The sequence below is a fragment of the Pelodiscus sinensis genome, chromosome 23 (assembly GCF_049634645.1).
Source record: "Pelodiscus sinensis isolate JC-2024 chromosome 23, ASM4963464v1, whole genome shotgun sequence".
Taxonomy (NCBI): Eukaryota; Metazoa; Chordata; order Testudines; family Trionychidae; genus Pelodiscus; species Pelodiscus sinensis.
In genome coordinates, this window is record NC_134733.1 from 7,968,471 (window position 1) to 8,212,650 (window position 244,180).

At 50.2% G+C, this 244,180-nt stretch overlaps 8 protein-coding genes across 18 annotated transcripts; 4 read left to right on the top strand and 4 right to left on the bottom strand.

Moving 5' to 3' along the window:
* Positions 1 to 2,890: 2,890 nt before the first annotated feature.
* DRAXIN (dorsal inhibitory axon guidance protein) lies at positions 2,891 to 25,988 on the top strand. Of its 3 annotated transcripts, XM_075906485.1 has the most exons (8): positions 2,891 to 3,200; positions 3,390 to 3,593; positions 17,166 to 17,626; positions 19,925 to 20,112; positions 21,330 to 21,441; positions 22,588 to 22,677; positions 22,989 to 23,078; positions 25,378 to 25,988. In XM_075906485.1, exons 3-8 carry the CDS (start codon positions 17,188 to 17,190, stop codon positions 25,488 to 25,490), a joined length of 1,032 nt encoding a protein of 343 aa, XP_075762600.1. In that variant the 5' UTR covers positions 2,891 to 3,200; positions 3,390 to 3,593; positions 17,166 to 17,187; the 3' UTR covers positions 25,491 to 25,988. The 3 variants fall into 3 exon arrangements, with proteins under 3 accessions (XP_075762600.1, XP_075762599.1, XP_075762601.1); XM_075906484.1 differs by having other exon boundaries at positions 2,891 to 3,593; XM_075906486.1 differs by lacking the exons at positions 2,891 to 3,200; positions 3,390 to 3,593 and adding an exon at positions 3,934 to 4,055.
* An 11,229-nt stretch (positions 25,989 to 37,217) lies between these two features.
* AGTRAP (angiotensin II receptor associated protein) lies at positions 37,218 to 64,307 on the top strand. 4 transcript variants are annotated; one of them, XM_075906107.1, is made up of 6 exons: positions 37,316 to 37,339; positions 49,121 to 49,192; positions 49,714 to 49,748; positions 58,227 to 58,341; positions 60,255 to 60,453; positions 63,408 to 64,307. In XM_075906107.1, exons 4-6 carry the CDS (start codon positions 58,234 to 58,236, stop codon positions 63,515 to 63,517), a joined length of 417 nt encoding a protein of 138 aa, XP_075762222.1. In that variant the 5' UTR covers positions 37,316 to 37,339; positions 49,121 to 49,192; positions 49,714 to 49,748; positions 58,227 to 58,233; the 3' UTR covers positions 63,518 to 64,307. The 4 variants fall into 4 exon arrangements, with proteins under 4 accessions (XP_075762220.1, XP_075762223.1, XP_075762222.1 ...); XM_075906105.1 differs by lacking the exon at positions 49,121 to 49,192 and having other exon boundaries at positions 37,218 to 37,339; XM_075906106.1 differs by lacking the exons at positions 37,316 to 37,339; positions 49,121 to 49,192 and adding an exon at positions 49,230 to 49,346.
* A 1,734-nt stretch (positions 64,308 to 66,041) lies between these two features.
* Positions 66,042 to 97,713, top strand: C23H1orf167 (chromosome 23 C1orf167 homolog). Of its 3 annotated transcripts, none has more exons than XM_075906600.1 (22): positions 66,042 to 66,166; positions 67,659 to 67,842; positions 72,895 to 74,702; positions 75,177 to 75,220; positions 75,823 to 76,042; positions 76,201 to 76,376; positions 76,917 to 77,014; positions 78,400 to 78,586; positions 80,472 to 80,653; positions 81,059 to 81,242; positions 82,601 to 82,811; positions 83,607 to 83,788; positions 83,920 to 84,043; positions 84,653 to 84,807; positions 85,901 to 86,109; positions 87,250 to 87,394; positions 91,986 to 92,247; positions 92,791 to 92,899; positions 93,336 to 93,573; positions 94,442 to 94,577; positions 95,320 to 95,430; positions 96,627 to 97,713. In XM_075906600.1, exons 2-22 carry the CDS (start codon positions 67,713 to 67,715, stop codon positions 96,684 to 96,686), a joined length of 4,971 nt encoding a protein of 1,656 aa, XP_075762715.1. In that variant the 5' UTR covers positions 66,042 to 66,166; positions 67,659 to 67,712; the 3' UTR covers positions 96,687 to 97,713. The 3 variants fall into 3 exon arrangements, with proteins under 3 accessions (XP_075762715.1, XP_075762716.1, XP_075762717.1); XM_075906601.1 differs by having other exon boundaries at positions 78,403 to 78,586; XM_075906602.1 differs by lacking the exons at positions 66,042 to 66,166; positions 67,659 to 67,842 and adding an exon at positions 67,859 to 68,253.
* Positions 97,714 to 99,631: 1,918 nt separating this feature from the next.
* On the bottom strand, positions 99,632 to 117,482 carry MTHFR (methylenetetrahydrofolate reductase). 3 transcript variants are annotated; one of them, XM_075906605.1, is made up of 12 exons: positions 117,342 to 117,482; positions 111,633 to 111,884; positions 109,812 to 110,050; positions 109,299 to 109,409; positions 108,900 to 109,093; positions 106,697 to 106,947; positions 105,580 to 105,714; positions 104,997 to 105,177; positions 103,709 to 103,891; positions 101,282 to 101,389; positions 100,897 to 101,016; positions 99,632 to 100,391 (listed from the first exon to the last, which is right to left on the bottom strand). In XM_075906605.1, exons 2-12 carry the CDS (start codon positions 111,875 to 111,877, stop codon positions 100,194 to 100,196), a joined length of 1,965 nt encoding a protein of 654 aa, XP_075762720.1. In that variant the 5' UTR covers positions 111,878 to 111,884; positions 117,342 to 117,482; the 3' UTR covers positions 99,632 to 100,193. The 3 variants fall into 3 exon arrangements, with proteins under 3 accessions (XP_075762720.1, XP_075762721.1, XP_075762722.1); XM_075906606.1 differs by having other exon boundaries at positions 111,633 to 111,965; positions 117,342 to 117,476; XM_075906607.1 differs by lacking the exon at positions 117,342 to 117,482 and adding an exon at positions 111,479 to 111,535 and having other exon boundaries at positions 111,633 to 111,770.
* Positions 117,483 to 117,558: 76 nt separating this feature from the next.
* On the top strand, positions 117,559 to 146,122 carry CLCN6 (chloride voltage-gated channel 6). 2 transcript variants are annotated; one of them, XM_075906604.1, is made up of 23 exons: positions 117,559 to 117,715; positions 120,210 to 120,266; positions 121,607 to 121,672; positions 122,063 to 122,128; positions 122,918 to 122,984; positions 123,862 to 123,968; positions 124,209 to 124,335; positions 124,985 to 125,052; positions 127,324 to 127,382; positions 127,870 to 128,002; positions 130,445 to 130,558; positions 130,940 to 131,106; positions 132,999 to 133,125; positions 133,477 to 133,606; positions 133,941 to 134,094; positions 134,194 to 134,353; positions 134,526 to 134,632; positions 135,713 to 135,899; positions 136,498 to 136,655; positions 137,473 to 137,629; positions 138,553 to 138,660; positions 139,211 to 139,336; positions 142,223 to 146,122. In XM_075906604.1, exons 1-23 carry the CDS (start codon positions 117,641 to 117,643, stop codon positions 142,301 to 142,303), a joined length of 2,601 nt encoding a protein of 866 aa, XP_075762719.1. In that variant the 5' UTR covers positions 117,559 to 117,640; the 3' UTR covers positions 142,304 to 146,122. The 2 variants fall into 2 exon arrangements, with proteins under 2 accessions (XP_075762719.1, XP_075762718.1); XM_075906603.1 differs by lacking the exon at positions 117,559 to 117,715 and adding an exon at positions 117,955 to 118,255.
* A 3,099-nt stretch (positions 146,123 to 149,221) lies between these two features.
* LOC102448016 (natriuretic peptides A-like) lies at positions 149,222 to 152,655 on the bottom strand. Its single transcript, XM_014575886.3, has 3 exons — positions 152,498 to 152,655; positions 152,065 to 152,379; positions 149,222 to 149,357 (listed from the first exon to the last, which is right to left on the bottom strand). Exons 1-3 carry the CDS (start codon positions 152,627 to 152,629, stop codon positions 149,352 to 149,354), a joined length of 453 nt encoding a protein of 150 aa, XP_014431372.2. The 5' UTR covers positions 152,630 to 152,655; the 3' UTR covers positions 149,222 to 149,351.
* Positions 152,656 to 162,401: 9,746 nt separating this feature from the next.
* Positions 162,402 to 166,981, bottom strand: LOC102447765 (natriuretic peptides A-like). Its single transcript, XM_006127908.4, has 3 exons — positions 166,803 to 166,981; positions 165,498 to 165,783; positions 162,402 to 162,850 (listed from the first exon to the last, which is right to left on the bottom strand). Exons 1-3 carry the CDS (start codon positions 166,920 to 166,922, stop codon positions 162,834 to 162,836), a joined length of 423 nt encoding a protein of 140 aa, XP_006127970.1. The 5' UTR covers positions 166,923 to 166,981; the 3' UTR covers positions 162,402 to 162,833.
* Positions 166,982 to 184,856: 17,875 nt separating this feature from the next.
* LOC102447515 (C-type natriuretic peptide 1) lies at positions 184,857 to 186,627 on the bottom strand. The gene is made up of 2 exons (XM_006127907.3): positions 186,482 to 186,627; positions 184,857 to 185,162 (listed from the first exon to the last, which is right to left on the bottom strand). Exons 1-2 carry the CDS (start codon positions 186,572 to 186,574, stop codon positions 184,857 to 184,859), a joined length of 399 nt encoding a protein of 132 aa, XP_006127969.2. The 5' UTR covers positions 186,575 to 186,627.
* Between the last annotated feature and the right edge of the window lie 57,553 nt (positions 186,628 to 244,180).

Consider the following 244,180-nt stretch of genomic DNA (forward strand, 5'->3'; position numbering starts at 1 on the left):
TGTGCATTTGAGTTTTGCTTCCCCCCCCCCCCCCCGGACACACCCCTCATCCCAGGAGTAGCTAGCTGGGCAGCCACTACCGCCTCACCAGGGCTGGAGCTGGGACCAGCTGCAAGGAGGAAGGTGGGACACCAGCTTCCCCAGTGGTGGAGCTGGCAGATGGGGGGAGGGGGCACTGGTGGCTTGCCCTGGGGCTGTTCTCAGGCAGCTACCACCAACTTCCTGGAGCTGGCAGATGCAGGGCGGGCAGTTTACTCAGCCACCACACCTGCCCTGGCTGGAGCTGGAGTTGGGGCTGCACTGCAGCCCCAGAATAAGTTGCTCACCCTGTGAGCAGCCGGGCAGCCACCACCAGTTTCCCCAGAGGTCAGGCAGCTGTTGAACTAGGAAAGTGGGGAGGGGAGAGTCATCCAGTGGCCTAATGGATAAGGTATCAGCCTGAGGTTGTGAGTTCAACTCCACCCTCCCCAGGAAGAGCTGTGCAACACTGGAAGTGGGTGTAACAGACCCTCCATACTTCATGAAATTGACTTATGGACATAGAATCATAGAGCTGGAAGAGACTTTAGAAGTCCAGCCCCCTGCCCAAGCCAGGACAATCCCCATTAAATCAACCCAGCCAGGGCTTCGTCAAGCTAAGACTTAAATACCTCTAGGGATGGAGACTCCACTACTTCCCTAGTAACCCATTCCAGTGCTTCACCACCCTCCTAGGGAAATAGTTTTTCCTAATATCCAACCTGGACCTGGACATGCATAATTCAAAGAGGCTTTGGACAAAATATCTCACGGAATCTATCGATCTTAGTGTCATAACCCACAGAATCGGTCTCTCTTATTGTGGCGTATGTATCATCCTTGTGGGTCAAGTTTGGTATATGGAGCATGGAATGGTTTATGGTTTTAAATGTGCAAATGAAAGCCATTCAGGCTTTTGTCCTCTAAGTCTTATCAGTAGTTGGTCTTAGGAAGTAATATGACTCCCCTAACTGGTAGGGGCTGACCAGGTGATTTTCCATGGAATGATGGAATGTAAAGACAAAGAATTCCCGCCCAAATGGAGGCTAATTGGGATGCAACGTTTTTCAATTCTTGGTCTTTGGCTGGCATAGCACACCCAACAGGATAAGTAAAGACCCCAGGGAAAAGGGGACTTCCCTGATTTGGAGACGTAGCTGGAATAAGAGCAGTTTTAGGGTGAGTTTTTATCAAGTTTGTGATAAGTGTTAGAATTAGCTATGCGGTTTTTGTTATTTTAAATTTGTAATCTGCTTTGCTCTGCCTGTTTTCACTTGTAACCACTTAAATCCTACTGCTTATACTTACCAAAATCACTTTTATTTACTATCAAGCCCAGTGTAAATAATTGTTACCTGGGGAGCAGTCAGTGTGTGCATCCTTTTTCATTGTTAAAGGGGGTTTACCTAAACAATTGAACTGGGGTTCTGATCCCCTATGGGGAGTGGTTTCCTTGGAAGCTGGGCCTAAAACTGCATTCTCCTTGGACCTGAAGTGTTTCAGTGTCTGTATTGCTCCTGGGAGGGGGCACTGATCTGGGCTCTGTGCTTTGGCTGGGGGAGTCCAGGTGAGCTGGCCCAGCAGGACAGGGTGGTGGGAAGCCCCAGAGATCAAGGAGGGGAGTGGCCTTATCAGCACTCCAGGAAGCAGTCTCCAAGAGGGTCTTCTCTGACAGCACCCAGCACAGTAGGGTTGGTCCTCCAGTGGCCAAATGCATGCGGCATCAGCCTGTGGGATTGTGGGTTCAAGTCCCCAGCGCCTGCCCCAGGAGCAACCAGGCAGCCACCACCAGCTTTCCCAGGGCTGGAGCTGTGGTAAGGGTGGGAGCAGACAGGCAGCCACCGTGTGAACCGCTCTTCGGAGTGCTGTCATCTGGCCACAGAGCAAGCTGCCTGCTCTATGAGCAGCCCAGCAGCCACCAGCAGCTTCCCCAGGGCTGGATGGGCTTGGTGGGCAGGTTGCCCCAAGCGACCAGGCCACAATTGGGCAGCGAATTGTTGCTGGCCCCGATTCTGGGGGCAGGAGGTCTAGTCCCTATCTGGCAGCAGGAAGGGCTGGTGGTGCCCCCCCCCTGCTGCGGCATGAGTAGGAAGGGAGGCCACGATTTGGCTGCGGCAACCCTGGCCCAGCCACTGCTACCTGGGTGCAGCAATCTGGCCCCAGGGTCCCCCTACATACTCTACTTCTTATCCCCAGCCCTGCCTCTTGCACCTCCCACATATCCCAATCCCCTGCCCTGAGCCCCTCCTGCACCCCCCGCCCTCTGCCATAACACTCCTGCATGCCTGGGCCCTGCGCCCATCATACACCTGAACCCCCCTGCCCTGAGCCCCTCCTGCACCCCAGCTCAGACTCCTGCACCCCCACATCCCCAGCCTCTTGCCATAAGATTGACAGAAGACAGCCTGAAGCTGTGCACCAAGCTAGATTGGACCAGTGATGATGTGCACTTTAAAGAAATGTATGAAAAGTTGCAGCAGCAGAAGTCCCATTAAACAGCCAGCGAATACGATATTTCATTTATGCCGTTATTAATCACCGTGTCAATGATCAATCGTATTCAGTTGTATATTTTCAGTCGTGCAAATGGGCATTCTTATCTGGCTCTTTGTGGACCATGTGTTCTGAATGTTGATGTAGTTTGGCTCTTTGGTTTGAAAGGGTTGCCGACCCGGTACAGTGTCATGCAGAGCTGTGATTGTTCTCTGGGAGGCTGAGTGACATAAGGACTCTGTAGCTGGGCAGCAGGACTTGGAATCTCTGATACATTTAAGTACTCAATAGTAACATTTAAAAATGGCCAACCCGGATCAGACTAAAGGTCTGTCTAGCCCAGTATCCTGTCTGCCAATGCCAAGTGCCCCAAAGGGAGTAATGATCTCTCCCCTGTCGCCCATTCCTCCATGCCTGGCAACAAGATTTTGCCCAGGATTTAAAACACTGTGGGAAATTGCCTAAATGAGAAATGCTGCCCCATACCGTGTGAAGTTTCTCTCTCCCTCGCCTCTGAGAGGAGATCAGTGGGCTAAGAAGAATGCCAAGTCGCTGGGATGGGCTGATTTCTTTTCTTTACCCAGCCAGAGAGAAAGGAAGGAGGGAAAGGAGGCAATTTGGACGGTGTCAGCCATTTCCTGGGAATTAAAAAAAAATCTGCGGGCGAGAAGCAGCGAGTGAACCCCCGGGTGTGTTGTGACTTGAGGAGATCCGTGGGGATAACTTGATCTGCGCTTTCCCCTGCTAACACAGCTGTCCCCAAGTGTGTGGGGGGGTAATTTCCCCCACCTTTACGTCACTCTCTAGCCGATAGGGGGGATCATCCAACAGCCTAACAACCCCCCCGCCCCGACTATTTGTTCCATCCCATTTGACAGGAATGGAGCCTCATCTCCGCGGGGACTGAGCGCGGGGCAGGCGGGCGCCGGGCAGCCGCTCGCTCCACCAGCTGAGCAGAGCCAGCAGCTGATTGTGTCTCGCGGTCCGCACGCCGCTGGCGGCTCCGCTCCGCTCCGCTCCGGAGGGCTGGTGGGCACCGCAGCGGGGAGCAGCCAGAGCCGCGGACCGGCAGCCGCGCACAGGTGAGGCGTGGCCGTCTGGGACCCACGGACCCCCCCCCCCGCCTCACCTGAGTGGGGGAAAGTTCCCTTCTCGCTCCCACGGGCCGGGCGTCAACTTCTCCCCGGGGGGGGCTCCCTCCTGCCTTTGTTCCTTGCCTTTTGTCTCCGCTCTCCGGGGACCAGCGGCTCCGGGAGCAGCCCGCGGGGGCGCGCCTGGTCTCGGGCACGCGCACCCCCCCTTTTTCCTCCCATTGCCACCACCCCGGCCCTTCTGCACCCCGCTCGCGGAGGCGGCTCCCTCGGAGCCCCCGACTTCCCCCTTCCCGCCCCACCCCTCTCCCCTGGGCTTCCCAGCCGCACATTCCCCCGTTGCCTCCCGCATCGCGCTCCCCGGTCTCCTCCTCTTCTCGGAGGTGGACACCCCCGCTGCCTGCTCCTGCCCTGCCGGCTGGCCCGAGTCCAGAGCGGAGGAGCTGCAGACAGGTAGGCAGCGGGCCCCCCTCCCTGCGCCCCTGGCCTAGCAGCTGGGCTCCTGGGGGGGGGGAATGGACGAGGGACCCCCCCCCCCCCGCACGCGCGCACCTTTCCTGCCCATCCCTCCGCCAGCCGCGTGGGGAGCGCCCGCGGGGCAGGAATGAACCGGCCGCAGAAACATCTCAACTTCCCCGGGGTGCTGCTGGCCGCGGTCTCTCCGGGCTGGCTGGATCAGCCCGCGGCTGGGTGCCTTCCCCCTCTGTTTCTGCGAAGGGAGGGGGGGTCAGCGCCCCGCATCCCCAGGAGACCCACGCCCGCTTCACCATCACCCCCACGCACAGCGGGGTGCTGGGGGGCCCAGCTGTGGGACCCGGAGCGCTGGTGCCTTTAGCCTTTGCCGATGCTTGGGAAGTGGGGGAAGGTTACCCCTTGGCACCCCCTTCCTGCCTGGAGGCGCTCGGTCTGGGGAAGGGGGGGTGGTGACGCGGAGCCCCTGTTCCGGGTTGGTGTCAGGTAAAGTCACTTTTAACCGGCGCTGGCTCAGCTGCAGGGCCGCCCAGAGGGGAGGGCGAGTGGGGCAATTTGCCCCGGGGCCCGCCGGGGCTCCCACGAGAATGTCTGAGACAGGGAGTGCCAGGAAGGGGCCCCCGAAATTGCTTTGCCCCAGGCCCCCTGAATCCTCTGGGCGGCCCTGAGGCTAGTCACTGGCGTCTGGAAATGCTGCAGTTTGACCCATCCAGAGGCACCTCCAGCGCTCTCTTCCGAGTCCGGCCTCTCGCTCGCTCGCAGGGCGCCAGCTGGGCCCCTGATGTCTGGGGTGGCAGCCTCCAGCCGGACGCGATGCTACCATCTGCCCCACAGATGGGTTTCTGAAGGGAGGGCAGAAAGGTGTGCAGCTACCTGGGGAGAGACCTGAGCGATTCGTAGCGCAGCCCAGGGCTTCCTTCAATCAAGATACCTCCCTGACTGGGGCTGGTCTTTGGAGATAGGGCCCTGATTGCTCATCAGCTGCTCTCCCTCTGCCCCCAGTTACCCTGCGAATCAGACACAGAGGCTGTTTCCCTGCTACTTTGAATACTAAGTAGAGGCTCCGGATCATTTTAAGACCCTGGAACGCCATTCAGACTTTGACAGCTTTTCCTATCATAGAATCCTAGAACTGGAAGGGACCCAGAAGTCCTCAAGTCCAGACCCCTGCCTTCAAGGCAGGACCAAGCCCCATCCAGGCCATCCTTGATAGACGTCTATCTAACCTGTTTTTAAATATCTCCAGTGATGGAGATTCCACAACCTCCCTAGGCAATTTATTCCAGTGCTTAGCCACCCTGACAGGTAGGAAGTTTTTCCCAATGTCCAACCTAAGTCTCCTTTGCTGCAATTGAAGCCCATTGCTTCTTGTCCTTTCCCCACTTTTTATTTTCCTCCAATCAATTGTCCAGCTTTCTTTGCCCCTAGATTAACCTATCTCACTGATCTTACATCTCCTTCACTTGCACTTGCTCCATTGTGAAAAGTTACCAAGAAAGGAGCTCCTGGGGTTTTTTTCCTGTTGGTTTTTAGCTAATAATTAGAGAAACCTACACACCTCTCAATTATTCCTTGCTTGTCCTCTAATCTTCTGCTGGTGAAAGGGGGATTGTGATTCCGAATTAAATTATTTTGGCTTTGGCCAATGGCTTATTACAGCTGGTAATGCATCATACAGAATGAATGTGACATTTGTCCTATTCAGACCTGAAGTCTTCCATCAGCCTAGCATTTGACTGGAAATCAGTTGGGAGTTTCATTCCATTTCCAGTGGATAAAACTGTGCATTTCTCTTAGTTCTGATATTTTAAAAATCTGATTTTGTATCACACACGGAATAGTGTCAATATCTTGCTCTAAATGAGCTGACACGTAGGGGCAAATCCCTCCTCTGAAATGATTGAGCATGTTGGGTCAAAGTCCCCCCGAATGCAACTCCACTGGGTGTTTTTTATCAGTCGGCTGATGCTTTTCAGTGAAGCCTGCTGTGTCCTTTCCTATTGATCACTCCGCATTTGTCACTCTGCTTTGTGCATTAAATGAGAGGTTCTTGAGTGCAGTGGTGACAGCAAGTGACTATACCTTGGATGCTAATCTCAGACTCATTGCCATTTTAATCTCATTATTGGGAAGAGGAGACTCCGTTTAATAGCTGGTTGCACGCCTTTCACCAATGATGGCTGTGTCAGCCGCGTTGTGAAGTCCTGGGGGAAAGCAGAGCAAAGGGTATTGCATATTCATCCAGGTGCCCCTCTTTCATTTCCATCTCATGTCCTATCTGTCTGATCCAACCTCTAGGGCCGTGGTCCCCAACCTTTTTATGCATGAAATCACTTTTTGAATTTAAGTGCAATCTGGGATCTACCTTGAACCCTGTCCCTTCTCCAAGGGCCCACCCCTGCTCACTTCACCCTTCCTCCCCCATCCTCACTCACTTTTATCAGGCTGGGGCCAGAGGTTTGGGGTGCAGGAGGGATTCAGGACTGGGCCCGGGGTTTGGAATGTGGGCTCCAGCTGGGCACCACTTACCACAGGTGGCTTCTGTGGTGGTGGTGCAGGGGGCTAAGGCAGGCTTACCCCTACCCTGGCCCTGCACCACTCCCAAAAGCAGCCAGAAAACTCTCTGCTCTGTGGAGATGGGGTATAAGGTGGAGGGAGGGGCACCCTGACATCAGCATCCCCCCTTTCCTCTTCTTCCCGTACCCTGCACAGCAAGCAGGAGGCGCCCAGGAGTGAGCAGAGGGCAGAAGCAGCACGGCAGTACTGAGAGGGGCAGATGAAGTGCCGGCACTTGAAAGCCTCCCAGCCAAACCATCAGGATCACCTGTCAAACGTCCCAAGATCTACCAGTAGATCCCGATCTACTGGTTGGTGACCACTACTCTAGGACATTGGAAGCTCAGTCTTGCAACCCTCAGCCCTGCATCAGTAGGGCTGCTCACACATTCCCAAGGTACAGGTCACAGGGTTGAGGCTCAAGGTAATAGGAAGGCAAAGCTCATCTCTTAGGTAGGAGATGGGGGATTTGCAAGGTGTCCAGCAGCAACTCTCAGTGCCAAACGCCAGAAACTAGTGGCAGGATAGCAAACATATAAATGCAAACCTCCTACCAGCGGTGGATTTAGGGCAGGGCGAGCGGGGCGGCTGCCCCGGGCCCCGCACTTCCTGAGGCCCCGCGCATGCGCCGTGTCATAGGAGGGGCCCTGCAAAATTTCGCTGCCCGGGGCCCCGCGGTGCTGCCCTGGGCCCTGCGGCACTCTCATCCGCCCCTGCCTCCTACTATCTGTGGGCCACGGAAGATGAAATTTCTTGAGTAGTGTTACACATGGGACACTGCATCTCTCTTCAAGTCTTAGGAGGGCAGCACACGGTGAGTTGCATGAAGATGGCTGTTTAAAGAATCTGTATGGCCTGATAGTCAAGCCAGGAGCCTCTTCCTAGCTCTACCACTGATCTGCTGTGGCCAGCCACAAAAGCCAACATTTTCCAGTGGTCCCTGATTTTCCATGTGCCACTTGAGACACCATGGCCCTTATTAGCAGAGGGGATGAGGCAATCCCAACCCCGGAAGCCTGATTTGCCATGGCCTGCTGCTTGGGCAGTCATTCATGCCAATGTGAGTGAGCACGACATGCATGTAAAACCCTGCCCATTTGGCGTGGTAGCATTATATGCTCACTTTGCATGGAGGATAGTGACGACCCAAGAGTCAGGACATGGAGAATCAGGCCCTGAAGGTGTCTTGGGATGAGCATAAAAGAGGGAGATCCCTGGAATTAGGTGTCACTTTCGGAAACTGGGCCTTACCCTTTCTGTGCTGCTCTCTGCCAATTAATAAAACGGGTAAGGTGCTGCCTCTCGATGCATTGTGCTGCTAAGGCTGTAAAGCCCTCTGAGATCCGTGGATGAGAGGGGCCATGGCGGTGCAAAGCATTTACATTAGATCATGTAGGGACAGACCATCTCTGCAATGTAGGTTCAGCAGCAGGCTGCATAGCGGGGAGGGGCAAACATTTGGGCTGCGTCTAGACTGGCATGATTTTCTGCAAATGCTTTTCATGGAAAAGTTTTCCGTTAAAAGCATTTGCGGAAAAGAGCGTCTAGATTGGCACGGATGCTTTTCCGCAAAAGCACTTTTTGCGGAAAAGTGTCCATGCCAATCTAGACGCGCTTTTCTGCAAAACAAATCTGAGCTGTCTACACTGGCCCTTTTGCGCAAAAGGACTTTTGCCCGAACAGGAGCAGCATAGTATTTCCGCAAGAAGCACTGATTTCAGACAGTAGGAAGTCAGTGCTTTTGCGGAAATTCAAGTGGCCAGTGTAGACAGCTGGCAAGTTTTTCCGGAAAAGTAGTTGCTTTTGTGGAAAAACTTGCCAGTCTAGACACAGCCTTAAGGTGTTATGAGTACAATGCAGGAGGCCTTGACATGTGACAGGTATGTATTCTCCCAAAGTCCATTCCAACATGTGTCAGTGCCACAGTCCTTCCACAGCCACGCTATGGGCCACGCTCAGCCCTCATGCAAATGGGCTCCATTTCCCATGAATCCACCGGGAGCTGTGAGCACTTAGGGCATTGTTGAATTTGGCCCTGTGACTTTATTTTGTGTAACGGCTTTTGCTGTAATTGGAAAATGCCACACCAAGTGAGATAAGGACACAGGGCGTAAGACGAGCAGGAGCTGCAGAGAAGAAGGCTCTTTCACCAAATTTGGTGATCAGGGCCAAAGACGAGACCAAGGGCAGATGGATGAAGGGAGCAGGGCTCGGAGACGGGAGGGAAGAAAACTAAGCCAAGTTCATGGACAGTTTGGAAAAGGAGGAGGGCAGTTTTAAAATGGATTCTGAAAGGAACAAGAGTTATGTTAGCTGGCAGTTTGGGCTTTGTTGCCAGCATGAGCTAGTTCTGAGAGAGGATGCACAGAGGCTGTCCTGACAGAAAACCCTTTGCAAAGGGAGTGACAGGGATATGCAAGAAATGCTCCAAGCCAGGCAGGAGGCAAAGAGCATTTCCTATATCAGGCATGCAGGGCGAGGTGTTTGAGATGAGTGCACGTACACTGGGGAGGCTTCTGAAGTGGCAGGGGCCCGGTTCCTGGGAAACATGTGGAGCTCTCCCCAGACTGTGTGTGAAGTTCCCCAGTACTTCCCGACAGAAACAGAAAAACAGATGGAGAGAGCCCCCGCAGGGAAGAGAAATCTCATTTATCCACACAATGCCATCCTCCTGACTCCAGCCTGCTTGCTGTATGCGTGCAAGGCTAGCGCAGAGCTTACTGATTCTATTTTCCTCCAGGCCCTTCACAGACCATCCATCACCCCCCTGATCCTTCCTTCCAGTGAGCCCTGGCCTGGGCTGTTGGGATTCATTGTCTATCCCGTCTGCCATGCACACACCCAGCACACCCACATGATGAGAGAGACATGTACATTTGGTCTCTCCCTGCAGCTTATGTTCCTCTGTCTGGAGCACAGTGAGATGTGTCTGCTGTAGCATTCCTGCGGCACATTAAATTAATTAAAGCCGGGGATAAATCTGGCCCAGGGTTTCTGTTCAATCCGTTTTGATTCAGTCCTGGAGCACACACGCTGGTTCCTCTGTCTTGTCTATCGAGAGTCTCAGCATTCTTTGTTCATGGGCTTAGCACTCCTGCTTCTCCTCCATCTCCACTCCTCAGGATATAGAATGGGAGGTAGGGGGAGTGGTGAGATATTTGAATGAATTTGTCGTTCGTCTGATGTCTTTATCTACACAGCAAATTCACCATGGGCAACATCAGGGCAAACTTCTCCCCCTGTTGACCTTCCAACATGCCCCAAGGAACCACTTTTAAGTGGGGGGCAGGAGATGGCAACATTTCAGCATCACAATCAATCCTTGGTTTCTCTGCAGTCACTGCAAATGACAGAGCACATTAGTGCCAGTTATATTGGAGGGTTCTGTATTATACATACCTGCCCAGGAGGAATTGGGCTGAGACCCAACAAACTCATGTCTCATATAAGTTATTGAACAGTCACTACTAACCTAAGTTGGATTTAAACTGGTGACCGAGTATTGGAAGGCTCTATATTCCCGTAATAATCTCCTAAGCCATTCTGTTTGCAGGGAGGGTAGTTTTTGGACCAGTGGCAGGGTTGGTTGTGTTTATCTGAGATACTTCATTGTGTTAACAGGTGTTTATCCTGCTGGAAATGTTAAGTGGGTCCTGCTCTCTCATGGAGGGTGTGTGTGACTCATTAACCTGCTAGATATAGGGTAGGCAGGAGTGACTCTCTAGGAAAGAGGATCTAGAGCAATGTTTCTCAACCAGTGGTATGAGTACCCTCAGGGGTACTCGAGAGAAGTCTGAGGGGGCACGTCAACACAACTGAAATTTGAAGGAAACTGAATTTTTGTTTTAAGTTTTACAGCGCTTTATTATTTTTGTACTTTTTACACCCCAACATTTCATCACCCGCCCGGCTACGATTAAGTTGTTTAGACAAATGTGTTGCAACGGTAGAAAAAAATTGTGTGTGTCTGAAAACTGTAGGTACTGGGGGTACTTAATTTTTTTTTTAAAGAGGCACTTTATAAAAAAGGGTTAAGAAACACTGATCGAGGACATGGGCTGAGCAGCACAGAGGGAGGAGCCCTGGGAGCAAGCAAGCCCTAGGGAAGTTTATAATCTTTGATTAAGCCTGACTCCAGAAAGGGGGTGAAATTTTGTTTCTATGCTATGCACAACTTTGTTTTAGAGCAGAGAGGGGAAGCTCTTGAAGCAGTTGCCCTTTAACGGAGCAATTATGCTTTTGTCCGTAGAACCCGGCAGGCAGGACAGCAGCATAAACCCTTTTTAGTAACTCTGATGCCAGGTGATCTTTAATAAAATGTTGTATTAATGGCATGAATACTGTAGACCTGTGCCCACTTCCCCATGCCCACAGAACTGGCGCAGCACTGAGGTAGCACTCTAGCCCTGGCAAGACTCCAAACAGTATCACACTCTTAGATCAGCTACTAGGTCAGGGAGAGGGTGCTGCACGTCCCACTTGGTGAAGAGCTGCATTTCAGTTCACAGCAGCATTTAGCCCTGCAGGGTTTTTTTTGGCATCTGATTCTTTGTCATCAGGTCCCCGAAAGAGCTCACAGCAGGGGCCGTGTTAGTGGGAGAGTAAAGAATGTGTGTCTGCATTAGCGACTGTGGTGTGCAGCCTGTTTAATCCCACGTTGTTTCTTCCACTTGGCACTCCCCTGTTTCTCCTGCAGATGAGAAGGCGAGACGTTGTTCCCAGTCCTTAGGATCACGCCCAGAGTTGCCCAGATCCAGATGATTGGCTCCAATTAAAAAAAAAAAAAGATGAAAATGATCTGGACCCAGAGCAACTGTTTTTGCTCAACACCATTTATGGTTTCACTGGTCTTGGCATGGGAACTGCAAATGCGTTGCTAAATGGCTTCCAAGCTGTGACTCTAGATTTTGCATGAACCGAAATGAAATTTTGTAGCATGGCTCTCTCGGGAAGCGAGATATTGTATTCCAGTGCCTCCCAAAGCTGTGCCTAGGCAGGCAGCTTTCTTTGTCCATTAGCAGCCCTAAATAAAGATACGGGCGCTGGCTACGTGGATACTGGTTGGGCCTGAACTTCCAGGGTAGGGGGCTTTTCCTGATGGAGTGAAAAAGCATGGAAGGACTGTGCTTCTGATTTGCCTCCTTCCACTCTCTAAGCCCCCACAAGAAGTAACTGCCGGAAGGTTGTGACAGAATGGCAGGGGAATGAACAAACAGGGCTTTCGCTTGCGGACTGAAGAAGTCCTCCTTATCGCTTGCTCTTGGCAGCCAGGGCTTCCCCTTCTTCCTTTTGTGCTGATGACAAACCCCCACTACCACAGCATGGGCATTTGCAGAGTCTTTTGATTTCATGTCTTTCATGCTTTATTAAGATTGATTCTTCACACACAGGCTGTGTCTAGACTACATGCCTCTGTCGTCAGAGGCATGTAGATTAGACACATAGGCAAAGGCAAATGAAGCCGCGATTTAAGTGATCGCGGCTTCGTTTACATTTACATGGCTGCCACGCTGAGCCAACAAACAGCTGATCAGCTGTTTGTCCGCTCAGCGCGCTAGTCTGGATGCTCCCACACCGACATCAAAGCCCTTTGTCGGCAGCCCCGTTATTCCTCGTGGGACGAGGTTTACCGGGGCTGCCGAGAAAGGGCTTTGATGTTGGCAGGGGAGCGTCCAGACTAGCAGCGAGTCGACAAACAGCTGATCAGCTGTTTGTCGGCTCAGCGCGGCAGCCATGTAAATGTAAATGAAGCCGCGATCATTTAAATTGCGGCTTCATTTGCCCTTGCCAAAACAACAAATCTACATGGCTCCGTCGACGGAGCCATGTAGTTTAGACGTACCCACAGACACAGACACAGACACAGACACAGACACACTCTCTCTCTCTCTCTCTCTCTCTCTCTCTCTTCCCCCCCCCCCCCCCCCCCACCGAAGTCATGTTTTTCTGGCATCTAACCCTCAGAAAGCTGAGATGGTCCGAGGGAGAGGGCTTCTTTATCCCATCTCAGGGCCAGATTCTGCTCTCTGTAATGCAGCTGTGAGTGCAGAGGAGGCTTCAGGGGAGACACTCTGGATTTACACCAAATCTGCATCATAATTTGAACCTTAGGGTACGTCTACACTTGCTCCCTAGTTTGAACTAGGGGTGCAAATGTAGCCAACCGAAATTGCTAATGAAGTGGGGATTTAAATATCCTGCGCTTCATTAGCATAATCTCGCCCATGCGCTATTCTGGTCGCCAGCTGATTCGAACCAGGAAGATGCGTTAGTTTGAACCAAAGGGTTTGATTCAAACTAACCGGAGCGCACTTCCTGGTTCAAATCAGCTGGCGAGTGGAATAGCACGTTGGTAAGATTACGCTAATGAAGCGCAGGATATTTAAATCCCCCCTTCATTAGCAATTTCGGTCGGCTACCTTTGCATCCCTAGTTCGAACTAGGGAGCAAGTGTAGATGTACCCTGAGGGAAAATCTCTTAATTGGGGTGGAAGAAAATCTCATGCCTCCTGTGACTGGCTTCATGAGGCAGCAGTGGGGCTGGCATCTAAGGAGATGCTAGCTGTTCCTCTCCTCTGCTGTTCCTAACCCTAACCTTAACCCTTTGCTTTTCCTTTCCTGTTGACTCTAGCTGGACAATCGGTAGAGGCTGCCTGGAACGTGAAAGCTTCATGGCTGCAGTGCAGGGTGTGAGGTTTAGTCATTGCAGGAATGTAGTTTAGGATGTGCTCACTGGGAGTTAGGATGATCAACAGGGCTTGACAAATAATAGAATCTACTCGCCCGTGGCGAGTAGATTGTAACCCGGAAGAGCTGGTTTCGGGCGATCTGTGCATGCGAGCCCTGATGATCAGACTTCCTGATATTATCAGGACCATCCCGATAGCAGGGGCTTTGTCTTATAAACTCAACGACACCCCCCATTATGCCTCTGGGGGAAAAAAGGTGTCTTGGTTTTTCACATTTGCTATTTGGGAGTGGGGAGTGGGGAATGAATCAGGAGTCAAGAGGATTAGGGGAAGGAAAGATGTGGGGTGCCAAGTTCTGCACCCCCAAAGAGACACAGTTACTCCTTGGCGATATAGTTCTTGTTTCAGCCTCATGTGAAGCTGAAGCCTACCAGGCTCCAAGTAAGCCCTGGGAACTTTTCTGGTGACCTAGCCCAGCAGAGGAGAAAAAGCTGCAATTCAATTCTAAAGATGGTATTTTTCTGTGTGGTCACATATGAGCACAACCCCAGCTTCTGTGTCCTCAGGGATTGAGCTTCCCATTGCTCTGTTCAAACATGTATATTGCCCAGACTAGGGTGGTTAAGGGTTAGTGTTACTGATTAACCAGACCTTGCCCATTAACTCTGGCAGTGGCCAGCCTCACCAGGCTAGTCCTGGTGAGGCCAGTGAGCCGGGCAGCAGGACTCCACAGTTGCAGCATGCTGGATGGTGGGACTTAGGTTAAAACAGTTAACCAGTTAAGTGCTATGATGTAACCAATTAATTGATGTAAGATCCCTAGCCCAGATTCAGGGAAACCAGCATCCTCAATGTCATGGTGATGGTTAATGGTACTTCTGTTAATACACTTGAAAGACTTACGAAGTCTTCTCAGTGGAAAAAGATTGATTTTGCAGGGGTGGGGGGAGGGATGAGAAGAGATGTACCTGATCGGGACAAGGATTGATTGTATGATGGTCTGAAGACCTATCTTAGAACAAAAGATTGAGCAGTAAAGAAGCCACCTGAAAAATCTGCATACAAAGAGAAATAAATAAAATGACTTTGACATCGCCATTCCATTGAAGGATCGCAAAGGGCTTTACTGATCTAACCAGCCTCCTGATTCCAATGACACAACAGCCCCATTTCACAGATGGAGTAACTGAGGCAAGGAGAGGTTAAAGTGACTTACTCAAAGCCACAGAGTGAGTGTCTGCCACAGCAGGGACTGGAACCCCAGAATAACAGCCCAACGTCCCAGTCCCCTCTTCAGAACACAAGAAAGCCATCCCACCATGGTACAGCCGACATAGACAGGGCCATCCTTCCCCACACAGAATACGCAGCTGTGTAGGACACCTGAAAATGTGGGGCACCACTGGGTCTTAATGTCCAGCCACCTCTTCTTCCTATCCATGTTCTGTGGCTTCACTCCCACTGGAGAGGCTCTAGTTAATGTACAACTGAAAAAGCAGAACCCTGAACCCGTGACAGAGCCATTCAAGTGGTAATGAAGGCGTTTGACAGGCATTTGCCAACCCCAGGTACAGACTGTCAGTTTCTGACTGTATTGTGTTCGTTGACAGGACCTTGGTTTAAAATTTGCTTTAAAACTATTTCTTTCAAAACTGTTTTTGAATGTTATAAAATCACATCTCTAAAAAAGTCATCCCATCCCCCCATCACACATAGGGGCACCAGTTTAATAGTGCTGCGTAGGGCCCCATAGAGCCGAAGGACGGCCCTGAACACAGAAGACGACGAGAATTCATCTGTGGCCTGGCTATTCAGTGGGGCACGTCCAGGGTTTACTTGGGCCCTGCTTTGCTTTAGCTTCTCTGGTAGCATCTCTTGAGTGGCTCAGGCCCATCACTTGCCCTGCGAGGCCACCATCTGCTTCTTGGGCTGATATCTTCATCTCAAGCAAGCCAGCTGTGAGGAGGCTCACAATGCCAGCCAGTCTGGCAGGCAGCCCCAGAGCAACAGCTGGTGCTGGGCCACCTCGCCATAGCCTGAAGGAACTAGGATTGCATCTCTCTGCCCCTCAGATGGCAGGAGGCGAACAGGAAGGGTAGGGGGGCTTGTCAGAAATCAAAGGGAGGCATCACCATTGATTAATTGCCTTCATTTGCATATGAAACTGGAACCTCTTGTCCCCTTCAGGCCTGACACGTGCTGCTGTAACCAAGGCTGCAATAGGATGAGCTAACTCAGGAAGGACTCATTCATTGCCAGACTTGGGCGTCTTCACACTGTGTTCTGGATCAGTCCTGAATCTTGGCCTTCCTCCCACTCCATACATCGTATCAAGCAAGCCAGATGCGAGGAGGCCCAGAATGTCAACCTGTCTGGCCTCCCACTTTGCTCCGTCCAATCAGGACCTTCCATATTCATTGCCCGTGGCCCCGCCTGCACATTAGAGTTATTTAAGCCTTGTGTCCCACCTGATGTGAGGTGGGGCTGAGCTGCAAACCTGCCTCTGGACTCCCACTTCCCCCAAAGATCAGGGCTCTGCCTGTCATATGAGGTTGGTATTAGTGTGCAAATGGACTGACCATCAGTTTGACCGAAATCAAAGAAACTGCTCATTTAGGCCAGTTTTATATACACAAATATACGACCCCTCACCTCTCTGGGGAAAAAATGTGTCTTGATTTTTCACATTTGCTCTCTGGTCACCCTCTTAGGAGCGGGGAGAAATGGCTCAGGAATTCTAGCTCACAATGTCCCCTTTACTCATTCTCAGGGTACGTCTACACTGTGGGGTTTTTCCAGAATACCCCCGACTCCGCCACGTCCAGGGAACACATTTGCTCTTTTTTTAAAAAAAAAAAACGGAAGTGCAAATGCACTCTTTCAGAAGCCTTGTCTTCTTCATTCCACAAGGAAGAAGGGATCTTCCAAAAGAGGGGGCTTTTCCAAAATTTGGCCCAGTGTAGACGGGCCAAATTTTGGAAAAACCTCTTCCAAAAAAAAAAATCAGAAAAAGCTGTAGTGTGGACCTAGCCTCAGACTCACTTCTCATTCATGTTAAGTCACCATTCTGCGAACAGGAGAATCTGTATCAGGGAGGCAAGGGCAGAGTCAGTGTTTTCCCATGCACCTGGTTCATTGACGGAACAATGTCTTTTCTGTGGCTGTTTTTCTTGATGTAAGGTTTTGCTAAATGCAGGATCTGCAAGGGTTGCATTCTCTTTGCAAGGAGGAGACATGGAACAGGGTGAGTAAATTCAGCATGTGATCATACTGCCTTTTGGGGCACGCTCTGTTTGCTGCTTACCTTCTTAAATTGGCAGTGCGGCCTACAAGGTGGAGAGCAAGAGTGGGTGTCAGGGCACCTGAATTCTGTTCCCAGCTCTGCCACTTTGTGATGTTGGACAAAGCACTTAATTTCTTTGTGTTTCTCCCTGTTTCCCCAGAGGGAATTATAACACTTGACAGTCTTTGTAAAGCATGTTGAGAGTCTCAGATTAAAGCCACATTTGGTGAAACTGAAAGGCAAAAGATTTCAAACTGATAAAAGAAGAGGCTTTTTTCCCCATAATGCACAGCTGGCCTCTGGAACTCATTGCCACATGATATCATGCAGTCCAAGAGCATACCAGGGTGAAACTTTTATATGGCTAACAAGAACCTCCAGAGCAGTGCTATTAAGGGTTAGAAAGACAGTTTCCCAAGGCTAGATTGCAGCTATGGGACCAATGACTGATGTTTTTAAAGGACCTGTCTCACCCATGGGAGGAGGGCAGGAAGAAAGGGGTTTTGTGACTCCACAAGGTTGGATTCTTTGAAGAACTTGATGTTGCTTATATGTTTTCCTCAGGTGTGGTGAGGCACCCAGAATTATGGCATCTTCCTCCTGCTCCTTGTCCTCTTTCTTTTTCTTCTGTGTCCTGGTTCTCTCTGATGTCTGCCCAGTGGACTCCCTGGATGCAAACACCCCAGAGAATACCAACCACCTTCAAAACCAGGAGCTGTGGCCGCATCCAGCAGGACCCCATCACAGACATGGCACAGCCAGGAAGGACAGAGCCCCTGGCGTGTCTTCCCGAGGGCACGTGTCCGGAGAGGAGGCCTTCAGGCTGGCAAGTGGGATGCCAGCGGGGGAGAACCAGGGAGCAATCCAACAGCCTGCTGCCCTGAAGCAGCAGAAGGACGTGTTTCTGGGCTTTGAGTTCCCATATCCTGAGAGGGAGAACCAGTCCCCTGGATTGGAGAGGGGGAAGAAGCAGAACCGGGAGCACCGGCGGCACAGCCGCAGGGAAAGGCTGAAACAACACAGAGGTAGCAGAACCCTAAGGGACCCAAAGGGCTTATGGTCTCCTTGCTGCTTCAGGGGGCAAAGTGTATGCATGTGTGGCTGGGGAGGGGCAATGTGTGGTTGGAAGTGGCTGAGGAGAGAGTGTGGTGGCGAAGAGGCAGCATGAGAAGGGAGGGGCAGGGTGTTAGGGTGGTTCGGGGTGAGGGAGGAAGGTGAGGGGGGATGGGCACTGTGTGTGTGTGTGTGTGCGTGTGTGTGGAGGATGTCTGGGGCAGTGGGTGTGGCTGGTGTGAGTGGCAGTGTTCCCTCTAAGCTGTGTTCCCTCTGACTGGGTGGGGCTGATTAATCACCTGTGAAGCAGTGCTGCCATGCAGCTTAGGGGGAACACCGGGGAGTGAGCATATGTACAACATATGCACAAAAATGTGAAAGCGTTGAAATGTCAGGTCATCACAATTCATTGCTGGTTTGTACAAATGATTTGATTTTGGGAGAGAAGGAAGCCCTGCAATTTCATGGGGCTTGGGGTGTAGTTTGGGGGATTTTATTGCTGCTTTTGCTCCGCTGATCCAGTCTACTACCACATCTCAGACATGTTCAACATCTCCAAGCTTGACCTTGGAACATTGCCAGAATTGGAAATTAATACATACATAAAAATAATGTGGATGGAACATCTATTTTTTAAATTAATGTGTTTAATTTTGTTTCAAAACTTGAATTCTCATGATTTCCAGTCAAACCAATTGAGCAAAGTTGTGTGAAATATGTACGTTTTGCTGGTGCAAACTGAAAAAACAGAGTTTAAAAGTCACTTTAATTTAACAAGGGGGCTGCTTTGTCTCTTCATTCAAGCTGGAGAGTAGCTGTAGGACCAGTGAGTCCCACATAACTCTGGGGGGTGGTTCCTTAGTTGGTATAAGTCAGCATAACTCCATGCAGTTACGCCAATTTACACTATTTGAGAATCTAGCTTCTGATATTTCCCTGGGCTCATCTCACTCCCTTCCTGCCCCCCCTAAAGAAAAAGCACTTGGTTCCTTTGTTATGGGACTGACAGCTTCAGACAAGGTCTGAGTGGGAGAACACAGAGCACAGTAGCTGGTTCAGGCGGTATTTTTCCCAGACTGTAGCACAGGCCTTGCAACCTTCTTGTGCAGACATAAGTTGAACTGTAGGGGTGTGTCTAAACTACATGGTTCCATCGATGGAGCCATGTAGATTAGGCTGATCAGCAAAGGGAAATGAAGCCGCTATTTAAATAATCGCGGCTTCATTTAAATTTACATGGCTGCCGCGCTGAGCCGACAAACAGCTGATCAGCTGTTTGTCGGCTCAGCGCCCTAGTCTGGACACTCCCGTGCCGACATGAAAGCCCTTTATCGACCTCCCCGTTATGCCTCGTAGGATGAGGTTTACCGGGGAGGTCGATAAAGGGCTTTCATGCCGGCAGGGGAGCGTCCAGACTAGCGCGCTGAGCCGACAAACAGCTGATTAGCTGTTTGTTAGCTCAGTGCAGCAGCCATTTAAATTTAAATGAAGCCACAATTATTTAAATCACGGCTTCATTTCCCTTTGCCGAACAAACAAATCTACATGGCTCCATCGATGGAGCCATGTAGTTTAAACGTACCCTTGGTGTAAATTTAAACGGATTTAGTTAAAACAGCACAAAAGGCTGTGTGGACATTATTACTTCAGTTTATCATAATCAGTCAATGAGGAACAGGTTTAAACAAAACCAAAATAAACTCCAACTGAAATTAGTGTGTGCACAGTGGTTTGCAGTGGCTTAACTACTTTGGTTTCAAACGGATGTAAATTAAATTGATACAGTTTAATTATTAAGGGTGGACTACTTACAAGCGCTTAGCATTGGCCTTACTCTACTCATACTGACTTCCCTGAGCACTGACTGAATCCCATTACATAGCATTAAATCCGCGGCCGTGCACTGTTTCTTTTTACAGAATTGCCAGATAAACTCTTTGGCACAGGAATTATTTTGCTCTGTTTGTACAGCACCAGTCATCTGGCTATGGAGCCTTCTTGGCACCACTGCAATATACATTAATAATCATCATCATCAATAAAAGCCTGTGTCAGCCCCTTCAGAATTTCCCCTGGCAGAGATGGATTTGAACTGCTTCCCCCATCCCACACTTCAAGGTTCAAGTGCATGTGATGTCTGGCTTCAGATTCAAAGGCTGTAGGTGGTGTTGCAATATAGCTTTTCCCATGGAAAATGCCAGTTCTCTTGTGGCCCCTAGCAAGGAAAGGGATGAGGAAGATGAAGCTGTTGTCTTTGTCACCTTCTATAGGCAAAGGCCCTGACCCTGGGCCAAGCTCGCTGTATAAGAAGCCTGAAAGCCTTGAGGGGCACTTGCAAAACCTGCAGTTGGAGGAATCCACGGGCCTGGCTCCCACCATGCTCCTCTTCACCGTGCTGGAGACAGCAGTTTCTACTGATGATCCTCCAGCTCTTCCAGCTACATCCCTTCGGCCCCAGGTAAAGGTGCATCTGTGATGGGTTACCTCTCAGTCCTTGGTGCCACCTCATATACTTGGGTACCACTGAGCTCCCCTGTTCCACCAGCCTGGGCTCCCTCACCCAATCCTGATGCAGGCTGTAAAGCCACACTAGAACACACACCTAGCATCAGAAAGACACAAACACTCAGCTCTGCATGGGAAGACTCAGCTAGAGAATTGCCCAGCCCTCAAGTGCACAACCTCCTGGAGTGCAAATGCAAAGTTGTATCATCTTGCATTGTACAGTTTAAGCTCATGAAATTCCCACCCTCCCCCATTGTGGAGGAAGATGTGCACAGTTTTTTGCCCCGCCCCCACCCCCAGTTATGGATTCCACAAACTGGTTTTAGAGAAAACAAAACCAGATTATAAGGGATAGCAAACAGATCAAAGCAGATTAGCCAGCACATAAAAGTTAAATGCAATATAAGTTCAGATACTTAAAAAAAAAAAACCAACCCCTGGTACAGTAATTTTTCATCCTAAATGCTGTTTTGAAGCTTAAAACTCCAGATATTCCTTTCACAGGCCAGAGCCTTTTCCAGTTGGGACTCAGTCCTTTCCCACCCCCTTTGTCTTTGTTCTGTAGATCTTTCCAGGCCAGCCATCATCCTGGGTGGGGGATTCAGTGAAGAATGAACCAAAATTAACTCACTTCCCTGCCTTGAATAGGATTTACATATGGCGGGAATCCTTTGTGTCCCAGTTTGAGCCTCACTCCCTATCAGTGGAAAAAATACTAATAGTCCAAGGTGGGGTCACACGACTCTGCAGTATCAAAGCAACTGTAAGTCAAAAGTTGTTTGCAGCATCCCAGGAAACTTCTCAGATAGGTGGGAGACTAGCACCTTCAAAGTCCGATGGACCAGGCTGTTTGCTTTCCCACAACTGTAATCAGTACATAGGCAATATTCCCAACTTCAGATACAAAAATGATGCATGCATATAAATAGGATACTCATAGTCAGTACATCCTAACCTTTCCAGTGATACCTTATATGATCCATCCTGCATCATATACTAGTTATGTCTTATTCATATAACAATATCTATGTGAAGAACGGGGGCACCGTGTCAAACCCACCACTGCCACTGAGACTTTCTGGGGGGTAATGTCTTCAAAGCACCTGCCAAACTTTGCCTGTGGGGTCCTACAAAAGGGCAGACTCTTGCCTTGCTTCTTGTCATATGCAGGTCCGTGCCAGGCATGATGGGGACGTGATGCCCACCCTGGATATGGCTCTATTTGATTGGACAGATTATGAAGACCTCAGGCCAGAAATGTGGCCATCTGCCAAGAAGAAAGGTATCAGACTTTCATGGGGTCCACTATTGCCACCTGTACCCTCTACGCTCCTTCTAAGTCTTGAGGTTCCCAGCTATCCAAAAAACCGAAGGACAGACTTGGCAGCGGGAGAGAGGGAGAGGTGTAAGAGAAAGAGCCAATGAGTTTAAAGTTGTCTCATTGCAGCTGATTCTACCTATAAGACCCCTACCGTGGCTGTACCCGGACTGTCAACATGAGGATGCACATTTTAGCTTTATAAACTTCCATGCAAATACACAGACACATTGCTAGTGCCATGTAAAACCCTTAGTCTACCACAAAGGACATTTTGATGGAGTAAGACATGGATTTGCCAATTTCTTCCTTTTATTTTATTATCTGATGTGCATCCTGTTATAACAACAAGGCGTTCTTGAAGACTTGGATAAAGACTTGGATAAAGACTAACATGGCTACCTCTCTGAATCTTGTCATCCTGCCATAGTCCTTTCAAGTCTCCATACTGAAAGCAAACCACACCTCTGTTCTGTAGAGTGGTGTATCTGGTATAGTCAGGTTTATCTGCAAAGAGAACAGTGTTAGTGTCAATGGCTAAGGATGCTGTGATTGCTTTTCAAGAGCTAATCCACCAGTTTAGATATTGAAAGTATTATTTGTATAACTATCTCAATTAGCTATGACCGATTCTTTAGGCTCCCCTAAATCCTCCCTCTATTGACTTGTATTTCGTGATCTGGAGCAATTTGCCCCTAGCGGGTCCAGAAGATGTGGTTTGGGTTAGGTTCAGTGGGAGGGAGAGTTCAATAAGCAACAAAGCCTGTGAGAAGCAGAGAGGAGACTGAAACTGTGACATTTAGAGAAGTTCTGCTCCAGATCCAAAGTTAGAGGCTATTTAGATCTAGGGATGGTTTGATTTGGGCCTTTCTCTAGGAAGGAATGCTGATCTTGGAAGCTTTCAAAGTCCGTCTGTTCCACATAAGCAATGGTGGTTCTGGTCATTTGCAGTAGTGAGAGGGAACATGGGAGAAGGTCAAAGGTAGTTTAGCACCTGCTAAAGAAATGTTACTACTTCACTAGCCCAGACTGCAGGGTTCAGCCCGGTTCAGGCTGCTGGAAATGATACTGTCCCATCAAATTCCACCAGCTATTTGCTCTTCTCCGTAGAGAAACACCGTAGTAAGAGCCCTAGCAGTGGGAATGAAACCATGGAGGCTGAAGGAGAACCATGTGACCATCACCTTGACTGCCTCCCAGGTGAGCACTGTAAAAAGGAATTCATTTCTTGCAGAGTTGGTTGCACACTCTGGAGGGTCAGAAATCCAGGCCTAGTTTCTGTGACTGGGTTTGGGAGGAGAGGGACGCCCACCTCTAATTTATCCTAACGTTGAGAAATGGGTGGTGTGCTGAGGTGAGCGTGAAAACTCCTGGGAACATCCACAGTCCGAGAATGCACTGGGGCTGTGACTGGGAGGAATTCCTGCTCAAGATGGGTGCCAGTGGGGAGATAATTCAACTGCATTCCTTCTTCATTGACCATATTGATGGCTCACTCGCTGTGTTGGCAGGATCCTGCTGTGACTTGCGTGAGCACCTCTGCAAACCACACAATCGAGGCCTTAACAACAAGTGTTACGATGACTGCATGTGTGCTCAAGGTGAGTTCAGCTCGTTGCTGGTGGGAGACCTCCACGTACTTGTCTTCCACTTAGCACTGGTTCAATGGCTGGCTACAGAGTTTAAAGAGAGGCAATAGGGCCTAGTGGTTTGAGAGCCTGAGTTCTAATTGTGTCTCTGCCATTAAATTACTGAACTTCCATCTTCAATCTCTCCATTTTGCCATCTGCAGAGTAGGGAAATTAATCTCTCCAGATCCGTCTCACCTGAGGAGTGTGAGCAATAATCCATCAAAGTCTGTAAGGGGCTTTGAAGGTACACTGTGCTATTTACTTTCCAGCTAGATTTTTCTTAGGGGTGTATGTTGTAGCAGGATACGCCAGATCCAGGACTTTATTCAAACAGGATGCAGTGATTCATTGGCTTCTATGGAAACCCCAGTGCTCCAGGCCCTGTCTCGTGTTTAGACTGAGTAAGTTAATGCCAAGTGTGTATTCCTCGTGGTATACCAATATCCCATGAGCAATGGTACTAGGATAAATTTGCAGTTGAGCGCAGCTCTGATCATATGTATTTTTGTCATGGGAGAACTGAACAGCCTGGGGGCCTTGGGAATGATCCACATAAATTTTCCTCTCAGGTCTGAATACAGCTCAGAGCAGTGGTATCCACATACAAGTACCCTCCACTCAGTGACCTGTGACATCACTCCAGTTCTCAGTGGACAACTGCCCACACCATAAAATCCAGCGCTCAAAGGCAATTTTGTTGGCTGTCTCATGGCAGAAGCCAGGGAGACTGAAGTCCCCTCTCACCTCTGTAAGGGGAATCTTTCTAGGTCGGGGGTGGGGAAGCTTTTACTGACCAACCTGTGAGGCTCTAGTCACCAGGGCTGTCCATGAAGCACCTTCCAGAAATACCCATGGCCAGATCCAAAGGCTATGTCTTCACTTGCTGCACCGAACATCAATCTGGCATTCAATTTAGTGGGTCTAATTAAGACCTGCTAAATCAAATGCTGAGGGCGCCCCCTGTCAGCATCACTACTCCTGGCAGTCATGAGGAGTAAGGGAAGCAGACGGGAGTGTTTGCTCCTGACGGCCTCACACCGTGAAGTCAGCGCCAAGCTCGGCTTAAGGTATGTTGACTCCAGCTATGTTATTTACATACCTTAAGCCGACCTTCCAGTATAGACCTGGCCTAAGCTATTGTACATCATTGTTGTCAGCGGAGCTGCCATCTGGGCCAATGTTCTAATTACTTTTCTCATTTGTAAAGCAAGGACAAGAGGCTGACTAAAAAGAGGCACCAAATGACAAATGTGCCAAGTCCCAGCTGAAGAGGAATTACTTGGGCAAATTCCCAGGGTGAAACACTTATTCTGAAGGTAGAATAGTGATAGAGATGCAGCCGTGTTAGTCTGGTCTAGCTGAAACGAAAGACAGGAGAATGCAGCACTTTAAAGACTAACAAGATGCTGCATGCGCCTGTCTTTTATTCTGAAGGCTGTTCGTTGTTATCTTTTTAAAACAGAGGCTGCTTTCCTAGCATACAACTCTTACTTCTTCCCCAAAGGCTGTATCAGCCAGCATCTCATATCCTCCACACTTTAGGACCTGATCCAAAACCCATAGGAGTCAATGGAAAGGCTCTATGAACTCTAATGGGTTTTGGAATGGGCCCTCAGTTGCTGCTGTCAAAAGCCTCTGCCTCCTCTCGTGAAGTGTAAGAGCAATAAATAGCAAGGGGAGGTCCCCGACCGTTGCAACTACCATAGCCCCACATTAATCTACGGCAATTTCCCAGTGGAGAGATCACTTAGACTGGAATAGGGGGAAACCAAGCGGAACTTCCATAATGCTCACTGACAACAATAAGGGAAATCCATCGGCATTACAGAAGAGCCCGCGAAACACTCTGCACAGGTGAAACCTCAGCCATAAATGAAGTCGCGTCACCTTAGATCAGTGAGCTAAGTAGCATCTAGTGCAAGTCACAAGAAAACAATAAACTGTGAAAAGTCAAACTCAGAGGATGGGACTTGGCTGCCATTCTGGTCCAAGTAGTTCAGCCAACTCTACATTCGTGGGATAGTCCCCATTGAAGTGAGTTCTGCCAGTGACTCTGTGTCACCATGCGTGACATGTCCTCACTGCTGAGTTGCCTCCACCTCCCCCACTGTAAGACGAGGACCAGCCTAATGCCTTGAAAGCTCTGTTCACCAGCGCGCACGCAGATGTGCATATAATTCTCTGTGTGTGCACGCGCCCACTCATCCCCCGCCCCGAGGACTCCCCAAACCAGACCATCGCACGCTCATCCTCTGTGTCTTCCATGCAGGGCTACGTTGTTATGCCAAATTTCACCGGAACCGAAGAGTGACCCGAAGGAAAGGGCGTTGTGTGGAGCCAGAGTCGGCCAGCGGTGATCAGGGATCGTTCATCAATGTGTAGAAGGGGGGGGGGGGCAGAGATTCATTTCCAGCCTGGAGGGTCAGGGACAAGTTATTTATAACTAGCAATGGGGAGGGGTGGGGGAAATCTCAACCAAATGATTGAAGCTGCAGGCTCTGATCTTGCAGAGTCCCAACAAGGGGTGATGATCTGGTGAGGATTTGAGGGTAGTTTTCAACTTTTCCTATCCCAGGACATCTCTCCCATCTCACTGGGGCAGAGTGATCGTGGCCCCCTGACACCTGTCCATGAGCCTTGGATTGAGAACCTCTGAAAATCATGCAGCTCTCACTCATTTGGGTCTCCTTTGGAGTGCGGGTTTTTTAATGATTATTTTTAGGAGCTTTCTGGGGAAATGCCCTTTTCCTAGTGAATGGAAAATAGTTTCTGGTGACGGAAGGTGGGGGAAGGCTGTTCCCCTGTAGTGCACCCTGTGACGTGTTGCATGTGTGTGTGATTGCGATGTAAATAAAAAGGTGATAGTTCTCTTTTGCCCAACTCTTTTTGCTTCCTTGCCTGGGATAGAAGCCCATCAGAGAGCTCCCATGAGGCTTGGTGGGAGACTTCTAAGGAACGCCTCCATGGTTCAGACAATAGTGCATAGGAATTGCCCTACGTGGGGGCTCCATCCAGTCCAATATACCAGCTCCAGCCTAAGCTGCTTCAGAAAAGGACTGGAAAACAGCCTGGCACCAGGGAGCTCTGGAATAACCTGCCCACCGGGAGAGGTTTCTTCCCAACTCCCAATAGCTGGAGGCTGTCTTGTGCCCAGAAGTATGAGAGTTTATAGCCCTTCAGATATCTCTTGTTGTTCTCACCATTAGAACGCTGGAGATGCTTCATAGCCAGAGCTGTCCTTACTCATATGCAGAATAAGCAGCCATGTAGGGCACCTGGAAATCTGGAGCACCAGTGGGTCTTAACGTCCACTCACATCTCTTCCTAGCCCTGTTCCCACCAGAGAGGATCTAAACTTAAGAGTGAAAAAGTCTGCCAGGGCTATTTTCAGAACATTGAACCTATGGAAGAGCCATTCAAGTGGTAAGAAAGTCATTTAACAGGCATTTGCCAATCCCAGTTCTACGCTGTCAGTTTCTGAATTTACTGTTTAGTAAACAGGAGCTTAGTTTAAAATTTGCTTTAAAAATGTCATTGGCGTGTTGCTGAAGATTATAAAGTCACATCTCTAAAAAAGTAATTCCTCTTCCCTGGGCTGCTGTTGGGCATAGGGACACCAATTTCATAGTACTGTATAGGGCTCCATAAATCCTATGAACGGCCCTGTTCTTGGCATATAAATATCCAGTCCTTTTTAAATCCTACTAAATGTTTTATTTCTAGAATGTATTGTGGCAATGAATTGCACTGGTTAACTGCATTGTATGATGTAGGTAAGACATTGGGTTTCATTTTCTCTTAGTACATACTGAGCCAGTGTGGCTTCAAAAGTTTGTGTTGCTTGAGATAATGTCTTTCGAACATAAAACCAAGACCTCAGCCCTTTCTGCAGGAGTGAAGGTATTAGCTCTGGTTTTCTGGTCAAATTCTAGTTTGATTCTAATTATATTCTACTCTCCTAACTTCTCCCTGCTGTTCCCTTAGCATGTGTTGGTGTTCATTTTCTGCCCTAAATTCTTATGTACTGTTGCCGGTCACTATTATAGGAAAATATGGAAGTGCACACAACAGTTCCCACTCCACAATATAAAGTCTGACTGAAGGCCCAATAACAATTCTATAATGCTGTGTATATAAGAACAAGGACCCAAGTGCATCTTCATTGCAAAAGAGATTTTTGAGGGAGGAATTTGAAGGAGCCCTTAAGAACAAACCCCATGATTTGAATAGCAGAAGTGACAAGGTAGAATGATTTCTGTCAAAGAATTAGGGCTAAGTCATGAGCATTGAGTCTAACTCTGAGCTGCAGGAAGAACGCAATTATCCACAGTATAGACACACCAACAGCCCTGATTCAGGACAAGGGGCGCCACTGCCAATGTTATTGCCAGCAACTGGAATTTAAAGGCAAGAGTTCTTAGCTGATCAGTGGCAGGTTTGTTCAAAACTGAGCTGAGATGGCTTGGCCAGGACACCACTTTCCAACGTGGTCATTGCTCACCTGATTGTGACCGGGCCCCAGTTTTACTGCAAACTCAGCAAGCACAGACCCTGGGTTCAGGTGAAGCTCGAATAGTGATGGGGAGTAGGTGCAGGGGGTTTGCCTGTGTAAAGCAAATTGAAGGATCTGGGCCTTACTGTGTGTTAGGCTAGTGAGTAGAAATCATATTAAGAGTCTGCACTGGCACTTTACTGTGCTGCAACTTTCTGGTTCAGTGATGTGAAAAATCACCCCACCCTGAGTGCAGCAAATGACAGCATTGTAAAGCGCCAGTGTAAGTGGGCTACAGTGCTGTGAACCATGCTCCAAGTGCAGTAAGTAGGGTTGCCAGGCGTCTGGTATTGGTCTCTGTCTGGTAAAAAAATCAGAAAATACCGGACATGTAACATGTACTGTTTTCCTCTGATGGAAGGCTGCTTGGGACATTCCTCCTCTGCCGCATCTGGTGGGGGTGGGGAGAGTGGTGAGCATGGGGATTTAAAGGCGCAGTGCCTCTTTCTTTTGGGGCTTTTTTTTTTTTTGCTCAACAACTTTGGTCCCCTGGTTTGGGTTTGGGGTTGGGGTTGGGGTTGGATTGGGTTGGGTTGGGTTGGGTTGATTTGGTTCTCAACCAGTTTTTTCCCCCGCCATGTTCAGTATTTTTTTTAAAAGTATCCAGCAACCCTAGCAGTAAGCTACTCCCCTCGCAGCAGTGGTTTACATGGAGCGCTGGGAGATCTCTCTCCCCGTGCTCCTGCCGTGGCCGTGCTGTCACATTAAAATGCTGCGTGGCAGCCCATTATACTTTAGGGTGTGTCTAGACTACAGGGTTTTGTCGGCAAAAGTGGACTTTTGTCGACAAAATTATACCTGCGTCCACACTACCGCTGAGTTCTGTTGACATAACGTCGACAGAACTCAGCAGTTTTGTCGACGCTGGTAAACCTCATTTTACGAGGCATAACGCCTTCTGTCGACAGAGTTTCTACACTACCTTTGCGTCTACACTACCATGTTGACAAAGCAGCTTGCTTTGTCGACAGAACTCAATGTAGTCTAGACGCTCTTTGTCAACAGAAGTTTTGTCGACAGTATCTGTCGACAAAACTTCTGTCGACAGAAGCCTGTAGTCTAGACGTACCCTTATAGTGTAGACAAATAAACAGTGGCAAACATTGTTACAAATCATTGTGCTGTTAGCCTTTACAAGGGGCTTCACCCTCGCTTTTGTTTTTATAGCTGCAATTAACTGTGAGTGCAAAGAGCAGCATTTAGACAACCAATTCCTTGGCAGGCAGGATTCATTAGCTGTGTAAAGGCTACATTAGCGTCTGCAAGCTGGTCTAAATCAAAATATAGTGCTGGATCTATCACTTGCGTGGGAACAAAGAATCCACTGCAAAGAGAAAATCTTTCCAAATCAAGCCATGATGTTAAGAGGATTGACTGAAAAGTCATGATCTCATTCGCATATTTTCTGCTGTTTCTTTTTGCGCAAAGGATTTTTGCACCAAAAAAAGCAGTGTAACTGCTTCCGTTTTGCACAAACCCCGTTTTGCACAAACCCCCCGTTTTGCACAAGATCCTTATGCCTCTACAGCACTCAAGAACCCACCCCAGCTCCCTCCCTTATGCCAGAAAAATCAAAGGTGGGAAAATCAAAGCAATCCCAATTCTGCACGTCACTCTCCAAAGTTAATTTACCAAGAGAGCTCTTGCAGAGGAAGCATTCCAGGGGTGCTGGTACTAGGGATGTGAATGGTTAACTGGGTGATGCTTGCTGGTTGTGGTTAACCAGTGGGGGCTGAAGTTGCCCCCGCCCAAGGTGGGCCCAGTCTGGTGAATTGCAGGCAGCTCCAGCCTGGTCAAAGCAGCTCCCATGGCAGGGTGTGTGGGATTGCTACCATCTCCCTGTCCGCCCAATACATTTAAGCAGTGAAGTGATTAAATGGGATTTGACATCCCTAGCTGTAACTATTTTTGCAGTAGGGGTGCTAACAGCCATTGAAACAAACCATCAGCTCTGTACGTCCTGGAAACCCTCCAGCCTCACGCACCTATGAAACATTCATGCAGGGTCAGCTTCTTCCCTGCTTCAGGCAGTTCAGGACCTGATCCAATGGGATCTGGAAGGGTTCTCATTGTCCGTAATGGGCTTTGGCTGATCCCCAAACCATGCAGAGCAGGATTTTGTGGCGCAAAGCCCCCTTCATTTAATTCACAGTTCAGGGGAGTGAATGAGCCTCACCGACAATTCCGCCCTTGAGAAACGACACGTCTGGCTTGGAGCGGCCGCTCCAAGGGGAGCGTCATTAGGAATGAAAGCGAAGAGGCCAACCGGCTGATTTGACATAATCATCTCAGCAGCTGCCTGCGTGGCAAATATCGCTGAACCTCGGGGATGTTCCTGTCCACAAGTGACGGCTGCCAAAAGTGATGAGATAAAGGGAGACGAGGAGGCTCTTTGCAAGCCCCAGGGAGGCACAAATTAAACCACTTGGGAATCACGCTCTACTCTGTACTGGGCTGAGCTAATTTTAGCTCCAGGGGTGTCTTACTGCGCATGACTCTGTGGCCAATCCACAGCGCAGGCGACTGCGGCAGGTACAAGCCACTGAAGCACTGAAAGCACCTGCTATTCAGGGGTTGTGTTTCATGGCGTAAAGGCTGCCATTTGTACATCGTTTCTAATAGAAAGAATCGGGGCTGGTTTCCTGGCAGTACCTTGTGTGAGCACGTGTCCCTTCTCCCTAAAAACAGCCTCCGGTAGCCAGTCTCACCTCCCTCGGGACAATCAACCCCAGACAAGTATCCCATGGGTGATTTCTCATGGCTTTATGAGTACAGAGGGTTCAGCACCACCTCCAGGTTTTGCACCCAGCTCTGCTCCTGGCCTCAGGCCCTGGCCTTGACCTGGGGTTCAGCTTGTGGCCTCAGCTCTGGGCTCAGCAGTTGCCCTCAGCTGTGACTCCTGCAGGCATAGGCCACTAAGCAGCCTGCTGATTGTTGCTGCTCAGCTGAGCTAGACGGAACCTATCAAGCTAGCTGTGAAAATCTCCATATCCCATTAACGAGCTTTTGTGCCCCTGGATTCTCCCTGCAGATCCTGTTCCATAGCTTCCTGCTTAACTTTTCTACTGTGTTTGTGTTGCTTTAGTTATCATGCCCGGGGAATGCAACAGAGACCGCTGGAGAGAGTGCAACAAAGTTTGACAGTGAGGCAATTTACAAGGGACAAGCAAAACAAAACAGAGATAAGAAATAACACAGATAGGCATGAGAGACGTGCAACTGCACAGGGCATACAATAGCTCCCGTTGTTTTCTGATCCAGGGGATCGTTCAGATACTTCTGAGTCCTTTGAATCCATGACACACAATCCCAGAGTGATACGTAGGGATGAATTAACTGCACAACACACTGAAGAATAAAGGGAAGGAAAATGCTTTATTGTATAAGAAGAAATGAATGGCAAGCACTAAATGGCAGCCACATCAGTCCAAGTTATGGCACTCACTAAATAAACTATAATCATACAGGAGGTCTTGCTCTGGACCAGGGGTGGGCAAGACAGCTTCTGCAGGCCGAATCCAGCCCTCCAAGACAGTTGAACTGGCCCGCGGTGGCCCTGCCACTCCCTTGCCCCCAGGCCAATCGAGACCAGGGGATGGGGGAGCATGCGAAGTCTCCTCCCCCCACCAAGAGCGCAGGGCACCAGAAGGAACTGCCAGCTGTTTCAATACAGCTGGTGGTTCTCTCTAGCTGTCGCATGCTTCTGGCAGGGTGCAGGCAGGGGGCAAAGATTTCACGTGCTCTCCCACTCCTAGGCCAATCAGAGTCTGTGGGCAGGGGAGCTCGAGAAGTCTCCTGGTCCTGCCCCTTCTGCCTGAGACCCTGCTCCTTCTGGGGCGGCCCTGGGCCACTTCAGAAATTTGTGAATTGGCCCCCTCTTTAATAATTATTGCCCACCCCCGCTCTGGACTAAGCAAAAGTACAAAGGAAGTCAAGAGAACTGCCAAGCTGTGCATCTAAATAGGGCTTTTGCGTACACGCATCCTGGGGAATAGATTGCGATATGAGCATGGCACTGTCTTTGAAATGACAGTGCCCTTTTCTCCAGTGCTGGGATTTCCCTGGCTTTAGATGGCATCTCCACCAAACAGGGAGAGGAGTGCCCCCTGCAATTCACCTCCAAAGTAGTGAGCCAGCAACAAAGCCCACTCTGATATTTTCCTCTCTGGCCTTTCACACGTCCCTTCTTCTCCATTCCGTCTGCACACTAGGGAGGACGTTCCAAAGCCTCAAAGGCACTTAAATCCCATGGGAGGCAGGTGCCTAAATGCTTTTGGGGATTTGGGCCAAAGTCCTGGCCCTGCTGAAGTGGAATGTGGAAGTAGTGAGTCCTGTTTCAGTTTCTTACACAGCTCAAGGTGGTGGGAGAATTGGGGGAACTTTTTCCATTCATTATTGCAGTTGCTCTGATCTGTATATGCAGCCAAGCTTCTTATGGTGCAAAAGCTTGGGCCTACTAACACAAGTCCTGCCTTGTATATTTCTGAACAGAACTAAGTAGTAACAGCTACAATGTGTGACACACAAATCTACCTGGTGAGCCTCCAACTCCTTTGCCAGATCTGTTATTTATCTACTCAATTCTCTACATAGTTTTTCTGGCTTAGCAGTTTATAAATAATAGGCAGTTCCTTTTGTAAGCAGCACTTTTTAGTCAGATATCTTAAAACACACTACCAGTCCAGCAGTCGATGGGACTACAAACACAATGAAGGACCGGTCACATGACCAGGACACAACTCTGAACTTTTGCCATGTTTTGGAGTTTTGAATACAAACCACTATATAAATTACCAGCACAGATCATGCAGTATCTTATATTACATCACTTGAATGGTACAAGAGATTAAGGAACAACATATATGCTTCCACATTCTGCTACAGCTGTGAACTTCTGATTTCTCTCGTTTCTCAGAATTCATGCTTTGAAAATATACCACATTGTGGGACTGTTACAAAACGGCACCTGATAGACTCAAACATTTCAGTCTTTTGGTGTAATGTTTCTTCTGGGACTCAAAAAGGGGACAGCCTAACTTCTTTTGCCTTTTTATTTCCTGTGAAATAACTTGGAGAGGATTTCCGTTTACAGGTTGGACCTCCCTGGTCTGGCACCCTCGGGACCTGACTGTTCCTGGAGAAGGGATTCTGCCAGACCAGGGGAGGTCATTTCTGCCTCCTCCCCTGGCTGCCAGCCCCATCCTGCCCCAGCCTTCCTCCCCTTCCGGCTTCTTGGATCCCCCCGCAGCCAAGTTGAGCTTCCTTGGGCAAGTCACTTGAACCAAAATACAGAGTGGGAACTGAGCCATTTTATATCTGCCACAAAAGTGAAACTAAGCCTACTGGCACAAGACTGTCTGGTCAGCCCTGGAGAATCTATAGCTGCAGGAAGCAGGAGGAAGTTGTATGGTAGGAAAGTGACTAAGTGAGACTGAGGAAGTCATAGCTGTTCAATCATTTCATTTCTCCACAGTACACTACTACACTTACAACTACAAGCCCTGAGCTAGGCCTGCAACCACAGTTTCCTTCTCTCAACTGTGAGAGAGACAAGAAAGAATAATGAAGGTACCGTTAAAGGGAGAATACAAGCTCTCCATCTCTTTCCCTGTGTATGTGTGAAGCAAAGGTGATTGTGCGACTGCGTATCTTTAAAAGTCTCAGAGAGGTGGCCGTGTTAGTTTGTAACTTTAAAAAACGAGTCATCCTGTAGCACCTTAGAGGCTAACAAAAAGATATGAGCTCTGCTCATCTGAAGAAGTGGGTTTTGCTCACAAAAGCTCGTGTTACCATGTCTATATATTTGCTAGTCTCTAAGATGCTAAAGGACTACTCATTGCATATCTTTATACACCTTTAACAGCTGCAGCTCCCTTGGTTTTCCCATCTATCTTCTGCTGTCTGGGATTCCCTTTTTCCCCCTAACAGTGACTCTCTGTCTGCGTGCTTGTCTCTGACCTTGCGGGGTTCCTGCTGAGTGACTCAGCATGATAAGGAAACAAAGGAAAAGGACAAGAGAAGATACGTTCTCTGAACTAGTCCAGACTGAAGACAGAGAGACTCAGTCCTGGGGGGAATGTAAGCAGAGAGAGAGGCAAAAAGACCAACAGGATCAAGAGCGGTACGACCTCATTCAGAAGGACTTAAACCACAAAGCCAGTTGCTAGAGCACATTAAAGAGCAAACGCTAAAGCCTGGCACTTCAGCAGCCATTTGGCAACATGGAGAATGACTCCTTCTGGCTAGGGCCGTAGGCTTCATCCTTGAGGCTCCCAACCGCCCAGCAGCAGTGTCCCTGGCCTTCCATGTGATAGGACAATAATAACAACTGCTCTGAATGCACCTCCTGCCTGCTCTGATGCAGCTGTGTGCAGCCAGCTCGTACACTAGTTCTTTACAAATGGGCTGTGTCTACACTGGGCCACTTATTCCGGAAAAGCAGCCGCTTTTCCGGAATAAGCTGCAAGCTGTCTACACTGGCCCCCTGAATTTCCGGAAAAGCACTGACGATCTACTGTAAGAAATCAGCTGCTTTTCTGGAAAAACTATGCTGCTCCCGCTCGGGCAAAAGTCCTTTTTCCGGAAAACTGTTCCAGAAAAGGGCCAGTGTAGACAGCCCAGTAGTCTTTTCCGCAAAAAAGCCCCGATCGCGAAAATGACGGTCGGGGCTTTTTTCCGGAAAAGCGCATCTACATTGGCCACGGACGCTTTTCCGGAAAAAGGGCTTTTCCGGAAAAGCATCCTGCCAATGTAGATGCTCTTTTTCCGGAAATACTTATAACGGAAAACTGTTCTGTTTTAAGCATTTCCGGAAAAGGGTGCCAGTGTAGACGTAGCCATGAAGTTTAAGAAAAGTTCTAGTTTGTGAAAAGCCAGCTGTATTTTCCCTGTCTTATGAGACAGAAGGGAAAAACACCCCTCTCCCTAAAAACAATTGATTGTCCTTATATATATATACATGCCTCTGTAAACTCCACTCCAATTCATCTGATGAAGTGGGTTTTACCCACGAAAGCTTATACCCTAATACATCTCTTAGTCTCAAAGGCTAGTTCTATACTAGACCTAGAAGGTCAACTTAAGGTACATAACTCCAGGTATGTAAATAATGTAGCTGGAGCTGACACCTCAATCCAAATTTGGCACTGTGTCTCCACAGTGGGAGGCTGACAGGAACAAATGCTCCCATCAGCATCCCTTATTCCTCACAAATCAAGGAGTACCAGCACCAATCCGGGGGTGCCCTCAATGTTCGATTTGGTGGGTCCTTACTAGACCTGCTAAATCAAATGCCAGAAGATCCATTTCCAGCGTGGCAAGTGGAGATGTGGCCTCAGGTGCCACAAGACTCCTCTTTGCCTTTACACTATGTACACTAACACAAAGTAACACACTGCCTGGGAAATGCACACTGTCAAAGGGCGCTTTGGAGCAGGAATATTTCCCTCATGGTGATTTAGCCTTGACATGAGACATCTGCCCTTCAAAGGACACTCCACAGCCATCCTGCACTGGCTCAGGGGATGGTTAAATCTTTCCTTGCTTTTCTCCAGGTTGCCAATGATTGGAGTAAAGTGTCAGGGAAGCAAAGAATAGGTTGTGTCGCCAAGAATCACAGCTGGCATTGCAATGTCATTAATGTCAACAGGACAGTCGGGGAAAAGAGTCCCTGCTTTCAGGTTTTCAAAAAGTCTTGAATTCCTAAAGATGGGAGCATCCAGGACGTTCCCTGACCAGCCAACATTAAATGTCAGTAAATCACCTACCGTGATGCTTGCATGATGAAGTACCCCTTTCTGTTTATGCACTCAGCAGCAAAACAAGGGGTAGGGATGTTAAATTTAGATTAACTGGCTAATCGAATTGTTGATGCAAGTTGCATCGACTATTTGTTTAGTCGATAAGGGTGTCTCCACCTTTGAAGTGTAGCAACAGCCCTAGGGGCCAGCAGGGGACTCAAGCAGCTGACCCCGGGCTCCACACGGCATTGCTGCTTTGAAATGCCACGTGCAGCCTTGGGAAGTCCATCAAATCAAATCCATCTAGTATTTCTTGGAGGCTGCCTGGCCTGACAAGCCCCCACAGCAGGACACTCTTAATGGCTTTGAACACCTGGGTGGCCACTGCCTCCACCACAGATTTTCCAGCACCAAACTGGCTGTTCACCAACTGAGAGCAATCCAGCATTGCAACCTGCAGATAGTGATTGGCGGCACCTGTTTCTCTACTGTCCATGCGGTTCTTAGTCTCTGTAGGGTTGGGGTGAGCTCCGCACACAGTTCCAGGCATGTGGCCTTCTGCAGCTGAATGTCCCACAGCCACTTTTGGTGCTCTCAGATTTGTATCACACTCCAGCCTCATCACTGTTTGGACCCAAACCATCTCTCTAGGTGCCATCACTCAGTGAAAGCCTGCAACAGGTGCTCAGCTTCATCCTCTGTCTCCCTGCTGAATGTCCGGCTGCTATGGTAGACCTTGAAATGGACAAAACAGCTGCATTGATCAGCGCAGGATTCAGGTTTCTGGTAGCGAGAAGGGAAAACAGTGTGAAGGAGCAGATTATGAAATGGGAGAGATTTCTGGAAATTTCTTCCCAGACTTCCACAGTTCCCTGGGAGGAGTGATGCTACCCCACAGTACTTGGCCACAGCCCCATAGCACACTGCTGAAACTAATTTGGGGCGTGGCTGGAACACTTTGGGACTTTTTAAAGCAGTGACAGTGCAAGAATCAATGTCCTCAACTCCCAGGGCAGGCTAGTCACTGATGAGAAGTGGTATTTCTGGAGGTCAAAAGGATTTATCACCCTTTCCTGTGGGGCTGTAAGAACTGAGGCAGCAATGGAGGGATGTGCAGTGACATTAAAAACACCCTGACCCTTTAGCAGCTTCCAAAGAGGCCTGGCCTCAGGGAAGACATTTTTGCATGCTTGCTTTTAAACAATAACATTTGCACCTGCAAAAATCTTTCACGGTCACGGCTGATTTGCAGCCAAGGGGGTGAGAACTGGGAGCACTAGCAGCCAGAGGAAGAAGGGGCAGTGCAGAAAACGCAGTCGGGTTGCACACCCTACCTGCCTGGATACCAACCGCCCCTGTGGAATACTGACCAGCATCTGAGGTGGTGTGGCAGGTCGCCAGCTAGGGCATGATGGCCTGCTCCCTCACCAGGGGCTACACACCCTCTTACTGAGTTCACAGGGGAGTGGGAACAATTTGTACAGGGGCAGTGCTGAGAGTCATGGAATCAAACTGTACACCCTACAATGGGGACTATCCTGGGAACTACTTGAAGGGGGGCAGTAGCACCCCATCTCCAGCGCCCTGCTGCCGCCCCCCCTCAATGCCGCTTCGGGGGGGGGGCTATCCAGCTTCTTGGGTCAATTCCCCGCTCCCCTCTCTGGGGGTGTCTGTGTCTTTCTCCCTCTTCAGCGCTGGGCTGGCCGCTCTCGGGCTGGGTGGGCGTCTCTGTGCAGCCCTGGCTTGGGGGAGCCCCCGAGGAGGGACGCGGGGGGCAGAGCCAGCCCGGCGCCGGCGGCCGCGTCCCGCCCCCGCCCGGCCCCACGTGAGGCGCTTCCCGCACAGTCACGGGGGCAGGGCGGGGCGGTGGAAAGTTGGGAAGCGGCCGGGACAGGCGGGGGCGCCCCGCGAGCATGGAGGTGCCCGCTGTGAACCTCAAGGTACCGGGGCGGCGGGCCGGGGCTGAGCGACCCGCAGAGGGCGGCCAGGCAGCGGGCGGAGGGGCGCAGGGCTAATGGGGGGGGGGCCGAGCCCTGGCAGGTGGGTCCCGCGGGGCTGCAGCTTCAAGACCGCCCTGCCCGCTGGGCAGCCCCTCGGGCACCGGCCCGCTGCAAGGCAGAGGTCTCGAACCCCCGGCTGGTGGGAGAAGAATGGGGGGGGGGGCAGAACCGCCCCCCCGGCTGGTGGGAGAAGAATGGGGGGGGCCCAGAACCGCCCCCCGGCTGGTGGGAGAAGAATGGGGGGGCCCTAGAGCCGCCCCCCCGGCTGGTGGGAGAAGAATGGGGGGGCAGAACCGCCCCCCGGCTGGTGGGAGAAGAATGGGGGGGGCAGAACCGCCCCCCGGCTGGTGGGAGAAGAATGGGGGGGCCCTAGAGCCGCCCCCCGGCTGGTGGGAGAAGAATGGGGGGGCCCTAGAGCCGCCCCCCGGCTGGTGGGAGAAGAATGGGGGGGCACAGAACCGCCCTTAATTGTTCAAGAGCCGCATGTGGCTGACCAGCTGCAGTTTGGCCACCCCGGACTCGCGGCACCCGGTCTCCCCCGCGCCTCCCCGCAGCCCCCCGCGCCCGCACACCGGGGCGCAGAACACGCCCCCGGGCCCTTTGGGGCAGCGCTGGGTCTTTCACGTCCACCCAGCCGCCGCCCCCTGGCCGGGCTCTGCTTCCTCGGGAGGGGTCCTGCGGCGCTTCAAAGCGGGAGAGCCTGCCGGAGCCGTGAGCGGCACGTGGGAGTGAAGCCGGGGAACAGGCATTCTCCAAACCGAGGTCCACACTGTCCCCCTCGGAATGGACTTTTCTCTTAGTCGACAGAACCGTCGTTGAAAAGGCGCTTTAAGAATATTTCATTGGTGTGTCGCTGGAGGTGAGAAGTATTTGTACAGTGGGGGTGCTGTAAACAATCGCTCACCCCTCCTGCCCTGGGGTAGAGGGCCCATAAACCCTAAGGATGGCCCTGCCTGTTCTGTTCTAGGGCAGTGGGTGAGCCCGGGTCGCCCTTTAACTGGGATCCAAACTCTGTATTTTTTTAACATAAGAGGCAGCTGGAGCTGCAGACTCAAACCTGAAGGTCTTTGTCTTCCAGTAGGGTTGTATCCTCAGCTAGCATGGCTGAGACCCCCAGCTGTAAGCCCATGGGCCCAGTGTAGTGTGGATACTCAAGCCCTAGCTTGGAAATACCAAGTCCACACAGCTGGGGTTTACAGTGCAGTTTACAATAGACTTACTGTCAGGATAACCCCAACAGATGAAAACACATCAGATTGGAGGGTGGTTTTTATTTTGACAATGGCTCGGTAAAGGTTCCATGACTCTTGCTGTTGGTCAGGCCTTTGCCCAGGGGTCAAAATTCCCCCTCTGCTACAGGCTGTGCATGATCCTCACTGTGCACTCCAGAGAGCTGTATTCACATGGTGCAGTGTGACTGATACAGCTCTCCCTGATGCGCTGGAGGTACAAGATGTTTATTGGCTGTTGGTTTTATCAAATATAGTGACTTATTCTCATCTCAGGATGTTACCCATACAAAATTCTCTGTTGTTCACACATTCTAGGACAGGGATGGGTAATCTTAGGCCTGGGGGCCGGATGTGGCCCCCAGCTTGCTTGAATCTGGCCCCTGAGGCTTAGGGTGCCCTCCTGCAGGGAGCCTGTGCTGGCACTCCAGCCCCCTGCTACCCCCCATGGGGATGGAGCATCCAAAATCTACTAGGCTGGACCCCCAGAGGCTGTGGTATGCAAGGGGCATGTGGGAGAATATCTTTCTCTCAGTTGGGTGCCACATCAATGAGGGTATTTTGTGTGTGGCTCCCGACTGATTTTTCTGTGGGTCAGTGGCACCCACCCCAAAAAGTTTCCCCTCCCCTGCTCTAGGAGCACCCACCCTCACCCATTTATAGGGCTCAGGTATAACCTTTTCAATAGGCACCCACCCTCTTCCTTCTGTGGGCTCAGGTGTAACCTTACACTCTGTGGGTTTGTGGGGTCTTTTATCAGGGAATGAGCTTTACACGGTAATATCCTACTTAATCTCTCTGTATTAATCACTATCAAAGCCAGCATGCACATGCTAGCATACAGTGCTCACCGCTCCCAGTAAGTCAGATGAACTTGTCTTGATAGCCAGTCAGGTTCAGGTCCAGCTCGGGGACTCCAATTTCTGCACAGTGTTATTGGCACAGGGTCTGGCAGCTCTGATTTTGGAGCTGTGTCCTGGATTTGGCTTCCAAAAAATTCTCTTTTGGGCCCCAGTTTATATAGTGAAACTTGAGTCCTGCTTAGCTAGACTGTCATCAATTATTTTACTAAAATGTTACTAATCAGTCCTAACATACTGTAACAGAATTACCTAACTAACCATACCCCACCACTTCAATTGATATATACCTAGCAAAATTAATTACACAGCAGACTGAAACAATTAAAAACCACAGAGAGTTAGCTGTGTTGGTCTGTAACTTTAAAAACAATGAATAGTCCTGTAGCACCTTAGAGACTAAAAAATGATATATAGTACCATGAGCTTTCATGGGCAAAGTCTACTTCTTCAGATGAGATCTCATCTGAAGAAGTGTGTTTGCCCATGAAAGCTCATGATAATATATATATGTATAAAACCAGAGACAGAGATCATACAAACAAACAATAGAAAAGTGAGGATCATAATCATACAATGAGGATTCCATAATCCCACCTAAAGAGTTTCTTGATACATGAGATGCTATCAAACTAAGTTTTCTTTACCCATCTTGAGATCTGTTTCTTTATCTGGCGTTATTGGTTGTCATTAGGGCTATGTCTAGACTGCACGCCTTTTTCGACAGAGGCTTTGTCGACAGATACTGTCGACACAGCCTCTGTTGAAAAAGAGTGTCTAGATTACAACCAGTTCTGTCGAAATAGCAAGCCACTTTTTCGAAAGAGAGTGTAGACGCTCTTTCAAAAAAGCACAGATTGTGTACGATAGCGCCTTTTTTCAAAAGAGTACTTTCGAAAAAAGGCGTTATTCCTCGTAAAACAAGGTTTACCGCTGTCGACAAAACTGCTGCGTTCTGTCGACTTCCTGTTGACAGAATGCGGCGGTAGTGTAGATGCTGGTATAGTTTTGTCGACAAACCCTTGCAGTCTAGACACACCCTACGATAGGATCTCCTCCTAAACAGCTTGGTATCACACAATTGTAATGCAGTTGAGATGGAATGTGAGTTACGGGACTCCCTGCTTTACAGCTAGTGGCTGCTCTTAATCTAGCTGCAGAGGAAGGCTTCCAGGCGAAGGCCTTCCAATGTGGCTACAGAAAAAGGCCGTATCCTTACAAAGAGGGGCACATTTTTCTATGGCTTAGGAGAGAGTGGCGATCTTGGGGGATGGGCTCTGGAGACTGACTTTCTTGCTTGGTCTGTTTTTGTCTTCAAACCTTTGCAAAAATCTCCTCTGGCTCTTCTAAGTGGACCTGTGTGGACGAAAAGTTAAGAGATAAGATGGGGGGTTAGGATGAGAAACTGGACTAGAAGGACAGTGTCCTACCAGAGCTGGCATGTGCCAATTGGCTTTGGAGAGAGAGCAGAGCAGTTCCTTAAACTCTGTTACGTTACATTCCAGTCATGTATTTGTGCCACCCAGTACAGGGTCTTGCTTTGCCAGACCTCAGGAAGTATGCAAACTTCCTACAAAGGAGGAGGGAGTATTTATAACTAAGTTTCTTTCTTGCAACATTAACCCTGTTAATTATTAACCCTGTCATGCATTTCTAACATACCCAAAGTTCCCTTTAACCTCAGGGCATGTGCTGGGTGCGTGAAAGTTGCACCAGGGACAACTGACAAATTAACCATGTTTTTCAGCTGCCCACACTTGATCTGGGATCCAATTCTGCACACGTTTTCAGATTCAGAATAGGCTTGGCTGCCATTGGGCAGAGCATTTTGGGAATCCTGGGAGTTTTAAAAAAAAATGTGTAGGGATTTGAACCTTTACTGGCTAGCTAATGGCCAGAGACAGATGTCGAAAATGAGTGACTTCTCCCAGAATGGTCCACACCCTGGTGAGAAGCCCATCCTTCTTGGGGAAATCCAGCTGCTGGGGAAAGGGAGGAAGCTAGAATTCCTCTGGGAGCTGGAGTCCTTGAACTAGGGATGTAAGCGACTAGTCGACTATCTGATAAGCAAATGCTTATCAGATAGTTGACTAGTGACTCGATTAGTCACTCCCCTGCCTTCTTTTGCTACCTCTCTCTGAGAGAGGTAGCAAGAGAGGGGAGCAAGATCTGGTGCTGGGGGGAGCTAGCTTAAAAACTGGTTTCCCCCAGCACTGTCTCCGTGGGGAGAAGGGCCAGGGGCGCAGTGGAACTGGTGGCACTGGTTGCTACATTTCAGGAGCAAAGCCCTGCCGGGAGCGCGGGGCTAGTGGGGGACTCAAACAGTCCCACTCTGGACCCGCCCTCCCTGCTTTTGAAATGTACAAGAACCCCGGGAGGGCTCTTGTACATTTCAAAAGCAAAGCGCTGCAGGGAGTGTGGGGGAACTGGCTGAATCATCCGCTGGCCCCGCGCTCCTGGCAGCGCTTCTGCCTTTGAAATGTAGCAAGAGCTGGCAGTGCTTTTCCTACTTTTCAAAGGCGGAGGCGCCCTTATCTACTAACTGAATAGTCGCTGCAAATTACATCAACTGTTCGGTTAGTTGATTAATCTACATTTAACATCCTTACGTTGAACTGGTCTTTGGTTTGGCCTTCTGAAGAAGCTGAGACCTTCCTCATATTTTCACTGCTGTAAGAGAGCAGAACCTTTCTCCCCAGAACTCCTTGGCTGTTTGGTGGTGTCAACTCATTTATCTTTCTGTGGCCTGCTTTTTTTCCTCTTTGGGTGGGGGGAGATGGGAGTATCCTATTCTGCATTCGTATCTTCATTTCCTTCCTTTACTGCTTATCTCTTTGCCCAAGCTGTAGCATGAATTAAACAGATAGGCATCTTATCATTTTTGTTGCTCTCTGCAGGGTTGTGAATAGCTGTGAAATTAACACATTAATTTTGAGAGGGAAAGCTTTTGTGGGTAAAAACCACTCTGGCAAATTCATGGAGTGGAAGACGAACACGCACGCGCACACACACTTATATCTCTATAAAGGCAATTTTTCCTCTGTTGGTATTCATGCCTCCCCATCAACTGCTGAGATTGAGCCACATCCACGCTGATTGAACAGGCCTCATTAACACTGGTCCCTTCTGTCAAAATGTTTTTTACCCTTGAAACTTATACTCAAATAAATCTGTTAGGGTATGTCTACATTACCACCCTAGTTCGAACTAGGGTGGCAATGTAGGCAACCGGAGTTGCAAATGAAGCCCGGGATTTGAAATTCCCGGGTTTCATTTGCATCTCGCTGGGCGCCGTCATTTATAAATGTCCGCTAGTGCGGACTCCGTGCCGCGCTGCTACATGTGGCATGGACTAGGTAGTTCGGACTAGGCTTTCTATTCCGAACTACTGTTACTCCTCGTTTCACAGAATAGGAAGCCTAGTCCGAACTACCTAGTCCGTGCCGCGTGTAGCCGCGCAGCACGGAGTCTGCACTAGCGGACATTTAAAAATGGCGGCGCCCGGCGAGATGCAAATGAAGCCTGGGAAATTCAAATCCCGGGCTTCATTTGCAACTCCGGTTGCCTACATTACCACCCTAGTTCGAACTCCTTGTTGTTTTTGCAGATACAGACTAACATGGCTACCTCTCTGAGATTTATGAAATTAACCAGAATCTGGTTAATGTTCTTCTGCTGCAGTTTAAGAAAGTTAGGAGGTGCAGCTCCTCTGGAGTTGTCAGTCTGTAAATGTGGGAAGACACCCCCCTAGAATGTTGTGTTCACAACTATAAAGTCTAGACAATTTTATGTAGTACGTGAAAATGAAAGTTTAGATTTTACAGAATCATGGCTTCCCACTTCCCTCTCCAAAGAAAGGTTTTTTCACTTCCTAGCCTAGAGGCAAGTAAGCAAACAGCTTTTTCAAACACTGATCATGTGGTCTGGACTTCTTTCTGGCATTTTTAGAGCACTAAATTGTGGGGAATCTTTACTGTAGATAATCACCACTATTGTGAGAATTTCTGGCACCTTGGGACACTTGAAAGATCTTGCTCTAGTCCATGTTTTTATAGTCTTCTTAACTTTATTGTCTGAGGACAGCAAATACAAAGCATAATAGTGAGAAATAAGGACATATATTTAAGACAGGAAACAAAATATGCATTAAATATCTGTTGTACAATGGACAGATGGAAAAGCTTTTGAATTAAATTTGTCTTTGAAGTTTGGCTCTGCTAGGAAGCAAAGACCCAGGAAATTACCTTAATGGTTTTTCTTAAGTGACTTCATAGGTGCTGGAACTAGGGGTGCGGATGAAAGGGGTGCTGCTGCACCTTCTAGCTTGAAGTGGTTTCCATTAATATATAGCGTTTACAGTTTGGTTCAATGGCTTTCAGCACCCCCACTGTACAAATTGTTCCAAACCCCCTGAGTGATTTGTGAAAGCAAGGAGAGAGACAGCAATACAAACGGTTGACTACTTGCTCCTCCCTCCCCTTGCTGCCTCTATATTAAAAGGCGGTTCCCCCGGCACTGTCTCCATGGGGCGTGGGTGGGGCAGGGAAGGCAGAGGTGCAGTGGTAGGGACCTGGCATGAGCCGGGACTGCTGAGTCCCGGCTCTTGCTGGGTCCTGGACCTACCCCCGCTGCAGCTCTGCCTTTTAAATGTAGTAAGAGCCGCCTGGGTGGTTTTTTCTTCATTTAAAAGGCAAATCCACAGCGGGGTATGTCCAGGACCCAGTGTGAACCGGGCCTGGGGCCTACCCCCACTGTGGCACTGAAGTTTAAATGTGGTAGGAACTGGGCTGTATCAGGTACACGATTAGTGAATTACCCACTTCTTAAGATCCTTAGTATCTGTTCATCTGCAGAGTAAGGGCTGCAGGAGCTGTCCTATGGTGCTGCCCTTCCAGTGTATCCCATCAAGACTCTAGTGGGAGGAGAACAGAGCTCTTTGCAGTAGAGATGTAATAGTGTAGTCAATTAGCCAATAAACAAAAGCTTATAGGTTAATGCTATAGACTACACGCATTTCTCCTCCCCTTGCCCTCCCTTTGCCAGTACATTTTTTAGCAGGCTGGCCAACAGCCTGACTCAGTCCTGGCTCATGTCAGGTCCGGGACCTATCCCTGCTTCAGCTCTGGATTTAAAGTGTATTAGGAGCCAGGCGGGCAGGCAGGGAGCTCAGCCTCCCCCTGGACAGGGGCTGCTGCCACCCGACGCTGTGTGGGATAACAGGCAGCCAGTCCACGAGGGGAACTGGTTTTTAAACTGGCTCCCCTCATGGATCAGCTTCTACCTGGCATACCATGCTGCTGCATCTGATACAGAGGCAGCAATGTGGAGTGGCAGGGGGCTCCTCGGGAGTGGGGATGGAGCACACTGGCTGCCGGCCTCCTCCCCGGGGACTATAGAATAGTCGAATAACCAATAAAAATACATGAGGTTAATGACTATGCAATTAACCGATATTTAAAATCCCTGGTTTGTAACTCTTCGCCTTTGTTGTCTCTATTGAACCTTCCTGTTGTGTTGTGGATCCTTATCATGTTACAGTAACGCCTAACGGCCTTATTGTGGTAGGAGCTGAACAAATATATAGCTAGAGAATCCCTGCTCCAGAGAGCTTACCATCTATAGACTATTTGCATGAGTCACTATCTCATTTGCATGAGTCACTATCTCATTTGCATATTTTCTGCCACTCTGTATTTGCACTAGGGTTTTTGCACAGAAACAAGCAGGGTGGATGTTTTCTTTTTGTGCAAAACCCCCTATTTCTGCAAGACCTTTATGCCCCCCAAAAGGCGGTATACCGGTCTTGCGGAAAAAGGGTTTTTTGCGCAAAAAGAAAACGTCCACCCTGCTTGTTTTTGCGCAAAAACCCATAGCACAAAAACGGATCTGCAGAAAATATGCAAATGAGATAGCAACTCATGCAAATGAGTCCCTCATTACCATATTTTTTGCCAAGAAAACTCGTAGTGTACATGTAGCTTGAGGGATCATCCTTCCGTTTGACCCGGGAGCCTTTAAAAGGGAAGGGTGTGTACAAAGGCTCATCCAAAATCTTTTCCGCCTTTAGCACCTCTGTCACTTCTTGACTGAAGCTCAGTAATGGAGTTTGTTTCTTTAGAACAGTGGTCACCAACTAGTAGATCGGGATCTACTGGTAGAACTTGGCGCCTCTGACAAGTGATCTTGACTGGTTGGCCAAGAGGCTGTCAAGTGCCGGCACTTCAGCTGCTCTTTGCCGCACTGCTGTACATCTTCTGCCCTTTGCCTCTTGGAGCTGTCTTCTTAGGAGCCTCCTGCTTTCTGGGTAGAGCAGGGGAGGAAGAGGAAGGTGCCCCCTCTTCCCCCTTGTATCCCATTTCCACAGAGCAGAAAGGGGGCACAACAGAACTTGGGAAGGAGTTTGCTGGCTGCTTTTGGGAGTGATGCAAAATCAGGGGAGGGGTGAAACTGCCTTAGCCCCACTGCACCCCCACCTAGGAGCCAACTGATGTAACCAGTGCCCAGCTGGAGCCCACATCCCGAAATCCTACCTCAGTCATGAACCCCCTCCTGCACTGCAAGACACTGCCCCAACCCGAGCACCCCTGCATCCAAATGCCCTCCTAGAGCCTGCATCTAGAACCCTCTCCAGTACCCCAACTGCCTGCCCCAAGCTAAGATCAGAGCCCCGCTCACACTCCAGATCCCTTAATCCAAGAGCAGAGGGTGCACTCCAACCCTTTGCCCCAGCCTGGGGGAAAGGAGGGAGGATGGGGTGAGCAGGGGTGGGGCCCCAGAGAAGGGGCACAGAGGAGGGGGGACAAGGGTGTTTGGGTTTGAGGTAGATCTTGGATTGCCCTTCAATTCAAAAAGTGATCTTGTGCTTAAAAAGGCTATAGACCCCTGCTATAGAAGAAATTTCATTGATCAGGGATTAAATCCTTGAGCAAAAGGAAGGGAATTAGTCCTACCCACATCCCTTTGTAAGAGCCTGCTTACAAAGTGACTTGTGTAATCTGGCATAGGCAAACATATCATTAGGGGCATATTCCTGACACCATAGTGATTTGAGATACTGCTCTGAACTGGACTGAGATTATCAACTAACCTCACAAGTCACTGAACGGCAGTTACAGAAGACTGTCTTGTTACTACCAACCACGCCTAATAACCAGGACAGAAAAGGCTCCATATGGCATTGCCAATCCCCTGAAACAGTCGGTCCCGGAATAGCACCTTTCTGACGTTCCCTCCATCATCAAAAATAATGAGGAGCCCTGTGGCAGCTTAGATACTAACAGCTTTAATAGGGCATACATTTTGTGGGTAAAATGAAGTGGATTTTACCCATGAAAGCTTATGCCCTAGTCTCTAAGGTGCCACAGGACTCCTTGTTTTTGCAGATAAGGACTAACATAGCTACTGTACCTCTCTGAGACTCCATTCCATCAGTGTGGTTAAGCATGCCTCTCAATTTAATAACTGCAGTATTGGTAAAGGCAGTTTTTGGGGTGGTGGTCGTAAAAACAGCTTTCCAGGGGGAGTGGTAAAGACAGCTTTGGGAGCTACCTAATTATGAGGCTTTAGGGGATCTAGTGAGTATGTAATGTGCAATTAAATTCTACATAATTAAGAATTGCCCTGATATTATGATAGTCTCTTGGGTGAACACTATTTGCATTTCTCCTTTTTTATATAGGCACGTCCTGTATTTGACTGATTAGCACCTTCCGTTTGGTCTCCAGGGAGAAGCAGGGGAGGAGGGGAGAATGAGTATTTTGTAGCCTTTCATGAACAACTGAAATACAAATCAATATTAAAAGCCTGGTTAAATGGCTTTTGATGTGACAAAATCCAGCCTACCCAGTGTTAATGCTTAGTCCCAGTTTCACCAAGATATCACACCTATTCACACAGTATCTTCAGTCGTTCTGCCTGGATATCCCAGTGCATACAGGATACGCTGGGGGTCATGGGCTATTCTTCATTGTACATTTCCTGGCTTTTGCTTTTTTGTGTTGCAGCTTTATTAGTTATTTGCGTGTTTAAAAGCAACAGTCTTTGTATTAAACTAGAGAGTGGAAGAAAGGTCTTAGGACTTGAGACACTGTGCTGAGATCCAGGAGAAACCAATATTGGCTCAGGGCTGTTATTTGATCATGTATTTACGCAGCACCTGGCACCTCAGAGTCTTGTCTGTGACTGGGATTCTTATCTGTATCACTGTGGCAGTGAATTACTGACAACCCTGGGTTCAGTTTCCAGCTCTGCCACAGCCTGTCTGTGTGACCATGGGCAAGTCACTTCACCTCTTGGTACTTCTGTTTGTAAGTTGGAAATGCTACAACTTCCTTTTTCCATCTTGTCACCTAAATTGTTTTCTGAGGCAGGGATTTTCCTTTATTGTGTTTGTGGTGTCTAGCATGATGCTGATCGGTGCTCTTGTAAACAAAGAATTACAATTCCGTGCATGTTCTACATATTAGAAAGATCAGTAAATGCAATGAGATAGGAACAGTTCTGGGTCCACTTCCTACAATATGTAGATATGTAAAAATAGTTCCTTGGGTTCAGTGTAATACATTTGGAATGTAAGGCCTAGATAGAGACCCATTGAGAAATCCCAATGATTTTAATAGGTCGACTGCTTTGCATACGTAAAGATATTCTCATGTGGCTCTAAATTATAAAGCATGTTGGGGATGATGTGATTTTCATTAAGCGCCTCTCTCACATAGTATTTTTAGTGACTGAAAACTTTGAAGTGAGATCTGGAAGTGTTGCAGTCAATAAGGGCTGATTAATAGAGTCCTGCAAATCAGCGGATATCCACTTTATATCCACGGGTATCCACACTGGCGGATGTAGGTGCAGATATACATGGCTCACGTTTGCAGATGCGGATGCAGATCCAAACTTTGTATCTAGAACCCTGCAAATTTGCAGATATCTGCTGGTATCTGCAGCCACAGATGTAAATGCAAACACAAATTCTGTATCTGTATCTGTGCAGGGCTCTACTGATTAATTGCATTTTTGATTTGCCTTGAGGTTCCACATCAATGCCCGTCATGTTTTAGGGAGATTCCTTCCTGCACTCTGTCCCAATGGACCATATGTCCTGTTTTTAATCTGATGGCCAATCGTGTCTTAGGGAGCAGTAATGGAGCACTAATGGTTTGGGTTCACCAGGTTCAGTGTGTCATTTCTCATTCTTCTGTTTCAAAACAGTTGGTGGAAAGTTCACAGTAGAGGCTCAGTCCACCTTTCCCAGCTGTAAATCAAATAAAAGAACAAATGGAGAGAAAGTATCCTGCAATGCATGGAGAATAAGAGTGTCTCCTTGGTTACAGAAAATCACAAACCACCAGGAAGAGAATGCTTGTGTGGCTCATTTGTTTTGTTGTAAGCCCATTGCTGCTTGGATTTGCCTATTTAAACCCAATGGTCAGAGCCATTGATGTAAATATTTGTATGAGGACAGTACCTATCATGTTGTTGCTCTGGCACTTCAAGGCATTTCAATGCACGGAGTTGGGACCTGGTTTTGCAAATTGCTGAGAACTTTCAATTCCCTTTGACTTCACTGGGAATGGAAGGAATTCAGCACGTTGCAGGACTGGCCCTGTTTTGGTTTCTTGTTTCTTTTTTAGCAGGAAGCTAGGAGGCGGAACATCACTCTTGTGGTCTTCATACCTGGCAAGGTTTTACTGAGGCTGAGCTAGGTCTGTGAAGAGCATGGCAGGTGGGGAAGGAAGGAAACTTATGAAACCCTTGGCACCAGTGGACAGAGACTTCTGCTGAGAGCTGATACAAAATGGCCTGGCAGAGAGAGCTACAGCCATCCACGGGCAGAGGGCCCCAGGGTTGGAACACCAAGTCAGTGGCCTTTTAAACATGCTAATCAAGTATAGATCAGATTGCTGGGCTTTCTATTCAAACCATGTTCTGGTTCCAAAATCAATAACCCCTTTACAAACCCTGACCAGGTTCTGAACTAACTGTCCAAAGAGGAGAGAACAGGAACAAACTGCAGCCAGATGAAACAAAGCCCAGCAGCAGAGGCCAAGGGAAACGGCCGAGTCTATTCCTCAGCTGCAAACCGGTTCTCGGAACTGGTTGAGTTGTGTGTGCTGGCTGGCGCTCTTTGCTTTCCTTGCTCTTGGGAGGCAGTAAGTCCTGTTTCACGCCAGTACTCCCCCGATTTTCAGACTTTCTGACCTGTCTTCTCTCTGCTCTCCTGCAGGCAATCGTTCTGGTGCACTGGCTGCTCACGGTGTGGTGAGTAATTTGTACACTGCTGGGACCTGGTGAGACGCGGGGGCCCTGGAGATCGGAGAGTTAGCTGTCCTGGTGTGGGGGAGAGCATGCCCCACACAGCATTATTCTGCCTGAATATCATATAAGCACAGCACAGTGACGTTAGTATGGGCCTGGGGTGGCTTCTTGCTTAAATCATGCCCCAGGATCTTGTTCGCAAGCGGAGCTGGGCTCAGTTTGGGTGGAAACATAAAACAACAGCCAAGGAAATGCGTCTCCTAGTGACTCACGGATTACTCTTCTCTCTGGGCTGGTCCTGGCTAGTGCTTCAGCGTGGTGCTCGGGGAACCTTGCCGCTTGGGTAGCAGGTTTAAAACTAATAAAAGAAAGTTCTTCTTCACACAGCGTGTAGTCAACCTGTGGAACTCCTTGCCAGAGGAGGCTGTGAAGACTAGGACTATAATAGAGTTTAAAGAGAAGCTAGATAATTTCATGGAGGTTAGGTCCATAAAAGGCTATTAGCCAGGGGATAAAATGGTGTCCTTGGCGTCTGTTTGTCAGAGGTTGGAGAGGGATGGCAGGAGACAAATCGCTTGATCATTGTCTTCGGTCCACCCTCTCTGGGGCACCTGGTGCTGGCCACTGTCAGCAGACAGGCTACTGGGCTAGATGGACCTTTGGTCTGACCCAGTACGGCCGTTCTTATGGGGGTGCTGTCTTTCAGACCAGAGGTAAAAATGACAAACCACAAGGAACATAATGCTCAACTGGTGTCATTTGGTGTTGCGCTGTCGGCTTCCAGGGCATAAGGCTTCCGCTCTATCTCCTAACTACTTGTATGGCCTCGCAGGGGGGCTGCCACCTCCCGAGCAGTCCTAGTGGCCAGAGTTCCCTTTGCAGCAGCCTCCCTCCGCTCCCCTTTTAGAACCCCTCAGAGCCTCACCACAGCCTTGCCTAGGAGACGTCCTGCCGCCCTCCACTTGAGGCTGCTTTCCCTCAAACAATTCCTGCAGTAAAGTCCACCCTGCAATCCAGTGGTTTACGCTTATCTCTGTCTCTTCTGCCCTCCCCTGCCACCGCCAGCTCTTTGTAGGGTCACTGCCAATGTTCCCTCTCAGGTTTTCCATCTGTGTGCAGAATAAATGTTATGTGCATCAAGGCATCAGGGAGCCAGCAGCCTGCACGGGCCCCTGGGCAAAGTGTGCGTGTTCCGCGGCTTTGCTCCCCGTCCCCCTGGTCTGCAGACCAGGGAGACGGGGAGCAAAGCAGAGCAAAGCCGTGGAGCACGCGGGCAGCGGACAGCCCAGACGGGTCTGGGCTCTCCGCTGCCTGCGTGTTCCGCGGCTTTGCTCCCTGTCCCTCTGGTCTGCAGACCAGGGAGACGGGGAGCAAACCAGAGCAAAGCCGTGGAGCACGCGGGCAGCGGACAGCCCAGATGCGTCTGGGCTGTCCGCTGCCCGCGTGCTCCGCCGCTTTGCTTCCTCTCCCTGGTCTGCTGGAGACCAGGGAGACGGGCTCCGTTCGTAACTGCGGATCCAACATAAGTCGGATCCGCGTAACTCAGGGACTGCCTGTACTACTCACATCCAAAAAGCTGCTTCTGATTGGTTGGAAGAGAGAGAGGTGCTGTTCCACCCTATATTACAGGACTCCTCATTCTGGACCCATAAAGGATTAGAGTCTTGGTGTTTTCTTCCTGTCAAACTTCTAATTCCCTGGAACTGCTTCCTCTCGTCCAGGACCGGGGCTTTTCCTGAGTCTTTGTTCATTCCAGCTGCTTGGAACAGGTTCTTCTGCCCCACCCCCACCCCATTACAGTTCCCATCACCATAGGATCTGAGTACCTCACCGTCTTTATAACCTGCTATTAGCCCATATTTCACAGGTGGGGAACTGAGGCACTGAGAGGCTAATGGCTTGCCCAAGATCACACAGGGAGTCCATGGCAGGGCAGGGACTTGTACCCAGGTCTCCTGAGATGATTCCCTCATGATTGATTCATCCTTTCTTGACCACCTGGGCCACTAAAGAATCTTGTGGCTTGGTTAGCACAAGAACGATTAACTCAAGTGGGATGTCTAAATTCCCTTGCATTGTGTATTAATGCATCTCTGAGGCACTCTTTGTCATATTATCTGGCTATGAATATTACATCAGTGTGAATTAGCAGAAGATTGCTCAGGATGGCTGAAAAGAACTCCCTGCTACTCTGCCACCTTTTAGATTTAAGATGCTAGTCATGAAGAATCAAATCAAAACAGCTGGGGCCAGTTCCACCAACCAGTTTCTTAGGAAAAAGGCACCCTGCAATATATCCTGTCTATGATCCCTGCAGCTTTAATTGACTCTAATATCCTTCACTTCTTGTTCTAAACTGCCTTCATGCTGTTGTGGGCTGCTAAATTGCTGTCATATTTCACCCTGGGGGTGGCTGCATTTTAGTGATGGGTGAAGGGATCATTCTATCCCTATAGCTCCAGAGAGAGAGGGAGTTTGGCTGTTGAAGCAATTTAGGATTCTTCAGCATTAAAAGTGCATAATGAACATAAGCTGTAAATGATTTGATTTACACTGCAGTTGAGCTTAAAGATCCTTGTGACAGGGAGTTTCTCTGAGCACTATTGTATTACATTTATGAATGGTTTATATATAGGCTTAGCAGGATTCAGCTGTTATATTTTGATCCTTTCATTGGGCAATGTCGATTTTTTAAAATTTTATTTTAAGCATTTTTTTAGATTGTATCAATTAAAATAATTAATGACAGTAGATGTGATTAGGAAAGCTAAAGCTAAAACACAAACTGATGATGTCACATGTCAAAATATACATCATCAATAGCCTTAAACTCGAGGAAGTTCACAAGTTGCATTTTTCTTACTTTGCTTGTCTGTACATTTTGATTATCATTAATGGAAATGTTTTTTGTCAGGGTTTGAGTGTACAGTAAAAACTACGTTTATCAGCACTAGTGATGTAAGCGACTAATCGACTAGTCGACTATCTGATAAGCAAAAGCTTAGTTGACCCCCCCCCCCCCCCCCGCCCCGCCCTTGCTGCCTCTATCAGAAAGAGGAAGAAGACGGGGAGGGGAAGAAGAGGGGGTACTGGAGACCGCTTTCCCCCAGCTTCAGCTCTGTACATTTTGAAGTGGAAGCGCCACATGGAACCTGGGACCAGCGGGGGACTCACAGTCCCCCACTAGTCCCGGGCTGTCAGCCGACGGTCAGGACAGTATGTGCGTGTGTGTGTTTCTGAGAAAAGGTTTAACGTCCGTGTCTTTACTGCTAGGACCGGGGTCCCGTCGCAGAGGGTGGCCAGCAGGCCAACAGACGCCCCTTTTTATAGGAAGAGCTTATTACACCTTAGATTTTAGCTGCTAGAACACAGGGTTTCTTCGCAGCGGGCAGCCTAGGAAAGGCTGAAAGATGCACCAATGGACCTGTCACCTGGGAGTGACACAGATCCAAACGCCTAAGCTCTTCCTATGCCTGTCCCTTTATGACCGGCTGAAGTTCTTTTAAATTGTGCTTGGTTCTATTACAGCAACTGAAGGAGTCAGGTTAAAGCTTAAACAGTTACAGGTTTATTAAAGAAGCTTATAAATCATATGGTTACAATGGCTATTGCTCTATTTCTTAAATGCTAGCAAATATATAGATCTTAAAAATGGTTACAGGAAAAAGGTAAAGATAGAAAATAGAAATAATGGTACCAAGTGACAGCTTAATCTTTAAAGAGCTCTAACACTATGTGTATGTATATACTTAAACAAAGGACCACATCCAGGTACAATTTTTACCCCTTTCTGTGCCTCTCGACTCCAGCGTGTCAGGCCAGAGCCGGTCTCTCAATTCCTAGGAAAGACGAATACGAGGTGGGCGTCCCCTTGGAACCTCGGGAGATCAAACACCTAACCCGACCAGCAGATAGATGGTAGATTGACGCTCAAAGTAAATGTGCTGCTGGACCCATCTTCATACCCTTGGAGGCCCGAATCCTCTTTCTTATCTAAGAGGCCAAATTGTACTGGTCCGTTTTGTGGTGCCAGTTCTTACAAGCAAGTTTCAAGTTAATTTACACTTGCAAGAGAGAGAACTAAATTGTGAGTACTAGACATTTTTTTACTGGGCAAGAGATTCCTCCCCCCGCGGACGGCTGTGTGTTCGTATCAATATGGGTTAAGTCAAGGGCACTCCTTGGCAGCCTCTTGGTCAGCAATTGGCGTATCTCTGTTTACAGCCATTCACGGTCACACAGCCTGGGCCTTCTGCTCTGTGTGCCCTGCATGCTCCAGGCAAGCAAAAATGGATGTTACAAGGGGGGTTCCTGTCTGGCTACCCGGGCTCCATGCAGTGTTTCAATCTTTGAAATGCACAAGAGCCCCTGCAGGGAGTCTTGTACATTTCAAGGGCAGAATGCTGCACAGCACTTCCGCTTTTGAAATGTAGCAACAGCCAGGCGGGCTCTTGTTAAGTTTCAAAGCGGAAGCGCACTTATCAACTAATTGAATAGTCAGTGGAAATTCCATTGACTATTTGTTTATTCGATTAATCTAACTTAACATTCCTAATCAGCACTTACCAATACAAATCAAACCCTTTAAAGCCTATTTCTGTATCAGTGTGAACCATTAATTGTGTGCTATTCCAGAGGGGGTTACCACTGCCCCTCCAGGAACCAAAAGCTGTAGGGGTGATTAAGGCACATCACGTAGGCTGTGCCTACACACAATTTTTATTTTGGGAGAAGGATGCAAATAGCGCTGCGTATTTGCATACTTCCTCCCGTGTTTTTTTTTCCTGGAAGACGCTCTTCCAGTATTTACCCGTGTGTACACGTGGCTGAATTTCAGAATAAACCCCTATTTGAAAAGATCCCTGTAAACCTCATTGTAGGAGGAATAAGGGATCTTTCGAAATAGGGGTTTATTTTGAAGAGTGTCTTCCAAAAAGAAGCCCGGAGGAAATATGCAAATGCGCAGCTTTATTTGCATCCTTCTCCTGAAATAAAAATTACGTGTAGACATACCCTTAGTTTGCAAACTCCTCTGGAGAGCTACCTCCCTGGGGAAGTTTATGTATGCTGGGTCAAACTAGGTTTTCTAGACATCAACAAAAAGAACTTTTGGCATAAAAGGGCTGAGTTTAAAATGATTTGGGGCCTTCCTTCTGACCCAGCGAATGGACAGGTCTATGGTGAGACCCCCAACCCCTGTAGAAGGGTTGGAAAGATGCTGGTTTCCTGCAGCCGCATTAGACTGATGGTTGATTCCTAGCATGTTTACTGTGCGTGCTTAATCCCATGTATGGTTTTCATTATTTTTCTCTATGATGATTTTACCCTAAGAATAAATGGGCTTGCTTAGAAAAAGCTGTGTGATAACTTGTTAACACAAGGTTTGTAGACCCGGGAGAGGGAGCAATGCATAGGGCAGGGGCGGGGAACCTTTTCTGGGTCAGGGGCCGCTGAGCCACAGAAAAATCAGTTGGGGGCCACAAACAAGTGAGAAGGCAGGGGAAAAAAGCCACCCCTTCACTGCCGTGGCCCCCTGACTGAGGAGAAAGAAACTCCCCATATTCCTCTTGTACACAAGAACCTAGGGGGCCCATCTTACTAGATTTCGGGTGCTCCAGCCCCACAGTGGGGTAGCAGGGAGGCTGGAGCACCAGTGCGGGCTCCCCAGTGCTGGGAGGGGGGGCGAGAGTCTTGGGGGCTGGATCCACGCAAGCTGGGGGCTGCATCTGGCCCCCAGGCCTGAGGTTCCCCACCCCTGGCATAGGAGCTGGCTTCTAGGCAGTCTGGCTTGCTCAGGATAATGCAGCGTGAGGCAGGGAACTGTACAGCCGTAAAATCTCCCAGCCAGAAGGAATGGGACAAGGCTGTCTGTCCAGAGACCGTTACTGGCTGGAAACCTGACTGGGCAATCCTGGAGTGGCCCATGGAGGTGGGGATATAGTTGTAATTACCCAGAAACTGTGATAGTCCCAGACAAGGTCCAGGCCCCGTTGTGGCAGGCACAGTACACACATCTTGTAAGAGATGGTCTCTGCTCCACCAGGTGTGCAGTGTAAACTGACTTCATCCTGAATCAGAGCATTCGGCTAACTGTTGACTGGAACTTTTACTTAAATGTAGGCTCAGAAGCAGGGGTAACTTGTGGGGGCTGCTCCAGCCCTCTGGGGCCTGCCGCTGGAGGGATGCTCCAGCCTGGCCAGTTCAGCTGCTGTCTGTGGTAGGGTGCTGCTCCAGCCTGGCGAGGGTGGAGCCCCCCCTTTAATTAGTTAACTGGTTAAACATTACATTTAACTGGTGAACCAGTTAAGTGGGATTTTATATGCCTACTTGGAAGCATTAGTCTTTTATCGGTAAATGCCAGTAAACATTGATTTCACCTTACACACATTAAGAATACATATTTCTATTAATAATAGAATTTTACACGCAAGCAATGTACGAAAAAGGCTGCGTGAGAACTTTAGAGTTCGGTTTAAGGCTAAAATTTTGACATGATATTGACAATTCATGTTTTAACAATAATAAAGCTTAACGTTTTGAATCTCAGATTCTGCTGTCATTAAATAATTTGTCTGACCGCCCGCTCCAAAATTTCTTGCACCTGTGGAAATTTAAGATACACATTTAAAAAGCTTAAAAATTATCATTGATAATAGCTGTTGTAATTATTTTAAAAATGAATTTCCACTATTGCTGCTTATGTAATTAGGTTTTTACATGTAAATACAGCTCCATAACAGGGTGGAGGTAATTCTATATCTTGCAATGGAGGATAGCTGGGTACAATGTTCTGAACAAACTTCAAGAGCCCCTAAAGAAATTCATCTTTTTGTTTAAAATCCTAACTCTTTGTAGTAGGCATGTGAAAGTGTAACCATATATATGGTTAACTGATGAGCCTGAGTTCATCAGTTAACATGCCTGGTTATATGCAGGCCCATCCACTTCGTGCTGCTGCCTCTGTATCAGAGGCAGCAGTGTGTGAAGCGGGGCAGGCAGGAGCCAGTGCTCATGGAGAGCCACCTGCCTCCCTCTCCTGCATAGAACCATAGAGCTGGAAGAGACCTTAGAAGGCCATCAAGTCCAGCCCCCTGCCCAAGGCAGGACCAATCCCCATTAAATTAACCCAGCCAGGGCTTTATCAAGCTGAGACTTAAATACCTCTAGGGATGGAGACTCCACTACTTCCCTAGGTAACCCATTCCAGTGCTTCACCACCCTCCTAGGGAAATAGTTTTTCCTAATATCCAACCTGGACCTCTCCCACCACAACTTGAGACCATTGCTCCTTGTTCTGCCATCTGTCACTACTGAGAACAGCCTTTCTCCAGCCTCTTTGGAACCTCCCTTCAGGAAGTTGAAGGCTGCTATCAAATCCCCCCTCACTCTTCTCTTCTGCAGACTAAATAGACCCAACTCCCTCAGCCTCTCCTCGTAGGTCATATGCTCCAGCCCCCTGGGGGGCCCAAAACTGGACACGATACTCCAGATGTGGCCTCACCAGAGCCGAGTAAAGTGGAATAATCACTTACCATGTAACTGTGAAACCGCTGACTTTTTCAGCCCTTACACATTTACTTGACTAAACGCATTTTAACATCCCTAATTTGTAGGGGGTTTGGCTGTACAAATTGCACTTGTGGTATAGTGAATGCTTGGGCTTAATTGACCTCATTGTTTATGTTGGGATGATAGAGAGAACTCTGGGAAAGGTTAACTAAGACTGCAGAGGGAATAGTCTATGGCTATGTCTATACTGGCGCGATCTCGTGCCAGAGCTATGCAAATGAGGCTAAGGGTGGAATATTGTCGAGCCTCATTTGCATATCTAATGAGCCACCATTTTTGCGGAAGAGGCTCTTGCTCCAGAAGGAGCTGTCTACACTGGCCTGTCTTGTGCAAGAAAAGCCCTCTTGCGCAATGCTGTTACACTGATTATTTTCAGGAATAACGGCATCGCGCAAGAGGGTTTTTCTTGCGCAAGAAGGGGCAGTGTAGACACTCCTTCTGGTGCAAGAGCCTCTTTCGCAAAAATGACGGCTCATTAGATATGCAAATGAGGCTCGGCAATATTCCATGCTTAGCCTCATTTGCATAGCTCTGGCGCAAGATCAGGCTATGTCTACGCTGGCGCATCTGTTTTGTAGGGTTGGACCCAGAGACCCTACAGTAGCAAATAGACAGATTTTTGTAGTAGTCATTCTTAGCTCTTACCATGATTGATCCAGACAGCCTATAATTCCTATATATAAAGTGTTCTAGCGGTGGGGAAGTAATCTCTTCATATTGCTGGAACTGGTTATTAGGATAACCTTGGAGTCTTACGTGCAGGGGAAAACCTGGCATCTTTCTGGAGCAGAGCTAGAGTTGCGTATTGAAATCTTGCCCCACACGGATGTAATGGGGTTGAGGTCCAGTGGTTAAGCTCACACTGTTCATGCCACATGTGTTCTGAGTGGGTTTTTGTGCCTTGTTTGCTAGGGCATGCATGGATTATGCAGCGCTTCCTGACTCCTACCAATGGGGAAACTTCACTGTCCTGACTGTGGGGGTTTGGGCAATCGCTCAGCGAGATTCCATTGATGCAATAATCATGGTAAGTGTGGGGGGGGGAGAGGGAGGGGGAGGGAGGGAGAGGGAGAGAGAGAGAGGGAGAGGGAGCAGATACCTTCCCGAATGGGCTCTGTAAGAGGCGTTGTGAGGGAAGACGTCACTGCTTTATGGGTAGAAATTCCCTTGAATCGGTTCCACTTTTCATCTGTGTTCGGAATGAAAAAGGGCAGTTCCGATTCTCGGGGCCAAATTTTCACACTAGTTCAGCACCTAACCAAAGGTCAACACCAGTGGGATCTGTGTGCAGAGCTCTGAATGAACTCTTTACCCTGCATCCTGTTACACTTGCAACAAAAGAGATACACCCTCCATCAGGACATTGCAACTACCACCTACTGCCTTAAAACAAACCACAGTGTTCAACTTGTTTGTAGAAATAAATTGGTCTCCCTCTTTGAAAGGGACATATTCTAATTACAAAATTAGTCCCTCAACTTCTTACCTACTATGGCTATAAGTAAGACCTCAGGTAACTATAACTAAAATATATTTGTCCTTTTAAGTCTTATTTTGTGTACAATAATTCCTCATTTAACACGTGTCCACTTAACACGTTTTTGCGATAGCACAATTTTTTTGTAGGGAATGTTTTCTGAATTACACGACCATCCCACCAATAACACGATTTCCCCAGCCGGCTCGTTGCCGGCAGCTGTGTGGGGCTTCCCCCGCCTCCCTGCAAAGCGGCGGGGAGTTTGCTGCTTGCCACACCATTCCCCACTGACTCCCCCTCACTGGACGCCTTCCCCGCTCTCGTCCGCCCCCACTTGCAGGCCGGCGGCTGGGTTTCCCCCGGCAGGCCCATTACTGGCAGCTGCGTGGGACTTCCCCCACCTCCCTGCAAAGCAGCGGAGGGTTCGCCGCTCTCTGCGCCATTCCCCGGCGATTCCCCACTCGCCAGACACAGTGCGGGTCCTGGCAAACCCGTCACAGGGGCTTCCCCCCAATCCAGTCCCCCTTCCCTCTCCTCCCCTTCCCTTCCCCAGAGCCAAACATCTCCCCTCCCTGCTGTAACCCAATCCCCTTTCTCCCCCAACCTCATGTCCCAGTCCCAACAGACAGCACCGCTTGAAATGAAACACTCACCTTTTCCATTATTTTCAATGGGAAAATTGACCCCGCATAACACGTTTTCACTTAACACGATCATTTTCTGAAACATATCTATAGTGTTAAATGAGGAATTACCGTACAATTACAGTTCCTCAAAGGCAGCAGTGCGGTGCGGGCTGCTGCGAAGCAGCCTCTGTCCATGATGGGCCTGGGCTCGCTGTGGACAGAGGCTGTTCTGTTGGATGCGGAGCAGCCTCAGTCTGTGGGGATCCCAGGCCCCTCGCGAACAGGGGCTGTTGCCACCATGCGCTGCTGCCTCTGTGTCAGAGGCAGCAGCGCAAGGCGGCAGGCAGCCAGTCTGCGTGGGGAGGTGGTTTTTAAACTGGCTCCCCTCGTAGACCAGCTCCTGCCAGCAGAGGCAGCAGTGCAGGGTGGCAGGGGACTCCCCAGGAGTGGGGCCGGAGCCGACTGGCTGCCTGCCTCACCCCCAGGGACTACTGAATAGTCGCGTAACCACTAAGATTTCATGCGTTTACATGATTATTCAATTACACCACATCTAACAACCCTAACAGAGGAAAGCGTCCAGTGTTGAGAAAAGTACAGGAGGGAGGAGACACATCTGTCACAGGGGTGTGAAATCCATGTGCGAGAGGTCCCCATAATTACAATTTCGTGCTGGCCTCCAGGTAAGGCAAGGTAAAACCAGTGGCACATGAGCACAGATCTTCAAAGGCAGAGATGTGTAACATCCTAAGACTCTGGCTTCTGTTGGTTTGGGCTGTTTGGCTTTTGTGGGTGAATCAAATGTCCAATCAATGTCCTCATGTTTCTGATTTCCAGTTCCTGATTGGCTTGTTGCTTACGATCCTGACGGACATCATTCACTTGAGCATCTATTATCCCCGGGGTCACAATCTAACGGACCTGCAGCGCTTCACTGCGGGCATGGCCATCTTCAGCCTCCTCCTCAAACCCTTGTCTTGCTTCTTTGTCTATCAGATGTACCGGGAGCGTGGGGGAGAGTACGCCTTCAACCTAGGTAGGAGGCCACAAATCAATGCAGCCTGCCCCTTCCCTGTTGTCCATCTACCTGCTTTTGGTCTGAGATACGCACAGCTGGATTCTGTCTGTACTAGCGGGTGTCTCTGTTGCCCAGTCTGCACTCTCCCCTTGTTCTGTTCTCATGCTCCCTGTTTGTCTCATGCCTCGTGTTTTTTATATTCTCCGTCTTTTCCCTTGCAGACCTGGAGTCCTCGTCCGACAGCCGCTTTACCTTTGATGGTATTGACTCCGCTGCTATCCCCCTTGTTCAACGTAACTGAGCTGCCCTCTTCCTTCTTAGCTATCTGTGTCCCGTGGTTGTGCTGGAAGCCTTTCTGTCTTCCTTCTTCACCAACCATTTCTGTGCCCGCTAGCTGTGACTGGGGAGGAGGTGGGAGGAGAGGGTAAAAGGGAGAAATGAAGGCATGTTGAGAGAACACATGAGGTTGTGTTGCCTACACAACTAAGCATGGATGTGAGAGCCTGGCTTCTCATCCCAGCCTTGCTGTGTGGCCTTGGGCAAATGGTTTTAAACTCCATGCCTCAGTTTCCCCTTCTGAAATACGGGGCGACTATCTACCTCACTGCTGGGAGGGAGGTTCATGGTGGAGAATAGTTGATGTCTCCAGTGTCTGAGATAGGTGAAACACGTCTATACTGTCGTTAACAATTCCTCAGTGACCTCCGCAGAGAAAAGAGGATGTTATATGCTATGAAATGACCGTCTGCTGTGCTTATCAGCCAGTCTTTGAGTCCTCACTAGCTGGCTTGCAAATCCACACTGAGCTTCTCTGCTAGGGCTTTGATGGCCGAGAGTCCTGCAAGTAGAGGCTGCCAAGAGAATTCTGCCCCTGTTGGACCGTACCAATCCCAAGCCTTGGCTGCTTCCTCCCCCTGCCTGTACGGGGTCCCCATGCATGCTGGAGCTTCCTTTTGCTTCCTAAAAACCTGCGGAATAGCAGCCTTCCACCCTTGTCTCTTCAAAGAGCAGGCTAATGCACCCCTCCACCCCTTGGCTCCCTGCTGATGTGTTAGAAGGACCTCACTGGTCTGCTTCTGCACTGCTACAGAAGATAAGGCTTCCCATGAAAGGAGGCACTGGAGTATCCGGATGGGATCAGCTTGGGCATCTGGAGATGCCAGCTGCAGGATGCCAGCCACATCCCACCTAGTGTAATGGCTTTGATGCCTGCCAGTCGCTCCTGTCACACCATCCATGCAAGCAGAACACTGAGGAGCCCAGTCCCTGTGGGTCCTCTGCATGGTCTGGCATAAACCAAGACCATCAGCCTCTTGCTGTGCTTCTAATCCAGACTTCCCACCTGCTTGCTTGTGGCAGGCAGAGTAGGTGTCACTGAGACATGAGCGCTGCTCCCTTCACCTCTCTGGGTTTTAGATGCGGCCTCTTCCAGCCCATAAGTGAGCCATGGACAAGGGTCCCATTTGTAGCCCTACAATGCTCTGTTATCAAACCGAACTCAATAAAAACGGGAGCAACTAGTTCCCTGCGCTGACCCAGACTTGGCTTCTCTGCAGCCTTTCTGTACGAGGCGTGAGTCACTGATCCAAGATTAACACGTTCACCAACTGCCCCCTCTTCTTGGTTCATCACTGCAATGCAACTGTCCCACTTTGTTCCTGTTACACATTTTCCTGGTCACTTGAGCCTGTTCCTTTCTATGCAGAACAGCTGTCTGTTGCTTGGCAGCTTCCCCTACCCCCTGCCTGCTGTCAGCAGGGGCTGTCACATGTGTCAGGAACTAGCATTGATTTAAATAATTTTCTAGCATATGACAGTTGAGCAGCCTAGATAGACAAAAAGCTTCTCTCGCCTTCTCGTCGCCACGGGGATACACCAAGACCCTGTAAGATGCTGAACACAGCAAACCGTGTTTGTAACATAATCAGGGCATGGTTGTATTTAAATTGAAGTGTGATATGTTTTGCTTTGTACCAGTCCTCAGAGATATGAGGCTGGGCTTATTGGAAGAGGGAGGGATGGGTAAATCATACACGATTTCCACCAGCTAGGCATTGTGCCTTCTGTATTTTATTGCAGCATGGATTCAGTAGCCACCCCCTGGATCTCTCAGGAAACTGTTCAAACGGGCGGAACCAAACTATTTCAACAGCATTTCTCCTGGGGGTAATCGGGCAGTGTGGCTATTTGACTTAGCCATATGGCTGCAAGAGCAGTACCCCTCTGAACAAAACGCAGCCCATGCTCACTTCTCACAAGTATTTTTCTTTGGATGCCTGGCACACTCCTATACACGCTCCTGGTACCTTACTCCTTCCAGGACCCGTGTCTATCACGGCCAGCACAGCAGAGTCACCGAATAAGTGTCAGGCCCCTTCTTCCTGAGAAAGATAGTTGGACTGGAGGCCTCGCTTGCAGCATGGTTATACTACGCCATTATTAAAATACCTGATGTGCCATTGTAATTGTAGAGGACCATTGGGCAGCAGTGTTGGGTATTCAGAGCTGTTGGCAAAGTGAGGTGTCTAGAATTAGCCATAGTGCTCCATCCCCTCTGCCTGCATCTGGCCATTGCCCATTTCTGCTTCAGCAACACTCCTGCACCTGGCAAATTGTGCAATGCTGAGCATGGTGCTCGGGCGAGGGAATCCTTCCTGACCCCTGTGCTAATTGTATTCAGAAGGATACGTGCTTTTACCTGAATGAGCATAATTACAAGCACATACGTCACCAAAATCCTGAGGTGCAAGGGTGCAATTACGGGGATGTAGTGCTGAAGTGCACATGAATTTTATGTGGCTTCCTGAGCTGGCATTGTCTGAAAGCTTGTCCTGTGCTTTCTGTATTTTATTGCAGCATGGATTCGGTACCCGCCCCCCTTCCCCTCCACTCCCACTGCCACCCCCTGGATCTCTTAGGAAACTGCTCAAACAGGCCAAACCAAACTATTTCAACAGCATTTCTCCACACAGGTTTTCCCACCGTGAGCCGGGATCGCAGTGCCTACCAGTCGATTGATCAGCAAGATGTACCATGCCCATACCCTGACCTGGACAGCAAGCCAGCCCCACGTCCTTTCTGAGGCATTCCTCCTTGCCAGAAACAGAGAACAGGACTTCACTGATGTTCCCCCTCCTCCACCCAACAACAAATAAAACTACCCTGCCCTGTTCCCCTCCCTCCCCCTTCTGGTGTACAAGCAAGAGAGGATCTAATTTTGTGCTCCTAGAACATCTATCCTTTCCTGAAACTCTGTCGGTGGATTGGGTCCTGCACTGAGTCCTATTGATGTCAGTGTAAGAACTATGAGGCTGTATAACCCCACCCCGTCTTGCACTGGGATGTCACTGTTGGCTGAGTAGTTGCGTGCTCCTTTCCCATAGGCTCCCAAATCCTGCTCTCCACAGCTCCTGCATCACAGATCCGCCTCACTGCCCAAGGTGTTCATGGAGAAGCTGGCTCTTTTAAATGTCCATATGTTTGGGCAGCAATCAGTTGAGCCAGAGGGGGTGACGCTGGGTTGTATGTACCAATCTCACTAGTTGTTGCCAATGGAGTTTGCATAAATCTGTTTCAGCGAGGTGGATGTTCACAAAGTTGTATTTTTCATGCTCATAACTGCCCAGAGTAACTGCACACTGGGCTGGATAAAGGTGGGTCGGCACAGCCAAGGAGCTCTCGTATTTCCTCTACCTAGTCTTGGGTTGTCGTTGTTTGATTGTATGTAAGTTTCAAGTCCATCAGGACCCTGTGCGATTACTGTTACTTGTGCGTTGTAAATACGTTGTGCCTTCAAACACTTTTTGCCTTCACTGGACAACTACATAGAACTTTTTTTATTTCTAAAATAAAATGAGCACAGTACCACTGAAGTTAGAACTGTGTGTTAAAAATTATACCGCTTGCCCTACTGCCTCATCTGTAAGATGGGAAATTCCTGATGAGTTAGAATCAAGCCCAGTGACATGGAATAGTGATTAAAACAAAAAGGAACATGCCTTTATTTCTAGGTTGCTGGCTCAAATCTAGCAGAGGACGTTGCTGGGAACTTTTTATTGTAGTTAATCAGACTGGAGTGCATGCTGTGTCTTTTGAGAATTCCCAGTCACTCGTGGCTGTCCCAGTAGTATCACTATTTTAAAAGATAGTGCAAACCCTCTAGCCAGCTCTCGTATTCTATTATTAATCATCCTACTTCACATTTTTGCTGGTGCCTTTGCTGGGGAAATCACTGCATTGTATAAACAAATCACAACATTCCTGCAAGGTAAGTATTGTGTATTCAACAGATTGCTAAAGGGATACAGTGCCACAAAGAGCCCTACCCCAGCTCATCTAGCAAATCAGTGACAGAGGTAGAGAGAAAATCCCAGAATCCTGGATACTAACAATCATTAAATGACACTGTTGAAACAGACTCCTTATTGGACTATAAGCACAAGTGCCCTTGAATTCAAATATACTAGATTTAGCAAAAGTGAGCAAATGTGTGTATGCCAGTAGGCATACTGGTGTGGCTCTCAATGCAGGCTTTATTCTGTGCCTGTGGAAATGAACACAATCCAGTGTTTCCCAGAGATCCTGTTTTAAACTGACAGTGAAACACAACCAGAAACTTGGAGGCTACGTCTAGACTGGCATGATTTTCCGCAAATGCTTTTAATGGAAAAGTTTTCCATTAAAAGCATTTGCGGAAAAGAGTGTCTAGATTGGCATAGATGCTTTTCCGCAAAAGCACTTTTTGCGGAAAAGCGTCCGTGCCAATCTAGACGCGGTTTTCCGCAAAAAAGGCCCGATCACCATTTTCGCGATTGGGGCTTTTTTGCGCAAAACAAATCTGAGCTGTCTACACTGGCCCTTTTGCGCAAAAGCTTTGTGCAAAAGGACTTTTGCCCGAACGGGAGCAGCATAGTATTTCCGCAAGAAGCACTGATTTCGACAGTAGGAAGTCAATGTTCTTGCGGAAATTCAAGTGGCCAGTGTAGACAGCTGGCAAGTTTTTGCGCAAAAGCAGCTGCTTTTGTGCAAAAACTTGCCAGTCTAGACACAGCCGGAAGATGGCCAGTAGAATACACCCACTCTCCTTGATTTACAGAGGTTTGCTCCAAGGGGTCGACTTGCCTTACATGTTTCATTATTGACGGGGGACAATTTTCTGGGTTCAAAATAAGTATTTGTGTGGATGTTTTAGTTCCCTTTCCCACTCTGCTGCCAAGAAGTAATAGCAATTTTAAAAACGGTAGGCACAGCTTTTGTAGGGCCTAAGGCAAGGCAAGGCAGCGCATTCCCTCTGGTGCCAGGACCTCTTGCAGACAGAACTAGAAGTGCTTGATCTTTACAAACTGGAGACGTCGAAAGACGACGAGGTGAACGTGACTGGTAGGTTCTACCTCGTGATTTTTGATGGCGGGGGGTTTCCTAAGCCGTGCCCGGTAAAGCCCCCCGCGGAGTGGATGGTGAGACCCGCATTCGCCGATGGGGAAACTGAGGCACGAAGTGGGGATTTGTGTGGTTTCCACGGGAGATCAGGCGCCGGGGGCGGGTCTCTCTGGACGGGCGGCGCTGTGCAGCGAGGGGCGGGCTGGCCGGGCGGGGAGGCTGAGGGACCCGCCCCCGACCCCGCCCGTGGCGGGCTGAGCGCGCTCGGTTCGAAAGGGGGCGGGACACGGACAGACCGACCCGCCCAACGGCCGGGCAGAGGCGCCTCCCGGCACGGACAGACGGACACGTGGTAGGACCCGCCCCCCCGGAGAGAGCCCCACGGCCGCCCCCCCCCCCCCCGCCACCGGCAGATGGGCTCCCCCGCCCAGGCTCTGCTCCCCCGCACAGACACAGCAGTAACCCTTTACCCTCCCCCAGCTCAGACAGACAGACGGACACAGCAGTAGCCCTTTACCCTCCCCCAGCTCAGACAGACAGACAGACGGACACAGCAGTAGCCCTTTACCCTCCCCCAGCTCAGACAGACAGACAGACGGACACAGCAGTAGCCCTTTACCCTCCCCCAGCTCAGACAGACAGACAGACAGACGGACACAGCAGTAACCCTTTACCCTCCCCCAGCTCAGACAGACAGACGGACACAGCAGTAGCCCTTTACCCTCCCCCAGCTCAGACAGACAGACAGACGGACACAGCAGTAGTCCTTTACCCTCCCCCAGCTCAGACAGACAGACGGACACAGCAGTAGCCCTTTACCCTCCCCCAGCTCAGACAGACAGACAGACAGACGGACACAGCAGTAGCCCTTTACCCTCCCCCAGCTCAGACAGACAGACACAGCAGTAGCCCTTTACCCTCCCCCAGCTCAGACAGACAGACACAGCAGTAGCCCTCTAACCTCCCCCCCAGCTCAGACAGATGAACACAGCAGTAACCCTCTACCCTCCACCAGCTCAGACAGACACAGCAGTAGCCCTCTAACCCCAGCTCAGACAGACGGACACAGCAGTAACCCTCTAACCCCTGCAGCACAGACAGACAGACGCAGCAGTAACCCTCTGCTCCCCAGCACAGACAAATACTTGGTAGCCCCCCCCCCCCAGACAGCCACCCAGCTGTACCCCCTGGACAGAGAGAGAGACACTCCATAGCTCCCCTCCCGCATAGACACAGCAGTAGCCCTCTACCTGCCCCCACCTCAGATAGACACAGCACTAGGCCTCTGCCCCTCTCCCTGCAGCACAAACACAGCAGTAGCCCTCAGCCCCCCCCCCCCCCCAGCACAGACACAGCAGTAACCCTTGGCCTCCCCAGCACAGAGAGACATAGCAGTAGCCCTCTGCCCCCACGGCACAGACACAGCAGTAGCCCTTGCCCTCTTCCCAGCACAGACACACTGAAACACAAAGAAAAACAAGGGCATTAAAAGAGTGAGGGGAAAGGCAGCCGGAGACCAGAGGCAATTCAGACTGACTGACTCACTCACACACATAGCCCCAGCTTGATGGGCAATGGAGAGGGAGGGAGACAGGCCCAAACAAGCTGATTTTCCAGCAGTGCAGAGGGGCACATTGAGGCACACTCTATGGGGGGCCTATGGGAAGCCAAGGGAAAACTTCAGGGATGTGCTATTCAATGGGAAACATCATCCTGGCCCCAGGAACAGCTGGATGTGCCCATGGCTGTTAGGCCAGCGTGGGATGGTGGAAGGGCATCTGAGTCTGTAGCTTGGAACACACAGATCTGGCTGCTATTACAGCCTGCTCCCCCTGATGTGGTAGGTTTGGTTTCCCTCCCACATCGTGGGCCTGCATTGCTGTGAGAGAGGCCTTTCCATGAAGCCAGTTTGCAGCATGCAGAGGTCTCGTCTGAGCTGTGTAGAGAGCATGGAGAATACGAATAGGAGCTTGAGCAGCAGGAAGAAGGAAAACATCCCGCCTCTGCTGAGACGCTATCTGCAGTCAGGTAAGCAACTGTGTCTGCTGTGATGTTTTTAGGGCACATGACACTGTTACCTAGTGTCTGTCCAGGTAACCTACCAAACTGGGTGTCATGACGTGAGGTCCACTGCTTTTCATTTCCCCGTTAGCTAATTTATCTGTGCCATCCTGAGGATGTAGCTCTAATTAGACATGGGTCAAAGCTTCTTTTCCATGGACATCTGTAATCACAATGACAAGCCAGCATCACTAATCATGGGCGATAAGCTTCTTAAAGTGCCTCAGCTGGGGTGCACTTGCTGCTGGGATTTGGGGCATTAAGTGGACAAAGCTTCAGGTTTGCAGCGAGTTCAGAGAGCCAAACACACAGAGACATTTGTTCTCGTCCCCGAGGTCCTGGCTGGAGCAAGCGGCATGTCCTGTGGTGGCTATCGAAGTGAGTAACTTCATACAGGGGAGGTGGTTTAGCCCAAAAAGAGACAGTCCCACTGTCTATATGAGCTACACCTTGTCGTGTGGCTGTGGCGCTTGGGTTGTGTGCCAGAGCAATTTCCCCTGGGAACAGCTTAGCTCCTCCAGGCTCGGCCCAGGGAGAGATTTCCCTCTAACCCAACCCGGTACAGATTACAGTGCTGTTAGTGGACCACCATGGGAGCTAGTATGGTTCTTGGCAGGCAGAGTGTGCAGGGCATAAAGTACTGCAAGATTAAGGGGAGAGAAGGTCTGACTATCACTTAGCAGCCAGGGCAGACCTGCCCATTTTCCTGTTCAGCAAAGTAACATTTGCGTGCCTCTTATCTAAACTCAGTGAGTCAAGATTGGGTTAAAAGCCCATGCGCGTGGTGGTCTATAGCACTGAGCAATCAGGAAATCTCTAGTCCAGAATCACTGTGTGACCTTGGGCAAGTCACTGCTCTAAGTCTCCGTTTTCTTGCCTGTGAAATGTAAAAATCTACCATCTTAAATCTCTGTGGATGGGGAAAGAATCCACTATTGGGTTACAAGCCCTTTATGTGCATGGTGGTCCACTGCTCTGAGCAATCAGGAAATCTCTAGTCTGGAATCACTGTGACTTTAGGCTCAGTTTCCTCACCTGTGAAACATAAAAATCTACCATCCTAAATCTCTGTGGATAGGGAAAGAACCTACTGATCTGATTTAAGTGCTGCATGTTTCCTTTGTTATTGATAAAGCCTATTAGTATTGAAACAGAATGAATTTAAAACAACCCAGTTGACTTTTTATTAATTATGCTGTTTGTTTCCTTTCAGAGAAGACATTGAAAATAAACTAATTAGTTTCACTTTTGTTTCTAGTCTGTTTCACTTTCCAGTGCCAGTGTGCTAGGTCAGTGCTGCACAGATTAGTTTGCAATTACTTGGTTGTGTGTAGTGGTGTGTTTTTTTTTTTTTTTAATCCTGCTAATTGTCTTTGGAATTCCAACAACAAAATAGTCAATTGGTTGGAGAGTTTGTAATACTTGTTTTTATTTCGAAGCCTAAATCTGGGTCTGAGTTTGACCTGGGTCCCTTTTAAGGCTTATCTCTTCTCTTAGTCTAGACTAGTGTTTCCCAATTTTATTTGGCCACGGAACCCTTTTAAACTCGAAAGAATTTTGCAGAACCCCTAATAATAAGTCTAATATATGGACATCAGCACTGAGTAGTGACATCATTGTCCTTACTCTCTGGCTAAGCTGGCATTACACAGGGACACTTATTGTGGCAAACACAAATGAAAATTGTTTTCAATAAAATTAATAAATGCTTACATATTAAGTATTATTTTTAAATAATAAAATATTATTGTAATGGAATTTTCTTATTTTCATTTTGCGGACCACCATTTGGGAAACACTGGTCTAGACACTTTTAAAAATCTTGTTGGCCTTGATCAATAAATCCTGATTTTTAAACTGTGAAACTGCATCCTCACTAGAATTGGGATGACATTTCTCAAAGCGTTAACTAACACAGGTTAGCTAATGTGGATTTAATATATACCATTTTTTTCTAGTCTGCATGAGATCTAAATGGGTTGGGTAAAACAGTTGTTAAAATCTAATCCTAGCTATGTGGTAAGGACCTAGTGCTTGGCAGAAAGAAATGTAATCTGGACTGGCATAGCATATGTGTCTATATGAGGGAGATTGTTTGCTTATAGCTGCTAGATTCTTAAATTTAAAAACAGACGGATATGACACTGTGGTGAGCGTTGACAGAAGGGAACACAGCACCTGAAGGGGCTTATCCCTTTGTGACTTGGGCTTATCATCAAACTCCCCCCCCCCCCTTTTTTTTTTTTTTGCAACATGCTGCTAGCTGTGTGGAAATTCCTGGGATGCAATGAATCCTTTTTTGAAGAACCATCATGCTGTGCTTTGTGATTATGCTTTATGCAAGAATAGGCACCGATGCCACGCTGGAAACTTGTGGAAAGTCTGTTCGCTTTTTAGATGCCAGCCCCTAATTAAAATCTTCCCCTTTGCAATATGTTTGAGAACGCATAAAAGACCGTGCCAGACGTTCCCAACAGATAATTGTAGTATCAGTGAATGAGTGTCTCCTTCCCGGCTTTGATCAGATCAATGGCTGAATTTCTGTGTCAGAAGCACCCACAGTCCGGGCCTTTTTCCAGGAGAAAGAGGAAGAAATGTACATAGTCTGGAATTAAGCCTCAGTCTGTAACACCTGACTAAAGATAATGTTGGCTTTCAAGTGTATTTTTCCCAACACTCTTCATGTGACAAAGATGATTGGTGTTCATTTCATAGACTGAACCAAGACCCCAGTCCCTAACAAATGGGGGGCGCTCCCCCGATTCACTGAGTTTGCTGAAGGGGGGGACGTGTGTGAGTATATTTCAGAATGTACTTTTCAGCTCATATTCACTGCCCCCCCTTTTCTAAAGTGACCTAGTTAAACTGCTAACTTCAAGCTGTTCTGTCATTTCCCCCTACTTGTCTCTGATACTCTGATTTGTGTGGCTGGAAATAAGTGATTTCCTATTTTAATCAACCAACGGGCCAGGAAGATGGGAGTAGTGGTGGGGATTTCTTCCTGTAAGCATTAAAAAGAGGTGAATGGTAATAGTTCCTGCCAATCTTCTTACAGAAGTCAGGGGAATGAAAGCACCTAGCCCCCTCAGACTGACCTGGTATCTCAACAATGGGTATGAGCCTATACCCTGGAGTGGGCTTTGAACAGAGGCAAGACTGCTAATTAGTGACCTATGTGCACTTCAGCTCTACTTAAAACATGCTCTGGTCTTGTAATGTAGACAAGACTAAACTGTGATTCCTCAATGTGCTGGCAGCCTTGGACTCTTGCATGATTTGGGAACATGGTTAAAACAAAGTTCAGTTGCATCTGTTCAGCCAGGGCACTATCAGGTACCCCAACCATGGAGGAATTAGAGTGGATGAGACCTATGCCCTGCTGACACAGACGAGGGAGTGTCCATGCTCCAGTTCAACTAACCACCTTGTTTGGAACTGTTTAAACACGGATCTTGCTAATTTGATGGCAGCTGGGCCTACTCATTCTATAGAAAACCATCTGTAGAGTCAGACTAGTATGTGCTCTGGCCAGGGGTCAACTGTATTCGCATCTTACTAGCAAAACCTGTATTTAGTCAAGGTTCTGGCTAATGGATCCTGAGCTGAAGTTTAACTAGGGCCTTAACCGGGGTTATCCTTAGGATTTATGGGGCTCTATGCAGTACTATGGAACTGGTGCTCCTATGCCGCACGACAGCTGGGGGCAATTTTTTTTAGAGATGTGATTTTATAATCTTCAGCAACATAGTAATGATATATGTTCAAAGCAAATTTTAGATTAAGGTCCTGTCAACTAACTCAATAAATTCAAAAGCTTCAGAGGGGTAGCTGAGTTAGTCTGTAACAGGAAATACTTACAAAACAACAAATAGTCTAGCAGCATCTTAAAGACTAACAAAACATGTAGATCCGTGGTCCCCAACCCGGTGCCCGCGGGCGCCATGGCGCCCGCCGGGCCCTTTACATGCGCCCGCAGAGCAATCTGGGCTGGCCCCGCCCCCGGGCGTGTGGCAGGTGCCAGCCCCAGGCGCATGGCTGGCCCCGGCCCTGGGTGCGCCGCGCGTGCTGGTGCCGACCCTGACCCCTGCCCCCGGGGGCGCCGCGCCAGCCCTGGCCCCGGCCCCGGCGGCGCCGCGCGGAACCTGGGCAGCCCCTGCCCAGGATCGCAGCACATGCCGGTGCCGACCTCGGGCGTGCGGTGCATGCTTGGCCCCGCCCCAGTCACGTGGCCTGTGAGCGGCCCCGCCCCCATATGCGCAGCGCGTGAGTAGCCCCACCCCCAGGCGCCCGGCAGCCCCAAAACGTTGAGGACCACTGATGTAGATGGTATCATGAACTTTCATGGGCACAACTCACTTAAGATGACAGGAGTGTTGGAAGTCCAGATTCAAGAATAAATAAGGGAAGGGAGGGTGGGAGAAGGAAAAAAATGGGGGAGGGGGGAAGACAGTGAGTTCAGAAACTGACAGGATACATCTGGGGTGAGCAAATGCCTGTTAAATGGCTTTGTTACCACTTGAATGGCTCTTTCACAGGTTAGATGTTCTGCAAATGGGTCTGGGAGGCATTGTCACTTTAAAGTTACCTAGATCCTCTCCAAAGGAAGCAGAGCCACAGAACAAGGATAGGAAGAGATGGCTGAGTGGACATTAAGACCCAGTGGTGCCCAAATTTTCAAGTGCCCTACGTAAATGGGTAAGAATGGCACTGGCCTTAGCAATTGGTGGCTGCAGGTGTAATAATGCTAGAAGAGATCCTTCTTTTTCTAGGCTGCTAGGCTCCTTTTGAGACCTGGGGCTGTTCTCTTAAAATTCCTCCTGCCCTGCCAGAAGATGGTGTCTCTCTCTAACAGGAACCCAGTGAAGTTCATGGTATTTTCAGTTCTGGGATTGAGGCTGACTGGAGAGAAGAGGTTCATTATATGGGGGCCCTTGAGGTGTGTGGAAATCTATGCTGCTGGGGATGTGGTAATGAACTACCGATTCTCTCTTTAAACAAACTGTTGTTGTTTGTCTTCAGAGCACAGAAATATTCAGAAGAATGTGAATGTGAATCTGTATTTGGGCACTGGAAGCCAAGCTGAAGCTACTCATCAGTGGCCCAGTGCTGGTGCATTCACTGTAACCCCTGGCTGGGAAGTGGAGACAGGCAGGACTGCACCAGCTGTGAAAGGCAAAGGGGACAAGAAGAGGGATCCCAGCCTGATACAGACTAATCTTTCTTGCCCTTCTCAGCCTCTCAGGGCTGCTGCTATCCCGCTCTCCAACTTCTGTTCCCAGCAGCAAAATAACCTCTATTGCAGGCTGCAGCGGCACAGCTCTGGAAAGGTGGGATGTGGCAATCCCCCGCTGCCTTCATCAGCTCCGCCCCATGTGGATCTTCAGCGGAGACGCTCCTGCCTTGACACAACTGGGGGAGCAGGAAGTGGGGAGAATGTGAGTGTCCACCTTGCAGAGAAGAGCCTGCAGGACAGGAGGAAACCAAAGGAGGGGGTTAGCCCCTGGGACCAATCCTCTGTGCAGTGCTCCTGCTATCACCTTCCAGAGGGACGAAACCAGAGCAATGAGCAAGCAGTGAAAAAGCAGCAACGTGGACCTCACGTGACTTATGGTGCAGATGATGGGGATCCTTTACGAGCTAGTACAGAGTTCCTCTCCCCCACAGTAGTGCCTGTAATCACCTCTGCTGGGCTCCTTCCCCCCCATAGCCCAATGGTATGTCCCTCTCCAGGGAGCTCCAAAAGAAGTGTGAACTCCTTTTGTCCGGGGCCTGCCCTCACCTTGGACGAACTAGGTCCCCCCAGCTTGGCTGAGCCCCTTCCCAGCTCTGCGGCCCTTCAGTCTCTCTTGAAGTCCTCCAAGACCTCTGCCAGCCTGCACTGCTCAATCCAGAGGCTTCAGCAAGAAGCTGCTTTCATGGGGATATGGAGCTCCCTCCCTTTGGATCCCAGGTCTTCTCCACGCGCTTGCAGGATGTGCTTTGCACCTGCTGTCCTGAGTGTGGGGGAGCAGCTTGCCAGAGACCAGAGCAGTGCTAAGCAGGCTAGAATGAAATGGGTTCCCCCATTTGTTAGGGACTGGGATCTTGGTTCAGTGTCCTATGACTTGGGGGAAGCCGAACCTACCTCTCTTTGTCAGAGGTGCAGAAATACTGAATTATATCTGCAAAGAAGCAAAGCGTCAGGTAGGATCTGGCCAGGATCCCTCTGTACAGGTGCCAGCTCAGTCTGCCTGGTGGATACAGAAGCAGGAAGTCCCCAGGAGAGCTCTCCCTACCGCAAGTATCAATCTCAGGCACCGCACACTCAAGGGGGAGGCACATTTGGCCGCACAAAAACTAATTTCCCTGAAAAGCCACTTGGGGCAGAAGAATCCTTTGCCAGAGCAGCACCCTGTGCGATGTGTTGCAGGAAGGCCCTTCCCTCTGGGTCAGACCCAGGTGATCTGCAGGTTTCACTGGAGACACAGGAGGGTGGGTCTCCAGTGAATGTCAGTGTCACTGTGTATGGGACTCCAAGGGAAGTCCATCTGGAAGTCCAGTCTCCTTCTGGAGATGCAGGGAGCAGTCAAGTCCAGCAGCTTAGTGTGGGCTCCATAGATGTCGGCGCCTCAGAGCCTCCTGAAGAAGACCAGGGAGTTGCCACTGACATGGATGGTACAAATGCTCCCAGCGAGGGAGGAATTGAAGAACACTCCCAGGAGGCCTGCAGGGTTCTGGGGCTCAGTGCTGACCAGGACCAATCTGAGATGCTTCCTGCAGAAAGGAGCAGCAGGAAAGTGTGGAACTGCGAGGAAAGCAGCCAGGTGCAGGACGTGTTACCACCATGGGTAAGGCTGCTGTCAGTGCATGACATCTAGGTTCTCCTGTTCATTTCTCTTCCCTGAAGGGGCAGAGTGGTGGTCCGTCCCGCTCGTATCTCTGATGTGGGCCTTAGAGTAAGCGTCACCGTCACCTTTGCATGTTAGCATACCCAGGGAGGGAAGGCAGCATGGTGGCTCTGACTCTGTTGCAGGCGTGGCAATGGAGCGCTGAAGGCCAGTTCTCCCACTCTTTCTCATGCTGAAATTAAAGGAAGCACTTGCAGAGCAAGGCTCTACTCAGCATAGATTGAGCCGAGGCAGGCAGCTGGGACCACCTAGCCTCATGGCTGGACGTTAGACTTTCCCAACCAGAAGGGTGGTGTGAGGTTGCCCACCACCCCAACCACAGACTGATTCTTCCACCTGTGGGTTGTGAGTACTTGTGAAACCAGCACATATGGTGGCTAATACCAGTGTGTCACTGTCTGCTCTTACCTGTAGGATCCAGAGAGCAGCTTCCCATGTTTGGAGATGAAGGAGAGAAGGTAAAATGGGGTTGGGGTCAGGGGTTGCCATGGGAAATGTGTGGCATGGTTCCAGGGACAATACCGCAGGACACATGTAGAGTGGGGAGAGTAGTGAGCCCTTTGAATATAAATACATGCAGCATCCTGAACGGAGTATACTAAAAAACCCCTCTTTGGCACATCTTTTAACTTTCATCTTGGTAGCTACCAGCAGAAAGCAGAAAGCAATACTTACGCCTGTTTGGTGCAGGGCTGTGGCTGAGTACGTGGTGTGGAAGCCGCTTTGGAGAAGCTTGGGATCACAGTCCATGGGAATAAGAGGACTAGCTGAGGTGGTGATTGCTAGACAAGGAGATGGATTCCTACCAGTGTACCCTGTAAGCTGGGCGCTTGTGCGTCCACTCGGGAGATTCCAATACAGCCCAGCTGATTAGCAGAGTGCTCATGGCCAGGTTTTGTGTCTATGGGTGGTGCACTTTTGCACTTGTCTCGGTACACACACATTTACTCTGCCCATATATGGGAAAAATCTGAGGGAACACTGATTCCTACTGATGTGTCCTGGCTGGATTTGACCTTCCTTCCTAAGTTTGGAGTTCAGTCCCTCATTTCTGTTTCAGCTCTCAGGTGCTGGGTAATAGGCGACAACTAGCCCGGTGCTTCCAGGCCTGGAGAGGTTACATCCTCAGGAAGAGGACTGCAGCTAGGGAGCTGTACAGGCAGCAGCTGCTTCGTAAGGGGCTTGGGGCCCTACAGTGGGCGGTGCAGCTGAGGAGGGTGCAGATGGAGACTGCCCAGCGCAGACACGCCCTGGCTGTGTTGGCCGTCAGCTTTCACAGGGTAAGGATGGTGGAGACAATAGAGGAGATGATACCAGGGAGCTGTCCTGCGGTAAGGGGGGCAGGAGAAGCCTGCCGGGGTAGGGTGCAGAGTGGAGTGGGAGCCTGAGGCCTGGGGTTCTGGTGCAGGCGGCTCTCACCATATCGCTCCTCTTCCAGTGGAAGGAAGCTGCGGTGAAGCGAAACGAAAGCCAAACCTCCCAGCAGGAGCCGGTGACTCTCTCCCAGGAGTCGCCAATAGATCTCGTCAGGCTGGGGAGGAGTCCAGCTGTGACCGCGCCAGTGTGGAGCCGGCTGGCTGCAGGGTCCCCACAGGAAGCGATGTGGCCTAGCCGGTAAGCTGGGATTTTCTCATCAACGGCTCTTTGTCTTGGATGGCTGCTGGGCTGGAGCTGGAGGCAGAGGAACTTTCTTTAGTAAGAGAAGCTCAGCTGAAGGGTGAGCTGGTGCACAATCCTTCCCAGCTCTGGGGAGACAAGAGAGGGTTTCCCGGGCGGGAATTTACACTTACGGCCTCTGAGCACTGGAGGATCCTACCTCAGACATGTTCACGCTAGCATTGTTGGTCAGATTTTGGTGCCGCTGATGGGACAAGAGGGAAACCCTGGGTGACTTCTCAAATCCAGTTGCTTTCCACACGCGTGGAGGGGGGTCAGTGAGTCATCATCCGATTCTTCATCCATCCCTGGCAGGAGGATGGATGTAGCAAGGGGAAAGACGTATTTGCTCAGGTTCTGTGGTAGAAGAGCTGAGTCCAGGACAGGAACAGCCCTGGAGGAAAGGGAGGCCTTGGTTGTAACCCCTCCCTTGCTTTGGATCTGCTAGGGCCCTCTCTAGTGATCTCTGGGGTTAAACGTGAGCTTGGGACTTTTCAGGGTGGAGGCAGACCTGTGGAGGCAGCTTCATCGCAGGCAGAGAGCAGACGAGCTCTGCCAGAGGATACAGGCCATCAGGGACCTGAGGCGGCTGGCTGGTAAGCACTTGCTCCAGAGCATTTGACAGATGTGGTTGAACAGTATGCTCCAGGCTGGAAGGAAGGTGGCATTTCACCTGACTGCTCTGCTGATCTCGAATTCCTGCCTTGTCTTTGCCCTTTCAGGACCTGGTCCTGTGAAGTGATAGAGAAGCTAGATAATTTCATGGAGGTTAGGTCCATAAAAGGCTATTAGCCAAGGGATAAAATGGTGTCCCTGGCCTCTGTTTGTCAGAAGCTGGAGAGAGATGGCAGGAGACAAATCGCTTGATCATTGTCTTCGGTCCATCCTCTCTGGGGCACCTGGTGCTGGTCACTGTTGGCAGACAGGATACTGGGCTAGAAGGACCTTTGGTCTGACCCAGTATGGCCGTTCTTATGAAGTGCTAAGCAGTGGCTGGTGGGAGTGGAGACTGCTCAGCATCTCATAGGACTGGATACCTATTGTTCTGTTTGTATCCTCCTTTGCCTTATCTCCTACATGAGTTCAGTGGTAGCAGATGCTCTGGCCACAGCAATGTGAGCTTTCTCTTGGCAGTGCCCAGCCATTGCCTGCAGGAGTCCCACCGATGTGATGGTATGAAAACACAGAATCATAGTACACTAGAGCTGGAACAGACCGCAAGAGATCAAGTCCAGTTCCCTACCTTCATGGCAGGACCAAGCACCATCTAGATCATCCCTGATAGATGTTTGTCTGACCTGCTCTAAATATTTCCAGTGATGGAGATTCCACAACTTTCCTAGGCAATGTATTCCAGTGCTTAACCACTCTGACAGGAAGTTTTTCCTCATGTCCAACCTAAACCTCCTTTGCTGCAATTTAAGCCCTTTGCTTCTAGTCCTATCATCAGAGATTAAGGGGAATAATTTTTCTCTCTCTTTCTTGTAACACCCTTTTAGGTACTTAAAAGCTGTTACCCTATCCCCTCTCAATCATCTCATTTCCAAACTAAACAAACCAACTTCTTTCAGCCTTTCCTCGTAGGTCATGTTTTCTAGACCTTTAATCATTTTGTTCCTCTTCTCTGGACCTTCTCCAGTTTCTGCACATCTTTCCTGAAATGTGGTGCCCTGAACTGGACACAATACTCCAGTTGAGGCCTAATCAGTGCAGAGTAGAGCAGAAGAATGACTTCTCGTGTCTTGCTCACAACGCTCCTGTTGATGCATCCAAGAATAGTATTTGCTTTTTTTGCAACCGTGTCATATTGTTGACTCATATTTAGTTTGTGGTCCACTCTAATCCCTAGATTTACCTCAGTCAATTTCTCTAGTTTGTCCAGATGATTTTGAATTATGACCCTATCCTCCAACATTTTAAGTTCTCTTCAGATCCAGTTTTTCTCTCCCCCCCCCTCCCTTTATCTGGTCTTGTAACACAGCAGCTTTCAGACTGTGGCACTTGCAGAAGGAGCTGCTGGACAAAGAGGAGGCCAGAGTGCAGGAAGCCCGGGCCCTGCTGGAGAAGAAGCAGCTACAGAGTGTTTTCCGAGCATGGCGTTCACGAAGCTTGGAAACCGAGCGGATTTGGCCTCTGCTGAGTCAGATCCGGAGAGAGCTGGCTGCTCGGTAAGAAAATGTGGTGCAGCTTCCTTCCCCTGGGAATGTCAGATTCAGTCTGGAACATGTTCTGTTGTGAAAAGCCAGGCAGTGACAGATTCAACCCAGAATGACTCTATGGAATTCTGGACAAAGCCCTTCCCTTCTTACTGCTCTAAATAGTTGGAGATTAAGTCAGTGCTTATGGGAGGATGTGGGGCAATGGGTAGAGACAGACGTCACATGGACCAGTATGGGGCAGCCTCCCTTGCACAGCTCAGTCAAGTCAAGTGTGAGCTCTGTGCTTTGCTAGCCTAGTCACCAAACCAGAGACTGCCAACCTTGCTGAATTGTTACAAAGGGTGCGCTGAGTTTGTGATGTGGGCAAACGGATTAGGAGAGAAGAACCCAACTCCTTTTCCTTTCCTGACCCAATTTGAGACTTGAACTCGGGTCTCCAGAATTGAAAAAGGCTGGCACGCTAATAGCACTGGTGTCTCCCTTCACTTGACATTATCCCACCCTGTGACAGCGCCCATATGAAAGATTCAGACTGTGTTGTGTGTAAGAACTTAACGTTGTAGACTGATGTCTACCACAGCTTGCCAAGGATCGTGGTGGAATCTCCATCACTAGAAATTTTAAAGTCAAGATCTAGGGATGTTAGCTATCGGGTCATTGAATTGTCATGTCATCGCATACAATTTTATCAGTTACATGACTATTCGATAGTCCCTGGGGGCAAGGCCAGCGGCCAGAGCTCTCCCAGTCCCACTCCTGGGGAGCTCCCTGCTATCCCATGCTGCTGCTTCTCTATCAGAGGGGAGCCAGTTTAAAAACCAGTTCCCCTTGCAGACCAGCTACCAGCTGCCTGGAGCTGCTGCCTCTAATACAGAGGCAGCAGCGCAGGGTGGCGGCAGCCCCTGTCTGCAGGGAGCTCGGTCCTGCTGTGGACAGAAACTGCTTTGTGGCAGCCTCGCCTACCCTCACCCCCCAGCGCTGCTGCCTTTGATACAGGGAGCAGCACGGTGGGGACACACAGCACTGCAGAGCCGGCATGCATGGGTTGACTCCAGCCTGACTCCCTCACCCTCCGCACTGCTGCCACTCTATCAGAGGCAGCAGTGCGGGGGTAAGGTGGGCAGGCAGATATGGTGCTTGTGAGGAGCCTGCTTAAAGCCAGCTCCTCATGGGCACCGCTCCTGCTCCTCCCACTTTGCTGCTTCTAATACAGAGGCAGCGGAGGGGGGGATGTGAGTAGTCAACAAGATTAACCGATAAGTCTAGTCTTCTTGGTTAATCGTATATGTTGACATCCCTGTCAAGATCACATACTTGTCTAAAAGATCCGCTCTAGTTCGAACAGGAGTTAATTCAGGGAATCCTAAGGCCTGTGTTATACAAGAGGGCAGAGTCGATGATCACACTGGTCCCGGACGACTGAATCCTCTGCTTATCCAAAGATCAGGTACAGCACAGGCAGTACTCGTGCAAACTTCCCCAGTACAGTCCCACTAAGAGGCCTCACCATTGACCTGGGAAGAGGGTTGAGTGGATAGTACAGTCCCCATGGCTCATCCAGCTATTGGTTTTTCTGTTGAGACTGTCAATAAGGGGGCCAGTTGCTGTTTGGGTGCAGTGGATTCCTGTCCATCGGGAACTGGCCTGAAAAGCCCAATTCATGTCATGTAGGCACCCAATAGCCATCCAGTAGCAAGATGTCTGGAGTCAGGTCTAGGACCGAGAAGTGGAAGATGATTAGTTCAAGGGACTGTAGCATTCTCCCAAGATCCCGACATTACCCAAGCACTCTGGGAACGAGCTAAGGACAAGGGAAGCCTGATTCACAAAAGTCCCATAACTGCCAGAAATAACCAGTTGCAGCTGGATTTATTTTATTTTTTGGTCTCCTCAGGTGCTTCCGAGCCTGGAGGCAGTTTGTGGAGCGGAAGGCATTGTGCAGGCACAGCCTGGAACATCACAGGGCAAGGTCCTTGAGGAAGTGCTTCCAGCAGTGGGTCCTGATGCTGCAGCGCAATGAAGCAGACAAGAGGACAACGATGAACTTGCTGATCCTGAGGCAGAGGAGATGTTATGGTGAGGAGCTGAGGACCTATCTAGTCCCCTTAGGATCAGAAGATATGGAAGTGCCTCTGCTTTCCCCTCCGCTTGTGGGGCATTGCAGACTGGATGGGAGCTTTTCCTTGGGCAGCATGAGTCAGGTCTGCTGCACTCAAGAGGAAACATGACACTAATGTGAAGTGGCAGTCGGGAAGAGGGTTGTCCCCCTTGGCCAGCTTAGTGACACTGCAGGAAGATGGGGTCTTGATAAGCCTAGAAGGAAACACAAGAGTAATCTAGCAAGGAAGCTGTGGGGTGGGGTAGTTGGTGGCTGTCCCCTGCATCCAGCTGAGTTTCTGAGCATTGAAGAATCACTCCTGACAAATGGCTTCTCTCTCTGTGTGTCTCTTTCTCTCTCCTGTCTGTCTGTGACCTGAAAAGGACAAGTCAGCTCAACTGCCAGTGGGTCTGCGACGAAGGAAGATGAAGCTCATCCATGCTTAGCAGTAAGGAGATGGCCCCTGGGGAAAAGAGGTGGCTCTTTAGATGAGCTCTATCAGCGAATGACGCTCCAGAGGATATTTCTGCTGTGGAAGGCGAGGCTCTGTCAGCAGCAACAGGCTGAGTAAGTGTTAAGATCCAAGGCTGAGGGAACACTTGGATTCTTGGAATCCCAAGTTTCCTCTGGGTCCCTGAGCAAGAAACCACTTTGGTCTCTCAAATTGTGCCTGCCACAGAGTCTCTCTCTTTCTGGTACAGATGAAATTACATTCAAAGGAATGAACTGAAGGGATCTGTCTAACCTATCGAAAGCCTTTGAGGGGCTTATCATGGCCCCAGTGAGACCTTTTTGAGGGTCTGTGCATGTGTGCTGTCCATGCCAACCACAGAGGCTGCCAGGAGGGGCTTTGGGCTGCTCTGTCAGGAGAGGTCCCTGCCTAGGAGCAGGAAAGAGATTACTTCTGATGGTACCTTAGCGGCGCCCCCCTAAAATGTGTATGAGAGGTTTCCTTCTCGTTGATCCTGAATTTCAGAGCTTTTTATACCCACAGCTGCATCATATCTAGTGTGATGGGGAAGAGATGCCTGCATTGCTGCCCATGGTACTAGGCGTGTCACTATCTGAAGGGCAAGTGTTCTGCAAGGCTCTTCAAGGACCTGCTGCAGGCCCTGAGTCTGGAAATGGAGGGGTGGAGGCTGGTGCTAGAACCCATCACGGATTCAGAAATCAGCACAGCACGGTCTTCCTTTCTCTGCCCCCACCAGTGTGCCTCAGTGATCTAGGAGCTGGGGCAGTCTCCATGTTCCACTCAGTACTTGGCCTCCCTGTGGCTGTGTAGGGCCGGTAATGCCAGTTACCGTGGTGGGATCCATCAGGTGACTCTCGGGTGAGACCCCTCACCCACTGTGGAACAACCGTCCCATGGTCACTCGCCCTACTGAGCTGGGCAGGGTTTGAATAGCAACCTTGAGATGAAAGACCCTATAGCCCAGGGCTACTCAGTACACAGCCTGCAGGCCACATGCAGCCAGCAGCCTGTTTTGTTTGTGGCTCACGGTGCAGTTTGGGTTTATGGGGGGCTCAACACGTGGCCCACAGGTGGAGCCAATGTAATGGTCTTCTGTTGACATGGGTTTAGTCGTTAAAATCCTGGACTGTCATTGCTCGTTAAAAGTGCTGTTCTATGGGTGGAAATCAGGTAAATGTTGCATGTTGTTAATATCAGCAGAACTGACTTAAACGGGGTCTGTGTGTCGTGTAGTTTTGCCTTAATCTTTGTATTCATGCCCGTCAGTGGCAAAAGCTATTTGCATATATATTTGCATGTAGATGCAGCCACACTTAAGTTGCGGCCCTTAGCATGTGCTGTGAGTATCATTGTGGCCCCTGGGGCTTCCGAAGTTGAGTAGCCCTGTTATAGCCCATCGCCAATCTGCTGCGCCATATGCAAACTTTCCTCACTCTCCCCTCCTCCTCCTCAGTGCCTTCTCCCAAGCTTTGGAGCAGTGCCGACTGCGGGAGGCTCTGAGGTGGTGGCACCAGAAGACACTTCAGCTGAATCCTCTTAACCACGATCCCAGGGCACCTCCTGAGAAGCCTCTTGCCTTGCTGGATTCTGAGGAGTCCTCTTTGTCTTCTGGTTTCCACAGCAGCTCCCTCGCTCCTCTTGTTTCCCATGGCTTGTTGGAAAAGGTGAGAGTCCCACTGACAATCCTGGCTGCACCCATGCAAACGTTAGAGCAGGGGTGTTCAGCTCCAGGGGGGCCTGGGACTTTGAGGCAGTGCTGTCTAATAGTGACAGCAGTGCACTGGCAGTCTGCAGTATTTCTGCCACTGATTAGCTGGGTGGCTTTGGGCAAGCTATTGCAATGCTTCCCCATGTGAACGTCAGGTTGTCCTGGTGCCCTTCACTTTCACCCTGCCGATGTCGCACTGACCTGCTGCCCTTCACCCGAGTCTCTCAAAATTAAATCGCCCTCATTTTCAGATGGGGAAAGTGAGGCACGGATAAATGATGCCTTACGGCACTGAAATGCTGAGATTTGAACCTATTCTGCTTCGGCACAGCCCCCCCACCAACAAGCTGATCTGCTTGGCCTTAGACTTGAAGGCTCCGATGCCAGGGAGTTGGTGTGCTGCCGAGAGTCCTCCAGGCCCGATCTGAGAGAACTCCGAAGGGAAATCTTTCTGGTCCTGCCAGTCCGCAGTGAGGGGTTAGAGGGCAGGCTCCAGGGAGGCCCGGGCTGATGGTTCTGCTGTGTACTCATGACATCTAAGTAGCTAGTTAGAGATCTCTTTGCCATCACATGTGTGCCCATATCATACTGGCTGGCAAGAGCGCTCTCTGGCAGCAGAGGGATGGATGCATCTCCGCTCTCCCTAAGCACAGCGGCTAAGAGGGCTGAGCATAGGAGTTGAGGGTCATTAGCAGAGTGTTGGTTGCTAGGTACACTAAACATACAGCTACATGCTTTCCTCTGTGACCAGGAGAGCAGCTTCTGTGACAGCAGCCGGAACAGTCTCTCCTCCTTCCTGACCACCGAGGATAGCACACATCCGTCCCGGTGTGCCTGCTCTCTGCAGCAGCACCGCTGCCCAGACCTTCCAGCCGGGCTGGGGGAAGAGCTCTGTTTGCAGGCGTCCTCTCCTCTGCAGAGTCCCCGCGGCGGGTGAGTTGGATCCTGGAAAGAGGTGGCTCTTCTGTACAGATGGAGGTGGATTGGGTGGCTTCCAGCTACTCTTTCCTCTCCATCCCACTCCACCAGCAACGAGAGCTCAGCCTGGTGCCTGTGTCTTGCAGAGGGAATCAGTTGATGGGAGGCTGGCTCCAAGCGGCAGCTCTGTGTCGACCCTACAGCAGGATCCAGCCTCTTGCCCGTTACTCTGCATGGGAAGAAACGAGGTTCCAAAGTGACGCTTGGCAGGTAACGAAGGGTTTCTCTGTACTGCTCGATTCACTGAAGTCTTTGGGTGTCAGCCACTGCTAACCCCACCCTGGACCTGCCCGCTCTCACTTGGGTGAGACGGTTCGCCCAACAGACAAGTGTGCGCCGCGGTGGCAGACGAGCAGGGAGATTGGCCCCACAGTCCAGAAATGGAAAGGATCCGGTTTGACTTTGGTGGAGGGGTTTGGCGGTGCCGAGCGCAGCGTTGGTGCAGGGCTCGTGGGTTAATCAAGGTCACAGCAGCAGTGAGAGAGAGGAGGATGAATGGGGTCCAAACTCTTCTGGAGCCAGTGGGGCCGACAGGCTCGCTGGACTCCTGGGTAAGGTGGGGGGGAGGGGACATCTCTGTATGATTAGAATGGGTGGGGCCTTGGGCAGAAGGGGTGGGGCTAAAGGCTAGCCTTTTCCCAGGCAGCCCTCCGTGCCGTGTGGGGCTCTGACGGCAATTTAAGGGGCCTGGGGCTCTGGCCATTGCTGTAGTAGGGGCAGCCGGGAGCCTCAGGCCCAGGGGCAGTTGTCCCCTTTGTGCCCCCTCCATTGGCAGGCATGGCTGGATTCCAGACCCCTTTCTGGTTTGTTGTGTTGCAGGATTACGGTTCTGGAGACGAACTGGAGAGTCCCTGCGGCTCCCTCTGGCACCAGGCAGAGCGACGGCTCCTGCAGGAGTATTTTTTGGTCTGGTCTGCTCGGACTCAGCAGCATATAAAGACCCAGCAGCATCACAGGCTTGTCCTGCTATCCCGGTAGGAGCCCTAGAACCAGCTGATACTTGTCAGACACTCTTCTGCTGGCATCGTTTCCAGACAATCTGTAGAAATGGTTTCTGGGTGAAAATAATAGTAACCATCCCTCGCTCTTCTTATCCATAGCTCTCAAAACTCTTCGTCTAGGAGCTTGGCAACATTATCCCTATTTTACAGATGGGGAAACTGAGGCACGGAGTGGCAGTGACCTGCCTGAGCTCACCCAGCAGGTTATAGGACACAGATCCTTAGAGTTTCAGCACTAGGCCACCTGGGCCTTGAGCTCTGAATTAGGCCCAGGATTTTCTTTTCTAGAGTTCACTCCCCTCTCCCTCCCCTCTTCCCCCACCTTCTGGATTTCTTTTATTTCCCCCTCTCCAGAGCATGGTTTAGGAGCCCCTCGTTGTAGGCTGGGCAAGGAACCTCCTATGTAGAGACTGGCATGTCTGAACAGAACAGCAGATCAGCTTGCCCTGCTGTCTGTGAGAGTGGCCAAACACCCCCCACCCCTCCTGTCCTCATTCAATGCTCAGTGCAGTTCAAAAAGGAAAGATTAGGGCCTAAATTAACCCCCAAAACTGCCTAGGGGATTTAGACACACAGTTCCCATCGAATGTATGTGTTTTGTATGTCTCAATCCAAAGCTATTTGTCTTAAAACTACCTATGATTTTCCAACTGGCTACGCTCACCATGGTCCAGTACGATGCACAATCTCATGGTTAGAGCAGAGAGCTAGGAGTCCCGATGCCTGCATTTACTTCCTGGCTCTGCCACTAACTTGATTGTGATCTTGGACAAGTCACTTAACTTCAGTTCCTCAGTCTGCCCATCTGTAACATGGGAAGATATTCATGCCCACTCCTCGGGCTGTTATGAAGCTTAATTAATGCTTGTAAAATACTAAGCTCTCAGCTGGAAGGGGCTGCACGTATGCCAAGCACGAGTCCACTGCGTATCATTGGGTAAGAGCTCTTCCCCCAGCAAAGTGATCCCAAGTGACATTCCCAGTGTACTTTGCCTGGCTGTTTAAAACCAGGTCTGATGTAATTGCTGACGTTAGTCTCTCATGTGTTCTGCAACCCTCCCCCCAGGGCACTTCTTGGCTGGCACAAGTGGGTTGTGGAAGATAAGAAGCGGAAAGCCATGGCATCCCAATACCATGGTCTCTGTTGCTGCCAGGCTGCCTTTGACTTGTGGAAGCGGCGGCTAGCTCAGAAAGTGGAAGCTGACAGGAGATTCAGACATCAGATCCGCCAAACGGCAGCAGACGCCCTGCAGTGCTGGCATACCTGCTGGCAGAGTGAGTTAAACCAAGGCATAGCAGGTCCTGAATGCTGTTTGTAGAAGGTGATGAAGGACAAAGATATTTTGCTATTAAAGTGGTTGGAAGGAAATTCTGCCTGCCGAGCTAGCGTTGGGCTCTGTGGATCTTGGTGTTGCCCTTGTAATGAACTGGCTAGTATGTGCGCACCACTGCCCTCTGCTGGTTGCAACCAAAATAGCTCAGTTGTATGTGTCGTGCTCTGTACTGCTTATTGCGAAGGGAGATTCTCCTTTGGCTCAGGTGGTTTGAAGCAGGAGGATCTGAGTTCTACCCCTTCAGTCACTATAAAGTTCCAGGTGGTTGTGATGGGTAGTAACAACTGCGATGTCCTAGGTGACTATAGTTTTGATGCAACCGAATGGGCTGGATGCTGCTCCCATTTGAATTGTCAAAACTTCCTTTAGCATCAGTGGGAGGATCCAGCCCTCTGCAGCCTGTAATAGTCCTGCTTCCGTAGCACCCTTCATCAGAGGATTTCCAAGTGCTTTATAAAAACAGGTTGAACCTCTCTAGTCTGGGCCCCTCAGAATTTGGCTGATGCTAACACTCCTCCAACCCCCGGGAGGTTGATATTATCTAGCAGCATTACCAGCACTTCCATTGCTTACTGGGCTCTTTGATGAAATAACAACACAGAACACTGAGCACCGGGACTGGTGGCTGGAAACAAACTTTTATGGGACCGCAGAAAACTTGGCCATATCCAAGATAAGTGGACATCTAGCTAACTAAAATCATGCTGGACCACAGATGTTACTGGACCAGAGAGGTTCAGCCTGTAGTAAGTTCCCGTAATGCCCAGGGAGGTAGGGAAGAATCCTCTGTTATAGAGGGGTAGCTGAGATGTGGAAGAGCAGCAAAGTCATTTACTCACAGTAACACAATGAGGTGGTGACAGGAGATGAATCTAGAGTCCTGACGCCTCGTTGCCAGGTGGAACCACTAGGCCAAACTGCCCGGGAATTGTTTTTCACGCGCAGCGGCTTGTGTGGCAGGAATGATTAAAAACCCTGCACGAGCTTGTCTGAGAGTTCGGTCTTTGTGCTGCTGCCTGGCCTTGGTGATGTGGCTGCCTCCTGTGAGCTGCTTTGGCCTGACTCTTGGGTTTCCTTTCAGAGCAGCGCGCCCTGAGGGATCTGCAGCTGCAATGGGCCCGGCAAAGCACCCAGCGGAGGAAGAGGATAGTCCTGCAGGCCTGGCGCTGCTGCGCCGCCAAGTGCAGAAGAGCCGCTTTGTGCGGGGAGCGTCTCCTCCTGCGCAGGTTTGTCTGCTCCCCTGGAGGCCTTTCCTAGGGATAGAAATGTCACACGAGCTGGATCTGACCTGCACGGGGGGAGCTGGAGGCAACAGTTCAGGGGAATCTTGCATGACTGATGTTTCTGTGGAAATGCTCCCTTCCTTCCCCCTTCTCTTCTGCCCCCGCTTTGCTGCCGAAGTCCTGTGTGTGGCATAGCCTGTCAGAGTGGCAGTGACCCATAGCCCGATGCACCTCAGGAGTTCAGGGCGTGAGAACATGTCTTACTGGAGAAGGTGGCCTGGGAGAAGTGAAGTGACCCAGCTTGAGTGAGCGATTGTGCAGCCTTCCCTGTTTATAGGCCTTTGACTATTTCCGCTCTCAGATGGGGAGAGCAGAAGAGGAGGGTTATTCAGTCTTCGCAAGGAGTTTCCCCTGGTCTCTGCCAGGTAGGGTCAGGCCCATTGGAGTCTCTTTGAATAGCTCTCTCCAGGCTGTCTGCCTGCTTTGTGAGACTGCTTTGCAAGTGAGTAGGGTCATGCCAGGGATGAACTGGGCCCTCTATGTGCTAGGGCCCTGGCCGCCTGACACTCTGGGCTCAGTGCTGAAGGTGTCAGGGTTACAACTAGGCCCCACTTATGACCCCTGTGTTCACATCCTTATGACCCCTGTGTTCACATCCATGCTCCCTCCAGCTGCCAAGACCCCCAATGCCTTTAGAAAGGTTAATCGGTCACCTTCCAGCCATTTGGCTTTGGTTAATAACCCCCTAGTAGGCAGTACCAATTCCGGCGCTTTGCTGTATGTGCTAAGCTGGATCAGGTCTTGGATGGCAGAAAGCAAGAAGCTTTTCCTTTTGAAGATCCCTTTTACAGAAGGGCCTTGTTGCTGGGGATCCCAGGTCAGGCAGCAGGGGCCTGAGAAGCAGAATCTCTGCAGGAGTTCGCCCAGTGGGGCAAGAAGGAAAGATCTGCTTAGCCGAGAGGGAAGAGTCTATTGAATGGGGCTGGAGAAGAAGATGCAGGAGTGTTCAGGGAGAAGGGCTGGTAGGAATAATCTGTGGAATAGAGGATTGTTTTGATGGAGCTGAGTCTCCTGTGGTTTGACTCCCCTCTTCCCCCTGTATGTTCAGAGGAGAAGTTTGTTGGTTTTAAGGTGTCTCCAAGTTTAGCATGGGCTAGTGTCACTGCTTGGGACTCAAGCACAGGGGACAGAAGCGATCTTTTCTGAGCAGAAAACAACCCGTGGTGCCCGTCAAGCTGCTGTTTTCCAAGCCCACAAGCTAGAGGAGGATACTACCCAAAGAGGAGGATACTACCCAAAAAGCTACTGGCCTCTGGGGAAACATGGTACTGCAGGAGAGCTAATAGGCACCCACCCTGTGGGTCTTTCAGAGCTGGAAGCTGGTGCTCAGCAGGAGACCTGGCGTATACAAGCGGGTCCGTCCTCTTTCCTGGTATGAGCAGACCTTGCAGCAGAGACGCGAGAGCCAGCGAGCCTAAGAGATCCAGAAGGAAAGCGAAGAGGGCTGTGCAGTAAAGCACTGGAATCAGGCTGTCGCAGCACGTGCTGTCCATGTGCAGCAGATCCCATTCCACCAGCGTCACAAGCCAGCTGTGAAACGTGCCTTAAGTCATCGCCTGAGGGCTGTAAAATTGGGTACCTGGCAGCGATGGGTCTTCAAGGCCACCTGAACTGTCCCGGCAATTCTAGGCATGATCATTGCAGGGTGGTGACTGAGATCCATAGCGCAGGCCTTGCGCAGCCTGATGGGTAATAATATGAACTAGACGTACCTAGTACAGAGAATTTTTGTTCTTTCATGTTAAGTGAAATCCCTTTCCCACTGAAGCCCCACTGACTTCCTAGAGTCAGGATTTCACCCCACCAGGTTAAAAATCCTGATTTTAAAAAATGAGCTCCTCTCTTTTCCTGTGTTACAAATCACATCGTAGATTGTTACAAGTGAGAATTTTAAACCTCTAATTTGCCTATTCCCCTATTTCTGCGTTTCTCCGAGCAGGCCGCGTAGACAAACTATTAATGATTGTCCCTAGTCACTTTTGCTTGCCAGCCCTTCTGCGCTCAGGGCTGCAATGTGTGTGTTGCAAACGCAGCAAGAGAGATCAGTCTTTGTGTGTGTTTAAAAAAGCAACCCCCTCTTTCTTCTGGAGTTGCACAAGTCCCATGTTTGGGGGCCTGAGCACTTGGGAAATCGCTTCTTTACTGAGCCTATGAATGTGAAAAGTTGGAGTAAACGATCTTGTGGAGAGAAGCAGTGTCCATAGAAAACAAGGAGATGAAACTATCTACTGAACCATCACACGCTTCTCATCTGGACCCATTTTACTTGGGGTTGTGGCTTAAACCTGTAAAGCTGTTCGTATTTTTCACAACCTCAAGCTAAAGCCAGACCCTAAGGTCCTCATCCGGAACCAGCATGTTTGAAGCAAAACAAGGAGGAATTCTGCATATAACTATTGGCACAATATAACATCGGTTTTGTTCTGATCTTTTGGTGACGTCAACGAGGACTCATGGCTGGTCTATGGGGCAAGTTATTGCATAACAAGCCAGCATATGACTCTTCTGCACACCAGCTTGCTACCTGCGACTGCCCCCTGTGGATCCTGCTACAGGACACTAGAAGTCCAGCTCTGCTGCTCTAAGCCTGCAGGATTTGGCCCTATAGACTTTCTTGTATGGGGTCAAATTTCCATTAGAAAGCAGCAGAAACAAAAAACCGGTGACCACAAGCTCCCTCTAACTGGGATAGCGATTCAGTCCATGTAGCAACTGTCCCAGAAGGTGTTTGAGAGAGACTCAATTTTTCCTCTGCCTGCTGCGTGTCTGTCTGTCAATAATCTTTCCACTGAGCACTTCTTTGATAGGGAAGCACTTCCCGATTTCCCACCTGAGCATGCTACAGGCTGAGCCGTGCCGCCTCTGAAGGGGGGCATTTTTCATGCTTGGATAACCCACTATAGATGCTCTTGATCTCAAGAGAGGCCTGTCAAATGGAGAATATTTACACCTCAATCCTACAGCACAGTGGGATGACTTGTATAATGGAAACCCTGGTGGAGCGAGGAACAAAGAAGCAGGCCAGAAACTAAAAGTGCATTGGCCTATGAATCTCCAGCAGAAAGCCCCGGTGTATTTCATGTCCGTGTGTTAGGCTTTGGCTTCAACGGGAAGTCCTTCTGGAATAAGGTAGGGTGGGAACTGAAAGTGCAATAGCTTTTCTGGAATAAGAGCTTGCACACCGAAAGCTATTGTGGGATAGGTCTTGTGCTCAGTTTCTCCATGGAGACAAGCCTGTAATTGATCCATATACAAAGCAAAACAGATATAAAACCTTCTTTTTCATTTCTAATCAATCTGCTCCAATCCAGCCCAGGCGTGTGTCTGCCAAGTATGGTGATAGGCTGTTGGTGTTCTTGCTTCAGTTCCCCAAAGAGAGAGAAAATGTGGGCTCTAGGGATGTGAGTGTGTACCTGTTGAAATGATTAACTGATCATCCTGGGCGCATTGGTTAATCCTAATGATTACATGCAACCGTCTCCCCCCCCCGCCCCCCCGGCCTCTGTATCAGAGGCAGGGGGGAGGCAGGAGCTGGCGCACATGGAGGCAGCACCGCTGGAGGTGGGGGTAGGCGGGAGCTCCTCTTCAAGTACAGGCTCCTGTGGAGCTGCCTTACCCCCATCTCACACTGCTGCCTCCCACAAAGGCAGCAGCAGTGGGGAGGGGTCAGGCACGTACCAACTCCCAGAGCCACCTGCCCACCCCCCCGTCTTGGATACAGAGGCAGCAGGGAGGGCAGATGGGAGCTGCCTACCTCCCTCCATGCTGCTGCCTCCCACTGAGACAACAATGCTGGGGTGGAGGGGCAGGCGAACACCAGCTCCTGTGGAGCTGCCTGTCTCCCACTCTGCTGCTCTGATACAGAGCACCGACTCCCGTCGGGCCCCCAGCAATCACAGGTTTACAGAATTAAACGCATTTTAATATCCCTAGTGGACTCCAGTTGATGACACTGGAACCCATCTTGATAGGGAGGAAATGGCTGATCGACTGTGAAGTCTGAACTGCCTTCCTAGCCCTGGCCTGGCAGGCCGTTTCTTGGGGTTCCGTGCCGTGTGGGGGTAGCGTGCCCACGTGGTCTCTGGGCAAAGCAGGCTGTTAGTATCCAGGGCTCTTGCTCGGACGCCTTTTGTGAGCGTAACATTCATGCGATCGGAGCCTCTGCACTGCTAAGCGTCCCAGAGACTCATCGTTACAATGCGACTGAAGGAAGCTGAGGTAAGCACAGACTGGTAACCTGCTGGGAAAGGCTATGTGAAGCGATTGGGATCACTGAGCAGAAAGCGGCTGCAGTGCAGAAATCTGGAGCTATTTCACCCCATTCTCCCACTGCACAGGATGAAGGGGGGGGGGGGTAACACTGCTGCCAGCGGCACAATGTGATCTGGTAGCTTTTTGCATTTGCCCTGAGCAGTTGTAAACGACCCCACTGGATGGCCGGCAGGGGAGACTCGGACTCAGGCCTAGGCCTGTTTGTCTCTAACTGGGGCAGAAATGTTACCGGAGGCACCTGCGATTACTGATTCTTTTCCAGGGTCCTAGTAGCCTGGGCCCAGGTTACCATCTGTGGACACGCGCAGCATGAAGCCCTCGCCCAGTTTGAGCTCGCCAGGCAGCGGCGTAGCCTCGCGCTCTGTTTTGCCCGGTGGAGGACGGGGGTCTTGAGAGCTCAGAAGTGGCCAGGGGAAGATGGCAAACAACCCAGGCCTGCTTGGGCTAAATCCTTTCAGCGCTGGAGAGTGGCCACTAGGGGGCATCAGGCCCTGCACTTAGGCTCCACGGCTGTGGTGAGACAGGTGAGCAGCGTCTGTAGGAGACCACTCCGTGTTCTACAGCTGGGTCACGCCACTCAGATACTCAGTGAGAGGGCTCTGCTCAAAACTTAGATCCACAGGCTCTGATTGTGGGCGTGGGTCTGCAGCTCTGCTTGGCCTCTCCTCTGGAAGTGCTTTGCCAGCTGTAGCCGTGCTGCTTGGCCGCTGACACGCAGCCACCTCTGAGGCTGAGCATCACACTAGCCAGCAAGCAAATCCCCTGCTCCTACAAAAGGTGCCACTGGGTAATTTATGCCCCCCCAGAGCAGACTGGCTCTTGGTTAACCTAGCCCTTTGGGTCAGGCCCACTGCCAGCAAACTGCCTAGGTCTCTGTTTAGTTTGAAGGCTTTAGTCAGCCCTGCTGGGATTTGACCCAGTGTGGTGTGTCAAACTCGGGGCTTAGCTCGAGAAGCCTCCCCTCCCCGCTGCTTGGATAAACCCCTGTGTTTATATGGTGGAGGGGTTCTCCCCCTCCTTGCTTTTGTGTTAGATCTTGACCTCTGCTTTGTAAATTCTGTCCTCAGGCCTGCAAGTACTGGACGAAAGCAGCCGCCTTGTCCCTGAGTGCCCGGCAGCAGTGCACCCTGATAGGAGTCAGGAAGTGCAGGAAACTGCCTCTGTCTTGGTCACGCAGTAAGAAACAAACCTGCCTTCACCTTCCTGGGGGGTGTGCAGGGGTTGTTGGTGCATGTGGGTTTCTGTCTAGAAGGGAACCATCCACTGTTCCCTCTAATTTTTTTCCATTCATGCGCAGAATAAGATTTATGTGCCCTAAGGCACGTGTGGATGTGCACCACCTGTAGAAGCACATTGGCAGAGCGCCCACAGCTGGCAATCAGTTGGGTGGCACCTAAATCTCTCCTGGGTGGCCGCCTAAGTGCTCAGCTTACAGGGAACACTAGAGTCCCCTGCTTGAGCTCTTCTGTAAATGAGTTGGTCATTAATTTAACAGGATGGAGGGCGTGCTCTGTCCGTGGGGCTCTTGGAGTTAAACAGAGAAGAACTCCTGCCAGCACTTTATATTGCCACAGTGTCATTCCTTTTGTAACCGCTGTGTCTCCTCCCACAGAGTCAAGACGATGCATTGAAAATGGTCTTGGACCAAGCACAGCGTCTTACCATAGGCTCCTTCCCAGCTCTTTCCGTCGCTGGCTGGTGATCTACAGAAACCAAAGCAGGAAAGAGAGGCTGCCAGTTCATCAGCTTTTGGAGAGGCCCGATATGATGGAAGGGGCACGTGGACATGCCTGGCCCCAGGAGAGCCGCACCGAGCTGGTACCAGATGAGCAGTATAGACGATGGCTTGGGTAAGCACAGGCTGGACTGGATCTGAACAGGGTCAGCACCAAGAGAAAGGGATCACGGGTAACCTGGCTGTCCAGTTCAGGTTGTGTTCCCAGCAGTCAGCACGGGCTGGTGAAGATGGACGTATGTGACCTAGCAGGACTGTTGTTTTTCCATCTCTAGGGGGGCTGGGCATATGGCCTGGCTGTTGAAATGGAAGGAGCGTTGCTTAGGTCTCACTTACGTGCATGTGCCTGGTTTCCGTGCTGCTGGGAGGCAGCTCCATGAACCATTTCTTGTGCTCTCGGGGCTCTGAAGCAGGGAAGGGGGCCGGGACAGCGGACTGGGGATGGGATCTGGATTTTTACTTCTGGGTCACTGGTCTGCATCTGGACCAGGTGGGTAGTGACTGAAAGCTGTTACCATCGTACAGACTATGCAGAGTAGGAGGGAGGGGGTTGTCAGTCCAGGCCCTGTGGGAAGTCATTGTTGGGGCACGTTGGCAGGGCAGTGGGGGAAAGTCAGCCCCTTTGAGTGGAGAAACAGAGCCCTTCAGCATGCCGGGTTGTTAATCTGACCCCTTCTCGCTGCACTAAGTGTACCAACCGAATGAGCAGCGAGGAGGCTGGTGTCCTTGTTAGAGAGGGCAGTGAGTCATGTCTTGTCCTTACGGCCCATGGGGAGCGCACAGTAGAAGTGCTGCGAGTCGCCGTTCACTGGTGTAAGGAGCTGAGTGCAGGTTAGACCTAAGAGCTGCCAGCATCACTCCCATCCTTGCCTCGCGCAGTGTCAGGTGCCCTGAGAACCTGTCAGGTGCCCTGTCTGCTGAGGAGAGCAGCAGCAAGTGCAGCTGTCAGTGTGAGCACGTTCCTCTCCCTTCTCCGCCTCCAGGACAAAGTACCTGCGGCGATGGCGACACAACATGCTGCTTCGCCGGTTCCGGCGCGACAGGAGGACGCGCTCTTTGGCGAGTGGGTGGCTGCAGTGGAAGGACGCCTGCAGGACAGCACTGATCGTGCGGGTGCTGGTGAGTGCTTGCCTGGGCCCTTCTCCTGTGTGTCTCAGCTTAAAGTCCTTTCCAAACCTCCACCCTCCTGGGAGGTGAGTGAACGCCTCATCCCCCCTCACAGAAGGGGAAGCGGCTTGCCCCTAAGTCCATGGCAGGAGTGACACGAGAGCCGAGGACTCCTGTCTCGTGTCCCTGACAAATAATTAACCCACATGGCTTGCTCAGGGCCCTCCTTCCTCCTTTACTTCCTGTCCTTCCCACTCATCTATTCAATGCCCATGACGATTGGGACCTGTTCTAAGCCCCACCTGAGGTCCCAGCAACTCGTTCAGCTGGTCTCTGGCCCCTTGTGGACCACACCTAGAGCTCTGCTGGTAAGCAGGGACCCTGGCCCACAGTTTAAACAACCTGAGTGCTGGCTGAGGAGGGGGAAGGAGATGCGTGGCCCAAACCAAGTGACTGAGCAGTTTGCTGCAGGAGTCTTGTAAGCTCGGCGGAAGGGACATGGTGTGAGTGATGGAGGCAGGGCTGGGGGAGGCAGGCCAGGTTTTTGGAGCTGGAAATGTTGCTGCTGAGCAGATGAAACCAATCATGTGGGCCTCCTGGGAGTAGCCTGAGAGGTCTGGCCAAAGGCCACAATCATGCAAAGCAGAAATGGGGTTGAACAAAACGGTGTAAGAAGGGGCAGGGACCTGGAAGCCTAAGAGGCAGATAGTGCTGGGCAGGGGGAGCTCATCTCTGGGCTGTTTTCTCCTCACAGGTTGGGCAGCGGCTGCTGGAATGGGGCTGGAGGATCTGGAGGAGGCGGTACCTGCAAAGCCGGGTGTCGCAGGGTTTCCTGGAGGGTGAAGACCGGAGCCTGCTGACCAGGGTAGGAGCTTATTGCTCTTGCAGTTAGTAGCTGCAGCATCGTTCCTATGGCCTACAAATCATTTTGTATTATGGGAGCACCTAGAAGCCCCAACCAAGTTCATGCCCCGTCGTGCTGGGCCCTGCACAAATACCTGCTGAGAGATGGTCTCTGCCCCCAAAGAGCTTACAGGCTAAAAAGTCTAGATCCCAGAACTATTACTGCCAAGCCCCGGTACACAGAGCTGCAGGGAAGAGGTGGGAGCAGAGGGCACCGAAGGGAATGGTGGGTTTTCATGCTCATCCCATTGCAGGTGGTGGTTCTGTTCTGTGGGCCCCTGCCTTGAAGGGAAAGAGATTTGAGGCCTTTTGGTGCACAGAGATAATTTGGAGACTCAGCTGGCGGCAGGGTGGGACGGGGGCTGTTGTCTGGGACAGTGTGTGGATTAGCATGTTCTGCCTGTGATGGAGCCAGTGCGGGGGCCCTGTTCTCTCAGCTTCTAGGAGGCTGTTTTCAAAGGAGAATGACACTGTTTATGCTTTAACTAGCAGGGCAAGTAAAGTGGGTTGGGAGGTAGCCTGATCTGAAAACACGGACCCAGCTCAGCACCCAAGGAGCTTTTCTGGGCTAGGGCATCAGGGGGATTTTCCTCTGAGGGCCCCTCCTGCAGTCGGCTGAGCACAGGAAGGAGTGAGCCGCGCGGTTAACTCTTTGTGGAAATCTCGCTGCTGGCCCATGTGCTGTATTGCAGAAGCAGTGGAGCATCGGGTCATGAACAGCCTGCCGCTAACGCTGACCTCCTGTGTGCAGCAGATTGGCTGGCTCTGCTGGTGTGATGTGGTCCTTCTGCCTCAGGACAGATTCTGGCTGAGTGCTAGAGCGGGACATGGCTCAGGGCTGGGGGTAGCAGAGAGGCGCCCAGGCAAATGCTCTGGCCCTTGTGTGGAAGGGGATCCCAGTTACGTCCCGGTAGGTGAGCCCAGGCCATGCTCAGCCCTCTTGAGCTGCTTGTGAGAAGCCAGGCTCACACCTAACAGTGTATAGAGAGTGCAGGGCCCACTAGGTGTGTCAGCCTGATCCAGAGGGAGCACTGCAAGGTGGGACCTCTAGTCTTGCTTTGTGGTGTACTCAAGGGGAGGGTGACGGGGGCTGCATTGCAGAATGCTGGGGCCACTCGGCTGTGACCCAAGTCTGACTTCTCCCCTCTTCCCTTTCAGGCTTTTGGAAGGTGGCACCAGCTGACAGCATCCCGGCTGGAGGGCCGGGGACACTGCTGAGCTGCTGGAAGGACGGGCCAGAGCTCATCTCCTTGGGCCAGCTGAGAACATGGCTGGGTATTGAGTGGAAGAGGAGGGTGTCTCCTTTGAACACTTCCCAGGAACGTGGGGCACTCTCTCCCTTTCAGAACTGCCCCCACCAGATAGCTGCAGGGAGCCCCAACTGTTGGCCCAGTCCCTGCTGCTAGTGACACAGTGGGCTGGCAGAGGGACGAGCCAGGGAGCTACTAGGTGCAGAATGAAGCTGCACCCTGGGCCGGATCCAAAGTGCGGAACACTGGACTGTCTTCCTGCCCGGCTTTGGGGCACGTTCCTGCTAGTAAGCTGGGGCACACAAGGGCACTCCCCTAGGCCCGGGCCAGGCAGGACTGATGCTTCTGTGGGGGCAAGTGGCTTGCAGGCTGCACGCTGTGCGGAGTTGGAGTTGGGATTAAAGGTCAGTCTGCCACATGCTCTGTCCTTTGAATCAGGTTCAGCAGGGACATGAGCCTTCCAGCTCCTCCAGCCCCCACTTCCACTTCGTGGCAGCCTAGGCTGCCTTGACCGCAGGCTTTATTTTTAGATCTGTGGCTTCTCGTGCAGCCCGCAGCTCCTGCATGTGTTCCCGTCCATCAGCTCCTCATTAAGCCCCTCAGTGGGTGGCCAACCTCTGACCCGCTGCCTCCCACCGCGTCCTTTTGCTGCTGAATGGGGCTGTGATGGAGAAACCTGCTGGGTACAGCTGAGCACCAAACAGCTTTGCTGAGGCCAGCTGGGCATGTCTGTCCCCAATCATTGCTGTGCCCGCCCCCTCCCCTCATTAGCTGCTGCAGTGATTGATCGATGGAGGGTGATTACATGGCATCAGCTATTCCCCACAAGGCCAAAATTAAAGGGACAGAAGGATGCAGAAAGTGCTTCTCTCCGCTGCTCATGTAAAAAAGCCTTCACCCAGCTGGGTGGGGATCTTCAAATCCCTCCAGAAGCTGCCCTGAGGCCCTGGCGCTGTTGGTCAATGGTGACAGCAGCCCAAGCTGTGCAACGCTGGTTTGTCCAACGGTCAGCATAGCCCCTGCAGGCACCTGGCTCCTGCTGCTCCCTGAGGTGCTTGTTTCAGACACAGCCCTGCGCTCTGGGGCCTCGAGCGTTGTCAGGTCTGGGCTCTGCCTCCAGACGCGCCACAGCTGCAGCCTCACTACACGAGCGGGCTGAGGTTTGGCCCAAAGTCACATTTATCTTCATGTGCCAACTCTAGGATTAATGCTGGTGAGACACCTGTGTAGAATGTGCCTTTCCCACTGCCCAGCTAGGCCCTGGAGGGGGCTGAGTCCTTGACTGCACCTGCTGCTGTTTACACAGAACTGCCACTGCTAGAACCCCTAGGCTGTGTCTACACTGGCATGAATTTCCGGAAATGCTTAAAACAGAATAGTTTTCGTTATAAGTATTTCTGGAAAAAGAGCGTCTACATTGGCAGGCTGCTTTTCCGGAAAAGGCTGTTTTTCAGGGCCCCAGGCCCAGCCACCCTGCTAGCAGAGGCTGTGTTCATAAATGTACACTCAGTGACTCCACCAGGCTGGGCTCTCCCAGTCCTGAAGGGAGAAATAGGTAAAACATGGTGTGGCCTGATCTTGCACACCAATCAGAATACTGTGTTCCCCAATCAGAATACAGGACAGTCTCGGGGTGTTACAGAAGGGAACCTTGTTTTAAATGTGTCAGACTTAGTGTTGCCCCAGGTACCCTGCCACTGTAAGAATTAAACACAGTGGCTGCGTTTAGACTGGCATGATTTTGTGGAAATATTTTTAACGGAAAAAATTTTCCGTTAAGTATTTCCACAAAAGAGCATCTAGATTGGCACGGAGGCTTTTGCGCAATTTTGTGTATTTTAGCCATCAGGCTTTCTTGTGCAAAACATTAAGGTGCCTGTCTATACTGGCCCTCTTGCACAAGTATTCTTGCATAAGAGGGCTTATCTCTGAGCGGGAGTGTCAAAGTATTTGCACAAGAAGCACTGAATTCTTACATTAGAATGTCAGAGCTCTTGTGCAAATTCAAGCAGTCAGTATAGACAGCTGGCAAGCTTTTGCACAAAAGCAGCCGCTTTTGCACAAAATCTTGCCAGTCTAGACGCACCCAGTAGGGTTCACAGTCCAGCCTAGGGCAGGGATAAGGAACAGTTTTTCTTGGCCTAAGTGCTGGAAAACAAAAAGCTCACATCCTGCATCCTATTGTGACACACTTCCCTGGACATACAATAAAGCAGGAGTATCCAGTGCCTGAGGCTGAAATCACCAACTCTGGAGCAGGTGTAACGCCATGTGGCCCAGTCACTGTGAACACCCTTCTACACCTGTACCAGTGGCAGTCAAGGACTAAAATCCAGGACCTAAGTGCTTGTTGCGTGAAAGGCTCTAGCTTCAATGCTATGGACTCCTCATGCCTCCCAGCTTGGCCTGGCTGGCTCCACCATTAAACAGTAAGTGCTGCTGCTTACAGACAGCCTCAGTGTTAACCTTGAGCATAAAGAGGATGTGGATAACCTAGGCTAGTTCATTGTTGTGGGCTGCATGATTGTAGTAACCAAGACGGGCTCCCAGGATAGGGTAGTTTTGCTAACTCTACTTGTCTACCTACAATTTTTAGAAGGTGCCAGCTGCACCGTAGCAGCATTGATTAGATGCAGAGGGAGATGGCTCTGTCAGTTGTGTGTGTTATATTACTAATACCAGTAGGAAAAAAGACTATATGGACAGATGCCAATGGAACCTGGCAACTCCATGCATAGGCAACAGTAAACAAAATGTCTTGTTGGCCATACACAGAACTGCACTGGGCTGCATGTTTTTCACCAGTGGCCTAAAAGCTGCTTTCAGCTCTATTTAAAGCTGAAATAGCTAAAATACAAGCCCAATGAAGAGAGATTTTGAACTTTGTCTTATTGATCCAGAAATCAGGCATGCTTGAGTGTCAGCTATTTATTAATCATTTAAAAATAAAAGCCACACATTTTAATTCTTAGTCACTACACTAGAGATGAAGCAGGCTTGGAGAATTCCCTTATTCATGTTTAAAAAAAAACAAACAAAAAAGGGGCTGGGGTGATAGTTAGGAAAACAAAAAAAACTTGACCAAGTCTTTTAGACCATTTAGCGTTTAAATACTCCAGCAGAGACTGGACAAGTCTCCACTACCCTGCTGTTTAAAGCAGACCCTGAAAAAGTAGCTTATTTGTGTTAGAGTGCAGCCTGTAACTGCTGGGAGGTTGTAGTGGTTCTAGCTGCCGTTAGCATAGGAGACCAGACAGTGGGTGTGTTTAGTCTGTAACAGGAGGGATTCTGGGAGCCCCTGGTGGAGTCTTTCACCTTGAGAGAAGGCAGGTCACAGGAGGGGAGTGGCGTGGAGCTGGTCTTCGGGTGGAGTGTCTGGTTCCCTGTCACGTTGAGGAGGGCTCCTCACCCCCTCGGTAGTTGAGCTGCCTGCAGTGAGTGGTGGATGGATGGCACAAGTGCCTGAGACTGTCAGTCACTGCTCTGTGGGACAGTTCAACAGCTCGAAAGTGTCCTCCATGACCTGCCACAGGCAGTTCTCCAGCGGGAAATCGTTGTCCACCAGGTTGACCAGGTAATAGTTGTCGTGGATATACTGGATAATCATGCGAGAGGGAGACTCCTCTTCATATAGCTTAGCCCACTGCTCGATCCACAAAGCAAAGGCCTCATCCTGCCAGGACCAAAGCAGAGAGCTTGGTATCGTCACACGCACGTGTTACATTAGCTGAGACTCCTACAATGTCCTCTAGGGGGACTGGTCTTGGGAGGGGAAACTAGAGTGTGTAGGGCTTCACTTCTGCCCCACTCTATAGCTAAGGAGTTGGGCAATCAATGTAGCCGCCTGCTTTCTAGAAAGCATTTGCAGGTGTATTTTTGCACCAGCGCTGCTCCACAATGCCTCAGCACAGAAATACTGGGGCTGGCACTCAAGTCTCCCACTTTGTACAGAGAGCAGATACATAACCCAGGGCAAATCTTGCAGTCCTCAGGAAGAGCTCCCATTGCATAAGGACTCAAGTGCACAGGATAGATTCTATCTAGGCACTAATGTGACCCTATGACTTTATCAAGACCCCCTGGAGAGAGAAGAAAACCCCAAACCAATCCCCACCGCTCCTCTCTAACCCCCAAGTGAGGAGAAATTCAATATTTCTCAGCTGGAGCAAGGCTCTTACCTTCCAATACATGAAGCTAACAGGATCCACAACTGTTGGCTGAATGATCTCTCTGCCTGGGAAGATGCCCCATGTCACAGCATTGGGCTGCAGGTCGGGAGAGTTGGCGATGTTCTCACCCTGCCAAGAGGAGGACAGGACATTGGAAGCAGCTTCTAGAGCAAGATGGTCCTGAGCCAAGAGTGGAGCTAGGACATGGTGCAGAGGTATTTTTAGGGGCCCTACTTTCTGGGAATTAAGCTTCCTCCCTCCCCATGTGAAAAGCCAGCAGGGTTCATCCCACCCAGCTGCCATCTCCCATCTTCCTTCCCTGCTGACACACTGTCCCTATGAGCGAGGCCATCTGTGTCTCCTGTGATGTGGTGGGAGGGAAGCCTGCTCTTACCCGGACGTTGACAATGTGGTAATTCACACGGAGCTCGTACTTCTTCATCTTCAGGACTTTGAGCAGTGCTGTGATGTTCTCACTGGAGGTGAAGAATTCCAGGTATGCCTGCATGGGTGGGAGGAACCGAAGCCACAACTCATTGCAGTGCAGGAAGGAGAGGGGGAAAACCAGTGGGAAGCCCAGCTGTTGGACTCACCCACTTTTCTGAAATCTCCACAGCTAACATGGGGAAGGTACTAAGAATACAGCCATCCCCCCAAGGCAGGCCCATGCAATCCCCATTTTACAGATGGGGAGACTGAGGCAAGTCAGTGGTCAAGCTGGGAATGGCCAAATAAACAAAGGGCAGAAGTGGTGCTGGCATCCAAGGTGCCTAGCTCAGAGAGCCCAACGTAGCAGCCTCTTACCCATCCTCCTAGCTTAGGCCCTTCAGAGCTAAGGGGTCCAAACTCAAGTCTGGGATAGGAGACGTACCCCTAAGTCACAGCCTATGCACCTGTCAGTCCAGGGCCCCATAGAGCAGCAGGTGCTGGCTTGACATTTGTTCCGCACTGCCCCCTTGTTGGCAATTTAAGCCCTGCGGCCTGGTGAGCAATGGGTGAGCCCAGCTGGGACTCTGAGGGTCCGACCAGTCACAGCAGCACCTCTTTTGTCTGGTGTGCACTGCGGGTGCCTAAGACAGCCTAAGTCCTCCTTCGCCCCACTGGCTGCCGCTCCTGCCTGGATTCAGCCACTGGCCCTCCCCCGCCCAGCAAGGCACTAGCTCGGTTTCCTGGCCATTGTGTTGGATGATGGATTTCCTTGCTCCTGGGGAATCTTTCTCCACTGAACTGCATTTGCCATCTGCTGGCCCTGCGGCTTTAACAATCCAAATCCCTTTGAATGAGCTTGCTTTGTTCCCCACCATGTGCTCCACTCCCACTGTTTACCTGGGCTCTGGGGGTCCCTGTAATGATATTTTGCACTTCTATAGAGCCATTCACAGGCTGTGTGTGTGTGTGGGGGGGGGGGGTGGCAGTGCTGCATCTTTCACAGGAGACAGGCCAGGGAAATACAGCCGCCGGGGGTCAGTACAGTCACTGCCATGGTAACACTATGCAACTGCTCAGGACAGGCAAGGAAGAACTAGGCAGACAGTAGGGCCCAGAGCTGTGATCTGGGATGCCAGAGACCTGGCTTCTATACCTGGCTCTGTGAGTCAGCTAGGGAGCTTGGACAAGGTATTTCCCCATTCTGTGCCTCAGTTTCCCTGATTATCCTTTGCAAAGCGCTTTGATCTGCTGAGAAGTGCTACCTAAGAGTCAGGCATCTCTATCTTTAGAGGGAAACTTCAGGGCATTTAGGGAGGCAGAACAGAATGACACCTGCTGACCAGGACACTGGATTTAACACTGCTGCTCTTGCGGTCATGAGAGGTCCCGTGATACTTTCTCAGGGCTCTATTTCCTCCCAAGGATGATACCTGCCGTGGCCCTGGGTCAGGACTGACGTGGAGGGAAGAGCATCACCTGGATTCCCATGCAGGCAGTACCTAGCATGGGGTCTGCTTCTTGAGCAAATAGGAGGCCTCCTGGGAAAACCTAAAGCATTCTCCATCCCCCAATGTGAACACTTCAAAGATTGGTAAGCGGCACTACTTTACAGATGGGGAAATAGAGGCTCGCACATTAAGTAGTTTGCCCAAGGCTACAGAGTGAGTCAGCGGAAGAGCCAAGAGTACAGTTCAGATCTTGGTCTCCATCTCCTGCCAGACCGCCCTGTCTGCTCTTGCCCAAGACAGCAGAGTCACGGCAAGATGGCAGAAAATCCTCTTACTGGGCACATAGCCAGATGCTATTACTTTCCTGAAGCCCGCATCACAGGCAGCAACAAGCAGAAAGGTCTGGGAGGGAGCTCAAGGAATTGAAGCTAGACTTGTCCTTAGCCCAAAGAACCTCAACTCTGAAATAAGCAGATGTGGAAGAGGGTGAGTGGAAGAGGCTGGTACAGCCACTGGGGTAGGACTTCCCAGGTCTCAAAGCCTGCCTTTCTGTGAGAAACCCTATCTAGTGTATCCATGAGAAGATTGACAGGCGAAGGGCTAATTTGGGAGAAGATACCAGATGATAAAAGGCTCTTTAGTCTTAGCTGGCCCAGATGGGTCTCACATGATCCAGTGGCTGGAAGCTGACACTAGACAAATTCACATTCAAGTCCCATTTTTTAAATGAAGGTAATTGACCATTGAAATAAAGTATCTAGAGAGGAGGTGGGTTCTCCGTTGTATGAAGCCATAAAATGCTAGGCTGGATCTCTTTCTACAGCTACTTCTTGCTCGACCTGCCGTTACTGGTGGCAGAAATCCAAGTTCTTCGATCTCCTACCTCAGATGCCAGGCTAGATGATCAGGGTTCCTTCTAGCTTTGCCCAGCTATAGTTTGGTACCTTCTGGAAGACGTAGCCCCCGCTGGGTCCCCAGCCCACGATGGGGTCAGTGGAGGGTTTGCCATTGATGTTTGGCTGGGAGTTGATGGTCAGGATTCCTCTTCTGTTCACCTTCTCCAGCTGCTCTTTCAAGAGGTTGGTTTCAGCCGCCAGAGGGTCGTCATTCCAGGGCAGGCAGGTCACCTACAGGAAGGAAAGAGGGTGAAAGCCAAGCAGCTACCCGTTACCATAACCTCACAGTCCCTCAAGGATGCTGACTGCCTACCTAAGAGGTAAGAAGAGCTTGTGAGAGCACTAGGGATGTAAAATAGACAATCAATTGACTACTCACTCCCCCACCACTGCTTATATCAGAGGCAGCGGGAGGGGAGGGGGGAAGGAGGAGTCAGGAGCCGGCTTAAAAGCCAGTTCCCCCTCAGCACGGTTGCCACGGGCGGGTGGGTGAGGCAGAGGCACAGCAGTCAGGGACTGGCATGAGCCAGGACTGCTAAGTCCCAGCTCGCGCCGGGTCCGAGACCTTTCCCTGCTGCAGCTTTTTAAATGCAGTAAGAGGCCTTACTACATTTAAAAGGCAGAGCCGCAGCGGGATAGGTCTAGGCCCAAGCGCGAGCCGGGACTGGAACATAGCCCTGCTGTGGCTCTGCAATTTAAATGTAGTGGGAGCAGGGCTGCCTGCATGCCCAGCTCCTACTCCACTGAAACAGCAGAGCGACCCCTTAACTAATCACGTACTCAATGCAAACTGTGTCGGACACGATGAGTCAATTACCCGTTTCTTCACATCCTTAGAGAGCACGTCCCACAAGTGCTCTTACCGTAACCAGCCGAGAGCTCACTTCTGGGTGCAAGATCTCACACCGCTTCTTTAAAGCCCTACGTGGTCTAGGACACCCTGTCTCGGAGACCCCCTTCAAACCATGGGGCTTTCCAGCCTCCGGGCTCCAGGGCTGGACTCATGGGGGTTGTCCCTTCTGATCAGACTCATCTTTACTCTGAAAAAAATCAACCCCACCAGTGATCATCTTGCCCCATTCACAGCACAAAGATGTCTTTGTCCAGGCACGTTCCTAGCCCTGGGCGCGGGCTCTCCCGTGCAGAGTCCCCTCCGAGCATGGTCTCAGAGTGGGTTTGGTGAAGAAAAGCCCCAAGTCCTGTTCAGAGGAACATCACAGGGTGCCAGACGCCTTTGAGAGGGTATGAAATAAGCACCATCGTCTCTCCCCAAGCCCATCCTCGGTCTGTGCCACTCTGACTCATCCCATGTTCTCAGCCCTGGGCCTCCACTCACCTTGTGCCCCTCCCTGTTGGGCTCCCCAGAGATGTAACAGGTGAACACCTCGAAGACGCTCTCCTCGCTGGTCAGCTCCTCCCCCCACATCTTCAGAAGTTCCTCCCGGGGAGACTTGCTCTTCAGGTAGAAGAGGTAATAGTCCTTCAGCTCGCCGAAGGCTGGGGAGGAAGAGTTCCCCCTGCGGGATGGAGCAGAGAGGGGGTTTGCGTGCTGCTTGGGGTGGAACGTGACCTGCTTGACTGCTCCAGAGAGTGGGGGGGAAAGCCACCCCCCCTCCAAGGCAGGGAGAGTAGCCAATACGATCAACCAGGGACCCATGACCTCACTGTGGTGGGGCCACCCACTCAACCCCAGCCAGCAGCTCTGCCCCTCACGTAGCTCCAAGCAACAGGGCATCCCAGAGATTCTCCTAGCAAAGGACCAAATGGACTAAGTGACAGGACTCCAAAAGGGCCCTGAAATGGGTCCAGCAGCCTCTGCCTTTCTGACAGAGTCAGCCTTCCACTTCAGACTGGATGGGCCCATTACTCAAACAGCTTCTTTCTCCCCCCGCCGCAATTCGCCTAGGCCAGAGACTCACCAGCGGCCATTGGGAAAGTCATCCCATTCCTGAGTTCGGTAAATGTAGCTCTTTGGTCTGGAAGCCCAGAAAATAGGCCGGACGTCTTCGACTCTTCTCTTGGGGTGGGCACTGACTGCCCAGGGCAGAGGCCGCCTTGGGGAAAGCAGATTATTAGGATGGTTTCTCTCTCACAGACTCCACGATTTGGGATAGAAAGCGCTGCCAGTTACTGTGTTTTACTGGAGAGGCCAGGCTCTGGGGGAGGCTGATCGGAAGGGGCTGCAGCAGGAAGAATCGAGACTTCCCTGCCTCCAGAGAGCCACCTTCCTCCAGAGCAAACGCCTCTCTCCCCTTTCAGGAGAAGGTGGCTCACGCGGAGGCATTCGTTATCTCTGCTCTCACGTATCCTACCTGGCAGCAGGACAGTTTGCTAAGGATGACTTGCACAGATTAGACACACAAGTGGTTTCCTGCCCTTTTCTGGTGGCTAGAGAACACTATTCCCTTTATTTTTTTCAGTCTCTGTGCGGAATACATTTGGTTATGTGCACCAAGGCATGTGTGGATGTGCACCACCCAAATGTTTGTGCATCACCATCTCCCACCCACCCAATCCTTGCTGGAGAGCCTCCTGTTCACTTAGGGAACATTTTCCCTATTTTGGGCTAGAGATCACAGTAGGAGCTTACTCAGCACTTAACAGCAAAGGGCAGGGAGGATGAAAAGTTCCTCCTTCTTCATTGTTCATCAGGCATTTGAGTTAAAAAATATGTAAAAAAAACCAACCCCAAAACCACCACCAAACACACCCCATCACACCGAGCAATAATTTTACATAGTCCAACTACAAAACACCTTCCCCTCTCAGTTGCTGACGCTCTCACAACCTTGGCACTTGGTGATCATAATGCTCCAAGCTATCCAGTCTCCCAGGACATGCCAGACCTGCATTTCTAATGTAGCAATACAAACAGCAGGAGAAGGTGGAAGTGGGTAGAACCACCACGGAAGGCTTCTGTCTCCCGCAGAAAGCAGTAGGAGAGGTGCCAGCTCTTTTTCTTCTCTTCACAGGTCGTATCTATTGAAGATGACGCTGACAGGGGAAAGATGCCCCCGGGAGTAGCTTTCTGCTCACCTGGGGTCTTCTTTCCAAATGCCCAAACGTTTGAGGATCTCGGTGGTGGCCACTTCTCTGTTGAGGGTGTAGAAATGCAGACCAGGCACCATCCCGCTATCCAGCAGCTCCCGGCACATGGACACCGCCAGCTCCACCCCGTAGTTCCGGATGGCTGCGTCGTTGTCCTTGATGGGCTCGATCACTTCTTTGATCTCCTGTGGCACCTCGAGTTTGGAGAGCTTCACGAGCTGGCGCAGAGAATGGTAGCCCTGGGCACGGGATACAAGGGGAACAGGGGAGGGTAATACCTACGGCCCTACCAAGGTCACAATCCATTTTGGTCCATTTCACTGTCATGGGATTTAAAAATGGGAAAGTTTCATGATTTCAGATACTTAAACTTGAAGGCTACGTCTACACTGCAGGCTTCTTGTGCAAGAGCGTGTCCACATGGTCATGTGCTTTTGCGCAAGAGCATCCATGGCAGCGTGGAGGCTCTCTTGTGCAAGTAAGCTCTGATGGCCATTTTAGTTATAAGGGTTTCTGGCACAAGAAACCCCTGTTGCCTGTCCACACTGCCCTCTGGCTCAAGAGGGCTTATTCCTCGTGGGGAGAGGAATAACTCTTGTGCTCCTCAAGTTTTGGCTCAAGAACAGCCGTTCTCACGCAAGAAGCCTGCAGTGTAGACGTAGCCGAAATGTCAGTGTTGGTCCTCGCTCAAAAGTAGTTGTGGGGGGGAGGGAGAGAGCAGGGAGGGGGGAAGGGTCACAAGGTTATTGTCGGAGGGGTTGTGGCACTGCTACCCTTGCTTCTGCTGGTGGCAGGGGTGCTCTCTTGAGAGCTAGGCAGCTGGAGAGCAGTAGCTGCTGGCCAGGAATGGAGTACTGAAGGCAGAGCTACTGCTAGCAGCAGAGTTGCAGATGTAAGGCTGTATTGTTAGTATGGTATTGCCAGGGCTCGACAAACCGCTGTTTCTACTCGCCTGTGGCAAGTAGATTTCAGCCAGTCGCTCCGTGCGCCCCATTCACTGGCACTGCGCATGCGTGCAGTGCCGGTCTGGCACATGTGCGGTGCAGGGCTGGCAAGTAGCTCTCGCCACAGTTTGTCAAGTCCTGGGTATTGCCATCTCCATTTCTGCACTGCTGGGTGACATGGGCATGGTATTGCCACCCTGACTTCTGCCCTGCTGCTGGTGGGGTGCTGCTTTCAGAGCTGGGCACCTGGCCAACATTAAAATCATTGCTTTCCAGTTGCCTGGCTCTGAAGGCAGCACAGACATAGGGGTTGCAATCCCATGACTCTCCTAAAATAACCTTGTGATCCCCCTGCAACTCCCTTTTGGGTCAGGACTCCCAATTTGAGAAACGCTGGTCTCCTCCACGAAATCTGTATTGTAGAGGGTAGGGTAAAGGCGCACACAGCCAGATTTCACAGGACGACACCAGATTTCTCAGTCCATGATGCGTTTTGCATGGCTGTGAATTTGGCAGAGTCCTAGCGACGCCCAAGGGAAAAGTACAGGGCTGCTTACAACGTGTCTCAATTTTCAGGCTTACTTCTGTTTTCCATATAATTGGCAAAGTAAAATCTGTACCAGGAAAGATCCCAGCTAGGGGGAGAGTATTGGTGATAGTCAAAGCAGGACACTGAGTCAGGATTCCTGGATTCTGTTCCCAATTTTTAGTGCAGCCTTAGACGAATCTCTTGATTACCCCTCCACCCACTCATCTTTGAAGAAGGGACCAGTATTTACCTCCTTCAAAGGGGGTGGGTAATCAGGGGTTAATTAACGTCTGAAAAGCACCTGAGACCCCTACTGACAATGCGGAGCACAAAAAGGACCACAAGGTCCGAGCTGCAGTTCTGTACCGTCACATCCTGCCAGGTGTCAGACTGTAAACTCCGCAGGGAAGAGACATGCAGCTAGCAGCTTGGCTCCGTTTGGCCGACGGCTCCAGTTTACCCACTGCATCATGCTGGCTTTGCTTAGTGACATTACTAATGGAGACTGCGGGGAAAGTGGCTACCACTCTCCTGCCATTACTTTGTCCCTCTGCAGGGATAAGATCCTACAAGCTTCCGGTTGCCTTCTGGGGCACACTCAGCACCCTCATTGACTGGTGAGTTAGAGCCTCAGTTAAGTGTGCTTGGCCCCAAAATCCAACCACTGACCCCTTCCAGCTGCTCACTTCGCTCTCCTGGCATGGGCTGGGGATCTCACCTGTATTGGAAAAATGCCAGGTACAATGGGGCAGGTGATGCCAATGGCCTGACAGTCCTTCATGAACGTGAGGAAGGTCTCGGACCGGAAGAAAAGCTGAGTGATGATGAAGTCAGCCCCAGCGGAGACTTTCTCCCTCAGGTGCCTCAGGTCGGCTTCATAGCTCTCGGCTTCAGGGTGACCTTTGGGATAACCTTCAGAGAGAAGGGGGAAGCTGAGCCAGGAGGCTGCATGCTCTCTCCTGCAGCACCTCAGACCCTGGGGCATCAAACATCTGAACCAGTCAGGACTGAGACCAGCACCCCCCAGCCATCGCTCAGAGCCCTGCCGGCACAGTCTGTCGATTCCGCGATCCAAGACAGACCCCGCCACAGTTGGCTCAGAAAAAGATACGTTTACCTGCCACGCAGATGTCAAAGTAGTCATCAAACTCGCAGCGAATGTGCTTCACCAAGTCGACGGCATAGTTGAATCCGTCCACTTCTTCCTCCCACTCCTCGCCAATGGGGTCTGCGTGAGGAGAAATGGAGACCGCACTGACCAACGGCCGGTGTAGAGCAAAGCTCCGCCAGCACCTGATGCCCGTTATTGCGAGGAAGGGGAAATGGAGTTTCTCAAATCCACTGGCTTCCTTATATGGTTTCCACGCCATGAGCCAGCCACCTCCGCCCTGGAGCTGGAGACACCACGCCTCCTGAGTCAAGGTTAACTCAGCTCCCTGAACAACCTGCTCAGCCCTTACCCAAGGGCCGCCCTGTCCTGGGGCAACAGGAGAACAGATCCCAACAGATGTTTAATCCCACAGCCTGAGAACCTGAAGGGACACTAGATTACCAGGTCGGTTCATTCTGGTCACCCCCTTCCAGAGAGGTCACCTCTGGCATTATCCCCAGGGCCGAGAGGAAGACTCACCTCCTCGCAGTGCCATGATGTTCTTCAGTCCCAGCCGCTTGGCCTTTTGCAGGTGCCCTGTGATCTCCTCCTTGGTCTGGTTGCAGCACGTCATGTGCAGGATGGTCTCCAAGCCACAGTAGTTGACAGCCGTGTTGGCGATGATCATGGAGGAGGTCTCCTTGTCAGAGCCAGGGTCTCCTGCTGGGTGCCAGGTCACATCAATGAAGAGAGGGCCGCCCATCCCCATGCGATCGAACCTGCAGAGCGCGGCAGAAGCAGAGCTCATTGCTAGGCTGTGGGGCTGTCACCCCCATGCCTGGGAGATCACATTCAGTGCCAGGCGCCTCACCACCAGACCGACAGGAGGGAACAGACAAGAGCAGCACAATTACTGGGCTGAAGTGATCGCCTCAGGAGCAAAGACCAAAAACTAACTCACTCCAGGTTGGTAAAGAAACCAGGAAAGGCCACGAGAACCCAGCAGATCAACACCACAGAGACAAGCCACATTCTGGGAGGTCCAAAGGGGTGGAAGGAGCAGTTGAGGCAAGGTTTGGTTGGTTTTTAGAGGGAATTCTAGGCTGGATTTCCTGGAAGCTTCCTGTCAGCCACAGCTTTGAGGCTGTGGCATCTTCTTCCAGAGGAGCAAGTGGCAGGCCCGTGGCTAGGATACACATCTGGGGAAGAGGGTAGAATGGGAACATCGGGGGAAGTGGGTGCTGCAGGGGCCATTAGGAAGGGGAATAGGTCGAATCCAACTCCCAATTCCAAACTGTGGCTGCTCCAGATGGCAGAGGCCCCCTGCCTTCAGTGCTGCTGTGCCTGCTTACCCCAGGCCGGAGCCTGGCCAGGGCATGCCAAGCAGGGCCCTGCTATTCCATTAGCATAGGCCGGAGACAGGACAGAGGTGTACAGGCCATGCTTTTCCCTTTGGGCATTGCCACAGGGACTGGGCACGAGGGGCAGAGCGTTTGTGTTGCACAGCACTGCAGAGGTTTGGTCTGGACATGGGGCGAGACTCCCACCAGGAGGAGGAAAGACAATGGCCCAGAGCAAAGCATCCAGATGAGCAGAAGGCAAACAGCCTTCACACTGCATGGCCATGAGCCCTGCAACAAGAGACCAGCCACTGGTCCATCTAATTTGGTTACTGCCAAAGGCAAAAATTAATACACAATGCTTCACCAGGAGACACCCGTACACACCCCACTAATGCACCTTCCAGACCCTGCACACGAAGGCTATGTCTAGACTACGCTGTATTTTCGAAAGAGGATGTGCAAATTCTGCAGGAGCTTTCGAAAGTGAAAGTAGTCAGAACGCAGTTTTTTCGGGGGAGGAACCCCACCACCTTTGTCGGAAAAAACAAAACAAAAAAAAACCCACATACCAAACCACTCTTCCTTAAAAAATGAGGTTTATGCGTTTTTTTTAAAAGGGTTTTTTCCCCAAAAGCAGAGTTTTCGAAGGTGAGATCAGAAGACGAAGATACAGCATAGTTTAGAGGTACCCTATGTGGAGGATTGCTTTCTGCTCCCCTACCTGACCCCATGATGATCAGCTCAGACTCTGAAGCATGAGAGTGGATTCATCTGTAGCAGGAATATGTTTGTGTACGAAATGATCCAGCCCCTTAGCAATCCCATCGTGGTGTTTAACTCTACAGGGATGCAAAGATGAATTACCTGGAGTCCATCACCCTTCTCAGCAGGAAAGCACAGACCCATTACCTGCTTCTTCACCTGGAAGGGAGACAGAGCACAGGCCTGAACCTGCTCTATCAGGCTGTCCCCCAATCAAAGCACCTCCTCCCCGTTCCCCCCACCCTGTAGGGCTCACCTGGAGATCAGGTTGACTGCACCGTTGGCCGTCCGAGGGGGGAAGAACTCCAAGGAGAACCACTTGTCTCCAGAGTCGTGGCGCCGGCGCATCTTCTCCCGCAACCTCTCGTGGCGCTCAGCATCCAGGATAGGGGTGGAGCATCGGGAGCTGTCCTTGGAGCTCTCACTGCCGCTGCTGCTGCCGCCGTCTGACCTGGAACTCGCGCTCCCATTGCTGACACAGGGGGGCTCCGTGACCATCATGTACTCTCTGTAAGGCAGAGAGGGGAGGAGGGTGAGCGTTGCGGCCCAGGGGCTTCTGTGGGGTGACTGGGAAGGCGGTTCATAGGAGCTGGAAGAGGGAGCAGGAAGACCAAGGGATCACAATGCACAGGATGTACCAGCTGCCTCCCTAGTGGCAACTAGCCACCACCCCGCAGAAGTCAGTGGAGCGGGCAAGAAACTCAAGGGTTGTTCAACACCACTCCACACCCTCCCTTCCCTGAACGGTCCATCTGCGAGTGCTCATGATCCTGTTGCTGCCCAGTGGGAGTGCTGGCAGGTACTACAGCTGGCCTCCAAGCTAGCCCCTGCAAGACCCTCGTCAGCCCTACTTGGCAGCCGCACGGGGAGATCGGCCTAAGTATGCAGTTACAAACGGCACCCTTGGGGAGTAGTTAGTGATGCAAATCAGTGGACGTTATTCTACCCTGGAGTTTAACCAGGAGTGATTTTGTTGCTCATCAGAATTGGCAGGGTTCAGGGACTCCTTCTGAACTTTCCACTGCTTTACTATTTATTTACCCCAGCATAAGGTGGTGAAGGTCAATCTGACCTTCTGGACAGTGCCAGCAGCTCTGTCCAGGATGGGCTGGGTTCAGTCCTGTCTGGCACAACACGTGCCCACAGCAGTGTCCTGTTATTTCTCTTCTGCGTATTCCTAAACAGCAATGTTTCTTAAACGAGCATGGAGAGAGAGAGGCTGGATTGCTACCCAGCATGCCCTCCCCTCAAGCCCCTAGCATCCTCCTGTCAGAAGTCAAACGGGAAAGTCCAGCAGAGTGATCTAGTCCTAACGCCCTCACGTACGTCAGGTTTGGACGCAGCTCTAGGTAACGCACTCAAGGGAACAATATGGCTTCACACAATTTGCACTTCCTAGAATTTGCTGTCAGCTGAGAACTCACCAGTCACCTGGCATTCTCCTCTCCCTGCATTCTGTCTACACACAGCCTCCTTTTCCACGCATCCAGTACGCCATGCTGGCTCCTCACCAACTGCACCTGCCTGGATATGAGCTAGGAAAAGCTCTGTTACTTGCCACAGTGCAGCCAAACAAATACCCCTTTTCTTTTGTTGTCCTTGTGCCTCTAAACTCCACTCCAGTTCATCTGATGAACTGGGTTTTGCCCATGAAAGCTTATGCCCCAGGTCTAGACTACACCTCTCTGTTGACAGAGCGATGTAGATTAGGCACATCAAAATTGCTAATGAAGCAAGGATTTAAATATCCAGTGCTTCATTAGCATAAACATGGCCACCGCTTTTTTCTAAATGGAGCTTTCGAAAAATGGCAGTCTAGATGCGGATCTGTCGAAAATAAACCCTTTTCCTACAGATCCTGTAAACCTCATTTTTTGAGGAATAGGGGAGCTGTCAAAAGGGTTTATTTCTGACAGATCCGCGTCTAGACTGCCGTTTTTTGAAAAAGCACCGTTTCAAAAAAAGCGGTGGCCATGTTTATGCTAATGAAGCACAGGATATTTAAATCCCTGCTTCATTAGCAATTGCGATGTGCTTGATTTGCATCCCTCTGTCGACAGAGGGATGCAGTCTAGACGTAGCCTAAGGTGCCACAGGACTCCTCGGTTTTAACTTAGTTTATTGCTTGGTGGACAAGCTGCCAAATAGCCCCTTGACAGAGGGGATGCACTAACTGGCAAGTCTAACCCGACCCCAGGAATGAGACCAGCCCATCCTGTCACTGGTCTTGTAACCAAATCAGCACTATTAGCTTGGCTTTACAGCTGGGGACAGAGCAGCCGGGAGATGAAGTGACTTGCCCAAAAACATGCAGCAAGTCAGTGGCAGACCTGGAAACAGACTCCAGGCCTATGAGCTCCCAATTCGGAGTTTGGCTCGCTGGCCTAGAGGCACCGTGCTAAGCATCTCCGCTCAGCTGCGCTCCATCCAGTGCTTTGGAGCACGCAGCCAAGTTAACAATCCAGGTCATCCCAGGACAAGCTGCTTTAACTCCTGAGCCTGCTTGGAAGGCACAACACCACAAACACTGTACATGTGGCACCACCTGGCCATGTCACCCAAACCAGCCACTGACAGTCAGACTTTGCTCTCCCCTTGCCGCTTGCACGAGGGCTCTGGCTGAACCCATCAGGAGAAAGGCTTAGTCTAGCCTCTGGGGACCTGTCCAGCTGGCAGGAGTTGTTAAAGAAGTGGGGGTTGGGTGAGGCTGGTGCCAAGAGGGACCAGGGCCTCCCATCTCTTGTGTGCATACAAACCGGATGTGCGGACAAAGCCATCACAGAAACTTGGCACCACAAAACAACTGGAGCAGAAACCAGCAAAAGCAGCACAAAAATTCAGCTTGGCATTGAGGAACTGAGAAATGATACCTGAGCCTCTCCACCCCTCCCACTACGGACGTGGGAATTAGCTATTAGACCAGTGGTTCTCCGCCTGAGGCTCATGGACTGCGTGCAGCCCAATCTGCACACAGCTGCGGCCCATGTGACACCCTCAGTGTCATACAGGTAAGTCTACAGGTTATACAGCTATTGGAGCACAATGGTAATAAGTTGAGAACCAATGGTTAGAATAAAAGTACCAGGAAACAAAAGTCACGGGCTCTCTGCCCAGCTCCGTCACCAAATATCTGCTGTTCCCTGAGCAAATCACAGATGTGCCTCAGTTTCCCTATCGGAGATAACATCTCCAGGGAAGGGTTGAAGCTTCATTCATAAAGGTCCGTGTTGTGCTTTGAAAGCCTTTGATGGGAGTTGCAAGAGGAAAAGGCGCCTGCAGATAAGTTGTCTCCACCAGCAATACGCAAGGCTATGCCCTCAGCCTCAGATTCAATAAGAGCTTATTGGCAAAAGAAGCCAGGCAAAGGTTGGTAACATGTGCAAGACTGTCAGCTGCCCAGACTCTGCCTTCACAGTAGGTTTAGTTCGTCCCAGCTACCCATTCGCCGTTATTGAAGTGATTGCTTGGATTTGCACAGCCACAGCTGAGACAGCAAGCAGAGGCTGGAGAGCAAGGGCACTAGTAAGAGAGGATAAAGGCTCTCACAGCTTTGTAGGCTACTAAGAAGGACCAATGAAGTTACAAGGGGGAAGGCAGCTGGAGAAGAAAGTGCAGATGCAAGGATGTGCTGCTCCCTGAAGTCAGCAGGTGGAAAGTTTCCAAAAGGCAAAACTCTTCACCAAGGCTCCAGAGGTTAAAACGACTGGGACTTTTCAGTTTAGAAAAAAGGAGACTGAGGGGGGATATGATAGAGATCTATAAAATCATGAGTGGTGGGAGAGGGCGAATAAAGAAAAGTTATTTCTTAGTTCCTAGAATAGAAGAACTAGAGGACACTGAATGAAGTTAATGGGTAGCAGGTTAAAACTAGTAAAAGAAAGTTCTTCACACAGTGTGTAGTCAACCTGTGGAACTCCTTGCCAGAGGAGTCTGTGAAGGCTAGGACTATAACAGAGTTTACAGAGAAGCTAGATAATTTCATGGAGGTTAGGTCCATAAAAGGCTATTAGCCATGGGATAGAAATGGTGTCCTTGGCCTCTGTTTGTCAGAGGCTGGAGCAGGATGGCAGGAGACAAATCACTTGATCACTGTCTTCAGTCCACCCTCTCTGGGGCACCTGGTGCTGGCCACTGTCAGCAGACAGGCTACTGGGCTAGATGGACCTTTGGTTTGACCCAGTATGGCTGTTCTTATGTTCTAGAAGTGCCTAGTGAGAGGAGCAGCTGGAGGCACCAAGCAGGGGCGGATGCTGCCCCTTGTGGTGGCTGAAATAGAGCCAGACCCTGTGGTGGTGAAACATGGCTTTTCTTCCAAGGGCTGGATTAGGACAGCTTGGCCTCTTTCCATGCTCATCTGTTCTTCTGTACAGGAAGGAGCATGTGCTTAGCTGCTCAGACAGATTCTCTCTCCTCCAAAGCAGAGCAGAACCAACAGCCAGAAGCAGGGTGCAGTCAGGGCTTGTGATGGACATCTACTTCCCAGCTTTGGGAGGGGTGGTGTAAGCAGGCATCCTGCCTTGGTCTCATATTACCCTGGCAATGGGGGAGCAGACAATTGCCCCAAGTGTCACATATTCCCAAACCAAGGTGCTTCCTTCCCTTGTGCATGTTAAGCCAAGCAGCCTCACACAATGGTTCTCAAGCAGGGTACTTCTATCCCTGCAGGTACAGGGAGATCTTCCAGGGAGTACATCAACACAGCTAGAGATTTGCCTAGTTTTACAAGAGGCTACATAAAAAGCACGAGCAAAGTCCGTACAAACTAAAATTTCAGACAATGACTTGTTATACTCCTATATTTTAACACTGCAATGCAAGCACACTATATATGTTCCTATCAAAGTACTTTGTAATTATATGGTAAAAAGCAGAATAAGCAATTTTCCAGTAATAAGGTTCTGTAATACTTGTATTTTTAGGTCTGATTTTGTAAGCAAGTAGTTTTTAAGTGAGGTGAAAATTGGGGGTACATAAGACCAATTGGAGGCAGACAGTAGCCTGGAAAGGTTAAGAGCCACTGGACTAGCAGATGAGACATAGCCAAGACATGAAGGGCAGAAATACAGGGTTCCAATGTGGGCTCTCCCACTGAACATGAAATATTACCTGCCTCACTCGGAGTTGAGGATTCGAGTAGTTTTTTCCTTCCCCCCCAAAAGGTGCAAGTCCCTTCTTGCTTCCAACTGCACGGCTGCTGCCAGCCCAGGAAGGCTGGGTCCATGCCACAGCTCACCCATTCTCAAGGGCAAAACTTTTCCTCGGGCGTTTTAGGGGAAGCCGGGGAGTGGGTGTTCCAGAAGTTGCTGATGGAGCATTTTTGCAGGACCAGTTCAGTTTCCACTACATTTGGACAGATCTCAGGCAGGGTTTGAAAGCTGTATTGGCTTCCGGGGAGCTCAAGGGCTGGGCTCCTCCCTAACCTGCTTGGCAGCAGATTTCATTTGGAAAATGCCATTGATCACAGTTTCCAAAAGAAAATATTGTGAAATTTCAGTGCAATGAAAAATTCCAAATTTTCACCTTTGTGTGTCAGTCCAGCACAGGCAACTTTTTATTTTTTTTAATAAACTCTTTCTCTGGATGTCTCAGCAGTTTCCCACCCAGGTCTAGGCTCAACCCTCTCTCCCCCCCCCCCCCGCGTTTCTGTGCTGTCTTGCATCAGGGCTTCCTCCGGATCCGGGTGCTCGCCCGCTGGGTCCTGCTCGGTCAGCTCCACCACTGCGTGGCTCTGAGCTTTCCCCGGGGACGGCGTGATCGGGGTCTCTGTGCACCAGACCCAGGACTGCGGGGGGGGGTCTCTCCTCCCCCGCGAGCACCCGCCTCAGGGATGGGGTCGGGGAGGAGGGTCCCCCCCATGCACGCGCCCCGGGATCGCAGAGGAGGGGGGATCGCGGGGGTGTCGCCCCCCCCCCACGCATAAACCCCGAGGGAGGAGCCAGGCCGCCCCCTCCCGAGTCCGACTCACCCCGGCTTGCAGCTGTCTCAGCTCCAGCACGTTCCTGCGCGCACCCGTTGCCACGGGAGCGCGCATTAAATGCCTCCCGCCCCCCGAGGAGGAGAAGCCCGGCGCGGCTCACGCTTGTCACGTGATCGGGGACGCGCCTTCCCTCCCCGCCTCTTTCCCCAACATGGCGGCGCACGAGACGGCTTCGCTCTGCCCGCTGGCCCCCTCACACGTGGGGGGGGGCAGGCGGCAGACGTCACGTGATCGCTCGGGGAGGGTCACGTGAGGCGCTGTCGGCGGGGCGGGGAAGGCGGCGGAAGATGGCGGGGTGCGGGGCTCCCTGGTGCTGCTGCTGCTGCTGCGGGGAGCGGGAGAGCCGCACCCCGGAGGAGCTGGTAGGGGCGGGGCCCGGCCGGGGGCGGGGCGGGGGTTCCGTTGCCCTGAGGTGAATGGGCTGCGGCGTTCGGTCTCCTTGGAGCCGGGGTGGAGTCCCCCCCCCCGGCCCCTCCCCCCGCTCGCGCCTCTCCTCGCGCCTCCCCCCCCCCCCCCCCCCCCCGCCGCGCGGCCCCATTGGCCCCGCCACGCCCGGGCTCCGCTCTTGGCGCCTCTCCCTCCCGCGGCAGAGGGGGCGGGGCCTGCGAGGCTGACAGGAGGCGCCGGGCGTGTCCAGCGCTGGGCGGTGGCGGGAGCAGGAGCCGTGGCCAGTCCTCGCTTTCCCCGGTGGCCCTGCCCGCCACGTGCCGTGCGGAGTCTCCCCCCCCCCTTCCCCGCGCCCACGGGGCCCTGCCTGCCCCTTTGTTCGCACCGTGTCCCTCGCGTGTCGCCTCCCCTCGCGCTGTGCGCGCCAATCCCACGAGTCCTTCCGCCCCCCCCCCTCCAGTGAGTATCGGGACCCTGGGAGCGGGGAGCAGGAATTCTTCGCAGCGCGAAGGGGGGTGAGTTCGGATTTGAAGCTTTGCCGGCAGCCCCTGGATACGCACCCTGGGGACTGGCGGGATCGGACTCAGGCAGATAAAATGGCAGTGGCCGCTGAAACTTAGTTGCTAACTCTAGCGGTGCTAGTTAGGGCGGTGAGTGAGCAGGCGATTGCTCGACTGCCCAATAAGCGTAAGTTGGGTGGATACTGAACTACTTACTTTCCATTCACTCTTGCTGCCTCTGTATGAGGGGCAGGGGGAGGGACGGGAGCAGTTTCACCCCAGCACAGTCTCTTTCTCCCCCCCCCCACAGCGGGGAGGGGAAGCGGGGCTGCTGGACCCAATGTGGGTCCAGGACCACTGTGCCGCTGCATTTTATGTGTCATAAGAGTCGCCAGCTCTTTCTACATTTAAAATATAAGTAGAGCCTGCCCTTATCAACTAATGGTGTAGTCAACACACATTGTATCAACTACACCAGGGGTGGCCAGCAGTTAGACACGAAGAGCTGAAAGAGTTGTGGATAGTAGTGTAAAGAGCCACATAGCCTGCCCCGGAGCCAGGCACCCACAGCCCCCCCCCCCCAACCCAATACCCTAACCCAGGCCCCCCCCCCAGCTCTCCCCACTCTAACCCAATGCCTTCCCCCTCCCCATGACCTCTCCCATTCTAACCCAGTGCCTGGGTCTCACCGGAGTTCCCACCGCCACAGTCATACACTAAGTATGAGCCGTAACCCTGACAGCTGCATTTCTGTGAGCAAAAAGCTTCATGTGGCTCAAGAGCCACTGGTTGGCCACCCCTGAACTACGCGATTGGCGAAATACTCATTCCTTAACGTCCTTAGTGCTAGTGGCTGTCTGTCTTCTTAAGCTGGGAATTACTCCTTCCAGCTGCAGTGTAGACATATGCTCAGTAAGGAACTCCTGAGTTATTGTGTTGGCTGTGCCAATGTGTTCTGGGCAATTCATGTAACTCTGGTATTTGCTTCCTCAGCTGTAAAATATATATATGTATATTTCTTGCTTTGAGGTGTTTTATATGGGTTAGTTAATGTTTGTACTGCATTTTGACAAGGTGAAGCGTTGTAAGTGTGGGTCATTACTGTGGTACTGAGTTTGAATATGTCACTATAGCTTCAGGTTCTACTTTCTTGGATCTGTCTATAATGGGGTAGGCAAAGAGGCCTCTGTGGGCCAGATTCAGACCATGGACACTCTGTCAACCTCTCGCTTCCTGCCCCTGTCCTGCAAGCGCCGTTTGCCTCTTACAGGGGGAGAGAGACTTGGTGCGCTCCTCCTGCCCCCAGGCCCTGATTGGCCTGGGGGCAGGGGAGCACGCGAAGTTTCCTCCTGCCCTACAAGGGAACAGGCGCCTAGAGGGAATGGCGGGGGCAAAGACTTCATGTGCTCCCCCCACCCCCAGGCCAATCAGATTCTGTGGAAGGGGGAACATGGAAGCGTCCTGGTCCTGCCCCTTCCAGGGTGGCCCGGGGCCACTTCAAAAATTAGTGAAATGCGCACGCCCGCCCCCCCCCCCAGTCTAAAATCATTGCCAACCTTTGGTCTATAATTTGGAATATCAATCAGCCCCAGAACATAATGGGAAGAGGGTTGGCCTTGCAATGTATCATGGGAAGGTGATTTTTCATCTTTAAGGAGTCCAAGAATGTAAATTATTCTTCACATGCAGCTTGGAGTGCGGTGTCAGGCCTGCACCATGCAGCTGGCTCTAGTCTTCTCTTCAGCAGTAGGACCTGGAGAAGTGACCATACCAGGGGAGTTGGCAGACTTGCTGGGCCCCGGGCTAGGTTTGAGGATGGGGTTTCCCCTCTCCAGCATTTTAGAGCACTGCCCTGTACTGGGTTCCATCCTTGGGACCTGGATTAACAAACACCTATCTATGGACAATATCTGGTGCCTGTACGTTAGCTCTCCTGACTATTGTTCTGCATCTGGGGTTTATTCCATAGACCATCCTGGGGGAAACACAAGAAGAAGATGAGATTCTTCCACGCAAGGATTATGAGGTGAGAAACTAAATAGTTGCAGCTTGTGAAATGTGTGAGGAAAGAGGTGGGAGGAGACTGGATCTCAATCCTTTGATAGTGACACAAGAACCAAATCATCATTGCAATGAGTGCTATTTGGCACCTTTGGTATTAGCAGACATGCCGAGAATTGGGTGGGCAATAGAGAGCTACCTCTCAGTACTGGAGATGGTTTTGCTAGGCAGGGTTCAGGTCCGATGGTTGGAGGGAAGCCTGCACAGCTGCCATCTAGGCAGGAGCCATTTCTGAGGTCAGGGTCCCAGGATCCTCACACTGGCCCCCTTTCATCAACACTGTATTTATTTGACTCTATAGTTCAATTTCTTATGATTTCCTAGTAGCTGTAGGATGTAAATGTCAACAGTCAGCTATAGCTGCCTCCTTGAAATGTCTGGGAGCTTCCTGGCCAAGAGCCATCCCCTTTCTACTCATCAGGTTCCGATTCCTTGGGAAGTTTTTCATTTTCTTACTGGAGGATGGGTGCAGTTGGGTTGGCCCCAGGGCATCCTTTCGCCATTTGGCTTGTAGAGGGAAAGATGCTGCAGACAACTGAGATGGCTGGAGTGCTGCACTTGCAAACCACAGCTCATGATACAGCTCAGTCTTGCTATGCATCTCCTATAGTATACAGTACAGTCAAGACCCTGTGTGTTGCTTCCTGCATGTGATGAGCCTGTCATCTGTTCTGGAATCTCTCCAGTTGCCTGGAGAGGAGTTTCTCAGCTGGTGACCTTTGTCTCAAGCAGTTCATATTTCTGGGGAGTTGAGGCATAGGGATGAGGAGAGGCCCTATAGAACCCTTCTGTGAAATACATCGCTTTTAGGAGGAGGAGAATTAGGCATACCATTTTAATGCAGTCCATTGCACCGTGGATTTGGAATTAGGGTCTCTGTCAATCAAAAATCCTGCTTCAGTCATGTGTGTTACGACTACTTGAGATTAAAACCAGATGGAAAGCAACTGACATTTTCAATCTCCTACTATGCTTTCTTGTTCACTTGTGTATTTTGCACAGTTTGGGCAGTGAACTAGATTGGCTTGTTTCCCTTCCTGGTTTGCAGGTGCTAATAATGCTGTAAGATTTGGGTTTCCAGACCCACAGCAGTAACGTTTCAATCTCTCAAAACCTCTGTAATGCCTCCCAAACACTTCTGCTCTTTATGGAGTCTGTCAAACCTACATATAGAGCCTGAATTATTGCAGCAACCTTTAACATGCTTCCCCATCTCCAGCTGTGAACCTCATAGTTCTAGATCAGTCACAGCTTGATCAGTTTCAGCTGTTTGTCTCCCGTTAACCCTGTGGTGTCCTTTGCCAGAGCTTGGATTATGACCGATGTATCAATGATCCCTACTTGGAAGTACTGGAAAGCATGGACAACAAGGTAGGATCCTATTTGCGCTCTCCCATTTTGCTGGTTTAAGAGAACCAAATCCACTGCAATAAACCTCCCCTGCAGCCAAATCCACCGCAATAACCTCCCCTGCTGACCACTGTTCACATGGGAGAAGTATCATTTACCTTTGTGCTCTGCTCCACTACTTTATCAAAGGGGGAGAAGTAGCCATGGTGCTCCCACAGCACCTATTCCGAACCTCAGGTTTAACATGATGTATTTATCATTCATACTCCCTCTCCCCAGTCCTCTGATTCCTCTCAGGATACTGGTGTGTGCCCACAGTTTTATCTCTCCAGCTGGTGACTATGATGTCACATTTCCCTAGTCCCCATTTGTGTGCTCTTTGACTTGCCTATGTTTCCTTGCCCTACACAGAAAGGCCAGAGGTACGAAGCAGTGAAATGGGTGATGGTTTTCGCCATTGGAGTCTGCACTGGACTGGTAAGGAGCCTGTTGGGTGATAAGCAGGGAAATGTATTGGAACCAAGGACAAACCAAGAGAGCACCTTGTGTTTCATGAAGAAGGCTGCTTTGCCTGTGGCTGCTGCTGGACCTTTCTGAGCATCGCTAGGGCGTGCATTTTCTTTCTAAAGGGCAGGTTTCTTCTCCTCTTGGTGTGTTTTCCTTGTAGGTTTTCCTTGTAGATCCTCAAATGCTAATATTCTGCTTGCAGTGAGTCCTGCCTTTAAGAAACCATTTGATGGAATCATAAAATTGGACATGAAGTTGGAGTACAACTGTATCCTCAGACATACTGCATGCTAGCTTCACTTGTGTGTTTGGATCTTCTGGGGTGCCTCTGAAGTTGGGGAGGCTCTGTGCATGTCTCAGATTTAATAGACTGTTAAGATCAGGGCTCTGTTGACAGATGGATTCAGCGGCAACTTGCCCCTGCTGCTGATGTGCTTACATGAAGGTATCTCTTTCCCGGCTCTTATCAGTTTGCCTGGGCAGTCAAACGGAGAGATCATTGCCTCATCTTGATTACAGGAAGGAGGTGAATGCATTTGAGAAGAGCCTGGCAGGGAGCAAGTCTGAACATCCAGAGTTACTTTGTCTTGACTCACCTTCCCTACTCATGGGACTTAGCAGCCTGTATGTGGGCTGTGATGCATAATTGCTGCATTACCAGTGTTCAGTCAGACTGCAGCTGTCCTGGTGGGGTGATCTGTTGGCATTTGCAAGTAATTGATCTCTGATGCCAGGTTTCTCCTCTTCTCTCTTTTACAGGTGGGCCTATTTGTGGATTTCTTTGTGCGACTCTTTTCCCAACTCAAATTCCATGTCGTACAAACCTGTATCCTTTATGTGGTGTCTGGCTTATTGTTGAACTGAATTGACCTCTTCTTTAAAACCATCGCCTTGCCCTGAAAGGCTTCATTCTACCAGGGTGGAGGCGTTTATTAACCAGTAAATTTCCTACTGTGGGTTCTGCTTCAGTAGCTGGGACAGTCCCTCTGGCTAAGGTGACAGAGCATGAATAGCACGGTGTCCTGTGTAACAGGGTGCTTTCCAGCCTGCTCTTCCTACCACTGAAACCGTTGGCAAAACTATTAACCAGAATCTGGGCTTTGAATCATTGAGACCAAGAGAACTGGTTGACCTGCCCCTGTTTTGTAAGAAATCCCTGCCAGGGAGTCTCTGCAGCAGCCCCTTTAAAATGATTTGTTATTAAATCATCAGCAATGCCTGTTAGATCCTCCCTGCTGTCTTTCTGCAAACCTGTGGCTTTCTAAACCATGTGTTTCCCTAGCTCCTTCTCAGAGGAGCTGCTTTATATGTCATGCACAGAAGGGGCCCTCTGCTTTACTTGTCCTTCTCTGTTGCTGGGCCCTGTGAACTGTCCGCCTGGACAGCACATAGAAGAGGAAGCCATAATGAGTTTGCAATGGAGCTGCTGTTCAAGACCACTTTGTGGTTACTGGGGAAGTGCCCAAGGAGTGGGTTGTCTTCCTGGGAAACGCTGATCCATGAAAGAACATCATTGGCTTGTCAGATACTCCTGCTGACTTGTGGTTTGGGCATCTTAGAGTTAGTCCAACTTGGTCAGGGAGGCTGGGGTGGGAGCCTGCCTTCTGAAAATTGGCACGAGAATGGGAGATTCAGCTTTGGACCCTGGTAAGAATGGGCTGACTGAGGTGTGTGTTCCCATTGCCTTGACTCCCTCTCTGCAGCGGTGGAGGAGTGCAGTGAAAAGGGCTGCCTTGCTGTGTCCCTACTGGAACTGCTGGGATTTAACCTGACCTTCGTCTTCCTTGCCAGCCTTCTTGTCCTGATTCAGGTGAGAATGCTTTTAATACATTCTTTCCGCCCCCTCCCTCCCTTGTGTCAGGCAGGTAACGCACACAGTCTGTTGCCTACTGCAGCACCTTCTGACTCAAGATTTCAGAGCATTTTACAAATATGAATGAGTTTCGCCTCAGTGCAGTTTCCTGTCATCCCTTTCTGCATTCACTGGTGGGAGATCGTTAGTCTGCGGAGGTGCTGATGCGCTGTGTTGTGTTACGTGTCCTCCCCACAGCCCATAGCAGCTGGCTCTGGAATTCCGGAGATTAAGTGTTACCTGAATGGCGTGAAGGTGCCAGGGATAGTCCGTCTCCGGACGCTGGTGTGCAAAGTGCTCGGAGTGCTCTTCAGCGTGGCTGGAGGTAAGCGGGAGATGGCAGATGCATCGTGGACTAAGTGTGTGGTGGTGAGGAGCAGGGTGTGACGGAAAATCTCCAGGAGAGCCAGTCGGTAGTGGCTCTGCACCTTTGTAGCCAGTTATGGCAAGGAGATCTAAGACCCTGCTCATAAATGCTTGCTGGGAACGTGCTGCCTAGAGCTGCCTGAGTGGGCACCAGGAAGCATTTCCCCCCCACACGCCTTGGGTGAGCGCAGACACTGAGAATGGCAGCCCTTTCTGATGGGTGTAGTAGTACAGGTGAAGGGCCACGCTTCTGGTGCATGGCTGGTAGCAAGTACTCACTGTGCAGTAGCATGTGTCTGCCCAAACATGTATGCGCCCCAGTGGGATCTACCTGCCTTCCATTGCCTGGACTATTGACATCCTGGAATTGTGCAGCATTCCTGGGGTTCTCCCTTCCGTCACCTCTGGAAGAGCAGGCTCCTACTTCGGGGGTCTGCATTCAGCCTCCATGCTGGGTAGAGTGTTGGGATCTAGCTCTTCCCAGGCACAGGAGTGACTGGCTTCCTTGCTCCATGGCCACTCTGTACTCTCCTGGTACTGCAGAGCAGGACAGAGTGTGCTGGGTTTATCTCAGACTTCTGCAACAAGAACACTTTCTGTTTTTTCAGGTCTCTTTGTAGGGAAGGAAGGCCCTATGATACACAGTGGCGCTATTGTGGGTGCTGGCTTGCCTCAGGTTAGTGCTGGAAATGCACTGAGACTCTGACTTGGGTTCTGTCTGGGATAGGTTAGGCAGTGAGAATGTTGTTCGGACGTTTATCCTTTCTTAGACCCATGGATAAGATCAAGCGTAGAGTGTGTTGGATGAGTTCCCTTAGACTGATCTAATGAAGGAAGGATGATATGGCTGCGTTGGCCTGGTTCTGCTCCCTTTCCACTGTGAGTTTCTAGGTCAGACATCTGGGCCATCTTAAATCTGTGCGCATGCTATAATCACCTCCCTCAGCTACCTGGTGAGGATTATTCCAGGCTCAGGAGAAACCCAGCCCTGAGCAGGGATAAAGACAGGCTCCCCGTGACAGGATCAGTCAGAAATCCTCTTGAGATCATTCCCTAATGGGCTGGTCATACTACTAAGCCCACACACCTGCCCTCTGGGGCACCCCTTCACCAATGTTTCCACTAATCTTTTCCACCCATGTGCAGAATAATTTTATATGTGAATGTGCACCACCAGTAGAAACCAAAAACATAGCTGTGGACGCTCTGCTAATCTGCTGGGTGGCATTGAAAGTGGCCGCAGGGAACACTGTCCTCCACCTTGTCCTGCTGAGCCAGACCCTCTGGTCTTTCCCGGCCAAGGCACAGAATTGGGGTCACAACCCACCGCAGAACAACACAAACACTGAGAACAGCTCATCTCAGGAAAGGCTCAGTCACAGGGACGTGACACACGCTCACATGCACAGCCCCAATGAGATCAGAACCCCAGATAACTTACGAGCTTACTCTGTATGAAACTTTCATGCAGAATAAGGAGGATTTGTTTGCTCCCTTTATCAATGAAAGAAAGATCTGCCCAGCTGTTATCCCTCCCCAGATGACAATCATTTACACTTGTTTTATTAATAAACGTGATTTTATTAAATAGAAAAAGTAGGATTTAAGCGGCTGCAAGTGATAAGACCTATCATAGTAAGTTACTAAGCTACATAACACAAAATATGCCAGCTAAGGTTAATATTCAAAGAAACTTGTAAACATGCAATTTCTTACCTTAATGGTAGTTCGTTATCATCTTTACTGACAAGCTATGCAGCTTCCTAGCTTGGGCATGATCCTTTCCTCTGTTCAGTCTTCCCAAAAGCCATCTGGGTGGTCAACAGGGGGTGTCTTGGTGTCCGGCAACTGCCTATTGTTTTGATTTCCTACCTATAATTGGATTTTGGCCAAGGTGGGAATTCTTGGTATTCCTTTTTAATCCCTATGGAAAAGTACCCCCATCCAAAATGGGTTCAAGCATCAGGTGACCTGGTCATATGTCTTGGCAGAACAAGTGCACAGGAAAAACAGGACTATTCACAGATCATTGTCACGAGTACCAGGCTATTAAGTTCCTTGAGTACTATTAATGGCCTTCATTAGCACATCTAGTTCTATAAACAGGTTTATGCTTCATATTTTTAACTTCAAGTATAGGAATGACACATGCACGCAGATACACATTCAGGGGATGGCAGTTTCTCCAAAGATAGGTTACATGCCACGCACTGCATAAAGCATATTCAAGTTAGTTTCTTTTTTAATAAGAATATGCCTATTTCCATAAAAAATATGGGGTTGCAGCATCACAACAATCTCCTTTTGCAGTGGTGGCTCCTAGGTGTGTGACTAAAGCGAAAGGCAGCACACAGGGTAACCGTTTGCCTTGTGCTAGAACAGGTGGCAAATGACAGCGCTTTCTCCAGCTCTCGAGGCCTCCTGAGTACAGACGCTGCCTCCTGGCTCAGCCTTGAGGCCTCTGGAGTGTAAGTGCTGGCTTCAGGGCCCCTGTGTTGGAGTGTCTGGAGATCTTCTGTACATGCTGAGGAAGGAGGAGGAAGCTGACCCTGATCCCCAGTGGGATACATGCCTGTTTAAGCCAAGATGTTACAGGAAGGGAAGGGAGCATTGGACCTTTCTCTCCCTCGTGCTGAGAGGAGAGGTCAGCAGAGGCAGGTAGTGTGTGCTGTGCTGAACTCATCCTAGGGCAAAGCTCCCAGCTCCTGCATGCACTGAGCTCTGCAGGATCTGCTCCTAGAGCAACCAATCCCTTATCACAAAGTACATTTCCTTGTCCCCTTTTCCCTTTGCTACATCCCTATAGTGGGAGTAACAATATACAGGCAAGAGAGTTGCGTGTTTCCTAAGTTTTGGCTGCTCCCAAAGGCTGTTGAGGGTAGGAGGGGGAGGGGGCTGCCTTGGTTTATCATTTTATCAGTTTTGACTCTGTCCTTCTGTTTTTCAGTTCCAGAGCATCTCCCTAAGAAAGATCCAGTTTAACTTTCCCTACTTCCGAAGTGACAGGTACTTAAGGTGGTCAAGGTGGGATGGGCTTGCTGGATTGGGTGGATCAGTCAGCCCAATAAAGGGAGGGTATACAATTGTATATCCAGGAGAGACTCCTTCCTGGAGCACATGGTTGCCCCCACAATTCTCTTGTGCACATCCCCCTCCAAAAGGGGCTGGAGATACATTGTGGTTAATTTTGTATCAGACCACTGCTCCCCCTTCGATCTCAGATCCTATCTCTGGCTGTGGCCAATGTTTACTGCTTTGGGGCGAGATGATAAATCCAGCCGCAGATTGCTAACTGCACGATGCTGCCCACCAGGCACAGCTGGATACAGGAATAAGACCCCCTTCCTGATCCCATCAAGCAATTAGCGTAGTCCCCGGGCTTGATTCTCCTTGTGTGTGCGCACGCATTCGGGGTGGGCTGCATCTGAAGACTTTCTCCAGTTCCTTGACGTTTGTGACTTAATAAACTCTCATTGTTTCCCACTTTGCTTAGGGACAAAAGGGACTTTGTATCTGCAGGGGCTGCTGCGGGGGTTGCTGCAGCCTTTGGGGCCCCAATCGGGGGTACTCTCTTCAGCTTAGAGGAAGGTTCCTCCTTCTGGAACCAGGGGCTCACGTGGAAAGTGGTGAGAACTTGGGCTCTTTAGATTCCTGTTACCTGAGAGATGGGATTCGAGCTAGAACCTGAGAGATGGGATTCGAGCTAGAAGCCAGTGAGCTAGACTGAAGAATCTGAGATACTTGAATCTGTCACACTGAGCTCTCTTGGCACAATGTAGACTGCTTACAGTGTCCATGCCAGAGGGAACTTCCTAACTCTCAGGGTGGTTAAGCAGGGGAATATATTTCTTAGAGAGAACATAAGAATGGCCATACTGAGTCAGACCAAAGGTCCATCCAACCCAGTACCCTGCCGACAGTGGCCAATGCCAGGTGTCCCAGAGAGAGTGAACAGAACAGATAATGGTCAAGCGATCTCTCTCCTGCCATCCATCTCCACCTTCTGACAAACAGAGGTTGTGGAACCTCCACCCTTGGGGTGTGTCTAGACTACAGGGTTTTGTCGACAAAATGATACCTGCATCTACACTGCCGCTGAGTTCTGCCAACATAACGTCTACAGAGCTCAGCAGTTTTGTCGACAGCTGTAAACCTCATTCTACGAGGAATAACACCTTTTGTCGATAGAGTTCTGTTGACAGAGGGCATTATTTCATCTACACTGACCTTTGTGTCTACACTGTCATGTCGAAAAAACAGCTTGCTTTGTCGACAGAACTGGATGTAGTTTAGACGCTCTTTGTCTACATAAGCTTTGTCAACAGTATCTGTCGACAAAACTTCTGTTGACAAAAGCCTGTAGTCTAGACGTACCCGTGGAGACTTATAAGAGCAGGTTAGACAAACACCTGTCAGGTATGGTCTAGATCTGGGCTACTCAACATGTGGCCCGTTTGTTTGCGGCCCGTGGTGCCGTTTGGGTTTACAGTGTGGTTTCAGTTGATAAGTGTTTTAGTAGTTAAATTCCTGGACTGTTGTGAAGCCAAAACAAAAAAGTAGTCAATATAATGGTCTACTGCTGAGATGTGTTTTAGAAGTTAAATTCCTGGACTGTCATTGCTCATTAAAAATGCTGTCATATGGGTGGAAAATGTGGTAAATATTGCATTTTATTATCCACGGAACTGACTTAAATGGGGCCTGTGTGTTGTGTAGTCTTGTCTTAATTTTTGTATTCATGCCTCAGTGTAGAAGAAGCTATTTGCATATATTTGTATATATATTTGCACGTACGTGCAACCACACTTAAGTTGTGCCCTCAGCACGTGCTGTGAGTATCACTGTGGCCTCTGGGGCTTCCAAAGTTGAGTAGCCCTGGTCTAGATGGTGCTTTGTTCTGCCATGAGTGCAGAGGCCGGGACTTGACCCCTTGAGGTTCCTTCGAGGTCTGTGATTCTGTGAATTACAGCTGGGGGTCAGTAGCACTTTCCCATAACTCACTTGGAGGAGGAATTGTTCCACATTTGTTGGGGCAGCACTCAGACGCGGCTTTGCTCCTATGTCCCGTCTGGGCAGTGGAAGCACAGTACGCAGCGGTTAGATTGCTGCATCCCCAAGTGCTGTGAGAAACAGACCTGGCTTTGCCTTAGGGTGGGACACATTCTCAGACTCAGATTGCTGCCCTGGGCTGGAGTTGGCAGACTTCTAGTGCAGTCTGTTTTGTCCTAAGAATAGAAGCCTTTGGTGCTGCGACTTGGCCTTTTCTTTTGCCAGACACATAGTGCAACTTGAAAGCTGTGGCAGGCTACCCTCAGCAGAGCCAACTGAAGGGTCTGAGAGCTTCCCCAAGATGGTAATCCAATCCAGAGCAAATTTAGGCCTCAATTTATAAATTACATACACCAACAAGCTGTGTAAGTGATCCTACACAGATCGATTCTAGGTGCTGCAGATCTGTGCTCATGACTAACGGGGCTGGTTGCAGGAATTACTGGATTAAATTCTGGGGAGCCGTGTTATGCAAGAAGTCAGATTAGATCAGCAGCTCTCAACTTTTCCAGATGCTTGTTCAGGAGTCTGTCTCACCCCCAAATTTCACCTCAATTAAGACATTTAAAAATACACAAGTGTCACAGCACTCCGTTACTGGAAAAGAGTTTGCATTCTCATTTTTACCATAAATCCATTGGAATGTAAATATTGTACTTGCATTTCAGTGTAGAGTATGTAGTTGTGTAAAATCATTGTATGAAACTGTAGCTTGTACTGACTTTGTCAGTGCTTTTGATGTAGCCTGTTATCTAGATAGTTGCCTAGTTTTACGAGTTGATGTACTACCTGGAAGATCTCTGCCTACTCTCAGGGGTACATGTACCCTTGTTGAGAGCCACTGGACTAAGTGATTACAATAGTGTCTCTCTGGTCCTAGTCTCTGAACACAGTCAAAGGGTCACATTTTGGAAAGTGCTTGTAGGTTACAAGTTCCCTTCCCCAGACATGATTTGTATGGAGAGACTGGCCTTCTCACTATTGACTTGGGTGTTTTTCTTGCCTCTCTACTCCTCCAGCTCTTTTGTTCCATGGCTGCCACCTTCACCCTGAACTTCTTCCGCTCCGGGATTCAGTTTGGAAGCTGGGGGTCTTTCCAGCTACCTGGGCTGCTAAACTTTGGGGAGTTCAAGGTATGTTTTTCTTGCTTTGCTGCCTTTCCGGGTGTGCCCTTTTGTAGCTCCTGGCTGGCTTTGTGAAAGGAACGAACACTGTTAGTTGCAGTCCCACAAAGGGGAGTGAAGAGCTCCAGCTGGAATGCCCTAGCTGCTCTTTGGAGTAAAGGGGGGGGGGTGGGAAACGGCTGCTCTGTTTTGACAAAGGGAATTAATCCGGTTCTGTGATTGGCGCTGTTGAATGTTTCCTGTCTCTGAGGTAGAAGTGGCTGGCGGATTTAGTGGCTGCTTTGGTACGTCTCCATCTTCTCTTTTGCATCTTGCTCTCATTCCTGCATTTCTCCCTCTTTCTTCCTGCCCCTTCCCGCCCCCCCCCCCCCCCCCCATCATCCTTCCTAGTGTTCAGACTCTGATAAAAAATGCCACCTCTGGACGGCTGTGGACTTGGGGTTCTTCATTATGATGGGAATCGTGGGAGGCCTTCTTGGAGCCACTTTCAACTGCCTAAATAAGAAGCTGGCGAAGTATCGCATGCGGAACGTACATCCGAAGCCAAAGCTGGTCAGGTATCCGGTCTCCTTTCTGCCTCCCGCGGTGTAATCTCTGTCTATTTTTGCCCACTGCCTGTGTCCACAGAGACTCAAAGAGCTGCAGGGGCTAAAATATGGAAAAATGGGGACTAGAGAACAGAATGCAAATCCCTCTGAATGAACTAACAAAGCCTGGCAAACCTTATAGCAGGGTAGGCAACCTATGACTGGCCCCTGGCTTGCCTGGATCTGGGCCCCGAAGCTCTGGGCTCTCCCCAGCATCTGGGAGCCTGTGCTGGCACTCCAGTCTCACAGGCCAGTCAGATATGGCAGGGCTTGATCCAATGGCAGGCTGTGCCTGGCAGGGGGGAGGAAGCTGCTGCTCTCCCTCTCCATTCCACCCCCTCTCCCCTGCTGGAGAAATCCTGCCTGGAGGCTTCCCTCGCCCTGCTCTGATTGACCGTAATTGAGGCCAATAAGTGCAGCAGGGGGTGGTGCCTGAGAGCTGTGGAGGACACAGACCTTGCTCCCCCCATTTCACTCCTGCACCCTTTCTTCTATCCAGACCCCCCCCCCCACAGCCTGCTCCTGCACCCTCCTCCAGTCTTGCATACTACCCCACCCCCAATCCGCAGCCCGACCCTGCATCCCCCTTTCCTGCTCCCACCCTGCATCCCCATTCTGCTTCTGTGCCCCAGCCTGCTTCCTGACAACCCCCTCCCACACCCTGAACCCTTCATTTTTGGCTCCACCCCAGAGCCTTGGAGGCCTCCTAGGCTCTATTGTGTGAGGGGACTATGGGGAGTTGGGGGCGTTATCAGTGAGGAGAGTGTGGGTTGTGTGTGTGTGCGTGTTTGTTTCTGACTTTTCTGGCCCCCGACTGATTTTTTTTCTGTGTGTCCGTGGTCCTGACGTAAAGGTTCCCCGTCCCGCTTTATGGCTTCTGCAGAGAGAATGCTAAGCTAACCTCAGCTGCTAAAATTCAACTGTCATGCCCCTTGTGATGCAAAGGAACCAGGAGTCCTTTATGATGCATATGAAGGAGATTCTTTGAGAATGCCGTGCAGTGTACACGGACCCTAGGGATCTTTTCAGTTCTTAGATCAGGGGTGTGCAACCTTTTTACATTCGCAACCCCCAGGCCCAATAAAAGGGGTCGGGAAAAATTTTTGTTGAAGGGGGGGAAAAAAAACCCTTTAATTGCTGCTCAACTTCAGCATGTGTCACCACTAGGTGTCCCCCTAGGTCTTTTTTTCAGGCTAAATAGTCATGGAAGGAACAGCTGTGTCTAGGACAGTGCCTTTTGCTTAATTGGTTCATTCAATCAGAACATCTCAAGTCAAACCGTGTCCACTCCATTGATGCAGGAAATTAGTGCATAATACAAGCTCTGTTTACAGAAAATTACCATGTAGCTAAGAAGGAAGAGACCAGTTCTGAATGATACAGCAAAGCCCATGGAAGGCAACTTAAAGACGGTCTGTCAGGTGATGCCATCGATGCTGTTTCACCATGTGCTGTGTAGGCCAGAAGCCCTTGAGGGAAGGTGGATAAGTGGAGGAAAGGCTGTAGCAGCATCTAAGATCTTAGTCCGGGCCTCTTGGATTAATATGATGGCAGTAAGGGTCAGTGCAGGGCAAGCCTAGTGCAGAGTTAAATGACTGTGTCCAAATCTTCTCTGGCTGCTGAGTAGCTTTCAAAGTCTATCAGCCTTCTCTGGCCAGCGCTGGTTGGAATGACCATGCTCATTAGATGGCCCATCTTACAGGCTGATTTTAGGCTCGGCTGTCTGCTTAGTGGAGCCCCAAATAGCTGGTTACTGTAGCTCTTTCAGAGCAACGTTGGGATGCAGGGCTGTTTGCAAAGACCAAGGATTTGATCATTCTGAGCATGGTTTTCCCTGCATGGTTTGTGCTTTGTGCTTGCAGAGTCTTGGAGAGCCTGCTGGTGTGTCTAACCACCACCATTGTGGTGTTCGTAGCTTCCATGATTCTAGGAGAATGCCGGCAGATGTCTTCCGCCAATCATAGTGGCAACAGCACTCTGAGCCTTCAGGTAACACTTGTCCACCAGACAGGCACTGTCCCCAGCACCCCAGGAAACATGCCATCAGCTACGTTAATATACACCCCTCATATCCCCCTCTCCCTAGAACTAACACTCTGCAGATACGGCTGCATACACTGCTGAAAGCTGGATGTGCAAGAGAATATTGCCCCCTGGACCAAGGGATGGCAATTGTGTATCTGGTCTCATTTCAAGTCCTGTATCATGTGTCTGGATGTGACTGCCCCCACAGGCAGTGCTGAAAGCTGTGCGTGCAGGTTTATTCTGGTCCTGGTGGCCGCTCCTGGTGTGGTGTGATCGGATTATACCTTCACGTACTGCCTGATTGCTCCTGTTTAGGACTCTTCCTCGGAGGATGTGAATGCAAGCATCAAGACTTTCTTCTGCCCCAATGAAACCTACAACGACATGGCAACGCTCTTCTTCAACCCCCAGGAATCAGCCATCCTGCAGCTCTTCCACCAGGATGGTGAGTATCCAGGAGACGACCTACTCGGGTTCCATGCCGGCATCTTCAGAGTCTGGTCTAAGCTTTACCTACGATCAGCCAGAAGCATCTTCAGATTCCTGTGGCTTTCAGGGCCTGCTGTGGACCTGGGCTAGCGCTCCAGCTGCAGTGAGTAGGCTCTGCTGTCCTGGCTTCCCCCTTGCTTTGTCTCACCACCGTCCTTGGGGCTCATTGGGACTCTGGGGCTAAGGAGCTGCTTTGAGGTGGAAAGGAGAGTCTGCTGTGAGGAGGTGGGGAGATCCCAGCTTGACTGAAAGGCTTGAGCCCCTGGGTCATAACTCTTCTTGTGTTGCAGGTACTTTCAGCCCAGTCACGCTCTCCCTGTTCTTCCTTCTCTATTTCTTACTCTCCTGCTGGACGTATGGGAGCTCTGTGCCCAGCGGTCTCTTTGTACCGTCGCTGCTTTGCGGGGCTGCCTTTGGACGCCTGGTCGCCAACCTCCTCAAAAGGTGCCTTGTGTGCGTGTGCTGTCAAACGCTGCTGAAGCTGGCTAGGCACTTGAGCAGCTTGGTCCTGATGCCAGGGCGCTGTGTGTGCTTCCTCCCTAGCTACATTGGGCTGGACCACATCTACTCAGGGACCTTTGCTCTGATTGGTGCAGCAGCCTTCCTGGGAGGAGTGGTCCGCATGACGATTAGCCTCACCGTTATCCTGATAGAATCCACCAATGAGATCACCTATGGGCTTCCGATAATGATCACCCTGATGGTGAGCACCATTTCAACGCCCCTTTCGTGGTTCTTGGCTAGACTCTGGCTTCTCACTGCTTGGCTGAGGGAGGCTCCCATGCACATCCATGCTATCCATCGCCTCTCCGCTTTGAGACCCAGGAGTCTTGTGCTCGCAAAGCAGGCCAACTGCTGCTTTTCTGTCTTTGCAGGTAGCCAAATGGACAGGAGACTTCTTTAACAAGGGCATCTATGACATCCACGTGAGCCTGCGAGGGGTGCCGCTGCTGGAGTGGGAGACGGAGGTGGAAATTGACAAGTAAGGACGTGGCTCTTGGCCGTACCGGTGTTGGAGAACTGCTTGTGATTCTCTGGACCAGTGGGGAATGGGGCACCCCTTCCTATGGGACTTCCCTGGAGTGTTGGGGAAGTAGGTGGAGATGGTGCATGAAGCCAGAAGTGGGGTGGGAAAGCTGGGGCTTGAGAAAAGGTAGATGGCGGAGTGATCAGCATCAGGGCTATTAGCCAGGATGGCTAGGAATGGTGTCCCTAGCCTCTATTTCTCTGGAGGTGGGTGACGGGAGGGATCACGTGAGGATTACCTGTTGTGTTCCCTTCCTCTGTAGCATCAGGTGTTGGCCACTGTCGGCAGACAGGGCACTGGGCTAGATGGACCTTTGGTCTGACCCAGAACGGCCGATCTTATGTTCTTAAGGCACTCCTGCGTGCTATCCCTTTCTCTGCCACTGTGGACTGGGAAAGTCACCTGATTTCTCTGGACCTCCTTTTTCCCTCTAGAAACAGCACTAATATCTCACCAAGGTTCTTGGACTGACTGAAGTGCGTTCCCCAGCTACTCCGAGAGCCTCTTTGCTCTTTAAGTGAAGGGAGGCAGCCAAGTGGGCTCTGCCTGACGTGGCTCTAGAACCACTGACCCCAGGGTGCTTTCCCATATACTCAGAGTGCTTCCTGTAGAACGGCACAGCCTAGTGGTGCAACAGGACAGAGCACCGAGGGGCTTGGTGAAAACGTGGGGGCTGTATCTGCTGGTGGCTTCATGTGACATATCTCTTCCTTGGTTTTCTTTCCCTTTCCTGGTGGTGTTGCAGGAACCTTTACGTTGTCTAACATAGGTTGCAGGCTCTTTGGGGCAGGAGCCTTTGTCACCTTGTCTAATGCATCGCGTGCTCCTGCGATGCTAGGTAGGGAACGCAGCTGCCTCCGTAACCTTCGAGCTGCTCTCTGCAGACAGGGTTGGTAGGAAGGGCAAAGGCATCGCAGAAGGGAAATGAGTTGCGTAGGGTTCTCTGAGGCTTGTTCGGCACCGTGCTGCTTTGCAGCTAGCATGTTAGCACCCCCAGGAGCCACGTAGTGACTTCGCATTTCTCCACTGCTTCAGGCTGAGAGCCAGTGATATCATGGAACCCAACCTGACCTACGTGTATCCCCACACCCGGATCCAGTCGCTGGTCAGTATCCTGCGCACGACAGTCCATCATGCCTTCCCTGTGGTGACGGAGAACCGGGGGAATGAGCGGGAGTTCATGAAGGGGAACCAGTTGATCAGCAACAACATTAAATTCAAGGTGAGGAGGAGGTAGCAGCCTGGTGATCTTGGGAATACGGGGCTTTTCACTGATGCTGGAGGGGGGCGGCTTCCTGTGTTGGCCGGGCTGTCAGTGCATGAGTCATGTTGCCTCAGCGTGCGGCTTGTCCATGACTTTGTCCCCACAATACATTGTGTTGTCAGGAAGAGTTTCCCAATATTCTAAGCGTGTGGCAGGAGGGATGGAGTGAAGTTGTCGTACTGCATGAGGAAAGATCTCCATGGGCCATGGTGAAAATTCATTCCAAGGGGACACTGGCAGGGCTGGATGGGAGGGAGTGAAATGCAAGTGAGTTTGCTGGATGGAGCTCTGCTGAGCTCATAGTAGGCCTATTTCATCTCTCGTGCCTCTCATTTTTAGAGAGTGAATCCTGCAGGCCTGGGAGTGCCTGCCAATACAATGCAAGCAATCCCTGGGATAGCTTCCTAGCAGATAGCCCTTTGCTAGCCACATATACTAAAGCGAGGCTTAGATCAGAAAGAGCTCATTCTGGCACTCCGTGGATACAGCCCCGATCTCCCTCTTTTGCACAAGATCCATGTCCCTTGGGTAAAGTTTCTGCCCCCACCCTCTCCAGAAATCCAGCATCCTCACCAGAGCCGGAGAACAGCGCAAGCGGAGCCAGTCCATGAAATCGTACCCCTCGAGCGAGCTGCGCAACATGTGCGACGAGCATGTGGCGACGGAGGAGCCGCCCGAGAAGGAGGATCTGCTGCAGCAGATGCTGGAGAGAAGGTGAGCTGGCTGGAAACAGAGTGGGCTTTATCTAGGGTACTTACGTAGTCCCCTTTACCATAGTAACTGAGCACCTCACAACAACTCACTGTAGGTTAGGCCCAGGCCATTGTACAAACAGGCAGCTGAGAGAGATGTGACTTGCCCAAGGTGAGAACTGTCGCTACCCGAGTCTGTTGCAGAGCAGGGACTTGGACCCCGGACTGCCATGTTGTAGGGCTAGTGCTGTAACCACTAACACATTCTTCCTCTCCCTTTACTCCTGCCTGGTCCTCACCACTCCTCACAGCCTCTCCTTTACTCCTCTAGACTTCCCTGCTGCCGCCTGCTGGGTGTCTAACACCGTCCCCTCTTTCATAAGGGGGGCATGGTGCTTGTGAAACATGCCAGCCCGCTGTGTCTGCAGCACAGACGATGGCAGAGCAAGGTTCCCCCTTGTGTGCCTCGCTTGGCCTGGGTGAGCTCTAAGCTAGCAGCCAGGGTCCTGCTACCCAGATCTGGTTTCAGTGTGGCCAGCAGCCTGCTGGGACTGGGCAGGGTGGAGTTTCATCGTTAGAGCAGGGACTGCAGCTTGGGAAGGCTGTTTTCTGGTTTGCTTCCCCCGCTGAGTTGGGGCAAGTCACTTAACCCTCTTTATCTTGGTTTCGTGATCTGTAGAAGAGATGGGCAAGTGTTTTCCCCAGTGTGAAGCGCTTGGACATGCTTGTATGGAAGGCAATCTGTGCATACAAAGCACTCCCCAGCTTGCCAGACACTATCCTATTCAGGTACTTCCAGGCAGTCCCCATTGTAACCAGTGGTGTGAAATCTGTCACAGGTATACTCCCTACCCCAACCTGTACCCAGACCAGTCCCCCAGCGAAGAGTGGACCATGGAGGAGCGCTTCCGACCGCTGACCTTCCACGGCCTGATTTTGCGCTCGCAGCTGGTTACCCTGCTCGTCCGAGGAGTCTGTTACTCCGAGAGTCAGTCGGTGGGTCTTGTGGATTCTGGGGGAGATGCGGACTCTCCCTGGGAAGGGAGGAATTGGGCAGACTGCATCCCCAGGGGCTGGCATGCAGGGTTTTAAACTCCTCTGTCCTCTTAGAAGCTGCAGTGTGGAACTGGCATCCCTGCTCCCTGTAAATTGAGCACTTGGGAGACCATCCAGGAGAGATTCAATTGCTGCCCAGCTGATTAGCAGAGCACCCACAGCCGGCAGCATGTTTTTCTACTGGTGGTGCACATCTGCATGTGTCTGGGTGCATGCCACAATTTATTCCACACATGGATGGAAAAAATGGGGAGTATTGACTGTGACTCTTCCCTTCTGGCTTCGAAGGGAGGGTTAGGCTATGTAACTGGGCAAGTGCAGGAAAAGGTGCAGACCAAACAATAGCAGCTTCTCTGTGAAAATACATCGTGCACTAGTGACATCCCCTTGTGGAGCAGCCAAAGGTGGAGGGAAGGTCTGACAAACCCTTGTGCACCCATCAGCATGGTGTCTTTGTACCTGGTCTGTCTGCCTCTCCATGGCTTGCTGGACAGACGTCTCTCCGAGCGTGTAGAAAGCAAAACAGTCCAGCCTGTTTGCCCAACTCCTGCATCGTGTCTTGGAGCTGCCTTCCAAAGGGGGGAGTAAACCCCGCAAGGATCGCAGACACGTCAGGCCTTTCCTCTCCTCTGCCAAAACATGGCTCCTTGTGTTGATTTACATGTTCCCTGCTCCACTGAGAGTGATCTCTGAGAACTCTCTCTGGATGTCTGTGTAACTCCCTGAGTGTGTTGGAGGACTGGGGAGAGCTCCAGTCTTGGCTGTGCTCTCGCATGGCTGCGGCTGTTCAGGCACTTGAGGAACACTCTTTAGGAAGGGTAACACTTCTCCTGAGTTGAGTGAGGGCTGTTTTGGGATTGCAGAGCACCAGCCAGCCTCGCCTGTCGTATGCTGAAATGGCTGAGGATTACCCCCGTTACCCAGATATTCATGACCTGGACCTCACGCTGCTGAACCCACGCATGATAGTGGTAAGAGATGCTGATGGGAGCCTGCTGCCGTACAGTGGTGCCCTTTCTCCCTGGTGCATGTTCTTGGGAATGCTCTAAAAACTTCCCTGGCCTGGGGTTACAGAGGCACTTTCTACCTAATCTTACTCCCCCTTCGAATTCTGGTCTCCCTGTACTGCTGCTCTAGCATGAGCCCAAGTTAATGGAGTCCTCTCTGGATGACAGTGATCAAAAATCCTGCACCTCTGATCTCTTGGTCTGAAGTACTCTTCCAACCACTTCGTAGCTCTCTGAGAAATCAATTGCATGTTGGTAGGAGAACAGCTCCTGTTCTCCATAGACTTGGCTCATGGTTCAGATGAATTTGGATCTCCTCCTACTCTTCACTTGTAGCTGTTCAGAGTTTCCCTGCTGGGTTGGACCAACAGGTTCCACCCATTTGCTTGAAAGGGCCCAAGACTCATAGAGTCAACAGGCAAAACAGCACCTCTGTCAACCCCTTGATTCCAGGCAAAGGGAAGTTCACCTTGAAAGTAAATGATTTTGGTATTTCCTTCTTAACTCTCCCCAGGATGTCACCCCTTACATGAACCCATCTCCCTTCACGGTCTCTCCAAACACTCATGCCTCACAAGTCTTCAACCTGTTTCGGACGATGGGGCTTAGGCACTTACCAGTGGTGAATGCAGTTGGAGAGGTGAGTCCTTCCTGCAGCAGTGTCATGGATAAGTGGGAAGCATTAGGGTGCTGCCCCGTGCTCTGTTTCAGCCCCAGGTTGATGTTTAACAAACCCTGTCTGACCGAGCGCGAGATTTGCAAAATTTCACCTGATTGTGTCTGAACCGACATCTGCTCACTTGAAAATCTTCACTCAGGGCTTGTAATATGGTTGAAATCTTCACTTGTCCCTGGTCTGAATCCAGCTCTGGTTGGCTGTGACTGGAAGCTAATGCTATTGCTGTCTTTTCAGGCCTCATGGGATGTGTCTAGACTACATGCCTCCTTCGACGGAGGCATGTAGATTAGCCAGATCGGAAGAGGGAAATGAAGCCGCGATTAAAATAATCGCGGCTTCATTTAAATTTAAATGGCTGCCCCGATCTGCCGATCAGCTGTTTGTCGGCAGATCGGGGGAGTCTGGACGCGATGCCCCGACAAAGAAGCCTTTCTTCATCGACACAGGTAAGCCTCGTGAAACCAGGTTTACCTGTGTCGATGAAGAAAGGCTTCTTTGTCGGGGCATCGCGTCCAGACTCCCCCGATCTGCCGACAAACAGCTGATCGGCAGATTGGGGCAGCCATTTAAATTTAAATGAAGCCGCGATTATTTTAATCGCGGCTTCATTTCCCTCTTCCGATCTGGCTAATCTACATGCCTCCGTCGAAGGAGGCATGTAGTCTAGACACACCCTTAGCCCCTTTCCCAGTAGGCAAGGGTCTGCTTCAGAAAAACCACCACAAGTGATACTACCTATCCTCTGTTGTGGCAGCTACCAAAAGCTGAATGAGTCTCAAAGACTGAAAGCTGCCTGCAGCCCTGGGAATGATCTGCCCAGATTGTGGTTGGGACGTATCTTCTGTCAGGCAGGAACTTGTATTTCTAGGAGCAGAGACAATCATGGATAGAACCAGCTGAATTATCAGGATTTGAGATTAATCATCTTGTGATTTTGCAGTGTACAAATTGCCCAGCAGGTGTCCTCAGCTTCCTATAAACACAGTAAAGAATTAGCAGCCCTCCCATGTGCTGGCGCAGGACAAAACTCCGCAAAGCACAGCCAGGACTAACAGCAGATGTGTAGGGACAGGGTCTATCTTGTGGATTGGCTGAGCTGTTGCAGTGGTGGCTTTCTGGACAGTTTATCATGTGATATGAAGCAAAGTTGCCCCGGAGATTGTACGTGTCATTTTCTTACTTAATGTCTGGAACTAGCTCAGGTGTATTTCAGGGATGTGGTGGGCGAGGAGGAGGCTGCAGAAGCTTTCTCTGAATGCCAGGATTTCTGATGTTTACCCCACTGAGCCTGCTAGTGGAATGCAAACATTGCAAACAAGAGTGATTGAGCGGATAGGCATTTTCTACTGTGACCCAGAGTATGTGAAAGGATCCTAGCACTGATCTTTACATGCCTCCCCATTCTGCTGAACACCTGGTGTTTCTGCCACTGGCCACACTTCACAAGGTTTGTATCTCCCCCCAGCTGTTTGTGAGGCAGAGCGGTGCTCTAGGAGAGGGCAGTGGTGACTTCTCTTTGAAATGGGGAAGCACCCAGCACTTTATCTTGTTCAGCCATAGTCCTCTAGCTCACCAGGGCTTCCTAGAATTTATTGCTGCTACCTTAAGTCTCCTGTGTTACATCTCAGAGTGGTGTTAATGGGCATCTCTCTCTAGTACAGCCATGCGAGGGTTGTGCTGGCCGGAAAGAGCCACCGAATGGACTCTGAGACTAAAAAGGCAATTAACAAGATGAGCTAAAATGTCTTCATCCAGAAATGCCCAATGCTGCTGGCTCATGAGGAGAGTCCAGTACATCTCTGGGCTGGACTCGATCCTTGTATTGGCCCTTTTAGTGCAAGTTAAGCTGGGTAGAAGGGGAAGAGATCTTGGCTTTAGCTGTCTTTGCAGCTGTAGTATAAAGTACTCCCTGACTGTGTTCCTTGCTCTCCCAGATTTCATAGTGAGTGTGGAGCTGTTCTTGTGGGTGAGGGAGGAAGCTGTAGAGGACCTGGCCATGTAAAGCTGGGCCATGAGCAGATGGACAGGTTTGGAAGAGTGGGTGTCTAAAACCAAGCTAACAAATGGCACTGGGGCACTTCTTTCCTAACGAGACACTGAAATGTAACTAGCACCCTCTAGAAATGGACAAAGCCACATATCGGTGATATTAAAGTAAGGGAAAGGTGTTGACTAGAAACAGACTGGAGAGCATCGACACATTGGCCAAAAACAGTCCATTTAGCTGCCTCTTCCTTTCCAAAGTGATGCACTGAGCACCTCCAGTATCCTGAATACAGAGGTGCCCAATTTTTTAAGCACCTGACCTTGAAAAAGTTGGCAGCATTATATAGCACGTGAAGCATTGCAACCTCATGTGGGCAGTATTAAGCCAGTTTGAGATGGAGAAAGTCTGGGTTAGTGACTTGTCCATGGCTTTGACTACATGCAGGGTTTGTACCAGTATAATTTTGGTTAGTGGTATGTCTTTTCTACAGATGTAGCTAAATTGGAACAACCCCTAGGTTGGATGCAGTTACACCAGTATAAATGTCAGTACAGCCAATTCTCCTTCCTATATGGTTACAGCTATAAAGTCTCTTTATACTCATAGGGTTTGCGACCATTAGCAACCGGTATAGCTACATTGGCCTAACTTGGTGTGTAGACAAGCCCTGAGAAAAGGAATCAGGTCAGAGAAGGGAATAGAACTTGAACCGTCTAGACCAGCCATCTCGGAGAATTGCCTTAGATTTCTCACCTGGTTTTTCAGGTCAGCCAGAAAAAACACTACTGCCTCCTCTCCTCCACCAAGCCCTTGTCTCTTGATGTGACTGACTTGTACACTATCCTCTCTCCCTTCACCAGATTGTTGGAATAATAACTCGACACAACCTGACTCATGAATTTCTGCAGGCAAGACTGAGACAGCACTACCAGACCATTTGACCCTGCTGCCGGTACGGCTCCCTTCTTCCTCCAAGCCTGCACGTGCCCTTGCTTTCTGCTTGGACGCCCCATGTCCAAGGACAGGACAGTGGGTTTCTCTCTCACATAGACTGTGGACCAGAGGACATCTTGCTCATGGAGACTAGAGGAGCGATTTGAGACCAGAGCTGCTAGCTGGCCTCAGAGAGGTGCTTTGTTTGACTGCTCTTTGCCAAAATGCTTTTTTCTCTCCAGCTGTCTCTTTCATCAGAAGTTGCCCTGCACTGCTCTTCCTATAGAAATGCCTACAGTTTGGAGAGTAAAAATAACACCGGCTCCACCACGTCCCATATGAAGGAGTGCAGCCAATTTCTTCTCTCACTTGTTGATTTCTTCTCCGTCCTTTCTTTGCTGCAGTAGTTGCCTTACTGTCACGAGAAGGGCTTGTTGTCAAAGCTATCAGTGGCAACATCAGACCTCCTTTGGGGGTAGGGTGGGGAATTTTCTGCCGTTGGGAACTCTTAAATTGCCCAGGTTTTTCACTCTTGCTCCATGTTTTTCAGTTCAGTTCTTAAAGCTCCTAATTTCTTAATATCCTTCAGGTGCTGGAATCCCCGCTGTGGATTTGTCTGATAGCAACTAGCTGCTGAGAGCATCTGGGCAAGCTAAGAATCCAAAACAACTTGGTTCTAATGCCTGTTCTGGATAAACCCTTAACACACTGACAAAACAACATGGAAGAGAGAAATCCCTTCCCCTTCATTTGCTGCTTCCCCTTACAAGAGAAGCCTTTTATCAGGCACTCTTGTCCCTTCCTTGTAATACTATGTTGCACCTCTATGGTGCATTACCTAGTGCTCTGCTGCAGAGACCCAGTGATAGGAGCCTGGTTTCACTTGGGGGTTCTGGATTTCAAGGCATCTCTACTGCCAGGGCTGTGGAGGTGGAGGAAATCTCTCTCACCCCCCAAGCATTGAGCTGCCCATGGAGAAGAGCATGAGCATTACTTCTCCAGCTCAGATTCCCAGCCTCTGGCAGCTGTGCGGGTTTACTTTAGTTTCATGAAACAAGATGATGTGATTTGTGCTGCTGCCGGACAGAAGGAGCCTGGGGAGGTTGAGGCTGCCAGCCAGCCAGAGCTTTGCAGGGAGGTTAGTGGAAGGACTGTCGGCAGCTCTCAGCGTTTGGGATGCTTGCGATAGCAGACTCACCTGCCGGGTACCGTCAGCACCAAGAAGCTGGTCAAAGCCAGTCTGATGCTCTAGCAGGCACCATCCTGGCCAGTACCTGTCGTTCTAGGGGCTACGGAACTGATTGGCTTGCTAAAGCACAGAGCACGCTTGCTCACCTGGGGATGGCATCCCAGACAATTTTCCCCAGAACCCTCTTACCAGCCCTCTGGTTAACTTGTTTCATGGTACTGCATGAAACTAGCTAGCTGTGGAAGAAGCTGCTCGTTTAGGAGTCTGGCTTATTCTAAAACTGAGCCGTCTGGAGGGATGGAAAACTCAGTTGTCACGTGTCCATTGCAGAGCCTGTGATCTTTGATTTTGTCTAGGGACTCTGTGTGTTCCCTCGCTGGGCAGCGCTATGGCAGAGGTTGCGTTGCTCTCATTGCTTTAATTGAAGAGGAGTTAGCGTGCAGAGAGCGCATGTGTCGCACGCTGGGCCTTTCGTTAAGCAGGTTTCTTCTAGGAATTGGTGAAGCTTTCCCCTGTATTGGTTGTGGATGGCTGAGTTGGTACGGGCAGATCGAGTGTCTGGGGATAGCTACATGATACAAAGGAGGCGATAACTCTGCCGTGTTGGCATTAGAACCTGTAACCAGCCACAGGACTCAGCTACATATTGGTTTATTCATTGTGGTGGTTTTCTTCTAGTCTCCCCTCTCCCCCGCGCAATCTAGCAGACTGGAGGTTTTGGCCCTTCTTGCATATCCTGCTGAGCGGAGAGGGAAGAGCTTTGCTGTGTGTAGAGCAAAACTTCCCTTCAGCACATGACATTCCCCCTGCTGGGTCCATCTGGTCGTAGCAGGTACCATCCCAGTTTTGCATGCCGGCCAAGAGGGTGCCCTGTGTGATTCAGGTGCATCGAACACCCCCGGCTTGTGACAGCTGTTCTGTCTCCGCCACAATTGCAAATAGCCTGTGTGCTCAGGAGACCCTTCTGCACTAGCCCTGAAGGGGGGAGGGTTGACCTTTCCGCATGCCAGATAGACGGAATGACATTTTCCCAAGGCCATCACCTATCTCCTACCTCTTCCCCTGGGGCTCCAGAGCTGTGGTGGGAGTGGCCCATACCAAGATGGCTCAGTCCTGGCTGGCCAGGTAGTTCTTCAGGGAGAGCTTTGGTTAGAGGAGTCTAAATGACTGTCAAGGGGGTTGACTTGGGCTTGTGCTTTTGACATAGAGGGTGCCTTGTGCTATGTAAACAGACTAACGATGTAACGATGGTCGGCCTGTTTCGCCCATATGTAGAGCAGGCCTGCAAGTAACTTGCTTTCCCTCTGCTTTGGGCCAGGGGCCAGTAGTTTCTGTAGCTGGAAAGAGACTGAACTTGTCCCAGAAACTCTAGGACCTTTCCCTCCTCGCCCCAGGTGAATGGGATGTTCGAAATATGCTTGTGTTGAACTAGCTTCCAGTCCAGAGGGATCTGGCTCCTGCACAGTCCCCCCCATCACTGGTGTGTGGCCTTGTACACAGTCTTATCTCTTCATTAGCCCAGCGAGAGACCTGGTTCTTCCTCCTCTATTCAGATGCTATGTGGGAGTTCAGCCTCTCTCCCGCCCCCTCCCCCCTAATAAAATAGGGCTTGTTAATTTTGTCAGTCGCCTTCACCAGGCATGTCCGGTTTGCTCAGTACATGAGGCGTGGCAGTATATTTTGCCAAACCACGTCTTGGCCTCACTAGTGAGTTGTGGTGCGAGGAGCCCCAGGCCAGCCAAGCTGAAACATCTCGCTCTGGTACATCTGAGCCCTGGCCTTAGTGAAGGCTGCTGGACTCCAGCCTGTGCTCAACCGCACTTGCTCTGCCCAAGCATCCATCCTACTGGTAACTGCTGTGCAAGGAAAACATTTCCTTTCACTGCTACAGCCAGGAGAATGTGTAACTGGCCGCAGTGGGACTCTGCCAGCTGCTTTAAAGGGAATCCACAAATGGACGTGCCCCTGCTCAGCAGTCTTGTCTATGGGCCATAGCAGGGAAATTTCCTTCCTGAAGTAAGGCAGTTCCGGGGTGCCCCTCTCTGAGTGTGGTTCTGAGATGCAGCACTTGCCTCTGCCGCTTATCACGATTGCACAGGATCCCGGATCCTCTCTTCCATCGAGACTTCTCAGACATCGCAGACCACTGCACTCCCTTCTCCCCAACCTTAACTGCTTGTTGTCTGCCCCTGACGGCTAAGCAGCTCACTAGACCGGTGCCTGTAATTCTTATCAGAGTAAAACAGAGAGAGAGTCCACATCGTGGGTCAGTATTGATGGCAAACGCGCAGGCGAGCAGACGGCACTGCTTCCTGTGCAGCGTCTTAACTCTTCTGTGCTACGAGCCACGCCGGTGGCAGTCACGTATCATTTTATTTTGCACTGTTTTGTTACCAGATGATGTAAGCTAATTCCACGGTGTATATAAACTGTATTTTTTTTAAATTTGTATGAATATATATTTTTATTTGAACTTTGGCACTTGGGATGTGGTCTTGTCACCGTAAACTGTCTGAGTAAAATGTCTGTGTCCTTCTGCAACTGCTGGGCCTCGTGATCTTCTTCCTCCCCATTGCATGGGTGGTTTACACTTTATTCGTTCTATTTTCATCCCAATAATAAAAATGGTCGAACAGCTGCAGAGCCAAGGACATGTGTTTTCAAGGTAGGTAGTCATTCGGGCTGTTTGCTGTGTATGCTTTCTGGGCCGGGCCCCTCACTGTTTGTACTAGAAGGCAGTTGCAAATAGGCATCACCCAACTGCTTCAAATCAATGGTTAATCTAGACCCAAACCTCTCTGGCAGGGGCCAGTCCCAGCTGCTTAGCTGAAAGGGAGACACATGTTTCCGGGCAATCTTTTCCCCCTTTCCCCAAGTTCAAAATTTGGTCTTTGGTAGGGATAGCTCAGTGGTTTGAACATTGGTCTGCTCAACCCAGGGTTGTGAGTTCAATCCTCAAGGGGGCCAGTTAGGGATCAGGCAAATTTGTCAGGGACGGTGCTTGGTCCTGCCGTGAGGGCAGGGGAGTGGACTCAATGACCTCTTGAGGTCCCTTCCAGCTCTGAGATTGGTAATACAGGTTGAAGAACATGTAGAGGCTGCATATGACGATAATGTGTTTATCCTTTTCAAAGCCCGTTTGCTTTAATCGTTGCTGCGGTGTGACTGGCGCGTCACACTGGCCAGAAGTCTGGTCCTTTTTGGAATCCTGCTAAACTTGCGCCTAACGCATTAATTTCAACAGAGGATGGTGCCACTGCTCCTGGACCTAGTTCCATACTCAGTTACTTGATGGGCTAGCTTTGCCATTGATTACAATGGTAACAAGATTGGTCCCATGTGGTTTGTAAATTGGCCCTAACACCCGAGAGCTCATCTGCTTTGTTAGCTAGCCTTCCCCTCCCTCCTTCCCCTGCCCAATAAGCTTTAAAAAATCCAGAGAGAAGTAAGGTATCCTGCCTTTTCCTTAGTGGAGGCAAGTCATCCATATTGGTGGTGCTCTAATTTCATCCTGAGCACTTGCAAGGAGTCCCGGGGGTGGTTTTATCTCAAGCAGCTGCGTTCTCTCCCACTGCCCTACAGAAAACACTAGCTGAAACAAAGCACAGCTTAGCCTTAGGCCTGGCAGAGCTGCCCAAGGTGTAGAACCCTGTGCAGATACAAAAATGTGGATCCACATCCACCAGGCTCAACTCATCCGATCCACAATCCGTGTTCTGGATTTTACTTGCATCTGTGCAGCAAACCCTGGGGAGGGGAGCACAGATGAGCAAGGATGGGGCAGGGAAGAGGCAGGCAGCACAAAAGCAGGGACTTTGGGGATAAGGGGCAGCAGGGACCTGGGTCTGGGCTCTGCAAATCAGTGCTGGTCAGAAAAGAGGGGGGCTGGGCAGGGCTGGCACTCAGCCCCTCATGCAGGGAGACTTAGGATGGAGCTTGTCCTTTCCTTGCCTGCAATGCAGGGGCCTGTTCTGGTGCTCCCCCCATCCTTGGCCAGGCAGAGGGTGGGGAGAGCCCTGCATGGGTCTCTGCTCCCCGATTGGCAGATATGCAGGGCTTGACTAAGGTGTATCCTAAAATGTAATTTATGGGGGTGGCAGCAGCAACATCAGCCCTCCCCCTGAGTTACCAACCAGTATGTCAATGCAGCCGAGAGCGAGACCCTCTCCTGGGTAGGGTTGCCAGATGGTTTCGCCAAAACTACCAAACATCTCTCTCCCCCCGAAAAAACACTAGGGAAAAAATTCTGTTGGGGGGGGGGGGGCGAAAGGGAGGGAGCCAAAGTTGAGCAAAAAAAAAGGACTCCAAGTTATTTAATAATAATTAATAAAACAGCACGACCCCTTTCAGAGTGCCTGCAGAGTTAGAATAGGGATAGGAACGGGAGCGGTTGAGCACTAAGACCTAGGGAAGGCATTGCTTCCCCTTAGGCTTTTTGCTGGTGGCCATTTTGTTTTCTTGATCAAGCCAGAACACCACTTCCCTGCGGAACCAGGTAAGCTGGGGTTGTTGGGGACCCAGGCCGGACCCCTGGGCTGGGAAAAAAATCAGAAAGTACTGGACATTTTAGGTGTCCGGTATTTTCTGAATTTTTTTACCGGACAGGAGGTGAAAATACCAGACTATCTGGGTCAATACCAGACACCTGCAACCCTACTCCTGAGTGGGTGGGTTGGGAAAATTCTAGGGCACCAAGCATCTCTTGGCAGGGAAGGACTGGAGGAGTCAGGCCCAAGGGACAGACGGGGACACTCCTGCCCCTTGGACAGTGGGGATGTTCCAAATTTGGGTTAGTGACTGTGGGTGAAATTGCAACTACTCTGGCCCTAGTCTCTTGCTCTTCTGGGTCAGGGAAGATGTGCTGGGTGGGAGGGAAACCTTTACTCCATCAACACTCCTCCTCCTTCCCCCTTGTCACAGTGTGCTGGGGTGGGACTAGGATCTGCCTTTTTCGATTTCTGTCTCGGGTGTCATGTAAAAATGAGGAAACAGGCTCGGTTTCTCTGAATGGGGCCAAGGCAGCCCTGGGCCATGGTGGTCACCTGACAGCTCAGTGCAGCTGCAGCTACCTTCTGTCAGAAACATCCCCCCAGATACAAAATGGACGCTGTGCACTTGGCTGCAGCATGGCCTGCTTAGGGCCTCGGCCTGTGCTGTGGGGTCAAGGTTGTATATAGGCCAGCGGGTTATTTCCTAGGACGGAAGCAGTGAGTGTCTTTCTGACGGAAGGAAGGAGTAAGCTGATTGGAAATGTCCTTCCGTGCCCTGGGTTTTATACTCTGCACAGCTGAGTTAATACAGCAGCTATAATAGGGTTACACTTAAACCAGCCTGCTGCCTCGACTCAGGCTTAAATGGGGTTTTTAGGCTTGTTAAATCCCAGCACTCATTAGACCCCAGTACCCTTAAATTACTTACATATACCAGGTGTCTTACTGCAGTTCAGTGAGGTTTTGTCACGGTCTTCTAGCTGCATGTGAGGTGTGTTTTTACAGGGTTTGAAAAAATTAACCGTAGCCTTTTTATTGTACTCATTTATTTGATGGGGCAAGCAAAAAAAACACAGCTCTGCACTTTCTGTCCAAGGTGCTGAACTCTAGGCTGGAATTCTTTCCAGTGCCAAGGGACTGATGATATCCTTTAACGCTTACGATTCAGGGAGAAAGCCACCATCCTGTGCTAAGGTTGGGAGGGTAAATTGTTTGCAAACAGGTGAAGACAGATGGCAGCTTCACTTCATCTACTGTACCTGCTGCAATGCAAGTCACCAATGCGGTGCTAAGAAGATGCAGCTGATTTTGACAGCACTTTGATCTTCGGGGCTCTGAGGAAGATGTTGAGGATTGCCCGCGTCTCCAGATACAGCTTCAAAACTGAAGGAGAGAGAAGAGACCAGCAGATGCAGGAGTGGGACATTTCTCTTTAGGGGGACTTATTTGTGCCAGCGGAGCATAACCTGCTGGTGAGTTTTACAGGTATGGAACTTTAGCTCAAGCCTATCAACCGATGCGTTTATCTCTAAAGGTCCCTGACTCAATCACCAGCGTGGTGCTCAAGAGGACAGCCATCATGATTGCACCTAGAACCATCAAGAGCAGGTCCCCCATGTGCTAGATGCTGTACATGCCCACAACAGCTAACTGCGCTGGAGACCTGCCTGTCTACAGAAGGGCTGGGGAAGTTTTTTTGGGTCGGGGGGGGGGGGGGGGGGGGGCTCTGAAAAAAATCAGTCAGGGGCTGCACAAAAGTGTGAAGCAAAAACCTACATCCACATTCCCCTCGCACACCAGAACTTGGGGGGTTCCCTATGCTTTGCAGTGGGGCCAAAAAATGAGGGAGCTGCCGGGAAGCAGACTTGGAGTGTGAGGTCTGGGTGGAAGGGAGGGTGTAGGAGTGGGTTGGGATTGGTGGGTCTGGGAGGGAGAGAGGTTGCAGAAGCAGTGTGGGGTCTGGGCAGAAGGGGGGGGCTGCAGGGCTGGAGCATCAGCTCCCCAATCCTGAGGGAGAGCCCTGAGGAGCCCGATCCAGGCGAGCTGGGGGCCGGACCCGGACCATGCTTTTCCCCATCCCTGGTCTAAATAAGTGAGGCAGATCGCGAGGGGGAGAATTCTCTCCATTTCCCAGAGGGTGAATTGGGCTAGAAAGAGATGACGCCACTTGCCCGGGGTGCACTGTAGCAGAGCCAGGGTTTGATTTGTGTTCCACCACTCAACAATCTTTGCTCTTAAAAATAAACCATCGGAATTGGAACCAATGCAACACATGGTTTCAAAGGGTGGATAAAGACAGGAGCAACTTAACCTGCTACTGGTGCCTCGGCAACTCTTTCCCGCCAAGCCATCCAGCAATATTCCTCTTTTCTCTGTTATTCTTTTCCCTCCCACTCCCTCCTCCTCCCATCTACAGCTGGGCTGCTGCTGTTTTACATGCTTGGGCCACCCCTCTGTCCTGATCCCATCCCGAGAGAGGTCGGAAGCTGTTTCCCCTCTGGTAGCTCGCTTACGCTTTGACTGTGGCCTTCCCATGCTTTGTGGTAGGGGCGGGACATTTCTCTGCCCTCTTCTTAGGGGGATGATTATCCCTAGCTGGGATCTTAAAGTGCTGAGAAGGTAACAGGCATCCACAACCTGTGCTCCCAAATGTTGCCAGAGCACGGCAGCTTGAGCTGAATAGGTAAAACCTGGCTAAGACAGGAGTGAGAAGTGGGTGTGGCAGGCAAGGCATAAATCTTTATATCCTTGAATTGGTCGAGCACTGAGGCCATTGAGATGTTTAGAGGGGTCCACTGTGGGCTTTGGCATCATTACAGAGCGTTCTTGGGTGAGACCAGGATCTGGAAGAGGTGCGTTAGCTAAGTGATGACTTTGCACTCAGCATAGACAAGGACGGGGGGGTTTGGCGCCGTGCTGGCTAGTTCGTTACTCCTCACTAGGCTGGGATGTCACCGTGAGTAGGTAACATGATGCTGCAGAGGCTTTGCTCTGCGTTCTCGGCCTCAGGCTGGTTGACCCTGAGGCTATGATCTACCCCAGAAAGATGGTGTATTGAGGACATGCCCCGTGAATGAGTTGCTGGAATGACAAAAGGCTGCATTTGAGTCTAAGGAGGGTAAATTTGCTGGCAGTGATACCATTCAAATAGCAGACAAGTTGCCAATGGGAAGAGCAAGTAGAACCCCCTCAGTCTGATTGGAAAAGCCAGCCTGAGCAGAACAGTGAAGGGGGCCCTGCTATGCTGACCCCCCACAAATGAGCTCTGACGTCTCTGATACTTAGGGTGGGAAATTCCATTGCTCTGGAAGCAAATGCATCACCCTGGAAAGGATTCTGCCTAGGGTGGTTCTTCTGGCGCCCAGGACATTGGTGTCTGAGGGTGCGTCTGCACAGCAGGGCTTACCTCCAAATAAGCGACGCAAATTGAGCTGTGTCAATTGCATAGCTTATTTCAAAATAGCTTATTTCGAAGTGTCTGCACAGCTCTTATTTCAAAACCGAGCACTCTTCCTCCGACTTGACCTGTTCCTCCTACAATGAGGATTACAGAGGTTGAAGTAAGAAGTCCTCCAGCTTGACCGTATTTCAACATTATTGCAAAATAACTGCCGGCTGTGTGGACGTGGGCTTAGTTATTTCGAAATAAGGCCAGTCATTTTGAAATAATGTTGCTGTGGAGACCTATCCTGAGTGCGCTCTTCCACCGGTTAAATGGGGGCACCGAATTCCAGGGACTGAGCCAGAAGAGGACAGTTTTCATTATTGTCTAAAAATTAAAATGTCCTATAAAAGTTCAAAAAAGGCAGGTAAGGCCGAGTGTCACCCACTGCACTGTTAGTTGAACCCCAAACCCATTTCATGTCCCACTGTTTTCTAAATTATCCACCTAGGTGGACACAGCAGCAAGAGAGTTGTGGCAGGTGACCCCTCAAAACCCAGCATCCATCTTTCAGCCTGGACCACTCAGTGCACCTGAAACTTCCCAGGAACTTTGCCCAGACCATGAGCTTGCTTCTTCCTTACTCTACTTGGTATTCAGTCCCCCAGCTGTGCTTGGGTGATTCTAGCCATTCCCTCCCTCTCTTACCCTGTAGCCGTTGCATCCAAGGCCACTCTGGGCTCCTATTCTGTCTATCCGTTGGCCGAAGCAATCCGAGAACCTTCTCATGCTGCGGGGCGAGTTCAGCAGGGCTCGCAGCTTGCTCCTCGGGGCGGAAAGAGGTTTCTCTGGCAGCTCCCAGCTGTTGTGCCCGTAGGCAAGGCCTTCTCTCTGGGGTCTAGCGTATTCATTGTTCCGCAGAGCATCGTTTGCGGCTTCCTCGTTGTGCTCATTCATGTCGTGGGACAGGCCTGTGTCTGCTTCTTCGGAGGGGCCCTTGCTCTGCAGGAGATCCAGCAGGGTCTGCAATGTAGAGACCAGCAGCAGAGGGGAGAGCATTACCCTAGGGGCTGTGCACACCTTCCCCACTCCCCCAGCCCCAGGTGGCAGTGTGTTTGGACAGGCACGCCTGCTGCCCTACCTTGAAGTCGGCAAGTTCAGCGGAAGAGGCCGAGCTGTACATGGGATGAGCTTTAGCTCTTCCTGTGGGCTTCATGGTGAGCAGCAGCAGCAACAGCGAGAACCGGAGAGCAGCCGTAGTCCACCAGCCCATGCCGCAGTCCAAGTTGGGCTCCAGCGTTTAGCCCCCTCTCGCTATGGGCTGCGATCTTGACCCCTCCCTTTTTATACCCACGGAGTCGGCAGGCGGAATGCCCAAGGAATGAAGCCCACTGCATTCCGTCACTTGTCCGCGATGAAGGAGCTGAGGCTGGAGATGGCAGAAGATTCCCTTTTAAAGTTATCCAGTCTGTGTCTGGCTGTCAGGGGGCGGCGAAGCTACATTGGCCCCAGCAGAGCGATGGCCGTGAGGGCTGCATTCCTGTTGATTTGTCTCAAGAGGTTTCACACTTCCAAGGTGTGAGAGAAGCACCAAAAAACACCCCCCCCCCCCCACCCCCTTTATCTCTCAGCCCTGCATCCGGATTCTTGCTTCCTAACAATGGAAACAATGAGGCAAGTGTTGGACAACTGGCCAGCAAACCTGGAATGGGCCTGGCGGGGGTGTCCAGATATGTAAAGGCGGCACCATGAAAGGATGCCGGAGAACTGGCCACAGAGCTACCATTAAAGCCAGGGACCTAGACTTGTTGGGACAGATTGTCAGCTGGTGTAAATCACTGGAGCTCTGTGGGGCCAGATCCATGTAAAACGGGAGTTCATGCACCAGCCAAGTATCTGTCTCTTAAACTTCTGTCCCGTTCCTTGTGGGCACAGAACCGTGCAACACCCCTTTCAGCATGATGACAGGGCTTCCGGCTCTTACCGCCTGAGACCAGGGATCTCATTCAAGAATGGTGCTAGGAAGGAAGCCGAACAAGGATAGAGAAGGAAAGAAAAATCCTCATATGCTCTTTTCAGACAGACCCAGCATCCTAGTTTGGGCAAAGATTGCAGCACAGGCGTGAGAGGGGTGTAAAGTGTCAGGGCAATTTTGTGTTTCACACCAACTTCTTGTAACTAATCTATCTGCTGAAGGGCAAAACGGCTGGATTTTGAATTTCCTTTCACATTTACCATTTGCATTGATTTCAAGTGTCTTCAAGAGTGTTAGAAGGAGGAGGGGGAAAAATTGTTCTTGGCCTCTGAGGACAGGACAAGCAGCAATGGACTTAAACTGCAGCAAGGGAAGTTTAGGTTGGACATCAGGAAAAACTTCCTGCCTCTCAGGGTGGTGAAACACTGGATTAAATTGCCCAGGGGGGTTGTGGAATCTCCATCGCTGGAGATATTTAAGAGCAGGTTAGACAGGTCTGTCAGGGATGATCTAGACGGTGCTTGGTCCTGCTATGAGGGCAGGGGACTAGACTTGATGAGCTGTCGAGGTCCCTTCCAGTTCTAGGATTCTATGATTAACCAGTGAGTCTGCAGATGTTACTGTTGCATTAAAGGAGTCAGGTGTTCTTAAGGGGGACTCTATAGGACTGGCCTCAAACCAGCTGCCTCTAGCTCCCTTTGGGATCTTAGTCAAGTAACAGGACCTCTCTGTCCCAGTCTCCCTCTTTGGTGATGGCGGTGATACATTTCTGATTTTTGAGGCCCTGCTCCGGGCCTCTGGCACCTCCTTCACTCTCGCTATAAAATAACAACAAAGATTGGTAGCTATTAAATTGCATTGGAAACCAGGGGGGTGCTAGCAGGGTCTCAAAAATGGGAATCATCTAATAAACAGGACCTCGTTAGATGACTTCATTCTCCAGGTCTCTAGGCACTGTAGCCTGTCTCATGCAGACAGGGTGGCACTGGTCCTAGACCTTTGATCTGGGATTACTGGGCTTGTGATGCTGCAGAAATAGAATCATAGAATACTAGGACTGGAAGGGACCTCGAGAGGTCATCGAGTCCAGTCCCCTGCCCTCATGGCAGGACCAAGCACCGTCTAGACCATGGGCTCCCAAACTGGGGAGCATGCCCCCCTGGGGGTGTGTGAAGAAATTTCGGGGGGGGGGGGCACAAGGTGACCCAACCTCCCCCCCCCCCCCATCAAGTTTTGCTGCCCTGCTCAGTTTGTTCTTTCTTTTTTTTCCCCAAGTTTTGCTACTATTTGGGGGGGAGATGGGGGTTTTTCAAAAATCAAAACGGGGAGGGGGTGATGCTGAAAAGTTTAGGAACCCATGATCTAGACCATCCCTGATAGACATTTATCTAACCTACTCTTAAATATCTCCAGAGATGGAGATTCCACAACCACCCCCAGGCAATTTAAGCCCTCAGAGGCCAGGAAGAACAAGTGTTCTGCCCACTAATGCCAGCAGAGACACAGGCTAAGTTGTCAGTGCTGGGCAGCTAATGTCAAGTTCCTAAATCCCATTGACTAAAACAGGCCTGATTATCTAAGGTGCTTGAGCTCTGTCATTCCCCGAGATCAGTGGAGGTTGCTGGACACGCTTAGCCCCTTGAGAAATCAGGCCCTTGACATTTAGGTGTCTAAGTAGAGACTTGGGACACTGAGTACCAGAGAGGGTGGGCAACGTCTCTTTTATTGGACTGACTTCTGTTGGTTAATGGAGACAAGCTTTCACGCTCTTCTGCAGGTCGTCTTCCTCAATCCCTTGCGTGATGGGACTGTTTGAAGTTAGGTAAGAGCTAGGTATGGGGATTGTTGTTATAGGCAGCCCCAGAACAACTGTCAGCAAGGTAGCGTGTTTCAGCTAGGCTAGGTCCAGGGAGCCTGAACTCTTAAGTTTCCTACAGGGATTTTAAAACTAGCCCTGCCTGTCCCTAACCTCCATAAAGAACCTTTCTTTGAGACAAAGAAAAGCAGAGTCAGGAGGTCATGGGCAGCTGGTCATGTAGGTCAGGGAAGGCAATTGCCTTCCTAAAACTGCCTACACTCTCCACTGGCTGCCCCCGAGGGCTGGGGCCATGGCATGGCTGCTTCTGGCATTCTGACCACCAGGGAAAGGAGGGACCATGCCACTTGCTGGGGCTGGGGGCACTAATCTGGAGTGGGGGCTGAGCATGACTTCACACGGGGAAGAGGTGGGACCTCCGGCTTGCCTTTCCCAGCTCTGCCTTCACCCAGTGCCTGTGCAGGATGCAGTTTAAGATCGTGCCATAGGATGAGCACACCGTGCAACTCAGGTGAGAGCAGTGATCTCGGGGGGAAGGAATTAGTCACAGTGAAGTGCAGCTGCGTACTTGGCTGGGATTTTGTTTGTGGGTATCAGTGAAGTGGAAAAGTGCAATGAAGAGAACTGAAAAAAATACAAAACCAAAAAAGTCCTTCAGAGCATGTTCCCTCTGTTTTCTAGAATAAATTTCAGTATGCAGAGTAAATTTTATGTGCACTGAGGCATGTGTGGATGTGCACCACCAGTTAAAAACAAATGTTGCTGGCTGAGTGCACTCTGCTAATCAGCTGGGCAGCATTTGAATGTCTCCTGGGGGGCTGCCTAAGTGCTCAGCTTATGGGGAACACTGTTCAAGAGTAATGAGGGACCATCTATATTTTCAAATATGCTACAAACCACAGGTCTATTCTCTATTGTACCTCACCAACTATAGGAACTCAGTTAATTCTGCCTCATAAACCCTCTTTTCTGGTAGGGAAGTATTAGTGTACCTACCTTTTGATGGGGAGACTGATGCACAGAGCAGGGAAGTGACATACACAAATCACACATGACAAAAAGTCTCAGAGGGGTAGCCCTGTTAGTCTGTAACTGCTCATTGTTTTCACCATGTGGGAGTAGGTTTAAGAGCCCTAACCACTACACAGCACTGCCTCTCTGGGACTGATCTCCAAAGCAGACCATGATTTGCAATTTGGCTGGTGATGAGGACTTTAGGGGATGATTCCCTCTGAGAGTAGAATCCAATATGTTAATCCTTTTCCCAATGCATATTTCCCTCCTCTCAGTCAAGCTGCAATGGGATTTGGCTCTGACTTTCCCTGGGGTGGGGGTGCAGTTGCAGTGAGGTACGTTTACAAGTGTAGCAATAAAAGCTCCAGATGTTTTTTTCCTAGATGCCCATCTCACTGGAGGGTCTATTAACATAATACCCACAGCAGGCATGGACTTATTCCACCAGGAACTGCCTTGCTGTTGATACTGGAGCTGCTTGTCCTTAGTCAAATGGATTGGACTCTTCTTTCTATCTTAGCACATGGCCCTGACTTTATTAATTTTTTGCCCCTGGAGTGGAAGGGAAGGACAGCTGAGTGGGGAGAAATACTATGGAAATACTCCCTTCTCATAGGGCAAGCTGGAAGGGACCTTCCAAGGTCATTGAGTCTAGTCCCCTGCCCTCATAGCAGATTTACCCCAGATCCCTTAATGGCCCCTTCAAGGGGTTGAATTCACAACCTTGGGTTTACTAGGCCAATGCTCAAACCACTGAGCTATCCCTCCTATTTTCCAAAGCCTTAATGTTTCTTCACAAGTGCATGTTTCTCATAGCTCCTGCCTGTGTCTCTGCTGTGGGCTGTGGATGGGTAGGATAGGGCTGCTTATGATACACTCTCCTCTAAAACAAGCGTCAGGTAGGCCTTATGTGGCATCTTGCTCGCAGAGGGCCTGTTCTTTAGAGCCTTGCATGGATGCAAAATCTGTAGCTGCAGCCCCATCTGTATCCATAAAAATAAGCTGTGGCAAGCCACCAATTTGCACGGTTCTAGATACAAAATTTGTATCTGCATCTCTGTTAGCAAAAATGAGCAGTGGCTGCCCATATCTGTGGCTGCAGACACCAATAGATGTAAAGCAGTTACCCACGGATTTGCAGGGCTTTCTTGTTCTTGTGCCCTTTGAAGACAATGGCAGGCTACCCCTTCAGGCCAATGTGAGGCAGGAGCTAAACACCAGGCATTCCTGCCCAGGGGTAAGCACGCGACTCGCCGTTGGAGCAATGTTCCCTCTAATGTTTTCCATCCATGGGCAGAATATATTTAGTTCTGTGCATCGAGACATGTGCGGAGGGGCACGGCCAGTAGAAACACAAGCTGCCAGCTGTGGGCATTCTGCTAATCAGCACCTGAACCCTCCTGGGTGGCTGCCAAAGTGTTCAGCGTACAGGGAACACTGCAGTGGAGCTATTGTCATTGTGCGTGTGATACTCTCGCCAGGTGCTTTGTGCTTACCCCAGAGAGTGATGTCTCCAGAGGAGGGGCAGCAGCAGCACCAGGATCTCTCCTAAGCAGGCCAGGAGCACCCTTCTCTAGGGCTGAAAAGCAAGATCAGTCACCACTCTATAATTGTCCCCTCCATTCAGATTGCTAACGAGAGAGGCGGGGAGGCCGGGCTGTCTCACTGAGGAAGCAGTGGAGGGGAATCTAAAACCACCTCAGTGGTTATAATAGTTTGGGGTGGGGGCTCTCCCCAAGCTCTCCCCACATACCAAGCTCCACCCACAGGGGACAACCTCACAGCGGATTGTGCAGCTTGTCGGAACCAGCTGCCCCTCTTCTGCTGGGAGCACTTTCAGCAGCAGTTGCCAAGTAGTTCAAGTGACATTTGAATCATCCTCCTCATCACCTGGATGCAAAGTTAATGCTCCATTGAGATCAACGGGCAGGCAGCGCAGAGCTCTCGTTCATGTTGCCTGCAGACTCAGGCAGACGATACTGCTTCAGCTACACTCCCTTCACAAGCTGAACTTTAAAAATGAAACTCCAGCTTGTGGATCACACGATAGCAATATCCCCAACTCTCTCCCCCTACCCCCCCCCCCCAAAATGGGCTGTTCTGTCACTGTGAGCCTGGTGCGGGTTGCGTTTCAAGCAGTGGTGTCTGTTGGGACCGGGACATAAGGTTGGGGGAGAAAGGGGACTGGGTTACAGCAGGGAGGGGAGGTGTTCGGCTCAAGGGAAGGGAAGAGGAGGAGAGGGGAGGGGGATTGGGTTGGGAGTATGACCCTGTGATGGGTCTGCCGGGACCCGCACTGTGTCCAGCGAGAGGGGGGGGGTTGCTGGGGAATGGCGCGGCGAGTGGCAAACCCTCCACCACTTTGCAGGGAGGCGGGGAAAGCCCCACGCAGCTGCCGGAGATGGGCCGGCTCAGGAAATCATGTTATTCTGGGGACGGTTGTATAATTCAAAAACCGTTTCCTAAAAAAAAATTGTGCTATCACGAAAACATGTGAAGCGGGCACGTGTTAAATGAGGAATTACTGAACCTGACATGCCCAGGACAAAATGGTCACCCAACTCTTAAACTACATATCCCAGAATGCCAGTGGCCAAGGGTCAGAGGTCATATAGTCCAGGTATAAAAACTCCACCCTCTACTTGTAACTCTATTTATTGGTTGTTTCTGCTACCAAGACAGTAGTGAAGGAATGAAGTAACATTGCTCCAGCTGTGTCTGAACATGCCATAGTGCAATCTATCAAGTAACCAGCTTTACTAACACAAAATAAGGTACTTTCTTGACAATTAATGTAGGGTTTGGGTGGGGCTTCATGTAACTGGTCTCATGTTTACTCTTCCCAGTAATAATGCCTTTGGTACTCAAAGCAGCTCAATATACAGTGCTGTAAATATCTCTCTTTCCCCAATGTAGTTAGTCTCTGTCTGGATCAGCTGGGGCTGTCCCAGAACAAAAGGAAACATCTGTTCTCTTGTAAATGCAGGGTAGACTAGAATATCCTTCTACTTACTCCTGTGTGTATTGGCAGTGGTCTGAATTCTCTGTCCCATATCTCTCAACCCCAGGCAATCATTGGATACTATTATTCTAGCATGACTTTAAACCCAAATAAGTATCACCTAAGCCTGGTTTACACTTAAGTTGGGTTACCATTGTTATGGCACTTGGGTGTGCAAAATACCCCCCTCCCCAACAGACAGCTGTAAACTATGCCAACCTAATCCCTGTTGCAGAGATGGCTAAGTTTGTTGACCTAATGATAGTTGGTCAGGGAGGTGGATTACCCTATCGCAATGGGAAAAACACCTTCGGTTACTCTAGGACGCATTTAGGCTACAATTATTGTGCCATAGCTATGCTGTAGTAGCGCTTGTTATGTAGATGTGGCTGTAGTTGAGTAAAGAGAAATCCCCATGCTTTAAAGCTGGCTGGTAATTGTGCTCGTGCTTTTTGTGATGCATTGCTTAGTTAGGAAATAAATTGAGAACATAAGAATGGCCACACTGGGTCAGACCAAAGGTCCATCAGGCTCAGTATCCTGTCTTCCAACAGTGGCCAATGCCAGGTGTCCTAGAAGGAATGAACAGAGCATATAATCATCAAGTGATCCATCCCGTCACCTTTTCCCAGCTTCTGACAAACAAGCTGGGGACACCATCTATGCCTATTCTGGCTAATAGCCATTGATGGACTTATCCTCCATGAATTTATCTCATTCTTTTTTTAATCTTGTTATAGTCTTGGACCTCACAACATCTTCTGGCAAGGAGTTCCACAGGTTGACTGTGCTTTGTGTGAAGAACAACAGCTCACTTTGTGCAAATCACTGGATAGGTTATGTGCTTATAGCATCTATTTCATCTGCCCTGTGTGGAGTCTGAACTATTGTTCTAGATATAGAAACAGAACTCAGCAGCCCATTATAAAAATCCCAGGTCCTACCATCCCATCTTACCTCTTTAAGTATTTATTGCAGCAGGGTTGACTGTTCCCCACCCATAGGACTCCGGAAGTAGTGTCACAAGAGTAGGTACAATTGGAAAAAGCCTCTCACAATTGGTGTGAACACCAAGGATTAGAACATAGAGCAGTGCTTGCTTCCTGACTCTCATCAGGACAAAGAAACACTCAGGTGAGAGATCCAGTTATCATGGGAATTAGATAGCAGATACCACTTTCTCTGGGTAAACAGAGGGCTATTCACATCAGCGAGGGATATGTCTACCTAGCAGCCAAGAGTGTGTGTCCCAGTACAGGTTTATAGTGGTGCTCGCTTGGCTCAGCATGCCCAAAATGGCATTTTGGCTGCAGCATGAGGGCTTGGGGTAACCACTTGACCCTCCCCTCCCCCCGAGTACATACGGGAGTGGCTAGTCCCAGCTACTGCAGCTACACAACTATTTTTAGTGAGTTGCCAGACACTGTGTAGCACTCGGTTAGATATCAGGGGACAGGGAGTGGGATAGCTCAGTGGTTTGAGCATTGGCCTGCTAAACCTAGGGTTGTGAGTTCAATCCTTGTGGAGGCCATTTAGGGATTTGGGGCAAAAATTTGCCAGGGATGGTACTCGGTCCTGCTGTGAAGGCAGGGGACTGGACTCAATGACCTTTCAAGGTCCCTTCCAGCTCTATGAGACAGGCAATCTCCATTATTATTTTTTTTTATCAGTTCAGGAGGAAAAGTGTGAAACCTCCTTTGTTTAATAGAAAGGAAATGAATTTCCCAACCCACAGCTCTTCAGAGCTACTGCAAAATAACTGCCGCAACTACTTGTGGACCCTTGTATGGACAGCAAGCCCTGGTTTGATGCTGTATCATTGTGGTGTTGTGTCTTTGCTGTTGGTGGCCTGGTGTGGGTGGTGATGTGTTACCCACTTAGATTGTAGTGGGAAGAAGCCGTCCTTTCCGTCACATCACTCTGGAGTCTAGGGTTGTTGAACTGGGGCTGTGCCCCATTGGGGCAGCGTATTACTGATCTTACCCCCAGCTGCATTCGGCCTCGTGACTCTTACAAGGGGGAAGTCCCACAGCAGTCTTTGTGGCAATGTAAGCAGCAATAGAAAGGGCATCAGTTACACATTGGGAGAGCAGACAGCTGAGCAGCGTGACTCCTACAGAGCTGCCATGCTGAAGGTGTGCGAAACTCTCACGCTGAGAAGGGGCATGAGGGAGTGCATCAGGAAAAGCACCTCGCAGGGAAGTGAGAGACAAAGCAACTCTGTAATCTCAGTGGGAGCAATTGTAATTCCTGGGCAACTTGACTTGCCGCAGTGTAACTGTCACTGTCATTGGGGTTACTCCTGTTTTCCACTAGCATGTTTGAGACTGTGGTTAGACTTGCTGCAGTGGTCCCTGTAAGCAGAGTGCTTGTGCAGCTGTTCAGGAGCAATTCATGTGCCACCCAGCTGATTAGAAGAGGGCCGACAGTGCAGATTTACATATGCCTTGGTGCACATAGAAAAATTTATTCTGCATATGGATAGAAAAATCCACACATGGATGGAGAGGGAACATTGCTGTTGGGACACATTCATTTTGGCACCGGTGCGGCGACAGATACCTTGCTCTTCTGCTCTCCAGACCTGTGCTTGGGTGTGCAGTGAAGAAAAGATTCTGGGCCTGAGATTTTCAGAAATTGGTTCCCAAAGTTAAGCACCCAAATGAGTAACTTGATTTCCCAAAGTGCCTGGAATCCATTGCTTCTCTAGTCCATTAGGCACTTTAACAAATCAGGCTACTTATTTAGCCTATGGGCTTGATTTAGGTGCCTAGACATGGACTTAGGTGTCTAATGTTAGATAATACAACACGGAGTCTAACACATAGCTTTCTTTTTAAATAGTTTGTTCTGGGGCCTGTTTTGGATCGTGACTGTAAATCAGGAGTTAAATCCATTGACATCAGCCATTACATGAGTGTAAATGAAATCAGGATCAAGCCCACAGCATGCAGGTGGCAGTGATTAAGGGCGAAGGGATGTCAATGGAAGCTGGGGAATGTTAAACAGAATTTGCTACAGAATCATGGTAATCAAATCTGCGGAGTTCAGAAACCTTCCCTCCCCCCCCCCCCCTCCCCCTGCTTCCCCAGATCCTGGAAACTCTGCAGTAGAATCCCAAATGCCAAGGTGTCCTGCCTCACCCCAGATATGGGAATGTTGCAAATGCGACACTTGGGCTGTGAATCTAAAAGCAACTGATGATGGATTTCTCCCTAAGTGCTCAGGGCATTCATTTGGCCTCTGCAGTTAAACACATGCAATTTACCCACCCTGCATGGCTCCAAAATATATTAGAAACTGGCTCCTAGTGATAGACAAATCTCTGTCCCATCTCTGCCAAGCATGCTGCTTTTGAATCTCCAAACCATAGTAGCAAGTGCACCTAATAAAATGTAGGCATTTGAATTCAGGGACGTACAGGGATTTTTAATGCAACAGACAGAGGGGGAAAAAATTCAGCATAAAAGACTAATGTGTTAGTTTTATTTAAACATGATTTGTTTGAAGCTAAAGTAAGAAATGTTCTTATAAAACATCAAATAAATAAATAAATAAATAAAAATAAATAGGAATAACTTTTTCCATGAAAGAGTTTAGAAAGCACATGTAAAGCATCCTGGGAGGAATCAGCGCTGTAACACATTTCTTCAGAGCTCTGCAGAGTTGCCTTAATTCTTCCTGGAACCTGCAAGCAAGTCATGAAATAGGAGTTATGGCAAGAAAAGGCAGAGACCTCGAATGCACTTTGCTCTTATGTCTTTTAGTGTTTGCCATCTTCATTCTCACCCTAGATCTAGGCTTTGAAAATCAAATTCCTAAGAAAGGAGCATCCTTTATTAAAACGCAGAAGGTGGTTTTGTGGGGCAATCTTTGACAAACCATTTCCCTTGCTGTCCCTCAAATTAACCCGTGGTACTAGAATGAGATTTTATAATCTATTATAAAGCACATTGAGATCTACAGATGAAAATCACTACAGAATATGAAAGCTGAGCAATATTGTTAAATCCTGGGTTAATATAAATAGTCTGGAGAAAGGGGAGGGGGAGGCTAAAGAAAAACACCTCTCTGTGGTCAGAAATCATTACCAGGGTTGCTTTTAAAGGACATGGTTAGCTTAAAAATTATAACTAGGCTTGGGAGAATGAGGTGTTTATCGGTAAATGTCAGTAGATGTCAATTTCACTGTATGCACACAAAGGAAAAAATATACAGCTTAGCAAGGTCTGATGCGGCTTGAGAACGTACTACAGCTTGATTTAAGATTATTTACTTGCTATGTGTTGACATGTCCTGTTAACAGCTTGTGTTCCTGACTCATAAAACTGTAGCTGTTGGCGTGTCAACATTTGCGGCATAAATAATTGGCTGCCCCGTTCCCTGGCTAATTTCCTGCAACTGAAAATTTAAAGGATAAAAATGCTTAAAAATAAACATTGATATTATCAGTTGAAACTCTTTAAAAATAATCAGTCTTGCAAGCCTGGCTATCCTAAAATAGTCTCAGAGGGGTAGCTGTGTTAGTTTGTATCTTTTAAAAACAAGTATTCCTGTGGCAGTTTAGAGACTAACAAAAATATATATAGTATCATGAGCTTTTGTGAGCAAAATCACTTCTTCAGATGGGCCAGAGTGGGGAAAAAAACGGGAACCCAGAATAAAATAAACTTTAAAAAAATGTATTTTGTTATTTGTAATAATCACTGCAGATTATTAAAATGAGGGCTATTGTGAATCAGCAAAGCTCTACTGAAGACCGTGAAGACCGTTTATACCACCTGAGGATCTGGCTCTGAAATCCGAGGCCACTTCCTCCAGGAGTGTTTCATTTGTACACTATACTGGTATCCTCCTGTCCCAGTAAAGAGCTCCTAGCATGGAAGAAGCTATAGCAGCAAAGCTGGACTTTTGAAGGCATAACTTATTCCAACCTGCCCCCTCTCCCCCCGTCCTGAAAAAAAACTGCATTCATAGCAGGACCTTTTGTAGGTACAAATCAGCTGGTCATGCCCTGAGCAACACAGCCATAGCAGCCCAAGTCTGTAGTGTGGACATCATTTGAATCACTTCTCCCCATCTTTGTGGCTGGGTTTACTTTTTGTTCTTCGCTCAGACAGGTCGATGAAAACAGACCTAGCCTAATGCAGCAATGAGTGGTTACCAAATTAAATTAAACCCAAACCAAACACTACGGCTGTGTCTACATTGGCACCCTTTTCTGGAAAAGGGATGCTAATGAGACCAGTCGGAATTGCAAATTCTGCGGGGATTTAAATTTTCCCCGCGGCATTTGCATGAACATGGCTGCCGCTTTTTTCCAGCTCGGGGCTTTGCCAGAGAAAAGCGCCAGTCTAGACAGGGATCTTTCGGAAAATAAACCCTTTTCCAGAAGATCCTTTATTCCTTCTTGAAATCAGGAAAAGGGTTTATTTTCCGAAAGATCCCTGTCTAGACTGGCACTTTTCTCCGGCAAAGCCCCAAGCTGGAAAAAAGCGGCAGCCATACTCATGCAAATGCTGCGGGGAAAATTTAAATCCCCAGAGCATTTGCAATTCTGACTGGTCTCATTAGCATTCCTTTTCCGGAAAAGGGTGCCAATGTAGACACAGCCTATGTATATGGAGACTCCTCTAGACTAATGCCACTAAAACATTTTCATTTTAAATGTGTTCCTTGTCTTAAGCAAAAGCCAAATTTGAGGCCCAAGCTAAGGCACATCATTTCTTTAAAAGATGTCTTGGCAGCAGAAGCAGCTCTCAGTGCAGATTTTTATGCTATGCCTAGCAGTCTGGTGTCCAGGCAATTAATACCACTATTAAAATAAATATATATAGGAGCAACTCATTTGCATGGTGACTTGCAAAAACGGGCTTAGATCCTACACCTGGCCCCTTGTACTCCCAGCTGACTGGGTCCCAGCCATAGACCTGAAGGTCCTTACTGCACAGAGCGGACACTTTCAATGCGCTGCGATGAAGGCTGGACAGGGCACAGGCCTGGAGAAGGAGGGTGAGGTGGGTGTCGAGGGTGGATTTGGAGAAGGAAGCCTGGTGCAAGGGGTGTGTGTATGACATAGGGGTAGATGGTAAAAGGCCCAAGGACGGGAAGAGGCGAGGGCACAAGGAGTGAGTGTGCAGTGGGCAGGAAGGCATGGGAATGGGCAGAGGGACGGGGTGGTTTGACAGGACAGGGCTTTAGTCTGGAAGCGCATTCCAGAGATCATGGTTATACAGAGCCTAGCACAGGGGGTGCTGCTCTGTGCCTGGGGCGTCTAGGTGCTATGGCAACACACATCAATAAGAATGGTACATTAGGAAGGAGGAGGGACTCACCATTGCAGCCCATCCCGCTCAGCGAGCCGATCCGGTCAATTCTCCTCCCAAAGCAGCCTGATTCTCTCATCATCTTGGGAGCTTGCAGCCCCCTCAGTCGCTTGAGGAAGGGGTCCCTATAAGACAGAGGGGCGCTGGGAGCCAGCCTGGGCTCGGGCTGCTGGTCATTGCTCTCATCCATGAGTTCTGGTGGGATCTCTTGCTGAGTGTCGGGCTCCTGCAGATCGGGGTTGGACCCCAGGGCTTCCATCAAGGAGAACTTGTCCTCCAGCCTCTCCAACAGAGCCTGCAACAGAAGGGCACAGGCTGAAACTCCCATCCCGGTGGATTTTCCCTTTCCTCCTATCAGCTCAATCTGTGCTACCAGCAGTCACCCCATCGCCACCCAGCCTGGGGGGACTGTGGGACCGGCTGGCCTCTCCCGCCCCAAATTTAACAGTTTGACTCAACTTGTGCCTGTTTTATTATGAGAGGCTGTTGTAATACTTTTAGGGGGCTTGTTATTTAAGGGCTTGGTCCTGCATGGGGCTGCTCATGCCAATCCCAGTCCAGCCAAGCACTTAAGCGTACGCTTACTTTAAATCACATGCAGAATCCTATTAAAGTCACTGGGATCCTTTGTCATGCATGTCCGAACCTGAATGTTGGCTGCTATGACAATGGATGCTATGAATCCCTTGGGTGCGTGATGATTTCCCAGCTCTGGGTTTTTGGTTTTTTCCTGAGGGAGTCCAGCTATGTGATCACACACATTTCTTAAAGAAAATGAATGATCTTCCAAAAATTCCTACCCTCCACCCCTCTCCCCTGCCCAGGCAGACTCGGATTCTTTCCTCGTGTTTCCCAAATGTGCATCCGCGTGCTCTCATCTTCCGTGCAGCTTAGCGAGAGAAATTGGATGAGGGACCTCCTCTTAAAAATGCATTATGTCCTCTTGTAAAGCTACACGGATCCCTTTATAATTCTCCCTCAAGGAAGGTCCCTAAGTTCTAATCAAGCCTTAAGGAAAGGCAGTTTCTGCATTGAAGAGGGAGAGGTTCTGCAGCCTTGAGTCCCTCTTCATCCCTGCTACCGCCAAAGATCATCAGCTCAACCCACTAGCTGAAGGAATTGCTCCCTCCAGGCTGCTGGGTTCTCTGAAATAGGAACCCTGTCTGCCTATGGCTTTGCCGTTGACTGTACAAACCATATGAATTTGGCTGGCTCACCATGGGCCCTGTGAGTCTTCGCTAGCTACACTACTGCCCTAGAGAAAGATGCTGTCTGCACACCACTGAACCCTATGAAATCTAACAATGTTCTCACCTCCATGCTGGCCAGTTCTTTGGCCGGGCTGAGCCCAGCGAGAGGGTTGGTTCGGCTGGACTGGAACTGAAGGAGCAGCAGCAACAGGAACCCGCAGGCAAATGAACCTTTAGTGTCCATCCCTCTGGATCAGTTTGGCCGATGGGAAAGTTCAAGCTTCTTTGGAGATGTCCCTTCAAGTCTCTCTTCCTTGTCCTGTGCGCTCCCTCCCCGGCTGGTCTTTTATACCATTTGGGTGTGATCCCTGCTCCCTAGGTTATCTGTGGATTTATCTGGGGCACATTCCAGTCCCATGGCAGGCATGCAGCTCTGTCAGGAGAAGATTCCCTTTATTAGCTGTCATTAGGAGGCAGCTGCTGCCGCTGAGGAATGTATGTCACAAGTCAGTGATTTCATGTCACTCTTTCCCCACCCCACCTCCCCCCGCCTTGATACCAGGCACAGAGATTACATAGTCCACTTGGAAATCTTAACAATTTTGTATGAGACCCCTGTGATCAAATTCATGGTGATGGGGGGGAGAGAGGCGGAGGGGAGAACAACCCTGAAACTGCTCTGAACACCTCTTAATTAAGAGGGAAATCACCTTGTTCGGGGAATGGAAAAGATCCCAGGCCCTGCCTTTGGGGAGGTAGAATCTGGAGAAGGCAAATCTCCTAAAAGTAAATGGGAAGTGCTGAACACCGGCTTCCCTTCTATATATGGAATATGTGCGGCAGCTGCATACCATGGCATGTGCTGAACATCCAGACCTGGGGCTAGTCTCTTCTCATAGGGTTAGGAGGCAATAGCACTATAGGAATTGTCTTCGTGTGTGTTTGCACAAAGGGACCCTAAGTCTCTTTTTTTGCCCTCTCCCGTCCATTGCAACCCAAATGGACCTTCAGGGTGACTCTTCAAAGGTTCTGAGTACCTCCTCAGCCCCGTGACTTCAGTGGCAATTGTGGATATTCAGCACATTTTGGAAATCAGGCTACCAGCCTAACTATAAGGGTGTGCGTGTGTAAGTGTAGAATATATTAAGGTCAATGCTTGTTTTGTCTAAACGCGAATTGCAGGGTTTGGTCCTCAATGACTTTGGCGAAGGCATGATAAACAACCAAAAGTTCAGGAATCATCTCTGAGAGCCAGAGTCTAATGCCCATGTGCAGAATAGCACCTCATTCCACAAGCAGTCATGCTGACTTCGGTGTAACAGTGACAGATGGCTGCTCAGTGTGAGTAAGGGCATCAGATTCTGGCCCTATGAAAATGTGTGGGATGCACCCACAAGCACGTGTGTGGTATAACACATTTGGGGTGTTTTTTCTTAAAGATCTGAAATTTTCAATCTGAATTAAAAGCCCAAGTGCTTAACAGTTATCACATCCGATGCCTTTGGAAAATATTGATCCATCATGAATTCACTCTTCAGCCTTGTACACAGAGGCAGATGAGGATTTTGCGGGGCCCAGGGCAGCACAATTTTGTGGGGCTCCCCCTTTAACACAGCGCATGCGCGGTGGCGCCACGGTGCATGCGCGGGGCTTCTTGAAGCGTGGGGCCCGGGGCGGCCGCCCCGCTCGCCCTGCTCTATATCTGCCCCTGCTTGTAGATGTAACACAAGAGCCCGTAACAATGACTCAATTGATAGATGTTGCAGGTGAGATCTAAGCTTGGAAACAGAACCTTCTCTTTGGATCCCTTTTCTGTAAAGGGAAATCATGTCTTACTAATCTATTAGTTCTTTGAAGGGGTTAACAAACATGCAGACAAGGGGGATCCAGTAGATATAGTATACTTAGATTTTCAGAAAGCCTTTGACAAGGTCCCTCACTAAAGGCTCTTGTGTAAATTACATTGTCATGGGATAGAGGGAAGGTCCTTTCATGGATTGAGAACTGGCTACAAGACAGGAAACAAAGGGTAGGAATAAATGGTAAATTTTCAGAATGGAGAGGGGTAACTAGTGGTGTCCCCAAAGGGTTAGTCCTGGGACCAATCCTGCTCAACTTATTCATAAATGTTCTGGAGAAAGGGGTAAGCAGTGAGGTGGTAAAGTTTGCAGATGACACTAAACTGTTTAGGATACTCAAGACAGAAGCAGACTGTGAAGAACTTCAAAAAGACCTCACCAAACTGAGTGATTGGGCAACAAAATGACAAATGAAATTTAATGTGGATAAGTGTAAAGTAATGCACATTGGAAAAAATAACCCCAACTATACGTACAGTATGATGGGAGCTACTTTGGCTATGACAAATCAGGAAAGAGATCTTGGAGTTATCATGGATAGTTCTCTGAAAACTTCCACACAGTGTGCAGCGGCGGTCAAAAATTCAAATAGGATGCTAGGAATTATTAAGAAAGGGATAGAAAATAAGACCCAGAATATCTTACTGCCCCTGTATAAAACTATGATTCGCCCACATCTTGAATACTGTGTACAGATGTGGTCTCCTCACCTCAAAAAAGATATTTTGGCCTTGGAAAGGATTCAGAAAAGGGCAACTAAAATGATTAGGGGTTTGGAATGGGTCCCCTATGAAGAGAGGCTAAAGTGACTGGGACTTTTCAGTTTAGAAAAGGGGGGGATATGATAGAGGTCTATAAAATCACGAGTGGTGTGGAGAGGGCGAATAAAGAAAAGTTATTTATTAGTTCCCATAATAGAAGAACTAGAGGTCACCAAATGAAATTAATGGATAGCAGGTTTAAAACTAATAAAAGAAAGTTCTTCTTCACACAGCGTGTAGTCAACCTGTGGAACTCCTTGCCAGAGGAGGCTGTGAAGGCTATGCCAATACAGAGTTTAAAGAGAAGCTCGATAATTTCATAGAGGTTAGGTCCATAAAAGGCTATTAGCCAGGGAATAGAAATGGTGTCCCTGGCCTCTGTTTGTCAGAGGCTGGAGACGGATGGCACAAGACAAATCGCTTGATTATTGTCTTCGGTCCACCCCTTCTGGGGCATCTGGCACTGGCCACTGTCGGCATAAAGGCTACTGGGCTAGATGGACCTATGGTCTGACCCAGTATGGCCATTCTTATGATCTTCCTGGCTAGAACCAGAGTTGTTGACTCGAGTCCCATGACTTGAACTCGAGTCCGACTTAAGTCGCCTAGGTGACTTGACTTGAGACTCGACTCAGGTTCATTGTTTGTGACTTGAGACTCGACTTGAGACTTGCTAATTTTGTTAAATCGACTTGGTGAAAAAATTGTCCAAAAATGCCTATTTCGATGGCTTGTACAAAAGTGACTTGACATTTTTTTAAACTAAGACTTGAGACTCGACTTGGGACTTGACTCAAAAGTGACTTTAGGGACGCGAGACTCAACTTGAGGCTTGAACTGTAGTGACTTGAGACTCGACTTGGACTTGACAACGACAACGTGAAGACAGCACTGGCTAGAACAGCAAAGCTGAAGCAGAGGAATTGATTCCTGAGGGAGCTGGATTTCCCAGCCTAATCTAAAACAAATTGTTTTATCAAAAAGCCAACTCAGTTATTGAAAAGACTCTCCCCACACATTATGTATATATTTATAAATCTATACATAATTTTCACTATAGTCATGTGTATAATGTATTTGTATATATGCACACACTTTGTGTATAAGTGTGTGTGTAATATATATATAACTTCATTAAAGCTGAAAAACCAAACTCTCAAAAGTTAGGAAATGCCAAAATGAAGGGGAACTGTGCAATTTTAAGTGAGCCCTGGCATGCATGTGCTTTATGCTAATCTTTAATTACACCCTCAGATACCAGTTCACCATCTCTCACAAACCCTCTTCCTCATTCTGTGCACAGGAGGGAGAGTGCACAATTAATGAGCAGCTATTCAAGAGGTTGGTTTTCTTCTCATTGTTCACTGCATGGCCCTGGGCCTTATTTGCTGCACATAATTCAAACCCTGCTCTGAAGAATTATTAATGCCCTCCTGGGCTTTTCTGTGACACTCATCACCATGGTATCTGAGTGCGTCACAAATGTTAATGCATTTATTTTGAATTGAAGGGGTATTATTCCTGGTTTATGGGTGCAGAAGCTGAAGCAGAGAGATGATCAAAAGTATCCACTAATTCTGGGTGCCCAATTTGGGACCTGATTCTCTTATATAACCCCCATTCGTCGTCAGGTTAAACCTGTTTTTAGTGGAAATTTCCCAGGTTTTACAAAGTTATTCTTCCTCCAATTTTTCACCCTACTTCCCCATCATTCAAATATATAAAAATAACTTGCTTTATTAGGAAAATACAATACACTGCATAAGATATGTTACTATAGTAAACCAGTCTGTGTGTAGATGCAAAGCTGCCTGTTGACTAATACACAGCCTTACTTCTAGAAGATGCACACAATAAATAAACAGGCATGCATGCAAGCTCTGAAGTGCATGCACATCTGAACGTAATGATGAATCTGACAGTCAGCACGTACCCACTTCAAGCTCTTAGCAGATAACGGTTTAAAGATTTCACACCCAAACATGGGATGAAAATGATCTATCTGAATGTTTCAGAATATAAGGATGTATTTGAAAGCTTTTAAAAAAAACAAAAACAGGAGAAAAGGATGGAGTGTGTGTGCAGCAAATGGTGTGATCTGGATATTATATGTAAATATGTATAGGCTAATGAGTCTACAACAGTAAACTGTTTATTCAAATGAAAACTTTACTTGGAAATTAGAGATGTGGTGTTTTCTGAAACTCCAAGGGTGCATTGTGTTTTGAGGTAGGTTTTAGTTCTGCAGCAAACCACACTGAATGATTAAATACAAGTATTAATCTACTGAATATTTTCCCTGACAAACTTTGATATTTACCCAGAAAAATAGGTTTTTATTTTTTACTGATTTTCATCTGTTCTTGTGGAAATAACTGATAAGTTCCTGGGATGGGTTTGTGGGAGGGATTAAATAAAATAAAAACTGAAAACAAGGGGCCCTAGTAATGGCCTTCTATGGCACCTTACATGTTCAAAGCACAGCTTTCTGACTTTAGGAGCAGCTGTGCACTTACCTCCGCCTCACGGGATTGGCCTCCAGAAAAGTAGAAGCCCATAATTAGCAACTACTTGTGAAAAAGGTGATTTTTTTTTTCTTAAGTGACTTTCCCAACATGGCCTAGGAAATCAGAGGCAGGGGCAGATTCCTGTTTGCCAGGGCAGTTTTCAGCTCCCTTATCCATGATAGCTCCCTCCTTCGGGACTCGCGTCCAACTCGGGGAGCAAATGAAACACTCCCGAGGGCTTGACTTGGCAACTTTGTATCATGCTCTTTTAAGGGGCTTTGTGTGTGCACGTGTGTGTGTGTGTGTGTGTGTGTGTGTGTGAATGAGTCATTAGTATTCCTGAGTGCGTGGGTAGCTACTGGATTCATAGGTCCCTATTGTGCCTTTCCTGGCCCTCCGGGGGTGACTAAAACCAATTGGGGGGGGGGGGGAATGCAAGGAGCTGCCGAACTTGGTCCGTGCTTAATCCAGCCGCTGGGCGAGACTCGGAATTTCTGGAGGAGGCAGGCTGTGAACCCCAAAGCGGCAGGTGGCTCATTGCAGGGGCGCTGCCCCCACCCCCAGCCAGGCAGCCCCGCGGTAGCAGGGCGTTGGCAGGCGCCCCCTCCCCGCATAGGAGAAATTCTAGGTGTTCATCGCTGGGAAGCCGCCCCGGGGGGCTCTTCTCCCCTCCTTCCCCCCAGCCCGGGTATCTGATTCCTGCTCCCCATCTTGGCCGCCCTGCGACACCGATTCGCCCAGGGCTGCGGCCCGGCGGAAGGTCCCTGGGGTGTGAGTTCACGGGACCCTCCCCAGTCGTCCAAGGAACCGCTGCCTTTCCACCCTACGTCCCCCGCAGCAGTCCCAGCCCCTGCTACGTGCACCGGTCCGTGCAGACACTGCAAGGAAGTGGGGTGGGGCGCCTTCTTCCGGGGGAGCGGACGGGGAAATCTCTTCAACCCGAGTCTGGCACCCTGTGCGTGCGCCCAGCTCCGCCATGGGTCCGCCGTCCGCGCTCTGGGCACCTCCCCGCGCTGTGCGGGAGGCTCAGCCCGGCTGTGACCCTGCTAGAGGGCTCCAGGCCCAGCCGGGGGCCATGGGGGACGATCCGTCCCGTCCCTCACTCCACCCAAGGCTGGGGTGGAGGGGAAAAGGCTCCCTCGGGGGTCAATACACCCCGCGCCCGGGCGCGCCTGGCCGAGTCCTTCCGCGGGAGCCGCGCTCCCAGGCCGGGCACGGGCGGATCTGGCGCGGGTCGCTCAGCCGGCCAGAGAGCCGGGCCGCGGGGAGCAGGACGGGGCCCGAGGGACCCCTAGCGGGTACCACGACGCGCGCACGCCGGCTGCTGTCCGAGGTGCTGAAGCGGGGGAGCCCTGCGGAGCCAAGGCCCGCGGCGCGCTCCTAGAGGAGTTTCCGCCCAGCCCCGCACTGATCCCTCCATCTGCCCCGGCCCCGGCGGGTCCCCTGCACTCTCCGCCCCTCCTGGGACAGGCATCCCGGGCGGATCCCCTCCTGCCCCCTCTCCTCCCCTCCTCCTGCAGGGAGCCCCCTCCCTCTGGCCGCTGCGGCTCCTGCGGAAAGCGCTGCGGGGCAGAACCCCGTGGCCCGGAGGATGTTGTGCCAGGCTGTGCTGGCTCTCGCACCCGCGCTCTTCAGCCAGCCTGTGTAAACCCAGAGCCCGCCATGCGCCAGTGGAACCGGGTCTACTCCGCCAAGGGGCAATGCGGGGGGGGACTTGGGCAGTGAGAAAGGGGGAGGAGTTTGCCCCCCAAGATACTCACTTGCCGCAGTGTCAATCCGGGGTGGGCTTAGGAGCCCCCCGAGTCAGTCCCCCCGGGAAATGAAGGCAGGATGGGACCCTGGTGCAATGCAGGAACGCTCAGGGCGAGTTCCCCCCAGGGTCCCAGGCTAGCCCACGTGAGCAAGCGAGGTGAGACGCGGCCGGGGCACAGAGCTTGGGCAGGGCACTGGTTCCAGGGCAGAAGGGACTCGCTCCTTGGGGGCCTGCGGGGCAACATGAGCGATTTATACAAACTATTTATTGGAGATGCCCCATGACCCCACCCAGGCTTGAGAGGGGAGATTTCAGCTCTCGTCCCAGCTGATGTGCTGCTAGCTGCCAGTCCTGCCCCGCACGAATCCATCCACCAGACCGCCCCTCGGCCTGGCACGCTCCCGAGGGGTCACTTCCAGCCAAGCTGCCAGGCCATACAAGAGAGGTCCCAACAACAGGAGAGAGGCTGGGGGGAAACTCTAGACTCAGCTCCTCAGCCTCCTCTTCCAGAAACCTAAAACCAAGGGGGAAAGACTGTGAGGGTGCCACTCAGATGTTCAGCTTCGCTTTTTGGCTTGCCCCGAGGCTGCCGGCCTGTTCTCTGCTTGGTCCGTGGCTAATACAACGGAGCTGTAGGTACCCCCTGGTAAGTCCTTCTGCTTGGCCTTTCTGCTAGAGACTCCAAAGGGAAGCTAAGGTCCATCCCCCAAGGCAGGGGATGAGGAGGGTCTTGTGGAGCTATTGGCCATCCCTGGCCACATGGTGAGCGCCACCAGCCTTCGTGTGCCAGGGTCTATGGGGCAGAACCTGGGCTGAGGGCAGGCTAAGGTTGTACTGAGACCTACCAGCCTGGTCCCAAAGCACCTGGAGAAATGCCTCGTCCTCCTGGGAGAAGCCACAAGCTTCCTCCAGTGGCTCTCCACCACCCCTGAGGCATAGGAGGCTGGGAATGGGGAACGGGGCTGCTGTCTGGCTCAGCTAAGACCCAGCTGGGGTTGTGGTCTTGCCTCTGTAGTCCAGCCCCAGGGGCTCCTCTTCCTCCCCCTGACTTTGCTCCTTCTGCAGCTCCAGGAGGCTCTAGAACAGGTGCTGGAACCTTTTTTGGGGTTGGGGGTCATTGACCCACAGAAAAATCACCCAACCCTCTCACTGACATGGACCCAGACTGAGGAGACAGACACTCCCCACATTCCCCTCCCACATCAGAGCCTGGGGTGGGGGCAGACTAGCAGATTTTGTGTGCTCCAGTCCTGCCAGGAGAGGATGCGGGGGGGGGGGGGGCAGTGCACCAGTTCAGGCTCCCCAATGCTGAGTGGGGAGCCCTAAGCATCGGGGACTGGAGCCAGGCAAGCTGGGGACTGCACCAGCCCCTGGGCCTTAGGTTCCCCATCTCTGCCCCAGAACAAGAGGGGAAAGGCACTCCGGGTGCGCGGGGCAGGGCATGGGAGTGTGTGACTGTATCGCTGGTGGGGCGTGGGTGTGTGTGCAGCTGTGGACTGCTCCTCTCTCTGACAATCACCCTGCTCAGAAGGGATCCTCCCTGGGTGAGCAGTGCTAGCAACGGCCCCTGTGCACAGAGCCCCAGCTCCCCTCCCCCCAGGCTAGCTGCAGCCATGTTGTTCTGCCTCTCCTCACCTGCAGGGCCTGGAGCTGCTGGCTGGTGTATTTCCTGGGCAGCGGGTGTCCGCCTGCCGGCCCCCACAGAGCGACAAGGAGCACAGAGGCCCTGCAGCCCAGCACGGTGCCTTTCATCCTGGCTGGCTCTGGCATTGCCTGGAGACCTGTGCGCTTTGGCTGGGGCTTTGGGCTTCCTTTATATCCCCCGGCACCTCCTGGCTGCTTCCTGCCAGGTGCTGGCAAAGAGCACTCGGATTCTGGCTCTCAGCCCTGAGAAGGGAGCTGGTTCCAGACAGTGGCGCTGAAGTTGGCCTCTCAGAGAGTGAGGGAGGGGAGGTTGGTGCTGTGAGTCCCCTCACTGGAGCAACATAAAGCATCCAAGCCCCTTCCAAAGGCCTCCTTGGTGTGTCCCTCCCTAGGAAGGAAATTACCCCCGTTCCTAGCAGTCGCTTGGTGGAGTGGACTGGGGTCCCTTCAGTGCTTTGAGCTCATCCTCCTGCCCCATTGCTCAGCCCCTAGGAAGGGAAATCAACCCCTGTTGGGCCAGGCTTCAGCCTCCTGTCTCGGGGTGGGGGGAGCAGTAGGGGTGCAGGGAGGGTTGGGAACTGGTGTCTCTCCACTGGCAGCAGATTGCACCCTGTTGGGTGTTGCCTTAGTTTGGATCTGTGACCACAGACAGGTGTTAGGGAAATCTCCCTGCCAAGGTCTCTCCCCACCTGCAGCCCCTGTGCCACTGACAGTGGAGTGGGGGGTTGGCAGGTTCTGGTCTGGGGGCTATTGGGGTTGTTTACTCTGCCACTAGAGGTGCCAGCCAGCAGTGGCATTAGCTACCAGTTTACGCTACTTTTCTGCTAGTGCATTGCCAGCTTTCTCTGGGCAGGGGTGCACCCTATTACATGCCGCCCAGGGGTGTCTGCGTAACAGTCTGTTTCAAGGGACTGCCACCTTGTATGCTCAAATTTGCACTGATCTCAGCCACGGATGATCAGGAACTGGGGTAGCTCCATTAATGTAAACCCCAAGTGTAGACATGGAAAGAAGTGATTCACACCCAGGGAGTTTACCCCTGCTTCAAATTGGGGTTAACTGCTCTGGTACAAATCATAGCTCCTAGTCTATATGTAGATTTTTCACCAGGACAGCTATGTCAAGGCCATCCTAACCCATACACAAAATATGCAGCTGTGCAGGGTGCCCAGAAATTTGGGGCACCATTGGGTCTTAATGTCCATTCGTCCACCTCTTCCTATCCTTGTTCTGTGACTCTGCTTCCTCCGGAGAGGATCTAGTTAACTTAAATGACAAATCCTGCCAGAGCCATTTGCAGAACATCTAACCTGTGAAAGAGCCATGCAAGTGTAACAAAGCCATTTAACAGGTATTTCAGAAGAGGGCAACAACAAGGATGAAGGGTTTGGAATGGGTCCAATATGAAGAGAGATTAAAAAGACTGAGAATTTTCAGCTTAGAAAAGAGGACACTCAGGATACATCTAAACTACATGGCTCCGTCAACGGCTCCGTCGACGGAGCCATGTAGATTAGGGTTATAGGCAAAGGGAAATGAAGCGGCGATTTAAATAATCGCTGCTTCATTTAAATTTACATGGCTGCCGCGCTGAGCCGACAAACAGCTGATCAGCTGTTTGTCCACTCAGCGAGCTAGTCTGGACGTTCCCCTGCCAACATCAAAGCCCTTTCTCGGCAGCCCCAGTAAACCTCATCCCACGAGGAATAACGGGGCTGCCGACAAAGGGCTTTGATGTCGGCAGGGGAGCGTCCAGACTAGCGCGCTGAGCGGACAAACAGCTGATCAGCTGTTTGTCGGCTCAGCGCGGCAGCCATGTAAATTTAAATGAAGTGGCGATTATTTAAATCGCCGCTTCATTTCCCTTTGCCTATAACCCTAATCTACATGGCTCTGTCGACGGAGCCATGTAGTTTAGACACAGCCTCAGGGAGGGATATGATAGAGGTCTGTAAAATCATGACTGGTGTGGAAAATGTGAATAAGGTAAAGTGATTTACTTATTCCCACAATATAAGAACTAAAGGTTGCCAAATGGAATTAATGGGCAGCAGGTTTAAAACAAACAAAAGGAAGTTTTTCTTCACTCAGTGCACAGTCAATCTATGGAACTCCTTGCCAGAGGATGTGGTGAAGGTTAGGGCTTTAACAGGGTTCAAAAAAGAGCTAGATAGATTCATGGACGGTAGGCCCATCAATGGCTATGAGCCAGGATGGGTAGGAGTGGTGTCCCTAGCCTGTTTGTCTGTAAATGGGTGACAGCAGGAGAGGGATCACATGAGGATTACCTGTTGTGTTCCCTCCCTCTGGGGCATCTGGCATTGGCCACTGTTAGCAGACAGGATACTGGGCTGGATGGACTATTAGTATGGCCATTCTTATGTTCTTTGCCAGCCCCAGATATATACTGTCAGTTTTACGGTGGTAACCAACAGGACCTTCATTTACAATTTCCTTTAAAACTGTCATTAGTGTGTTGCTGAAGATCATAAAATCACATCTCTAAAAATCATCATCCCCCAGGCTGCTGTCAGGTATTGGGCCACCCTAGGGCCACTAGTTTCATAGCACTGTGTAGGGTCCCCTAAACCCTAAGGATGTCCCTATTTGCTGGTCATCTATGGCTAAGATCAGGGCAAATTCTCAACACAGACAGGGACTCAGCAGCACGTCCCCATTTCTGTGCATTTTTAAATGTGTCTAACTCCAGGCTTTTTGGTGCTGTGGGATCTGACTGAGCCTCACAATTTGCTAGGACACGCCTATTTCCCCCTCTCCACCTTAAAATGCTGCTTTTCCCAAGACTCAGGAGGATGGTCTCCGTGGCTTTGTGTGCACACTAATTAATCTCCGTTTCAGATGCACTACAATTTCATTAGACTGTTTGCCTAGTACCAGCAGTGCCAGTTTAACAACTCATTGCAAAATAGTTATTCCCCAGTGACTCAGTGGGTACGTCTACACTAGCCCCCTAGATCGATCTAGGGAGGCTAATGAGAGCTACCGGAATTGCAAATCAAGCCCGGGATTTAAATATCCCGCTCTTGATTTGCATGTTCCCGGCCGGTCACCATTTTAGAAATTGACTAGCCCGAAATAACTGCCCGCATCTACAAGTGGCAGTGAAACGGGATTCCGGAATAAAGCCCCTAAATCGAATTAGGTGGTAAACCTCATTCCACGAGGAATACCCCCTAATTCGATTTAGGGCTTTAATCCAGAATCCCATTTCACTGCCGCGTGTAGACGTGGACAGTTACTTCGGGCTAGTCAATTTCTAAAAATGGTAACCGGCTGGGGATATGCTAAACAAGTGCACGATATTTAAATTCCAGGCTTGATTTGCAATTCCGGTCTCCCTCATTAGCCTCCCTAGATCGATCTAGCAGGGTAGGGTAGATGTACCCTGACAAACTAGCCATTATGTGAGTGATGAGTGCAGGCCGGTCACCATTCACTTGCCAGATCTCCTCCCACTTGCCTGTACATGGGGCGGTCCATACACGCCCCCCACCCTGCACACTTGTCTTCCAATGAGAGACAATCCTTAGGCAAGATCATCCTTCATGGACCGCCCACCTGTCATGCTCGGAGGACGAGGTCACCTTATTAAGCATTAGTTTGAGACTCTCTAGGCCACAAGCACTTGTGTCATTGAACTGGTTACGGTAATGGATGGCCCACCTTTTGCAAGGCCTTGCTACTATTTCTTATCCACCACAGCCAAACAAACCCATCTACAAATGACCATGTGTGAAAGGGTGTCATTTCATTGGTGCTGGGACAAATCTCCAGCCTCTGAAGCATCAGGGATGGCCAAGGCTGGAGATAAGATGTTGACTGGGGAAGAGCCGGGCTCGGCGGTGGTGCCAAAAAGGCTGGAACTCTTTGGTCTAATTTCAGGGGGTGGGTTAGCAGGAGAATACTGAGTAGTGTGGGTGGCCTGTGATAGACAGAAGGTCCTACAGGATGTGCTAATAGTCCCTTCTGGCCTCAAACGCTATGACTGTAAACCCTGAGGGTCTCAGTCAATTTTCACGTAGTCCTAAGGCCAATACACGACACAGAGGGTGCGTTCTCCAGTGGTGAGGGCACTGGCCTAGCCATTGGGAATCTTGGTTTCTGTTTCTGGCTCTGCCACAGGCTTGCCAAGTGACCATGGGAAAGTCACTTCCCCTTTTCCCCCTCCCAACCTTTCTGTCTTGTCTATTTAGCCTGCAAACTCTGTACAGTGTTGGGCCCTGATCAGTGCTCCCTGTAAGCTGGGCACTTGTGCAGCCACTTAGGAATAATTCAAGTGGTGGTGCACATTCGCACATGCCCCAGTGCACATAAAATTTATTCTGCAGTTGGACAGAAAAGATTGAAGGGAATGTTGGTCCTGATCTCTGCTGGGGTCCTGACGGTGCCATGGTAATAATACATCCCCCAGTGCTGGATCGAAAGCCTACTGAAGTCAGGAATCTTTCTGCTGAATTCAGTGGCCTTTGGAGCAGGAGTACCACAGGAATGTTGCCTGAAAAGGGATTTAGCCCTATGACAATGAAATAAGCAGAACTGACTTGCACACAAGCTGCATGCTGGGAGGTTCTGATCATCTCTCTCAACATGTTGAGTGAGATGACACCTCGAGGCTTTCGAGGTCAGAGGTCATTGTACTCCATTCCTAGCATTCGACAGAATGTGGTTTTGGTCATTAAGGAAGAGGAAAAGGCACTTCTGGTCTTCTCACCTGCTTTCATACCTTCTGTATGTAAATCCATGCTGTGCTGCTTTGTTCAGTCTGCTCCAGCCAGACTGAAACAACAATGCTTCTGGAACAATGAGCTTTTCCCCCATTTAGCTTGCTAGGAGACTAAATTAAGGTTAGCTGGGAACATTTTAAATACTCCTCGTAATAAGCAAGTTACCTAAAAGGCAAACACATCCAGCGTGAGTCCTTGGGATTTAATTAGAGAACCTTTGATGTGATGTAAATTGTTCTCATGACATTTTGAAAAACAACATTTTAAAAGGATGACACAAAATGCCTGGGTAATAGGTTTAGCTGGCATCACAGCATCCTCTGTAGAATTGGAGTTCTTGTCCATTTCAGGTACGCCCTTGTTTACCTTCTGTAGGATTCTGTTCAAAAGTGGGCCGTTCCTAGTCCTAAACCACAGCGATCTAGATTCTCATCCCCATTACAAAAGTGTGAATCTGGAGTAACTTCACTGACCCTGGGTGTACACCAGTGAAATGGAGACCAGAGACTGGCAGAGGATGTTCAGGAAATAAGCCTATAGAGTAGGGCTGTCCTTTGGATGTATGGGGTGCGGGCTATGCAGTACTATGAAATGGATGCCCCTATTCCTGATGGCAGTCGGAATGGAGGGGCAATTTTTTAAAAAATTTAATTTTATGATTTTCAGCAACACCTAATGATATAATTTTAAAGCAAATTTTAAACTAAGATCCTGTAGACTCACCAGGGCTGGATTACCCAATAGGCAGACTAAGCATGTACTTATGGCACCAGCAAAGCAGAGGCACCAAAAAAACCTGAGATTTTACAGTATAGCATTGTTTTTATTTTGAATTACATATGAAGGGCACCATAATCTTTTCAGTCCTTAGGGCCTCTAAAGGTCTTAACCTGGCCCTGTGTGCCTAAGCAAAGAGACCGTTTTGTTCATTCTCGGTGATAACAGCTGATTAATTTTTCAGAATGAAAAACAAAGTTGGTCTCTTAGGGTATGTCTACACTTGCACCCTCTTTCGAGAGAGGGATGCAAATGAAGACATTCGAAATTGCAAATGAAGCCGGGATTTAAATATCCCGCGCTTCATTTGCATATTCACATTATGGCACCATTTCGAAATAGCGCTATTTCAAAATAACAGACACTGTTAAGACGCGGTTATTTTGAGAGAAAACCCTTCTCTTGAAATAACTGGTAAACCTCGTATGAGGAATACGGGTTATTTTGAGAGAAGGGTTTTCTTTCGAAATAACTGCTTCTAGACTGCGTTTCTTTTTTCGAAATAGCGACATAATACGAATATGCAAATGAAGTGTGGGATATTTAAATCCCAGCTTCATTTGCGATTTCAATTGTCTTCATTTGCATCCCTCTCTCAAAAAAGGGTGCAAGTGTAGACATACCCTTACATAGAATATATGGTGAATGCTAAGACAGCTACCTTCAGGAATGACTGTTGGACTTTCCCACTCCTGGGCTGTGAGATCGTCAGTTCATTGGCTGCTTGAGATCAATCCACTAAGCTTGTGTGTCTGCTTTGAGGAGAAAATAGTGTTTTGGGGGGGTGGTTGTTTTGTTTTCTCTCTTGAAATGTGGAGAATAAGGAACTTGACAGAACCAGGGATAAAAGGGAAATGAAAGGGAGATAAAGGAGTAGCAGGAGCGAATAAACAGATGGTGACTTCTAAATGTTAAAAGGATTTATAAAGGATAAAGTGGAACCACAAGTGAGAGAGAAAAGGACACCTCTGCTGGCGAGTAATTCGTCCCCTCCCCTCAGGGGGTTCTGATAGTTTCCATGGAACTGTGAACATGAGTTTGCAGCATTCCCCTGGGGAGTGTGTTTGCATGCAGAAGTGTACTTGAAAATATACAAGGTAGGAATCTGCACTTGCTTTACACTGGTTTCCAGCTGGGGCAATGCTGCTGGCTGAGTGGCACATGTCTCTGATGTGTACTGGAGTAAATCCTCCAGAACTCTTCTGGATTTCACAGGAGCGCTAAAGAAGTCAACAAAGCCACGGAAGGCTTGGAGGATGGGCTCCCCTAGACACACCATGGATAAGAGCAGGTCTAGGAACAACACGTGTGTCTGCCCTGCAGCTCAGGTAGCCAGATCCGAACATAGCTGAGCTAGCTTTGCTCCAAGTCCTAGGATATTGGAGCAGTGAAGCCTCAAGCTGCAACAGCCTGGGCTAGATGCTCGAGTAACTACCCAGGGTTCTGCAGGGCTTGAACGGCCCATATTGAAGTCCTGTTGCTGCAGCTTCAGTGCTCTGGGGTACCCAGACTAGCTGGATTACGTCTACATGAGCTCCGCTCACACCTGAGACTGACATGCAGCCATACTCGCCAGCTGCAGCTATTTGACAGGTGCAAGATCCCTGTTGGCAGGAAATAGCTGTGCTCACAGCTTCCCTTGACTTCCACTGGGGTTGTCAGTGCCCAGTTGTTGGTGATTTGGTTTTGAGGGTGTCTGTGCACCCCTGTTGGGTGTTCTTCCCGGGAATGCTGTGGAGAGCCAGTTTCCAGGCAGAGTGTTTGCTCAGGACAGTAAGTAAATTTCAGATCAGTGATTGGAAGAGTTGTCACTGGACACCTGCTTTTAAGAATGCAACTCTTGCAATCAGGGAAGGGAAGCACCACAGTGGGGCTTACATACGCAGTCCAGCCAAGGGGGGATCTGCACTGAAAATCTGCTGGACTATCCTGGCAGGCAGCCGACCGTCTGTGCCCAATAACCTGACCCCTGTTCCTATCTGAACAGTCCTCATAATGATGTCAGTGGCACTGCTCCCCTGCGTCGGGGCTGCCCACTCCGCTCCTCAGTGAGCAGCCTTTGGACCGAATTACGTTCACACACATCAAGCAACCGTGAACCAGTCTGGGGCCAGGCCTGCAGTTACCGCGCTGCAGCTGTGTGGGTGCCGCACGTCTGGTGACGATGCTCTGTGCCGACAGGAGAGAGCGCTCCCGATGGCATGATAAAACCACCTCCGCACGCAGCACAAGCTGTGTCAGGGGGAGAAGCTCTTCTGCCAACACAGAGCTCTGCACGTGAGCGCTTATGACGGCGTAACTTACGTGGCTGAGGAGGTTGGTACACAGGCTGTAGTGTGGATGTAGCTTGAGACACAGGAAAACAGGGGTAGGATCAGTGGCTAAACTCTTTGTTGCAAAGAGCTGACCTGGGTAATTTTGGACATAACCTTGACTTTTGTCAGAAAAATAGCCTGTGTCCCAAGTGATCCGTGCATAAGAGGGAGTAGGGTTTGCCATGAGCTTCCCTTCAAGGAGGACAATGTTTTTCTAGACAAGACTGAGCCTTAGACATGCAAACCTCCCACAAGCACTTCAGCTGGGACTTTGTGGTGCTTAACAAGGTGAAAACTTCCTTAGAATGGTACGCACAAGGGCCTCAGCTCACTGTATCTGGCTTGTGAAGTGTGTGTCATCCCCTTCTAGCTGCTGGGCCACATTGAGAATAACACCCTACCACTGCTGCAAATTCATGAAGTTACCCCTTTATCTCAAGTGATAGAGACAAATGCTTTGGTGCTACAGGGTGAGGGTTTGACCCCTGCTGAGGGCTGTTACGTCAGCTACGCACACTATGCACAGTCAACCTGTGGAACTCCTTGCAAGAGGATGTTGTGAAGGGCAGGACTTTAGCAGGGTTCAAAAAGAGCTAGATAAATTCATGAAAGATAAGGTTCATCAGTATTTATTAACCAGAATGGGTAGGAAGGGTGTCTCTTTCCCTCTGTTTGTTAGAGACTGGGAATGGGTGATAGGAAAGGGATCATATGGTGATTATCTATCCTGTTCACTTGCTCTGGGGCACCTGGCATTTGGCCACTGTTGTAAAACAGGATACTGGGCTAGATGGACCTTTGCTCTGCTCCAGTATGGCTATTCTTATGTTCCTAGCTACGCTGTGTTCTCTTGGGCTTTTCTTTCTCCCTAAGCTGCTTTTCTTAAGTAATGCCCTTTTTCTTCAGACAGCCTCTCAGGACATGCATGTTAGCCATTGACCAGCATTCAGATGAATTGGAATAGTTCATATTTATTAGATCAGATGTAAATCAGGGCAACCCTTTGTCCTCAGGAATGATGGATGAGGAAGAAAATCAGAGGGGAGGTTTGAAATAAATTCAACAACTGTTGAAAACTGATGTATTTTCAGCACAATGAGGACAGCTCTGGGAGAGCATTTTCATACATATGGCCTATAAACAAGATAGATAAACGAAAGAGAGAACAGTCTGGCTAAGTTTATACAGTGATACCTACAATGGCCCGTTTCGACAGTGTGGGATGGCACTGGAGGAACTCCTTCCAGGCAACGTCAACAAGGGAGTGGGAACAATTTGAGTTGGACATCTCATGGAAAGGCAGTGGGTCCTCCAGGTCCTGAAAATCTTAGTCCTGCCAAGGAAACAGAAATAAGTGACAGAGAGGAAAGCAGTAAAGTCTCACCAATGGGAGCTAATTAATTTCCCTCTTCTAGGGCCCGGTTCTGCTTGCTTACCCTGCTCTGAGGCAGGACAAACCACAGGCAGCTGATTTGGAGAAGGCGGAGGAGGTGAAGAGGAAAGTGTGGGGGTGGGGGGTGAGATGAATGAGCCAAATGTGTAGGCGGTGCCGGGGACGTCCGTGTAGTTGCACGAGGGTGAAGCTGATCCTGAGGGAAGGAGGGATGGTAAGGGCTATACGGCTCTTTTCTTTCCATTTCAGCCTTAAATTCTTCCTCCTCTGTGTTTTCCTACCCCTGCCAGACAGACACACACACACACACACACACACACACACACACACACACACACACACACACAGTCTCCTCTCTCTCTCTCTCTCACACACACACACACACACACACACACACACAGTCTCCTCTTACCCTCATGAACAGTTAGCATCCCAGTCCGCTCAAGGAGCCAATTCGGTCCAGCTTGACACCAAAACAGCCCCTGGACAGGCCCTTTTTGCTCCTGCCTCTGTATCTCCTGGATGAACCCAGGAGATCGCTGAAGAGCCTCTGGAAAGTACTGTCGCTCACGGGGCCCCCCTCGGGCTGGTCCCTGGAGTGTCGGGCCCATTGGAGCTCGGAATCCTGTAGGTCGAAGGCACCTGCGGGGATCATGTCTTCTCGCTCCTGGTCCATCTCCTCTGAGGCCAGGGGATGCTCCTGCTCCTCCTCTAGCAATCTGGACAGGCTCTGAAAGACAATGGGGAGAGAGGAGGAGGGATGGTGGTTCAGCGACTCCGTTGATTATTGACATCGCTGCTAATTTGGAAAGACCCCATTGGATGCTTGGTGTAGACAAGAAAATGTGCTAGCACGTCAGCCAAGTAATGATCTTGCTTCTTCACTGTCCCAGTGACTCCATTTTCCGTAGCGCGCTGGGTCGCCAATGCATAGACTGCTGCGATCTTAGTTTGACGTGATCATGGAAATTGAGGGGTGTAAGAAGAGGCTCTCCTAAAGCTGAGAGCCTGGTGCCTGGGATGGTAAACGAAGAGGCTTGGGGGGGACTAAAGGAAGAGTAGGAAAAGGATGGAGGTGGTGGAGTGGCTGGGGAGAGGCTAGCCTGATGCTGGAAGGATTTGCTCTGCGGGGACTGCAGGGTTACATGGTGTATATAGGGATGTTGGGCTGCTGATGGGATAATTAGGAGAAATTCTTCCTACCAGAGATACTTAAAATGCTTTTTTATTAAAAGCTGAGGATTCCGCCTCTCTCCCAGGTTCTCAAGCAAGAGACTGAATCCTTTGCCGTTCTGTTGCGAGACGATTCCCCTGCTTGTTTAATATCATGTTGCCTGAACCAGAGACTCCTGCTAAACACCAAGGCAGCTTAGGAACTGAAGGGATGAGCTTGCTAGTGCCTGGGTCAGAGCTCCAGATGGGAGGGCAGCCAGGCTCAGAAGAACGGCCACACTGGGTCAGACAAAAGGTCCATCTAGCCCAGTATCCTGTGCTCCCACAGTGGCCAATGCCAGGTGCCCCCAGGGGGAATGAACAGAGCAGGGAATCAAGTGATCCCTCCCCTGTCGCCCATTCCCAGCTCCTGACAGACAGAGGCCAGGGCCACCATCCCTGCCCATCGTGGCTACTAGCCAGTGATGGACCTGCCCTCCATGAATGTAGGTAGCTCTTTTTTGAATCCTATTAAAATCCTGCTCTGGGTAAGAACATGCAGCTTCCTTCCCTCTGAAGTTTCATAACTTCACCCAATCCCAGACTGCCCCTAAACTTTGCAGCCTCCCTCCCGCTGAGGGAACAAACAGCACTTGGCCTCCAACTATCTGAAGCCCCTTGAGACAGAAATCAGTCAAGGAATAGTTTTGCTTTTGCTCCATTAATAACCTCTGTCTGCCCGCTTGGTGACCCTGATGTCCTGAGCCCTAGGGCGTCTTCCAGCAGCCAGAGAGGGCTAAGAAGAGCCATATTGAGTCTGAAGCTTTGGAGCAAGTAATTCTCATTTGCAAGGCATCATCAGCCACCCGATGTTGAAACGAGCAGCTGCTCTCTTACCTGTAAACTGGAGATGGGTTTAGCTCTTGCTTGGTCCTGGCTGAGGAGAAGCAGCATCAGAAATCCACCGGAGAAAATAAGCTTCGGGTTCATCGTCGTGTTGCGGTGTCTCCCCGGGTGACAGTGCGTCTCTGGCTCCTCTTCCCTTCCAGTCTCTCCTGTTGCAATGTCACTCTGAGTCTCTGGTGACCAGCCTTTATACCTCCCCTCCACCCGTCTCGGGCCACCTCTGAGCTCCTGCCACAGCCACGATTGGTTGGAGAGGTTCTGATCGGCTTTCAGTAGCCCATGGAAAGGAGAGAACTTAACTCTCTCTTTGGCTGGCAAGGAGAAGAGCATTTTGCTCTCCTTGAGCTGTACGGCAGCCCCATCCTGTCATTGTTCATCTGCAGCCTGCTCTTCTGAGGCCACCTGTGTCCGTGTGTTTTGCTCAGGGTTGCCTGACTGCGTCACTCACCCTGCTACCTGCTTTTCTGTGCTCCTGTAGAGCAATCGAGGAAGAGGCAGGGTCTGCAGAGCATCCCCCTCCCATACACACAGCTGCTCTGTCATTGCGGAACAGCACTTGCCGGGGAGCCCTGCAGATCCCATAAACATGCATGCTAGAGAAGAGTGTGTTCTCTTAATTGCACTGGTACCTGGTGAGAGGAGGGGAGAGGGTGCGGTCTGGAGCGTGCAAGAGAATTCTAAGTCTTGCAGATGTGACCAGTGGGCTCAGAAAGCTGCAATTGTTGCCATGTATGTTCTCGCTGGCTTGGAGGCTGAGGAGTGAAGTTAGAACCTGATTTAAATGCCGAGGGAATTCCCTAGTGCAGGGGTGGGGAACCTCAAGCCCAGGGGCTAAATGCATCCACCAGCTTGCCTGGATCCAGCCCCGGAGGCTCAGGAATCCCTTCCCCTCCCCCCCCGCACTGGGGAGCCCAAGCTGGTGCTTCCACCCCCCGTCACCCACCACTGGGCTGGAGCACACAAAATCTACAAGCCTGGGTCCCTCTAGGCTCTGGGAATATGGGGAGTGTCTTTTTCCTTCTCAGTCAGGGGCTTCTCACTTGTGTGTGGCCCCCGAATGATTTTTTCTGTGGGTTAGTGGCCCCTGACCCCCAAAAAAGGTTCCCCGCCTCTGCCCTGGTGTCTTGTGCATGAAGAGTGAAGAAAATCTCTTCCTCCCGGAATGTCTAGCGGGACAGCATTGGCCTGGGTGTCTTCTGAAGTGTACTTTTCCCATGAAGAGCATTGCTTTGAAATCGGGGACATGCCTGAACCAACCCCCCTTTGTAGGGGTTCACCCTGAGCTCCAGACGGGGGCCTTGCAAGTGGCTCCCTCCTCCCCTTCTCGCAGATTGAATTGCACCCCTGGCCTGGCTTCAGGGGTGTCTGGGAGCATCTTCTCTTTCCTTTTCCCACCTGTCGCCTTTTCCCGTCTCTCAGGCCTACGTGCAGCATGGGGTTACAAGCAGGACTGGGCCTTGGGTGCCCAGCTGTCTGGGGCTTTGCTGCAAATGCAGACTCTGCCCGGGAGGGCAGGCAGGAGCGGCCGCTCTGGCCCAGCAGCAGCATTCGCTCTTCTCCCTGGGTCTGCAGGGAGCTCCCCCCATAGCGAAGCTGCATGGTCAGAAGCATTCGCAGGAAATGGTGGCTCTGGCCCCAGCTGGGCAAGGCCTTGGCTCTTGGCTTTGGGAGGCTGGGAGAGCCAGCCACAGTCTGGCCGGGAGGTTGGGGTCAACCAGCACACGAAGGTGGTTGTGCATTTACGTCCCGTTTCCCAGCCGGGGGGCGAGCTCCCCGTGCGCTACAGCTCGGCGCACTTCTCCTCTTCCAGAGGCTGGACCCAGCCCCAGGGCGAGCGAGAGCTCCCCCTGCGTAAAGACTCCTGAACACGACATCCTCTGGCCTGGTCCAAGTGACCCTCTCTCACATGCGCAGGGCAAGATCAAGCCCACCAATGGGGGCGCTGTCAGCGGCATCATGTGACCAGCAAAACCTGTCAGGAGAGAGCAGCAGGGTTGTGGGGTGATTCTCAACACCCCAGCTACACCATTCCACCCAGTGTTGGCACGGCTTCTGCTACGGAACCCCACCCAGCCCTGCCCAGGCGCCCCGCCGGGGCTCAAGGGAACGGGAGCCCCACAGGCAACACGGAGTCACCATGGTCTCAGTGTTAATGCCGGGTGAGCTCATGCCCTGACTGTTCAGCATGCTCATCAGTAATGTGCGAACTCTGCGGGTGGTTCCCGTTATTGGGAGCTCTTCTGCATAACGGGAAGGGCTGTCCCTTTGGTAACACGAGACGTCAGTCTAGGGGAATAGCAGTGGAGATGGCATGAAGCCTCGGCGTCCGTCCAGATGTTGGAGCTGGACTGGCTCTTTGGTAACAGGTTTTTTAGGGGGTCTTTCCACTGTAAAGAACCAATAGTAGGGGCTCAGATACCATGGTGCTGCAATTGATAAACAACTCCAAGCCAAGGTCATTCTCATTTTCTGGAATGTTTTCCACTGACTTTTGACACCCTCCACCCCTCCAGATTAATCTTTATATCTGATTAGAGAAAGCATGATTTAATCAGCCACTTCTCCACTCTTGGGGCCTGCAATTTGGGCTCACTGAATATGAATTTCCCTGGAAGAGGAATAATAGGTCTTTATCCCACACAAAGATCTATTCCCCACGTGTGGTGCAGAGCGTTTGGGCCATTAAGCAGAAGTCTTCTGGATCAAATGGAAATGATGAGCCATCTGGCTTTTTATTAGGCCTAATTTCATCAAGATTGAGATTCGCATTGGCGCTGGATGTGTGAAAGGAATTTCCCTGTATGTGTGTGAATGCATGCATCGTTTTCGCTGTTTATTCCTCTGTGAAACCAATTGATAACACAATGGTTAAAGGCCTCTCTGGGAATGGGCATTTCAAGGAGATGGGTTATAAGCATCCCCTTATGACAGAGTGAGAAGATGGATGTTATTAGATCTCTGGGCTGCTTTGTTGATACAACCACATTTAATCTGAGCCCTATTGAGAGGAGAAATCATTAAAGCCACAACATTTGCACTGGCAAAGAATGGGACAAGAAAATTTGCCTTCTGGAGGATTTGAGATTGGATCTGAGCACCTTTAGTAAATAAATAAAGATTGACAGTCAGATGTCATTTCGCCTGCTCATAACCTGGTTCTCATTTGCTGGAAAGGCAAGGGGGAGTTTGACTGGCCTTATGTCTGTATGTATCTATAGATCATAAGGTCAAAATAACCGTTCTGGACATGCAACACTTTGGGCATCTGAAGAAGTGGGCTGTGCCCATGAAAGCGCACAATACCATCTACATGTTTTGTTAGTCTTTAAAGTGCTACCAGACTATTTGTTGTTTTTTAAGCTTTTCGTGTTACAGACTAACTCAGCTACCTCTGTGAAACGTCTTGCTTACAGACAATCCCCTAACCAGAAACAAATTCTTTCTGGTAACCATGCTACACAACCACATCATAAGCCTCCAGGAAGCAGGACTAAGGGAAAGGAGATTTGGGTGGCCATTTCAGGGTTTGTCAGTAGCAGAGCAAGAGTCTGGTTCACTCTGACTCCTGCTAACGTGAGAGCTAGAAGAGACGCTGTGTTCGCCTCTCTGTCTCTCTCTCCAAGATAAGAGTGGAATGCTTACCTCAGTAAGAACCGTAAGATAAAACAGTGTCCGATGGGAACTAAGTGGGCAGGGAAGTAATTGTTTAATGTTATATGTAACAAAAAGGTCTATATATTGGCTCTTAATTGTTTTGTATTTGAAGATCCGCTTATGCTGTCTTCCCTTGCAATATTGCTCGAATAAACTGCCTCTGGCAACTTGTTGCTTAAACACAACGCAGAGTAAAGGCTCGTTATCTTCCACACTTGCAACCAAAAAAGATGCCAACTCTGCCCACATATTTATACTGGCGAATTCATCACTGGAGCCAACAACATAAGCTATCAAATCAAAAGGTCATTTGACTGCACATCCATTAATGTGATCTATGCCATCAAATGCCAGCAGTGCCCCACTGCTATATATATTGGACAAACTGGACAGTCTCTGCGGGAAAAAATCAATGGACACAAATCAGATCTACGCAAAGGAAACATACAGAAGCCTCCTGGGCTATGTCTAGACTGCAAGCCTCTTTCGAAAGAGGCTCTTTCGAAAGATACTTTCGAAAGAGCCTCTTTCGAAAGAGAGCGTCTAGACTGCATGCGGAACTTTCGAAAAAGCAAGCCACTTTTTCGAAAGAAAGCACCCAGTGAGTCTGGATGCTCTCTTTTGAAGAAGTCCTATTTACATTCAAGAACGCCTTCTTTCGAAAGAGCACTTTCGAAAGAAGGCGTTCTTCCTCGTGCAATGAGGTTTACCGCCGTCGAAAGAAAAGCCGCATTCTTTCAATTTAATTTTGAAAGAACGCGGCTGCAGTCTAGACGCAGGTGAAGTTTTTTCGGAAAAAGGCTACTTTTCCCGAAAAAACCCCTCAGTCTGGACACAGCCCTGGAGAACACTTCAACCTTCCAAATCACACTTTGAAAGATCTCCAAGTAGCTGTCTTGTCACAAACCAGTTCTACAAGCCAGATCCACAGGGAAGCATTGGAATTAGAGTTCATCCGCAAATTCAATTCACATGCTAATGGACTCAATCGTGATGAAAGTTGGTTGGGACATTACCAATTTAACAACCATTGAAGGTGCAAACAGCTCTCTGTGTTGTATCCTTCCTGACATGGGAATCTATCTATTGACTTTGATTTTTATCTGCTTCGGTTTAACTAGCCAATCGTCAGATACTTACTGATGCCCTGTCCCCCACCCGGGTCCTTTTTTCTTCCCTCCCACCTCCCCTTCCCCTCTCCTATTTATTTCGGGTGTACACGTCCCAAACTCATAACTCCAGTCATCTGAAGAAGTGGGCTGTGCCCACGAAAGTTCATGATACTATCTACATGTTTTGTTAGTCTATAAAGTGCTACCAGACCATTTCTTTTTTTTTTTCTGTGACAGACTAAGGGCCGTGGTCACCAACCAGTAGATCGCGATCTACCAGTACATCTCAGGGGCTCTAAGCATAGCTCTTGAGCCCTCTCTGAACTGCGCACCTGCGCAGTACATTTACATTAGATTTCCTCATTTGAGGAGCAGCTACTCACCGAGCAACAACACAGGTGAGTAGCTGCGAGGAATGGTGGGAGCTGGGAGGTCAGGAGGGCTGAAACACCCCAGCAAGCTGACTGTGGCTTTCAGCTGGCCAGGCAACCACTTCTCTTCCCTCCAGCCCGGCTGCCCTGCGCTCAGCCCAGGGAGGCTGCTTCTAGCTCCAGCTGTGCTGGAGCAAGCTTCCCAGGCTGAGCGCAGGATCACAGATGCCCGTCTGATGGACTGTATACGACTAGCAATCTCAGACTACAACCCAGACTTCAAGACGCTGGCAGATACTGTTCAGTCACAGGTGTCACACTGAGACTTTGTTATTGGAAGAAAAAATATATAATTATCAATTCTTGATTTTAGATTTACAAAATAGCAGAGAACAAAATGTATAATTGTAAATGCTTCATTTGACATTTAAATAGCATGAGTTAAAAACAGACCAACTATAAACGTGATTTTAATTTTATATATTGCATAATTTAAAAATAAACTGTTTAACAGAGAATATAATGGCTGGGGATAGCAAGTGATGAACAGGAGAATGGAGAGGGCGGGGCTTCAGGGAAGGGGCGGGGTGGTAGATCTTCGCCTGTTCTGAGACTTTAAAAAGTGATCTTGAGTGTAAAAAGGTTGGAGACCACTGGATTAAGGCTACTCCCTGAAGCTCTATGAAACTTGTGACCCTTATGTGGCTTTAAATCCTGCTTTAGAATTTTGCTAGTGGATGTTGTGATGTGAAGACCAGGACTTAAACAGGGTTCAAAAAAGAACTAGATACATTCATGGAGGACATGTACATAAATACTTATTAGCCAGGATGGGTAGGAACAATGTCCCTAGCCTCTGTTAGGCTGGAAATGGGCCCCCTGGGGCAAGATGCTGTATTCACGAGGCATAAGGGAGTGGTCAACAAAGGCTTCCCCTGTTGACCGATCAGTGTCTCGACTTGCGCACTGTGCCGACGATCAGCTGAGCCAGCACAGCATGGCGGCCATTTTTATTTTAATGAAGCCGGGGATATTTAAATCCCGGCTTCATTGACTGCATTGGGTAGCCTAGACATACCCTTAGGGAGCAGGACGTGGTCTGTCAGTCCTATGGGGTGAGAGCAGGTGCCAGGAAGCAGAGCTGAGGGTCAGAACCAAAGTTCAAGGCCAAGAGCTGGCACTGGGTTGGCCTCAGGAACCCAGCAACCAGCACAGTAGCAATGAGGGACAAGTCAGATCAGCAGATCTCAGGAGTCAGGCCAGAAAGGCAGGGTGGGATGTAGCAGCCAAGAGCTCACCAGGCTGCACAGATGTTCTTGTGTCACTCACTGGCTTACATAGCGCAGTTGGACCTTTCGGTGAAGCCAGGCGCTTCTCCTGCCCATGCTCCTGCGGCCAGCCTCTGGCAGGGCTCGGCTCCATTAGCCAGTCAGCCCACCAGTGGCTAATGAGCTCTGGGATGGTGGCTGGGAAGTAAATTACCTGGAGACCTGGGGTTCAGCAGTGAGAGGCAAGCTGGCTCCATCCAGGCAGCATCCGTGTCCCTAGCTAAGTGATTAGAAGGAGAAGCCACTTGATAAATATCTCCTGTTTCTCCTGCATTGTCCAGCCCACGTTCCCTCCGCTGGGTCTTGATTAGCACTGGAAAGCTGGGGTTTAATAGTCGCAACAGCTGTAAGAAATGTCACTGGGCTCCATCCAGTCAGAAGATGAAAGCTTCTTCCCAAAGCTGCAGTCCTAGGGAGGAAAAAGGGGGCTGGGAGATAGCTGGGGGCCAAGAAACAATTTTGGAGATGAGCTAGGAAGTGGCACCGTCTGCCACTTTCTGGGTGGAGAAATGCAGATTGGCCTGCACTGCCATCATGTCTCTCCCAGATTACTTCCCAGATCACTGCAATGCCTGCCCCCCCCCATGGGCTCCTAAAAGGAGTGAGTCAGCCACACAGGGGCAAAGCAGCATTTGCTGCTGCTCCTCTGTGCCAGCCACATCTGTACAGAGCACGATCGAATCCTGGCGGGGGGCTGGATTTGGGCAAGACTGTCTGGTATGGTCTTTCTGTGTGTGACAGTCGCACCCAGAACACAGTACTCTCGGGGAGAATCTGCACATACACCCAAGTAGGGTTGCCAGATACTTTCACAGAAAATACTGACGATAGTGAGGAAAAATTGGTTGAGCAAAAAAAAAAAAAAAAGTGACACTGCACCTTTAAATCCCACTGCTCCCACCAGATGCGGCAGGGGAAGAATGTCCCAAGTGGCCTTCCATCTGAGAAGAACAGAAAATACCAGACATTTTACATGTCTGTTATTTTCTGGGTTTTTTTTTTTTTTTACCAGACAGAGACTGCAAATACCAGACTGTCCAGCCAAAACCAGACACCTGGCAAGCCTACCCGCAAGACAGAGAGAGCCAGGTGTGCGGAGACATGAATGCTCTGGTTGCTGCTGGCCCTCGGCTTAGACTGCCCCATAGCCACTTTGTTCACTGGCTCTTGAGTAACCCCTGAAGTGGCCCTTGGTCTCTGAAAACTGAAATGAGTTTCTGCCTGTGCGAGGCCAACCTCTGGCCCACGAGGGTCTATAAACCAGGCTCCCGGAAGCCGAATTTCTAATCCAGCAGAATCGGAAGAGTGGTGGACCCCAGAAGATAAACTGAGGCAGAGCAGGTCACCCGGCCACTTATCACAGCCACAAGTTGCCCTGCCCTTGTTGCAGATGGAGACTCCACTGCCCAGATGTTAAAGCAAAGCATTGGGAGCTGGCACCTGTGAAGTTTAGTCCCAGTTCTGCTACAGATCTGTCATGTGGCCTTGGGCAAGTCACTTAGTGTGGTGTAGTGTAAGTTCCTTGCTGGTTGCTATGCTTGGGCTGTGGGCTGTGGGGGACCCCCACTGGCAGCTGTCTGTAAGCACAGCCCAGCAGGGGGTGCCGTACCGCCCCAGGGCAGTGGCTAAAACCAGTTCTACAAGTTAAGGGAAGAGGCTGAACAAAGGAACTGAGGGGTTGGGGGAAGAGTCAGTCTGGGGCTGGAATCATGGAGGAACCAGTCTGAGGAGCGGGCTGGAATCCAGGGGCCTAGGGACCCCATCTCAAGGGATCTGAAGTATCCTGGCCCAGACTTCTGTAAACACATTGGCTGCGTCTACACTGGCATGATTTTCCGGAAATGCTTTTAATGGAAAAGTTTTCCGTTAAAAGCATTTTCGGAACAGAGCGTCTAGATTGGCAGGATGCTTTTCTTCAAAAGCACTTCTTGCGGAAAAGCGTCCGTGGCCAATCTAGATGCGCTTTTGCACAAAAAAGCCCCGATCGCCATTTTCGCGATCGGGGCTTGTTTGCGGAAAACAAATCTGAGCTGTCTACACTTTTGCCTGAATGGGAGCTGAATAGTATTTCCGCAAGAAGCACTGATTTCTTACAGTAGGAAGTCAGTGCTTTTGCGGAAATTCAAGCGGCCAGTGTAGACAGCTGGCAAGTTTTTCCGGAAAAGCAGCTGATTTTCCGGAAAAACTGGCCAGTCTAGACACAGCCATCATGGCTAGGCTGTGCTGTATCCTGGAGAAGCAATAAAACCCCTCTATTCTACCGGCGGGCGTAGTCTGTTTTTGCGGCTACAGGGGTGCAGGAACGGGGAAACCCCGACTGCATCATCACACTTAGCTCCTTGGTGCCTCTGCTTTCCCATCCATGAAATGGGGGTGATGGCCCTGGCCTACCTTGCAGCAGTGTGATAACGCTTACAGTGCTCTGAGATCCTCGTATGACAGGTGCCGTTGACCAGGCAAAAGTGTAATTATTAGTAAAGCGCCTTCTCTTGCATTTCTGCTCCAGCCGCGAAGGGTCTAGCTGGGAGGAAGCTAGGATCTAAGGCTGGAAGCCTGCAGCATGCTCCGTCGTGCTGGGCTAATGCATTTCGGTCCCATTTGAGCAATGAGGCAATTTCTTCATTCCCCAACTCGCTGCTAGCTCGCTGACCCCTGCAGCCTCCTCCAGATGGGTCTTGCCTGCGCTTCCTGCTCCCGGCAGCCAGCTTAAAGGGCAGTGACGTGTGTGCAGCATTTCCATCAAGGCAGGAGCACCAGGTCCCCGATGGAAGCTGGCCCAAGGGGCCCCTTATTAGCCGTTAACATTTTGCTTGGGTATCTGAGCATTCACCTGCCTGCCACCTCCAGCTGTTTGGTGGCAAGGCTGTGCCCGGGATCAGTGCACAGCATCACATGCTGTGCTCCTCTGGCAATGACCCAGCGGCAGGCACTCACCTCCCTCCCTCTTCTCCCTCCCCCCCCCGTCATTTAGTTGCCTTCCCCTTTTGTTCCATGCTGACAGCCCAGACGTGTCCAAGTGGGACGCCTGCCGGGTGTCACTGTTCTCCCTCAAAGGAAGAGCCAAGACTATCCTCAGCTCCCTGGCCCAGTCAGATCCACCCCAGTGTACCTGGGAGCAGAGCTTGGCCAGGAGTTCAGGAATCACAAGTCCTCCACAGCAGAGCTCAAACCTGCCTCTAAGGGACCGGGGGGTAGGAAGGGACTTTCCACAGGGGCAGGTTTTCTCCCACAGCTGCCTAGGGCAGAGTTTCATGCACCTTCCACTGACGCAGCTAGTCCTGGCCACTTTCAGAGACAAGCCCCTGACCTAGACGGCTCATTGGCCTGAGACAATAGGGGGTTCCTCTATCGCTGTCAATTCTGCTTTGCCCTGCAAAAATACTGGCTCTGCTAATGCTGTTCTCTCGCTTCCAGTCTGGTCCAGGTCCCTGCTGTGTAAACAGGAAGTAATTCCTATTACTTGAGTGGAGCTGCTCCAGCCCCCCTCCTCCGTGGTTAATAATCCCTCCTGCTGAAAGCACAGAGCACCCCTTAGACTGGCATGTATTGTTCTCATGAGAGCCACGGTAGAGACTGACTGGAGCGGGCCAGAGCGGGGGTGTCAGGCAGCTCTGTCTCTTCTGTACAGTCTGTCAGGGTGTTTGCACAAGCTGAAGTATCACAGTCGCATCGAGCAGTGCTCCCTGTAAGCTAAGCGCATGGGCAGCCCCCCATTAGAGATTCAAATGCCACCTAGCCAATTAGCAAAGCATCCACAGCCGGCAGTGTGTGTTTCTAGTGGTGGTGCACATCCACATATGCTTTGGTGCATGCAACAAAATTATTCCACACACGGATGGAAAAAAATTAGAGGGACCATTGCCAGCAAGGAATGGGAAATGCTGGGACTCAGTGACAGTTGCAAAGATGGATGGGTAGCTATCTTCGCATTAGGGAATGCAGATAATACTGTCTGAGCTCTGAAACATCATTAATCTTGGAAAGACTATCTGTGTTAAAAGGCCTCCCCCTTCAGGGATTGCTCTGGAATGGCAGGGTGCAAACAACAGGGGTCAAGAGAGATTAATGCTTCTCCCCGGTGTCCATAGACTTCACTTTGCCTCCTGCCCTGCCGTCATTCACATTCACTGATATCCCTGGTGCGTTTCCTTCCAAGACCAGCTGGGGAAGGGGGAGGAGGCTGCCAGCCTGGCATTTAACAGCAGGTCAGAGGTTCTTCTGGAGTGACGAGCTTTGATGATGAAGGTTCCTATGAGGTTTGTCAGATGCATTTATCACATTCTGCTGACACTCAGGAAGCGCAGCGGGGAGCCTGGATTAAGGAATGAAGCTGCAAAAGTCCAGAGCATCTGCGACTCTCTCCTCTTGCTGGTAGAAGCCTTGAGCCAGATCCTGATCCCAGCCAGGCTGGTGCGAATTCAGAGTGAGTGCATGGGCACTAATGGAGTTACTCCTCAGCCATGCTGGTGTAACTGGGATCAGAGTCTGGCTCCTCTGCTTGTTATGTGCTGGGATTTGGCTGACACTTGGACCGATTTGATGCAAATGCTGGTTAGGGTGAGTGAATGCCCAGGAGTAAAGAGCCCACACCTTACATAGACTGGTCCTTTAGGAAGTGATAGCGACTCAGCGAAGGCCCCTGGGTCAGTCCCATACTAGCCAAACTTGGGCTTAAAACTTCCGTCTAAATCCTTTTGACATCTCCAGTCAAATGAATATTTCAGTTGGTCCCCAAGGACTCACAGTCCAGCTGCCTCGTGTTGAGCTCAGCAAGTGGTACCCTGGAGTGCTCCGGGAAGAGGGCATCAAATAATCCAGTTGCAGGATAAATGCTAGCAGGGAAGAGGGTAAAGCAAAGGAGGGAAGGTAGCTCTCCGTGGGAGAGCGGGTGCGGCAGGGAAGGAGTGGCTGTTAGACCAGCAAGTTGCAATCCGGTGTGCAAGGAGTCCCCGGCTGGATGGGCGTGAGAATGGAAGAGGGTCTGTTGGAACAAATCCTGGGGGCATTTAGAAAGAGTTGTGCCCTAGATCCCGGAATCAACGGGGAGCCGGCGGCGCTAGAGAGTGGGGGTGCTGCTGCTGCTGGGTTTGTTTGTGCAGATCCAATCTGGGGTGTGGGTCTGGGTCAGCTGCATTTCTCCACCTGCACAAACACATCCAGCAGCAGCACCCCCATGATTCCCTGTCTGACCCTTGGGGAAAATCCAAGGGTGGCTCCAAACCTTGTGGCTAAGGTCCACATCTAGGCTGTGTCTAGACTACATGCCTCTGTCGGCAGAGGCATGTAGATTAGACAGATCAGCAAAGGCAAATGAAGCCGCGATTTAAATGGAATGAGGTTTACCGGGGCTGCAGACAAAGGGCTTTGATGTTGACAGGGGGAACGTCTAGACTAGCGCGCGAGTCGACAAACAGCTGATCAGCTGTTTGTCGGCTCAGCGCGGCAGCCATGTAAATGTAAATGAAGCCGCGATCATTTAAATCGCGGCTTCATTTGCCTTTTCTGAACAAACAAATCTACATGCCTCTGCCGACAGAGGCATGTAGTTTAGACGTACCCCTAGTGAGAAGGTGGCCAGCCAGTCCTGGTGCATCTTGAGGAGCCAGGATCTGGGGAACTTCCAGGCTGGCAGGTTATAATTTGCCACTTTGCAATTCGCCCAGGACACCTGGTTTACATGTTTCCCTCCACCCCTCATATAGCTTGTACAATCCTAAGGCAGCTCGTAAGGGCACTACAGCTGCCAGCCAGTCACCCGTCTCCCACTGGCTTTTACACTAATCCTTAGAAGCTGGAAGGATGATCTTGTGCCAGTTCGCCCCATTTTTTACCCAGGTATCTGTGGGCTTGTGATCTGGTAGGTACCCTCTGGGATATTTATCTGGCCCCAGGGTTGACTGATCACAGTCGGCTTCATGGGAAGCAGGGATGCGGCCCCAGACTCTTGAAACTGTTACATCTAAGTGTGTTTTCAATGTAGCCTGTAGCAGCTAAAAGAACCCAGCCTGGGGTGGGCCCGGCTCACATCCCTCAATGGGAGCAGGAGGAAAGCTCTGAGCTCAGTGGAGGGTGAGAAGCCTTTGCTGTGCAGAAGATTTCCATCTGGTTGGAGCTAGGAGAGGGGCTTCTTTAGCAAACGGATCAGGGCACTCCCATGGGAGCAAAGCTTTCCACAGCCTGCTCTCAAGTACTCACAGTCCAACTGCCTCTGTTGGACCCGGCCTGGAATCCTCTGTCCTTAAAGAGGTGTGGGCTGACCTCTGCTGGCAAACAGAGAACATGGCTCAAAGTTCCTCCTTAGTAGGCCCTGAAATAAAAGCAAACCTACAGACACGGAGTGGTTTTGATAAAACAGCCTCTGTAATCTTTGATCTAAGAACATGGCCCAAACACTGTCATTAACGACCAAATATTCTTTCTGCAATGAGGCAGGCACAAGTCTCCGCTGTCCTGTGCAGGAATGTGGGAGTCCGTCTGCATGGCTGCTGCTGTGTTCGGTGTGGCTGTGGGTGTTGCTTTAAGCAGGTGGCTAAGATCAAGACTGAGGCTTTGTCTACACTGCAAGGTTTTTGTGCAAGAAGCTTTTTGCGGAAGAGATCTTCTGCAAAAACTTCTTGCGTAAAAGCATGTCCACACCTCAAAAGTGCATGGCAAAAGCAATGCGCTTTTGTGCAAGAGAGCAGCCGCACGAAAGTTCTAATGGCCATTCACAGATGTGCTTTTTCTGATAGGCTCTTTTTGTGCAAGAAACCCCTGCAGAGCATCCACACATGCCTTTTTGTGCAAGCGCTGTAGCGCAAAAAGGAGTTATGCCTCGTGGGGAGAGGAATAACTACAGGCAAAAGCCCTCTGTCCTGTCAATTTACAGTATTTTTTTTGGCACAAAAATGCACTTGAGGGCTACGTCTACACTGGCCCCTTTTCCGGAAGGGGCATGTAAATTTCACTAGTCGTCGTAGGGAAATCCGCGGGGGATTTAAATATCCCCCGCGGCATTTAAATAAAAATGTCCGCCGCTTTTTTCCGGCTTTTAAAAAAGCCGGAAAAGAGCGTCTAGACTGGCCCCGATCCTCCGGAAAAAGTGCCCTTTTCTGGAGGCTCTTATTCCTACTTTGAAAAAGGGCACTTTTTCCGGAGGATCGGGGCCAGTCTAGACGCTCTTTTCCGGCTTTTTTAAAAGCCGGAAAAAAGCGGCGGACATTTTTATTTAAATGCCGCGGGGGATATTTAAATCCCCCGTGGATTTCCCTACGACGACTAGTGAAATTTACATGCCCCTTCCGGAAAAGGGGCCAGTGTAGACGTAGCCGAGGTGTGAACGCTCTGCTGGTTTTTGTGCAAAAACCTTGTAGTGTAAACATAACCTAAGAGCTGAATCCTCAAACCACGGCAGTTCTGCAAAATTCAAGTTCCCTTTTGTTAGAAAGAAATATTTCTAACTTTAACGTCTGCGATGGAAAAGCCCCCTGTGCTACTCAGGTGAACCATGGTGTTGTGGGATGTGTACTCTCCCTACTGACCCGATTGGGGCGTTGACTCTGAAGCGGAATGATGATGTGCTAAGTGACACTCTGCTTTCACACACTTTGAGCCTACTGTTATGTGCTGCATTGGTCACCATAACTGAGCATGCAATTTATACAAATAGCTAAATAAGCAAAGTGCAGAAATAGTACCAGTCCAAAACATTGCTGCCTTGATTTCCTCTCCTAAGAGAAACCTAAGAGTAACTTGATTAAATATTTAACTAAATGTTTAATTACAACATAACTACCCTCAATCTTTCCACTATCAGGCTTGATAGAGATACAGTATGTGACCTGCTTTTGCAGCCCTGGGCCGCCCCTTAAAATGTAATATAGCCCCCTGACCGAATCAGTTTGACACAGCCCAAGCTGGTGGGTTGCGTGCATGCGTGGATGTAGGTAAGTGTGTGTAATTGTAGGTGTGGATGCTAGAGTGAATACAGGCATGTCTGTCACTGGAGAACAAAAGCACCTCCTAGGCTAGGGAGACCAGAAGTATTTTTGTGGTGGAAAGACAATGTACCTCTGTACACGTGCACACATGCATTTTGGCAGAACCTCCATATACATGATTATGTCTACATGGAAAGGTTTGGCAGCAAAAGTGCTGTCGACATGCAAAAGTCGCCAAAAGTGAAAACCGGTTAAACCGGTTTTATTGCCTCCCGTTGTTGAAATTTCATGGCCACATTGCCAGTATCCTTTTGACAGATCAGAGCAAAGCATTGTGGGTAAGCATCCCATAGTGCGTGTTGTGGGAAGGCAGAGCTGATCCTTGCACTTCTTGGGACTCTTTCCTAGCTCTGTGAGCTCTCCGTGCTGAGGAATGTCAAAGCAGCACTCTCTAGCTCTCCTCTGTAGCACCAGCCGTCTGCCTGCCACTGTGTTCCTAGCAGGGCAGGACAAGAGCATTCAATGATTTGCTCTTTGTTTTTTTCCCAAACAGAGCTGCGCACTCAGCTGTCAGATACTTCCTGGAACTTCAGTGCGGAGGGGCCCATGCCTGAAGGGCAGCAGAGATCACAAAACACTGAGCAGGGCCATCAGGACAGGCATTGTGGGAGACTGGTGAAAGCCAGTTCTCCTTGACAAAACAAACAGTAGAGTCCACACTGGCTCTTTGTCGACAATAAAGGGAGGGGAAAAGACAAAAGTCTCTGTAGTGAGCAGGAATGGCCGCTCACTGACCCTGAAGAGGGAGAACCCCTCTCTGAGCCCGGATGGGCTGAGATGGAGCGTGCCCCTTTAAGTCCTCAGCAGCTGGGGGAGGGGCAGGAAGTATAAAAGCTAGGCCCAAACGCTCAGTAGGGGGCCGGCTGTTGGAGGGAGTGGAAGCCAATGCTGAGAAGGCTGAGGAGCCAGCTGAGGCGAACGACTGGCCTGGGCCACCAGGCCCCAGCCCAGAAGAGGAGGAGACGACGACCCTCTTCTCCCTACATCTAGATGTGGACCGTACAGACCCTGGGGACCCGCCCCGACTAGGGGAACAGGTACAACCAGAGGGGGAGTCTGGAAGTGGCCCAGGGGAAGCAACGGATGATCAGGCGGATCTGATCACCCTTTAAGCTGGCTTCCGTGTGGATCCCCTGCTGCCCCCAGTGGCTGCAAGGCTGCCACTGCTAGGGCCTTGGGCCAGGATGCGGTGGATTAGGGAGGCTCCACATCCCCCTTGCCACCTCCGCATTTGGGTGGCCGTCTCCCCCTTTCCACTTGTGCTACAGAAACTGTTTGTTTGTCTACCCCGCCCTGAACCAAGCACCGGGCTGCCATTTTGACAGTGGGGAATTGGTAGGTTGGTTGTTGGCCCGCCTTCCGGCCCTGGTCTTAAAGTGGCCGCCAGGCTAGGACGTACAGGCCCGAGCACTGGGCAGGGACTCGGGACTGAACAAGGACTCTTACAATCTCCCACGAGGTGGATGTTTTTTTGCTGCCAAAATGGGATGTTTTTCTCGACCTGAGTCGCACTGTAGCATAAACGCTCTTACTGCTTTGTCGCCATAAGGCAGGTTTGGGTGACCACAGGTGCCAGTGCAAACAAGACCTATGGTAGCAGTTGCGCTAAACCAGGGAGACCTTTGCAGTGCAGTAGGATGCACATAGCTGTGGCTGGGCTCCGGCAGTGAAACCAGCAGACGGTGACATGTGGCTGAGCTGAGAGGCCAAGGCCTCCCCAGTGTGGAGGGAGGAATATTGCTGTTGACGGATCTAATTCATCTTCCCTTTATTAGCAAGCGGCTGCTGCCCTGGCTGACTATCACGCTGCTGTTCTTCCTTTGACAGCTCGCCTCGGCTTTCCCAGAAAAGACTCGCTGTGTGAGCCAAGCCCCTGGAAATAGCCACGTCCTTATGAGGCGCAGGGTATTGTGTGCCCAAGCCAGCGGGGCAGGATATTTTAGCCGTCGCTTGTCAGCACTGGCAGAGGAGCGAGTGGAGTTTCAAAAACTCACACTTCGGGAGCTCCGATAAGGTGCTCAGGCTACAGGGCCGGAGCCTGTGCTCATGCTTTAGATAAACCCAGCTGTCAGCGCCGCGGTCGCACCTTCCCTGTCGCATTCAGCACCCCACGGCTCTGCATTTCCCAATAGTCACTAGCCCCACAGCCCAGGCGGTGGCAGACCTTTCGTGCTCCTCTCCCACAGGTGCCTGGATGGCACGGCTTGTGTCCTTGGGGTGACATTGAGGTGGCTGCATGGGGCAGCTCGTTGGGTGGACCTTTCCCATCCAACCTGGCGTGTGATCTGTGCCCAGCAGCATCCCTTGGGACACCTACCTTGGCTGGCTGGCTGGGAAGAGCGTTTGGAAGAGCAGGGTGTTCAGCAATCCTGTCCTTTCCACTTGATTTACTTAGGTGGGGTCTGCACCCCGGAGACTGCACCGGCAAGAGAAGGGGATTTTCAGTCTCTGTAAGAAGTTAGCTAAGTTGGCAGAGGCATTCTTCCATTGACACAGGGGGTTCAGTCTGGAGAGGTATGCTAGGCAAAGTGCTTTTTTTTTTTCATAGCCCTGACTGACGTAGAATCATAGAACACTAGAACTGGAAGGGACCTGGAGAGGCCATCAAGTCCAGTCCCCTGCCCTCACGGCAGGACCAAGCACCATCTAGATCAGCGCTACTCACAGGGGCGGCCTGAGGCGGGCTGCACCAGCTGGCGCCCCAGGCGTAACACGCGATCCGATCGGCGCCCCCGCCTGCACGGCTGTCAATGGCGTGACATCATCATGGGGTGCCCTGGGAGCCCAGTTGAAGGCGATGCCCTAGGCGACAGCTGAGTCTGCCTATAATCACAGGCTGCCCCTAGCTACTCAACACGCGGCCGAGGGCAGGTCTGTTTGTTTATGACCTGAGGTGCGGTTTGGGTTTACACGGGGCTCAATACATGGCCCGGTGGGATCTTTTGAACATAGCCTCCACTGGAAACACCCTCCATAACGGCGAGGCGTCTCCCAGGCGGGGTGAGCATTGAAAAACACAAGCGGACGGGCAGGCTGGAACAGGGTGTCTCTAGCCCCCAGGGAGGAGGTGCTGGGAGTTCCGGGGCACTGTGGGAAGTGCTTTGTAGTCATGCCTGTCAATGTGAAAGAAGCTATTTGCACATATTTGCATGTATACGCAACCACACTTCAGTTGCCGCCCTCGGCATGTGCTGTGAGTATCATTGTGGCCCCCGGGGCTTCCAAAGTTGAGTAGCCCTGATCTGAATCATCCCTGACAGGTGTCTGTCTAACCTGCTCTTAAATATCTTCAATGATGGGGATTCCACAACCTCCCTAGGCAATTTATTCCAGGGTTTAACCACCCTGATGGGTAGAAAGTTTTTCCTAATGTCCAACCTAAACCTCCCTTGCTGCAGTTAAAGTCCATTGCTTCTTGTCCTAACATTGGAGGCCAAGGAGAACAATTTTCCCTCCTCCTCCCTGTGGCACCCTTTCAGATACCTGAAAACCACTATCATATTCCCTCTCAGTCTTCTCTCATAGCCCAATTTCTTCAGTCTTCCCTCATAGCTCACGTTTTCTAGACCTTTAATCATTTTTGTTGCTCTTCTCTGGACCTTCTCCAATTTCTCCACATCTTTCTTAAAATGCGGTGCCCAGAACTAGACCTAGTACTCCAACTGTGGCCTAATCAGTGCAGATTAGAATGGAAGAATGACTTCTCGTGACTTACTCACAACACTCCTCTTAATGCATCTCAGAATCATGTTTGCTTTTTATGCAACAGTATCACACTGCTGACTCATATTTAGCTTGTGGTCCACTATGACCCCTAGATCCCTTTCTGCAGTACTCCTTCCTAGACAGTCGCTTCCCATTCTGTGTGTGTGAAATGGATTGTTCCTTCCTAAGTTGAGTACTTTGCATTTTTCCTCATTAAACTTCATCCTATTTACTGGAGACCATTTCTCCACTTTGTCCAGATCTATTTGAATTATGACCCTATCCTCCAAAGCACTTGCAACCCCTTCCAGCTTGGTATCATCTGCAAACTTAATAAGCATCCTCTCTATGCCAATATCTAAATCGTTGATAAAGATATTGAACAGAACTGGTCCCAAAACAGACCGCTGTGGAACCCCACTTGTCATGCCCGTCCAGCATGACCTAGCCAGTGGTGCTTGAGAACAGGGGTGCTGCTGCTGCTGGATTTGTTTGAGCATGTAGAGAAATGAAGGCTGCTTCAGACCAGGATCACTGCTCTTGGCCTTTGGGTGTTGCTCCACACCTGGTGGCTAAAATCTGTATCTAATGAGAAGTGACCAGCAGGTCCCGGTCCACCTTGGAAGTGGGGAAGCTGGGATTTGGGAAACTTCTGGCTGGAAGGTTATAATTAGACCTAACTTTTCCATGTAGACCACACCTTAAAGTTTGTGTCTGCTTCAGCTATATTAGCATAGTTAAAACGGTTCAACTCCCGAATATGGAGTCAGTTAGCCATTACAGGAGTAAATGTCTCTAAGGCTTGTCTATACAGAGAAATTAATTTGGAATAAGGTAAGGTGTGAATTAAAAGTGCAATAGCTATTCCTGATTAACTCCCAGTGGGGACAATCTTGTTGTGGACTAGCTCCCCATGAAGACAAGCCCTTTGGCACCTTTATACTGGTATAAATGCATCCAGATTAGGGGCTGTACCTGATAACTAATTGAATAAACAATCATGGTCTTATTTGAACCCGTTATACTGCTGCAAAAACAATGTGTAGACCGGTCTTAGACTGAGCGCAGCAGGGAGTTACAGGGTTACTCACAAAAGAGCACAGACCATGTTTTTTCTCTATTGCATATGGCAGCCGTCCCAGCTCACAACATGGTAACTCCTTAAAATGACGGAAACAAAACTGCAGGGCCATACGTTTATTTTGATTTGCACGGCGAACGTAGCGAAGGTCTCCGCATTGTGCTAACCACCATACAAAGACAGAACAGTCCTTGCCCAATCACTCTACACGGTTCTGTGTAGCACACTGGTTACAGCTGGGGTTATTTTTACTGTGTTGAAGGCCATGTGATGGCTATGTTTCAGAGATGCTGCATTTACAGTGCACAAAGTCCCTGCATTGAGGACCCCACAGCTGGAAGGCACAAGCTAGATCCTTCATGAAGAAGGACCAGCATGAAAACATGGCTTTGGAAGGCATAAAAGGAGGAGAAGGAAATAGTCATTGGCCAGTTCTTCTGTGCACAGGGGGTACCACGCATGATGGGCCTATGCTGGTAGGGGAAGAATGAGATCAAGAGGACAGTAATTGTAGAGGCCGAGGTTTCAAGTAGGACTGGTGCCTCCACCCGTTCTGTAAATCAGAGCCCTTCAAGTTGAACTGTTCGAATCTTCTTTAGGAAGCATTTATAGAGATCACATCCTGCAAGATCCTTAGGTCTCTGGACCTCCCATTCAGTGCTCACTAGAGCACCTACCCTTTGGAAGGGCTCCATGACCAGCAAAGCAAGCAGGGCTGTCACCATCACCATGAAACTGCATGAAAGTCCTTGTGGAAATTGGAGAATAGCGTTCTAAGCCTTAAACCCTCACCTGTGTTTCACTGGAAAGTGTAGCGCTGTGCTGGCCTCTCTTTGTCCACCCAGCCTAGGAAGCCATGAGCCCAGAGAACCTCTGAGGCAGGGCATGTTCTCAGCCTCTGTCATCCATCTGGAATTCTTTACATAGCTGCTGCCTCGCTTGACCAATGGGTTTCCTGTTTTGTTTTTTCATCATCTTGCTTCCCTTGGGATAAGACATTTTTTGGCCTGGTGTTGATGTGTGAAGACCAGCAGGAGCCATGACATCATTATCTCTCAGGCAGACCAGGAAATGACCAAGAGGTACCAAAATATGAGCTCTGAGGCCAGTGAGAGAAGGAGCCTGATATAGCAACATTCTTTATGTCTATCTAGGTCAGATTCCTATTGCAAGTGTCATGGTACATGGAAATCTTTGACGCTTTGGTGTACAGAACCATTTTTTTGGCCCCGGTGATATTTTCAGGCAGAGGGACAGTTTGATATGAGTGGCAGTGTTCAATTTAGGATAAAAATTGGATATCTGATACTTCAGGTCTGTTTGAGAGTCAGAGCTGTGAATATAAAACAATGAATACATGACTAAGGAGATCCAGATTTAACGTTTGTCAAATTCAAGCACATTTGGGAGGTGGTGTTTAGCATGGAGCCCCTCACCTCTAGACACGTGCAGAAAACTCACAGACCTTATAAATATCAGTTAAGAAGATGGTACATGCTTTGGCATAACTAAAGCTGGTTGTTTGTTTGTGGTAGGGAGGGAGGGAAATGTGAAAACATTGACATTCAGGGGAAACCCCACAATGTGGGCATGGATATTTTTGCTCAAAAATAAATTGATTTTGCAATGCAAATTACTTCTGAGCATCTAATCATAAATGGATCTTTAAAGTCATTTAGAAAACCAGGTCGCTTGACCACTCCCCTGTCAGCCCCAAGTCTCCTCCCACTGGTATAAATCATGAGTATCTCATTGGAATAAGGAAGATGTAAATCAGGAAGAAATCAGACCCTGAGAGAAACCAAGATTGTAAAATAAAATAAAATATTCCTGAGATTCTGCTCAATAGGTTCCAAAGCATTTGGCTTTCAAACCACTTAGGAGCAATGTAGTTTGTTGTGGCCTTGATCGTATCAGCCAATCACAACATTTTTCTCACACCTCGCGGCATCCCTCATTACAGGTCCAACTTGAGCTCCATCTTAGCAAACCTGGTGCTGTCTCCTTCCTAGGATAATCACAAATTCTTCTCTATTCTCCCAAATGCAGGTGTATGACTCTGCATTGCTCTTTTCCCCTAATGTCTTGTATTGTCCTTCTGTGTGTCCCCATTCTCAGGTCTTGGCAGTTTGAGAGGTTTGTTCTGTTAGAACAGTGGTCACCAACCAGTAGATCAGGATCTACCAGTAGATCTTAGAGCCTCTGACAGGTGATCATGACTGGTTTGGCCAAGAGGCTATCAAGTGCAGCACTTCAACTGCCCCCTCTCCCCGCTGCTGCACATCTCCTGCCCTTTGCCTTGGAGCTGTTTCCTTCTCCCACCCTGCATTCTATCTCCACAAACAGAGGGAGTTTGTAGGCTGCTTTTGAGAGTGGTGCAGGGGTTGAGCCTTCCTTAGCCCCACTGCACCACCACAGAGGAACCACCTGTGGCAAGCAGTATTCACCTGGAGCCTGTATCCCGAATCCCTGTCCTAGTCATGTACCTCTCCTGTGCCCTAACCCCTTCTCTAACCCTGAACCCCCTGAACTCAAACTCCCTTCTCACCCCAACCCTCTGCCCCTCCCTGATGAAAGGGAGGAAGGATGGGGGAGGAAGAAGGGATGCAGTGAGCAGAGGTGGGGCCTTGGAGAAGGGTCACAAAGGAGGTGGGGCAAGAGTATTTGGGTTTGAGGTGGATCCTGGATTGCACTTAAATTCAAAAAGTGATCTCATACTTTAAAAGGCTGGAGACCCCTGTGTTAGAACATCATATGCTTATGGGTCTGTTACTCCACAGTGTGATGAGGGTGAGTGAGTGACAGCTGGAAACTCCTGACTTTTATATGGAGCTTGGCTACATGAGGATACCTCCAAAAATGAATCCACATCAACCAAAGGTGTGAATTTGAAATGGATTAGTTTAAACCATGTGAAATCCCTGCATGGACACTGGTCAGAATTAAAGTGGCTTTAATTTGGCTTAGTTTAATTCATAATGAATTTCAGTTCATTTCAAATGCGCACCACAAGTTAATTTGGATTAATTGTATGGGGTGTGCCCACATAGACAAGCTCCTAATTGCCCTCTGTGTCCTGGATAGCTCATTTTCCTTCTCTGCCTCCAGGACTTCATCTGTAACATGGGCTAATCCTTATCTACTTACCTACCTCACCTGGGAGTTATGGGGAGCAATTAATGGTTGTGCATTTTAATCACGAAACAAGGCAAATGAGGGGCCTGTGGAGAGCGGCAGAACATCTTGCTACTGTATTTTTCAACCCAAAATAGACCCCTGCTAGGCTCAGGCCTAAGAGGGTTCACATCAGACAGTTTAATTGGGTCGCTCTTAATTTCACTTCAAAGCAAAACCCTTCATTCAGCCCACTACTGAAATGCCAGTCCCAGTTCTGGATGATTTATTCCTAGCAGCCTCACCATCGAGGCTGCTGGGGAGCTGGGCTTGCAAGCCATTTGTGGAAGGTAGAAAGTATGGAGACAGGAATTCCTGGAGCAGGGACATGGGAGCAGTGGCAGGAAGAGAGGGGCAGAGATTATGCTGAAGGGCTCCTCACTAATAGTGCAAGAATGGCAGTTCTCTCTCTGCGGCCGTTTCCCTTATCTGGTAACATTAAAGGAGGGGGCCTGTCGACACTTGCGCCTCACACCCTGCTCTGCACTCAGCCGCCTGCAGATACAGAGTGGCTTGAACATGTTCCAGTGCTTTCTCTGGGAGTTTCCCATGACTCCTCACCAGTGAGCATCCCCATTGGGCAGGCCTGATGACATCACCACTGGCCACCATAAGGCCGCTTCCTGTGTCACATTCCCAACTGAAGAGCCTCTTGCCAAATCTTTGTTGTTCCCCAGGGTCTTTTTAGGAACCAGGTGTCTAATTTTAGCCTTGTTGCAAGTAACACATTCTTGAAATAGAAAATGATTCTCTCCTGACTTGTGTGTGCTCCTGGGAGGTGAAAAACAAAGACCTTGGCTCTTAAAATTCACATCCAAAGTCTCAATCCGTGAAAATTTGAACTACAGGAATCTGCCTGCTGGTATTTCAGCAGTGCCTTGGGGAAATGATAGAAATGTAGCTGTGTTAATCTGGTGTAGCTGAATCAAAAAACAGGACTATGTAGCACTTTAAAGACTAACAAGATGATTTATTAGGTGATGAGCTTTCATGAGCCAGACCCACTTCCTCAGATCAAATAGTGGAAGAAAATTGTCACAACCAAATATACCAAAGGATACAATTTAAAAAAAAATGAACACATATGAAAAGGACAAATCAAATTTCAGAACAGAAGGGGGATGGGGGGGGAAGGTAAATGTCTGTGAGCTAATGATATTAGAGGTGATAATTGGGGAAGCTATCTTTGTAATGGGTAAGGTAATTAGATTCTTTATTCAAACTCAGGCGTAAAGTGTCGAATTTAAGCATGAATGACAGTTCAGAGGATTCTCTTTCAAGTGGAGTCTTAAAAGGTCTTTGAAGCAGGATGCAGGTAATCAGGTCATTGAGACAATGTTCTTTCTGGTTGAAATGGCAAGAAACTGTTTTTTCTTTGTGATCCTGTCTAATGGGGAAATGACACCGCCTTTAAGGGCTTGCCTGAACTAGACAGGTGTAAAAAGGTGCTGGAAAGATAGAAACTTAAGTCGTGGGGCATTACAAGTGATACAAGTCTAAACCAAAAGGAAGGAGCTGTTTTATAACTCAAAGATCTTGCCAGACCAGCTAGCTGAGCAAAACATGGCTTAGACTGACAAAGATTTCTTTTGCTGGTCTAGCATACAACAATTGTAATGAAAGAGGTGCAAGGGCTTCATTTAATTACAAAAAAACCCTATTGAATTCTTTGCAGATGTAAATGCACCTTTACGAGGGCATTCGCCAGCATGGATATTTCAGTTAGGGGTGTGAAAATAATCACGCTTCTACCCACCACAGCTATGCTGGCAAAACTTTAAGTCTAGGCCAGTCCTGACAGAGAAATGTGCCAGAGAGGAACAGGGGGAGGGCTTATTTCCGAGTAGAATTGAGCTCAAACCACTAGATTTGAACACCCCAACTCTGAAGAAGTTTGAACCCAGAGTTGGGTCCAAACTTTGTAGCCTAAACACAATTCCGCCCCCTGGAAGTTTAAACACAGGGATGTAGATTTTCCAAAAACCTCAGCACCTAGCAGCTCTCCTAAAGCAAGACAGAAGAGAACTTAAAGCCCTGCCTGGAATAACTCCTCCCAGGAAGCCCCCTCCCGAACAGAAGGATGGCAGGAATTCACCTCATGATTTATTAGAACCAGCCTGTCTTAGGCATTCCTCTGGCCGCTGTTACCATAGTAACTGAGCACCACAGTCTTTACTGTAGTAATCCTCCTCTGTGTGGCAGGGCCACTAGTCCCATTGTACAGGTGAAGAACTGAGGCATAGAGGGACTAAGTGACTTGCCTGACATCACATAAGTCTGTGGCAGAGCAGGGACTTGAATTGTGGCCTCCCAGGTCCTAAACTAGTGCCCTAACTGCGAGGTTGTCTTTCCTTCCGTGGAGCTAGAGCCCTGAATGGAGATGCAAGAAGCCAGCGTTTTATGCACTGTTCAGCCAGTGACCTGGGGCCAGTCACTTCACCCCTCAGTTGCCATCTGTAAAATGGAGATAATGAGACTCATCTCCTTTATAAGCCACGTCAAGGTCTCTGGATAAAAAGTGCTGCATAATAGCTAGGCAGGACTGTGTTGGGCTGGGGGGAGGGATACCAACTCCATTAAAGTTTTTTTTTTCAAGTTCCTACACTTGGCTCTTTCCATTGCCTGCGAATCCAAGCTCTGCTCAAGCTCAGATGAATAGTCCAAGGCACTGGAGGACAAAGGCCCAGCTTTTAATTAGCAGCGCGTCTTGGTGGAGCCAATGGAAAGTGCTGTGTTCCACAGAGCTCTTCAAATGGGAACCGAGGGGGTTTCCGGGTTCGTTGTCTTTGTGCCATTTCCCTCTGCGTGGGGTCCCCTGCTCTGGCTCCTGTCCATCTTTCAGAGCCGCTAATTAACCAGCCCCTTGTGCCAGTCAGTTGATCAGCTAATAGACTCCCTGCTGCCCTCAAGGCAGCATGCCCTGATGCATGAACAGCAAATGGGAAAAGGACCCTTGATCTCCCTCAGTGTGCCACGCTGCCTGCTGCTCGGGGTCCTTTGTAAGCAGCACTGAAAACAGGCTGGGGGAACAACAGCTCTAGGGCTGCCAGGGTCTCTGGGATTGTCTGTTATTGCATTGGCTTTGCAGGCTGCTGTGGTCTGCACCATTGGCCATTGCTTAGCCAAGACCTAAACATACTGACTGCTCACGTAAGCCTCTCGACACCCCTAAGAGGAAGGACTGTGGTGTTACCTTCATTTGGCAGATGAGACAGGCTTGGGGTGGTTGATTAAGTGACTTGACTAAGGTCACAGAGCACATTAGTGGAGGAGCTGGGCATAGAATCCAGGTCTGCTGGGTTCTATTCCCAGAGACTTCCTTAGGATTTCTGGGGTGCTAAGCAGTACTATTAAACAGGTGCCCCTCTGCCCAGTGGTAGCCAAGGGGGATGACAATTTGTTAGAGATGTGATTTTATATAATCTTCAGCAACACACTAACGAAATAGTTTAAAACAAATTTGAATCTAAGGTCCTGTTGACTACCACAGTAAATGCAGAAACTGACAGGATATGCCTGGAGCTGGCAAATGCCTGTTAAATGGTTTCATTACCACTTGGAGCCAGGCAGGAATTCTGGGATGTTGTTCCACAGATGCCTCCTGTTATCAGACTCAATAAGGCCAGCAAGGAGCAAGCCTAGCACAGGAGGGGGAATGATGTCAGCACCCATTCATGCTGGATGACCTACCCCAACCCAGCCAGAAAACCTTGAGGGATCACGCTGGGATCAGCTGCTTGCTCTGCGGGCCAGGCACAGCTGCCAGGCTGGTATAAGCAGCGAGGTCTCTTCTCCCAAAGCAAGGGGGTGGGTGAGGAGAGGGCGGGTTGCTGGTGGAAGGCAGGGAGCAGACCTGGGAGAATGGCGGAACGGTGTGATCACTGGGGTTGGATCTCATGTCCGTTACCGCTCCAGGTGACGGACATTCCCAGTTTGGGAAGTGGAGGGGTTGGCTTTTGAGCAGCATCCTGGAGGTGCTGTAGCTGTTTGGCATAGGATGCTACAGTACCACCCTGATCCAGTACCGTGCATCACCAGCTCTGTACACACCGTGCCTCTGGAGGGCAGCACCCAGCAGAACAATTTGTGTTTAGAACACTGCACAACGGTGTGGGAGGGGAAATCTGGATGGCTATCACAGAAATATTGCTGTTCACTCAGATTTATGTTGCATGGACAATCACCCCCCTCCCCCCCTTAGCTTCCTGGTAACTCCCTGGCGCGATTCAGAGCAATCCACACCTGTGAGCCCTCTGTAGTGTCCAAGTGCACCTCTCCAGGTGACAGGTCTTTTGTTTTCACCTGTCCCCTGATCTGCCCGCTCTCTAGACTGGGGTCCTGGACTGCAGCACCCTGGTACCAACTGATTGCTCAGCAGGCCTGGCTCAGACCATGTTGGAGAGGTGTATGGATGTGAACACAGGGACCTAAACTAGCCTTGCTCTTGTAATATCTAGCTCTTGCAGGGTGCTTTTCGTGAGCAGCTCGCAAAGTGGGGGGAAGCGCTATCGCTATCCCCATTTCACAGATGGGGAAACTGAGGCATAGAGCAGTGACATGACCTGCCCAAAGTCACCCAGCAGGCTAGTGACAAAGCCCGGCACAGAACACAGCTCTGCAGAATCCCAGACCAGTGCTCTCTCTATTAGGAAATATTGCTCCCCTACCATACCATGAGCAAAGAGGTATTAACACCACAAAGAGGCTAGAGGTATAGCTCTCTTACCTAAAACTCAGCTAAGCCCAGCTTACCCACACACCCACTTCTGGGGCAGAGGGCGACCATCTGAGCCTCTGGAGCCTCTGCCTCCCTCCCGCTCTCTCTTTCCTGCTCTTCTAGGGTTGCCTTTTTTTCTCCCCCTTCAAGCTCCTTTGTTTGACTTGCCCTCCTTAAATGTCCCTTTCCTCCCCCTGTGCCCTGGGGGGAAGAGGGGAGCAGGGTCGGGGACAGAATTCACTGTGGTTGTTCTCTTAAGTTGTCTTTTAAGTATCTGACAGCTGGAGGAGATGGCACTTGGAAAAGTTTGTCTGCTTTCCTGTTGGTTTTAACCACTTGTAACCTCATAGCAAACCACAGGCTGAATAAACCAACAGTACGTAATAGCAGAGCAATACTGACACCTACCACATCCTTCCCGCTGTGTTGCATAGCTCCAGGGAGAGGGACCAACCCATTCCTGGTGTTCTCTTTGAGCTGGTATGGGATTGTCTCTGAAGCTACCACAATTCCGTGTCTCTCTGTGCCACTCTTGTGGCATTTCCTATTTCCCAGCAGATGACTTTGTAGTGTGTTCTCAGTCCACTTTCAGTCTTGGTGCTTTTTATTTTGGAGTCAGAAAAAAACAACCACCAAGAAAGCACCAATGTAAAGTCTCCACTGGAGTGTGTGTGTCTGACTCTGCAAGATTTCCCATCTAGCTCACAGAAATGCCTGGCCCTGCAATGTGCAGAAGAGAGTCACAATCCATGGGCGTGTAGCTCACTCTGTCAGTGGTATTAAAACCAGAGTTAGGACCGGATCCTGCTCTCCTGACTGACGCAAAACTCTTTCACTATGTGGCGTAAGTAAGGACTACAGGATTGGGTCCTTAGTCATGCAGGGGGCACTTAAGCACACTCATGCAACTCCCATGTTGAATCCAGGAGGGAAAAATCGGGCCTCTAGCTGTGACTCTCTCTTACCCACTATGTGCCACCAAACTCTGCTCGCTTGTGGCCTCTTTGGGTACGTCTAGACTACAAGGCTCCGTCGACGGAGCCATGTAAAATAGTTTACTCAGCATAGTCAAAGAAGCGGGGATTTAAATAATCCCTGCTTCATTAAAATAAAAATGGCCGCCGTGCTGTGCCGAGAATCAGCTGATCCAGCACAGCACTGCAGTCTAGACACGGCACCGTCAACAAGGGAAGCCTTTGTCGACCACTCCAGTAAATCTCGTTTCACGAGGCATAGCGGAGCGGTCGACAAAGGCTTCCCTTGTCGACCACGCCGTGTCTAGACTGCCACGCTGTGCTGGATCAGCTGATTGTCGGCACAGCGTGGTGGCCATTTTTATTGTAATGAAGCAGGCATTATTTAAATCCCCGCTTCTTTGACTATGCTGAGTAAACTATTTTACATGGCTCTGTCGACAGAGGCCAGGGGCACCATCCCTATCCATCCCCGCTAATAGCCATTGATGGACCTAGCCTCATGAACTCATCTAATTCTTCCCTGAATCGTGTTATTGTCATGGGAATCTGTGTTCTCTCTTTTCTTTTTTTTTTTAAAGTAACATTGCCAGCCCTTGTGTGTGCAGAGAAAACATGACCCCTAAGTGATCAAAAACCAGAGGGCAAATAATAGTGGCCCCAAAATGTATTAATTTCAAGAATAATATTTGTAACCAGTTGTGATGTTCTAGGGATTGGCTCAGGGGTTTTGAACAGAGGAAGTTTGCAACTTCATTCTTGCTCCTCCTTGCTAAGGGGATTTATGCGCTACGGCCCCTTTCTTCCCCTTTTGCTTTCAGCAGCTGGCAAAAGGAAACTGCTTTTGCTTTCAGAAGGTTCCCATGTAGCTGACAGCAGCCTGCTCTGAAATCACTCGTTGGGTCGCCTCCTCTGCTTTGCTGGATGGTTAGTGCTGCTCACACACAGAGCAGGGCGCCTTGGCTGAGCCGTTAGTGACATCTCCTGGGCGCTCTGCGATGTGGCTGCACGAGACCTCCCCCAAACTTGTTAGAAAACTGCTGGCACACGAGAACAAGCTGGCGGGGTCTCCAAAGCTGATGCAGGGGTTCCCTTCCACCCAGAAGGTGGCTACTCAGGGTCCTGGCTTCCACGGTTTTCAGCAACAGCAGTAGTGCAGATGGTGCATGGTGGCAGGACCAATCCCAACTCAATCATTCCAGCCAGGGCTTTGTCAAGCCGGGACTTAAAAACCTCTAGGGATGGAGATTCCACCCCCTCCCTAAGTAACCTCTTCCAGTGCTTCCCCACCCTCCTAGGGAAAGAGTTTTTCCTAATATCCAACTTACACCTCCCCCACTGCAACTTGAGCCCATTGCTCCTTGTTCTGTCACCTCTGAGAACAGCCTCTCTCCATCCTCTTTAGAGCCCCCCCTTCAGGTAGTTATCAAAAAGGCTGCTATCAAGTCCCCCCCCCCCCACACTCTTCTCTTCTGTAGTCTAAATAAGCCCAAATCCCTCAGCTTCTCCTCATAAGTTATGTACTCCAACCCCCTCATCATTTTTGTTGCCTTCTGCTGGATTTTCCCCAATGCGTCCACATCCTTTCTGTAATGGGGGCACGGGCGGCCCGAGGCGGGCTGGCGGCAGCTGGCACCCCAGGCGGAATGCGCGATTGGCGCGCCCGCCTCCACAGCCCTCAATGGCATGATGTCATCGTTGGGCGCCCCTTTGAGCGTGGCACCCTAGGCAACGGCCGAGTCGGCCTATACACACAGGCCGCCCCTGAATGGGGGTGGGGGAAGAACTGGATGAAATACAACTAAGACCCCAGCCTGCCATGTCCCGACAAGTGAAATATTGATGATTTTCTATCTAGCGGCCCTCTTGTAGGAGCCAGCAGGAGATTTGCATTAACTTATAGTGCTGATTGAGGGCCACAGAAATTTGGATCTGAGTTCCAAACAATGTTTGCCCTGTCAGGGGCCTTGCATAAAACTCTTCATCCAGGACGCAGAGATGCTCAGAGACTGGTAGTTAGTCAAAATAACAAGGAGACTGGTGGCACTTGAAAGACTAATGAGTTTATTAGGACATTAGAGCATAAGGTTTCGTGAGCTACAACTCATTTCCTCAGATGCTTCAGAGATTCTCACTCCTTGCATCCTGCACGTAGCTAGCCAGAGGAGAAAGCTGTCTGTGCCTCTCACCCTTTTGGGTCTCTAATTTCAACCACAGATTTTGCCCCAGCCCAGAGAGCCTGGGCCTTGGTCAGTGTTCCCTGTAAGCTGTGCGCTTGGGCGTCCACTCAGGAGAGATTCTAGTGCCTCCCAGCTGATTAGCAGAGTGCTGACAGCTAGGTTTGTGTTTCTCCCGGTGGTGCACATTCACACACGCCTTGGTGCACATAACAAAATTTATTCTGTACATATATTGAAAAAATCCACACGTGGATGGAAAAGATTAGAGAGAACATTGGTCTTGGTCCAGTCATGGCAGGGTCGCAGGCCTGGTTCCCACTGGATCATAATGCAGGCAAAAGAGGGCTCTCCAGTTGAGCTGAGTGTCCCTCCTCCTCAGTCCCATATTGCCCAGACAAGGGAGGACCCAGCCTGCCTCTACACAGCCCCAAGCTGGCCATTTCAGGCCCAAGCATCCCCCAAATCACCTGGAGCTATGATTCAGCTATGGGGCAGCACAGACCAAGTGCACAGAAGGATGCTCCCCATAGGAGCAGGAGCAGACAATGGCTGAACCAGCACAGGCTGCACTAATGATACTGCCTGTCATCATGAAGTCCGGGCTGCTTTCTCAAGGAACATCCCCTCTGAAGCGGCTGAAGATCTGAACAGGCTCCTTTCCCATGCAAATCCCTTTTCTGATCTGGACCCAGGATTTTCATAATCACTGAGAACGCGCTGCTCCTGCCGCCCTGCACAAACAGCTGCCTCCCCTCCTCCCCCTCTCCTTTTAGGGCTGCTTTGCTTAGTGCCTTAGTGTTCTTGGGCTGCAAAGTGCTGGCTTTCCTGCAGTGTCCTTCCTGTTCCCTCCTCTCCTGCTTTACCCAGAAGCAGCCTCACAGCTGCTGAGCACTGGCTGACACCTGGCGGAAGGATTCCATCCTTGCAGTGTCCATGTTGTGCACCAACCTGGGGGGCGGGGAGGGCAAGGGGGGGATGTGCTCGCTCATGTGGTTTTGGAATACACTGGTCAATGGAACAGTGATCAGTCATCAGGACCGGCTGGTATTGCCCCTAAGAGTTTCTGAAGGATTTAAAATTGCAGAACTGCTAACTGCGGTAAGTAACCTAGGCCTTAAACCAGCCTTTGTACCAGAAGCCTGAGGATAGCTCATGGAACAAGGATGTTTTTAAAAGAGCTCCAGAGATGACCCTTGAAATTATAGGCCGGTAAGCCTAACGTCAGGACCAGGTAAATTGGTTCACACGCTAGTAAAGGACAGGGCTGTCGAATGCTCAGAGGAACATGCTATATTGGTGAAGAGTCAGGCACAGCTTTTGTAAAAGACAATCCGACTCACCATGCCCACCTATGAGGGGGCAACTGCCCTGGGCCTGCTGATTCAAAGGGCCTGGAGTTCTCAGCCACTGCTGCTACCATGGCAGCAGTGGTGCCCGAAGCCCAGAGTCCTTTAAATCCCTGCTGGAGCAGCATGAGGCACGCTCCAGGCAGTTCGAAGGGCTGGGGGGGGGGGGGTGCACTGTGGCTGCCCCAGCCTCACCTTTCACCTGAGGCCCCTCCCCTTCCAATGCAGAGCCAGTCTCCCCCCCCCCCCATCTTACCCAGGGGCCTGGCGAGGTTGTCAGCTCCACTGCACCTGACCTATCTATTAGAATTCTTTGTGGGGGCCAACAAACATGTGGACAAGATTTGATATTGGGGACTTGGACTTTCAGAAAGCCTTTGACAAAGTCCTTCACCAAATTCTCTTAAGCAGACTAAGCGGTCATGGGAGAAGAGGGAAGGTCTGCTCATGGATCAGTAACTGGCTAAAAGATAAGAAACAAAGGGTAGGAATAAATGGTCATTTTTCAGAATAAAGAGAGGTTAAACAGTGGTGTTCCCGTGGGTTGGTACCAGGACTGGAACTGTTCGATAGAGTCGTAAATGATCTGGGAAAAGGGGTAAACAGAGATGGCGAAATTTGCAGATGATATAAAACTACTCAAGATAGTGAAGTCCCGAACAAACTGCCAAGATCTACAAAACGATTTCTCAAAACTGGGTGACTGGGCAACAAAATGGCAGATGAAATTCAATGTTGATAAATGCAAAGTAATGCACATTGGAAAGAAAACAGAATCCCAACCATACATAAAAAATGATGGGGTCTAAATTAGCTCTTACCACTCGAGAGAGAGATCTTAGAATTCTTGAAAACAGCCACTCAATGTGCAGCGGCAGTCAAAGAAGTGAATAGAAAAGGGAGAGATCAGTGGTTCCCAACCTTTTTGAGCGTACGGATCCCTTTTCAATCCATGAAAACCCTTTTGTGCAAGATCTGTAGACCTTCTTTTTGGAGGCAAAAGGATCTTGCGCAAAAGGGTTTTTTTTTGCACAAAATGGATCCATCTACACTGCTAGTTTTTGCGCAAAAACCTCTTGTGCAAAAAGCATCAGAAGAGATTATGCAAACGAAGTGTGAGAAAATGCTAATGAGCGCTTCATTTGCATTGCCTCTTCCGCAAAAAACAACAACCGTAGTGTAGACATAGCCTCGGTGTAACTCCTTTCACTTCAGTCACATCATTCTGGTGTTGCTCTAGTGTACCAAAGCAGACTATATCCCCAGTCAAGAAACGTGGCTAGGAGGACCCATAGAAAATCAGCATGCACAATGCGTCAGGGAAGATGGAAATACGCCTCTTTCATTCTAGTGTCTTTCTTGGCCATGGCTATGTGATGCAAATGTAGGATGACGGGAGTGTACCTCTCCTTTTCCTTAACTCCCTGCAGCAGCGACGCTTCCCGGCTCTTTCCCATTGCCTCTTCTACCAAAAAAAGTAGTGTAGACATAACCTAATATGAATCTCTCTCTCTCTCTCTCTCTCTCTCTCTCTCCTGTTGGTGAGGAGGTCCCAGCTGTAGCATCATGATAGGTGCTGGATTGCAGAAAAATCACTTTCCCTAGCTCTAATCCAGTTTTAAACCCTAGACCTGGGATGGCTCCCCTTGTTATCTGGATGCCATGGGAAAGTCCAGTCCCTTCTCACAGGCCACATTCCATCCTGTCACATCCCATCCACAAACCCTGGGAGAAACCCATTTTTCCCCAGCAATCCACTCCCATAGTCTCCGTGGTATTCCCCTTGCTCCAGACTGGCACCGTTGTCCCCTGACCCAGACACTGGAGTGCCCGGTGGAACAAGATTATTCTTGAAGCTCTCTTGGTAGCTGTGTTGAGATCGGTTCTTTGGCTCTGGCTCTGCATCGCTGAGAGAACTGCCAGCTGTCCAAGCCAGGTCGGAGTTTACTCTGGTGTGGCTGGCTGAGCCCAACCCATCCTGAGATGCTGTGGTGCTCCTCTCACTCAGTACGGCGCCCATGGTACCTGTACTAGACTATCAAACACAAAGGAAGGAACACGGGGGCAGGAGCATATTGGCAATCAAAATAGGCCCGGGAAATGGGTTGAGAACGTCCCTCCCCGTGACGTCACCCCACATGCCCCTCAAGCCCCGCCCCCTGTGTCATGTCCGACATGTGGCGCAGGCAGCGGCTCAGGCTCTGCGTGCCGCATACAGCGCGGATGCGGAGCTGCTTGGAGTGCGGGCAACAGCGTGCGGACACAACAGCCCACCGGGAAATTCCCGGTATCCCGCCGGGCCAGTCCGCTCCTGCACTGGGGTTACGTCTACACACCGCAATAACAGAAAAAGATCCAAATTCCCCAACTATCTCAGCCGATCTCCATTAGAGGCCCTCCCACTGCTCAGGACACTCAGCCCCTTACTTGTTGGGCAGACATCAGACTGTTTGCCATCTTCTTTTTCCTGGATATGGCTGGATTCCAGTGGCAGACCAGGCTGTCGTTTTGGACGCTGTAGTTCTTGTTGCCGAGGAGCCAATAGGTGTTCATTTTGCCTTTGCCCTGGGCAAAAACGAGGAGAGAGCAGAACAAAACCTATCGCCACTGGCTGCAAACAGAACAGGGAAGTGATCGTGTCTATCGTGTGTGGTCAGCACATGGACTGGCACTATTAGGACTGTGGCGGTGGGGTGGGGGGAGTGCATGCACTTTCTACTACCGTCTTCTCCGGGAAAATGAGCAGTGCCCATGGCAAGAGCCCATACTCCGCACAGACTTGGGGTGCTTATATCGAGAGCACAGAATCCTAGAATCCTAGGGCTGGAAGAGACCTCAGGAGTCATTGAGTCCAGCCCCCTGCCCAAGGCAGGACCAACCCCAACTAAATCAACCCAGCCAGGGCTTTGTCAAGCTGGGACTTAAAAACCTCTAGGGATGGAGATTCCACCCCCTCCCTAGGGAACCCATTCCAGTGCTTCACCATCCGCCTAGTGAAATAGTTTTTCCTAATAGCCAACCTAGACCTCCCCCACTGCAACTTGAGACCATTGCTCCTTGTTCTGCCATCCATCACCACTGAGACCAGCCTCTTTCCATCCTCTTTGGAACCTCCCTTCAGGAAGTTGAAGGCTGCTATCAAATCCCCCTCACTCTTCTCTTCTGCAGACTAAACAAACCCAAATCCCTCAGTCTCTCCTCATGGGTCATGTGCTCCAGCCCCCTAATCATTTTGGTTGCCCTCCGCTGGACCCTCTCCAATGCGTCCACATCCTTTCTATAGTGGGGGGCTCAGAACTGGAAACAATACTCCAGAGCAGAAGGGAAATGTCTCTCATTTGCCCAGTGTCACATAAAAGTCATATGTGGGTCCTGCAGCTTAGCAGGCCTCGGATGGAAATTTCCATCCCTGCTGTACCCAGCTTAGCATAGCCTGGGACCCTACAAACCCAAACAGCAGCTGGGCGTTATCAGCTTTAACCCATGCCTTGAGCTGGGAAACTACTGAGCAGTAAACAAGTTTGGCCTTGGTCTCAGGTCATGAAAGTGATAAGAACGTTGTTGAGCCAGGTACGTGCACACCCAGTAAGCAACTGTAGTATAACTAGTGTAGGGAGTCTCAGACCCATTGAGTCTGACTGAGGACTTGCAGCCTCAGGGGTGCCCCGGATTCCCCTAGCTGGAACCACGTCTGCCACAGCCTTGGTGTGAGGCCTTACAGGTTCGGGACTCCCCGGGTGTGTTTAAACTACACCCCTCTGCCAACAGAGGGATGTAGATTAGGCACATCGCTATTGCAAATGAAGTGTGGATTTAAATATCCCACACTTCATTTCAATAGAAATAGCCATTGCTTTTTGCCGACGTGGCACTTTGCCCCGTAGACGGGGATCGGTAGACAAGGAAAGCCTTTTCCGACCGATCTCTTACACCTCGTGCAACGAGGTTTACAGGATCGGTCGGAAAAGGCTTTCCTTGTCGACTGATCTCCATTTAGACTGCCGCTTTTTGCCGGCAAAGTGCCGCGTCGGCGAAAAGCGGTGACCATTTCTATTCAAATGAAGCGCGGGATATTTAAATCCCCACTTCATTTGCCATAGCGATGTGCCTAATCTACATCCCTCTGTAGGCAGAGGGGTGTAGTTTAGACACACACCCTGTGGCAGAAGAGGCGTAAGCATTTCCAAATGCCTGTTACTCTTTTACGCATGGCTCTGCCTATACTTGGCGTATTACCTTGGAGTAACTGTGTGACCAGCTGGCAGTATTAAGCCTGTAATAGTAGTAATGTAGTAAGATTAATAAAAGCAACTATCTATCCCTAATCAACTCTGTCTTGAAGCAAATTCACAACCCTGTTGGGCCCTGCTCCTGTGAGTTGACACCCAGCTTCCAGCAAGGTGCAGCTTTAGATCTCTTCTGGGCTAAAGGAAACAGCAGTGCCGCGCTGCTGAGATGGCTTCGGCATGGGGACACTGGATTGGTCCTGGCAGAGAACTGGCAGCATCATTCAGCGTATCGATGAGGCTCTTCTGTTTACTCCACTAGCTGTATCTGCGGGGATCACATCCACCCCATCCATGCCAAGGAAGCCACATGGGTCAGCAAGTGTGTTTAATAGCGCACACCTTTAACATCACAGGGCAACACACAAGATGTGAACTGCCACATTTGGCAGGGGAAGCTTGGGTCAGCTGTGGGAATAGGGCCTGAAAACCGCAGCAAGGAGCCCGACTCTTGTGTGAAAAGTGTCAGGACGTGATCATGCGGGAAGAAGGGCAAGAACCTTTCGGTGTCATGTCTTATTGCAGGGCTACTAGGCTTTGGAAGCCTCAGGGGCCACAGTGATACCCACAGCACATGCCAAGGGCCGCAACTTAAGTGTGGTTGCATATACATGCAAATGTATAGGCAAATATATGGGTATGTCTACACTACAGCGTTATTTTGAAATATCTAATTTCGAAATAGTTATTTCGAATTATCTTATTTTGAAATAATGCATCTACACACAAAATGCATTTCAAAATAGCTTTTTGCTATTTTGAAATAGCACATCCACACTGATTGGATGCTGAATCGCATTTAAGACCAGCTGAAACTGGTTCAGGCAGGGCATCAGGTCAGAAGTTACCTTGTGGCCCGGGCAGCCAGCAGGGCACCCTGGGAAGGGCTGGAAGCCCCCTATTTCGAAATAAGCATCCAGACAGCACTTGTTTCGAAACAGCAATTTCAAAAATTGGCGCTATTCCTCACGGAATGAGGTTTACCAATTTCGAAATAAGTCCTCCGCTATTTCGAATTAATTTCGAAATAGCAGTTGGTGTGTGTAGATGCTGGGAAAGTTATTTTGAAATAACGGCTGTTATTTTGAAATAACTTTGCTGTGTAAACACACCCTCTGCAATTTGCGTCTTTCACACAGCACTCCCGGCACTTCCTCCCTAGGGCTAGAAATGCCAACACCTTGCTCCCGTCTTTTCTAGCTAGCCTGTCCGCTTGCCTCTTTCAGTGCTCACCCCGCCTGGGAGATGTCTCGCCGTCATGGAAGGTGTTCCTAGTGGAGGCCACGTTCAAAGGCTTCCACTCGCAGGCCATCTGTTGAGCCCCGTGTAAACCCAAACCACACCGTGGGCCGCATGACGCCCGAGGGCCGCTTGTTGAGTAGCCCTGTCTTCTTGGAATGACAGCAGAGCAACACCAGGGCCTCGAGAATGCTTCAGAAGGCTGAATGCCCCCTGCTAAATCATTACACCTCCTTCCGTCCGGCTGACTTTTCCCTCATGATCTCCAATCCCATCATCCACCAGGCCCAACCCTGTTTAAATTGTGAGGTCCCAAACAATCCCAACGTGAGGTGACGGGGCTTGGGGTGGGGGAGAAGATCAATTTTCCATCTCTTCCCAATCCTTGTCCTATTCAACTGCTTTATTCCTGTGGAACCCCAGGAACCCGTTACCTTGATATCAATTTCCCCTCTCAGCTCGATTTCATAGGCGTCGTCTATGAGCAGCGCATGGTACGTAGCGGAGCTGATGTGTATCTTCTGAGCTACAGTTCAGGACAGAGCATTAGCAGTGCCGAGTGCCGCACCACCCCGTAGCAGCAACTTCCCCCCTGCCTCAATGTCAGCTGGCCCAATCTTTTCAGCACAGCATGGGATTTAGCCATCCTATGAGTTTTTGGGGCCCTACTCAGTACTATTAACGGGTGCCCTAAGCCCAACAGGGGAGTGATGATTTTTTAGAGATGTGATTTTATGATCTTCAGCACCCCACTAATGACAGAGTTTTAAAGCGAATTTGAAACGAAGGTCGTGTTGACGAGCACAGTACATTCAGAAACTGACAGTCTATACGTGGGGGGAGCAAATGCCTGTTCGGTGGCTTCATGCCCACTTGAATGGCTCTTTCACGGGTTCGGTTTTCTGCTAATCGCTCTGGCTGGCTTTGTCGTTTTAAAATGAACTCGCTCCTCTCCAGAGGAAGCAGAGCCACAGCACAGAGAGAGGAAGAGGCAGGGGAGTGGACATTAAGACCCAGTGGGGCCCCAGATGTTTGGGTTCCCCACACAACTGCGTATTCTGCATCTGGGTAAGGACTGCTCTGTAGCGATGTGTAGCTAAGGCTTGTAGCTTGCCTTGGAAGATGGCGGATTGAAGGAGAATTGTGGAGGACAGAGAGCGCAAAACCAGATACTGAGAGCCAGGCGGTGGCACCCACTAATGCACAGCACAATGAGAGGAGGAAGAAGCTGCATTGCCAGAACTCATGTATTTACGGTATTTCCAAGGTACCTGTTTCCTTCATACCATGGTCCCTGCCTTGCCTTATAAACAGATGCTGAGCTTGCCTCGGGCTACTGCCCTTCTCTGCTATGGGTCATATTCTGGTCTGGTTCGTGTGTCTCCCTCCTCGCCGTCATATCTGAGCACCTTCCCAAAGTGACACTAGCATTTCTTAGGTGACATTGTCTCTCTTTTCCCCTTGCCTCTCCAATGGGAAAACGGGAGACGAGAGGCAGCGTTTCACCTGGCCCTTGGAATGCAAAGTGAAGATGCCTGGAATGGTTCTTTGAGCCTCCGGGAGCTCACTCGCCGGCCCCAGAGAAAGCTCAGTCACTTGCACATGTCCCCCTTGCTGCTGGGCTGAGGTGGGCCATGGGGGTGACTGGTACGTTGGGTTTTTCTGGGGAGTCGTCATGGCCTGAGCCTGCCTGAGGCACTGGCATAAGGGTATTTTGTTGAAAGAGCGCAGGGAGAGACCGGTCCAAGGGGGAATGGGAAGCCCCTGAGGTACTTACGCAGGCTGGTGGACTCCATGCGAGACGCTGTGTTCACGGTGTCCCCGAAGAGGCAATAACGGGGCATTTTGTACCCAACAACGCCAGCCACGCAGGGACCTGCAAAAATGCCACAGAAAAGTGAGATGCAGGTGCCAGCATTAGTCCCCTCTTAAGCATATCATCTGGCCCTCTGAAGTTAGTGGGACGTGCAGGCCCTCAGCGTGTTACTTGTGCAAGGGCTTCGGGACATGTCTCGCGATTAATGCTTTGTACCGCTGCGGCACTTGACACTGGAGTACCTCAAAGCACTTCGCCAATATTGCTTTAGCTTCACAGCACCGCCGTGGGATTGGCAAGAATCGTTCTCCTTACTTGGCAGATGGAGTCACTGAGGCCCAGAGTCATGAGCACCTCAGGATTGTACAGGGAATTAGAGGTGGCTCTGGAAGTGCATCCCAGAAGCCCCAACTCCTGTCCCCACCCCGACCTCAAAGCACTCGCCTGCCACCTCTCTCCTGACGTCGTTTTCTGGTACTCATCTGCGCACCTGTGTGGATGCCGGCCCTCATCTGGAGCCTGCCTGTTGGCATGTGGGGGATCAGGACCTGTCGGACCGCAGTCACCAAGTCCAGCGCCATTTTGGCAATCTCATCGGCATGCTTCTCGCCGTTCCGCTCCGGCAGGCCACTTGCTACCATGTAGGCATCGCCAATGGTCTCCACCTGGTGGGAGGGACACGCCGCCTTGAACTCCTGGTGCCGGCCAAGCAAACCTCCCTCTCAAAAGGACACGTGGGCTTTTGATTCAGGGATCAGGAAAAAACAGGCTGCTGTGGCCCCCACCCGCTCATCACCTGGCAGGATATTTGCTCCAGGAGGGTGTATTAGAATCACACCCTGTCCTGCCAGGCATGTTCTCTCATGCTGCAGAGGTATGGAGACTCCTTGGATTACTTATCCGCCTGCAGGGGAGCCCCGTTATCCGAGGCAATGGCACTGGAACAGGCTCTGGTCCTCAGCGTGTGAAATAAAGCCGTGGTTCTCAACCAGGGGGATGCTCAGAGGTCTTCCCGGGGGCACATGGACTCTCTAGAGATGTGCTGGTTTCACAACAAGCTACGTGCAAAGCACTAGCCAAGTCAGTCCACATGCAAATGTCATGCAATGACTTTTTTATACTGCTCTATGTCCTCTCCTCTGAAGTGTAAGTCCTGTTTATCTTCCACTCCATGGATTTTATAACTAGAAGACTTACCCAGCATTGCCAGGGACCTTCAGGGCAGGGGGCTGGCAGTGTGAAGGGTGTAGGAGTCAGGGCAGGGCCTTAGGATGTGGGGGGCTCAGGGCAGGAAGCCAGGGGGTGCAGGGCAGGAGTCAGGGTGGGGGTGAGGAGGGGCTCAGAGCAGGGGGTGGGGGTGCAGGAATCAGGGCAGCGGGTTGGGAGAAGGCACAGCTCATGGCAGGAGTTGGGGATGGCTGCTGGTGTCACTCCGGAAAAGGACATGGGGGGCGCGGCGGGCCACACACCCTGCCCACCAGCTTGTCCCTGTGAGCCAGCAGGAGCTGTCTCCTTCCCCCCTGGTTCTGGTCTGGGGGGGTTAATGGGAGTGGTCTCCTTTCCCGCTGCCCCCAGCTCAGGAAGGGGAGAGCTGGTGGCCCCCATGCTCTCCTGGGGCAGGAGGTGGTAGGGATTTCTCCCTCCTGGGAGCCCATCAGGAGCTTTCTTCTTCCCCCCTCCCAAGGCAGGCATGGTCGCTGGGGTCTTTCTCCTCCTTCCCCCTCCCAGTCTGGGGGGGAGGGACTTTCTCCCTCTCCCCTCACTGCTCCCAGGAGGTTTGGGGCAGGACTTCACTTACCAGGTCGGGTGGCACAGTGGTCCCCAACTGTTTTTATACTGCAGACCAGCAAACACAAACTTTTGGTGGACTGGTAACATTGTATTTGCATAGTTGCATATTCATTAATATGAAAATACAATGTTACCAGTCTGCCAAACCCCATACCCTCTGCCCTGCCTCCTGCCCCCACCCCAGCTCCTTGCCCCAGGCCCCTCATACACTCCAGCTCTGACTCCTGCACCCCCCCCATATTCCCGGCCCCCTGTCCTGAGCCCCCCCCCAACACTTACATTTCTCAGTGTAAGAAATGTGTTATTTTCACCCCCCAGCCGAGTATCTCATGAGCAGAACCAATAGTGGCAACCCTACAGGGGACTCCTGTGGGGCCAGGACCAGAGCAGGGAGGGCCCGCAGCTCCCTCGATGGGGCGGACTCCGTGTAGCCAGGCTTGTGCAGGCGCCAATGCGCCCATGGCCACAGCCAGGCCAGACAGAGGGCACGGGGTGGACAATGGCTGGGAAGCTGCAACCCGCCTCCCACGGGCCCGCCCTTCTCACCCAGCACCATGTCCCGGCTCCACCCTGCATACGCCCTTCCCAGAAGTGCTGGGGAAATCCAGCCTCCCACCCGTGGGTGCAGCCTCCACCTTCGCGGGGAACACTAGACTGCGCAAGCTCCTCACCTTCTCCTCCATGCCCCCATCTGCCTGCCCATGAGGCTGCGTGCCCCCCCACTCTGCCTCACCCTCCCGCCATGGGGAACTGCTGTGGGGGCAGGCAAAACCCAGCCCCAGCTGGCCACTCTCTTGGTGGTGCAGCTGCCCTCAGTAGTCATTCTGCATTACAGCTCTCCCAGGTGCGCACTGCCCCCGAGTGGTCACTGTGTGTATAGCCTCCTCGGAACCGCTCCTCCCTTTCCATGTGATGGGAAACATTCCCATTCCAGGCACCTCCCGTTTTCCTGCCACAACCAATCCCTGACCTTGCTTTAAGTAAGAAGAAGAGGAAACTGTATCCCACATATGGTGGTCCTAGCTTTTCCCATTTAGGAGGAGTTCTTGAACAAATGGACTCCAAGACAGACACACACACAGACAGATGCACATTCCTAAAATATATAAATAGATTATATGGTAAAAATGAGAACATGAGCAGTTTTCCAGTAGCCATGTGCTGTATGTTTTGTGACACTTTTCTTGTATTTTTATGTCTGATTTTATAAGCTAGTGGTTTCTCAGTGAGGTGAAAGTTGGGGGTACACAAGATGAATCAGACTCCTCAAAGGGGTACAGCTGTCGGGAAAGGTTGAGAGCCCCTGGAATAAAGAATCAAAGCTACAGCTCCCAGCCAAGCTAGCAGATTAAGGGTTCAATTCCCAATTGCCAGCCCCTAATCTGCTCTGTTGGCATCCCTGCCAGTTGGTCAGGACGCCTGTGGCTGTCTTGCTGAACCTGGCTTGATCAGGGCACATGATCCATGTTGTCGAATCAGAAGTTTATGAGAGGCCTGGCTGCTTGTGAGGGAAAGAAAAAAATGCCCCATGGGCCTTGGGTGAGAGTTGGGATCCCTGTACAGACTGAAGGAGCCTGGTATGTACCCAAATGTGTTCGTTGGGTTCTGGAAGTGGCTGTTCCCTTTGTCTGCAATCCTATCTTCATATTAGAGCTTTGCTCTAGAGATCATGTATGAGGGTACGTCTACACTAGACCCCTAGATCGATCTAGGGAGGCTAATGAGGGCGACCGGAATTTCAAATCAAGCCCGGGATTTAAATATCCCGCGCTTGATTTGCATGTTCCCAGCCGGTCGCCATTTTAGAAATTGACTAGCCCGAAGTAACTGCCCACGTCTACACGCGGCAGTGAAACGGGATTCCGATTTAAAGCCCCTAATTCGAATTAGCTGGTAAACCTCATTGCAGGAGGAATACCAGCTAATTCGAGTTAGGGCTTTAAATCGGGATCCTGTTTCACTGCTGCATGTAGACACGGGCAGTTACTTCGGGCTAGTCAATTTCTAAAATGCCGACCGGCTGGGAACATGCAAATCAAGCGTGGGATATTTAAATCCTGGGCTTGATTTGCAGTTCCGGTTGCCCTCATTAGCCTCCCTAGATCAATCTAGGGGGCTAGTGTAGATGTACCCTTAAATTGTCCCTCAGAGGCTCGGGGCGTCCTATGGGTTAGGACGAGTGTGAGCTGAATCACGGAGCCTCCTCATGGAGAGGAGAGTTGGTCTAGTGGCCGAGTCACACTCATTACATTTTGACATCTGCTACTCCCATTAATTTACACAGGGCTTCTCCCATCTGCACCACACAGGGCTGATAGCTCTCCCAGCCGGACAGACCAGGCAGGCTCCACTCACTGCAATGGCATCCGGTCTATCCCATCCGGGAGAGTTGGCCACTCTACCACAAGGCTGTGTCTAGACTGGCAAGTTTTTCTGCAAAATCAGATGATTTTGCGGAAAAACTTGCCAGCTGTCTACACTGGCCGCTTGAATTTCCGCAAGAACACTGACGATCTCATGTAAGAAATCAGTGCTTCTTGCGGAAATACTGTGCTGCTCCCGTTCGGGCAAAAGCCCTCTTGCGCAAATCATTTGCGCAAGAGGGCCAGTGTAAACAGCACAGTGCTGTTATCCGCAAAAAAGCCCCGATCGCGAAAATGGCGATCGGGGCTTTTTTGCGCAAAAGCGCGTCTAGATTGGCCATGGACACTTTTCTGCAAAAAGTGCTTTTGCGGAAAAGCATCCTTGCCAATCTAGACGTGCTTTTCCGAAAATGCTTTTAACGGAAAACTTTTCCCTTAAAAGCATTTTCGGAAAATCATGCCAGTGTAGACATAGCCCAATAGTCTAGGCACAGGTGCAGAAGGCTCCAGTGAGGGAGAATTAGCTGAAGTAGCAGCAGCATTTGTTACAACCAGGTAGCTGGAAAAGCACCTGACCCCCCTCTCAAGACCGCGACTGAGAAGGTCCATAGTGCCCCTTCCACTCCCCAGCAGAGAACTTCACTCACCTTGTAAACATCATAGGACTCAATCCTGGTGTCGAAGCAGTTGTAGAGGTTGTTTAGCATCTCCACAACTTGCAGGGGGGTGCAGGAGGCAGCGATGCTAGTGAACCCCACGATGTCAGAGAAGAAGATAGTCACCTGGCAGAGAGAGATGGGTGGCGTGAAGCTAAGGTTGCCAGGGAAGGTGGTGAAGCTTTTGAAGTTTTTGTGTGTCTTACGTTGATTAAAAACTACAAACAAGGACCTGATCCTGCAATTCCCCATTCAGTTAGGTAGTGCTGCTGGAAGTAATATGGCGTCAGTTTACCAGAATAATAGTTCTGGGATCCAGACACAAATTTTCCCAAGCCTAATGCTGAACAAAGGTGCTGAAACTCCTGGGCTACGTCTACACTGGCATGATTTTCTGAAAATGCTTTTATCGGAAAACTTTTCTGTTAAAAGCATTTTCGGAAAAGCGCGTCTAGATTGGCAGGATGCTTTTCCGCAAAAGCACTTTTTGCGGAAAAGCGTCCGTGGCCAATCTAGATGTGGTTTTTCGCAAAAAAGCCCCGATCGCCATTTTTGCCATCGGGGCTTTTTTGCGGAAAACAGTACTGTGCTGTCTACACTGGCCCTTTTGTGCAAAAGTCTTTCGGAAAAAGACTTTTGCCCGAACGGGAGCAGCACAGTATTTCCGGAAAAGCACTGACGATCTTACATGAGATCGTCAGTGCTTTTCCGGAAATTCAAGCGGCCAGTGTAGACAGCTGGCAAGTTTTTCCGCAAAACCAGATGATTTTGCGGAAAAACTTGCCAGTCTAGACACAGCCCTGCTGAGTGAAATGCACCTCAGTGTGAAGGACCACACTCACAATATACAGCACTGCAGCCCTTATTTCAAGGATTTTAATAGAACTGCCTGCCTGGAAAGGGGGACGCCAGATGGGGTAATTGATTCCCAAGATTCTTCATTTGTATCAACTTAAATTACTTGTGCTAACTAGCAGGAAGTTTTAAAACAAGATGTACTAAGGATCCATCTCCAGGAGCAGGCTCCTTCCACAACCGGAGCCTCCCCCCACCCCATTATTCAAATTGTGATGAAGACCATGTTCAAGAATCAGCACAGATTCAGAAATAAAATCTCATTATTGTATTTTTTCACATTAGGAAATATTACTAACTGGGCACTTTTCCCCCTTCACACAAAGTCTGTTTTTCCTAGTCTTGCTAATCACAGAATTTACACAGAAGGGAAGATACATTTTGAAAACAACCCTTCAGAATTGACATGTGTTTGTGGCCTCGACAAATAATTCACTATCTTGTGATAGTGCCTGATCTGTGTCAGTTCCTTAAATTGCAATTGATGAGTTGGGCTTTTTTGTTGCTGCTGTTGTTTTATGTGAGTAGCAATTATAATGCCAGATGGTTTATTTTAAACCCCCTCTGTCTTGGTTTAGCTGCTTTTGATGGAACTGCTATGGTTAATTATGTGTAATTGTCTAATTATAGGTTATTATTTGGGTAATGACACCAAGAAATTAAATGCAAATATTCGGGTTTTGTGCGTCTTGGCTGCAAGTAAAGGAACACACAGTAAACAGGATTTCTGCAGGGTGGCTATTTTTGTTGTGTGCTTTCTGCAGAGCCCATAAAGTATAAATGTCCCTCTAGTTGGCTTTGTTTAGAAAGCCACATGCATGAGGTAGGGGAAGTCCTCAGCAGTTCTCCTTGACATTTTGACAAACTGGACAAAGCTCAGAGAAGAGCAACAAAAACTGGTTGGGGGAAATGACTAAGAAGGATGGAATGAGATAGCGCTGAGCGTCATTTGGCTAAGAGATTATTAAGAACATAATCAAAGCAAATTATGTCTGTGCTGTTCTCTCTGCTCCGGCCCTCAGCCAGCTGCATCAATGCACAATTAGCAACAGAACTCTGATGTTACAGAGAAAGCGGATTCTGTCCAGATTTGGTCCTTGGTTATAGCCCTATAACTCTATTGACTTCAGTGCAATAGCAACTAAGTAGTCTGGCATGGCTGTCCCTCTATCAAAGGTACCGGTCCAGATTCTGACGTCAGTGATATCAACGCAACCCCACTGATGTGCAGCTACAGAGATGTGATTAAGGGCAGAATTTGACCCATTCTGTCTTGGAGGGTCTCTTCATCTTGGAAATGGGCAGTTCGACTCCTGCTCTTATTGACCTAGGACTTCATCCTGCAAGCCGACCCAAGTGAGTGATCCCTTAAGTCCTGTGGAGCAACTGGCTGGAAGTGGGGAAAGCAGGAAGGAGGGAGCCTGTGCACAGCCCTGGCCAATTAGGGAGAGGCTTTTAAGTAGCCAGTCAGGGTGTGGCTTGCTGGGGCAGCCCTGTATATAAGGAGGGGCCCAGCAGAGCAAGCCAGTTAGGCCTTGACTAGGGAAGGTGCAGAGCCTGTTTTCTGGGGAAGCACTGTCCAAAGAGCAGAGCAGAGCAGAGAAAGCTCATGTGGGCTAGAGAGGGAGGCTTCATCTTGATACTGGCCAGGCTGCTGGCCTTGCCCGGAGGGTGCAAAGGGTCACAAAGGAAGTGGCCTGGGGAACAAGAGGTAGTAAAAGGGAGTAGACAAGGGCAGGGCAAGGCTACTGCCAGAGGGTCCCTGGGTTGGGACCCAGAATAGTAAGAAGGTCTGGGTCCCTCCCTCTTACACTGCGTCTAGCCACCATTGATGTGTGGCCCGGGAGGACTGTGGCTTGCCCAGGAAGTGAAGGGCAAGACTGAGGCTGCAGTCAGCCACCATGGCTGGCTCTAGACCAAGGACGGCTGCTACGACCCCCGGAAGGCGGATAAGACCACTCTAGAGAGACTGCCAGAGAGCAATGTCCTGAAGATGCTGTGATTGGGGAGTGATATGGGTCTAGAGCAAGAGCGTGGATGGGGGAGACACCAGCCTGAAGGAGGCACCCTACTGAGGAAGGACTAATTTCCTGGAGCTACCAGCAGGAGACGCCCCAATGGTGAGTCCTCCCCCCCCCCCCCATGCCCAAACAGAACGCTTTTCAAGGCAGGGCCTTTGATAGTTACTGCTGAACTTTGAACACCCAGCCTTTCTTTTTGCACCATCTGATCCTGCAGATCAGTGCTGAACACGTATACTGAATGGCAGGGTTGCCAGCCACTGTTAACAGAGGATGCAGAATCTCACCCCAGCCAGAGACTCCTTTAAGTAAAGTCAGTTCCATAACACTTTTCTATCCAGGCTGCCACGAACATGCCATTCACACTCCAAATTCCGTCACTTACCTGGTCATAGTTTTCTGCCTGAACATGTTTGTGTTTCCTCAGCTGCTTGGCCACAGATTTTGGCAACATCTGGTGCAGGAGGTCCTCTGCCAGCCGCCTCTCCTTCTTCAAGTCTTCTGTCCTTTCCTTAAGGTTCCTGGCATAATTCTGGATCCAATCTGTCATTTGCTTAAAGGACACCAGGACAATGGGGTAGATGAGGCAGGCTATCACCAAGAGTGTGATTTTAAGGCTAATCAGAGAGAGGATTTCTTTAGACTTCATATGGAGTTTTTCATACCCTTTCTGTAACAAGCAGCTCTGCACATAACTGAGTTCCTTGGCCAGGCTGCTGCTGGGAATTACTGGGGATGAACCCAGGAAGGGGATGAAAAGAGAAATCCCTTCATAGTGAGTGAAATAGCGGGACAGGTTCACGTTCTCCATCCAGCATGTCTGTACGTTCTTGGATGCGAAGATGGCAAAGTTCAGAAGGATGGTGATTGGCTGCCATGCTAATTGCAGGCTTCTTGGTGGTAGTGTTACATTGGGCATCTCATGAATTTGTAGGATGGCTTCCTTTATTCTAAGTAGGAGTCTAAGGGACATCGCATCTGCCCAGTCGGGGTTCGATCTCGCTGCTTTGAGGTCCTCGTTGGGGCTATCAAAACCCTCCAGCAATTCTGAGATAGCTCCAGACAACAACACGCTAGGCTCAACATCCCAAGAGCTGTTAAATCTTTGTTGCACGTTCGTGATGTAAATCGCGCAGGCAGATCCTTTCTCTTCCTTGCACTGGTGGTTCTTGCTGTATAAGGGCTCTTCAGACTCTTGGCAGAGAAGGTTTAACCTTTCCAGTAGCTGAGCAAGCCACGAGCCATTCCTCCTAGTTGGTTGGTCCCAGCCACAGGCATGTCTTTCTTCCTGGAGGAGACCTATAAGGTGAATAGCCAAGAGGTTCTCGCAGGAGGAAAGTTCCTGAAGGGCCTTCTCTGTGTTTCTCCACATTTCAAAGCTGCTGCTTAAATCAAGAGAGATGGCACCTAGGAGGGTAAACAGGGAGACCAGGCACGCTGTCAAAATCCTCTGGACTGTTCTGCTGCTGCCAGCATTTGAGTTGGGAGAACACCTAGGAGAGAGAAGGAACTGGCTCAGTGGGACAATACCCACTACAAATACACTAACAGAACTGGAAATTCTTCAGCACTTGCATGCAGAGCTGCCCTCACCCATACACAGAATCCGAGCTGTCCCGACCGTAGGATAGTTGGGGTTGGCTATCCCAGACCCTGGGTTTTGGGGGGGGGAGGGGGCCATGATGGCTGCCTCAACCGTCCTATGGATGGGTTCCAGGGCGGCTGGTGCCCTGCTTCCCACTGCCATGGAGAAGTGGGGCACAGCAGCCTGGGAGAAGGTGGTGGGGCAGAGTGAAGCAGGCTGCTGAGCTGCTCCAGCTCCTGTGGTGAGTGCAGGGGGGGCCTGACCCCTGTTTAATCCCCATGCCAGGTCCCCTGATTTCCCCCAGCTCATGTTGCTCAGGGGAAGGGAGAGGAGCAGGAGTGGAAAGGGGCTGGTGGGGCAGAACAGAGGCAGGTATGGGGGAAGGGATGGCGCAGGCCCATCCTGCAGCAGGGGGTTGCCCTGGACCCCACGCCTAGGGCACTGAGGAGTTGCCCCAGATTCCACAACCACCCTGCCCACAAGAGCGGGCTGCGGCAGCTGGCACCCCAGGCAGAACGTGCGATCAGCGCCCCCGCCTGCACAGCCGTCAATGGAGTGATGTCATCATCAGGCACCCTGTGACGTCCTCCTCGGGCACCCCGTTGAAGGCGGCGCCCTAGTCGACGGCCGAGTCAGCCTATAGTCATGAGCCGCCCCTACCTGCACAGAATACACAGCTGTGTAGGGCACCTGAAAACTTGGGGTGGGGGTCTTAATGTCCACCCACTTGTCTCTTCCTATCCCTGTTCTGTGGCTCTGCTTCCACCAGCGAGGATCTAGTTTCTTTAAAAGATAAAAAGCCTGCCAGAGCTATTAGCAGAGCACTGAGTCTGACAGAGCCATTCAAGCAGTAATGAAGCCATTGAACAGGCATTTGCCAAGCCGAGGCATATCCTGTCCGTTTCTGAATTGACTGGGGTAGTCAGCAGGACCTTAGTTTCAATATGTCTTTTAAAAATATTCCGTGTCTGTGTGTCTGTGTCTGTGTGTCTGTGTGTCTGTGTGTGGCTGAAGATTATAAAATCACATTTCTAAAAAACGGTCGTCCCTTGCACCTGCCGTCAGGCATAGGCGAGCCAGTTGAATAGTACTGCGTGGACCCCCATAAACCCTAAGGACAGCCTTGCTTGGATGTAAAGCACAAAGAGATGTGCATCATCTGAGTATTTTTTTTCAAAGGGTATTAAAATTGGTTTTATTTCTTTTATCTTGCCTCTCTCCAGAAGGCTGCTTACAATGGAAAGGCAGGGAAATTGTTTACCACTCACAGCCTGCTCAGTGCTGCACAGAACGCATAGCTAGAGACTTCCTGGCCTCCTGTATTCTAGGATTGGACACCTAAGTCACAGGGTATTTGGTTGTGCTCTTCCTTTGGTGGCCTGATCAAAGTCCCATTGACGTCCATGAGAAGATGCTTTGGATCTAGCTCTGGCTGAAACATGTGAAAAGAGAGGCAATTTTCTTGTATGAATTTTCAGCTGTAGAACAATTTGTGCTAGAATTTGTGAAAACTTTAGACCGGGGTTCCCACACTGGGGGGCATGCCCCTCTGGGGGGGGGGGCATGAAGAACTTCCAGGGAGGGAATGAGGTGATCCAGCCCCATACCCCCCCCATCAATCCCACCCCAAGTTTTGCTGCTATTTTTTTTGTGAGGGGGGCATGAGGGTTTCTCAAATCAAAAAGGGGGCATGATGCTGAAAAGTTTGGGAACCGCTGGTTTAGACCATTGGATGAGGGTCTCACCGGTTCACATGCTGGGGAATACATGTACCAGATTGTATTGCTTTTATTTTCAAAACTAGTATTTGTGTAAATATTGTGCCAGTCTCATCTATGCTTTTGGGCTAATCCATGCTCAGTTATTTCTATGGCAGAAAGATCTGTAATATGGAACAGGTGTTTTTTCAGATCCAGTAGCCTGTCATCTGTTACTTTAATGGCTTTGAGAAGCAAGTCGGGGACTGTCCACCATGGATGTCAATGGGAGGAGCTTTGCCAGGTTCTTCTAGGGGATCAAACCTTTGATACAGAGGAGCTGGAAAGTTTCATGTTTGTTCCAATGAGACCACCACTTGTTCAGTTCTGCTTCTTTGCTCCGTTTGTGGCATGCAGTAAATGTGCATTTAAGAATGTCCACTTGCCAAAGTTCTCTGATTTCCTATTGTACTGGATGGATGGTATTGGATTTCTACCAGAAAGATTAGTCTAAAACATAGTATTTCTCAGCATAGGCACATCTCAGGCAGATGAAAAACATCTCCTGATGTCTCTGGCTTTCATTACTATAAAGAAGGAAAAAAAACTGTCCTTAAGGATAAAAAATAGCCAGATAATGTTGCACCTTATTACTGCCATTTACCAAGCCAATATAAAGGAGGTTAAAACACCGAGAAAATACTTCTCCCAGCATACCCCTAGATAGATGGATTCCCGAGCTAAAGGGCTTTATAATCCCAATTAGTCCCTTTTTAGTTTTCTCTCATGGCTGCTTATATATAAACGACTCCCCTCCTCCCTTTCATTGACATCTCTTGGAACGATCAGTGAGTGTTAGGAGGAAAAATAAAACGTTGATTTTCCTTTATACTGCCGGCTTTTCAGCACACAAAGGTCATTGCAGACAGATTTGGTTTTAAGTCAGCTCAAAGCTAAAGGTGATGGGCTTGTTTTGTGTTTTACTCAGCTGCGCTTGCAAAGGTGCCTTCGTTTTCTGCTTTAAATTTGGGGGTGGGGGTCGTCTCTCCTTTTTGCTCCACTCCTGAAGAAATGGGTTGTGCACAGGAAAGCTCATGATGTGTGTGTGTGTGTGTGTGTGTGTGTGTGTGTGTGTGTGTGTGTGTAAATGGAACACTTCTTTTTTTTTTTAAGATGCAACGGTTTGAATTGCCGCTAGATGTTTTACCTAATTAACATGATTAACTCTTCTCACACTGCTGTTAAAAAGCAACCACCCAGAACTAGATCTTCAATCCTGCGTCTTAAACTGTCCCGAGCCTTTACAAATATTTCCATATGCCCAAGCCTCAGGTCTACATTCATTTTACCGCAGCTTCTGATTTTGATAGGAGCCTTCTTTGTGCAAATGAGCCAGTAGGCAAAACTACCACGGAGAAGGCTGAATAAACCCCCCAATGTGTCGTTCCGGTTATCAGTGTCATGAGGGGTTAGTGCACATGTAACGACCACGCAGTCTGAGGCGCGTCTGGAATCAGGCAGGAGAATGTGTAAGATCTTAGCTGGAGGTTTCCAGCGTGGTGCTCTCAGGTTGGCGCAGACTTCCCTCTAGCCGCACGGGCCGTGCTCCGAGGGCCCTAGTCACGGCGTGCAACACGCGTTTGGTAGCCTCGCGGGGGGCTGCAAGTCCCCCCAAGCCCCCCGGCTTCAAGAGCATTCGCTGCCGGAGGGAAACTGGCTCGAACTTTGTTCACTGAAGTCGGGGGGGGGGGGGATGTTGCCACGTGCAACAGGATCGGGCCCCCGCGTTTCGATCCTCGGGGGGTTATTTCCAGCAGCCCGCTCTGGGAGCCCCTTCTCCCCCGCCCCCTTCTTCGGGTGCTGGCTTTCCCCCGGGGTTAGAGGGCTGCGGGGCCGCGATCCCCCGCTCCTAGCGCTGCCGGTCGTTGGCCGCGTTACCCGGGAATACCCCGAACAAACGCACAAACAAGGCGGTGTCTCCGCAGCCGCCGGACTGTGCCCCCCCCCCTCCCCCGCTTCTGCACTTGCAGGCCAGGCGGGTCCCTCCCTCCCGGAATGAAATTCGGGGCCTGCCCCCCCCCACTTCCAACGTGTCCCCCCTGCGCTGCTCCCACCTGGAGAGCCGGTCTCTGGCCCGGGTGGAGCCGGCCGCTCGGAGCTCGGCGGAGTCCGAAACCCGAGGGCCGGGAAGGGGTGCGAGTAGAAAAGGGTCCCAGGATCCTGGGCTGTCAGTACGAAGCACCGCGCTGCTGCCCCGGAGCTGGGAAGCCCCGGAGCCGGGGTCAGCCTGCTGTCGTGGGGAAGTCCCGTCCCGTGCAACCGGGGTACGACGTCTCCCTCCCCGGTGTAACTGTCCAAACCTCCTGCTCCCCTACAAAGGACTAAAGCCCCTGGCTGCAGCCCCCCCCCCATTCCCAGCCCTGCCCCCCAGCTCACATTCAGCCCCCCCCCCAACGCCCCTAGCCCCGGCCCCTTTCCCCTTCCCGAACCCACCTGCCGGCTTCGCAGAGGCCGGACTCCCCTGGCTCCGGGATCCTTCCCTTCTGCGCCCCGGCGGCCGCCTTCATCCGGCTCTCGCTCGGTTTGCCCCCCAGGGGAGCGGCGAGGGAGCGGTCCCCGCGGCCTGCCCCCGACATGGGAGCCGGCTCGGAGGCACCCGCAGCCCAGGAGCGAAGGGGCAGAGCGAGCTGCGGCCTGAGCTTCCCCGGCCTCTTTTATCCTGGGCAGAAAGGCCCGGAGGGTCCTAGCCCCGTGGGCGTGAGGCGCGGAGCCGCCCAGCCCGGGGGGGAGAGGCGCTGCCAGACAAGAGCAAGGGAGGCCCCTTCTCCGCCCCCGGAGATCATTGCGGGACCCCCGGGGCTTGGCGCACTCTTCCGCCAGCCTGGAAGGGCCGGGTTGGCCCGGGGAAGCCAGGGTCAAAGGCTACGATAAACCAGGATCAATAGTTTCCCGAGGTCTGTCTTGGGCCCTACATCCTTCATGGCATCAGGACAAGCAGCCAGGCAGAAGCAGGCGGCTGGCTGGTCTCCGGGGCGTCTTTACGCAGCCGGGCGGCGTAGAGGTGACTCCGATTTTGCGCAGCGCTCCTCCGACTCTGGTGTGAATCCCACCCAGTTGATCCGGACTGACCCCTGCGCTGTGGAGTTCCGAGCAGCTGCCTTGCTCCAGCTAGGGGGGCTGAGACGGCTAGAGGGTCCTGGGCAGGAATCCTAGAATCCCAGAGCTGGCAGAGAGCTCAGGAGGTCAAGTCCAGCCCCTTGCCCAAGGCAGGACCAATCCTGACTAAATCAACCCAGCCAGGGCTTTGTCAGACCTGAACTTACAAACCTCCAGGGATGGAGAGTCCACCCCCTCCCTGTCCTTGGTGCTGAAACGCCATAACTGGAGCAGGCCTGAGCTGGCAGGGGAATGGGTTTACTACCCCTGCTGTAGAGCTATTCCTTTTTGTCAAGGTCCACATTTCCGGGGCAAGGTATCGTCAAGGCCCAGACTACAGAAACTCATAAAAAAGATCATAAGTAAATAAGAAGGTGCTGGGGTCTGTTCAAAAGCATCTGCCATTGGCAATGGTGAATGAAGCTGCATAGTATCCTATAGCTTGGAGAGCAATAAAGTATATTCTTAGTAGGACTTGAGAACAGCCACACTGGGTCAGACAATGGTCCATCTAGCCCCTTCTTCTGTCCTCTGATAGTGGCCAATGCCAGGTGCCCCATTAGGAACCAACAGAAGAGGTGACCTTCAAATGACCCATCCCTTGCCACCCTTTCCCAGGCAGAAGCTAGAGACACCATACCTGCCCCTTCAGGTTAATAGGCATTGATAGACCCATGCTCCATGAATGTATCTAGTTCTTTTTTTAAACTCTGTTCCTGCCATGAGGGCAGGGGACTGGACTCGATGACCTCTCCAGGTCCCTTCCAGTCCTAGTATTCTATGATTCTATGATAGTCTTGGCCTTCACGGCATCCTCTGGCAAGGAGTTCCACAGGTTAACTATGTGCTTTGTGTGAAGAAATACCTCCTTTGTTTGTTTTAAAACCTGCTATCTCTTAATTTCCTTTGGTGACTCCTAGTTATTATGTTACGGGAACTCTTCATTCACTTTCTCCACACTGTAAGGATGAGAACGTGGATAGTTTGTCTTCAGTTGGCTTCTATTAAGTTTACATTTCTCCTTTCTGCTGTGGTGGGATTTGGGCCCCAACCTCTTCCCCTATCTCAGCTGCAGTTAAGCAGTGTCTCCTTCTGCACACTGCTCATCACCACCTCAGACTCCTTTTTGGTAAGCAAGGAGCACTTTTAGGTTTTAATGGAGGCCTTAGGCACCACCAACAACTCCCAACCATTCATCCCCCCTGCACGTATGTTCCAGGGGATCACAGTCATCACAGAGCCCCGCCATGCACACTCTCTTACAGGTGGAGAGAGGTGGTAAGGGCCACTGGGAGCTGCAAACAAACCCTGCTGGGCAACAGATAGCTGGTCAATGTCTTCAAAACTTAGCCAACCACTCCCCCACCACCATCTCTGCACATCCCTGTGACTTGAGTCCTTGTTCTCCTAAGAGCTTGTCCCCTGAGGGGATCCCTTCAGTGATGTGTTGGATCAAACAGAAAATGACAATTTGTTGTTTGTTGTGTCGTTCTGGGGATGGCTTGCGATGATTTTGCTGTCTGGTTTCTATCCATCTTAGACAACCCCCTTGCCAAACCTGACTTTGCAACCTTTACTTCACCATAAACACCCCCATGAAGGAGTGAAGTGCAAATATCCTAATTGAAGAGAGAAGGAAGTAGACAGACTAAATGACCAGTCCAAGGTCATACAAGAAGTCTGTGGCAGAGCAAGGATTTGCACTTGGGTCTCACAGTGTTAGCACTTTAGCCACTAGACTAGACCATGCCTCCTCCTTGGTTTTATGCCCTGCTTTTCAGAAATGCTGAGCACTTACAGTGAAAATGAATGGATGAGCTGACTGCATTTAGCATTCCTGAAAATTCAGCCCTTAAACTTTGGTTTCCTGTGTGCACTGGTGGTTTCAGCAATATATAATTTGCAGAGAAAAGGTGATGACAACTCAGGTTTACAACCCACTGATATTTAAAAGCATTTTAGTGTGAAAAGCCTGGACCTTTAACTCAAAGAAATATGGATCAGAAAGCATGTCTCATACCTAAGTATAAATTGCCTCAACATTAGAAAGCCAAGCTAAAATTTCAGAAGCATGGTCTGAGGAAAAAATGGTCTCCCCATCTCTCTCTCTCTCTCTCTCTCTCTTTTTGCAGGGGAAGGAGAGGCTTCATTTTAACACTTATCTGGTGAATTAACCTTTAATCGGCATTGTGCCAGGATTGGGGAAATAAGGCCTGATGCCTATTTCTCCATTCACCCTGCAATGGGGATATGTGGACTGAGACTGTTGCTTTCTCCTTTCTGTATTAAGATTAATTGTGGAAAATATTACTTCCCAATTGCTGTTTGCTCCCAGTTTATATAGTAAGTGTGGGGGAGGGAGGCAAAAAGGAAATTGGATTCATGTTGGCTGGAAGCTAATGCCAATAAACATATAATTATTTGCATCTCCGGACATTGGGTATTGCTGTTCTCTGTTCATGTGAGAAGGATGAGGGGAGTGGGAGGGTAAAGGGATAAGCCCTTAACATCTGTATTCTACCCATGTAAATGCATCACCCAAGAAAGTGCTGATTCAGTGACTTTATAGTCACTATATTCACCGAGGCTGTTTTACCAATCCTGCAGTGCTAATCTCTGTTAATAAAGAGTGGGTCTGATATTCGCCTTGCTGGCTTATCCTGCAGAACAAAGAGGCTGTTGGCTTCTGGGAAGCAGGAGAGAATAGTTCCTACAAGAGAGGCAGTGTGGATAAGCCACCAGTGGGAATCACAAGGCTGTCTGTGAAATAAGTGTCCAAAAATCAAAATCTTGTCTTGTTTCAGACACTAGTATTGTCCCCATGCTACATGGATAGCAGATTTGGTGGGGGGAGGGGGCATGAAATGCTGGAGCTATTTTTGTTTATCTTTTTGGATTATAAAATCTGAGGCAGGGACTGTATCTGTCTCTCTGTCTGCATGTAGAAGGGAAAATATCACACTGAATGAATTTGTGAATTAACAGAGAATGGCACCAAAGGAGAGTGAATCATTTGCTGGGGTGATGTTTTTATCTGGGTAGAACACAGAATGCAATTTTTGTGGACAGAAAATGTCCTTTTCACAATGGCCTATTTACTTCACTAATATTAACTGATGTGAACATTTACCAACATGGATGATCACTTTGATTGTAAGCTATTGGGGAAGGGAATGATCTTATTTATGGCAGTGGTTCTTGTAGCGAGGTGAGGGCCTATTACCAATTAGTCAGTGTTTTACACTATTGGCAAAGTCAACACAATACACAGGAGGTGCACATGCATGCAGCTGAATGATTATCACTGACAGAGCAGGAGACTTGTCAGGACACCACAACAGTGAATTCTGACTATGACAGTTCTCAGCAAAAGATCTGGGGGCTGCTGAGAGGCTGTGAGCAGGTTTTAGGGAGGCCACCAGGTAGGGCCAGCATTAGACTTGCTAGGGCCAATGATAGAAAGCCCTGAGCCCTTTTACCTGAGGCTGAAACGGAATCCTTAGAAACGTAGCTTCACAGTGCCCCCTGTGACGTGAGGCCCTGGGCAGACACCTTCCTTGTTACCCCCTAATGCTTGCCCTGGTTTTTATATGCAGAAAAACATTTAGAATCCTAGGGCTGGAAGAGACCTCAGGAGGTCATCGAATCCAGCCCCTTGCCTAAAGCAGGACCAACCCTAACAGTCATCCCAGCCAGGGCTTTGTTAAGCTGGGAGTTTAAAACCTCTAAGGATGGAGATTCCACCACCTCCCTAGGGAACCCAGCCCAGTGCTTCTCCACCCTCCTAGGGGAATCGTTTTTCCTAATATCCAACCTAGACCTCCCCCACTGCAACTTGAGCCCATTGCTCTTTGTTCTGCATCCATCACCACTGAGAACAGCCTCTCTCCATCCTCTTTGGAATCTCCCTTCAGGTAGTTAAAGGCTTCTATCAAATCCCCCCTCACTCTTCTCTTTTGCAGACTAAATAAGCCCAAATATCTCAGCCTCTCCTCATAAGTCACATGCTCCAGCCTCCTAATCATTTTGGTTGCCCTCCACTGGACCCTCTCCAATGAACCCACATCCTTTCTGTAATGGAGGGCCCAGAACTGGATGAAATACTCCAGATGTGGTCTCAGCGGTGCCACATACAGTGGAATAATCGCTGCTCTAGATCTGCTGGCAATGCTTCTCCTAATGCACCCTAATATGCCATTAGCCTTCTTGGCTACAAGGGCCCACAGTTGACTCCTATCCAGCTTCTCATCCACTGTAACCCCCAGGCCCTTTTCTTCTGAACTGCTACTTAGCTAGTCGATCCCCAGCCTGTAACAATGCTTGGGATTCTTCTGTCCCAAGTGCAGGACTCTGTACTTGTCCTTGTTGAACCTCATCAGATTTCTTTTCACCCCATCCTCCAATTTGTCTAGGTCACTCTGGACCCTATTCCTGCCCTCATATCTATGTTGTCACCTAGCTTAGCATCATCTGCAAACTTGATGAGGGTGCAATCCATCCACTCATCTAGGTCATTAATAAAGATGAACAAACCAGCCCTAGAACTGATCCTTGGGGCACTCCGCTTGAAACCGACCACCAACCAGACATCGAGCCGTTGATCA

Bases quoted from the DNA above. Each gene is read 5' to 3' on its own strand.
- LOC102447765 (XM_006127908.4), bottom strand. From the start codon at position 166,922: ATGGACACTAAAGGTTCATTTGCCTGCGGGTTCCTGTTGCTGCTGCTC. The intron at 165,784-166,802 runs GTGAGAACATTG...CTTCTGTTGCAG, and splicing joins AAGAACTGGCCAGCATGGAG to GCTCTGTTGGAGAGGCTGGA.
- DRAXIN (XM_075906484.1), top strand. From the start codon at position 17,188: ATGGCATCTTCCTCCTGCTCCTTGTCCTCTTTCTTTTTCTTCTGTGTC. The intron at 21,442-22,587 runs GTATCAGACTTT...TCTTCTCCGTAG, and splicing joins GCCATCTGCCAAGAAGAAAG to AGAAACACCGTAGTAAGAGC. The intron at 23,079-25,377 runs GTGAGTTCAGCT...TCTTCCATGCAG, and splicing joins TGACTGCATGTGTGCTCAAG to GGCTACGTTGTTATGCCAAA.
- C23H1orf167 (XM_075906600.1), top strand. From the start codon at position 67,713: ATGAAGCCAGTTTGCAGCATGCAGAGGTCTCGTCTGAGCTGTGTAGAG. The intron at 74,703-75,176 runs GTAAGGCTGCTG...TCTTACCTGTAG, and splicing joins AGGACGTGTTACCACCATGG to GATCCAGAGAGCAGCTTCCC. The intron at 80,654-81,058 runs GTGAGGAGCTGA...TGACCTGAAAAG, and splicing joins GAGGCAGAGGAGATGTTATG to GACAAGTCAGCTCAACTGCC.
- LOC102447515 (XM_006127907.3), bottom strand. From the start codon at position 186,574: ATGAACCCGAAGCTTATTTTCTCCGGTGGATTTCTGATGCTGCTTCTC. The intron at 185,163-186,481 runs GTAAGAGAGCAG...ATTGTCTTTCAG, and splicing joins AACCCATCTCCAGTTTACAG to AGCCTGTCCAGATTGCTAGA.
- LOC102448016 (XM_014575886.3), bottom strand. From the start codon at position 152,629: ATGGGCTGGTGGACTACGGCTGCTCTCCGGTTCTCGCTGTTGCTGCTG. The intron at 152,380-152,497 runs GTAGGGCAGCAG...TCTACATTGCAG, and splicing joins CTGAACTTGCCGACTTCAAG to ACCCTGCTGGATCTCCTGCA.
- CLCN6 (XM_075906604.1), top strand. From the start codon at position 117,641: ATGGCGGGGTGCGGGGCTCCCTGGTGCTGCTGCTGCTGCTGCGGGGAG. The intron at 121,673-122,062 runs GTAGGATCCTAT...TGCCCTACACAG, and splicing joins TGGAAAGCATGGACAACAAG to AAAGGCCAGAGGTACGAAGC. The intron at 127,383-127,869 runs GTACTTAAGGTG...CACTTTGCTTAG, and splicing joins CCCTACTTCCGAAGTGACAG to GGACAAAAGGGACTTTGTAT.
- AGTRAP (XM_075906105.1), top strand. From the start codon at position 37,313: ATGGAGGTGCCCGCTGTGAACCTCAAG. The intron at 37,340-49,713 runs GTACCGGGGCGG...GCTCTCCTGCAG, and splicing joins TGCCCGCTGTGAACCTCAAG to GCAATCGTTCTGGTGCACTG. The intron at 60,454-63,407 runs GTAGGAGGCCAC...TTCTCCACACAG, and splicing joins AGAGTACGCCTTCAACCTAG to GTTTTCCCACCGTGAGCCGG.
- MTHFR (XM_075906605.1), bottom strand. From the start codon at position 111,877: ATGATGGTCACGGAGCCCCCCTGTGTCAGCAATGGGAGCGCGAGTTCC. The intron at 101,390-103,708 runs GTACCAAACTAT...CCACCCATGCAG, and splicing joins GGGGCTACGTCTTCCAGAAG to GCATACCTGGAATTCTTCAC. The intron at 100,392-100,896 runs GTAAGAGCCTTG...TGGTCCTGGCAG, and splicing joins TTAGCTTCATGTATTGGAAG to GATGAGGCCTTTGCTTTGTG.